Source organism: Pinus tabuliformis, chromosome 1_1, assembly GCF_031772625.1.
Source record: "Pinus tabuliformis cultivar Carrire ecotype Pingquan chromosome 1_1, CPIR1, whole genome shotgun sequence".
In the NCBI taxonomy this organism is placed as follows: Eukaryota; Viridiplantae; Streptophyta; class Pinopsida; order Pinales; family Pinaceae; genus Pinus; species Pinus tabuliformis.
The window spans coordinates 839496083-839784440 of record NC_142297.1 but is presented as its reverse complement, the minus strand read 5'-3'; the positions used below and the strand labels follow the sequence as shown (position 1 = coordinate 839784440).

General features: G+C 37.0%; 1 protein-coding gene across 1 annotated transcript; it reads left to right on the top strand.

Moving 5' to 3' along the window:
• Positions 1-54709: 54709 nt before the first annotated feature.
• On the top strand, positions 54710-178056 carry LOC149216773 (putative CoA ligase CCL7). The gene is made up of 6 exons (XM_089392843.1): positions 54710-55913; positions 115073-115262; positions 151715-151860; positions 176630-176697; positions 176837-176939; positions 177798-178056. Exons 1-6 carry the CDS (start codon positions 54912-54914, stop codon positions 177909-177911), a joined length of 1623 nt encoding a protein of 540 aa, XP_089248969.1. The 5' UTR covers positions 54710-54911; the 3' UTR covers positions 177912-178056.
• Positions 178057-288358: the final 110302 nt, after the last annotated feature.

Genomic DNA, 288358 nt, shown 5'->3' with positions numbered 1-288358 from the left:
GAATGAAACAACGAGTAGATCAACATCACAGTGAAAGAATTTTTTATGTAGGCGATTGGGTATATTTATGGCTACATCTCAAGCAAGCTATTTATCATAAGGAAATGTTGGAAATACTATATGCACTTAAGAAATGGCGACCTTACCTAATGGGAAGGCACTTCAAGGTAAAAATGGATCATGATAGTCTTAAATACTTTTTAGAACAAAGATTATCTTTAGAAGAACAGAAAAATGGGTCACAAATATGTTGGGTTATGACTTTGAAATCATCTACAAAAAAGGGAAGAAAAATGTTGTTGCAGATGCACTCCCAAGCAAGGATGAGGATGTGGAAGCATTGTTTTGTGCTATTTCTATTATCCAACCAAATTGGATAAACGAAGCGAGGGATGAATGGAAGAAGGTTGAAGAAGTTTGGCCACTCATTCAAAAGTTGCAGAAGATCCTAGTTCAAACAATATTGCCAGAACTTGACGAGGAAGGAAACATCATATTGGAGCCTGGAGCAATCACATAAACAAGAACCCGACAACTATGAAATCGATCAATTTCAGAGTATCTCATCAAGTGGAAGAACTTACCCACTGAATATTACACATGGGAGGGCAAGAATTTTATACAGAAGCATCAAGAACTACTCAAGAGTTGAGGACAACACTTTTTGAAGGAGAGGGGCATGTTAGGTCCCTATACTACTAGTGTAACCCCTTATTGTTATTAGTACAACCCCCTTATTATATTTTTGTGCCCATGTAGTCCCCATATTGTTATTATTGTGCCCCATAGAAGCCCACTATTGTTATATTGTGCCATTACATTATTGTTATGTCGGCTCTGATTATATTATGACCCCTTAGACTCCTATATATAGAAAGGAGGTCTTGTCATTTGTATCATCCAAGAATTGTTCATTTGTGTAATGTAAAGGAGGTTCCCCCCTTGAAGAGGCTGAATTCTAAGGCGTGATCTATCTTTTCTATGTTTTTGTGAGTTGGTTTCATAACAGTTACTCAGAATTATCTTTGACATAATTCAAGAATGTCAACATAAGATTGTTGGAAGACATTGTTAGGTCCCTATAATGCTAGTGTAGCCCATTATTTATTTTTTTAGTGTAGCCCCCTTACTTTTATTGTTTTGCCCATGTAGCCCCCATATTTTTATTATTGTGCCCCATAGAATCCCACTATTGTTATTGTTGTGCCCTTACATTATTATTGTTATGTAGGCTTTGATTATATTGTGACCCCTTAGACTCGTATATATAAAAAGGAGGTATTTTCATTTGTATCATCCAAGAATTTTTCATTTATGTAATGTAAAGTAGGTTTACCCCTCGAATAGGATATTTTTTAAGTCGTTGATCTATCTATTTGCGAGCATGTTTCATAACATTTGGTATTAGAGCTTTGGATTCTAGGGTTTCGCTGCTTCAAACAGGTCATCATGGAATTTTCACTATAACTTTTTTTATATGAAGCTTGAGATGTTAAAATTGCAACCACATGAAGCCAAAATCTTGGTGAGCTTCGTGTACGAATTTCAGATCTTTCCTTGATATTTTTCCTGAGATATGATCTGAGGAAGTTAGGGTTTTTGCAGGCTCCAAAATTCCATCTCAAACATGTGACCTAGGGAAAATCATCATAACTTTCTCTCTAAGTATCCGATTTTAATTTAGTAAAAATTTAATGAAATAGGACGACATTAGTTTTTGGGTATCATTTTTAGGGTCGTTCGAAACAGTGACATGTGGAACTTTGTCCAAGTTCGCTCTATTGAACCAGTCTATAATCAGGTGATCACGGGAGACTGGGCATAAATCTTTCTTGAAGAATCCAATCTTGGTCTGAATTGTTGGTTGGAAAGAAGACTCAGAGGGCTACTAGAGGATGTAATTTCAGATCTTAGAGATTCGAAATTACAGAGATACAACACTTCAATATCTAGCTCCTAAAAAGCAAGAAAAAGGGTGCGTGTGTTTTAAATTTAGCATAACTTTTGTTTAAAAAATCAGTTTGAAGTGATTCAAAGGGCATAGTGAAGCATAAATATCATTTTTTGATTTCAAAATTCCTCGAAACAAAAAAATGGACACACCTAGTAAGAAACCAGAAAGCTCTTCTATGACACATGAAGGTGATGAAGAAATGCAACATGATATATCAAAATTGTGAGATCAAGTGCAACAAATTTCACTCTCACTAACAGTAACCAAAAATGAACTAGAAGCTAAGATGGATGGTTTAAAATATGACATGGAAGCAATTATGAATGTCAAGATGGAAGGTTTGAAGGATGTTTTAAAACCAGATTTGAAAAGGGACCCAGAAGGCTTGAAGGAAGGTTTGAAAAAATTGCTACAATAAATTCTTCCTAGTGGTGACAAGGTACTCCACGAAAATCATGATGAGGATAAAAAAAATACAAATTATCATTTTAGAGACTCACATAGTGGGTTGAAGACTAACCACATTCCAATTTCGATATGAGGAAGTTTGATGGCAAGCATATGATGACATGGATACTATAGATGGAGAAATTCTTTGATCTGCATGATGTGTCGAACACACAAAAGATACAAATTGCATCTTTATATTTAGAACAAAATAAGTTTGTACCGTATTGATGGATTTTTTTCTTGTAAACCACTTGTCATGTGGTCAATTTTTACCAAGGAAATGATAACACATTATGAGGATACAAAGAGCAACACATTCTTTAGCCAATTGATAAATCTCAAACAAAAGGGTTCAATGGAGGAGCACATTGAGGACTTCCAAAAATTGAATATAAGGGTAAATTATATTCCATAGGAGCATAGGATTGATGTATTCATAGGTAATTTAAAGGATAGAATCAAACATGAGGTTTGCCTTTGGAAACCTGATTCATTGGATAAGGCATTCATGGTGGCAAGAAAAGTTGAAAGAAAAATTATGGCAACAAGGAAGTCTACCACTCACAACTACAAAGATGTAAATATTGCTCCTAGCTTTCCACAACCTACAAGGTTGACACCACAACAATTGGAAGAAAAACGAGAAAAAGGGCTTTGTTATAGTTGTGATAGAAAATACACTAAAGGTCATAAGTGTGCTGAGAAGAAATTATTTTACATTGATTGTGAATATGAGGAAGAAAAGGAACAAGAAATATCAAAAGAAGAGCATATACACCAATAACTAACCCCAGAGAAAGAAGAAATGAATATGACCATATCTTGTAATGCATTGGTAGAAATTACCACTCCTCAAACTCTCAAGATAGAAGGACAAATCAAGAAGAAAAAGGTAATAGTGATTATTGATTCAGTTATTACCCATAATTTTATTGATTGTAGGATAGCCAAGGATTTTAATTGCTTACAATATCCAACACCAAAATTTCAAGTGATGGTTGCAAATGGAGGAACAATAAATTGTTCTGGAAAGTGCCATAATATCAAGCTAACCATGGGGGAATATGTATTGAATAGTCCAATGCTTTCCATTCCAATCTGTGGTGTTGATGTTGTACTAGGAGTCCAATGGTTATAATCTTTGGGTACAATATCTTTTAATTTTCAAGAACTTTTCTTGAAATTTGTTTGGGAAGGAAAGGAAGTTGAATTAAGGGGTATCACGGGGAAACTAGGAAATATAATCAGCTCTAATGGCATCACAAAGCTTCTAAAGAGAGAACAATGGGGTGTAATTGCGCAATCATGTTCACTAGAGGTTCAAACATTGAAATCATATATTTCTCCATATCTCCAAAAAGTATTGGAAAATTATTCCAAGGTATTTGAGACTCCCAAAGGCCTCCCACCTATTTGTGATCATGATCATGCTATTCATTTGATTCCAAGAATTTTTCCGCCAAACATCAAGCCTTACAGATATCCATATGCCCAAAAGGGTGAAATTGAACGTATGGTTGCAAAAATGCTAGAGGCCGGTATAATTCAACCTAGTCAAAGTTCTTTCTCTGCTCTAGTAGTATTGGTGCACAAGAAGGATGGATCATGGCGCATGTGTCCAGATTATAAGGAGCTCAACAAGCTCACTATTAAAGATAAATTTCTCATTCATGTCATTAATGAATTGTTGGATGAATTACATGGAGAAATTTACTTCACCAAGTTGGATCTGCGTTCGGGATATCATCAAATTAGATGAAGACTGAATAAATTCCTAAAACAACATTTAGAACTCATGAAGGTCATTATGAATTTTTGGTCATGATGCACCTTCCACATTTCAAGGTTTGATGAATTCTATTTTCAAATCCTTCCTTAGAAAATTTGTGTTAGTATTTTTTGATGATATACTAATCTACAACAAGTCTTGGAAGAATCATATTCAACATGTTGACAGGTTGCTCAAACTATTGGAGGAGAAATAATTATATACAAAAACCTCCAAATGTGTCTTTGGAGTACATGAGATGGAATACCTGGGTCATATTGTATCACATGACGTCATTAAGTTAGACCCTAACAAAATTAAAGCCATTAAGGAATGGAAAATCCCGACAACCATAAAGCATCTTCGAGGATTTCTTAGGTTGACTAGGTATTATTGAAAGTTTGTTAAGAATTATGGGAGAATAACAACACCTCTAACAACATTATTAAAGAAAGATGAATTTTCTTAGACTCGAGAAGCAACTAAGGCCTTTGAACATCTTAAAGAGGAAATGTGCCAAGCATCGGTCTTAGCTACGTCGGACTTCAAAAAAAACTTTATTATGGAATGTGATGCCTCAAAAAATGGAATTGGTGTTGTTTTAATGAAAAGGGAGACTCGTTGCTTTTGAAAGTCGTCCAATCAAAGGAAAGTATTTACAAAAGCCTATTTATGAGAAGGAAATGTTGGCAATACTACATGCACTAAAGCAATGGAGACCTTACCTAATGGGAAGACACTTCAAGGTAAACCAAATCATGATAGTCTTAAATACTTTTTGGAACAAAGATTATCTTTAGAAGAGCAACAAAAATGGGTTACAAAGATGTTGGGTTATGAATTCAAAATCATCTACAAAAAAGGGAAGCAAAATGTTGTTGTAGATGCACTCTCAAGAAAGGATGAGGATGTGGAAGAATTTCTTTGTGCCATTTATATTATCCAAACCAGATTGGATAACCAAAGCAAGGGATGAATGGAAGAATGATGAATAAGTGTGGACACTCATTCAAAAGTTGTAGCAAGATCCTAGTACATCTGATACATTTAGCTGGAAAAATGATTCATTATGGTATAAAGATAACTTATATATTTGTAATAATTGCCAACTCAAACAAAATATTCTTTTGGAATTGCACACCTCTCCCTTGGGAGGGCACTCATGGTTTTTAAAAACTTACCATAGGGTCAAGAAGGATTTTTTTGGGATCTGATATTCAAAAGTTTCAGGAAAAATGTTTGGTTTTCCAAAAAAATAAAGTTGAGACAATTAAGACCTCAGGTCTGTTACAACCTTTAGCCATTCCAAGTTGACGTTGGGAGGAGGTCTTAATGGATTTTATCACAGGTTTACCCAAGTCTGAAGGAAAGAGTGTCATCATGGTAGTAATTGATAGACTTACCAAGTATGCACACTTTTGTGCATTACCTCATAAATTTAAAGCCAGTACAATTGCTATTGCATTTATGGAAACGATTCAAAAGCTACATGGAAACCCAAAGATTATTGTAAGCGACATAGATCCCATTTTCACTGGAAATTTTTGGACGAAATTGTTTTCTTTTCTTGGCACTCAGTTAGCTCATAGCTCATCTTATCATCCTCAATTTGATGGTAAAACTAAGATTGTGAATGAATCTTTGGAAGGATATCTTCATTGCTTTGTATCTAATAAACAAACATAACGGATCAAGTGGTTACCTCTGGTTGAATGGTGGTATAACACTTCCTTCCATACTACAGCAAAAATGACCCCATTTATGGCACTTTATGGATACCATCCACCATCCATCACATCATCTTTAAGAGAAAATTCTAAGTTTAAAGTAGTGGAAGATCACATCGAGCATCAAAAACAGGTTCTCCAACTCTTAAAGGATAACCTCACTTTGGCGTAGAATCAAATGAAACAACAGATCGATCAGCATCGCAATGAAAGAAATTTGTTGTAGGTGACTGGGTATTTTTGCGGCTACAACCATACAAACAAATGTTCCTTAAGAAAGCTAAGAAGGATAATAAATTATCACCAAAGTACTATGGTCCTTACAAGGTGTTGCAAAAGATTGGTACTATGTCATACAAATTGGAACTTCTTGTATCTTCCCGAGTGCACCCAGTTTTCCATGTTTCGTGCTTAAAGAAGGTTATAGGTGACAAGCTCCCAGTTCAAACAATATTTCCACAACTTGATGAGGAAGGAAAAATCATATTGGAACCTAAAGAAGTCACGGAAACAAGAATCGACAACTATGAAATCAATCAATTTCATAGTATCTCATCAAGTGAAATAACTTACTCGCCGAAGATTCCACATGGGAGGATGTGAATTTTATACAGAAGCATCCAGAACTACTCAAGCACTGAAGACAACACTTTTTTGAAGGAGAGGGGCTTGTTAGGTCCCTATAATACTAATGTAGCCTCTTATTGTTATTGTTAGTATAGTCCTCTTATTGTTATTGTTGTTCCCATGTAGTCCCCATATTGTTATTATTGTGCCCCATAAAAGCCCACTATTGTTATTGTTATGCCCTTACATTATTATTGTTATGTAGGCTCTTATTATATTGTGATACCTTATACTCCTATATATAGAAAGGAGATATTTTCATTTGTATCATCCAAGATTTTTTCATTTATATAATATAAAGGAGGTTTCCCCCTCGAAGAGGATAATTTTTAAGTCGTTGATCTATCTATTTGTGAGATGGTTGCATAACAAACATCTCCTCCACCCACCGGATTTAAGATTTCAACACAATAATCACGAATTCCACACAAAAACAAAACACAGTGTGTCTGAAGCCAAGACTTCTTGTCTTGCCCATTGTCGATTGTAGTTGAATCGTCCAACATAATTTCTAGACTTTTGTCTTCATACTAAGTCATTTTGAAGACTTCCTCACTCCATGAACCTTGTCCTTGCCATAATTTTGATACTTTTCTTCGGGCCTTTTATTAATTTATGCATAAGTGTTATATATCTACCAAGACTCATGAACCAAAGTGTTGCGGCATTCTTGAGTGTGGAAGAAAAGAGTTTTAATTTCTAGGCATTTGATACATAGTCATAACTTATATAAAGTACATCAAACTCGAGGAGGAAGGTGTTTGGATCTTCCTTGGACAAGCCAGGAAATTTGGGCAAGGTTGAATGGAAAATGTTCTTCATCTAAGTTTCCTCATCTGACTCTTGAAAGGGACATTTGAATATATATATCTCTTCCTTAATAGGATTTCATGTGTCATCTTCTCATGAAAAGTTTCCTTGTCCTTTGAAGGTGCCTTAGGAGAGTAAGGAAATAATAATTATTTGGAATGCATTGCTCATTTGATTATCCTTAAGGGAACAAGACTTTTGTTGATGTAGAAGATGAGGCTTGCATAGTCTCAGGGTCTTGAGTGGAAGATTCAGGCTTCCATTTTGTAAGAGAACTAGTTGTAGGAGTCAAGAAGTGAGGCTAAGTATGTCGTTTGTCCTCTTTATATTTCTTTGCATTATTAGTCTTATGGGAATATTTAGTGGAGCTAACAAAACTACCTTGAACAAGGTTACCAACTTAAAAAGAGTTGTAACCTCAAAACAAGAACTCTAGCCCAAAAACCCCTACTTTTGCGCAAAAAACATGAAAAAACACAGTGAAATTGAAAAGTGGTGATGTTGCATCATCCTTTTTTATGGTTAAAATTAAAACATTTGTCAGCCATGGCAACCTAATGATTATGATCATGAAAGTTTAAAATTCCAATAATTTTTAGTCATTTCATTAAAGATCAAATAACATGACTCTAGAAAAACCTTAAAATTCTGACATTTTCAATCGTGGAATTAAAACCAAATATTTTGAGTACAAAAAAACCTTAAAATTTCAACATTTTTTAACCATGGGATAATAAATCAAATATCATTACGAAAAAAACCTTAAAAATGAACACCTAAATCAAAGAGTCATTCTACCAAGAACATTTTTTTTAGAGGCTAAAAGTATAGCTTTTTTTAGATTTTAGGCTAACACAACTTGACCCATTTTAAATAGAGCACATAAATTGAAATATTTTTAACTATGGCTTATAAAATCATAATTTGTATACACAAAATCATGAGAAAACACCCTTTAAAAAATTGATGTAATGTAAATAATTTTTAATTTTTAATTAAAAACATGTTTTCTTTAAACAAATTAAAGAATTAAAAAACATTTATTTTCCAAACCATTGCTTAAAAATATATATATATATATATATATATATAATAATAATTAAAACAAAAAAAAAACAAAAAAAAACTAATTTTAAAAACATATTTGAATAATAAAAATAAAAATAATATGAAATAAAACTTTAAAAAATAACATTATAAATAAAAAATAACAATTTAAATATTTACCCCGGATGCGGGTGCCAGGGAAGATAATGACGATGGGACTGCCCAGGAAACTGCATGACTGGCACATGGCCCGCATGCGAGCTGGACAGATTTGCAGGTGGTGGAATCAGGTCAGGCAGGTGAACGCCGGCGCGATGGTTAATGAGGCTGGACTTTGCGCGGATAGCATTAAAAAACAGCTCGTCTCCGCTCGCTTGAAAGGACTCCGGTCTGAGATTGCTTGGTTGGACAGAGTAATGGAGGGGGAGTCTCGAGGGCTCGGTTTTCAGTTAATAAATATCCATAATCTCGTCTCGCTGAACCAGAACCAAATTCTGTATGGTATATCTGGGAGATGGGAGAAAGACTGGCTTTGGGGTTGTTCTGTCGTTGAAGGGAGATGTCATTCTACGACTGAGGCCAGCATCATTTCTTGTGGCAACACCAAGGGTAAAGCTCGTTCAGCCGCTGGTGACATTGCTTACGCTGTGACAGTTTATCACCTCAAGATGACGAAGCCTCGTCAACGTTTACTGAGCCGCAGAGGCTCTGGTCGCGGTAATCCGGCGAGACCTCCAGCTGAAACGGAATCCATTCATTATCCAGCGCAATTAAGGGGATCAACACGCTTGCTCATCCCAAGTCAATTCATGGATTCGAACACTCAGGAATCAGACAACTCCTCGGCATTTGGCTCAACAACTTTTTCTTTCAACTGCTCACTCCTGCACCCGCGTATAACGGCCCATGTGTCTGTTCTTTTCACAGAGGAAGCTCAGAATGAGGGCGAATCCAGTGCTCCTATCCCCCAATCTGAGGAAGTCCACAATCTCAGTTTTCCTCAGCCATCCTCTGAAATTTCTCAAGGGCAGGCCCAGCCAGCCAGTGCCATCATTTTCAGGCCAGAGGCGAATGCTCAGCCAAATCTGCAGGTACCAGAAGTGGGCTGGTGTAGAATTGTAGAGGAAAAGCCGCCCGAGTAACCCGAGTAACAGCCCTCCAAGTTTTGTTATGAATGCTCACGGCAACGACGGAAAAGCGAACCAATGGTTCGGTATGCAGATATCTGAACATGTTTTGGTACCTGTCCTATTGTCTATTGTCTGGTCTGTTGTGTGTCTATTGTATGGCGATAATGCTTGTGTCTGGTCTGTTGTGTGTTTAAGGTGTGGCGATAATGCCTGTGTCGTGCAATACTCTGTTTCCGGTACCATCCTGTTTTCCCCTGCGCGGGTTATAAGTTTCAAGCTCTCCATTGTAGAAACTGTCATGAACAATCAGCCTTTCTCAAAGGCCTGAAGTTTTTTTGCTCGGCAAAGTTGTAACAGGGCTCTTTTTGTACATAATAGATTAATCTTATTTAGCAAAAAAAAAAACAATTTAAATATTTATATAAAAAATATTATTAAAATAAATAAAACCTAAAAATATACATTTTTTCAAGGAAAAAATTAGCGTCCCTCTCAGCTTGAAGGTAAGAGTGAAGTTATTGGTATTATACCAACCCACAATTATTAAGAGTGTTTTCCTCGGGTTCAAAGCCATTACAATAAAAACCATCAAAGCATCAAAGTTCATCATGTCACTAGTGGAGATTTGAGTCTAAGAAAATAATAATCATTCCACCCTCCGCCCAAAATAATCTCAAATATATATATATATAAACAAATTTTGGAAAAATAAATACATAATAACAATAAAATATAAATTAAAAACATATATAACCAAAAAAAAACATATCTAATTAAAATTTTTGAAAAACATAATAAATAAAATAAAATAAAATTTAAGAATAACAAAAATATATTATCATTAAAATAAGAAAAGAAAAGAAGAACGTGTTGTGTGTGTTAGCATCACATCTAGCCACAAATATATGATCTAATCTATATTTTTAATAGAAAATTAAATTCTTTCTTTTTAATAATAAAATAAAACCATATTAGGAGTGGCAGGAGGGGAAGGGGTATTGTATAGCCCTTATGGAAAATTGGTAACAAGGTATACATGGGGATTTGGGATATATGACCAACAACCAGGTAGAAATGCATGACCAGTTGCAAGGTCTGCGTTTGGCTAAGCTTATACGAGTGACCAATATTACCATCCTATGGGACTCACTTATTATTATTCAACATCTTTATATTGGAACTTGGATGAGAGACAATCAATTAGAAAACCTTATGAAAATAATAACTGTGCTTCTCGATGAATTTTATCAAAAGAAGATGATCAACGTGCTAATCATACATGTCAGCTCCAGGTCGGGCAACTTGAAACCAATGGAGAACGAAGATGGTGCAATCTACCATAACACCAAAGTCTGTAACATTCTAATGAAGCACTTTAATGCCGTTAAATAACAGTCTCACCCCAAAGGGAAAAATTTAATAACATTATTTTACTCATGAAGAATATTAAACAAAAGGAGGAAGAGGGCTCGAATCATGTCATGGCATCCTATATTTATTGACAACATGTAGGTGTCACATGTCGAAATCCCTTTCAACACAAAAGTTTCATCTGACGTCCAAAGTATGAGTACATGTAGGATGTCCACTTAGAAAGATGATTGCAGATTGTAGGAAGGAGATTATGAATAGTGATGTGGCCATAAATCTTCTCGCATGTGGGTTAGAGTGGTGGAGGCATAAATTCATGACTCAGAATTCCCATAGGTAAAGGGGTCTTCCCATTTTAGTTTTCACTCTATAGAGGATATGTCGTCGTCCTTAGAAAATATTGTGGCCTCCATGGAAATGTTAGGCAGGCGATGCACAGTTTATACCTGGGAGTATCTGATTCAGTTAAACTTTCCCAAGGCTTTCAATTAAATTTTGTCAGTGTGCTTGGTAATTGCATAACTGGGGTGACATTGAAGCATAATTCTACCTCTCTAACTCACCGAGAGGATATTTTTCCCAATTGGGTCTAGGTTTGGCATTATGAATGTCCTCCAATAGAAATCTATAGTGTATGCAAGTTTGGTAACGTGGCGAAGGGGATGAATTTGGTGTTTTGGGTGAGGAGACACTGATAACTATGGCATATCCTATGGCCGCCATGGCAGGGCCATGCAAGTGATTCATAGTTTATAATTGAATGTATCTGAGTTTATCTATGTCATGTATTATGTGTTAATTTATGTCATTAAGCCTGTCAATTTCTCTTCCATGTTGGTATTAAGGCAACTCCCAAACTCTACTTCTTTGGCCCAAAGGAGCGGGTGTTTTCATAATAGGGCCTAGTTTGGGTTGGGGACGGTTGGGTTGATATGGGTAGCTCTTGTTGCAACTGAATTGGTCGATATAGTTTACCTTCTTTTAATTATGCACATGCTTACTATTGACTTGGCAAGGCTCTATGCCTTTGCCCATACTTGTAGCAAGAAAGGATCTGGTAAGGGTACACGTATTCGAAGTTAGGAGGAGGGCAGGTGGCACAATGTGGAGAGGCCATACAGGAATGACATGCAATGACAATGGACTTGGGTTAATTAATTGTTTTCCTAGACACAGTCAATCAGTTGAGGCAGAAAATTGATGTGCTCCAAGTGGACCTAATTATAATAAATCTAAAACTCAAAGACCAAATGCTAAACAATGTATATGTTCTAGAGGAAAATCAATCTTTGATGGTCAGGGAAGATGATGAGTTGGAGGCCCTTCATAGCCAACTAGTGGATCTCCAAGACCATATTAACCTTATTAATACCATGCTCAACGATAATGACAATGAAACCTGGAAACAAAGTGGGCAATGCCTAGACCCTAACCGACCAACAACTAGGGAGGTAGAAAATTGTAATTGGCATGTGTTGTCCTACAATTTCTACTTTTTGCTAGGTAGTCTTATATCTACACCTTCAGGAATGTTCTAAATTTTGTCAAAGTATGTAGTCTAGTAAAAATGTCATTAGAAAATTATGGTACCATGAACTTACAAAATGGTAATCATATTGTAAACTTTCCCATATATATGTTGTAATCGAGCATATATGTAATACAAATCATACTCTTTCTTATATGTGTATGTATATATATATGTATGTATGTATGTGTATATATGTATATATATATGTACATATATATATATATATATATATATATATATATATATATATATATATATATATATATATATTTATGTATGTGTATATATGTATATATATACATACATATATATGTATATATATACATATATATGTGTGTGTGTATGTGTGTGTGTGTGTATGTGTGTGTATATATGTACACACACACACACACACACATATATATATATAAGTATAAACTGTGGGAAAACTTACCATAATTTAATTGTCAAATCACCCTACCTCTATATATATAATTAAAATCTTTTACTTTTCAAAATTCTATTAAATTTGAATTATATATCTATGTTTTAAAATACCGCTACTTTAAGCTTTAAAAAAAATGAATTCTATATCTATATTATAAGATATCACTACTTTAAATTTGTAATATCTTCCCAAGTTCTCACCATGAAGAATTTTGTCTCATTTTTTTTCACCCAAAAAAATTACTTGTTTGTTATTCATTACGAATATAAAAAAAAAGTACAATTTTTTGTTGGGGGAGACTGAAATTTGTCCCTAGTCTTGTTAATCACATAGCAGCTATGTTTATCATATCATTTCACCCTATTAGAGGGTTTATAAATCTATAATTTACTGATCTAAAATTCTATAATTCTGGTTGTAAGTGCATTAATAATATGGGCAGACTTGTATCATTCGTGCTTACATCAATAAATAAAAAAGTTGATTGTCTATAATCTATAAAATTAACAGGAAAAATATGCATATATGTTAATTTGCTGGAATCTTATTTCTGTCTTTTGTTGAATCCATGAGGTTGTTTGCATAATTTCTTGAATTGGTAACTGCTTCTACTCATGTTGGATCAATGAAAGGAAACACAATTGTGCTAGAGAAGTGTTGAACGTATTTATAATATGAATTCCAGATATTTTTTCAATTATAATGTGCCTCGACCCCAGTGATAGTGCTCTTTTTTATCATTTTTCTGCACAATTGTTGTATTCCCTGTAGATATGTTGGAATTGGATATCTTGGAAGTGACCTCTCATTTCTCCAATCTTGTGTTTCCAAGTAGCCAAATTCAATACCTCTAGATTTTCTACACCTGTAAACCAATTTATAATGCATTTTGAATCCCCCAAGATCATGATATTTCTTATGTTTTTGTGCTTTGCAATATCCATAAGGGTCCAAGCAGCATTGAGTTATGCTTTGTTATTAGTGCCAAGACCAATACCAATTTTATACTTTATGGATTTGTTATCAGGAAGTTTGATCAACCCCTCTCCTCCACACAGATTTTCTTGGGAAACCCCGTCGAAAAATCCAATAGGAACGTCTTATGGGATCTCAGGAAAATAATGACTTCTACACCCCTTAATGGCGATTTCATGGATATAGTCAATGAAGTGAGCAACTATCTTAGAAGAATAAGAAAGAAGGAAAGGTATATCATCTTTGAAGATGATTATATTCCTGAGTAACCAAATACCCCAGTGAACAAATATTGGGAGAGGACCAAGATATTTTGATTTCTTGGTCCAAAAGAGGATCACATATTCAAATGTGGACCATATGTTGTAAGTATTGATGCCCATTGTCATGCTAACATGTTCCCAGATTTCCTGTGCAATATGGAAATCTGTAAATAGGTGGTCCACAATCTCTTCATGCTGATTACAAATAATACAATAGTTTGGTCCAATAAAACCTCTTTTTTGAAGAATCTCCTAAGTTAAAATTTTATTATGGAGAACCAACCAAGAGAAGAATTTTAGTTTTGTTGGGATGTGCTAATTACAAATGTACTTGTTCCACCATTTCCTATTTGGTTCAATTTCTGAGGATGTTATAGCTTCATAAGCCAAGCGTGCTTTTACTTCCCCAGAAGATGTGTCCCGACTCCATATTAAATGGTACTTTGAGTTACAAATCCTAACTCATTTTAAATTTAGCTTTGATATGAAATTCGACCATTCCTCAGTCAAATTGTCTTCCAGTCCCAACTCTATAGGAGTAAGCCAATAATTTTGGGCAGTCCCAAAAGAGCCTCCAGATTTGATGTCATATAAGTAGATCAGTCCTTTAGAGGTGAGGAGAGAGGATAATTCAGGAGAGAACTTATAGACTTGTGCCCCTCCAACGAAAGGGTCCTTACCTAAAATAACATGTCTGCCATCCCCAATTTTCCAGGAAAACTAGATATAGAGGTAAGGAAAATATGCAATAAGGGCTTTCCATACTCTAGAGCCTCCATTGATTAGTTTTTTTACAAATTTTCTAATCCAATCCACCACAGGATTTTGATGAAGATACTACCTTCTTATAGTCTGATTCCATAGTCCCTTACCAAATAAGGCTCTCCACAGATTTTTAAGTGATAAGACTTTGGAAAAATAGGGGAGGTTTTTGAAACCCCGTCCTCCAAGATGTTTGGGAGAAGATAATGTTTTCCAACTGGCAAGATGATATCCTTCTTTGGATTTTTTGCATGTCCATAAAGATATGAACATCAATTGTATAATCAATTTTAGAGTGGAAGAGGGGATCTTAGCTAGTGATAACCAATAAATAGGGATGTTTTCCAACAAAACATTGACCATTATCATTCTTCCCACTAATGATATCCAATTATAGCACCAGATATTTATTTTATGCTCAACCTTTCTAATCAACCATTTCCAGTCTTCTATATGGTAATCATTTGGTTTAAGAAAATAACTAAGATATTCAAAACCACTTTCTAGAGAGATGGCTTGCAGGGGAATAGAATTTTGAATAGCCGATAGGTTGTCTGGATTGATAGAAAAGTAATAGAAGGTTGATTTATTCAAGTTAATCTCCATACCAGTTGCATAATATGCTTTCCATTTTGCAACGGTGCCTATACACATAAAGAGGACATCGTCCACAAACAGTATATGTGAGATATGATAGTTTGGAGAAATTTGTATACCAATGATATTTCCCTTTTGTTTTTATTCTAGGAGAAGACGATTCAATCCTTCTATTACTAGCAGAAAAAGAATAGGTGATAGCGTGGATCCTTGTCTAAGACCTCTATAACAAGGGATGTTTCAGGATGGAGAGCCACTGATTAATATTGAGAAATTTGTTGAAGTCACACATCCTATTATCCAGTTAACGAACTCCAATCCCAGTCTTATCTGAAGAAGGACAAGTCTCAGATAAGTCCAATTGACTTTATCAAATGCTTTGTTAAAATCCATTTTAAGAATCAAAGCAATATGTTTTATGGTTTTAATAAAATGAAGCGCCTCCTGTGAAATCCCAATGGCATCATGTATATGTCTGTCATTTATAAAACCAAATTGATTAGGGGAAATCTTATTTGCAAGAAGAACCTTGATCGTGTTTGAGATCACCTTTGTAATGATTTTGTAAACCAGATTGCACAAGGAATGGGATTGTAATCCAGGAAGGTTTTGGTCTTGTAGGTCTTAGGAATTAAAGATATATAAGTATCATTGATGTCCTCAGAAATTTCCCTGTGATCCTAGATTCTTCCACCATTGATTGGAGATCGGGTCCCATCATCTCAAAAAAGAAGAGGAATAATTCAACCGTCCATCCATCCGGTTGAAGACTTTTGTCACTGGAAAAGTGTTTAAGGACCTCTTTGATTTCCTCTAATGAGAGAGGGTTTCTGATCCAGAGAGATTCCTCTTGACTAAAGAATCGCTGGTAATGATTGATAAGCTGCATTTGGGTGATAATATTTGATGTTCCTGGATCTCTAAATAGGTTGGAGAAGTGTTATGGAGTAGAAATCTCCAAATCTTTTGTATTAGTGACCTTCTTCCCATCTATTGTTTCCAATTCCCAGACGGCGTTGATGTTTCTTCTGTGACTAGCATATTTAAGAAAGAATTTTGTATTGGCATCTCCCTTCTTAATCCACATCACCCTGCTTTTAGGTGCCACATGTCACACTCCAAATTTAAAATCTGCCATAATCCTCAACTGGGTTGGTAAATGTCATTTGTAATTAGGCAATTAGCTAAATGAGAGCCTTTAAGTTTCTTCCTTATCCATCCATAATCATAGTGTTCTAAGCAATCAGAATAGAAGGTTAAGGGATAAACCCATGCAATCTAATATGTTGCTTTGAAGGGTTGTTCTTGAATTCCAACCAACTCAATCTCTTCAGCAATACGACCAGGAAATTTTCTAGAGGGAAGATCTGAGACAATTATTCATATTCTAACTCAACAGTCGGTAACTCCTCTTGGAGCTCTAATTTTCTATTCTTTTCCCAAGTTATAACAACCTTCCAAAGCACTTTGCTAGTTAAGGAGTTCATGGAAAATATGCTATTATCACTGATGTCTTTTTTCTAGGTGTCTCTCACTAGAATTCTAAAGGACTCCTCTCCCAGGCAAGAGTGGTTAAATTTGAAGGGGTAAAAGTCTTTATGACTGTCATAATCCAGCTCTAGGAAAATAGGCAGGTGGTCAAATAATTTATCTTGTACTCTCAGTCGCCTTATGTGATCGGCCAACTAATATTCCATCAGAAATATATCCAGCCTCTTAGTAATTCCTTCCACCCCCATTCTACCATTACTCCAGGTGGGAGCCAAGTCATATGGGGCAATGTCACGAAGTGAATGGTTTATCAGCATAACCGAGAAATAATGGATCAAAGGATCATGTCAAGGTTTTGTTCCCCAAGATTCACCATCAACAATAGTGAATTTTAGGTCTCCTTCCATAAGTAAAGTGTGATCCTCAAGTAATCTTCTTATTGAACATGGTCCTAGAAGTTCTCCCTATCATTGGATGGCCCATAACAATTCACAAGAGTGATGGGAAAAGAAAACCCCCTAAAATGACCTTTCAAAATGATGCCAACAGAGGATGAAAAAGTTTTAAAAGAGGCTTTTCTAGGATCCCATAAGGAAAGAAGACCTCCAGAAAAATCATTTGAGTCAATAGCACAAGAGTGCTAGTCCAGAAAAATCTTCTTGAAAGTCTCTCTAGCCTTTTCGATTGACACCATAATTTCTTGCAACAGGATGATAGAGGGATGATCAAGGTCAAGAAGTCTCTTGAAGGAGGTGATTTTTTTGGGGGCCTACCCCACGAATTTTAAGTGATAAAATAATCATTAAGAGTCGGAAGATGTGGCAAATTTTCTCTAAGGGGACAAGAAGCAGTGCATGAATCAGAGGTTAGGGAGAGGCTTAAACCACCTAGTTTCTTCTTCCTAATAGTGATATTTTGAAAAGAAAAGGAGGGATCCAGTGATAAGCGCTCATCATAGGAAGTATCAAGAGAGGTAGAAATCATAGATATCATAAGGGCATCCCTGTAAGTAGTCTGGATGTTTGGACCGGAAAGTTTTGGTGAATCCGCAATGGCGAGGGCAGAGGAAACTCGACTAGTAGTGTCAAGAGAGGATTTGAATATTGATGAAATTGATTTACCATTATGTTGTAGAATGGGGTTATGACATAGAGCAGAGGATGTAGTTTTAGGTCTTCCAGTCTCAGGGGATTGTTGAGGATTGTAATGCAAGTCATAAATAGAAATTTTGGAATTTGAATTTGGTAAAGAAGGAAAACTAGAGGAATAGTTTATAACATTCATCTCTAAACCATCAATTAGTAAAATATCTTCAACAAATATCTCTTCAATGTACATACTCGAGTCAGATAGAGACTTACAGGTTATTATATCGCTGCCAACTGAGGGGGTTGAACTTGTGGTAGGACCATGACCCGGAAGAGGGTTGGCTACCTGGTTAGAGATATATTGTTTTGTTGTTATTGTAGCGTCCCCTCTATTTGTATCCTCAACAGGAAATCCATACTCTTTCATCAACCCGTGTTCTATAGAAGGGTGTAGTATCCCAGCTCCATTTTGATTTCTCAATGCAGTAGATGACTATGGAGGAGTTGTACTGAGATGTTACTGAGCAGGCTCCCAAGTAGTGTTAAGTGTTCTTCTATATTTTCAATCACCCGAGTGCAATGGAGGTCTGTCCTTTCTAGTGTTCTTAGAACCAGCTTTGTGTTGCAAAGGTGTTGTACAAGTAATGACTAAGTGTCTGACTCCCCTACAATTTAAACATATGAAGGGTACTTTCAAATAATTTAGGGGTTGAAAAATAATTTTATCTCCCCCTATAATTTTTATGGTTTCTGGCAAGCCCTAAGAGGTATCCATTTCAACCGGAATCTGCACTGACCTCTTGTCTGTAGCAAATAAGGTAGCTCCATCAAAGAAGATGAGTCTTCCCAACGACTGTGCAACTTTCTTTAGGGTGTCTTTTGACCAGAGTTCGATAGGAGAACTTGGAAGTAATACCCACAAGTGCTTGAAATGTTGTGGATCATTCATGGGGAAGAAAGATGGGAGCCAACGTTATACCCATAATGAACCAATTCCTATGACCCATGTTCTCGCAAGATGAGTTCCAGGCCTGCCTCATAAATAAAATGAAAGTGTAGCCAGTTATTTACCAGAATGTTTATTATCGGCATGTAACCAACTATCGGCTTCTAGGTTTGTCTGACCCAAATCAGTAGTTATTCATAAGACATCATGAAGTAGTTGAGCTTGCTGACTAAATCCCTCTTGGATAGGGATTCGATTCTATCCATGTTGATATCAAGGCCCAGGGTAAGTTCTTTCATGGTTGTCATTTCCTTCATGATCTTTTTGGCCTACCTATATCTACCATTGTGGGGCTTTGTCGCATATCCCTCTCCTCTCGCTCCAGTCTCCTGTCTAGATTCCTCTGCAGACAGATGTTGTCCGGCACATATTGGGTTGTCCTACTCTTGAGATTAGAAGGGGTCTTGATCGGTTTCCACAGAATATCTGAGTGTGAGGAAGGATTTGCTTAAGGGGATTCTCTCGACAACCAATCATCGAGTGATGGGGGCATCTTATCACTGTTGGTAGCTGCGGCTCCGCCACTAATAACAGAATGGCTAGTCCAAGGGTCAGATGAAAGAGAAAAAATACCGCTGCAAGGTTGTATATAACCATCAGTACAACCCTCAGGCTAGTAGCATAGCACCCAAATAACCATTGGGGAAAAATCCTGAGATATTCCAAAAATCTCCCAGGAAAGACTAAGTATCATTAGGGTTCTCAAGGCTGTATGGTAGTCGCCATTAGGGTTTATACAGTGCTCTAGAGAGTCAGGATCTTCCTTTTCCATTGATGTTAGGTCCCTTTTCTCATGTCATTTCTGAAATTCTCCCTAGATAACATTGAGAATCGTTAGGGTTCGCAGGGTCGAATGGTAGTCACCATTAAGCAAGAATACCTCTTTCATAACCATAGTAGTTTACACCAAATTTGTCTCATTGAACGTGTTATAATGGGAGGAAATAATTAAACGTGTTTTAGTGATGCGAATAATTTACCGTTATTTGACATATACCTCGTGAGAAAATGTAGTATGACAGAAATATGGCATTGTGCTACTGCCATTTCCGGGCTATATGCCAAATTTTCAATAAGCAGAAGTATAGTTAACGTTTTTGCTATTAAATTTTTGCAAATCACGAACATTTAAAGTAAACGTCCAAAGAAGTGCATTTATTATGTTTCTCAAAACATAACATTTCTCCAACCTATGCTTTTAATTTTCTTAAGAGCACATTAAACAGGATATGACAATTTAAAGAAGTTATTTAGCCAAAAGTGTGTCTTAATCAAGTTTGGAATTTCTAATTTCTTTCATTTTAAAATTTAGTATTGGAATTTCTAATTTATTTCATCTTAAAATTTAGTAATGTTATCTTTTTATTAAAGTAAATAAACAAATATTAATTTCTTTTATAATAATTAAAAGGTGGGAAGTAAAATAATAATCTAAAAATAGTATTAGTCTAGTTTGATAACATTGAAAATGTAAAAGGGTGGTAGGAGGAGGAGGGATTATCTTAAATCTCGAGGGAAACCAAGAAGTTGAGTATTCCTCGGGACTTGACAAAAGGACAAACAATGTGGATGAAATGTATGGGCTCCTGTTTGGGCTTCGTTTGGCGAAAGAAAAAAAAAATCTCTAAGATAGAAAACATGGGAGATTCCCTTCTCACCATTCATCATTTACAAAGAGGATCTCTTCCTAAGAATAATCACCTAAGCCTTCTTCTCCACAAAATTCTAAGTGTTTTGGACTAATTTTATCACAAGACCGTCTATCACATTTTGAGAAGTCAAAATAAGGAAGCCAATGTGTAGGAAAATCAAGCTTGTCTTCTAGAGGTAGGACAAATTGTCATTAATGGTATTTCAGGATGGAAATTTATTCCATGATTAATTCCTTCCATGTTCCTAATCATTTGATAATTGTTAGGGAATATGGGCATGCCAAAAAGGGAAAGGAAAACTTTGAGGATATCAAGGTAAACAACCTTAATCCCCCCATTTCGCTTCACATTGGTAGTTATATGATATTTGTTTTTTTGTGTGGGTCTGTCAACATGGTTGAGATGGCTAGCGGAGGGCGAGCATGCCATGTGAAGACTTGGCCCTTACATCCCTTGCATGTGGCAAGTCCATTCTTTGGACAATACTGCAATCCAATCTTTGCCTTCGTACCACATTTCTTGAAGGCTTCAGGGTGGTGGGAATTAATGGAATTCAAAAGAATATCCCTGTTGCATGCAAGATTTTGGGTCTTGCAATTAAATTCATGGATTTTGTTAAGGTGATGTGTATCCAGATTTTAGGAAGCATGTGTTTGTAAGGGAGCTGAGTTAAATTTTCTTGGTGCATGGAGATAATTCAAGTTCATGAAGGTTAGATAGTTTATAGAAGAAGGAGAAGTTATGGTATGTGCCACGAGGATGAACTAGACAGTAAAAAGATATATCATCTTAGTCTCGTGAAGGGTGACTTGAATTGCAAGTCTATAATCAGAGCCTTGTGGTTACCCTTGCTCAATTATGAAGCCAAAATTCTCTTCTACTCGGCAAGGAGATGTGAATTCTCCTCCTTTCTTTCGCCTTTGGTCTTTCAGGAGGTTTAGTGGGAAATTTTGGGGTCCTTCAAGGTCAAGAAATCATCTTATCTGGAGAATATTGAGCCCCTCTGCAAGCTCATGCTGATTCGTAAACTGTCATGGATATTCCACTAGATAGTTCATCACAACATACCTTATATTTAAAATCCGAGATTCCACACTATTAGAGTTTTATTTAATTTCTAGATCTGTATATTTTACTCTAATTAGTGCATGAATGTAAAAGGAAATTAGAGAATGAAAAAATAATTTCACACACACACAAGACACTAGATATGCTCTATGGGAAACCCTTTCGGGAGAAAACCTAGCCGGAAGATGAGGTCGCTTCACTCTCTTTCTCTGTCTGGAAATATGGTTGCAGGTACAAAGAAGTAATGCCTATGGCCCATGGACTTCTACAGTGCACAAATCCTCTCTATTTGCTCCACATCTTATCTCTCTTGGCTATCTTTGCTCAGTTATCGAACAAAATATTGTCAAAGGAATGGAATGCCTCTTCCTCCTAGTGGCCTGGTTATAACACATCTTAATAACCTACTAGTAGTTAAGTTTGACTGCATCAACTCTTAACTATAGTTACAAAATAGACTCTTATAGAGTCTTATACATCATAATCATGTGCCTAGCCCTTTTTCCATGAATAATGGGGGCTGACGCGGCATCCTCTCGAACTATATGTGTGAAAATAGGAAGGTCAACTTCTAAGTGGCATAACTTTTTTATATGGACTCCAATTGGTGTGCCTCTTGTGTCGTTAGAAATATATTTGTGTGTAGAATAACATTAAAATGTGCCTCAAAATTCTCCCAGAAGTTTTTAGACCTCGTTTCGCAAAACTGAGTCTTGCCGGTAAAGATGGTCCCATGAGTTGATTCCTCCACTTTTTCCACTCCAAATGCATCGATATGGATGAAAAACAATATAATTATCCAATTCAAATCACATCTCCCCATTTTGGGAGGATTTTGGTCCCCAAAAGCTTTTACTGAATGAGGTGAGGAAATTTTTCCTCCACCTTCTCTCTAGTGTACCATTTAGCTTTGCTTGGAAGTTGTCCCTTCAACCCAATCTTCCAAAGATCATGATGCCCATGTCTTGTAGTTCTATACCTCTTCTACAAAATTCTATCTTCATTCATCTTTGCCTGAGCGTCTGGCACCAAATTCTCCACAGAATGTAGGACATGTTCCTCTTCCTGATCTAGCATGGAAGGCTCATAGAGTTTCAAATTATCTACATTCACAACTGAGTAAATGCGCATATATGGTGGTAAAATGAGTTGATAGGCATTATCACCCACCTTTTCCAGTATCTCGAAGGGACCATACCTTAGAGCCCTGATTTTCTTACCAGGCCCCTGCAGCTCTCCTTGTTCAATTGTAACCATACTCTGTCTCCCACCTTGAATGATTTATCTATTTTGTGTTGATCATGCCTAGCCGTATACTTCTCCTGTGACTTGTGCAATGTTTCTTGTACAGGTAGATTGATCTACTTGATCTTCTCTATAAAATTTTCAGCCCTTAAAGCATCTCTTGTAAGACATTCTCTCACCCCTCCTTGCTTCCCATATGCAATATCCAAAGGTGAAGGTGGAAAATATCCAAAAAAAGTCTCAAATGGGGACTTTCCTATAGAATTGTGGACTACTATGTTATAAGAATGTTGTATATATACCATATTTTCACCCCAGGTCTTTGGGTGCTTCTGGTTGAATCCCCTTAGAATATGCACCAAAGTCTTGTTGAATACTTTTGTCTGCCCATTTGTCTATGGATGGAATCTTGTAGATATCTTCAACTTTGTGTCCATCTTCTCCCACAATGTAGTCTAGAATGAATTGAGAAACCTAGTGTCCCTATATGAAATGATGCTCCTTGGTATCCCAAAGTGCACCCAGACTTGTCCAAATAACAAGTTTGTTTCTTCTTTTCCGCTGATGGTATTTTTATAGGGCATCAGAACACACATCTTGTTGAACATGTCAACTACCATGAACAGGCAGTGATGTCACTTCCTGGTTGTCGGTAAACCTCCCACAAAGTCCATGAAAATGCTTTCCCAAGGATGAGTAGGTACAGGTAAGGGATGATAAAGACCTTGTTTCCTATTGCTAGGCTTGCTTTTAAAACAAAGCATGCATCCTATTATGAACCTATCTATATTCTCTTTCATCTTGGGCCAATACACATATCTCTGCAAGTTAGCCACGGTCTTCCCTACACCAAAGTGCCCTGCAACCTTGGAGGTGTGAGCCTCTCTAACTAGATGCAAGCGCTCACCTTTAGGAACACATATATTATCCAACCTGTATAGTAACCCATCCTAGAGATGGTAGTCTACAGTGTTGTCACCATCATGCACATGACTCTGACTCTACAACTGTTGATACACCCACTTGAAGTCCTCATCTTCTGAATATGCCTCTTTGTATGCATCATGGGTGAATGGATCCATGTCCATAAGAGTCCAAAAGCTTGTAATATTTGATGTAGGTGGCCTTGAAAGCATATCAACCAACTTGTTTATGTTGAGCTTCTTCTACTTGATCACCAAATGAAACTTCTTTAAAATTCACATCCACTTGTAATGCCTAGTTTGTTGTAGCTTACTCTGGGCCTACAAGTACTATAATGGCTGGTGATTTGTGTGGACTATTGTCTCCTTTCCCATCAAATAGTGCTTCCACTTCTTCACATCTTGCACCATGGCATAGAGCTCCTTACCATTGGTAGGGTAGTTAAGAACTGCCCCATGAAATACTTCTAAATGGTAGAAAATGGGCCTTCCTCCTCGCATCAATACAACTCCCATAGCATACCCACTCACATTTGTCTTCACTTCAAAGGGTCGCTGCAAGTTTGGTAATGCCAGAACTAGTGCTTGAATGATGTTCTTCTTCAGCTCCTTGAAAGAATTTTCCTGACTTGTTCCCTACTAGAAACTCTTGCCATTTGCAATTATGGCGTGGAGTGGTGCTGCTGCCATTGAAAATGAGGCTATGAATTTCCTCAGGTATTTTGTTTCCCTAATGAAACTCCTGAACTCAGAAACATTAGTAGGCACCGACCCTTTCATGATGGCGTTCATCTTAGAAGGATCTATCTTCAATTCTCCTACACCAATCACATACCCCAAATACACCAAAGACTATTGCGCAAACTCACACTTCTTGAGATTTTCTAGCAGGTGGTGCATCTTCAATGTTTCTGGCACCTGTGTCAAATGTGAAATATGCTCCTCCCAGGTAGCACCATATACTAGTATATCATCCAGAGAGACAATAAAAAATGATTCTATAAAAGGGTGCAGTATATCATTCATTAATATCATAAATGTAGCTGGTGTATTACATACACAAACCTTTACTAGTTTTGAAGGCAGACATCCATGTATCTTCTGCTTTGACTCGAACCTGGTGATATCTAGACTTCAAGTCCGGCTTGGTGAAAAACTTTGCTTGTTGCAACTGATCTAGCATATCATTTATCGTGGGCAGGGGGTATTTGTTCTTGAGCGTGATTTTATTCAATTCCCTATAATCTATACACATCCACCAATTCTCATCCTTCTTTGGCATAATGATGATGGATGACCACATGGTGATGTACTCGGTCAAATGACACCCTATTCCAACAAAATATGCAATTGTTTCTTCACCTCACTTGCTTCTATAACAGACTACCTATACAACCAAATATTTGGCAATGGGGAGTCTGGCAATAGATGGATCTCGTGCTCCACTTCTCTCTTAGGTGGTAACCCTTTAGGTTCTCAGAACACATCCTTGTATGCCTATAAAAACTCCTCCAATTGTTGTTTATGTTTCTTAGTACACCCCTCATAAAACATACTTCTTGTTGGAACTAATCAATTTCTTGGCTTGGTTGGCACTTACCAGTGAAATTTTTGACTTGCCTATGTGTGCGTTGATGATGAACGATTTTCTACCCTTGTTGAGTCGATACTGGTTAGCTCTCCTCATTAATATTGCATCATGCATGTACATGTATGGACTCCCAAACACGACTCCACATACTTCAAGGGGAACCACCTCTAGATCTACTTCATCAATAAAATTAGCACTAATAGAAAATCTAATTTTGCACTATTTTTTTACCTTCAACTATGCATCCTTATTTACCCATCCCATTGGATATGGGTCATGGAAAATTTTAGGGGCTAATGTTCACCCAATGGGCTAATTTTCCATGATTTTTCCACAAAAAAGATTCGCCAATTTCCAATTTTTATAAAAGATGATTCGCCCAAATTTTAGAATATAAAATTATTTTACCTTAAAAATCACCAACATTATATAGAGACTATATAAAATCATTATAAATTTGAATAATTTTACAAATATATCAATAAACATTTTATAGTTTGCATATTAGGGATTAGTGAGATTCACCAATGTTTTTAAACTTCAAGAAAATTTTCCATCCTTAAAATTTTCCTTGATATGGGTTTGGATGATCACGAACTTCAAGCCCAAACTTCTTGAATAGCTCTGTTGCAATGAGATTCACCTGCAATCCTAAGTCAAACGGACATCAATCTTTGTCTTCTTGACCTATATCTTTATATGGAAGAGTTTGGTCATTTCTTTCTCTTCCTGTTGTTGAAGGCCACTAAGATTCACCTCCTTCTACACTAATGTAAATCTGATCTTCACATCCACATCTGAGTTGCTTTCAACTTGGTTGCAAGAATCAATGGCCATGAAATTCTTCTTCTTATTATCTTTCTTCTTGTTCTTCGGGTTTAGCTCCGGATGAAACTTCCAACACTTCTCCTTTGTATGACCTTCAATGTTGCAGTGGTTACAGTGGTTGCTAAGATATTTGCACTAGTGTGTTGTGGATTTAGTCTTTTATCTTTTCCAACTTTTTGATTATTCTTCCCATCCTAAGAAGCTTCATGTTGCTCCTTCTGCTTTGATCCACTTGATTGCGCTCTTTTCATGCCTATGTTCTCTAGGAATTATGCCTGTACACAAGCCTCATCCATCGATTTGGGCTTGAACAAAATTACTTGCTCACGCAGATGCGGTGCAGATCCCCCAAATACTTGAGGAGTACATATGTGTTCTTTGGATAGATACCCACCATTATAGCCATATTTCTGAATTATGTGGTGTACTCCTGCACACTTTGGCCCAGATTTTGCCTGAAGTAATGCCACCGGATCCACTGTCCTCCACATACCCAATGGTATAAAACTATGAATTAAAGAGGGTTTTGAAATCCTCCCACTTAGTCACTAGAGGTTCTCCCTCCAACCTCAGGGTTTATATTTGGCTCTCCCACCAAGTCACTACATGGCCTTCTAATTTCAGTGACGCGAATGTGATCTTATGCCCTTCCTCGATCTCATGGACACTGAAATAAACTTCCAGTTGATGCAACCTTCTTCAAAGCATCAATATCACCATGGTACGGCTTGATATCAACCTTTTCTTCCACTTTAAATAGGGATTGATTCACAACACTCGAACTAGGTTGATCTTTTCCGAGTTCTTTCTTCAGTTGGTTCTTCGTGTCTTCCCGATCTCCCGATCCCCCTTCTGATTTTTCCTCTACATTCGAACCCTTGTCTTCTCCAAATATCCCCAGATTATTGTGTGGGGCCATCATGAGGAGGTTTAAATTGCGGTTTATATCCGCAACTTCTTGTTTGAGCCACGAAAACCTCACCTCTACCGAATCACGAGGTTTGTTTATAGATTCGTCGCCCATGATTAGGGTTTTACGATTTTCGGCACGACCGATCTAGATCCTTGCAATCTCCACAAAATAAGAAAATAAACCTGCTATGATACCAAATGTTCTATAAATTGTTGTGGATATTCATCTGGAAAGATCGTCACAACATATATGATAATCTTATATTAAAAATTTGAGATTCTACATTATTATAACTTTATTTAATTTCTAGTAGATTTTATTGTAATTAGTGCATGCATGCAAAGGGAAATTAAGCAGAAAAATAGGGAACGGCAAAATAAGCTCATGCGCACATAAGAAACAATATATGCTCTCTGGAAAACCCTTTCGGGAGAAAACCCAGCTAGAAGATGTTGGGTCAATAAAAAGGTATGTTTTTTCCTTGTAAATAGCTTTATTTAGCATTCATCCTCGCGTGATTATCTTCGTTTAGGGATAAAAGTATAGGAAATAACAACTAAAGTTGGGTAAAAGTAATCAGTAACAAATTAGATGGATCTAAGCAGGAAATACCAACTTTTACTATCTTTATATGCAGAAAACGTGAATTGGACGATGGTTGTTCAATCGACAGAACAACAACATCTCATAAAGGACAAATTAACGTCAGAAGCAAAGCAAGACAACGGAAGACTAGACAGACCGATGTTATTTTATGATGAAATCAGATTGAGTATTGTGAAATCCTCAGGATCTCCTGATCCTGAGGATTCACTTTTATCTGTTTACTTTTCTAAATGTTATATATAAGGTCGAAAGGAAAAGTACATGGCTAGTTCAAAAATTCACAGTTTGTAATTATTCTTTTGGACATATAATATTTTTATCTTGGTGATGTTGTAACTTTGTTACTTATTTTAATGAAGAAGACTGTATTTAACTCATATTTATATTATGGTATCTCATAGCGAAGACTTCTGGCGACTCTAGCCCCAGTCAAGAGAAGATCTACTAATTCACCTGTGCTATAATATTTTCTATTTACTCTTTACTGTATGTTAATGTTAAGTTAATATCATTTTGATTACTGTGAGGATTGTTGATTTCGATCTATATTTGTTGTTCATTTGAGATTCAGATTTAGCCATGTGTATATATGAGTAACGCTTCTGATTGAATTGGTTATGTTAGTTCCAACATTAGATCGTTGTTCATTCCAAGTAGTGTAACAACCCTGGTGAAAATTCCATGTAAAAAATATATAAATACCACAGATGATGGGACACGTATTCCAAGTTGAATGGTGGGCAAGACATCTTGGGGGGTGTTCATTTGGTTGTTTATGGCTAAGGAAATTGGCAAAGGTTATGGCTAAGGCATTGAAGTGGCAAAAAAGGTATTATGGAACATTTACTTATGAAAATAATGGAAATTAGGAGAAAATGAAGGTGAAAGGTCACATATTGCATGTGAGGAGGAAATTGAAGGAAAATAATGGAAAATGAAGAAAATAGAGACCTCATTAATAAAAAGGCTTCTGAGGATCAATGGGGAGACTTGGTTAGTTCAATTTTGGATCTCTCTCATTATTCTCTCTCTCTCTCACATACTCTTGGACACTTAGAGTTTTCTTGGAGCACCTTGGTATTGGAGAAAGAAAGGTAAAGAATGCAAGAGGAAGCAAAGATAAAGCAGGGAAAGGCAGGATCAAGCAGCTACAACAAGCTTCATTGCAGGTATCAACTTGCGTGTGTATTTTCCTTGCTAGATTTGGCATGCATGGGATTGCATGTGTTTCTCTTCTACCATGGCATGGTTTTTGCCAGGTGTGACAGTGTTTTTAGCCTAGCCTTTCCATTTCCTGATAGCTTTGATGAGATGGGTTCTCTCATGCGTTTTGTGGGGGATGGCTGGATTGGATTCGAAGTTGAGTGGGGTGGATCTCTGAATTGACAAACACATGGTGGTAGTGGTCCATGAACCAGACTAAGGTTGCACGAAGCCACTAGCCTAGTAACCCCTAAATCGGGCTGTGGGTTGTGGTAAAGCCATATTGTGTGCCTCGGTGGGCCTAGGAATCCTTGTCAGTGAATGACGGGATATACAGTAAAGCCAAGAGGTCGATTTTCTCTCTGTTGGGCCTAGTGATTTTGGGATGGAATGCACAGTAAAGCCTGGAGATTATGTCTTGGTGTAGGGCCTAGTGATCCCTGGATCAGACTGCGGATGCATGGTAAAGCCTGAGAGACTAGGAGGCACTCAAATTCCTCACGATGTAGGCGGAGAACTCCGGTGGCATCCACATTGATTGGTGTTTTTTGATGTGTTCTATCAGTCCCATATTCATGATTGTAATATGGCACGGGGTGATTGGCTGAAGAGAGACTTGGCTCAGCCAATCTATGGTCGGGTGGATCGTGGTAGGATATATGCATTGAATCATTCGCTATATTAGTTTGCATGCAAAGTGTTTGACGAAATGTTTTACTGGTTCAATGATTAATTGCATACAAATTGTTTGATAAAATGCTCCAATGAGTATGTTGTTTGTGGTTGGGGATAGTATTGATGTGTAATAGTATTTCTGTAGTTGATATATGCTTACTTGTATGCAAATAGTTTGCTATATTAGGTTGCATGTAAAGTGTTTGAGGAAATCCTTACATGCAAATGTAATAGTATAGTAGTTGTTTGTGGAAAATGTAAAAGTATGGTAATTGTTTGAAGAAAATGTTATTTTGTCTTGGATGGGATAGTATTATAGTATGATAATATGGATGTAGCTGATCTATGCCTATTTGCATGCAAAGAATTTGAAGAGGTGCATGTAGGGAATTTGAAAGGTTGCATGCAAGGAATTTGAAAACTTTCATGTAAGGAAATGAAAAAGTGGCATGTTTTTAGTTATTATGTTACAAGTGGAATAAGTGCAATGTTTTTGAATTAGACTCATACAAATGTATGATAAATAAAAATCAATTTCTTTTCAAGTGTGGTTAAATTTAGTAGAGCTTTGGAGATCCCATTTCCATAATTGGACATTGGAGATCGGACCATTATAGTAGCTTCCTCCTTCTACCTTAGTGTGGATCATAGATAGTAAGGGCGTATGCTTATAGATTGTTAGTATTGGTGAATGCTGATTTCAAATTAATAGACACAATGTCTTGATTTTTGGAACATGTGACTGACTTTGTATGAATTATATGTCCCTTGCATGTTGATTTCATGATACCTACTTACATCTTTGTATGTTAGGTTACATTTTTTAATATTTTCATTGCATGCGTTAGTCTTGTAGGTTGATTACAAGAACTGATCGATTATGTTCGACTACATGCGGTTATGCATAGGTGTAGTTGATTTGGCATTGCTTATGCATATTGTTGGTTGCATGTGGCAATGTGTACAATGGAGTAATGGTCGTTGTCATGCATGAGGTCATGGTTTGTGTAGTTGATATGGTCTTGGTTATAGTTTTAATAGTAGGTCAAACATGCCTTGTGAAGTCATTGTATGCAATTTAGGTCATCATGATGCTATTGGTTGTTATGATGCTAATTTGTTGGCTGAGATAGAGCAGGAGATGCAGATCATCAAAGTGAAGTTGCAGCATTAGACCTCGAGGCAAGGGCAGATCATCATACATGTATTTCATGTGGGAATGCAGGTACGTAAGTTAGAGATTTTATATGCGTTAGGGTTATATACATTAGTTTTATGTACATGTCTTTGATGTTATGATTACATTCATGATATATGTTAGATTATTAGTGTAGTTATATGCACATGTGTTGGATAGTCATGAATGATAGTAACCTATGGTTGTATGTATTTATTTATTTATTATTTTTTTTTATGTTAGATAACTTGATGGTTATGCTATATATTACTGATGAGTATCTTATAGGATAATTAGCTTGATGATTAGGTTATATGTTGTTGATGAACATGATATATAGCTTATTGTTGTTATGTGCTATTAACTTGATGATTAGGGTTATTTCATTAAGATCGTGATGTTGTAATTTGGATTGCTCATATGCGTGATGGTTATGTTCATTCCATTGAAGATCTTGATGTTATATGTATTGTGTTAACTTGGTTTGACCTATGCAGATGGTTACGGTTGCGATATTCAGGTATGAGCTGACATATTTGTGATATGGTGTCGTACTAATCTAGACTAATCATACATATCTGATAATTATGCATGAATGACAGATTCTTATGAGCTTATAATGTGAAGATGTTAGTTAGTTACTGTTATGGGTATCATGATTTATGTTAATATGTTGTGAAGTTGTATCATGCTAACCTAGCTTTATTGTGTAGACAAGATAGCCTCCCCTGATATACATTAAGGTATGAATTTTTTATGTCGTATATTCGATGCTTGGGTGTTTTATTATGACGTCTATTTGGTGTTTGAGTGTTTGGTGCCTAGTTGATTTATTTAACATGGTATGTTTGCAAGTGGTTTAATGATTGATGAATTTCTTAATAGGAGTATGTGTTCAAATGATTTTGTTTTAAGATGATTGTACTAACATGTATGTGTTGAGACAGTTGATATGTACTTGAATGTAGTTGATAGTTGTAGCATTATATCTAATGACTATGGATTATGACATGATTGTTTGTAAAAGTTGAATTCAAATTGATAAATATGATTGTCTTGATATTTGGAACATGTGGTTGACATGTGTGAGCATGATGCAGGGAGTTGCATGGCAAGAGAGATTGCCATGAATCGTGAAGAAGGCTCAGGTTGAGCTTTCCCTTGGATGCACTAGGAACCATGGGGATTGAGTCATGGTGTTTGTTGTTAGTCTTGTGCTTTTGGTCTTTTGTGTTTTTCTTGTGCTTGATTTGCAGATCTTTTTATGTCTAGAGTATGGCCATACCAATTTGTTTGCAGAGTCATGTTGTTATTGGTTTTCATGATTTTCTTATTGTTGTTATTTTCATTCTTCTCTTTTATGTTTTGAGTCTGGAGAATTGGTTGGGAAAGAGGAAAGTTGATGGAAATCGGGAGAGATGTGTGGAACCCAACCGATGATATAAGACCCAGATGAAGCTTTGTGGATGAGTAAGCGCAGCAGAAGGTAAGACTATAACAGTTGGTTGGGCTGGTTGGGTCTATTGTGGTAAATGGACAGTAACGATATAGTCATGAGAAAGGTAACAGGAAAAGGTAAATTAAATGGATTTGAGGCGTCATATGCATTGGCTATGTCAGGAACTGTTGTTCTCAATGTTGTGCATGTGTTGCATGAATAAAGGAATTTCTCTTAACCTAGACCTTATGTTATCTGGTAATTTTGTTATGATCATGATTATGTTGAAGTTTGTATATGTATACATGTATGAATGTATGTCGTTGTCTGACAGGATCACGATTGTTTTATGTTAATGTTTATATATGTATGTATCTATCCATGTATCTATGTTACTATCTAACATGGTTGTTAGGGATTATTCTTGTGTAGGAATGATTGCTTATGCAGGAGAACAACATGAAGAGGTTCCTGGTCTTACGAGGAACCAATTGGGAAGAATAGTCACAACAAATATACGAGGTCAGTATCATGTGGATATGATTTGATATTGTATACTTGTATTATGCCTATGTCTATGTTATAATAGGTAATGTTGAAGAATACATCAGCAAAGTGAAAGCAGTGTGGTCTACGGAATGCTAGGATAAGCATGGATGAGATACCGGAAGCAAGGTTTCTTGGTAAGGACAGTGTGGTTTTGGATGTGTGGTACTATTGTTGAGCATACGTTGTATATGTTGTACATGTTTCATCTATGATGTGTGCACTTGTGGTGTTGTGTATACATAGCATGTGTACATGTTATTCATGCAATGTTATGTACAGGATGGTACAAATAGGGTTGTGAGAATATTGCATAAGGGGTGTTGTATACATATTGTATTGTCTTCATGATGTATATGCGGTGTGTGTGCATATGGTGCTATGTACATGTTGGATATGTAGTGTTGTGTACAGATGATGCTATGTACGTGTTGGATATGTAGTGCTATGTACACTTTGAAATGTGTGTATGTTGTACATATGGTGTTATGTATGTATGGTGTTGTGTGCATGATTGTGTTATATTCTTCATTAATAATTGAGGGAATATATCTAGTTATTTGCATGATTTCCCCTCGTCTATCCACTAGAGGCTCAAAAAGGATGTTTTTAAAGTAATATATCAACTCATGAGAGATATCCTAAAGTGTTTCTAGCTTAAGTCTAGTATCGGTGGCTCTTAGGGAGGATATTCTACTATGGTGGCGTTGTTGTAACATAGACTTGTAGAAAAATGACATATTTTTCTCCCCTTCCTTCAGCCATTTAATACATGATTTTTCCCCCACGATGTTTCCTCCTACTTCCTATATTTCTCTAGTGCCTAAAGAGTTTATACCTCTACCTTAATTAGGTCCTTTGAGCATCCATGCAATATTGTCTCCTATTGTATCTTTGTCATTCTTTCCTCCAACTTCTATTTCTCTACTAATATGTCTCCAAATCACCCATGGTTTCATTCATTTAGTTGTCATTTCATGTCTTTTAATTTTTTATGTTGAGAAAACATTGTTGAGTCTTCAATATACCCTATCTTCTCCCACCATTTATGGATGTTTGAAATATATTTTGAATGCTTGAACCAAAATCGTTCAAATCTAAATGGATGATTACGATGGCATGCCTTCAGGTCTAGATTGAGGCAAACCACCCAATGATCTGAGCCATATCTAGAGAGGATGGATGCTTCAATATAAGCATCACATTCCATAATACCCTTTTCAGTAAGAAAATGATCTAATATTGATGATTGGCCCCCTCACTTATTGTTCTAAGTATATACTCCATTATTTGTATCTATCTCAATGAGCCTGAGGGAGTCTGTAGTGTCTAGGAAAGACCCTTCCTTCGTCTCCATTTGTTGGATTACCCATTTCTTCTCACTCAGTGACTTAATAAAATTGAAATATCCCCCATAATACATGGATGTAGGGAAATAATGTACCAAATTTGGGCAATTGACTTAAGAAACAATTGTTTATCATGAGGTGTGTTTGGGTTGTACATAATGGATAAATAACATTCCTCTCTTGATTGGATCACTTGGAACTACACTGTCAAGACCCAATACATAGTGAACATATTAGTCACTTGGATGTCTTGATCATCCCATAATATTGCTAATCCTCCTAAGTTCCCTTGAGCATCTATGGAAATCAATTGGCATTTCCTTCTCCAATTGTTAGTGAGGGTGCAAAGAGCCTCCCTTGATATTTTAGTTTCATGTATCATCATAATTGTTGGTTTTTCTTCCAACCATTTATCCTTTAGGATCTTTTGTTTTCCATAGCTATTAAGACACCTCATGTTCCAAGAGATGGTATTCGTGTCTAAGGTTTGTTGGAGCCACTGAAAACCTACATGATGACCTTAACACCTAATGACTATGCTTGAACACCTAATGATCCAGATCCAGATCCTAATTTGGAAACTATATGTTTATATTTTAGATACACTCGACCTAACGTGCACATTTGTTGTTCAAGGAGGATGAACGAGTTCTTACCTTGCCAATCTTTTGCTATTTCTAGTAGATTCAGAGCATCTAGGTCCAACTCCATATCGTTGGCCTATTTTGGGCTTGCATTATGATCCTCCAACATTGCATGTAGTTCTATCGACAGATAAAGTTATGGGGCAAAGGAATTAGGGATTGGTAGATCAGAAGGCTCTTGGTTTACCATTGGAGGTGAAGACAGGGTTGTGACATCCTTTGAAGTGCTTGTATTCTCTACAAGATTTACACCGATTTAGGTCAAGGAAGGTCCCTCCATCTCCTTCATTTCCACATTAGTTGATTGGTTTGGGCTAGGGTTATTAGTGTTTCTCAATGATACTAGTGGATAAAACTAGTTCTCTGTTCCTTCCTTCTTCTCTAATGTGTTTTGGTGTGGGGTTTGTTACTTTTGATTACATCAGCCTCAAACATAGTTACCAATCAAACGAGAAAATTACCGAGTACCTGTTTTTTTGAGGTAGCAAAAGAAGCACCCAATTTTGAAAAGTGGTTATTCAGAATAACCTCTTTTTTTTTGGAGCATATTTCTGGCACTTTAAATTTCTTTAATATAACATTTTTTTAAATGTTACTGATTTTCATGCTGATTTTGAAAAGATTGATACAGCATCAACCCATTTTTTTATAGGGCTTATTTTTAACGCTTTAATTTTTTATTTATCAAGTATGAACATTTGTTTTAAAATGTTAGTGATTTCCATGCTAATTTTGAAAAGTGTTGATGCAACATCAACCCTTTTTGTTTAAAGGGCTTATTTTTTACACTTTAAATTTTCTAATGTATAAAGTATGGATAATTTTTTAGATGTTGATGATTTTCATGTTAAAAAATAAATAAAAATAAAAATTAACTTGTGTGTGTGTATATATATATATAGGGGGAAAGAATTTCAAAAAAACTCATAATTTAAAGAAGAAGAAAAAATTAACCAAAAAAACAATACATCAAAATCATTTTCTTAAGTTGAAAAAAAAAACAACAACATAATTAATAATAATAATAATAATAATAAAATTATTAAAAGAGAAAATTAAGATAACAATAATAATAATTTAAAATTAAAAAAAAAAAAAATGAAATTGTGTTTGCCGAGCGGCCACTTGGGCGGGGAAGTCGATTCTGGGAATCGATCTCCCCACCGAGGTGTTCGTGGGCGAGGAGCAGCTCCTTGCCCACCCAGGGGCCAAGCCCCACGGCCACCCTGGCGGGGAGGTCGATTCTTGGGCCCTTGGGTGAGCGGGGAGTTGCACCCGCCTAGGGGCCAGGCCTCGCGGTCACTTGGGCAGGGAGGTTGATTACGGTAATCGACCTCCCCGCCCAAGTGGCCGTGAGGTGAGCTCAATTTCATTTTATTTTTTATTTTTTTTATATAAATTTAATTTTTTATTTTATCTATTTATTTATTTTTATTTTTATTGTTCTTTTATTTTTATTTTTTTTAAACACCTTATGATTTTTATAGTGGTTTTTTTTTAAATGAATTTGTTTTTTAATTATTATTTGTATTTATTATTTATTGTTTTTAATTATTAATTATTAATTATTAATTATTAATTATTAATTATATTTTTTTAAGAGATTTTAATTTGGTTTTTTTTATATGTTTTTTATTTTTTTCAAAAAAAAAATTAATTTTTTTTTATTTAAAAAAAAATGTTTTAATTTTTTTTCCAATTATATTTTTGATGTTTTAATTGTTATTTTCAATATTTTAAATTATTTTAATGTTTTTTTAAATAATTTTTTTTTTTTTTTTCATTTTTTTTTTATCGTTTTTTTTCAATTTAACTTTTTTAATTTTTTTTATAAGTTCAGTATCTATCTATCTATCTATCTATCTATCTATCTATCTATCTATCTATATATATATATATATATATATATATATATATATTGAGTATTTTTAATTGTTTTTATTGTGTGTGTATGTGTTTTTTAATTTATCTTATCAATATTAAGGACAAGTTGTGGGATGATAAGGAGTTGGAGGGTAAAAGGAAGCTAAGATACTATAAAGAGATTATCAACCCCACCATTGATAACCAAAATGAACATCACTAGGATAAGAACTAATTCTCATGAGCTTCGAAGTGAAACCGGAGTCAGATTTGTGATACTAAGAAGGTGGAAGATGAAAAACACTTCCTTTTAGACTACCTGACTCTTACTCACATCTGCTCTCAATTCACTAACATCTGCCACACTTCCAATCTTCTTGACTTATTAAGCCAGCCCAACTATAGTGATCTTGGAGCGCTTCTTTCTCTTCTTTTGATCACAAAAACAAGATTTTGAAGAATCACATATAGATTTATTTTATTTTATTGAAGTCTGATAGACCACGTTGGTCTTAGTCATCATCATTATTTATTTATATATTATGTTTAATTTTAAAATTATTTTCTTAAATTTATTCATTTTTTGAAATGTTTTTTTTGTAATTTTGATATTTTAAAAGTTAATTTTGATTTTTTTTACATTTTTTATGTTTGATTTTTTTTTTCATCTTTCTTATATATTTTTTTTATATTGTATTCTTTTTTGGTCATGTTTTCTAATTTTTTATGTTAAAATATATATTTGTATTTATTTGTTATTATTATTTTAATTTTTTGTGTTTTTTTTAATTGTTTTATTTTTTTCAATATATTTGATTGGATATATATGTCAAAATAAAAAATATGTAGAAGTAATAAGTCTAAGAGAACATATTTTTTTGTAGATGATGTACTTCCTTAGCGGTGGATAGAATTCTGGAAAAGAAAAAAAAAAAAATTGCATAATATTTAATATGTTTATTAATTTCGATTTATTAAATTCAAAAGAAATATAATTTTAATGTTAAATTATTATTATTATTATTATTATAAAATTAAAATATATATATTTCTTAATAATGAAATATAGTTTTTAAAAAACAATTTGCAAATTTCAAAATCTTAAAATTATTTAAAAATAAAATATTGACACAAATTTCCAAAAAAACAAATGGTTTAATGCATAGAGTATCAAAAACTCCAAAATCACATATAAATTCATTTGTTAACGATGATTTGTTTTTTGCATAACATTTAATATGTTTATTAGTTTGGATTTATTAAATTCAAAAGAAATATAATTTTAATATTAAATTATTAGTATTAGTATTATTATTATATATGAAAATAAAATTAAAAATATATATTTCTCAATAATGAAATAAAGAAACATAATTTTTTAAAAACAATTTGTAATTTTCAAAATCTTAAAATTATTTAAAAATAAAATATTGACACAAATTTCCAAAAAAAAAAAACAAAGCCTTTAATGCAGAGAGTATCAAAAACTTCAAAATCACATATAAATTCATTTGTTTTGTAAAGTTGTTCATTCAGCATAACTGAAGTGTTTCCTATCTAGTGACTTCAATGCACTATATAAAAAGACATTGTATTTAATAAATTGTTATTAATATGATAAACTTAAAATAAAAATAATTAATATAAATTAAATGGTAATAATTTTTTAAAATAATATTGACACCATCGCTGAAAATCGTTGGAATTTTAAAAAATTTCATAGAGATGATATTTTATCTTTAATGTCATTCTTGGAATTTTAAGGCTTTTTAGAGACATGATATTTTATCTTTAATGCCATGCCTAAAAATCATTGGAATTTTAAGACTTTTGATATTTTATCTTTAATGTCATGTCTATCGTTGGAATTTTAAGGTTTTTCAGAGTCATGATATTTTATCTTTATTGTCATTGTTAAAATATGTTGACAATTTACCAAAGCATCAACACTTTTCGTTTTCAAGGTGTTTTTTGTACAAAAAAATTGGCTTTTACTTCCATTTTTAAAAAACGTTGAAAATTTACCAAAAGAAAGAGGTTATTCCAACATCAACACTTTTCGTTTTCAGGTTGTTTTTTCATGTTATTTTGGGGTTTTTTGGTTAGAGTTCTCGTTTTGAGGTAATAGTTCTCATTTGATTGGTAACTTTGTTCTCAATATACTATTGTAAACCAACTCCAACTAGGGATGGTGCCATTTCTAGGGTTTTAATCTAATTGACCATTTGGTAGTCTCTATATAAGTGTTCATACTCGTGGAACCTTCTGCATCTGAAGGGAATGTGCTCATAATTCATCATTTGCTTCCACGACTCATCTTGGAAGTATATCTAAATAGATTCTGGAAGGGGCTTGGATATGTTTATGTACACACAGATGCAAGCATATGAAGTATATTGACCTTACTTTGTGGCCTCAAACACTTTGACGTAATACCCAAGGGAATTTTCAATTCTCACCAGTGTCTCCTCCTCCCAAAGCTCTTTTGATAATGAATACATCCAGATCCACACTAGAGCTACCGTGAAAGGTTTTGTGGAGTGATGCTACTACTAGTGAAAATGAGGCTATGAATTTCCTCTAGTACTTTGTTTCCCCAATGAAATTCCTAACCTAAAAAACATCGGTAGTCACTGACCACCTCATGATTGTCTCCTTCGAGGCAAGATCTATCTTCAACTCTCCTCCACCAATCACATATCCTAAATACACTAAGGACTACTATGTAATCTCACATTTCTTGAAATTTTCTAGTAGTTAATGCTTCTTTAATGTCTCTAACACCTACATTAAATGTGAGATGTTCTCCTCTCAAATAACATTGTATACTAGTATAGCATCCAATAAACAATGAATGAATCTAGAAAAGTGAACAATATGTCATTCATTAACCTTATGAATGTAGTTGGTGCATTACATAAATCAAACGATATGACTAACCACTCATACAAATCTTGGTTGGTTTTAAGGCGATTTTTTAGGTATCTTCTTCTTTGACTCAAACATGATACCCATATTTTAAGTCCATCTTGGTGAATTATTTTTCTTGCTACAATCGATCCAATAGATAATCTATACTTGGCAGGTGTACCTATTCTTGAGCATTATTTTTTTCACCACCCTATAATCAATGTGTGTTTGCCAAGTCCCATTCTTCTTGGGCACAATTATGATGGGTGACCCACATAGTGATGTACTTGGTCAAATAACACCCTACTCCAACAATTGTTGCAATTTCTTCTTCACCTTGTTGGCTTCTATTACAGATTGTTTGTACAGCCTAATGTTTTGCAATGAAGAGTCCAAAAATAGTTGGATATCGTGGTCAACTTTCTTCTTGGGGTGTAGCTCTTTAGGCTCCTAGAAAACTCCACTATATGCATATAACAACTCATCCAATTAATGTATCTATTCTTTAGTGCACCCCTCCAGGGATGAATTTTCTCTCATTGACTCTACTATAAAGTGATTTTCTCTTAAAAATAATATAACATACTTCTTGCTAGAACTAATCACTTTCTTGGCTTGGTGCACTCTTACCAGTGAAATTTTGGTCTTGCCTTTGTGCATGTTGATGGTGAAGAATTTACCATCCTTAATTAGGTGGTAGTGGTTGGCTATCTGCATGAATATTGCAACTCACATAAACATATAGGGACTTCTAAACACTACTTTGTATACATCAAGTGGAATTACATTGAATTCTACTTCATCAATAATATTAAAATTAATCGCAAATCAAATTTTGCACTTTCTGGTTATGTTTATTTCTACATTCTTATTTATACATCCCAATGGATATGAGCTTGGATGATCATGAACCTCCATTCCTAATTTTTGGACCAACTCTATTGCAATGAGATTCACAAGTGATCTTGAGTTGAACAGAGCATCGAATTTCACTTCTTGTCCTACATCTTTATATGCAAGAGTTTGGTCATTTCCTTCTCTTCCTATCATTAAAGGCTACTCAATTTTCTCCCCTTCTACATCAATATTAAAACAATTTTTTCATCCACATCTGAGTTGCTTTCCACCTAATTACTCGAATCTTTGGGCATGATATTTTTCTTCTTCTCATCCTTCAGATTCTTCAAGTTGAGTTCTAGATGTAGTTTCTAGAACTTCTCTTTTGTATGTCCATCAATGTTGCATTGGTTTAGTTGTTGTTAGTATCTTTGCACTGGTGTGTTGTGGTTTTTTTTCCCTTCCCTCCTTTCCATTTTTTCTTCCCTTCTTTGGAAAATTCTTGGTGTTCCTTCTAGTTCGACCCACTTGATTTTCCTTTCTTCTCGCCTATGTTTTCTAGGTACTATGTCTGAACACAAGCCTCATCCACCATTCTGGGTTTGAATATCATCATTTGCTTCCATATATGGCTTTGTATATCCCCCATATGCTTGAGTAGTACGTCTGGCCACACTATACCTTGTCTCTGCTTGAAGTAATGCCACTAGATCCACTAATCCTCTTGGCCACAAATCCTCTACATACATAAGAGGGTAGAATCGAGACTTTTATGAAAGTTTTGAAATCCTCTCACTTAGTTACTAGAGGATACCCCTCCAACCTTAAGGATTGTGTGTGGCTTTCCCACTAGGTCAGGGCATGGCCCTCTACTTTCAAACAAGTGAAACAAATTTTATGTTTTTCCTCAATGTGATGAACCCTAAAATAAATATTTAATTGTTGTAACCAATGATTTAATTTCAAAGGATCAATCTCACCTTGATATGTCTTGATGTTGGCCTTTGATTTCATAGTGAAGAAGGATTGTGAATGGTTCATGGAACGTGAACTAGACTATTCTTTTTTCACGTTCTCTCTTAGCCTTCTTCTTTAGGTTTTCTTAATCTCTTGATTTTCCCTCTGATAAGACCTCTGAATTGGAACCTTCATTTTTTTTCGTTTTTGAGCTTACTTTCTAGAGCCACCATGAGAAGGTTCATATTATAGATGAGATCTAAGACATGTTCTTCCAACCTTGGAATTCCCTCCTTTGCCATATTTTAAGGGTTCTTAATAGATTCATTAGCCATGGTTGGAGTTTTATGAGTTTCAACTTAACTGCTATGGGTCCCTTGTAACTCCCCATAATATATACCCAAAGAAACCTACTTTGATACCAATATGATTCGTAAATTTTCCTGGACATTCCATTAGACAATTATGGACAACATATTTGATAAAAAATTACTGAAATCCAAAATATATACTAAGAGGGTTAATTTTTCCTTAAATTTATGGACTATTAAGTTATTGTGTTTCGTTTATATATGAAAAATATTAAAAAAAAAGCAGTAAATAGAGAATAGATATATCATTCACATTCATACTAACACAAGATATGAATTGGGAAACTCTTTCGAGAGAAAGCTCAGCTAGAAGGTGAGGTTGCTCTCGTCACTCTTTCTCTGAATGGAAAATGGTGCAAATAAATATATCATTCACATTCATACTAACACAAGATATGAATTGGGAAACTCTTTCGAGAGAAAACTCAGCTAGAAGGTGAGGTTGCTCTCCTCACTCTTTCTCTGAATGGAAAATGGTGCAAATAAAAAGGAGTAAGACTTGTGGCTAGTGGGATACTGCATAACACAAACCCTCTTTGCCCTACCCTCTCTCCCTCCACTATTAGTTACTTTTCTCAACTATGGAACAAAATGCACTAGAATAGAATCAAACCCCTTTTCCCCCTACTGCCTTGGTTATAACATAGCCTGATAGCCAACTAGCGGTCAAATTCGACTCATTCAACTCCCAATATGAGTTACCAACCGAATCTTCTAGAGTCTTCTTCATCACGGTCACATTGCTAGCCCCTTTTTCATGAGTGATGGGGCTAACATGGCATCCTCTAGAATCAGTGAAGACAAAATAGGAAGTTCAACTTCCAAGTGGCATAACTTTTGTAAATGGACTTTATTTGAGGTCTTTCATGTGCCACTAGAAAGGTATCTAAGTGTAAAACAATGTCATGGGGTCTAGCACAACTAAGAGATTTTGGACCAAAAAAAACTTTAGAAAATTCCTTAAACTGCCTCCAGAAGGTTTAAAACACCAATTTTCCAAATTGGGACCCATTAATAAAAATAGTCGTGTGATTTGATTCCTCTACTTTTTCCACTCTAAAAGTTGGAAAATAATATAATGATCCACTCTTGATCAATAGGTTTGGGTAACTTATGTGGTCTTGAACTGCAATACTCTTGTTAGGAGTTGAAACTACGCAAGATATTGTAACCATTTAATTATTGAATAATGCATCAAGTTTTAGAGTGAAGTTTTTTTCTCTCAATTTTTTTATAAAATCATTATATAATTATCATGTGTTGTTTATTGTTTTGTTTGTTAAGTTGTGTGAATCCTAAGATGATTGCACACTTAACCTTTGGCTTGAGAAACTGCTACCCGGGGGCATTTATGGGGGCATCTAAGTCGTCAAAATCACCTGGGGATTGCACCTGGACTAGACCAAACCAAACCTTAACATGGTTTCGAACTGGTGATCTTCACATCATAGAGTGCCTTAACATTACACCCCATCATCATCTCTTGTATACCTCCTGGTCCATATATGTCGTTTATTATTACAATTGTTGTGTTTTATTACTTGTAATTTTTCTCATAAATTAATATGAAAAGCACCTTTAATATATTTCAAAATAAATTTTCAAAAAATTCCAAAAACATTGAAAATAGATCTTCCCAACATTTCAAAGCTCCAAGGAAAAGAGACATGTGAGGTACAGTTGTATGCTAAATTACCAGCCTAGATCCATCTTAACTCTGGATTTACTAACTACCAGCCTAGATCCATCTTAACTCTGGATCTACCAAACTTCAAGAGAAATTTGATCCCTCTGGGCTTGGTAGATCCAAAGTTAAGATTTATCTAGTCTTATTTTTAAAATAATATAATTTATAGTTTTTCGTGTCTCAAATAGATTTAGTTTTTAAGTATTAATGTTTTGTTTGTTTAATATTATTTTTATCAATTAATATAAATGATCATATATTAATAGTAATTTGTGTTGAAAATTTTGAAAAAAAAATATAAATATCTATTTATTATTTTCTTAAATTAGTAATTATTGAAATTTAAACTTGTAAATTAATAAAAATTAACTATTATCTTAAACTTAATTTAGAGTAGTCTAAATGATAGAAGAAATGGCTTTTTGGATGGCATGTGGCAATACAATTTTGAGCAAGATTGTGATTTCTTGTTGTTTATAATACACTTTTGAATGCATAAATGTAGTCTTTTTTTTTTTTCAGAGAGAAAAATCAGAATAGTTATATTAATGTAGTCTAACTAATAGAAGAAATGGATTTTTGGATGGCATCTCGCAATACAATTTTGAGCAAGATTGTGATTTCTTGTTGTTTAAAATACATTTTTGAATCCATAAATGTAGTCTAACTAATAAAAGAAATGGTTTTTTGGATGGCATCTCACAATATAATTTTGAGCGAGATTGTGATTTCATGTTGTTTAAAATACACTTTTGAATGCATAAATGGATTTTGCAGCTTGAAAAAAACTCGAGGCATTTAATCCTTGCAAATTAAACAACTTAAAAGTATGATTTTTAAAAATTGATATTGGATTTTGAATAAAATTGACCAAAAAATACTTCAAATAGAACCATTTCATCTATACCCAAACTTAATTCATAATCTTGATAAAAAATGTCACACCCTTTAATTATTAATTCATTTATAAATTACATTGTTTAATCCTTGATTTATTTATTTATAATTTTTGAATTTCATTTATAAACTTGAGATGGATATTTTCATATATATTATTTACTAAAAACTTTGGTAAAGTGTTTAATCTTGATATATTTAGTTGTGTGGTCCATTAAAATTATATATTTAGTTGTGTGGCCCATCGAAAATGATCCTATTTGCTTGGCTTGCTTTTCACAATAGAAATTTAACATGGGAGAATTTAATGAAAAGAGGATGGCACGGCCCAAATATTTGTGCATTATGCAGATCGGACGGGGAAAGTAATGTGCATTTATTTTTAAAATGTAAAAAAACGAAGCAGATATGGCTGGCATTAGAAAAAGAATATGGTTTTCAGCACTGCTCACAGGATTCAATTTATGAATGGATTCTATGGTGTAGTGGACAGAAAGAAACATGGCGAAGGATTTTTATCCTTTCCCTGTGGAACATTTGGAAGTGGCGCAACCTCAACATCTTTAAAGGCTCTAATTCCTCATGCTCGGAAATCATAGATAGGATTTTTGCTAATTTTGATGCCCTCCCACAGAAGTCTACCAATCAAAAAAAGATTGTTTCTGAATTGCAATCAACGGAATGCTCAACTTTCCCATTAGTGTTCTTCGACGGTGTTGAACAGCTGGGTGTATGTGGATGTGGTTTTATCATTATGATGAACGAAAACACTCATTTCTCCATCCACTGGAACGGAGGTTCTAGCTCCAACAGCAAGGCGGAAGCTATGGCTCTTGCTGGACTCTTAAAATTTTGTCTTTTCCTTGATATTCAACAGGTATCAGTATTTGGAGATTCGAAAGTTATGGTCGATTTCGTATCAAGGAAAAATCACATTTTAGTGCCTCACCTGACTGGCGGGATGGATAAGATCAACTATTTCTAGGGCTACATGGTCGGAAGTTCTATTGGTCACATCTGTAGGGACAAAAATATGAAAGTTGATGCTCCTTCTAAATTGGGCCTCCTACCTTCTCCAGGTTTATGGTATTCACAGATTTTCTCTGAGGGAGATACCTTTCAGATCCACGAATTTGCTCTCCCGTATTTCTAGTCTCTACTGGTCTTCATGTCTTTTTGCATGTATTTTGTGATTATGCATATAGCCTCTCTATATTATGTGAATCATGATATTTTGTAGTGCTATCAGAGCTAGTTTGATTAGTTGTTGATTATCATTAGATAGATATACCCACATGCAGATCCTTTTATGAGCAAATGTTTTTGACCAAAGATTTTTTTAGGTCATCTCAGATGTAATTATTATGGAACTCTTATATCTCTCATATAATATATTAATGTTTTTTCGTTCTGAAAAATATATATATAACTTTAATGGACCTCGTAAATAGTTTGTATAATAAATTTATTACTATGTTAAATTTTGATGGTCAAATTTAACTACACTACATTAATATTAGTTAATTTTTATTATCATCCATGGAGTTAATTGCCTTAAAGTAACTTTTGAAAAAATTATTCACATCCATAATTTTGTTATAGCCAATGATTTTATATTTATATTTATTTAATTTATTAATTTTTGAACATGGTTTTGTACTTTATATTCTAATTAAAATTTAAAATATATAAAATAACAACACTAAAATATGGTTTGTTAGGTGAAATTATTTAATATTGGTTTATCATCTATGAAAACTCGTTTATATTTTATAGTTATCAATATTTTAATTGAATATTAATTAAAAGGAGTTGTCTTCAGTGTTGATTTTTTGGACTTTCCCGTGCCGAAATCTGTGGAAAAATTTGAGATGAAATCTTGATTTGTGTTATTTAAACTAGTTTTTTCACTGTATATATGGATTCAACATCACCACCATGAAAACTTCCAAAAAATCACACTAAAAATAACACAATTAAAATATATGAATCCTAAATATTATATATATATTTTGACCAACTTTTTAAAATAATTCTACACACCTCACCTCTACTTAGCTATAAAGCACCTCTATGCCCAATGGTCCAATGAAATCATCCTAAAAACACGTGCTTACGCGCTTATCAGATTACCCATATAATACTTTAATGTTATAACAGTGCACCACTATCATTTTATGATCACATCGAGAGTTTTTTATTATTATGACAAATTATTATTGCGCTGATTTATCATGTTGCAATTTATTTATTGAAGAGAAATATTTTAGTCCCCACACACATGTTTTCATCGATATTTGATGTGTACACGAAAAATATGAAATAATTTTTTACATTATTAAATGTGGGTACATTTTAACACACTGACTTGGTCGCAGACTTCCAAGGTGCATGCCAGAATTATGAGAATTGGTGTAATTTATTGGATTTATGAATCTACGTTTGTTTTTTATTTATCGTTAATTTCATCGAAACTTAATATAAATTAATTACAAATTTGAAAATTTACATAATCTTAATGTTTTATTTTATTTTTTAATTAATTTTATTTATATATTTAAAATGTAATTTAAATATAAAAAATTAGGATATTACTAAAATAATATAACTATTGAAATTAAGTTTTTGTGATTTATGTCAAGTATATGAGACATGTTTTTGGCAATAATCACATCATAATTTATAAGTCGACACTTTTCGAACTAGCAAGTACACTTGAAATCGACCTATGAATTATGATATGATATTTATAAGTCGACACTTTTCAAACTAGCAAGTACACTTGAAATCGACCTATGAATTATGATATGATTATTGCCAAAAACAAAATAACTCCCAAAAAAGCAAACAACAAACCTACAATATTACATTGTACCTTTATGAATTTGTTTTTAAGTGCACTTTCAACAATATTATACCACACCTTTATGAATTTGTTGACCTTATTGTGATGTTTTTTAAATTAAAAAATTAATCTAATTTATTTAAAATTCAAATTTATTACTTGATAAAAAAATCAATTTATTATTTATTATAAAAAATAAAATAAAAAATTTGTATTTCAAAAACTTTATTCTATACATATATAAAATAATACTATTTTATTTTATTTGTAATATATATAGAGTTATCCCGGATGCCGGTGCTCAGCAAGGACAATGAGGTGGCGGCCGAACGGAACGACATGTGGCCAAACCACATGGCCCTCCGTAATCTGGCACACTGGTCTAAAATTGACATTAACAACAACCATAAATGGCAATTAAGGGAGCGTCGTCTCCAACCTGTCTGCAACCACCCACCTTGGCTCCACGCAAAAATGAATTCCGGTGATACTCTTACCAATGCACCTGTCCATCATCCTCTGCCTCTGCAATGCCTCTGCCCTCACGCCGCTACTGCACCCAGCTCTCGCACCACCACCGGGAGGCACTGCCACCTCCTCTGTTGCATTGACTTAGGCCCGGGAATTCACTTCACTCAGAGCCTGGCTTGCCATTTCGTCTTCCACTCGGCCTCTGCAGCTAGTCCCTCCTCAGAGCCGCCCGTAAATTTTACTGAGCCTCTGCATCACTCTGAGCCCAATTCCAGAAGAAATTCTCAAACTTCTGGCGCCAACATGTCGAGAATGCGTCATCGTATGCGCAGTCGCAGGGGTGGAAGCAGAGGAAGCTTGGCTCATCCCCCACATTCCCCGGTTTCTGATTCCACTTCCTCTCTGGCCCAGCAGATAATAGGGTGCTACCCAAACACCCGCAGTGGCAGAGGCCGCTTTCAACCTCACTGCCTCCATTTGATGCCCCCTGCCTCGCCTCCCAGCGGCATTCCTTCCAATCCTGCTTTGCCCCCTAGGGGCACTCCTTCCAATCCACAGACATATCTCCATTCCACCCAATTCACCTTTCGTTCATCTATGAACAGGCCCATCATCACTGCCACTATCTCCATAATCTTTCACGAGACGGAGCAAGCAATTGAGGGACAGGGCACTGAAGGTGGTGGTCACACTAGAGCAATTGAGGAGCAGGCCACTGATGGTGGTGGCCACAACAGAGCAGATTTGGACATGGCTCAAGTGAGCACCCACGGAGCAGGGACACGACAAACTGAGAAGGAGACGAGACAAACGAGGAAGGAGGCGGACCAGGACCAGAATGCAGAAGAAGACGTGGATCCTTACCGTTGTTTCATCGAAGAGGAACAACCAGCGCAACAGGCAGACAACACGGAGAATTCCCAATAGGCAGGTATCAACATGGAGGAGTACAAGTGCTTCATCGTGGAGGAACACCCGTCGTCTCCGCCTCGCTCCTAGTCAGCGACTCTGCTTACCACGTGTTTGCCACGTAACCCACCACATAGCCTGCCAAGTGTCTGTTTTTTCTCAGGTTTTTATTGGGAATTTTTGCTTTCTAGTTTCTTTAATGGGGGTTCCGGAAAAAATGATGGTATTAGGTTCCTTGGTTGGTTTCTGTTTCACCTTGAAAAACTGATAAACAATTGTGTGCAATTGCTGGTTTCCCCTGTGTGGGCAGCAAGTTAAATTTTGCACTCGTTTTTTTTATTCGGACTGGTTTCCCATTATGGGCAGTGCAAACTCTGTTTCTGCTGGCTTTTTCCAACACTCGGGCATGGATATACACAGGCTAAGGCCTAAGTATACAATATTTTTTCAGTAATAGAATTACCCTAACTTAATATATATATATAATAAATCTATTTTTATTTTTTATTTTTATATATGCCAACTCTATTGAAAACTAAAAAATAGTTACGCAATTCTCTATATAATATAAAGTTAAAATAAATCTATTTTTATTTTTTATATTTATGTTGAAAACTAAAAAGTAACTACGCAATTCTCTTTTTCATGTGGCATATTATTAACATATTTTAATTATGGGATTTTAATTTTTTATATTTATATGTCATTTCAAAAGGTGGAAAAACCTATCAAACTCAGTTTGTCAAACCAACAGTGAGGACAGCCATCTCTGGCTGCTATCCGCGAATGTTAGTTGACACATCACTGTTATCAAGGAAAACCACGCCACCTGAAATAACCCGCTGGTGGTCCGTAAGGGAGCAGGCTTTCATGCCAGAAACCTGTTTCCTTACGTCCGAGGAAGACGAGCTCTTAGCCAAGCAGAAGCAGTTTTAGGGCATACTCCAGGCCCTATTTATATGTCACTTTTATGTTGAAAAACTTTATTTTTTATATTTATGTCATTTTTATGTTAAAAGCTTTTATAATTATATATTTCAATTCTATGTTGAAAACTAAAAAATAGTTACACAACTTTTTTTCATATTGCATACTATTAAATATTTTAATTATGGAAAATTTTTAATTTTAATTATTATTTTAAATAAATAAATAAAAATTGATAAATTTATTTTTATTTTTTATATTTATATATGTCATTTTTATGTTAATTCTTTTTTCTTTTTTCTACATATCATTTTTAGATTGAAAACTAAAAAATAGTTAAATAATTCTCTCTTTCTTCTTTTTTTAGTGTGGTTCGCGGACACCCGTGGTCAGTAGATGCTGGCTACGTCTACGTAAAGACTAGCGCTGATCTCTAGGATCTTGCCCCTCGGCCATCACAGCCCTAACCCCAAGGGCTTTCAGGGAGAATTGACCCTGTGACCTCCCGAACGGCGAGGCACTGAGTTGACCAGTGGGGCTAACCCTTGGGGCTTCAACTCTCTCTTTCATATTGCATACTATTAAAATATTCTAATTAAGGGAAAAAATTTAATTTTAATATATTTTTAATATAAAATAAATATATATATATATATATATATATATATATATATATATATATATATATATATATGATTTTTTTAGTTATATATTAAAGTATTAAAATAATTATAATATTACATTTTTTTATATTAAAATATTTTAATATTATTTTTTTTCCTCTGGAAAAATCCGTAATTTTCATTAATATAGAGAAAATTACATATTGTAAATGCTGTTGCATATGCTGTAATCTGAGTCTAAGACTCTGAGCTGTCTAGATACACCACGCAGGGCAATCTGCCTGATAAACAAAAACTTGTTTATATACTATTAAGTATCTGTATAAGCCTGTACATAGGCCTCGTAGGGCCCCTTCCAGTATAATATCTCGTGAATATATAACATCAAAAATGTTTCAAAAATTTGAGTTTTTACAGTTCTTTACAAAAACATTTGTAGTTCAGGGACTATGGTCCCCCTGGTAATGCTGATCTATATACGGCCGATGATAATAGCGGAATTCATTAGTCCCCCTCTGCTCTTGTATCACCCATTCTCCTTTGGGTAATGACGCGGCCTCCTTGGATAGTTGGTCAGCGCTGCAGTTATGCTCCCTGTAAATGTGATCACAAGAGATATTGTAATTCCGCCTTGAAAATATTCACTTCATTTAATATGTTGTTGAGTGTGTGTATGTGACAAACAGATATGCTATTGAACCAGTTAATCATAGTCTTTGAGTCCCCAAATATATTTAGATTGAAGCACTGATGTCCCAAGGAGAAATGCAGAAGGTGACGGAGGGTAATGAGTTCCGCGAAGTTATTGGTGCCAGCTCCTAATCCCATCTTTACTTTGTAGAAATGTTGATCATTTATGTAAAGGATGAATCCACCTCCACAGCCCTGTTGATTTGCAGCCCCATCAAAGAAAGCCCAGGGGGTAGTTTTGTCAATGTTGGGAGGTGGGTGAGTGCGGCGCTGTTTAGGAGGTATAGGATTCGGCAATTCATGATATGCAGAGATTATGCCAGCCTCAATGTGTGGCCAACACACTATTTTGTTATCAAATATATATCGGTTGCGCGCCTGCCAGACGTGCCAGCTGACAAGCAAGGGGAGGCATTGGAGTTTAGTTCCCTTGTGTCTACCAGACCAGTCATCCCATGCGCTGCTAAGATCATTGCCAGTCCATAACCCAGCGGGAACGATAGTTGAGGATATACTCTGCCAAAGAGATTGTAATGCAGTGCAGAATAAGAAAAGATGTTCCGTGGATTCCGATTCGCGTTTGCACAGAATGCACCAGGTAGGCCCGTAAATAGCTCTGTGAGTTAGATGCTCCCCCGTGGGCACTATGTCTCTAAGAATGCACCAGAAGAATAGTCTAGTGCGCGGAGGTGCAGTAAGCTTCCAAATGTGACTCCACCAATTCAATGTTTGTTCTGGTTTTTTGTGCTGTATCAGTGAGCTGTAACCTGCCTTTGGGGAATATATACCATTCTCTGCCAGACACCAAACTAATTCATCAGGTCCCTCTTTTATCCTAATGTGGGATTCCGATAGAGCTTGGATGTATTCATTCCATTCCTGGTGCCATCGGGGAGGTAGGTCGAGATGTTGTGCCGATTTCCAGGCTTGTGAAAATATATCCGAGTTTTGTTGGTCTGCGATATGCGAGAATACCCTGATCTCATGTGCATGGAGATATATGATGAGGTCTTTAGATAGTAGGTGTCTTCCTCCACAACCAATCCACGGATCTAGCCTGATCCTACCCACAGAGCCATCATTAATACGCCACACCAGATTATCTCTTATATGCGGAAGGGAGTGGAGCAACGCCTTCCATACAGATGAGCTACCCATCTTCGGCCATGTGGGAAGACGAACCCAGTCTAGCATCTTTTGTGGCCAGATATATTTATGATAAGAGATATGAGTCCATAGATTCTGACCAGTCAACAAGGTCCAGCCCATTTTAGCAGCTAGGGCTTGAGCGAAAAGGGGAAGATCTTTCAGCCCCCATCCCCCCCATTTCTTTGGCATTGTAATTTTTTGCCAGCTGATCCAGGCAAATAATCTTTTATCTTGATTCCCGTTCCAGAGGTATCTGTTGCATAGTTGTTTCAGTCGAGATAGAATATTCCTGGGAATCCATGCAAGTGCCATCCAGTAAACTGGTGTAGCTTCCAGGACCGATTTGATAAGCACCAATATGCCCACCCTGGATAGATATCTAAAACTCCATATGGATAGTCTCTTCTCCAGTTTTGTAACCAACCATACCCAATCTGCAATTCTATGACAAGTAGGTTTAAGCCAATAACCCAGATATTTGAGTCCTCTATTCAAGGGGTGGATACTGTAGGGAAAGACCTGGTGAGAAAATTGGGATTCATGAACAGAGGTACGAGTAAAGGTAATGGTGGATTTGGATTGGTTGGCAAGCATCCCAGTAGCGGACGAGAAGAGGAGGAGAATCTTGGAAAAAGATCTGGAATCCCGAATGTTGCCATCAAGCAGAATAAGCACATCGTCCACAAATAGGAGATGTGTAAGGAAGCAGTCCTTTGTAATCTTGAGTCCACAGATATCTCCATCCCTTTTAGCTGATGCAATTAAGCGACTTAGACCCTCCATGACAATAAGAAAAAGGAGTGGGGATAGAGGGCAACCCTACCTAAGCCCCCTTTCAGAGTGAAAGAAGTGAGAGGCCGATCCATTGATGAGGACACTAAAGGTGGGTGTGGTGATGTAGGCCATAATCCAAGTGATGTAATTGTGAGGGAAACCCAAATGAATCAGAAGCATCTTAATATAGAGCCAGCTGACCCGGTCAAATGCTTTGGACAAGTCGATCTTGAGAATGATGCTTTTTAGATGCTTGGTCCAGATAGAGTGGATGGCTTCCTGAGCCGATCCGATGGCTCCATGGATCTGTCTGGATTCGAGGAAGGCAAATCGTTGAGGAGCAATATGCCTGGAGAGGATCGGCCTGAGTAGATTTGCAATAATCTTAGAGATAATCTTATATAGGCAGTTGCACAAGGAAATAGGCCTATAATCATCAAAAGAGGATGGGGAATTGAACTTTAGGATGAGGGCGATGAAGGTCGAATTGATTATTTTAATATTATTATTAATATATTTAAAAATATTAGAAAACAATATGGTTTGGAATGAGTTGGAAATGGAATTTTGTGGCTTGTTTAATTGTAGCTAGGTTTTTCAAGTCACATATTTATTCTTGTAAATATGTGGCAAAAACTCAATAGTAGAATTTGTGGAAAACACTGAGATATGCCTTTCATGAATTTCGTCATTATCTTAGTAGAAGATCTCATTGAAAAATGACAACACAATAAATTCCTTCCTCAAATATTTGTTGCGCTGAGACTCATGTTTAATAGAATACCTTCTCATTTTTGTTATATATATATATATATATATATATATTTTTTTTTTTTTTTAATTTCGCATTTTCCTTTCATTACACTAAAATAATAATTTTGTGTATAAACAATATATGGAAAATTATTTTTAAAAAATAAATATAAAATTATCATTTGGATAAAGATTAGAATAATTTATTATATTTAATCTATGATATTTTACTTTAATGATATTTTTTAATTCTCATCAACTCTGTTGTGAAATTGGGCACTGGAAAAGGCCAAAAGAAGTGTGGGAAGAAAGAGTATGTATTTTTTGTTCTTCCAGAAAAATGGAAACAGAAAAACATTTCATTTTAAAATGTGAGACCTTCAAAGACAACAGGGAAAGTTATGCAAAGACAACATGGAAAGTTATGCAAATATTCTGGCAGCTAGCTCTTATTTAGAGCAAGGGGTTTGTCGAGAAGTTGAATACGTTAACCAAATGAAGAAGCAATCTGTCCCATATGAAGAAGCAATCTATCCCATAGGCTATCTTTAACCTCGTGGACGTTAAAATAATTTTCGTTTTTTCGTTTTTTCTATTTCAAAACTTTTATATTAAAACATAAAATATCAGTGAAATAATAACTTTATGTATTAAAAACAAAAAATAGATATAAATTGGTGTGATTATTACTTAATTTATTTATTATAACGTAAATATAGATCACAAAAGCCTAAATTCAATAATAAATTTAATTTTTTAAAATAAATATAAATTTATTTTTAGATAAACATTAAAATATTTTAATTAATATTAATATTAATTTTACACATTCAAAAAGTTATTAATATTATAAATAAGAATGTCTTTTAGATTAATTAAATTTTAATAATACAATTAATAAAAAAAATTCTCATTTAAGATATAAATCACACAAATCTAAAATCTAACCCTCTTAAATAAAATAATTTTAATATTTTTTTAATGTTATTAAATTGAACCGAGGAAAAACCATAAATCTCACTGTACGATACTGTACCAAACTGTAACAAATTATATTTTAAAAACATTTCTGAAATGGTATCCAAGTTTATTAGAGTAGCTTTAACCAAAAAAATATTTTTGTTTACCTTTCAACGGATTATTTTTGTTTCTCTCTGAACGGGTTGGTAACTTGGGTTGACTTGCCAAGGAATGCATTCTGATGTTTATACAGACCCGGGGAACCCAGTGCCTGGAAATGTAAAACTGACAGCAATTTCTCCCATAGAAATCTCATATCATATCCTTCAATTGACATCTTCAGTTGACAGTAACCTCAGAGCCAAATTACTGGGCACAATCTCCCAGACAACCAAACAGAATTGATATGGAGAAATCTGGTTATGGGAGGGACGGAATATTCAGATCCCTGAGGCCGCCATTGAAGCTTCCAAAGGACAAGAACACCGACATGGTCTCTTTTATGTTCAGAGATTCATCATCCTACGCTCACAGATTAGCACTGGCAGATGCAGATTCCGGCGAGAAGCTGAGTTTCAGGGAATTCAAAGACAAGGTAAGAGCTGTGGGCAGTGGATTAAGTCAATTGGGTATTAGAAAAGGAGACGTGGTGCTCTTGTTTTCTCCCAATTCTATTTATTTCCCCCTATGTTTCTTTGGGATTGTTTCAATTGGGGCCGTGGCAACCACTGTCAATCCGGTGTATACCGTCATGGAACTAGCCAAACAGGTCCAGGATTCGAAAGCCAAACTCATAATAACTGTCCCAGAGCTATGGGATACAGTTAAAGATCTGGGTTTGCCTGCAATAGTGATTGGGGACGATGGGGATGGTAAGAGGGCTAGTTCTCCCATTATTTTATTTTCCAAAGTCTTAACCATGGGTGCCCAGAAGAATCCACCTGAGGTTACTATCAAGCAGACGGACACAGCTGCACTGTTGTATTCTTCTGGGACTACTGGGAAAAATAAAGGGGTGATCTTAAGTCATAGGAATTTCATGGCCGCTGCCTTGATGGTGACCAGTGACCAAGATATGAAAGGCGTGAAGCATTGGACTGTCTTATGTGTTATTCCCATGTTTCATGTCTATGGGCTGGCATGTGTCACATATGGGCAGCTCCAGAGAGGAAATGCCGTGGTTTCAATGGGGAAATTTAACTTTATAAGGATGCTGGAAGCAATTCAAGAATACAAGATATCTTATTTAACTATAGTGCCACCCATTATGATTGCCATTGCGAAACAGAAAGTTGTGGATCGATATGATCTGTCTTCTTTGAACGAGATTGTCAGTGGAGCAGCACCCTTGGACAAGGATACCACGGAGCAGTGTGCGAAGAGACTCCCACAGGTCACAATTAGTCAGGTGCATATCTATATCCATCTTTTACCTATGCATCTTAGATACAGTAGAGTATTTTTGTTTACTTCATGGAAAAATCTTATTGGACATAAAGCATAATCTGCACAAAAATGGTATACAACTCGGCTGCCATTTACTTCAGTAGTGTATCTACCTGCTCCATGTTTAGAATCATACTTTTTTTAAAGTTATAAAACATTCTTAATAAAATTAAGTACTTAATTAAAAACCAAATTCAACCAGCTATGCAAATTAATAAATTTTCCTGTTTTACTGAGGGATTTATGATATTAACAATATAGAAGATATCTCAATATCATATACATTTCAATTTTTTTTCAAATCAAGTTTAAATGTTTTTCTTAATTTATAATTTTTCATTACTAAAATAAAGAATCTTAATTTAAATTCACAAATATATTTCTTTATTTATGGAGATTCTCTCTATTAAATGTTATATGAAGGAGAAGTCACAAACTTGAATCTGCTTTACTAGAGTTCCATCAAATAATTGAAATTCCATCTTATAAGCATTGCTCTTTTGCCTTCTTATTTATCTCTTTAATAAGTTGGTGAAGTTCAGGGGGTCACAAAAAATATATATAAAAAATTAGTTGTATGAGCATTCTTTACATTAAATGTGTTGCCCATGTCCACAAGAATAAGTATTGTTGGGGCTAATGCACACCATGCCATATATCAGGCTCCTTATTAAATTTAGATATGGCACTTTCTTCATAACTTTCATTTCAGACTCTGTTCTTTAACCTTTGTTATTACACAACTTCACTACAAGTTTCTGTGGAGTTGAAATCGACCACTTGAATCCCAAGGAAAAGGTGGATCTGTCCAAAACCAATCACATCCAAGACAAATGTCTTTGTTATGTTAAACTTGTTTAGTGTAAGACAAGTTTCTACTTAATGACAGATATTTTTAGCAGTTATATTATTTGTTAACATGATTAGATTTTTTTTCAATGTTTGCTCTTAATTATTGCCAATATCAAACTTGGACTAATTTGCATAACGAAACTCTGAAAAATTTAGTAGCATTAACCAGATTTGAAACTAAAAAAAATGTAACATCAACTACATACAGTGCTAAAATAAAAAAATAAAAAAACAAATCTCATCAACAATGTTGATGTAGATACACAGATTCAGGTCCAAACTGCTCCAAAAAAAACATCTCATCAACAATGTTGATCTAGATACACAGATTCATGTCCAAACTGCAAAAACCTTATTTTTTTGGAGGTATCCATGAATCTTTTGGTGCCAACTGATATGTAATTTGCATGAGAAAGTAATAAATTCATACTTTCATCAGAACCAAGATAACTCCCAACGATGTGTCTACATTTTTACTTTAGAGTAAATTACTTATGACGTAGGCTTAATCAAAATGATGGCAATTTTTTGGAAAACCGGGAAGAAAATAGATTCATGGTCAACTCAATAGTTGGTTCAATGGGAATTAATGTTTTTAGAAATCGGGAATGAAAAGAGACTCTTGAGAAACTCAGTGGCTGAATCCGCAAGCCAGAGAAACCTACCTTAAGTCAGTTCTGCATTCCCTCCCCATATTGGTACTCAATACTAGAGGCACTGATGGGAGTTTCTCAGTGGTGTTTTCGTGCCCCAATGGGGTCCTATAGATACACATAGTGATAACAGATACATATAGAGGAAGGATCGTGCCATGTGCCATGATCAAGCAAGATAAGTAGGTTGGTTTGATGAGGAAAGATTGCTTGCTTCCTTATTTTCATTTCCATCTCCTTTTCCAGGACTTTATACAGGACTTAATATAGGATAGTAATAGTCATTCCAATAGTAATAGTAAGATTTGATTGCTGATGTTGTGCAAAGCAACGAGAAGATTCAGAGTCGTGAGGAAGGAAACAAGGAATTCAAAAGCCAAAGTCGGAGTCACAGTGCATAACTGAGATTAAGGAGATCAAACAGAACCAGGGAGAGTCTCTTTGGGTTTCCCTTTCTTTTGCTTGAGGTCATCACCGCCACCTGTAGTGTTCATCTTCTATAGTGTATTGCTTGAATGGACCAATGAGGGGTAGGCTAGGTCCTAGCCATGTCGTAGGATGCTTAGTTCCTCCCTGTGTTCAACCTCAATGGTTTGGTAAATCTCAGTCACATCTTAGCCAGAGAAACCTACCTTAAGCCAGTTCTGCATTCCCTCCCCATATTGGTGCTCAATACTAGAGGCACTGATAGGAGCACTAAAATTCAAAAGATTTATTAGGTCATTCCTTTTTGAAGAGACATCTGAACCAAAAAAATTCCTCCCATCTAGGTTGAAAGGGAAAGTTGGATTTAAATAGGGGAGAATTGGAATCAGAAGTCCACTGGCAGTAAACCTTCCAATCACCCGCGGGCCGCGGGTCAGCTCGCCCTGCGAATCCAGGGCATAATTTAAAATATAGTTGATGCTCATTCTTTTTTAATACATAAGTTTGGGAACTGGGTAGGATGGAGCACCCTCCATCCAATCACCGACCATCTAAAAGTAGAAAGGGAAGACCTCAACAGGCAACTCCGGGGTAAAGCCCCTATTCACCTTGCGCAACCAAATGAATGGATGCAGGGAGACACGGAATGGGGCTATTCAGTCAAGGCAAGGTCTGTAAGGTATGTAGAAATCTGAAATAACAAACCCGGAAAGGGGACTGAATCCAGACAAAGGGATGTGGAAAGCCATATGGGATCTGGCCTACATTCCGAAGGTAAATTTTTTTGCTATGGTTGCTCTTCCAAAATATTCATTTACCCGTCCGGATCCCTCCAATTGTCCACTTTGTAATATGGCAGAAGAGATCACCGACCAGTACATATTCTTAGTGTCAAGTGGCTGGGATTACGGACCGCTAGGTAGGCTATCTTTCCCTACTATCTGACCGCAAAGCAGATGTTCTACAGGATTGGTGGCGAAAAATTTGGAAGCTAAAAGCACCACCTCGTACCCGACTTTTCATGTGGAATGTGCTTAACCATAAGACGCCAACAGGAGAAAACCTCATGCGCAGATCACTCTATGGACCGCACTGGTGTGTTCTCTGCAAACAGGAAGAGGAAACCAATGAGTACCTGTTGCTTCACTGCCCATGTACTATACATATGTGGCAGCAAATAATTCATATGCTCTCCAAACAGGGCAGATGGAATGGACCCTCGATTACAGGGCAGATGGAATGGACCCTCGATTATTAGTGCTTGGAATTCCTAGTTTGTGACTTCCTAGGATTCAAAATCCTTATGCATTCCCCTCCTCCTTAGTTGGTCAATCTGGTTGACTCGTAACAATATCATTTTCAAAGGCGATGAGGTTCGGTGGTCACATATCACTTCCAAGATCATTGCAGCATGCCATGAAATTCCGGAGGATTCTCAATCCACTTCACGGTGTTCACACTTCCCAGGATCGATTGACCGAACCTTACCATGGGCATTTTTCGATGCTGCCCAAGCACAGGGATGTTGGGGGGGGGGGCATTATCTTATACCTATCTGAGCAACACTTTTACAATCTTCAGTTAGGATTGGGAGAGGGTACAAACAATTTTTCTGAACTGATCACTCTCAGACACCTCATGCATTTTGCATTGGCACACTCATGCACAAAACTACAGATCTTCGGGGACTCCAAAATCATTATAAATTGGTTCAACAACATCAATCACTGTCATGCACATTCTCTTAGAAATATATTGGATGAAGTTATGATCTACAAAGCGCAATTTAACTTTATCTCCTGCCAACACATTTACAGGGAACATAACGAGGGTGCTGACAAGCTTTCCAAGGAGGCCACGACACTACCCCGAGGCCTGTGGATGATCCAGGAGCAGAATGGAGCTGAACAGTACCAATATTACCATAGACCTTACATTGATAGAGCATATCAAAGGGTGGACAGGCCCTAATTTTTTTGGAACTTTTACCGCTGATACACAATATCTTTTCCATGTATATATTTATGTTTATATTTTATCTATGCATACCAGACTTGATGAACACCCTGCGAGGTGAATATGTATAGCTTTTTTTTGGAAATGGCTTCGGCCATAAACTTTTATTTTTGACAGCTATCTAGTTTTGGCCTTGGGCCAACAATTTTTGCATATGCCATGGGCATCTACTATATGTAATTTTTCAAATTAATGAAATATTACAATTTTCCCGCGGGAATAATAATAATAATAATAATAATAATAATAATAATAATAATAATACGTTTGCTAACTAACTCATATATATAACTCTTTTGAAGTGAGATCTATATTGATGAGGTACTTAATGTCATGGAATAAGTTAATCTTATAGCAAAGGGCCTTTTTTTTGTCTTTTTGTCATAAATTTGATAAGGATTTGACAAAAATTTCAAGCATGGACATAGTTTCACTACGATCCAAGTTTCATGAATAAGAAAGCATGTCTTTAAGGGTTTTGTCGTACTTTGAATTGACCCAAATTAATGATAACTTTGACTATTTATATTATCAAATTATAACAATGCTAGAATTTTTTTGTCAATATTAAATGCCCCTAGTGTCATAGCTATACAACCAAAATTTACAATTTTGGTATTCTAAGAATTTGTATTTACAAAACAAAATTCTCTATAAATTTTATATCTTATCCATGCATAAATATAAATAAGATGAGACAAAATTAAATATAAAAAGCCAAATTGAAGTTGAAACTCATAATTTTACAATAAGATGAAAATTATGATCCTTTTAGGTCACTAAAAGTTGTTTTTCAATGATAATCATATATCTATGATTCAATGTTCTGTACACATTAATTTTGAAGTCGTTAGCATCACTCATCTCTCCCCTTAATGTAGTTCTCCAACTATTTAACAATGTTTAATGTCATCTTGGTGGACACACATAAGTATATGAACTCTTCTCTAGAGTTGTTAGCATTGATTTAGAGCCATGTTTCTCCATGATGTTATTTTTTGTTGACTAGTGGAATCGGCAACGGCGGTGGTATCGTACTCGTGTTACACGGGGTCGAATCCCACCGGCTGCCACTATAACCTCTAGGACGAATCGCCCAGCCTGCAAGAACGACCCTCAGTTAAGACGAGACTCGAACTCGTGACCTACACAACGACACGGGTGACTTAGCAAATCGTCCGCTGACCACGAGATTGAACCTCTGCGGGCTTCTCCATGATGTTATTAAACTAGGCTTCAATGTTGAATAAATTTAGATGTTTTTTTGTAGATTGAGTAGTGTGAATACTCTAAAACTTGGTTTGAGAGTAATGTTGATGTCCATAATGATGGTCAAATTCTATGAATGACAATGGTAATATAGAGGGATGTAGGTGATGGATAATGGAAGCTTATCGCATGGAGTAGGGTAGGAGAGGGGATATGTGAAGAATGATGAAGAATATTATTGCTTAAAGTTAAGAAGGGGCGAGGGAAACATAAAAGCTATTTTGAACATGTTGCAAAAATATATGTTCTCTAGAATTCAAAGTTGTATCTCGATATGAGATCAATGAAATCAAACTTGAATGAAGAGAATAACAATAATTCCTCCCAATTACTCAAGATAAATCTAATCCACATAATATATTAAAATTAAAAACAACTATTATTTTTAATGAAAATATTTATATTAACTTACAATACATTTTAAAATATGACATTTAAATTAAAATAAATAATAATAAACTAAATTCAATTTTATATATTAACCACCATCATCATTATATAAATCATATCAAAATAATTAAATAAAAAAAACTTGTAAACTTTAATTATGTAACTATTTTAAAATTTTGTGAGTTATTAATACTTTTATTTTTATAATGTTTAATTATAAAATTAAGTTTTAAAATTTTGTGATTTATTAATACTTATATTTTTATAATGTTTAATTATAAAATTGAGTTTTTAAAACATATTTATGTTATTGAAAAAGTCAATTTTTATAAGTTTTAAAGACTTCGTTTTTAAAACATATTTTTGTTAATGAAAAAGTTAATTATTATTATTTTTTTATAAGTTTTAAAGATTTTATTGATTAATTAGAAATTAAATACATCATATATAATTATGGTTTTTTCTCTGGCACAGTGTGCCTTATACTCACAGGAGCATAGCTGAGATGTATGAAATTGAGAATAGCAAAAGAGACATAGAGGAGCGGAAGAAATAATTACTAGACAAAATCATCTAATTTGGGGCAGGTCCTCGAAGCAACTTTTTTTCTTTTTCTTTTTTGAAACCTTAACCCAACCTTCCAAAGACAAGTTTATCAAAGCGATCTGAAGATTATCATTGCACACTGAAGGAGGATCCTTGTCATAGTCCGAAGAAGCCGAAGCTGACTCATGAGCTCGCTTCAATGCACCATAAGAAGGATTATTATTTACTATCTTTGTGCTTGCTGAGAGAGCATGGTTTAGAACATGATCCTCAGGAGGCTTTTGAAGAGTTGAAGTCTGAACCTTGTGCATCGAATGCATTTCATCATCGGATTCATCATCATCTTTGTCTAAATCAGAGAAAGCCTTGCTCTCCATAGGAAGTGGGTCATAGGGCTTCCAACTTTTAGCTATGGAATTATGAATGTTTCGCTTCTGGTTAGATTTGAGCAAAGGGCAATAATTTTGTAAATGGCTTGTTTGATGACAAAAGCAACAATGAAAAGCGATATTCTCATATTCCAAAGCCTGGGTCCAATGATAATCCCCTATTTTTAAATTGATCTACTATGGTAGCCCTTTATTAATATTGATTTCAACTTAGATTCTACCATAGGTGTAAAAGCCAAGCTTCCATGGGAAACATCAGTTGCAAGGAAATGACCCAGGGAGTTTCCAATGCCCTTAAAGACTGAGTAATGCCACAAGTAAGTAGGTAGATTAGGAAGTCAAACCCATATTGGCAGTTTGGTAATGGTGGTTGTGGAAGGGTCAAAATCTAGAAACCAAGGAGTTATGAAAAGTCTAGCATTGCCTAAAACCAGGGCCCTTTAAATAAAACCTTTTGGTATTCTTCCAAATCAACAAACATTACAATGAAGAAGCCCTTGGAGTAGAAAATAACCTTGCAATTCTTGGTCCATGAAGAATAGATCCATTGGTAAAGATCGACCAAGCGGGGCCATAAACCATTGAAACAACATATAAGGGTTGTTTGTGCATAGATTTGATGGAGTTCCTTAAGCCCAAGGTGAGAGATTTCTAAGGAGGGAACTTCCTCAAAATGTTCGACCAAAAACAGCCCAAGAACTACCCGAGACTAAGATTCCTTTGGGGAGGGTTGAGCATGGACAACATCTTTATAAGAAAAAGCTCAAGAGGAGGAAGACTTGCCCACAACCCCCCTCATAAATGAAGGGCCATATAAACAATGACATATTTACCAATATTATAGACTGAAAGAGGGGAAGAATCATCCAACTGGTTACCTTTGAAAAGTTGGCATTGCGTGATAAAGGGAATATCTACCTAGAGCTCAAGTGAAATCTTGAGATCCCGTACCAAATCTGTGGCACAGACCCCAAGGAGAAACGAACACCTTGAGAGAAGCTTGATAAGGATCTGAAAAATAAAATGAAGGAATCAAGGGCCTCATAAATATCGGGAAGGTTAGTAAATATGAATCAGTGGCCTTAGTTTGGGGGAAGGAGGAACATCACTGCAAAAAATTATCCAAAACAATCTTTCGCTAATGAGAATTGAATGGAGAGCGAACCTGCACCAGATAGATTGAGAAAAGGCCTTGGATGTGTCATCGACGACTGCAACACCAATGATAGAGGCCAACTCGAAGGCCAATACAGGAGAGCCAGGGGTGACCTCAGAGACTGCAAGAGGATTGGGTTTGGTTGCAATTGTCCTGACAACATCAGTGATAGATTTATCAATAGCAACCATTTCTAAAGAGGTATGCACACTGTAAACCTTAGCAAAGTGAATATTATCGAAAAAAAGTTATTAACTTTAAAACTAAAAATGATATTAATATAATTTTTGTAGAAAAATATTTTGTTTGATATTTTAGAGTAAAGGTTCATAATTTTAATTTATTATTAAATAATTATTAAGTGCATAATATAACTATGAGATGGTTTTTATTTGTAGTCTCCATAAAATATTCTAGAATATCTTAATAATAGTCACATATGAAAAGTTGAGATTCATTTCAAAAGTAGTTGTCTATTTTCCATTTTTTATTTAAATTGGTTAATTAAAGAAATGCCATATAAATATGAGTTATGGTTTTTTTGGATATGTGGTATTAGTAGAATCTCCATGCTAAAGTAATATTAAATCTCAATAGTTAAAAATCTTATTACATGTTCTTATATATATATATATAATTCTTATATTAATTCTTTTTTATAATAATAATAACAATAAAGTTATAAGGGTCGATAAACACATTCCATAAACTAGTATGAGGGTGATATGTAATTTTGTCCATTGTAGAATTGACATGTATCCCTTTTAAATAAAATTAAAATATTTTCTAAATTAAAATATGCCACATTAAAAAAATATTTGTAATAATAAAAAAGTCAATATAGATTATAATAAAATATTTAAATATTAATATTAACATGTATTTACAATATAAAAATGACAAATTAATATGAGAAATCAAGAAAAAGGCATAAATACATATTTCAATGTTAACCATCTTTGTATTCTATATGTTTAAAAGAACACACAAATACAAGCACTGGAAAATAGTAAATTCTTACGAGTAAAATAGTTCAAACAATTTTACCATTCTACATTTTGGATTTTTTTAAGTTATATTTTTTCATTCTTTTTATTTGAAATGTAGTAAAAATTTGTTGGAATTATAGATTAAGGTGGGTAGTAAAATTTGTTGGAATTGAACTCATTTATGCATTCAAAAATGTAATTTAATCAATAAAAAAATTGAACATGATGTGTGTAGAAACAATATAAATCAATTTTAATCACATATTTATCAAGTGCGCAAAATTCAAATATTTTGAGGTGTAACTAGATTTTTTAGCATGTCTCCTCCCCTTAGCACAACTGGTTAAGAATGGGCCTCATTAGCAAGGTGACCTAGGGTGGTTGTAGAATTTAAGTTAAACATAAATTATTAATTAAACTCTTTATATAAAAAAATCACAATTGAAAACAACTATTCATATATAAGAATTAAACACTTAATTACAAGTATTTATTATGTATTTAATTTATTATATAAATAAATTTAATTTAAAAATTATATATATTTTAAAGATTAAAAAAAAACAATTGAATTTTTTTTTTTTTAAAAATCATATAAAGAAACTATAAGTCAGCCTCTTTTGAACCATCTAGTGTGGTTCATCTTCAGGATAAGATGAAGAACGAGATCATGGCATTAGATTAAATAGATGAAGAGAGATCTTTTCTAGCCATTAGAATAAACCAACTGGTTTTGACTAAAGAATTATCATTAGTTAATACAACAATTTTTTTAATTAAAATTAAAGAACTATGAACAAGATTGCTAAGATCCTAAAGAAGCAGAAGGTTTTTTCAACATTTAAGCCCCTAAACATTATCCGAAGCTCCCAAATCAGTGAAAGACCCTGTGAACCCTAAAGATGGGAAATGTGTTTGTCATCCCTGCGATCCTAAAGAAGCATAATGTTTTTTCGACATTTAAGCCCCTAAACATTATCCGAAGCATGAAGCTCCCAGATCAGTGAAGGACCCTGTGAACCCTAAAGATGGGAAATGTGTTTATGTCATCTCTTGCTCTGTGAGACTCCATACATTGGTGAAACTGGTCACTCAATTAATTAGAGGATTGTTGAGCACGCCTCTTTTGCTTTGGTAGAACATGTAGAAAAGACAAACCATCACATCTGCATTGAAGAGGCGAGGGTCATTGCAAAGATTAATCATTTTCATCACCTAAGTTTAGGGAGGCCCTAGAAATTGGAAATTGAAAGTAGGCCTATCAATGTGAATAGAGAATATGGTTGGAGTATTAAGAGGTCTTGGATCCCTACCTTGTATTCATAAGTTTTTATAATATTTAATTATTTATTTACTTATTTATTTTTTTAATCAAATTTTCTAATATTCCTTTATTTCTTATTTATTTACTATTCTTTTTTTTGAATTTAAGTAATAAAATTGTGTTAATTCATTATTTTGATTTATATTTTATTTTTTTATTACTATTTTTAGTTTTATTGTTTAGAATAGTTAAATTTAGCTTTATTATTTTTATTTTGTTTGTTTATTTATTTTATTTTCATTTTTTTCATTTTATTTTTTTTTCCCGTAGAAAAAGTCGTAATTTCTATTAAGTCAAAAGAAATTACATTCTGTAGATGCTGAGCATATGCATACTGAGGCTGGATGCCTCTCAAAACTGTCTAAAAGAAACTGTGATAATAGTTCCAAAACTGGAAAGGTAAACAAAAAGAAATCATTCCTCTCCCCAAACTGTTTATCTCCACGCAGGGAGTGTGCCACCTCGGAGAGGTATATATCCAAAAAAACAGCAAAAAAAGAACATATACTGTGTATGTTTTCCGGTGTTGTATACATACTGTTTTATAGCTATCATCATTACTGTGCAGCTGTAGCTTGCTGCCCAAAAATAAAAACTATGATTACCCGCCTTGGGTCGATACAGTTCATAAATAACAGATTATATATAAAAGCAGAGGAAAAACAGTATTTTGTGTATGATGGGACCCCTTTCAGTGTTGAGCTCCCCTTTGTGCCTGTTGATCATCAAAGGGTCTGTGGTAGTGTTGAAAGAAGGTTCCATCCAGTTCTTCCTGGATTAGCCAGTCCTCTTCTTGCCTCTGCGCTGCTTGCTTGGAAAGGTAGTCCGCCCGAGCGTTGCGCTCCCTGTAAATATGATGACAGTCAAATTTTTCAAAAGCATCTGTTAGTCTGAGTGCCTCATCCAGTATATGTCTCAAAGAGAAAGCAGTGCATATTGATTTTCTGGTGAGCCAGTTGCAGACAAGTTTTGAATCTCCAAACAATTGTAGTTTTGTGCATCCTTTCTCATGTGCAAAGGAAATGAGGTGTTTTGCAGTAGTGAGCTCGGCATAATTGTTTGTGCCCCGTCCCAGATGAATTTGGAGCATGTAATAGTGGTTTTCTCTGAGGTAGAGGAGGGCTCCCCCCCCACAGCCTTCCTCTTGGGCTGAGCCATCAAAGTAAGCCCAGGGGATAGATTTATCTATGAGTTCTGGGGTTATAGTCCGAGGAGGGGCTTGTGGAGGATCATCGGGTATGAGTGCAAGATCTGCAAATATGTGGGCAATAATGACAGGCCAGTGAGGAGGTTTTTGGTCGAAAATCGCACGATTCCTTGCTATCCAGATGGACCAGCACATGAGGAGTGGGATGTTCTTATCTTTTCCAGAGTGCTGCTCCTGCCAGTTTTTCCAGGCATCGATGATGGATAGGCCATGCCATTGATGGAGGGAGGGGGAGCGTGAGGTAAGAAGGGACCATTGTTCATAAACTACCGGGCAGGAAAGGAAGAGATGTTCAGTGTCTTCATCATTTCTTCTGCACAAATGGCACCAGAAAGGTCCATAGAAGGATCGTTTTTTCAAGTTTGCCCCAGTAGGAATTTTGTTGTAAAGGATAGCCCACATGAGCAGTCGCGTTCTGGGGGCTGCTTTTAGATGCCAAATAGCTCTCCACCATTGTTGTGTATTGTCGGGCTGATATGGTTGCATGAGCTGCATGTATCCCTCCTTTGGGGTATATAATCCATTTTTAGCTAGTGCCCATACAATCTCGTCTTCCTCCTCCGATATTCTGATGTGTGCTTGTGTGAGGGCCTCAGTATATGACTCCCATTCTTGTCTCCATTGTTCCGGAATGTGGAGATCTAGCGTTGTCTTCCAAGCCTGATGAAGAAAACTGGAGTTTTCTTGATCTGCAATATGAGCAACATGTGTGACACCCTGATCCATTAGATGTGCTATGAGCTGCCCAGATAGCCTATGCATATTGCCGCATCCAATCCAGGGGTCTATACCAATGCGGACAGAATTCCCTTGATGGATTCTCCATGTAAGTCCCTCCCGAATTAGGGGAAGAGAATTGAGGACTGCTTTCCAGATGATTGAATGTCTTCCACTTCCCCTGTGTTCCCTGCGAATCCAGCTGTAAATGCTTTCCGGTGCAATGTATTTTTCCATAACTACTTGTTTCCAGAGACTATGAGATGTGAGAAGTTGCCATCCCAATTTTGCTGCCAGAGCTTTTGCAAATAAATCTAGTCTCTTTATTCCCCAGCCTCCCCATTTTTTAGGTCTTGCAATGGTGTCCCATTTTACCCAGGCGAAGAGGTTTCCCTGTTTGTTCCCCTTCCATAGGAATCTGCAGCAAATTTTTTGAAGCCTGGTTAAGATCCCTCTTGGTATCCAAGCCAGAGACATCCAGTACACCGGCGTAGCTTCCAGCACTGCTTTTATAAGAGTGAGTCTTCCTGCCCTTGTGAGGTATCTATTGTACCAGACATTAATTCTCTTCTCCACCTTTGTGATTAACCATATCCAGTCAGCTATTCTATATCCTCCATGTTTCACACGGAAACCCAGATACTTCAGCCCTTCCTCCATAGGGTGAATTTGAAAGGGGAAGCGATTTTTTGTATAGATGATTTCTTGCGGAGTACAACCAATAGTTGTTAAGGTGGATTTTTGAACATTTATAACCATACCTGTGGCTTTCTGGAAGAGATCAAAGACGTGTTGTAACGTTGATGAGTCAGCCATGCTTCCATTTAAAAAGATAAGTACATCATCCACAAACAGAAGATGAGTAAGGGAGCAGTTGTCCGTAATTTTAATCCCTTTTATTCGACCTCTCCTGTGTTCAGTAGCAATCAGCCTGCTTAGCCCTTCCATGATGAGTAGGAACAGAAGGGGAGATAGGGGGCATCCTTGTCTGAGGCCTCTTTCGGCTGTGAAGAAAGGGGTGGGGGAGCCATTTAGGAGGACACTGAACGGTACATCGGAGATACAGCTCATGATTCTTTTAATGAAAAGGAATGGGAAACCCAAATGGGTGAGAAGCATTCTGATGTATAGCAAATTTACCCTATCAAAAGCTTTTGAGAGGTCAACCTTTAGGATCATTCCTTTCAGATTCTTGCTCTGCATTGAGTGAAGAAGCTCTTGAGCAGTACCAATAGCTTCATGGATCTGGCGTCGGTGGAGGAAAGCAAATTGTTCGGAGGATATATTGGCAGAGAGGATGGGCTTGAGCCTGTTCGCTAGGATTTTTGCCAAAATCTTATAGAGGCAGTTACAGAGCGAGATAGGCCGAAAATCATTAAAGGATTCCGGCTTATCGGATTTGGGGATGAGGGCAATGAAAGTGGCTTTGATGCTCGAGGGGACAGATCCTGTGAGGCTACAGTGATTGATTGCTTTGAGAATGTCCTTTCCTAGCAGTTCGAAAAAGGCTAGATAGAACTCAATGGTCCAGCCGTCAGGTCCCGGGCTCTTGTCCTTTTGGAAACCCCTGATGGTAGCTTCCAATTCCTCCAATGTAATTTCTTTTGTAAGCTCCTCTGCATCTTCATCATCCACAAATCTAGGGAAGAGTTCTGCCACTCTCATGATTTCTAATAGACTTGCTTCTCCCGGGGCCTTGTATATGTTCCTGAAGTGCGATGAGGCTAGGTAGGCAAGTTCTCCAGGATTGCTAACCGGATGTCCTTGATCATCTTGCAGCTCCCAGATAGTGTTGATCGCCTTCCGACCATTTGCAAAGCGATGGAAAAACTTTGTATTCTCATCCCCCTCCTTGAGCCAAATGGCTCTGCTCCTTAGTCTCCAGGAGTCCTCCCTGTCTCTGAGAACCTGTGTTCTCCTATTGATGAGGCCTTCATACATAGATTTCTGATCTGGGGATATATAAGTTCCATCTGTGTGGGATTCAAGAACCTCGATAGCTTGTTCAGCAAGAGATATTGTTTGATCATCCTGTTTTCTCTTCATTTTTGCCCAATCTCTTGAAATCACTTTGATTTCGGAGAGGTTCCTTACAAAGCCAGTGGCTGGGTCCGCATCCTCAGGAATCGGATGTGCTTTCCAGAAATCAGATATTAGTTTGATGTAAGTGGGATCCCGGAGCCAAGTGGAATTAAATTTGAAAGGGGCTTTTTGGGCCTGTTGTCTTACTCCCATTTCCAAGTATATGGGTCTATGGTCCGAGATCCCACCACTTCCCACCCACTGCCGAGATCTAGGGTGATGGTTGCAGAGCGCTTCCTTGATGATGAAACGATCCAGCCTTCTAGCTAGGCTTTGGTCCCCTGATCGGTTGTTCTTCCATGTGTATTGGATTTTGGCAGAAGGGAGATCAATCCAATGATGGTCCTCTAGCAGCTGCCCAAAGTAGTCAGAGAGGGGATCGATTTGTGCCAGATGTCCCCATGATTCAGAGAAACCCAAAGAGAAATTTAAGTCTCCACCCAATATGGTGTTCTCAGCTTGGAGAAGAGGGGAGCTGAAGAGCTTTTGCCAGAAGTGCTCTCTGTTTAGACAGGGTCCATAGACATTGATGATTCTAAGATTTTCCTCCAGATCTTTTGAGTATATGTCTGCCCCCAAAAATCCCCCTCCACCCCAGATATTCTTTAGATATATGGAATTGTTCTTAAAGCCAATAGCAATGCCTCCTGAACGGCCTGATACATCAATGGCTGTAAAAGTCCACCCAGGCAACCATGAATCAAGTATGGAGGTTACAGAGTCTGCTCTACATAAGGTTTCTTGTAAAAAGATGATGTCCACCGGGTTCGAGAGTAAGAGGCGCTTCAGGGCCGATTTTTTTTCCGGGCTGGCCAACCCTCTACAGTTGAAGGACAGGATTTTCATGGAGGGGGGTGGGGGAGGGTGTCCTGCGCTCTAAGGGCCCTATGAATAGTATGCTGTCTGCCTTGGAGGACCTCGTCCCCCGCTTGTTTCTGAGCTTTAGACATTGAAGTAGGTCGACCACGCCCCTGCTTGGGCGAGAGGATATGGGGCTCCACCGACAGCCCAATGGAGTCCGTGACTTTCAGCTTAGTGGTCGAGCGGGTGGGGTATCTCGGAGATGAGTTTACCGAAGGGGAGGGCGAAGGAAAAGAGGGGAGGGGGAAAGAGGGAAGCGAGGAGGAGGTGGGAAAGCCAGATGGCTTCGGGATGGGGCAGGACAAATAATGTGAGCGGGGAGGGGGTTGGGGAGGGCAGACAGCCTTAACCAGGTCAAGTGCTGACGGGGAAGAGGGAGGGGGGATCCTGATAGGGGGGGGCATGCCAGAGGCTGATAAACTCAAAGATGCAAGTAGAGAAGCAGAGGCAGACAATAAAGAGGACGTACCCGAAGAGAAGACGACTCCTTTTGCGGCTTTTGAACGCGTCAGTGGAGGAGATGGAGGCCGAGTCGAATTCGATGCTTGCTTCTTGCGGCGAGGTGCTGGAGGCGCTTCCACTGTGTCAGAAGTAATGTTGTGATCCGCCCTTGGTGCCACCGCTGCGGGAGGGTCAGGTAGACCTTCTGTAGTGGGCAGGTCCTGGCCTGTAGCTGCCTGCTGGGTCTTCTGGAGGAGGGGGCAGTCCTTGTATAGATGACCCACCTGGTGGCATCTTCTGCATCGATAGGGGATGCCCTCATAATCGAGCTTCTGCTTCCTTGAAGTGGATTTCCATTGTATTGTGATATTTTCCGGCACTCCCCCTCTGGTGTCCATGTGCACTAGGATTCTTGCATAAGCCATCGAGCCCGTCGAGATGTAGGATTTATCAGATTCCATGAAAGTGCCGAGCGAGTTCCCAATTCTCCTGAAGATATCTTCGGACCAGTACTGAAGGGGCAGGCCCGGTAGTCTGACCCAGACAGGCCCAATGCCAAGCAGCTCCGTCTCCGGGTCGAAGAGGGGCGTCCACCGCTTGAGTAGGACCGGAGCTTTTTCAAAGTGCCAAAAAGATGAAAGAACCCAGCTCGTGTGGTCCGCCCTTGCGAATCTGAGTGCGAACCATCCTCGCACAAACGTCTGAACAGATGGGATTTCCGCTAGATATTGACCCCAGATCTCTGTGGCCCATTGCTTCAATTTTGCCGCCGTGGTATGTCTGCCTCGAATCCGACCCACAAGGACACAGTCCGCCAGATCCATGGCGTCCCCCCACTGTATATCCTCTTCAAGCCTCAGGAAGACGTCCTCGGCTGTGGATTTAAAACAACGTTGTTTCTTAGAGGGGCGGGAGGACATGCGGCCCGGGTTAACAGGAGCCTGTGAGCCCGCAGGGGGGGGAACAGGAGGGGGGGATGTGGGATTGTCCCGGGGGCGGGGATGGCTTCTGGGAGAGGGGGAACGGCGTGGTAGCTGCCAGAGGGGACGGGAAGGACCGAGGGAGGGTTAGGTTCCGAAAGGGGAGGGTTTTCCACAGGATGAGAAGGGATCTCCGCGGGATTTGCAGGGAAATGGGAATGGGAGGGTAAATTCGGCAGTTGGGGGGCGACGCCGTTCGGGGAGGACTGTAAACAGTCCGCTAGGAAACCGAGAGAAGCCGGGGAGGGAACAACAAAGGAGTTCCAGGAGGAGGGCTCGCCAGGGAAAAGGGAGGAGGGGAGAGACGGGTCGATAGATGGAGAGAGATGCTCAAAACTGGCAGACATATTTCCACTGTGCAGACCCCCAGATGATGTGAACGTGGAGCGCCAGATGGAGCTTTCCGCCAGCGGGGAATCCGAATAATCCACCTCTTCTGAGTCCATGTCGACAGCTGCAAGTGCCCACCTCGGAAATCTGGTAACCGCCTGCTAGTGCCCGCCTCGAAACCTGGTAACCGCTTAGGGTCGGCACCGACAGCGGGGGAGACCGTTATGGATATGCAGGTGGAACGGCTGTGATCACAGGTCGCTCTCTCCGGAAGAAATGAAAACGACCACCTCCGTGTGCTGTCGGCCGATCAGGTGAGTCAAGGCGCCGTTCCGATGCGAGGAGTGCAGGAAGCCAGGTAAAACCTAGGGTAAAAAATGAAACGGGGGAGCGAGGGTGAAAAAGATATATGGAGCCGCGGGTCGAGAGGGAAAGGTGAAAACCGGCACGGAAAAACAATGAAGTACAGGGGGGAGTACGGGGGTGTGGGGGCTTACAGGGCCGTAGAACGGCCTGTAAACCCCTGTCAGTAGGGTTTCATTTGCCTATGATGCAGAGCCGATCCGTCTCCATTTTTTCATTTTATTATTATGGTTTAGAATAATTAAATTTGATTTTATTATTATTAATTTTGATTGTGATTAAAATAATAATAATAATAATAAATTTATTTAATTTTTTATTTACAATTAATTTCCATTTATTATTTTATTTTAATTAAAAAAATTATTTATTGATTAATGATAATTTTTTAGTCAAAACTAGCTGTTATATTCTAATGGGTAAAACATCTTTCTTCATTTATTTAATATAATGCCATAATCTGGTTCTTCATCATGTCAATGGTTTAATTCAATACTTGTCTACTTATAATTTTTTAATGTGATTTTTACTGAAAAATTTCTAAACATTCAAAATATAAACCTGAATTCAAATAAATCAATTATATATATTTTTCAAAATTTAAAATAAAATAAGGAAAAAGAAAATTAAATAAGGAAAGAAGAAGACCGAACACATAAAACTAGAACTTCAAAAAATTAAAATCAACGATGCTTTCCAACAGCTAGGGGCCGACAGCATCTACCAGATGCAACCCATATGCCGGAGTGAACCGCGCTTGTCTTTTAATGTATATGAATGGGCAGATAAGTCGATAACTCTCAACAGTGAGCCCATTTTCCTCCATAGCAGGTTCCGGTAGGCTCGCTGACCTCTCCCAAGGCCTTAAATGAGAGATCAAGATTCTAATATACAGACTACTTTGATGGCCATCCATATCTTATCATTGAAGTTAGGTCCTAGGACAGAGGGTTGCAGACAAGCAGACGGATTTTATATGGAGAAATCCGGTTATGGGAAGGACGGAATATTCAGGTCCCGGAGGCTGCCATTGAAGCTTTCAAAGGACAAGAATTCCAATATGGTCTCCTTCATGTTCAGAGACTCTACCAGTGAGAGACTGAGCTACAGAGATTTCAATGACAAGGTGAGCATGGTCGGTAATGGATTAAGTCAGTTGGGTATTAGAAAAGGAGATGTGGTACTCTTGTTTTTTCCCAATTCTATTCATGTTCCTTCGTGTTTCCTTGGAATCGTTTCAATTGGGGCGGTGGCAACCACTGTGAATCCTTTGTATATCGCAACCACTGTGAATTGCGGTATACAAAGGATTCACAGTGGTTGCCACCGCCCCAATTGAAACGATTCCAAGGAAACACGAAGGAACATGAATAGAATTGGGAGAAAACAAGAGTACCACATCTCCTTTTCTAATACCCAACTGCCTTAATCCATTACCGACCATGCTCACCTTGTCTTTGAGCTCTGGGATAAAGTTAAAGATCAAGTTGAAGATCAGGGTTTCTCTGCAATAGTAATTGGGGGAAATGGGAATAGTAATAAGGCCAGTTCTCCTGTTATTTCATTTTTGAGGTCATGGGTGCCCGAAAGAACCCGCCGGAGTTTATTATGAAGCAGACAGATGCAACTGCACTGTTGGATTCTTCTGGGACTACTGGAACCTCATATGAATTTCATGGCATCTAGCTTGATCATATGACCGAGAATTAAAGGGTTATACGCATTTGACAAACTTATGTTTGTTCCCATGTGTCATGTCTATGGGCTGGTAGGTATCGTATATGGGCAGAGCTTCAGAGAGGAAATGTTGTGGTTACTGGCGGGAAATTTGCTTTTGTTAGAATGCTGGAGGGCATTCAGTAGTACAAGATAACCCATTTGCCTTTAGTGCCATCCATTGTGATTGCTGTTGCAAAGGAGAAAATTGTGGCACGATATGATCTGTGTTCTTTGAAGGAAGTTATCACTCGAGCAGCATCCTTGGGCAAAGATATCATGGAGGGATTTGCGAAAAGAATTTTACAATGATTCAGGTGTATATCTATATCCATTTTCTCCTATGCATCATATATGAAACGTAGGTTGTGGAATTGAATCTTGATCATACTTATTTTTCAATCAAATCGCTGGGATTCCATCTTATGAGCATTCCAGCTGTGTCTTCTGATTTTCCCTTTTTGAATTTTGAACCGGCGAAGTTCAGGTGATGTGAGAGAAAATTAGAGGGACAAATGATTGAGAGACTAAATGCTTTACACACTTCATTATATGCCCCTCTGCATTATATGCAAATTTACATAGGTACAAAAGTATTTAAAAACTGCTTTGCAAAACTATGGTGGGCTCAATACTATGCACATGAAACCACTGACGAAGTCAAACACTGATAAATACTCAGATAATATGCTGTCACGATATCTTCATGTATTTTCCTTCATTTTAGAGGATTTAAAGAAAAAATCTGCTATTCCAAAGGATTGTCCCCAACCAAATATAAAATAGTCTTTTGGATTTGTGTGGTTCAGATCTTGTAAGATCCCGTGTGCCTGTTGATAATAGGGTGTTTTTCTTTAAAATAGTGTTAGAATCAGCGGCAACGAAATATAAAATATTCTTTTGGATTTGTGTGGTTGAGATCTTGTTATAATCCCGTGTGCCTGTTGACAATAGAGTGCTTTTGTTGAAAATAGAGTGTTGGAATCAGTGGACAAAATGTTTTGGGAACTACTCTAAAATTTGTAACTCTGAGGAGGGGATATTGACATGCTTAGAACTAATACAAAGGGGCTTGGAATGTGAGTAAGTCTTTGTTCAGAGTAGGGTGAGGATTTGACAGCTTCTTTGGTATAGGAAACCCTCATCCTTTCTTAAATCATTAAATGTGAAATTTCTGTACACTCTCTGGAAAACGTTGAGGGAGTGAAAGACAATGAAAGTAATTTTTGGATTAATATAATGCTGTTATCGCGTATTTTCTTCTTAAAAAAACACAATGAGAAATGTCAATTGAAGATGGAATTGGTATGACATGTCTCCATTAATGGTTTGGGTAACTTGAGAAACTAGTAATGAAATATCTTGTTATAAGACTACAAGCACAAGATTGCAAGATCAAGTGGTGGTTGAAACTTGAGGTTATCTGGGCTCTTAAAATTCCTCATGCTTGCTTTGCCTAAAGGAATATGGTTAAAAGGAATAGATTAAATTGGGACATGATGTTGAGAGTATGGATAGGCACAACAGGCATGAACATTGCTACAGAAGGATAGGTAGAGGAATTAAAAGCAAGTTATACAATCATAGAGATTAATGTTCTAATTTGGAGCAAAGATCCATAGGAAAATGACAAATAGAATCAAGAAATCTGTTCATGTTGGCACTTTTAAAGAAAAGCATCAATGCATGAAGGTTTTGCAGCCAGGTGGAATGCACACCACCAACAATGAGAATCCATGGGTTTGCAGTGCTTTCATGGCTTTTATTGGAAATTTGCAAAATTCCATGAGATTATGGTAGAAAATTTTCTCACTTTGATGGTTTGTCTCTCTCAAAAAATTTTCGGCTTTCTCTCAGTTTGTAGGTTACTCGAACTAAGCATCAAGCTCAAACTTCCTCTACAGGGGGTTTTCAGTGTATATTCTCTCATATTTCTGAATTCAGCCCTATATTAATAGTTGAAGGCATCACTGTGTCTAAAAGGCATATGGACACCATCCTCCAAACATTAGTCTGCGCTGAACTTGAGTGTCAATCAGCCCCTACTTCCATTCCAGTGGTCCTTCCAGTGACTCGCTTCTCCCAATCGTTGCTTTGTTTGCTCTTTGTTGGTTATGGACAACACAGTGGCTGCTTGCTACAGTTGGAGGACAAAGGCTCAAAATGATGGATGTTGGCTCAAGGGCTTAGGTAGGTGGGTATTTGCAGTTCGTGGCTCAAGGGTTATTGGTGTGTGTGGTCAGTCATTGAAGCTTCTCGACATGGCTTAAAGGTTCAAGTACTTTGGTTTCCATGTGTATGCAACTCAAGGTTCGTGGCTAAATGTGGCTCATAGCTCGTCGAAGGAGATACTCAATGTGTCTAATTGTTTATCTAGGTCACAATGCAATGACTCTTTAAGTTCAAGTTGTTTATAGACGGTTTCTTCTTGCATAGTCGCATATGGAAGCTCTCTTTTTTAGTTTGTATAGCTCAGTAGAACAGGGTCTTTATGCCTACCACCTCTCAACACTCTTTGTAAATTTTGGAAATATTTTCTTTTTGTTTGCTAACTTGGTTAAGAGGGGCCTATGCACAGGGGCTTCACTTTGGGAGCAATACCATAGCATGTGGGTTCATATTGGGGGATATTTATTGAGAAAAAAATGACATAATATATTGGGGGATATATGGGGGGAGAGGGTTTTTATATTAGTAGGTATAAAAAATGGAGTCCAAAGTTAATGAAAAAATATAAAGGGGTATAAAAAATGTTAATGAAAAAATGGATACCTACAATATCTAGTGAAAGTAGGGGTTTTTAAATTGTGAAGGTGTATTGGGTTTGTATTGGTAGGGGGTTAAATAATGTGATTTTTAGAGGTGTTTTCCAATATGTAATCAAATGAAGTGTATTGTTTATATTCCATGAACGCACGTGATATGTCAGAGGTTCATTGAGTGAAGCCCCCGTGGGCCTATGTGACCTTAAGCTTCTCAATCTATGCTACTGGGTTGGTTTCCCTCGGACATGTCAGTAGCGTAGAGTACTCTCACTTGTAATGGTCTATTTGTTATTCTTTCAAAGAGAATATGAGAGAAATAAATACAACAATACCACACGCAACATCAATATATTCAAATCATATACACCATGACTTATTTGGAAAACCCCTACTGGGGAAAAACTAGCGAATAATAGAACTATTATTGTCCTTGGCTAAAACATAGCTAAGCCAACCAACAACTGGAGCTTTCACCGCTCAACCATGGCTCAATACAATGGAGAATACACAAGCCTTTTAATGACTTAAACTACATGTAATACTATGAGCTCAATACCATGAGTCACCAATACTAGGTGCCCAAAACCTATGGAGTATTGAGACAATTTTCACTCCACCATAGGGTCAAGTTTATCTAATGATCCTCCCTTTAAACTTGACTTTGGGTTTTCCTTGGCCAAATCTAGCTAAACCTCCCAAGTGAGCTGACCACCACTCACTTCCAGGCCCTACCAAGTCATCGTTAGGGTATTTGAGAATTTTGCATGTTGTCCAAGCTCAACATGCTCCCCTATATCACCTAGGTCTACATCTAGACTTTACCAATGATTATTTACCGGGGTACGCATGCCTTACCAGGTCTTACAGTCGTATGCCCATTTACATGTAAAATTTTTGACACCAATATATATGTATATTCCTACCTTGGCCTTAAGCCAACATTCTTTCATTTCATCACACATAATTTCCTTCATGCAAGATTCTCTCCTTTGCACGCCACACAAAACCACTACTTCCAACACATTGCATCTCACCAATAAAACTATCATTTCAATGAACTATTCCATCAAACACTTTATGTGCATCCTTTCTTCTTCACACACTCTAGATCTCGTGTTATTTTTCATCATAACTAACATCTTCATTCAATGTTCATGGGTGCCAATCTACACCCATCATCGTGCTCCACCCACTTAAATATAGAGCAAACCCTTCTCATTCTCAAAGGGCTCATGGTTTTCCACATTCTTGCATTCATGGAACTAGATAACACCCTCCCACTGAAACTTGTACTGCTAAACGAAGGGAAGCACACAACCCAATGCAAATTACAACTTGAAGAATGGGCAACATAGAACCCAATCTAATAGCACATATAATTTCAACACGCTTATATGTTGAATTTTCATTTCCTTACATGGCAATGAAATTATATCCATTAATTCACAAAACTACATCATCACAACTACAATAATAAAATTGGCCTACCTACTTTGCTGCCATGAGTATGACCCTCATGAACTTCATCGTGAACAGAGCGTGCAGGCATGAGTAGAGCACAACTCTCACTATCTCATGGTCATTTGAGCCCTCCAATCAATTCCTTGCTCAAACATCACGCTCTTTGACACAGAGCAAAGTGCTTGAGACGTCGTATGACATTGAGGGTGCATAGTTCAATGTCCTCAAACAAACCCATCGGGAACTCCTTCGCTCAACTGATACCTTCAAATCTCCCAAATAGCAACGGGATTAGAATTCAGGCGTGAACCTCCTTTTCCTCATTTTCTAGAGAAGGAGTCAGAGCCATGAGCACCAACTCACAACAAAAAACTACTCACTTCAATCTTGCCGCGCCTCCAATTCCATAACCAGAACCACTACCAGCTTTGGCACTGCCCTGCCCGCATTTCCTCCTACACAAGCCACGATCATCCCTCTCTTTTGTGATTCTATAGAACCGATCGTATCATCAATTTGACAGATCTTGCTTTGTGCGAATGAATCCACCATTGCAACAGGGCCATATAATCTCATTGCCTTGTGTAACAAATTCGTGACAGTTATAATTAAAAGAACCACTTGAGGCGGAAAGGTCTTGGGACAAAATCTTGTAGAGACCATTCTACAGGCAACAAATTTGTTTCTCTTGAGACAGACGATGTCGAAATCTATATTGGCAGAGGCTGTGTCAGCATATCGCTTTCTATAAGAAAGGATGTCTCCAACTTCCTTAATTTCCTTCGGACTCATAGAGATAAGATTTAATAACCAGATATAGATCCCTAATCGCTTCTTGAAACATTACAGAGCACAAAGGTTCCACTTCGTACTTTTCTTCAATTGCCACAACAACCCAACCATCGTCCTAGGGCTATAACATAGACCTTGGTGACGTTCATAGTTTCTAGGCTCTATTCTTTTCAACCACGACCATTGCTCACATTTGTATGCAACTTCATGCAAGCCTACCTAAATTACATTGCAACTGTGCTCTCCTTAACTTTGTGCAACCACACTGTAGTCACTGGGCTTCATTCATCTTTGGCTCTAAAACAACACCGTGGCTTCAGTGACTTTGTCAAAAATTCCTTATTGCTATTGGCACTAGAAAACAATGAATGGGATCATACCAATCCCATGCACTCACATCATGCTCCTCATGGAACCATTGCTCAACCGACCCTGCTAGTTTGTGCAACAAGCCATTGCTTCAACCAATGTTGCTAGTTTGTGCAACGAAGTCCATTTTGGGGGACAATCCATCTATAGGAACAATTCCATGAGAAGAAACAACCAGTGCTTTCATACTTTGCTCACCATGCTTTGATACCAATGGTTGGTAATTAGAGTTGGTTAAAAATAAATGAAATAAGAAAGAAAAGCAGGAAAAACTTAGGAAACTGAATCACACAAATTAACATAAGGAGTTACGTGGTAAAACCCTGATAGTGTGTCAAGGAAACCTCCACAGGGCAAGGGAGTGTAAATCTTATTGCTCAAAAATGATTCTCCAAGTTATAATCAACCTCTCGGGCAAATACCAATTAATATGAGCTATTTCGTTACATAACTTCCTTACGTTATAAAAATTGATTGCAACGTAAAATAGATTTTCTCAGCGAATTATATCATTTACATTAATTGTTATCATCTTTTAACAATCTCCACCTTGACTACAATTTTCCTAATCCCTTTCCCATGCCCATTCATCATCTCCTCTGCAAGCCAAGAGAAGCCAAACACCATCGTAGCTTCTCTACTAAAACTAGCTTCGTGAATATGTCTGCACGATTCTCCAGGATCTTCTTGAGCTACTTTGCCGCCATTGATCATATGTCTCACAAAATGGTACCTTACATCAATGTGCTTAGTCTTGCTTTGATAAGATGGATTTGTGGTCAAATGAATAACACTCTAACTGTCATAGAACACATTCACTTTCTCCTGCGTCCTTCCAAGCTCATCAAGTAGACCTTTCAACTAGATTGCCTCTTTACTGGCATCTGAAGCAGCTATATACTTTGCTTCAGTAGTGGACAAAGCAACTGTTTCTTGAAGCTTTGACATCCAGCTAATTGCTCCACTTGCAAGAGTAAAGACATATCTTGTAGTAGATCTCCTCTTGTCCAAATCACCTGCATAATCAACATCCACATATCCATAGACTGAACCTTCACTACCATTAAAGATGATACAATGGTCACTTGTGCCTCTCAAATATCGAAGCACCCATTTCACTACTCGCCAATGTTCTTCTCCTGGATTTGCCATGAACCCGTTGACAACTCCAACTGCATGTGAAATGTCAGGTCTTGTAGATACAGCATTTGCATATGGTACACGAGACATATACTTCTTTTCTTCATCAGTTCTAGGACTCAAACCCGAAGAAAGCTTAAAATGGGAAGCTAATGGAACATTAACAGGGTTCACATTGTTCATACCAAACTTTTCAAGTACTTTCTTCACATACTTATGTTGTGATAACCAGAGCTTTCCACCTTTTTTGTCTCTCTGTATCTCCATGCCCAAGATATGTTTTGCTAGTTTGTGCAACGAAGTCCATTTTTGGGGACAATCCATCTATAAGAACAATTCCATGAGAAGGAACAACCAGTGCTTTCATACTTTGACCCTCTGATACCACTTGTTATTCTTTCAGAGAGAATATGAGAAAAATAAATATAATAATAACACATATAGCAACAATATATTCAAATCAAATACACCATGATTTATCTAGAAAATCCCAACTGGGGAAAAACCAACCAATAATAGATCTATTATTGTCCTTGGCTAAAATATAGTCAAACCGACCAACAACCTAAGCTTTTATCGCTCAACCATGGTTTAATACAATGGAGAATACACAAGCCTAAATACACAAGCGTTTTAACGACTTCAACTACCTGTAATACTATAAGCACAATACCTTGAGTCACCAATACTAGGTGCCCAAGACCACAACTGTTAACCATAACTATTGAGACAACCTCAACTCCACCATAGGGTCAAGTTTATCCAACACTGTTTCGATAATAAAATGACGAACCTTACACAAAAGAAAACAGTGATGAACATTTTTACACCAACGTTTCAAATCCCAAATGGGATCCATCTTCAGGGTTAAAGAATGATGATAAAGAAGAGAAGAGCACTTCAGATAGAATAAATACTAATGAGGACAAATCTCAAGGAATAACCCACTGTCGGCTAGAATAATTTTTTTTTATTTTTATTATTTTAATTTTAATAAATTACTTTATTTTATATTAATATTTATTAAAATATTTATTAAAGTTTTTATTAAATTTTTTGCAAAGTTTATATCTAGGTTTAAAACCTATTGAATAAAAAGGATAGAACTCAAAGTGGTAAGGTTTTTCTACCTTATATCCATGGGGTTACAGACAAAATCGCTAAAATCCTAAGAAAGAAAAACATTATCACTCATTTCTCAGCTCCTGGTACTATCAAGCAAGGATTGAAGTCGGTAAAAGATGATATTGACAAACATCAGCTTAAGGGAGTCTATAAAATAGACTGTTCTTGTGGAAAAAGCTACATAGGCGAAACAGGTCGCTCCCTCCAGACAAGGCTCAAGGAGCATGGCGCTGATATTAGGAATGGAAGATCTCGTACCTCAGCCTTGGCAGAACACTCCTCGAAGACTAAGCACCATATTTGCCTGGAAGACGCATCAATTATCGCAAGAGAAGAGCAGCATCAGAGACGAAAGATCAGAGAAGCCCTTGAGATTATTAAGCATCCTCATAATCTGAACAGAGACAATGGTATGGAAATTAGCAGTAGCTGGCTTCCCTTGATCAGTGAAATCAAAAAGCGTCAACCCATCCCCAGGTAAAGCCTTCAGCAGGTAAGTGATCCCTCTCCTATTCTATTTTATTGGTCAGTAGCTTTTATTTTTATCATATATAGTATTATTAGCATTAAAATTCTATAGTATATTAATCTCTATATAGCTATTAATTAATATATTTTAATTATTATATTATATTAATTAAATATAAATATGAATTATTTATATTTGTTAATATGATTTGGTATAAATATATTAATTTAGTTTATATAGAAATTAATATATATTGCCCTAGGATTTTGATTAGAATTAATTTATTATCCATTTATTTTATAGAAATAGCCTCTTTAATATAATTCTTAACACTTTAATGCTATAATACATTAATTTCTATATAATTATTAATTAATATATTAATCATTATATTAATCAATTATAAATATTTATTATTTATAATTGTTAATATAAATTAGTTTAATATATTAAATTAATTTATATAGAAATTTAATACATTTTAGTTCAATCAATCCATTTACTAATGTTAGTTTGAGTTCTATCCTTTTTATTCAATAGGTTTTAAACCTAGATATAAACTTTGCAAAAATTTTAATAAAAACTTTAATAAAAATTTTAATAAATTTTTTAATAAATATTAATATAAAATAAAGTAATTTATTAAAATTAAAATTAAAATAATAAAAATATTTTTTTTTTGATTCTAGCCGACAGTGGGTTATTCCTTGAGATTTGTCCTCATTAGTATTTATTCTATCTGAAGTGCTCTTCTCTTCTTTATCATCATTCTTTAACCCTGAAGATGGATCCCATTTGGGATTTGAAACGTTGGTGTAAAAATGTTCATACTGTGGATTCTCCGGTTCCTGATTCACAAGATAAAAACCACAGATCTCTTAAATCCGAAAACAGTGATATTTACATATAAACAAAAAGAGGTACAACTAGTGACTAGTGGTTGGATAACTCTCTCAAGGGAAATTTGTCATTCCATCAACTTAATAACCAAAATCTTATTAGAGCTTCATCATGTATTACCTATTGTACCAAAAATAATTGATGCAGTGATTACCTGTCTAATACTAATTATCTTTGATAAATTGACGGTATTTTAGCCTAGGATCAACTAGAGTATTGTGGAAACCGCTCCTTGAATCTGCACATCCACAAAGGTTTTGGCAATCTTCTCTTGGTTTTGAGTTGAGGGTTGGGTTAGCAGTTAGGTATGTGTTATATTCTTTACATGACTAACCCCACATATTGTATGTTGCATTGAGTACAACACGAAGTTACAGAGGGGTGGAAGCCCCCTTGCGCAAGGATTCAAGGGTAGCACCCCAAAAAAATAAAATTTTGAGCGGTTTTTGTGTCCATTTTTGACGGTTTTTGGCACAGTTTTTGCTTTTACCAATTTTGTGATGCATGTGGTTTTTCCCATGGTTTCGTTATTTCGGCTAAGAAATTATGGTTGTATTGAATGTTAGGGTGAATGGATTGGTAGTATATGGATGCTGTATACATCTTGTATTGTAAAACTATAAAAAATTATACACTGAAAAATCTTTTAGTTTTCCAAGTTTTGATTTCCAGAGTAAAAATCTGTGTTAAGAATATAGTTTTTGTTTTGTTAAAAATCTATTTGCAGCAATTAATTTAAGGTTAAAACTTACGTTGAATGCCAGTTAAACCATCCTTCTTCTTTTGTTGAATGCCAGTTAAACCATCCTTCTTTTGAGTGGCTGCTTTGTCAGGGTCCTAGGTAATTGAAACTTCAATACCAAATACCCCTTGCACATGACTTCAAATTTTCCTCAATGATTCTGATGCTCTGGAGAATGTCTTCCTAGTCTTCAAATTTCCCTCAATGATTCAAATTAATTTCCCCCAATGATTCAAATTTTCCTCAATGATTCTGATGCTATGGAGAATGTCTTCCTTCTGATGCTATGGAGAATCTCTTCCTGATGAGGGTTTTCACCAACCAATATGTTTATGCAAATTTGAAAAATTTAGTCACCTTATGCGAGAATGAACTAGTCTTTGAACCTCCTCGTAAGGTTTTAGAGAAGGCCATCCTCCTTTCTCCCACTTCATTCTATATTTGTTCCACATCACACTCGAGCACAGACCATAGTATGGTCTTTTTATTTTATTTTTTTACTTCCCACGCCTCACCAGCAACCCTGGATGGGTGAGTGGGTAGAGCCGCAAAGGAAGGGTGAGTGGGTAGAGCCACAAAGGAGGCACTACCAACGCCCACACTTTCCTCCCACCTCCAACATGGCTAACTCCACGCGCCATGCCAACTTCACTAAGTAAGAACCTCTGCAAGACAAGCACCAGACCAGAAGCACCACTAAACAAGGACAAAGTCGAGCGGGGGAGGTCAAAGTTGGCCTCCACCCACCTTAGCTTCTTCTTCACCTAGCCCGAAACCCCTAGTTGCAAGACCACCTAATTAAGACCAAAAGTCGAGCCCTCCAACGAAACACAGGAACGAAACAAAACAGAGCAAGAAAGAAAGAGAGCAAATTGTGTTTCCAAACTAGAGAGAGTTGGGCCTGAGGATGACTGGCTTAATCAACATGACTCAATTTTTCTCTTCCCTTTCCAATGAACTCAGAACAATACCAACCACACTGAGCTAACCAACAGAGGAAAATACTAAAACTTCGTCTATAAAAGGGCATTGATAAATCCTTCGACCATTATCCTTTCGCCTTCTCATGATGATAGTGCTTGAGTCCCGCCTATTCTTGCTTCATAAATCCTTCGAAACAGAAAATCATCATCCGTGGTTGCTAGTGTTATTCACCAGGCCATTGTCAAACAACATCTCTGTGAATCAAACAAAGAAGAAGCTCACTCTCCTTTCCATCATTTGATACCATCATTTGCCTAATACTATGGATGCTGGTTTGCCTCCTTTTTCTGATCGCTACAACCACTACACAGGCGGCTCTACATGATAGAGTCATCGAGCAAAAACAACCCTGTATCACAAAAAACCAGAACAGAAACGAAAAAATTTAAGGAAAACCTTTATACAAATTTCTTAGGTGGTCTACGCGTCCTCCCAGTGAATCAAAGGTCATGGGTTCGAGCCTTACCTTGCAAACGTTGGGCACGCCAGTCTCCAAGAAGATCTAGCTCGGTTGAGCTCCTGCCCCAATGGCCACTAAAACAGCGCCCAGTAGCGAAGGCCACATCAGCCAATCTGGTTCAATACTCCTCCACGTTCCAGGTTTCTCGTTGCAGGGAATACTGTTGATTTTGTCATCGACTTTACAAGCACTGAGATACGTAGGTGGGGAGAGATTCTCAATGGTTAAAGAACGGCAGGCCTTTTTCTGGACTCCTCGCAATGCCCTGAGAAATGGGCGACAGGAAGGGTTTAGGGGATGGATCGAATGCAATCGAATTAAAATTAACGAGGGAATTCTTTGTGACAGGTAATCAAATTACACAGAGCTCACAAAAAATGTCTCGGGTATAATTACTGATCTGACAAGTGTAGATTGGTTGGGGTGTCTCTATCATAGATTAGTTGGGTGTCTGTATCATATATGTAAGGGTGATTAGTTGGGTGTCTGTATCATATATGTAAGGGTGTAAGGTTTTATTAATGAACCGCAGATTTCGGGCATCTTTTGGATTTGACTGGTTTGATTTCTCTCGATAGTTATATTCTTGGATATTTTCACAATCTGTAATCCGTATAAAGTGCCATATAATAAACTTATAAAGTTTGCTATATGATAAAAAAAAATAAAGATAAAAACCAGAATAATCCACATAATAGTTAGATTTCCGAACAATCCACATAACAGTTAGATTTCCGAAGTGTCACACATAAGTTGCTACAGGTCCGAGCTATAATTAGTCCAAACCTTCACCGATCAAGTCACCATAGTTTCGAGCTTATGTGTGCCACAGTTCCACAGGTTTGAACTGTGTAAGCCAGTAATCTAAACAGTATGCAAGCTACAAATCCGCACTATAAGCCACAGGTGACTATCCTTAAAGTATTCAAGGATCCGATGTGTAGTTCGAGCTCCATAGGTGACTGTAACTCCGAGCCTTTAAGCTACAGGTCTGAGCCTTTCAAAGTCCGTGTTTCCACAGATAACTGTCCATAGGTCCGATCCCTCCACATGAGACTGTCCACAGGTCCGAGATATATAAATCACAATTAGAACCCTTCACCAAATCTCGTCCTATTTAGTCATAGTTCACGAGTTCTAAACTATTCTCCTTCTTCTTTGTTCCTGTGGTTCTCTTCACTGAATTGGATGATTGTGAAATGAAGACCCGAGTTCATATATATATGGATTTCATCTTGAAGTGAAGAGACGTGACCTATGGAGGAAGCCGACTTGAGAGACAGGGTATAGGTCAGCTAGTCGTCAAAAATATTTTTCTTTGTATGGGTATCAGAGGTTTGGGTATCGGAAGCTTTAACATGACATGACTTGCAAAACTTGCGATATAGGAATGTTCCGATGCAGTGAACACGATATTATATTAAAAATGTTATGATACAACCAATCGTATCCGCAACCATATCGGCAATCGAAGATTAGGTCTTATCGGAGGTGCCATTTCAAAAGTTCCGATAAAGTGGCAGATGCGATTTGATAATTAAATCGTTAACTTAAATCACGTCGGGTCCGCATATCGAAAATTGGAGCAAATCAGAGGTGTCTTATCGGAGGTGCCATTTCAAAAGTTCCGATAAAGTGGTCTTATCAGAGGTGCCATTTCAAAAGTTCCAATAAAGTGGCAGATGCGATTTGATAATTAAATTGTATCTTAAATCAAGTCGGGTTCGCATATTGGAAATCGGAAATTGGAGATCAGAGATTAGAGTCGGGTCGCATATATGATATCGCATATTGGAGATCACAGTCAGGTCGCATATATGATATCGCATATCGGAGATTAGAGGTTTTGAGTGGTGATATATGTCATCAGGTTTGTTATCAATTATGATCCTCCAATAGTGCAACATCCATCAAGCATGCTTATATTTCATCAATGACAATTGTTGACCAACAATCTCCCCCTTTGTTATTGATGGAAATATTTCAACATTCTCTCCCCCTTTGACATCAATGGCAAATGGGGCACCCAATACTCCCCCCATCAAGCCGCTCCCTCTGTCATGCTGCTCCCCCCGCCATGGTGCTTCTACTCTTGTCAATGTGTTCTCTTAATGTGATGCAAGAGCAATGACCCCCATATTTTGGCGAAGATATTCAAATGCTTCTCATGGAAGGGGTTTTGTAAAGATATCTGCAATTTGCTCCTTTGTATTGACGTATTCCAACTTGATATTCTGTTCAACAACTTGTTCACGAAGAAAGTGGTATTTGATTGGAATATGTTTGGTCTTTGAGTGCATTATCGGATTCTTTGAAAGACTGATGGCGCTAGTGTTGTCACAATAGATGGTGATTGGTTGATTAGTCTTTATGTTGACATCTTTCAATGCTTCCTTCATCCACAGTATTTGTGTACAACAATCTGCAACAACTATATATTCAACTTTAGCTGTGGAGAGAGATATAGAAGATTGTTTTTTGCTGAGCCAAGATACTAGACAATCTCCCATGAAGAATGCATTTCTGCTGGTACTTTTTCGATCATCTACGCTTCCAGTGCAATCAGCATTGGTGTAAGCTGTCATGGTAAGAGTTGTGCTTTTGGGATACCATAAACCAAAATCAGGAGTACCTTTCAAGTATCTGAGAATTCTCTTCACAGCCAACAAATGGGATTGCTTAGGAGCTGATTGAAATCTTCCCACCATTCCTACTGCTTGCATAATATCGGGTCTTGTAGCAGTTAAGTATAGGAGAGCTCCAATTATTGACTTGTAAAGAGTTGCATCTACCGAGGGGGATTCATCATCTTTGCTCAATTTGCAATCTGTGGTCATCGATGTGCTCATAGGTGCACATTCTTCCATCCCATATCTCTTAAGCATGTCTTTAAGGTATTTTGCTTGGGATATAAACATACCTACTTTAGTTTGAGTTACTTGTAGTCCAAGGAAGTAAGATAACTCACCAATCATCAACATTTCGAACTCTTTCGACATATTTTGAGCAAATTCATGGCTCATCCCATCATCATTGCTGGCAAAAATCAGATCATCAACATATACAAGAGTGACTAGTAGTTTGTCTTTGTCCATCTTCATGTAGAGATTGCTTCCTGCCACTCCCTTTTTGAAGCCTTGTTGTTGTAGATAATGATCCAATCTTGTGTACCAAGCTCTAGGAGCTTGTTTCAATCCATATAGCGCCTTTTTCAACTTGCATACAAAGTCTTTTCCTTCTGCTAGGTCAAACCCTTTCGGTTGCTCCATGTAAACTTCTTTTAGATCACCATTTAGAAATGCTGATTTCACGTCCATTTGATAAACTTTGAATCCTTTTGAACAAGCAAATGCCAAAAACATCCTTATAGCCTCCATACGAGCTACCAGTGCAAAGGTTTCTTCAAAGTCAATTCCTTATATTTGTGAATAACCTTTACAAACAAGCCTTGCCTTATTTCTGATGATTTGTCCATCTTCATTCATTTTTTTTTTGAACACCCACTTGGTTCCAATTATATTTTTATCTTTTGGACGAGGTACAAGTTCCCATGTTTCATTCTTTTCGATTTGGAACATTTCTTCTTCCATTGCTTCTACCCAATGAGGGTCCTTACTAGCTTGAGCAAAGTTTTCTAGTTCTACCATGGATAGTAAGGCAACATTATCTTTTCTTGGTGTATTAGTCATCTTTCTTTGGGTTTGTATTCCATCATCTGTATTCCCAATAATCTGTTCTTTCGGATGGTGTTTTTGAACAAATTCTACTTTTGATGGAGTCTGAGATGACTCCTTTTTATTTTCTTGATCCTTTTCTTCCTTTGTTGTATCTTCTCCAAAATCTTGAAGAATCGAATCTTCTTCACAGATTTCAATCTCCTTTTCTGGGAGTGCCTCATCAATCTTCACATCAATGCTTTCTACTATCTTTCATAGTCGATTATTGTAGCATTTGTACACTTTGCTCCTTCTAGAATATCCAAGAAATATTCCTTCATCAACCCGAGAATCAAACTTGCCTGGTGAGTCATCATTGATCTTCATAAAGCATTTACTTCCAAAAATTCTAAAGTATTTATCGAAGCAGGTCTTCCTTTCCATAATTCATACGGAGTCTTGCCATTATTTGGTCTTAGTTGGGTTCTATTCAAGGTATACATTGCCACTCTAACTGCTTCTCCAAAACTGGGCTTGTAAATCAACTGCTAGTAACATTGTTCTTACCATTTCTTGCACGGTTCTGTTTCTTCTTTCCACTACTCCATTTTGTTTAGGAGTTCTAGCTACGAAAAGTTCTCTTTTGATTCCATGTAGATCACAAAAATCATTGAATTCCTTTGAAGTAAATTCTCCTCCTCTATCTGTTCTAAGACACTTGATTTTTTATTCTTTTTCATTTTCCACAAGAGCTTTGAAATTCTTAAAACATTCAAATGCTTCATATTTAAACTTTATAAAGAATACCCACATCATTCTAGTATAGTCATCAACAAATAGAGCAAAGTACCTTTTGTCTTGTAGAGCTGGAGTTCTAGTTGTTCCACATAAATCTGTATGTATTATCTCCAAAGGTTTTGACGTTGAGAGCTCCTTAGTCTTGAAGCAGGTTCTAGTTTGCTTTCCATGTTGACACGGGCCACACACAACTTGATCTGGCTTGACAATTTTTGGAATGTCCCTTACTGCATTTGTTTTACTGATATTAACCAAGTTATCAAATTTTAGATGCCCCAATCGTTTGTGCCATAACCAGTTTTCATCTGCTCGACTCATATAACATTTATCTTCTTGAATTTTACTCAAAATATATACGTTGTCTGGTGTTCTTACTCTTTTTGCCACAAGTTCTCCTGAGGAGGAATTCCTTATCTCACAATCTTTAGTACTGAAGAAAACATCATGTCCTTGGTTACAAATCTGGCTAACACTTAAAATATTGTGTTTGATCCCTTCCACCAATAGTGAATTTTGAGCTTTCCCTTTATATTAACAAGAGAAACAATCCCTTTTCCAACGATTTTAGCAGATCCACTTCTAAAAGATACATTTCCATCCTTCTTATTTAACGAGATAAACTTCTTTTGTTCACTTGTCATGTGTCTTGAACATCCACTATCCATAAACCATTGATTTTCATCACTATGTGCACATAAAGCTAGACCACATTTATCAGTAGTGGGTTCCTCCTTCAATTCTTCTCTTTTGAATGAACAATTTTGTGTATCATGGCCATAATCATTACATTTTGAGCAAACAAGATCATACTTAGCCAAAGGATCAAATGAATTATAAGTCTTGATCTATCCTTGTGCTTTTAGGCTACGTGGCTTGCTTTGATGATTGATCTTATATCTTGAAATATTATCCTTATGAGCTTTGCAATGCTTAGCTTGATGACCAAAGTTTTTACAATGAAAGCAATAACCAAGAAAGATTGTTTGATACCTGTTAGGATAGCCTTGACTTGATGTAGTATTCTTCCTTGGAGGTAGCCTTCCTTCATTCCTTGGGTTGTTAAAGGTGGACCTTTGCTCTTGGTGGGATGGCTTCTCCTCTTTTGGATGACTGCAAAGGATGTTAGCATAACTTCTTTGGATTTTTACATTCTCCTTTGTACTTGATGATTCTCCTTTGAAACCAATTCCAGACTTGTCATGTTGAGGTCTTTGAGTATTAAGGATGTTATCAAGAGTTTGAGAGCTTTGCCAACTCTTTTTAACTTGATCCAACTCTTTTCTTAGGGAAACAATTTCAGCTTCACGTTTTTCACAAATTTCTCTTTCTTTTAGTTTATTGTTCAAGAATCCTTCCTTCCTTCCTTTTTGCTTCCTCTTTTTCCACTTTGACCTTCTTTCATAATTTTTCATTTTCTTCAATGGCACTCATTAGTAAATCATCCACATTTCCTTCTTCTTCTTGTTCGGAATCATCTTCATTTGTAAATGCCATAAATAATACTTCATTGTTTCCAACATAGTTATCTTCTTTATCGGACTCATCATCATCTCTTTTGTGTAGAAATGTATTTTTAGTTGATTTTTTCTTAGTAATCACAAATTCTTCTTCATCAGAGTCATCTTGTTTGGAGAAGAAATTCTTCTTGTTAAACCATTTCTTCTTGAACATCTTCTTTTTATATTCGTCTTCATCATCACTATCATGTTTATGAGGACATTTTGCAGCATAATGTCCTATTCTTCCACATTTAAAACAAATGAGAGGATACTTTCCTTTGAGCTTGGACCCTTTCCTTAGTTTTCTTACGAATTGAGCTAGTTCAGATTCAGTGTCGAAATCATCACTGCTATAATTATAATTTTTCCCTTTCTTTGATGACCTTGAAGCTTTGAATGCAACTTCCTTGGAGTTAGGGATTCCTTTTCTCATTTCATATGCAATGAGAATCCCATGAAGTTCGTCCATTTTTAGGTCATCCAAGTCCTTCATTTCTTCTATGGCACTGACTTTGGAATCAAAACGTTCTGGAAGTGATCTCAAAACCTTTTGGACAACTGTGCTTTCTTCAATGGTTTCACCTAAACCTTTGAGTGAGTTGACAACTTCATCTACTTGGAGGAAAAAGGCTGCAATATCTTCTTCGTCATCCATCTTAAGACTCTCAAATTGTCTTCTATGTGTTTGGAGTTTTGCCTTTTTGACCTTGGAGTCTCCATCATAGATAGCAATAAGCTTGTCCCACATTTCCTTGGCAGAATCACAGTTCATAACTTTTGTAAATTCTGAATCAGTAATTCCACTTGTTATGGAATTTAGTGCTTTGGCATTTGCTATATAAACTTTCTGTCCGTCCTGATCTGTTGGTGGAGTAGCTGGAACTTTATACCCATCAGTAACTGATTGCCATACTTTAGGTCCAAGAGACATTAAATAGAATGTCATCCTATGCTTCCAAAAGCCAAAATTTGTTCCATCAAATTAGGGAATTTTTCCTGAATCCTGATTCTTCATTATGACTTAAGAATCCTTCTTCCAACTGTTAGGCTGATGAAGTTGGCTTTGATACCAATTATTAGAAATACTGAGAGGGGGTGAATCAATATTTCTTTTCAATTGTTATGTTTACCAGTTAAGATTCTTCACAATTATAATCAGAAAAATAAATAATAAGGATTTTATTATAAACAAGTGAGGACACCAATCCTCTTTTACAAAAATTTGAGTACAATGATGTTTGAGGGCACCAACCCTTCAATCTTCTAGGCTCCAACCTATTGCCAAGCACCAACTTGGACTTTTGTGAGGCTCCAACCTTATCCTTCTCAAGGCTCCAACCCTATTTTTAGAGGCTCCAACCTCTAGGGCACCAACCCTCCAATTTTCAACTTAGTTAACAAACAAAATGTATAAATGACTTACTTTCAAAAACTTTAGGACTTCCTTCAATAGTCAAACAGTCGCTCCACAAGACTGCCACAGACTCCTAATTTTGTCCACTATCCAAGATCCGAATAGGAGTGTTCTTCACTATCCAAAGCTTCAAGTTCTTCACTGTTCAATCCTCCAAGTTCATCATTGTTCTAGGCTTCAGGTTCTTCACTGTTCAAGGCCATGAGTTCTTCACTATTCAAGAGTGCGTAGAGGTTTCAAGTTTGAAGTGTCACACATAAGTCTGCTACAGGTCCGAGCTATAATTGGTCCAAACCTCCACTGATCGAGTCACCACAGTTTCGAGCTTATGTGTGCCATAGTTCCACAGGTCCGAACTGTGTAAGCCACTAATCTGAACGGTATGCAAGCTACAAATCCGAACTGTAAGCCACAAGTGATTGTCCTTAAAGTAATCACGGATCCGATGTGTAGTCTGAGCTCCACAAGTGATTGTAACTTCGAGCCTTTAAGCTACAGGTTTGAGCCTTTCAAAGTCCGAGCTTCCACAGATAATTGTCCACACACTTGTCCATAGGTCCGATCCCTCCACATGAGACTGTCCACATGTTCGAGATATATCAATCACAATTAGAACCCGTCACCAAATCTTGTCCTATTTAGTCCTTCTAGTTCACTCTAGTTCACGAGTTGTGAACTATTCTCCTTCTCTATTCCTGTGGTTCTCTTCACCGAATTTGATGATTGTGAAATGAAGATCAGGGTTCATATATATATGGATTTCATTTTGGGGTGAAGAGACGTGACCTATGGAGGAAGCCGACTTGAGAGACAGTGTATAGGTCAGCTAGTTGTAAAAAATATTTTTCTTTGTATGGGTATCAGAAGCTTTAACATGACACGACCTACAAAACTTGCGATATAGGAAAGTTTCGATGCAACGGATGCGATATTATATTAAAAATGTTATGATAAAGCCAATCAGAGCCATAACCATATTGACAATCGAAGATTAGGTCTTATCGAAGGTGCCATTTGAAAAGTTTCGATAAAGTGGCAGATACAATTTGATAATTAACTCGTTAACTTAAATCACGTCAGGTCCGCATATCGGAAATCAAAGCAAATTGGAGGTGTCTTATCGGAGGTGCCATTTCAAAAGTTCCGATAAAGTGGCAGATGCGATTTGATAATTAAATTGCAACTTAAATCATTTCGGGTCCGCATATCAGAAATCAGAGCAAATCGAAAATCGGAGATCGAAGATTAGAGTTGGGTCGCCTATATGATATCGCATATCGGAGATTGAAGTCGGGTTGCATATATGATATCACATATCATAGATCAGAGGTTTTGAGTGGTGACACACAATAAAAACGCCGATATGACATTTCTCCAATTTAACTTTGGTTTAATATGATATATGTCATCAGGTGTGTTATCAATTATGATCCTCCAATAGTGCAACGTCCATCAAGTGTGCTTATATTTCATCGATGACAATTATTGACCAACATTTTATTTTTCACCCATTCGCAATATCCCAATTCTTAAGTAATTGATTATTAATTTTATATATCAATTTCCCACCAATTTCTCATTTCATATATTAAATTACTTAATTTTTCAATATATTTTGTCAAAATTCGATTATTATTTTTGAGTCATTTTATTTAACTTTGACCCATTCCCTAACGACTAATATTTCCTTTCTCCTATAAAAAGGTATTCCAGCCCTCGTTCACTCATGAAGCTCTTTGGTCTGTGATGATGGATGGAGTAACCATCTGAAACGTTGGACGGATTATAAATCCATTACACAGTTCTCCTCTGGAAATTTCTAACAAAAATGAATTTATTAGTTTAACTATTATATATTAATTATTTATTTTTATATATAAGTTATATAATTAAAGATTGACGCTATTCACTTTATATATATATATATATATATATATGCGTGTGTGTGGGGATGACAATTTATTGTCGAAGGCTTCTTATTTCAGCTTAAGGTGGATGAGGATCTGTTGACTTTTTATTTTTATTTTTTTAATTGAGGGCCTAGATTGATTCTTAAGGGAATATGCTCAACATATGCTTAGTCTTAATGCGTATAAACGACTATAGTGTATTAAAGAGTTTGTTAGGTTGCATCGGCTTTTACTAAATTTAAAAAATTAGATTCGTGCCACGTGGCTTCTCGCCCACCAATTTCTTAGGGATTTGAGATATTCCCATTCTAATAGATTCCTCGATGATAAGTTCCTCATTATTATTTATAACATTCTTTTATATATAAGCAAATTTTATTTAGCAAAATGGTCCATTACTTCTAATAAATTTAACAAATTAGATTTGTGTCACATGGCTCCCCACTCACCAATTTCCTAGGAATGTGTAATTATTCCAATTCTAATAAGTTCGTCCATAATAAGTTCCTCATTATTATTTCTAACATTCATTTATAAATATATTTTTCTTAAGTTAAAGTTGACGCATAACCTTTTTATACATGGTTAATTAGGTAAATGTGTGCATTAGTAAGGTATTCTTCTTATTGCAATAGTTGTTTTGGTTATATTTATGAAGCCTTCGGCTATATCAACCACAATAGTATTTTTAATGTGCTTGTACTAATATATTTTATGGGAGTAGTCTTCAAGTGAGACTTGTTGGGGTTTCATGTAGATTTTGGCCGAAATTCGACAAAAAATTTTGTGGCCAAATCTCGATTCCTGTTTTTTAAATTGATTTTTTGATTGCATATATGGATTCAGTATCCTCAAAACCCCTGGGACACTTCGACTGTGAAGAGTTCACCTATCAAACTTGTGATTTCAATGAATATCTGAAAGATTCAAGGAAAATTAGATCGGAAAATAAACCATAAAACTTTCCAAAAAATCACACTAAAAGACTACTCCTATCTTATGTCAAAAAAATTACAATATATATATATATATATATATATATATATATATATATAAATTATTTTATATAATTAATTTTAAAATTTTCTAATTGAAAATCATAAAAATATTTTTATTTTAATTTTTTTATAAATATTCTAAAATACTTTTATATCATTTGTACCTGCTATTTCCCACTATCAGGATCTCGGACTTTCAAAAGTATGATAGATTAGTGTCGGGATCCATTATGAATCCTGGTGGCCAGGCTTTAGTCAACGCATCAACGATCTAGTGTTAAGAATCATTTCTTTTTTTGTATTATTATAGGCATAGATGCTAGACATAAGAGTGTGCAGGGAAGGACAAAAAAAATCAAAGTAAGTATTAGTCTTTGTTGATGATGTCCTGATCATGGGGATGATCAATAGATTTAAATGGCTCACATTATCATATATCTTCAACAAATTTGGATGGGCCACGAGCCTCATTATGAACTTACTTAAATCTACCATTTTATATGGCACCTGTGATATGAATGACATTTCATATATATAGAGAGTTTTTGGGTGTAAAAATTTCTGTTTTCCCACCCCGGTTTTCAGTTTCTCCTTATTTCTCCCATGTAGTTAAATGCCCATTCCCATAACCATACATTTAACAGACTGAAAAAAATAAATATTGCTGAAAACACAAATTCTGGAAATTTTTCAGAATGCTGGAAATTGCAGAATTAAAAATCAGCAATTAAAAACAGCCATTAAAACACATTAAAACACTGATATTTTTGGTCAACTTGACCCTGGAAAAACCCCCTACAACTCTTGGGGAAAACCAGTTTGAGAGCTCTTCTTTATTTCTGAAATTTGTCTTTTTACAGTGAGAATTATTCAGCAAAAATCAGCAAGCAAATTTACAACTTATCTCCTTTCCCGTGCCTCACAGCAATCTGGAAATTACAGCAAACAGGACAGCAATAAATGCTGTACGACCTCCGTTTTGTGTGCAGAAAAATCAGCAAACTGCTCTTCGATTTTTGTGCAAAAATCTGCCTTTCACTATGTGCTGAATTAGCTGTACAAATCTGCTCAACTGCTGCCTTGGAATGTGTGCCAAGCTGCTGTCTCCTTCTCCTTCCTGCTCAGAAATCTCTCTTGCTCTCTTGCTCTCCTTCTCCCAATCTGCTCATGAAAGAATGAAATGACCTTTTCCTCCTTTAATATAACTCCAAGTGACTTTTGGGTGATCCAAGTGACTTTTGGGTGATCTCTAAATCCAATGGCTGAAATAGATTTAGATCAATGGTTGAGATTAAATGCTCATTTAAATCTCACTTTCTATTTTTTAATTCACCCCACTTTAATAAAGACCCACTTAGTCATTTATTTCCAAAGTCACTTTTCCTTTCTAATTTTTCATTGACTTTATAAAAGTCACTTTAAAATTAGACTTAATAACTTTATCACTTAAAGTCACTTTTAAATTAGATTTAACTTTATAAAATTATAAAGTCACTTTAGGAGAAAAATTAAATTCTTTTGGACACTTTTCCCTAGGCCAAAGATCAAAGCCTAAGGGAACCACCTGTCCTCCGGTACCAAATTTCAACACTCCCTCTTACCGAGGAAGGTGTTCCTCACCACACCCATCTTGTCTCTGAAGTAGACATGCTTGCCCCGTGGTAAGGCTTTGGTAAGGATATCTGCAACCTGCTCATCAGTGGAAATATACTCAAGCTTCACAGCTCCCTTCTGAACATAGTCTCTGATGAAATGATATCTGATCCCGATATGCTTTGACCTGTCATGAAATACTGGATTCTCCGTGAGTTTAATGCAACTCTGATTATCACAGTAAATCACTGAAGGTCTCAACGGCTGACCAAATAAGCCAAACAACATCTTGCGAAGCCAAATAGCCTCACAACTAGCTAGACTGGCTGCCATATACTCTGCTTCCGCTGAACTCAGTGCTACTGACTGCTGCTTCCGGCTGAACCATGACACTACTGCTGAACCCAACCCAAAACAACACCCTGAAGTGCTCTTCCTATCAGAAGCACAACCTGCCCAATCAGAATCAGTGTATCCTGCCAATCTCACTCCATCTCCCTGCCTGTAGTCCAGACCATAATCCACTGTCCCCTGCAAGTACCGCAAAATGTGTTTTGCAGCCACCCAGTGAACCTTCCTAGGCTCACACATAAACTGACTCATCGTGTTGACTGCAAAACAGATATCTGGTCTAGTGTTGACCAAATACATCAAGGAACCAATCAGCTGCCTGTACAATGTGGGATCCACCAACTCGGAATCCGAAGCATGAAGCTTCTTCCAGTTGGTGATCATCGGTGTCGACATGGGTCTACAATCCTCCATGTGGAATCTGCTAAGGATGTCCACAATATACTTCCCCTGCCCCAGGAAGAAATGCCCCTCCTCCTGCCACACCTCCAAACCCAAAAAGTAATGCATCAAGCCGATGTCCTTCATCTCAAACTCCGCCGCAAGATCTCTCTTGCAGTGCTCTATGAGTCTCTCTGCACCTGTAATGATCAAGTCATCCACATACAGCACCAGAATGAGAGGCTCCTCACCAATCACAATAAAGTAAAGGTTCGGATCTGCCTCACTCTTTGTGAAACCCATCCCCTGCAAGTATGCATCTATCCTGGAGTACCAAGCTCTGGGAGCTTGCTTCAGGCCATAAAGGGCCTTCTTCAATCTGCACACATGGGACTCCTTCCCATGCACCTCAAAGCCCTGTGGCTGCTCAATGTACACCTCCTCCTGTATGAAGCCATTGAGAAATGCGGTCTTCACATCCATCTGGTGGATCTTCCAACCCATCTCTGCTGCTATCGATATAATGGAGCGGATCGAAGTATATCGAGCCACGGGAGCGAAGGTCTCCTCATAATCAACTCCCTCTACCTGGGAGAACCCTCTAGCCACAAACCTCGCTTTGAATTTCTCAATGCTGCCATCTGCAGCATGCTTTACCTTGTAAAGCCATCTGGAAGTAACCACGGATTTGCCCTCAGGCCTCGGCACCACCTCCCAAACATCATTCTTCATGATAGAAGAATACTCCTCCTGCATGGCCTCTCTCCAGACCTGCTGGCTAGCTGCCTCCTCATAGCTAGAAGGCTCAGAGTCAAGGATGCTGGTAACCATCGCCATATAACTACAAAACCTCTTAGGTGGTCTACTCTCTCTGACCGGCCTCTTCGGCTCAGCAACAGATGTGGCATCTCTCAAGGTGTCCTGAAGCCACTTGGGCTTCCTCTTCCCTGAGCGCACTTCTTCCACCGGAGAATGAAACTCCTCCTCCTCATCATCATCAGTAGCCTGAACTCCTGACTGTCTGTCTGCTGTCCTCCTGCCTGCACCTGAACCTGTAGAAGCTGAGGTACCGTGTGAACTGTCCATCAGTGGACTCCCTAGTGAACTGCTCTGTGAACTGCTCTGCATGCTGCCCGGAGCACCACCCCTCTGGCTCGATGAGCCACTGCTCACTGATGGACCTGACATCCTCATAGATGTACCTCCGGATCCTCCTGATCCCTGCCCACTGGATCCTTGCGACTGACTCAACTGCTGCTGAGGGTCTGGCTGATCCAGATACTCTAACTCCCGTGACCTCCTAAAGGCCCTGTCCTCCTCGAACTTCACATCCCGTCTGACAACAACTCTCCTCTGTGCAGGAATGTAAATCCGAAAGGCCTTTGAGGTCTCACTGTAGCCCACAAAGATACCCTTCTCTGCGGTGGGCTCTAGTTTGGTCCTCTTCTCTTTGGGTATATAGGAGTATGTAATGCATCCAAAGATGTGAAGATGACCAATATCAGGCTTCTTCCCAGAGAAAGCCTCCTCCGGAGTCATGTGCCCCAAAGCACGATGCGGACTCCTGTTCTGCAAGTAAACAGCTGTGTTGCAGGCCTCTGCCCACAAGAACAATGGCAACCCCTGATCATGTATCATGGCTTTGGCAGCCTCTATGATGGATCTGTTCTTCCTCTCCGCAACCCCGTTCTGCTGGGGGTTGTAAGGAACAGTGAACTCCCTCCTAATGCCTGCCTCCGCACAATAGTCAACAAACTCTCCAAGGGTGTACTCTCCTCCATTGTCCGACCTCAAGGACTTGATCTTTCGACCTGTCTGAGTCTCCACAAGAGCTCTGAACTCCTGAAACCGCTTGAAGACCTCACTCTTGGTCTTCAAAAAATAAATCCAGGTCCTCCTGGAGTGATCATCAATGAATAAAACATAGTACTCATATCCACTCAAGGAAACATGAGACATCCGACCGCTCACATCGGAATGAATCAAATCAAGTATCCCCGTCGCTCTGCTGTCACTGCTGGGAAAAGGGGATTTGGCAAACTTGCCCATCGCACAACCTCTGCAAGTATCAAAGTGATCAGTACTGAAATCTGGCACACCTGTAGTGATCTCCCGCAATGTCCTCAAGGCTCCATGATACATATGTCCCATCCTGCGGTGCCAAATCTCACACAGCTCAGAATTGCTAGCTCTGCTGTCGGTACTACTGCTCAATGCCAAAAGGGGCTGAAATGCAAACTTGTACACCTTTGCATGGCGTACACCTATCACTCTAGCTGAATCAGCTGGAGCGCCCCTGGGATACATCAACACTTGTCCTCCCTGAACAGTACCTCATATCCTCTGTCCTCCAAAGCTGAGACGGATATGAGGTTCTTCCTCATCCCTGGCACATAAAGAACCTCTGACACTTTCAAGGGAGGTTTGGACTCCCTCTGAAATGTCACTGTCCCCACCCCGACTGCTCTAACAACTCTGTCATCACCGAGTACTACCTCAATATCAATACCACTCTCTGAAAGCTCTGAGAAGTACTCACGGACTCCTGTCATGTGACGTGAAGCCCCACTGTCCACATACCAGATACCTGTAGATGCTCCGCTAATCGAGGGAAAAACATGCTCCCTCTGAACCTGTTTGGCAGGTGATCCTGCACTAGAGGACTCACATGTAGTGAACGCAAACTCTCGGTCAAAACGACCAGCAAAGTCCTCAATCTCTGCTGAAGCTGCCACGTCCTGGTTCTTCCCCTTCTTCTTCTTCTTCTCCGGACACACAACTGCATAGTGTCCCATCTTTTGACAATTCCAACACTTCACCTTGGAATAGTCCTTCTGTGTGTTCCCCTGTTTACCTTTACCTTTGCCTTTGCCTCCACCACCGCTTGTGGAAGCCTGCTTCTTCCCTTTGCCTTTCTTGCCTCCTGCCACCAGTGCTACGTCTTCATCCTGCTCAACTGGCTTGGCTGCCCCAAGTTGCCCTTTCCTGATCTCTGTCTGAATACAATCATCCCAAAACCTCTCCCATGTGGGAAGGGTCTCACGTGCACAAACCCCATCAGCAAAGTTCAACCATGAACGGGGGAGGCCATTCACTGCAATCCGCACCAACTCAGTGGGTGGAATGGCCTCTTCAATCGCTGCCAACTCATCTCTCACATTAGTAATCTTTGTGAGATATCCAGTTGCACTATCATTACCCATCTTAATGTTCTTTAGCTTCTCCTTCAGGACCATCTTCCGGTTCTCATTGGTACTCTGGTAGAGATTGGACAATGCTGTCCACATCTCATGGGCATTGCTCTTTCCTCTCACATGAGGAATGCAATGGTCTTTGATTCCGTCTAGAATCAGCCTCTTACCCTTATTGTTCTTCTTTTTATACTCAGCCAACTGAGTAACATCAGTGGGCACAACAACAGGGTTCTGTGCGGTATGCACCATGATATCCCAGACTTCTGCCTCCTCAAAGATACTCTGCATTCTCTCCTTCCAAACGCTGTAATTTGTATGCCCATCCAACCTATCCTCCACCCTCAATCCCAATGACATCCTGCTGTCCTAAAACTGAAAAATAGCACTGTTGTAGTAAAGATAAAACTGCTGTTTATGAAAAAATCAGCTTGCTGGAATTTTCTGAGTGAAAAATCAGCAACTGCAATTTTTCCTTTTGCTGTCCCAAACTGCCCTTCAGCACTCAAGCTCCGATACCATGTAAAAATTTCTGTTTTCCCACCCCGGTTTTCAGTTTCTCCTTATTTCTCCCATGTAGTTAAATGCCCATTCCCATAACCATACATTTAACAGACTGAAAAAAATAAATATTGCTGAAAACACAAATTCTGGAAATTTTTCAAAATGCTGGAAATTGCAGAATTAAAAATCAGCAATTAAAAACAGCCATTAAAACACATTAAAACACTGATATTTTTGGTCAACTTGACCCTGGAAAAACCCCCTACAACTCTTGGGGAAAACCAGTTTGAGAGCTCTTCTTTATTTCTGAAATTTGTCTTTTTACAGTGAGAATTATTCAGCAAAAATCAGCAAGCAAATTTACAACTTATCTCCTTTCCCGTGCCTCACAGCAATCTGGAAATTACAGCAAACAGGACAGCAATAAATGCTGTACGACCTCCGTTTTGTGTGCAGAAAAATCAGCAAACTGCTCTTCGATTTTTGTGCAAAAATCTGCCTTTCACTATGTGCTGAATTAGCTGTACAAATCTGCTCAACTGCTGCCTTGGAATGTGTGCCAAGCTGCTGTCTCCTTCTCCTTCCTGCTCAGAAATCTCTCTTGCTCTCTTGCTCTCCTTCTCCCAATCTGCTCATGAAAGAATGAAATGACCTTTTCCTCCTTTAATATAACTCCAAGTGACTTTTGGGTGATCCAAGTGACTTTTGGGTGATCTCTAAATCCAATGGCTGAAATAGATTTAGATCAATGGTTGAGATTAAATGCTCATTTAAATCTCACTTTCTATTTTTTAATTCACCCCACTTTAATAAAGACCCACTTAGTCATTTATTTCCAAAGTCACTTTTCCTTTCTAATTTTTCATTGACTTTATAAAAGTCACTTTAAAATTAGACTTAATAACTTTATCACTTAAAGTCACTTTTAAATTAGATTTAACTTTATAAAATTATAAAGTCACTTTAGGAGAAAAATTAAATTCTTTTGGACACTTTTCCCTAGGCCAAAGATCAAAGCCTAAGGGAACCACCTGTCCTCCGGTACCAAATTTCAACATTGGGGTGGGTGCAGATTCATTGGCTGTGGGCATGAAATATTTGGGATATCACTTAAAGCCTTGTAAGTACAGAAATAACGACTGGATGTGGCTGGTTGATCGATTTTACAAGAAAATCAGGGGTTGGGAATTCAGGTGCCTCTCATTGGGGGGACGTATTACACTCACTCAGTCGGTGCTCACCCAGCTGGGGGTCTATTGGGCTCATTTATATCGACTTCCTCAACTCATTATTAACTCTTTGAACCGCATTATGGCTCAATATATTTGGTCTGGGGCTGCACAAAATTTTAAATACCACTTGGTCAAATTGGAAAACATTACTAGACCAAAAAAGCTGGGAGGATGGGGCGTTATAAACCTACGACGCTTTGGATGGGCGTTGCTGCTGAAGTCTCTATGGCGCGGTATATTTGGAGAGGGCATATGGGGTAAAGTGATAAGATACAAATATCTTAAGGACAAAGACTTTGTATATTGGATGCATGGGGGGTCCATTGGTATTTCCATGGGATCGACTATATGGCTTAGTTTTAACAAGATCAAAAATATTTTTCTTCAAAATCTATGTTGGCAATTTGATACAGGACACTGGATTATGATAGGTGGGGATCAGATCCTTGGTATGAGCAGGGGATCATACATTTCTGTGGATTTATTACATATTTTCAATAGAAGAGGTATTTTCTTTTGGAACCAAGTCATCTGGGAATGGCTTGGTTACATACCTATTTGGAAGAGGGCCAATGAGCTGGGATTGTCGGGCCATTTGGCTCTTGAATGGGAGCGCATCAGAATCATGATGAAATCCATTGGTATCTGTCATGATGGAAGAGGAGATCATATCACATGGGCTGGTAAGAAGAAGATAGGGAGATTGAGGTAGCAGACACCTATTACAACCTTTGCACATAGGAGCTTCATCTCACAGAGATATGTTGGTTCTACAAATTTTGGCGCACGAAATTGCCCACTAAGATCATCATGTTCCTTTGGCTGACCTAGAAAAACAAAAACCTTACTTGGGACAACCTACAAAAGAGAAATCGACAAGGGTTGGGGATCTGCTATCTATGTCGGAACGAAGGGGAGGATAATAGTCATTTATTCTTAAATTGTCCATACTCTATCCGCATATGGTGATACTTTACAGTTAAAATTGGCATACCATATATTCAATATGTTAATATTTCTGACTGTTTATATTGGTGGAGCGAACAATGTTCCTCATGGAGGCTGCTTCCACTGGCTGTCTTCTGGGAGATTTGGAGGTGGCGCAACCAAATTATTTTTGAAAATGTTAAGGTAAAAGAAGACAAGGTACTGGCCTGTATTACAAAATGGATCAATGATGATTATGTAATCAGCAGAGTGCCCAAGGATAAGACTTGTAAGGGGGCTGGTCCATGCACAGTTTACCCCGCGGGGTTTTTTGATGGGGCATCCCAAAGAGGGATTTGCGGATGTGGTTTTTGGATCAAGTTTTCAGAAGTGCAAGAGTACTGGGTTCACTGGAATGCGGGTAGGGGCACAAACATGAAGGCCGAAGCCATGGCACTATGGGGCTTACTTTGGTTCGAAAATTTCATGGACATACCTCACATACATATTTTTGGGGATTCCCAGATCATTATATATCATATTCTGGGAAAAAACAAGATTCAACAGAACACACTCCATGGGTGGCTATGTCAGATTGAGAAGCTATGGGCCACTTTTCAAGACCCCACTATACAACATATTGGACGAGATCATAACCAGAATGCAGATCACATGTCCAAAATGGGTCTTTTGGATGCACCAGATGGAATGAACATTGAAATAAAGATGAGGACACTTACTATGTGTGCTGGATGTCTTCTCTTGCCGGACACATCCTACAGTTTCCAAAACAAAGAAGGATGCTGCCAGAAGAGATAAGTAAACATTATATGTTTTTTTCCTTTTTCTGTATATGGTACATATATATAGTTGAGTTTCTCCATATATATAGTTGAGTTTCTCCATGCTTTAGTACATAGTTGATAAAGTTGGATACTTTTTCTTTTTTTGTATACACATTAGTGCCACATAGTATGATGATCTGTACAAAGAATATTGGGGTTATTACGAAGAATATGGGGGTTAAGCGAATGTAAGCCAAATATAGATAATAGCTATATGCAGATGTCGGCTATAGAAGCCCAATTTTTTTGAATTACGTACTGTTTTTTATAATACAAAACATAAGTTTTTTCATGTTGATTTTTTTTTTAGGATATTTAGTGATTATAGAAAAGCTGTTGATGTTTTTAAGGGTGAATGCCAATAATATTTTCTGAAATTGAAATTGTTGAAATTATCGGGACCTTTCCTGTTTTTATGTTTTTAATAGTTATGTTTGATTGTTTAGGCTCTGGATTGGTAGAATGCTATAGCTCTTGATAAACATGTCCAAAAAGTTGTAATTGAATATTGTATGCGATTCTTCTCATGGGAAAATAAATATATTGTTTTGTTTAGATATTTGAGTTGATATTAAAGGAATACTGATTAGAATACTGTCAGGTGGTCTTGGATGAGGTTGAATACTTAATTGTCATGGCACTGTTATCGTAGAATCTAATGCTTCCATGTTGAAGGCTTCTAGATTTAAGGTTGAATTGATTGTCAATTTGTCATGTGATTGGGTACAATTCCTTGACGGCCATTCATGTTTTTCTCTTACATATAATGTTGATCACATATTAGCGAGATAATGTTGTCGCGACCGACAATGAGCACTGCACTACATCACACACTTTTTTTTTCCTTTTCCCGAGGACCGATAACACTACTACATTCTATCTTTTTGCATATTTTTAGATAATTTCATATGGTTATTTGTGTGTTGTGAATTCTCCAGGTAATACGCTATGATTGTCACATTTTGGATACTAAAAATTTTAATTGACTTGAGCCTTCTTAGAATTGTGTTCACAAATTGTTTGATTAATTTATCATATAATAGTTGAGTTTTGTAAAGGCATACCTAGTGTGAAATTCAGTTGAGGAAAAGTATTGTGAATTTTTCTTTTGTATTTTGGATCTTTGTTGCTATCTTTCTTGATTGTCCTTGTGATATTTCTTGATTTGAGGTTTATGTGAAAATAATTGTATTTATGTGTTTTTTTTTAATGTTTACGTTCGAAAAATATATGAAGAATTTATTTATCAATATTTTATTATTGATAATGAATGATTGTAAATTCGTATTTAAGATCTTTATAATAAATAAAAAAAAGTTTGAAAAAATAATGTTGGAGGATAGTTGGTTGAAAGAGATAAGGTTGCAAATTGGTGATGTATATTAATTACCCAATATTAAGTATTAAGTCCTAGGCATCTAATCTAAATGATTAGATTAATTGTGAATTATGGAAATTGGTCAATTTATTACTTCCCTAAAAGACAAGATGTTGTCTTTGTAGTGGGAAGTAAAGCTCATTTATGAGCTAGTAACTATCTGCGACCTATTGGTGAGGTGAAGGGAGTTACCAACTACCAAAATGAGTGGTCGATGGGTAAAATGATTTATGTTTTTTTTGTCTTCTTGCTGGAAAAAAACTCACATGGCTTTGGAGAGGCTAATGAGTAGCAAGTGAATATGACAAAACAAAAATTAATTTTCAGATCTATGCTTGGGAGGGATACATTATGGGAGAAGTATCAAGGTTGGGAGGCGTCGAGTCCTCTGATATTATTTTTTCAAACAATCATTTCAAAATAATATATATATATATATATATATATTTGAGGAGGAGGAGGTGACCCAAGCTATCCCTGTCACAAGTAGAGGACGTGGTTTACTTTCTGTAGCTCCTAGTTCTTTAGCTTCTAGAGCACAATCAACTCTACCGACATCTACATCTAGAGAGGCAAAGGAAATCAGTAGTATTAGACTTTAGTTATTTGGTTCATTTCATTATATATGACATTATGACTCATGATATGAGATACATTATTATATTTTTGTTGATATTTTGAGGTTGAGTTGGGACTCAGGAGTCAGGGATTACTATTCAGGACATGATTCACTGTTATGTGTGATTTTAGCACTAGAAATGATATTAAACATCTTATATATTAGTTCTTTTACATATTTATGTGTCAATGTATTTATTTTATGTTGTAGCTGGTTTAGATATTAAAAAAATTGAAAAAAAAAAGAATATTTTTGTACCAAACGATTTTTTCCTGATTATTACCGATTTTTTTTCCGATTATTACGATTTTTTCCTCGCGCCGATATTATCCCGATAACGATTAGTGCAACATTGGAAAAAACCATATAACAAAGAAAAAATTTCAATTATAGACTAAATTTTTCCTTTGAGTAATAGAATAATCACATATATATTCTAGACTTGTACGTAGTTCTTTTTGGAAAAGAAAGTAACGATAAAAATACTGTAAAAATATTAGTCTTGTGAAAAAAGACTAACTAATATGATATATGTAAATGGCTAATTATAAATAATAATTATATTGTATGTAGAAAAGTGTTGTTTTTAAAACAATGTCAAGACTAAAAAAATCATTATTTAGTAGAGATAGACAATACAAGAGTGAATATCTCGACTTTGAGGTAATGATACAACCAAAAGTCCTAAATAAATGCAGAAAAGTGTTAAACTTATTGAAATTACAATTAATAATATAATAAGAATCAAATGCATCGAAAAAACTAATAATAATAAAAGATTTTATAAGGATATAAAGAGGATTTGCCTTTGAATTAAAACTGTATACATAATTTGATGATAAAATCTTTAAATGGAAAATCGCTATATAACAGTTTGGGTAAAAACAATTGACTCTATGGTATGATTTACTAGAGCATTATTTTGTATCCTGCATCTCTGCAGACTGCAGTATAGATTTCTTATCGGGCTACAAGTTTTGGCTCTCTATCCTTCTGTTTTGTATTGGATCAATGATTTATAATACTATCAAGCTTTTTTCCCATTGAAAAAAACAATTGACTCTATTATAGTCAGTTAGAAATACACTCAGAAGATGTGTATAATTAAGAATACATAGGCAGGCGTAGAGGCATGAAGGTCACAATCTTCTAGAAGTAGAAGTGTAAGCTTATAAATACATTAAAATTTATTAAAAAATATATAATAGAAGTTTGGCATTGAAGTCATGAACACAAGAATCAGGTATAGGCACATCCAAAGTGGTAAAAGAACCAAACCTCCTATGAGCCACAGAAGAAAATCAAAATTGGAAATATTGAAGGAAAAAGAAACCCAACTAGTGTGTAGAGGAATTACCTCTAGAGACACAAGAAAATAGAATCAATATTGAATATATACTTATAACAATGGTAAAAAGGAAAAATAATAATGGTGTAAAGGAAAAAGAACTAGGGGTTGTCTCATAATTACCTCGAGAAGGAACTCAAACCCTGCATTTTCATAGAAACTGTGAAGAAACATATATATTAGTATAGAGATGAAAAACCTTTAAATTACAACTGAAAAGAAAGAATATATATACATATATAAAATACAAAGCTAAATGTCTGTAATAACATTGTATACAATGTGGCCACAGAGTCTCTATAGACATAAATGAAAAAAATAATGATGTACAGTGAGGGAGTTTGACCAATGTTCATAGTAGATAAAATTTAAAGAATAATAAACCTACAAGAAAATCAAATAAAGCATTTACACCTTCCAACAAGTGTCTAGGTACACAAGGAAATTAGCCATAAAAGTAAATACTTGTTACAATTATCCAAGCAAGGTTTTTCATTGATAAACCCTTTCATATTTCACTCGCAACCCATACAGGGTTAGGATTTCTATTAAAGAAATCTAGTTGTGATAAAATGCAAACCCATAATCACACAATAGGAATCAAAAAGTAAAATATGTGAAAATATGTATATACGTAACCTTGTACTCAAATTAAAATAGAATAAAACCCCTTTGAAATAATGAGCGTAAATATAGTTACAAGAATTGCAGGAAAGACACCAAACATTGAGAAAATCGTAAAACCATGAACATTTATTTAATTTCCTAAAAGAAAAATAACTTGGGGTTTTATCAATTGTGAAAATTTCATCTATCACAATTGAAAAATATTTTCCTAATTGTTAATTTATTTAATAATTTATTTGCACTTTGTTACGACAAATATCAAATAATTCACAATGAATTTCGAAAAAAAATACCGTGGAAGAAAACTAGCGCTAAAACTAGAGAAAATACTAGTGCACACAATAAAAATGACATCGTTATTTTTGGACAAATGTCCTTGGGAAAACTGGTGCAACAATTGAGGGTTTTTATTACTATGCAATAGTGAAATTCCGAGTACAATCTATGGATACCCAATTGGCAATCCAAATAGCAAGAAAATCTGGCCAAAATTATTTAAGGAAATTACCCTTCTTACACTAGCAACCCCGACACAACTTTTCTTCAGAAATTCGTCCTCTTGGAACCCTCACGCTGGCCTTTGCGCAATGCTTACGCTAGCCCTATGACGTTTAGCTCGAAACTGCATATGATCAAGTCGTTATGCCTGTCTCTACTAAGGAAATCGCTTCCTCACTGGGAATAATTCTACCTCCTTGCTGCTGCCTCTCCGGATCTGGAAAAATTCCTCCGGATCACTGTCCCTGCCCCTCACTATCTTTACTTCCTCACTGAAGCTCAACCTCTCTGGCAACTAATTGTTGCTACCCTGGAAAACTGAATTCTCCAAGTGTCTTTGGTGTATTCTCCATGACCACATCGATCCCTTCTTATATCTTCCTGTTGGGACTCCAATGGCCAAGATTAGATCTTAATCGTTGGCTCATATAATTTCTAGATCTATTCGTGTGAGTTTCTAGAGAATTCTCAACTTGATTTAATTAATTATGATTACTTAACCAGTTTTCTTAAGTTTAGACTTAAGAAACATCTAAAAATTGGTTAATAATCTAATTAAGTCATTTCTAAGTGGAATTTCCAGAAACGATTTTTGGGTTTTGAAGATCTCATGTATTCTAGTATCTCCACTAAATTTCGTGGATAGAACACATTCGATGGTATAGAAACTAACACTCTCTCTTAGCGAGCACTGTGTTCTCTCTAGTGCTACACATCTTGCCACAAAACCCTATCTCTGTATCTCCTCTAGTCACGCTGTTGATGTCTAGCTTCTGTTGCCCACCAACTACAGCGCAACTTTGATGTTGCGTCACCAACTCTGCATCTACACTGCAACTCCCTCTCATCTGTTGCTGCTGCAACTGCAACTACTGCAACTGAGAAGCATCCTAAATACTGAATCAATTGTGTTTAGTATGATGCATCTGTCTCCCGAGTCTCTGACTACTACTAATATCTGCACTGTCACTGAAGAATTTGCGCTGCTGCCAACTCTGCACTTAGCCACCAACTCTGCTGTCAACACTGCACTGCACTCCTCAGCATTTCACTGCTACTAGTCTGCAACTGTCACTCTGGTATTGATTGCATCAACTGCCACTGATCCATCCTGCTATTGAATACTATGGGCCCTCGTAGCCAGGTAATGATCCATGAGGTGGAATCCTCAAGGACTTTGCCCAATCTTTGTAGCTCTTTGGGGTTACAACACCAAATCACCCAACCTTACTCCTAGAGGTATATCTGCAAACGTCGAACATAGCAAACTCTTCCTCTAACTGGTCTTGCTTCTCCTGCTTATCCTTCTTCTTGAGAGGACACTGTGTATTGTGGTGGCCAAACTCTCCACACCTAAAGCATTTGACCTTTGATAGGACCTCCTTCTTCTTCTGCTCCCCCTATCCCTGACTAGGACCCTTCAATGCAAGGGCCACATTCTCCTCTTTCTTCGCACTCTTCATGACCTTGCTGATGGTGCTCTTTACTAGAGCTCGTCTCAACTCCTCTTATTTCAGATCGGCTCACATTTTGTCCCAACTAGATAATGTGTCTCTGCCCAAAATACTTTGGACAAACACTTGTCAGTCCTCTGAGACACTGTTTAGTGCTAATTGTACAAGCTCTGTGGGTTGGGGCGCCTCCCCAATGACTGCTAGTTGATCTCGAACCTCCTGAATTTGAGTGAGGAAGGGATCTATGCCTTCACCCTTTTGCATCCTGATGGTTCTCAACTTCTCTTAGAAAAAAATCTTCCGCTGCTCGGAAGAACTCTGATATAGCATAGAGAGAGCTACCCACATTTCCTTGGCAGCATTCTTGCTAGAAATATGTGAGACTATATAATCTCAGACTCCATCCAAAAGCATTTGCTTCTCCTTTGTCATTTCCTTCTTGTACTCCTTGCGCTGATCCACATCCTGGGGAACTACTACCACATTGTCCACGTAGGCTTTCAGGCCATATTCATCTAGAAGGAAGGACATCCTCACTTTCCAGATGACATAGTTGGAGGCTCCCTCCAACCTATTCTGATCTCTAAGCCTAGTTGTGGCCCTCTCGAATCTGTCGAAAACTCCCTCTTTTCCTCTGCTTGGCTGCTGGTTCTTCTATATGCACTCCCTTCTGGAGTAAAAAAGATCTCCACTGAGCGACTGCCAATCTATTGTTGGAAAAATAGGATTTCATGGCTATAAACACTTTGAGACAAAATTTCCCTCTATTGTCTGCTTTTCTCTTCCACCCGACGCGGATTCTGTTGTTGCAAAACCCTCTACGTCCAACCAGAAATCTGCTCAGCAAAATTCTGAGTTGCTTTTGCTCCCTCTGATCCCTAGAATCACAATCTCGGAAAAATTGATTTTTTTGCAACCCTGCAATTGAAAATCAAATTTTTGCCCCAGTAATTCGGCCTACTTGTCAATGGACTGTGCTGCCTCCAAAAAATTCTCCCTCATGTTCAAAAAATTCTACCTATTTTGCTCACTGAACAACAAAATTCCCTTCGCCGCTTCTGAGCTTCTTTGCTGATCACTCACGCTCTGATACCATGTGAAAATTTCAAAATTGAAATCTTATTGCATCAACTGGAAATTATTCTTTTAATTGTTAATTTAATTTAACAATTTATTTGCTCACACAAATAACGAATAATCCAATATTGCAAACTTCACAAATAAACTGTGGAAGAAAAATAGCGTTGAATTCTGAGAAAATATTAGCACACACACAAAATAAAAAGGTCACTGTTATTTTTGGACAAATGTCCCCAGAAAAACCCAACTTGGGAAAATCGGTGCAATAGTTGAGGGTTTTTATTATTATGCAGCAGTGAAATTCTGAGTACAATCTATGGATGCCCAACTGGCAATCCAAACGGCAGGAAAATCTGGCCAAAATTATTTAAGGGAATTACCCTTCTTCCACAAGCAACCCCGACACAATTTTCCTTCAGAAACTCATCCTCTTGGAACCCTCACGTTGATTTCTACACAGTGCTTATGCTGGCCCTATGACGTCTAGCCCAAAACTGCCTCTGATGAAGTCATCTGCCTGTCTATGCTAAGGAAATCATTTCTCTGGCACTCTGAAACCTTTGTTCGGCCTCTAGAATTGAAAACGTTTTTTTACTCAAGCCAAATCGAATTGCACGTCTGAAGCAACTGCCCAATGTTTTGTGCTGCCTTACTGGGAATAATTTGGCCTCTTTTCTGCTTCCTCTCCGGATTTGGAAAACTTCCTCCTGATCACTTTCCCTGCCCCTCACTGTCTTTGCTTCCTCATTGAAGCTCGAACTCTCCGGCAACTGACTATTGCTATTTTGGAAAATCAAATTCTCCAGGTGCCTTTGGTGTATTCTCCATCATCACGTCGATCCCTTCTTATATCTTCCTGTTGGAACTGCAACAACCAAGATTAAATCTTAATCGATGGCTCAGAGCATTTTTGGATTGATCCGTGTGAGTTTCTAGAGAATTCTTACATTGACTTGATTAATTATGATTAATTAACTAGTGTTTCTAAGTTTAGACTTAGGAAACATTTAAAATTTGGTTAATAATCTAAATAAGTCATTTCTATGTGGAATTTCCAAAAATGATTTCTAGGTTTTGGAGAGATTATGTATCCTAGCCTCTCCACCAAATTTTGTGGCTAGAACACCTCCGATGCTACAGAAACTAACATCAATTACCCTAAAATCGTTACATGAAGTTATTGAGCTATTTTTCATTGCCAATGCATGACTAAAAACCAAATGATGAGGCTTCAAATATCTCCACAACCAAGAATCGACAATGACCTTGTTGAAATATTTTATGCAAACCAAAATGCTACAAACAGATACAGGGTCATATAATAATGTATTCTGATGAGATAGCTACAAATGAAAAATTAAAAGTATAATTCTAAGCATATAAATTTGTATCGATGAAGAGAAACTCTCCCTGAAGGTGAAAACCTTGAATTATTGAAAGAGAATACTCTCTAGATGCATAAGGAGAATCGGTAACACTTGAAGAATTAATAACATAATTCCGTACTATGTAATGCAAAAACCAAATGGTCAACGTTGGATTAAAGTCGAATTGCAAAGCTTACAAAGCCTCGTCGGCACAAAGTCGAAATAAGAGAATGACCGGTGAAAATGACAGACTAAGGTAGTCATCAAGTTTACACAATAACCCTAATTAGTTCACCATCGTAGATCTTAGGGTTTCCATCTATAATCGTGGTGCAAACAATTGTTCAACACGTAGAGTAGATCGACGTATGACGAAGGTTGGGGAAGCACTTTGCTAAAGTTAGAGTTGCATAAATATATACCACATACATCTGCGAATAGCATTTAAAACAATTTATATATGAACTTATCATATAAACACCATAGTATACCATGTCTGGGCAACGTTTATAAAAGATTGGTAGATGCTGTTTTAAGTTAAATATGATGTCGTTGATCATTATATGTGACCAAGGTCGGAGGTCGGGGTTCAGGATTAAAACACTTTTTGTCAAAGTTTATTAAGTGACCCGTCTACACGACTAAGGTCAGAGATCGGGATTAAAATGCTTCTTGCTATAATATGCCCAGTGCTAAGGTCGGGTCTGATTATGATTTCACTTACTGGTCCCACCATTGGACGGTCGTCAGATTTTATGGAAAATGATATATATATATATATATATATATATATATATATAAAAGAGATGAAAGAATAACTATACCAGGCTAGTTTGAATGGTAAAGGTATACGATTTGTAATATAAATTAGCAAGAGAACCAATATGTAACTCTGAAAGCCATAACGAAATTCGACACCCAAATACATTTACTTCAAGATATAGAATAAAATGGTTATGCTGAGTTGCTAAGAAATAGTATATTATCAAGGACGTCATTGAAAAGATTATAATTGTATAGGAGTGCTAATGCCCTTGATTTACTTTTTGTAAAAATCCAAATTTTTTTAGGGTGTATTAGGGGTATGTTACTGCCCTCCCTGTTTGCTCGTTTTTGTCATCCCACTGGTTTGACCACTTTTTCATCAAATTTTGTTTGAAAACTTAACCTTGCATTCGAATGGAGGATGCGTTTTGTAGTCGCCCTAACTGGAAAATCACAAATTGTCTTTTGAATCAACTGTTGACGTTTCATGTTTTTTGCATATCCCGCATGGTTATATGTGTACAATTAAAACTAGTTATCGTGTTGTTCGTAAATTTATACTTTGTAAAACAACATTAACTGTGTAGAAGTGAATCAAGTGGTTTACAAATAACAACTCAATATGGCATACTATGAGGCTGGTCCAATCTGTAGAATCTAGAAGATGAAAGAACTTTATTTTCCCTTTACTTAGTTGGCTTATTTGGATATAGTTCAAAAGAAAATTAGAATAATTTTGAATTTTAAGAAATGTGATGTGATGTTTGAACAGGGTTATGGCCTAACTGAATCTTGTAGCATTGCAACAAAAACATTACCAAAAGAAGGGAATAGTCACTTTGGATCGGCAGGATCATTAGTTCCAGGACTTGAAGCAAAAATTGTAAATCTGGAAACAGGGAAGCCTCTTTCCCCTAATCAGCAAGGAGAAGTGTGGCTTCGTGGGCCCAATATTATGACAGGTAGATGCATTTCGAACTTGTATTTTCACATCCATATTGTATTTTAAATTTTAATTAAAGGCTATTGATGAAATGATGGATCCGGTCTTTCATGTTTTTTATATTTTTCTATTTTCTTTATCACTTTTCCTTCTTCTCAGTTATCTATTTCTATGTTCAACCTTGCTGCGCAGCTGTATTAAAGATGTTTTGAATATATACTGAACCGTTTTCTCAGCATCTGCATGGTGGAATGTTAATGCTATAATTATGAGTTCTGCCAATTTCTATTTAAGAATTTTTAGAGTAGAGTGTTACGTTTGTCTTAAAATTTTTGCCTTTATGATCAAGACTTCATAACAATTCCCTTCTTACAATAACGAGGACAAAAGCTTTGAGCCTTTGACATAGGAGAGTTTTGTTAGGGTTCAAGAGAAATAAATATAACAATGAAGAAATATGCATTCAAACCATGTATACCACGATTATCTGGAAAACTCCAATTGGGGAAAAACCAACCAACAATAGATAATGTGAATTAATGTGAGTTAAGTTGAGACGCTGCATAGGAAGGCTGGCTGGGTCATTTGTTTCAGTGGACGACTGCTGCGTGTTATCACTCTGTCCAGAACCGTCGAGAGGAGGGTGGTATCTGCGTGGAATGGTTTACAAGGAGGAGTGCTCTTTGCGTTGGACAAGAGCCATGCTCTCTGCGTGTAAAATCGAGGACCGTCAAGGAAGCCAGAGCCGTTGAGTTGAGGGAGGCCAAACCCTGATTTGAGTGCTCTCTGTGTGGACCACCATTGTTGCCCGTTGCTGGCCCTGTCCATATGTCTAGAACCTGCGTGGAGCAAGGAGGCCCTATCCAGAACTGTCGAGGAGCGAGGAGGCTTGTTGCTAGCCCGTTCTAGAACCGTCGAGGAGCAACTGTTGCTCTCTGCTTTGCGTGGACCTGCTACGTGTGTCCAGAACTGCTTGCGTGAAGATTGCAGGGGAAGAATCCAGAATCTGCCTGCGTGAGGAGCGAACCGGCTACGTTTGCCTGTGTGCCTGCGTCTAGTGTGAAGGGAGGCTGTGACGACCAGACTCCAGTGCTGTCTGTGTGCTGGAGTGTCCATCCCTTGCCCACTCATCAGCCTGCGTGAGGAGCACGTGTAAGAAAGGAAGGGTGGCTTGATCTATTGTTGGTTGGTTTTTCCCCAATTGGGGTTTTCCAGATAATCATGGTGTACATGGTTTGAATGTGTATTTCTTGATTGTTCATTTCCCCTATTCGTGCTACAAGTGGTATCAGAGCCTAACAGCCAGCTATCTAAACCTTGAGAGACATTACATTCAGGTGAAGTTTCATCTATCATAGATAATTCTTCAGCAGATAAAACTTCGTCTATCATACCTGAATCGACCTGATTCGCTTCCTAGAAATGTAATCGTGGAGAATCATTGTTGAATTAAAAAAATGCAAAGCCCTGGGAATATTTTTTGGAAATTTAAAAAATCAAAAAAGTCGGGTGGTGGATTAGGATTAAGCCTTGGTGCCAAGGACCTAAGATGCATTTGAGGAAGCTTACAGGGATTCCTTAAAACCAGGGCACCTTCCTAGAATCATCAAATTCCTGAGAATGATTGTCTCAGCTTGAGCATAGGTTCTCAAGGGTACTTTGCCATATTAAAACAATGAATCTCGACATATTATAGTTGATTGTAATACTCAGTTACAATAACATATAAGTGCGTATAAACCCATAAATATTAATTTTTAGGGCTAGATTGTTCTTTGTTATAGATAATTGCATTTATAAAACTTTTTCAACATTTTACATTACATTCACCTCGCAACTTCATATCATCATCAACAGTTACGTAGAAAGAACAGTAAACATTAACAATGTAGTGGAACAATAAAGGAACAACAAAAAAAAAGCATACACAATAGAGACATTAGGATTTAGGTCAGAGACCAGGGCAAAACCCCACAAGGGGGAAAACCCAACCAAGTTCTTTTATTAGATATTCATCAATTGTTAAGTTGAGATACAAAGTACAATAAGAATGAGATACATTAGGCCTCCTAGGGCCAACCCAATTTAGTACTCAACTTCCTTTGTGAACTGAATGAAACAAATGCAAGAGAGTTGTTGACATATCACTGTCATATACAATATCACATCTGTCATAGAGACACGGTCACTTCTATCATCCATCATGTTATTATTGTCATCAAGAGTATGTTACCATCAAGGTCACTATCATGTCAATCATCAAATGCCATGCACATCATTGTTACATATCAAGAGATTGTCAATTGTCAACTATCATCAATGATATTGTCAGCAAGTCTATGATGTTACTATCATCATATGTCATCATCACGACCCTTATCAATGTCCATATACCATTGTCATGCTGAATTCATTAAGATTATTGTTTTATATAGGGTTACGGTAATACGAGTTGTTGTAGTGTGTATGCTATATATAGGTTTTCCATAAAATAGGGTCACTGCAAACAAGAATATGTTATCACTGTTATCAATCAAGATCACTATTACATAACCCGTCCAGGATTCTGCCGTCTTTCATTATCAAAATCATATTGACATCATGTATTACTACTAGCATATGTTACTATCAAAGGTATCTCTATCCAACGTATTTATGTTGTGAATCACTGTCATAGATCTAGACCCTTATTACTATCATTGTTAACGAGACATAGAGAGTCCTCTAAAGATAAGTGCAAGCTCCAAGAATGAGATGCAAGCCATGGAAACAGAATGTGTGTCACAAGAATAGGTATGCAAGCTATCGTATTATGAATGCCGGCCATAGAAGTATGACAACGAGCCATAAATGTGATCCATGAACAGATTCGTGCTAGCCACAAAAAAATCAATGAGCCATAACGATTATGCAAATCTCAAGCAAGTGATGCGAGCCATGAACTATAAATGAACTTCAAATAAATAAAGTGTGCGAGCTACTATAACTATTGCATACCACAGAGATGTTGTGGGCCAATGTGAACCTATGCAAATGAACGAGCCATATTGTGATTGAATAGAACCAAGCCATTACGAATCATAAAAGAACAAAACCAAACCATTGTGATGGAATGCGGGCCATAAAATAAATGATCCACAAATAATGACCCAAAGTATAGTCGGGCCACATAGTATAAGTATCACGCCTTAGATTTGTAAATGTGAGTCCCAGAACGTTGTGTGAGCCATTGAAAATAATTATGTGCCTCAGAGTGTTGGGCAAGCCACTGAAAAGAATTATGTGCCTTAGAGTGTTGTGCGAACCTCCAATATGCTGGAATGTTGTTACCATTGATGTCAACCCAAGTAACACCAGGAGATGCCTTGCCTTTGTTGACCAAAATGACATGGCGAATCAATTTTTTTTTGAGTCTGGATCATCCTTATTGGATTCTCCTCATCGAGCTGATTTCGGTGGTTTGTGGTACACCACAATAGCCTTCACAGTTTGGGAGTTATGCTTGTTTGAAGCTGAAGGACCCATCTTGTGGGCATCAACCCTAAAGGATGATGATGTGGCAACTTCTCTTTGGTCAAGTCAAATGGTCAAGGAATGTGGTTCTCCACCATGAATAAAATAAATGGCATAAAGGGTTGTTTATGAATATTTATTTTAAAATTAAAATGCATGAGGGGTTTTGGCTTTAATTTCAAACTCAAGTGACCCTCAAATTGAAATCGGTCTCATCGAAAGATTTTCCCTTCATCAGAATTTGAATTTTAAAAGGACTTCCCTCGTAAAACCCAAGTCGGCTCACTATGTGGAGGTCCCTTTCAGTCAAAGAGAAGGCTATAAAAGCCCATCCCACCTCATCGCTTTGGTAAGCATTTTTGATGCACATCTAATCAAGTTTGAGCTTTGAAATTTCGGCCTTGAGGAGTCCTGAAGACATAACAAGGAGGAAGGATTAGTTGAGGAGTTCTGGTTATGAAACTTGGGTTAAAGGGTTTCGTTTTTTGTATGAGTTTTTGCAGGACCAACGAAGGAACTACAAGAGAAAATTTGTTTCATATTTGTGGTTTCAACCCTCACTAGGGCACAAATTATGTCTTTGAACTAGTGAACAATCTCTTCTCTCCTTGTGGATTGTCCAAGCACGCACTTAAAGTTGTTTGCAACCTAGATTACAGTGGTTTGGATAGGCTTTGGAACCTTTGCGGTCTCTACACCAGTGAAGAAGGAGATCTCTAGATCTCGTTTCTGTGTATAAAGGCTTGTTATCTGAAGTGGCGAAGAAACCCTAATATGAAGCCTAAAACCTTAAGACATGTGATCTTATTTCGTTGCACCTTGGCATGATTTCTGGGTTGTTTTATGCAGTGATCTGAGCTCTAAATTTCCGAATTGTAGAAGACCTAAATCCTGAACTCCCTGGCCATCACAATTAATCTGTGGAAGACATATTTGTCAAAGCCATTCGACCTTCCTTTAATGCAAATCAAGGAGCGTTGTAATAAGATTGAAACCTAAATAATCATCTGTGACAGACCTACGTCAAGAACCTGGAAATTTTTTGATCATGCTTTGAAATTTAACACACAAAGACCTATAGCCTAATCATCTACACTTTTGTGACAGACTTGTGACAAGCACTTGCAGGGACAGTTTGCTATATATATATATACACACACATACACTTAAATTGCTATGTGTGCTTCTTTGAAAGCCGAATTTTGTGCATTGTACTGAGCAAGTCTCATGACCTGTGGTGAAGTAACTTCATTGAAAATTTCGGACTATATATTCAGTTCGGTCCTCAGCACATTGAAAGAAAGTTTTTGAGACATAAAGGTTGTAGGGTAGTCTTTTGCAGTGATATCATAGTGAACAACAATTCATAATTCATAAATCAGAGGTCTGGTTACCCTGGCACACATAAAGGTATGTTGTATTCTTGCAACTATTGAAGTATTGCAACCACTGAATATATAGCTCTTGTTTGAGCCTTCTGAACATGTATCTCCTACAAGCAAGAACAAAGGAATGAATATATAGTTATGAGACTTTCCTTACAGTTTATTGAAGTTTTGAACTTGTGCAAAGAGTTATTGTTGTTGCTCTAGTTTAAAATTAAGGGTTATCCATCAGGATTCAGTAGAGACAACTTCTACTCTTGTGATTTGAAGATGTTTGTGGTTAGGGTTTCATATCTTCAATAGTAAGCAATTTTAGCTATATCATCAGTATTGCTACAATAGTGTCTTCATTGACATATCCTACAACAATGCTCTATTATTAGTAGAAGACAGTAAGTGTTTCATCTTTGGTTGACTAATCAGTATGCAACTGCAAGTTTTTCTTCTAGATATCATAGCAGCAAGAGGTACATTGTCTTATCATTGAGGGTTTCTGTCATTATTGCTATAGGGTTTCTGGAGTAAGGGTTTATTTGATTGGGATTTCGTTGATGTATATGTATTTATTGTAAGTGGGTCATTTTCGATGGTACATGAGCCCACATTTCATACTCATTCTTAATTTTTGAGGGAGGTTGGGTGGTCCTAAGCAGGTGGTTGAAATCACCTTCAGGTTGGAGCCTGAAAAAAATTCGAGGTGCTAGGGTGCGTTGGAGCATCCTTCTAGTGGGTGCTGGTAAAACATGGTGTAGAAGCATCCTTTGAGGAGTTGGAGCTGCCTGATAAAACTAGAATGCTTTCTCTAGAGTACTAGAGTACTACGGAGTTGGGGCTTACCTTTTAGTTGGAGCTAAAGCATTATTCTCATAAAATTATTAGAGAAGCGTTTCGATGGCTTTTCTCCCGGAAGGGTTTCCACCTAAAATTTTGGCGTCTATTGTCTTTGATTCTATGCATTGTTGATTTATGATTTTAATTTGATGATGAAAATAACTAATGCTCTAAAAAGAAAAATTAACTAATTGTAAGTGAAATATTGATTCATCCCCCGTCTTAGTATTTCCAACACCATATAACAAACCATATGAATCACAAAGAGATGTATATCAAGCAACTGCAATTGCGGGCCTCAGAAATATGGTGCGAGTTGACCTACCTCAAAGCTCGAATTTGTTTCATCATGGAAGAGGATCATTGCCAATATATAGTTGTTGGTTTATACGAAGGGTCACGACTTTAAGTGAGCCGACTTGACCAAATTTGAAATTCCAAATTTAATGTTTCCCTCTTTTAATTTGAACCGACCTTCATAATTTTCTCTTAACCCCAAATAAATTTAATCACATCAATTAATAATTAATATTTGTTTGTCTATTCAAGTGCCGGATCTCTACAGGAAGGGGTTCTATGGGAATTTCTCCTTGGCTGCAATTTCAACAATAAATATTAAAAACATCACATCATTCATGCTAATTTACATCTAGTGTATATAATGTGAACTCATGTAATATGACCTCGGCAACCTAGGTCATAGCAAGGAACTACCCAAACTTATAAAATAGATAAGTTAATCAATAACTTATGAAATGATAGGTTATCTGAGTAAACATCCAATAATCTGCTACAATCATGCAAGTGATTTTGTGATTCTTGGAGATGGCAACCAATACACCATTCAAAAATTCATTACCATCCTTTACAAGTTAGATAGCTAGTCAACTATGGATATACAATGATTTAGGCATTCATCCATGAATCTTACAAAACCATATATCAACCATTAACATCACAAGCATAGTCATCCTTCATAATTCTCATATGCATAAATCATTATACTTATCTGAGTCAGTCAGAATTGTTGGCAACTGAAGGAGGTACTTCCACTCTCCACCCAACCATAGACCGACTACACTTGTAATCTTTCTTGCAGTTGACCACCCCCGAGTCGGATCCAGAGTCTGAGGGGATGCTTGCATAGGGGCAATTCAGACCAACAATCAAACACTAAGAAAATGGAGTCCACTGCCCAAGTGGTTCATCAACTACTCTTTCGGCAATAAGCATCGAAGTGACTCACTTATTCTCTATCATAAGGCTACACTCAAATTCCAAAAGGGTATATTGCTCAATTCCAAAGGATTGATTCCACTGTGAAGGTCGTTAATCAACCAGTTGGCAAGCACTTAGTAAGCACTAAATGGTTCATCAGTCTAATTGCAAACACCCGACGATTTTCTTCAGGGATTGATTCCATGATAAGGGTGGTTCATCAGCCAATTAGCAAGCACTTAGCAGGCACTAAGTGGTTCATTAGTCTAACAACAAGCACCTAGAGTTTTTATCCAGGGATTGATTCCACAATGGGGCTGGTTCATCAACTAGTTAGCAAGCACTTAGCAAGTGCTGAGTGGTTCATCAGTCTAACTTCAAGCACCCTGTGGTTTTATCCAGGAATTGATTCCATGATGAGGGTGGTTCATCAGCCAATTAGCAAGCACATAGCAAGCACTAAGTTGTTCATTAGTCTAACTGCAAACACCTAGTGGTTTTATCCAATCCTCTGCAAGAAAGAAATGTCCGCACTCCATTGATAGTTTAAAGTTTAAACAATAATTTGCTAAATAATTGAATTCTAATCGAGCAATCAAACCCCAATTTCCCTTCTATTTTGCAAATATGTAATATTTCTCCTATGTCCCCTAGAACAACTGAGAGAGAACAACGCCTCCACTGTTTAATGCGTTTTCCTTGCGAGCGCATATCTTGGCTCTTCAGGCGTTGTCTCCTCAATTTATGAGGGGAAAAAAGGGAATGGGCAGCACCTTCCCTTCCATCGCCCTAGTTCAATCTCTTAATAGCTTGTCAGTGAACTCTACCAACTCCATTTTGGCCCCAATCACATCACAACGCAATCTTGTTAGGTAATGGTGTCCCGAGCTTGCAAGCAACTGTGGCATTTGATTCGAGTGGGTATGGGTCATGAATTTTCAACACAAGAGGGAAAACAACCGACTTTAGACATTAAACTTGGCTGGGCATGGCTTTCAAAATACACCAGCAGGCAAACTTCCCTCACACCGAGGATCCATAAGGTTATCCTTCAATAGTTTTAATTAATTAATTTTAATTAATATTTGTTAGATATTTAATTAGAGGTTCGGCCAATTGTGGTTTTCCCCCACGCTCGTATTGCAGTCACATTTGTTATTACAAAGAGCAGGGGTAGAATAGGGTGATGTTACACTGGATGACAAGGGACGCCTTATACTAGCACATCGACCCCCAAAACTTGAGAGAGTGCACCATGTCATCCTTTTAGCCCCCTTGGAGATGATGCAGGGCACCCAGAGTAAGGTTTTGACACATGGAAGCATTTTTTATCTGAAAATCACTCATGAATGATCTCAGTTAATTAATGAAGGTATTACAGACTCATGTGCTGGGGTGTGTCTATGTTATTTTAGGCAATGGATCAATAAGATTGCGAAATACACAGACACTTGAAACAGTAAGAGAAACACAGTAAGCAAATACAGAACACAACAAATTTAATAAGGAGTTCACCCAATCCTCTTGGGCTACGTCTCCTGGTCCAGCTTCAGTGGTGGCCTTTTCTATTGTGTCTTAAGCAGAGATTTTACTGTAAAAATTTCTGTTTTCCCACCCCGGTTTTCAGTTTCTCCTTATTTCTCCCATGTAGTTAAATGCCCATTCCCATAACCATACATTTAACAGACTGAAAAAAATAAATATTGCTGAAAACACAAATTCTGGAAATTTTTCAGAATGCTGGAAATTGCAGAATTAAAAATCAGCAATTAAAAACAACCATTAAAACACATTAAAACACTGATATTTTTGGTCAACTTGACCCTGGAAAAACCCCCTACAACTCTTGGGGAAAACCAGTTTGAGAGCTCTTCTTTATTTCTGAAAATTGTCTTTTTACAGTGAGAATTATTCAGCAAAAAATCAGCAAGCAAATTTACAACTTATCTCCTTTCCCGTGCCTCACAGCAATCTGGAAATTACAGCAAACAGGACAGCAATAAATGCTGTACGACCTCCGTTTTGTGTGCAGAAAAATCAGCAAACTGCTCCTCGATTTTTTTGCAAAAATCTGCCTTTCACCATGTGCTGAATCAGCTGTACAAATCTGCTCAACTGCTGCCTTGGAATGTGTGCCAAGCTGCTGTCTCCTTCTCCTTCCTGCTCATAAATCTCTCTTGCTCTCTTGCTCTCCTTCTCCCAATCTGCTCATGAAAGAATGAATGACCTTTTCCTCCTTTAATATAACTCCAAGTGACTTTTGGGTGATCTCTAAATCCAATGGCTGAAATAGATTTAGATCAATGGTTGAGATTAAATGCTCATTTAAATCTCACTTTCTATTTTTTAATTCACCCCACTTTAATAAAGACCCACTTAGTCATTTATTTCCAAAGTCACTTTTCCTTTCTAATTTTTCATTGACTTTATAAAAGTCACTTTAAAATTAGACTTAATAACTTTATCACTTAAAGTCACTTTTAAATTAGATTTAACTTTATAAAATTATAAAGTCACTTTAGGAGAAAAAGTAAATTCTTTTGGACACTTTTCCCTAGGCCAAAGATCAAAGCCTAAGGGAACCACCTGTCCTCCGGTACCAAATTTCAACACTCCCTCTTACCGAGGAAGGTGTTCCTCACCACACCCATCTTGTCTCTGAAGTAGACATGCTTGCCCCGTGGTAAGGCTTTGGTAAGGATATCTGCAACCTGCTCATCAGTGGAAATATACTCAAGCTTCACAGCTCCCTTCTGAACATAGTCTCTGATGAAATGATATCTGATCTTGATATGCTTTGACCTGTCATGAAATACTGGATTCTCCGTGAGTTTAATGCAACTCTGATTATCACAGTAAATCACTGAAGGTCTCAACGGCTGACCAAATAAGCCAAACAACATCTTGCGAAGCCAGATGGCCTCACAACTAGCTAGACTGGCTACCATATACTCTGCTTCCGCTGAACTCAGTGCTACTGACTGCCGCTTCCGGCTGAACCATGACACTACTGCTGAACCCAACCCAAAACAACACCCTGAAGTGCTCTTCCTATCAGAAGCACAACCTGCCCAATCAGAATCAGTGTATCCTGCCAATCTCACTCCATCTCCCTGCCTGTAGTCCAGACCATAATCCACTGTCCCCTGCAAGTACCGCAAAATGTGTTTTGCAGCCACCCAGTGAACCTTCCTAGGCTCACACATAAACTGACTCATCGTGTTGACTGCAAAACAGATATCTGGTCTAGTGTTGATCAAATACATCAAGGAACCAATCAGCTGCCTGTACAATGTGGGATCCACCAACTCGGAATCCGAAGCATGAAGCTTCTTCCAGTTGGTGATCATCGGTGTCGACATGGGTCTACAATCCTCCATGTGGAATCTGCTAAGGATGTCCACAATATACTTCCCCTGCCCCAGGAAGAAATGCCCCTCCTCCTGCCACACCTCCAAACCCAAAAAGTAATGCATCAAGCCGATGTCCTTCATCTCAAACTCCGCCGCAAGATCTCTCTTGCAGTGCTCTATGAGTCTCTCTGCACCTGTAATGATCAAGTCATCCACATACAGCACCAGAATGAGAGGCTCCTCACCAATCACAATAAAGTAAAGGTTCGGATCTGCCTCACTCTTTGTGAAACCCATCCCCTGCAAGTATGCATCTATCCTGGAGTACCAAGCTCTGGGAGCTTGCTTCAGGCCATAAAGGGCCTTCTTCAATCTGCACACATGGGACTCCTTCCCATGCACCTCAAAGCCCTGTGGCTGCTCAATGTACACCTCCTCCTGTATGAAGCCATTGAGAAATGCGGTCTTCACATCCATCTGGTGGATCTTCCAACCCATCTCTGCTGCTATCGATATAATGGAGCGGATCGAAGTATATCGAGCCACGGGAGCGAAGGTCTCCTCATAATCAACTCCCTCTACCTGGGAGAACCCTCTAGCCACAAACCTCGCTTTGAATTTCTCAATGCTGCCATCTGCAGCATGCTTTACCTTGTAAAGCCATCTGGAAGTAACCACGGATTTGCCCTCAGGCCTCGGCACCACCTCCCAAACATCATTCTTCATGATAGAAGAATACTCCTCCTGCATGGCCTCTCTCCAGACCTGCTGGCTAGCTGCCTCCTCATAGCTAGAAGGCTCAGAGTCAAGGATGCTGGTAACCATCGCCATATAACTACAAAACCTCTCAGGTGGTCTACTCTCTCTGATCGGCCTCTTCGGCTTAGCAACAGATGTGGCATCTCTCAAGGTGTCCTGAAGCCACTTGGGCTTCCTCTTCCCTGAGCGCACTTCTTCCACCGGAGAATGAAACTCCTCCTCCTCATCATCATCAGTAGCCTGAACTCCTGACTGTCTGTCTGCTGTCTTCCTGCCTGCACCTGAACCTGTAGAAGCTGAGGTACCGTGTGAACTGTCCATCAGTGGACTCCCTAGTGAACTGCTCTGCATGCTGCCCGGAGCACCACCCCTCTGGCTCGATGAGCCACTGCTCACTGACGGACCTGACATCCTCATAGATGTACCTCCGGATCCTCCTGATCCCTGCGACTGACTCAACTGCTGCTGAGGGTCTGGCTGATCCAGATACTCTAACTCCCGTGACCTCCTAAAGGCCCTGTCCTCCTCGAACTTCACATCCCGTCTGACAACAACTCTCCTCTGTGCAGGAATGTAAATCCGAAAGGCCTTTGAGGTCTCACTGTAGCCCACAAAGATACCCTTCTCTGCGGTGGGCTCTAGTTTGGTCCTCTTCTCCTTGGGTATATAGGAGTATGTAATGCATCCAAAGATATGAAGATGACCAAGATCAAGCTTCTTCCCAGAGAAAGCCTCCTCCGGAGTCATGTGCCCCAAGGCACGATGCGGACTCCTGTTCTGCAAGTAAACAGCTGTGTTGCAGGCCTCTGCCCACAAGAACAATGGCAACCCCTGATCATGTAACATAGCTTTGGCAGCCTCTATGATGGATCTGTTCTTCCTCTCCGCAACCCCGTTCTGCTGGGGGTTGTAAGGAACAGTGAACTCCCTCCTAATGCCTGCCTCCGCACAATAGTCAACAAACTCTCCAAGGGTGTACTCTCTTCCATTGTCCGACCTCAAGGACTTGATCTTTCGGCCTGTCTGTGTCTCCACAAGAGCTTTGAACTCCTGAAACCGCTTGAAGACCTCACTCTTGGTCTTCAAGAAATAAATCCAGGTCCTCCTGGAGTGATCATCAATGAATAAAACATAGTACTCATACCCACTCAAGGAAACATGAGACATCCGACCGCTCACATCGGAATGAATTAAATCAAGTATCCCCGTCGCTCTGCTGTCACTGCTGGGAAAAGGGGATTTGGCAAATTTGCCCATCGCACAACCTCTGCAAGTATCAAAGTGATCAGTACTGAAATCTGGCACACCTGTAGTGATCTCCCGCAATGTCCTCAAGGCTCCATGATACATATGTCCCATCCTGCGGTGCCAAATCTCACACAGCTCAGAACTGCTAGCTCTGCTGTCGGTACTACTGCTCAATGCCAAAAGGGGCTGAAATGCAAACTTGTACACCTTTGCATGGCGTACACCTATCACTCTAGCTGAATCAGCTGGAGTGTCCCTGGGATACATCAACACCTGTCCTCCCCTGAACAGTACGTCATATCCTCTGTCCTCCAAAGCTGAGACGGATATGAGGTTCTTCCTCATCCCTGGCACATAAAGAACCTCTGACACCTTCAAGGGAGGTTTGGACTCCCTCTGAAATGTCACTGTCCCCACCCCGACTGCTCTAACAACTCTGTCATCACTGAGTACTACCTCAATATCAGTGCCACTCTGTGAAAGCTCTGAGAAGTACTCACGGACTCCTGTTATGTGACGTGAAGCCCCACTGTCCACATACCAAATACCTGTAGATGCTCCGCTAATCGAGGGAAAAGCATGCTCCCTTTGAACCTGTGTGGCAGGTGATCCTGCACTAGAGGACTCACATGTAGTGAACGCAAACTCCCGGTCAAAACGACCTGCAAAGTCCTCAATCTCAGCTGAAGCTGCCACGTCCTGGTTCTTTCCCTTCTTCTTCTTCTTCTCCGGACACACAACTGCATAGTGTCCCATCTTTTGACAATTCCAACACTTCACCTTGGAATAGTCCTTCTGTGTGTTCCCCGGTTTACCTTTACCTTTGTCTTTGCCCCCACCACTGCTTGTGGAAGCCTGCTTCTTCCCTTTGCCTTTCTTGCCTCCTGCCACCAGTGCTACATTCTCATCCTGCTCAACTGGCTTGGCTGCCCCAAGCTGTCCTTTCCTGATCTCTGTCTGAATGCAATCATCCCAAAACCTCTCCCATGTGGGAAGGGTCTCACGTGCACAAACCCCATCAGCAAAGTTCAACCATGAACGGGGGAGGCCATTCACTGCAATACGCACCAACTCAGTGGATGGAATGGCCTCTCTAATCGTTGCCAACTCATCTCTCACATTGGTAATCTTTGTGAGATATCCAGCTGCACTATCATTACCCATCTTAATGTTCTTCAGCTTCTCCTTCAGGACCATCTTCCGGTTCTCATTGGTACTCTGGTAGAGATTGGACAATGCTGTCCACATCTCATGGGCATTGCTCTTTCCTCTCACATGAGGAATGCAATGGTCTTTGATTCCGTCTAGAATCAGCCTCTTACCCTTATTGTTTTTCTTTTTATACTCAGCCAACTGAGTAACATCAGTGGGCACAACAACAGGGTTCTGTGCGGTATGCACCATGATATCCCAGACTTCTGCCTCCTCAAAGATACTCTGCATTCTCTCCTTCCAAACGCTGTAATTTATATGCCCATCCAACCTATCCTCCACCCTCAATCCCAATGACATCCTGCTGTCCTAAAACTGAAAAATAGCACTGCTGTAGTAAAGATAAAACTGTTGTTTATGAAAAAATCAGCTTGTTCTGAGTGAAAAATCAGCAACTGTAATTTTTCCTTTTGCTGTCCCAAACTGCCCTTCAGCACTCAAGCTCTGATACCATGTAAAAATTTCTGTTTTCCCACCCCGGTTTTCAGTTTCTCCTTATTTCTCCCATGTAGTTAAATGCCCATTCCCATAACCATACGTTTAACAGACTGAAAAAAATAAATATTGCTGAAAACACAAATTCTGGAAATTTTTCAGAATGCTGGAAATTGCAGAATTAAAAATCACCAATTAAAAACAGCCATTAAAACACATTAAAACACTGATATTTTTGGTCAACTTGACCCTGGAAAAACCCCCTACAACTCTTGGGGAAAACCAGTTTGAGAGCTCTTCTTTATTTCTGAAAATTGTCTTTTTACAGTGAGAATTATTCAGCAAAAAATCAGCGAGCAAATTTACAACTTATCTCCTTTCCCGTGCCTCACAGCAATCTGGAAATTACAGCAAACAGGACAACAATAAATGCTGTACGACCTCCGTTTTGTGTGCATAAAAATCAGCAAACTGCTCCTCGATTTTTGTGCAAAAATCTGCCTTTCACCATGTGCTGAATCAGCTGTACAAATCTGCTCAACTGCTGCCTTGGAATGTGTGCCAAGCTGCTGTCTCCTTCTCCTTCCTGCTCAGAAATCTCTCTTGCTCTCTTGCTCTCCTTCTCCCAATCTGCTCATGAAAGAATGAATGACCTTTTCCTCCTTTTCCTCCTTTAATATAACTCTAAGTGACTTTTGGGTGATCCAAGTGACTTTTGGGTGATCTCTAAATCCAATGGCTGAAATAGATTTAGATCAATGGTTGAGATTAAATGCTCATTTAAATCTCACTTTCTATTTTTTAATTCACCCCACTTTAATAAAGACCCACTTAGTCATTTATTTCCAAAGTCACTTTTCCTTTCTAATTTTTCATTGACTTTATAAAAGTCACTTTAAAATTAGACTTAATAACTTTATCACTTAAAGTCACTTTTAAATTAGATTTAACTTTATAAAATTATAAAGTCACTTTAGGAGAAAAATTAAATTCTTTTGGACACTTTTCCCTAGGCCAAAGATCAAAGCCTAAGGGAACCACCTGTCCTCCGGTACCAAATTTCAACATTTACAATAAGGAGCTCAATTTGAGTCTCACTTAACAGATGATGATCTGTAGGGTGGTACTTGGATTCCTCTAGCCTCTAGAGTACATAGACTCCCCCTTACTGAATCCCGACCTCAACTGGTCTCGATGGCATGAGCCCAATTTGGTACTCAATACTGGACAGGTACACACAGAGGAGTTGCTTGAACCTCTCAAGCCTTCTCTGGGGTTCACAGACTCTCGGACTCTTTCTGTCTCTGTCTGCTCGATGCTGCCTTTGCTCTGCAGGTCAGCTCGGCTTCTCTGTTCTTTGCGATTCACTTTTTTTCTCTCTTCTTCTGTCTTCCTCCTTGCTCTTTGTCTGTTCGTGGCTTAAAGCCAATCTGCTCCCTGACTGTTCGTTTCCTCTTCCCGACTCTCTGGATTGCCTGCCTCTGTCCACTGGAATTCCCTGCTCTGCGTCATTGTCGCTGTGTAACGCTGCACAGAGAGGTGGCCACTTGTTGCCTTACGAACTGAGTGTTAGTTTTCTTTAAATGGTCGTTATTTCCGTTACTCCAGGATTTGCCTGTGAAATTGATTCTTCTGCCAGCTCATCGGTCATGTCGGACCTCAAATCTTTATGTGCCTCAGTCTATTCCCTCATCGAATCCGGTTATCCATCGGGTTAATTCTCCGCCGTTGATCTGGAGCCTCCAAATCCTACGGTCTCCATTTATATCGCATGGGTAAGTTGCTCGACCGTTACTCACGCGATGTAAGCGGTTTTCTCTCTCATCCGCTGGACACACGTCGCCCAATGTATGGCATCGCGCTGAACTCGGCCAAACCCGCTTACCGCTCGAAGTGCACGTGATATCCTGTCGGTTTTGGGCATGGGACCCGCCTTCTAACGTTTTCCGCATGGTTTCCTTGTTTTCCTCGTGACCGAGCGCTCGGGGCTTTCCTTCTCTGAGGGTTTTGTCCTGCGATACGTGATTAGCGTAATCGCGTATCAGAAACTGCCTCTGTTTCTGGATCCGGGCTTCCGATTGCCAATTTGCGTCCATGCGCGGTCTCCATGGGCCAACGGTTAGCGCGCTTTGACCGAGGGTCCTCATTGTTTTGTTCTGGCCACAATTGCCATTGTCTAGAGGTCATTTCTGATAAGCTTGTTATTCATAAGATTTGATCTGACATAATTTTGAAATAGTCATGAAATATGTTTAAGGATCCCATTCGGATCACGGCCTTCCCACTGAAAAAGCTTTTGGACCACCAAAAGTTGGTTTTCAAGCATTGACTAAGTGAGGATATAACTGTCTCACTTGTCCAATCTCTATCCATTTTGCATTGCTTGGCTTTGAACCCTTGAATCCAATCCTGAGGTACTCAACATCTCCCCTGCACGTCGTCCTCACCTTCTTGTCCAGAACTGTGTCTTCCTGCAATTCATTGAGATATTCAGGTAACAGGTCATCAATAGAAGGCAATTGACTTTGCTCTTCGAGATCTTCAATTGATGAAGGTTCAAATAGTTTCAAACTGTTTGCATTAACGACTAAGTAGATGTGCATGTAAGCTGGTAAATCAAGGCGAAAAGCATTCTCACCAATTTTCTCAAGTATCTTGAAAGGTCCATACCTTATTGGCTTTAGCTTTTTACCTTCACCTTGCATTCTGTCCTTGCTAATATATAGCCAAACTTGATCACCGACTTCGAAACTATGCTCCATCTGATGCTTATGATGCCTTGCCTTGTATTTGGCTTGGCTCTTTTCCAGCTGTTCCTGTACTGCCTGGTGAATCTCTTGGATTTGTTCAATGAACCTGGTTGTCTTGTCCACATCACTGTGTCAATCAATTGCTATGTCTTTACCAAAGACAAAATCCAAGGGAGACCTTGGTGTGAAACCAAAACAGGTCTCAAAAGGAGATCTCTGTGTAGAAGAATGTTTTGCTTGGTTGTAAGCATGCTGCACATAACACAATTGTTCCTCCCAAAGCTTGGGATTGTTGCTGCAATAGCCTCTGAGCAACTGGATCACTGTCTTGTTGACCACTTCTGTTTGGCCATCTGTTTGTGGATGAAAGGCTGTGCTTTTCTTTAGTCTGGTGTCCATCAGTTCCCACAGACTCGACCAAAACTTCCCAACAAATCAGGTGTCTCAATCAGATACAATGGAAGTGGGTAATCCAAAATGAACCCATACATGTTGAAAGAACAACTTTGCGGTTTGTTCAGCTGTAATCTGTTTGTTACAAGGTATCAAAATACACATTTTGTTGAACCTATCCACAACAACATATAAATAGTCATGACCTTTCCTAGATTTGGGCAGTCCTCCAACAAAGTCCATGGAAACACTTTCCCAAGGATGAGAAGGAACTGGCAGTGGAGTATATAAGCCTAGTTTTCTATTGCTGGGCTTGCTTTTACTACACATGGTACACCCTCTTACATATTTAGAAACTGTCTCATTCATTTTTGGCCAATAACAAAATCTTTGTAGTTGTGCAACTGTTTTACTTACTCCAAAGTGACCTGAAATTAGAGAAGTGTGTGATTCTCGAATTATCTTTACTCTTTCAGTTTGTGGGATGCATAGCTTCCCACAATGATACAAGAGTTGGTCTTTAACATGATAATCCAATTCTTCGACTCGTTTGCCTTGACTTAAAGTTGCATATACATCTTTGAAATCTATATCTTGAGCATATTGTTCAATGTAGCTCTCATGCAGTACTGAATTATGCTTAAGTATAGTGGATGCATTTATAATAGGTCTAGATAACATATCTGCAACTTTATTGTGTATGCCCTATTTATATCTGATGACTAAATGAAACTGTTGTAGAAAACCCATCCACCTATAGTGTCTTGATTGCTGCAACTTAGTTTGGGAATGTAGATATTGAAGTGGTTGATGATCAGTATGTATCACTGTCTCTTTGCATATTAAATAATGTTTCCACTTTTTCACACTCTGTACTAATGCATACAATTCTTTATCATATGTCAGATAGTTAACTACTGCAGAATTAAATGTTTTAGAATGATAACATATGGGTTTGCTCTGTTGTATCAACACTGCTCCCATGGCATAGTCACTGGCATCTATTTTGGTCTCAAATGGTCTTTGAAGATCACACAGTGCTAGTACTGGTGCTGTACTAATCTTTTCTTTCAAAGTGTCGAAGGCTTTCTGCTACTTGCCTCTCCATTGAAACACCTTGTTCAATCCTGTCAAAGCATGTAAGGGAGCTGCAACTAAGGAAAAGTTAGAAATGAACTTTCTCTAATATTGTGCTACTCCTAAGAAGCTTCTCACTTCTGTAGCAGATTTGGGTTTAGGCCAGTTTACAATGGCTGCAACTTTAGAGGGATCTATCTTCAATTCGCCACCTCCTACTATATGACCCAAATAATTCAAAGATGTTTTGCCAAATTCAAAACATCTAGTGTCTGCTTAACATGCTTTAAATGTTCTTCCCACGTTTTGCTAAATATAAGAATGTCATCCAAATATACAATAACAAAATCATCAAGAAAAGGTCTGAGTACATCATTCATTATTCTCATGAAAGTAGCAAGAGCATTAGTTAAGCCAAAAGGCATAACCAGCCACTCATACAATCCCTGCTTTGTTTTGAAAGCAATCTTCCATGCATCTTGCTCTGCAACTCTGACCTGATGATATCTACTATGCAAGTCTAGCTTGGAAAAATAAACAATTTCTTTCAATTGATCTAATAGATCATCTATGCGAGGAAGGGGATAATGATTTTTGATCGTTATCTTATTTAGTGCTCGGTAATCAATGCACATTCTCCACGAGCCATCTTTATTTATCACCAAAACGATTGGCGACCCACATGGTGATGTGCTAGGTCTGATGAACCCCTTCTCGAGCAACTCCTGCACCTGCTTCTTGATTTCTACATTCTCTAAAGAGGACAACTTGTACATCCCAATGTTAGGCAATTGAGCATCTTGCTGCAAATTAATATCATGCAATATTTCCTTTTTGGATGGCAGACCTTTAGGTTCTTGAAACAAGATATCATACTCTGAAACAACTTTTTCTAAATCAGCTTGCTGTTTAGCATCACAGCCCTCAAATACATTGGTTTTATCAGGTTTCTTTTCCTTTACAACCATCAGTAAAAATTGTTTGCATGAATTTACAATTCGTTTCATCTGCCTTGAGTTTATGAGAGTATAGTTATTCTTGAGCTTATGAGCTCTTACAAAGTATTTGATTCCATCTTTAACGAGTAGATACTTGTTCTCAGCTCTATAGAAAATAGCTTTTCTATCGTACAAGTAAGGACTTCCTAAAACAATTCCACATATATCTAACTCAACCTTATCTACAAATGCATACCCAAAATAAAACTTAAGTTTACATTGTCTAGTCACTTGTAATTGTGCTTTATCACTTAACCAACCTAATGGGTATGGTTTCTTGTGAGGTGTAGTCAGTAATCCCAACTTCTTTACAATTGCTTCAGAAATTAAATTTACTTGTGAACCACTATCAAACAAAGTATCAATCTTTTGATGTTTGGAAACGACTTGAATATGGAAAAGCTCATGCCTTTTTTTCTCATTTTCTTTATCATTAACAGATTGTGCAGAATTACTAGTAGATGCTTCAGAATTTTTACCTTTTATACCTGTGGCTGCAATGGTTGCTTCATCTCCTGAGTCCGACCCCAAATCTTTCTGAATAGCTGCAACAGTCTTCTTCTTCTTGCCCTCGAACTTCTTAGGTCTCAGCTCTGGATGCAGAATCCAACAATGCTCATCATCATGCCCATCCTTTTTACAGTGAGTGCATGAAGACTTTGTCTTTTGTGTAGTATTGGCCTTCCTTTCTTTCCATTTTTGTTTTCTTTTCTCCTTATTCTTGCTTGCAATGGGTTTGGATGATCCCCCAACTTCTGGGTTCCCATTCTTTCCTCTAGCTTCTAGATGCGTAGCTTGAACAGATACCTCATCTATACTAGTGGGATTAAACATGAGGATAGTGTGCCTCATGTAACTGTGTAGACCACTTATGTACTTCAGCAGAGTCTCAGGTGAGTCTAATGAAATTCCTAGAATCAAAGCTCTCTTCCTAAATTCTTGAGTGTAACCCTGTACACTTTGCCCTTTCAATTGGCGAAGAGTTTGCCAGCTCATCATGGCTTGCTGCATGTAAGCTAGTGGATAGAACTGTTTTTTGATTGCAGAAACAAATTCACTCTAGACAGAAAGGATCTTACCATGTTTCTTCATGTGAGCTTGTGTCCTGCCTTCCCATCATACCAAGGCAGTGCCTCCGAGGCGTAGGCTAGCCCGCTGAATCTTACTCTTGTCTGAGTCGATACTCTGCACTTTGCAATAAACATCAATTTCTCTAATCCAATTATCAAGCGTCTCTGCATTCAACTCTCCATCATATATGGGTAAATCAAATTTAACATCTAATTTAATCCAAGATGTCTTCTTTTTATGTTCAGGGTTATTAGGAGGTGTGAGAAAGCTTTCTTCTTTCCCTTTGCCTTTTGAGTGGTCATGGAGGAGAGATTCTTCTTCTCCTTTATCTTGTTTGGAGCCTGATGAATCCTCATCTTTATGTTTCCTAAAGTCCTTATACATTTCCTCTACCATGGACCTCATGGCCAGGAAACTATCTATAAATTGAGGGTCTGGCCCCAAGAGACTTTCTTCTGACATTTTCTTCTAAGGATAGACTCTTCCAACCTCCAGGTTAGTTTTGACCAGCTCTCCTTCTCCTAATTTAAGCTTTGATCTAGTTAGCATTCAACAGAAAAATCCAACACAAGCTTGTCTAACCTTAAACAACCTAAGAGCTCTGATACCACTTGATCTGAAAATCACTTGTGAATGATCTTAGTTAATTAATGAAGGTATTACAGACTCATGTGCTGGGGTGTGTCTATGTTATTTTAGGCAACGGATCGATAAGATTGTGAAATACACAGACACTTGAAACAATAAGAGAAACACAGTAAGCAAATACAAAACACAACAAATTTAATAAGGAGTTCACCCAATCCTCCTGGGCTACATCTCCTGGTCCAACTTCAGTGGTGGCCTCTTCTATTGTGTCTTAAGTAGAGATTTTACAATAAGGAGCTCAATGAGTCTCACTTAATAGATGATGATCAGTAGGGTGGTACTTGGATTCTCCAAGCCTCTAGAGTAAACAGACTCTCCCTTACTGAATCCCGACCTCAACTGGTCTCGATGGCATGACCCCAATTTGGTACTCAATACCAGACAGGTACACACAGAGGAGTTGCTTGAACCTCTCAAGCCTTCTCTAGAGTTCACAGACTCTCGGACTCTCTCTGTCTCTATCTGCTCGATGTTGCCTTTGCTCTGCAGGTCAACTCGACTTCTCTGTTCTCTGCAATTCACTTTTTTTTCTCTCTTCTTCTGTCTCCCTCTCTGCTCTTTGTTTGTTCGTGGCTTAAAGCCAATCTGCTCCCTGACTGTTCGTTTCCTCTTCCTGGCTCTCTGGATCGCCTGCCTCTGTCCGTTGGAATTCCCTGCTTTGCGTCATCATCGCTGTGTAACGTTGCACAGAGAGGTGGCCACTTGTCGCCTTATGAACTGAGTGTCAGTTTTCTTTAAACGGTCGTTATTTCCATTACTCTAGGATTTGCCCGCGAAACTGATTCTTCTGCCAGCTCATCGGTCATGCCGGACCTCAAATCTTTATGTGCCTCAATCTATTCCCCCGTCGAATCCGGTCATCCATCAGGTTAATTCTCCGTCGTTGATTTGGAGCCTCTAGATCCTACGATCTCCGTATATATCGCACGGGTAAGTTGCTCGACTGTTACTCATGCGATGTAAGCAGTTTTCTCTCTCATCCATTGGACACGCGTCGCCCAATGTATGGCATCGCGCTGAACTCGGCCAAACCCGCTTACCGCTCGAAGTGCACACGATATCCTGCAAGTTTTGGGCGTGGGACCCGCCTTTTGACGTTTTCCGCACGGTTTCCCTGTTTTCCTCGTGACCGAGCACTTGGGGCTTTCCTTGTCTGAGGGTTTTGTCCTTTTGCGCTAATCGCGTATCAGAAACTGCCTCTGTTTCTGGATCTGGGCTTTTGTTTGCCAATTTGCGTCCATGGGCGGTCTCCATGGGCCAACGATCAGCGCGCTTTGACCGAGCTTCCTCGTTGTTTTGTTCTGGCCACAATTGCCATTGTCCATAGGTCATTTCTGATAAGCTTGTTATTCATAAGATTTGATTTGACATAATTTTGAAACAGTCATGAAATATGTTTAAGGATCCCATTTGGATCAATTTTGAGGTATGATTTGAGCGCTTTCCCTTAAGGATTGAGTTGATTATGGCGATTGGATACCCACCTTGCCCATTCCATGCATTTTCAGAGCATTTATTTCCCAAAAAGGGCATGACATCTTGTTAGAGGAGAGTTTTGATTCACACATGTGGGATTTTGTGGCTTATTTTTGTTATGTTGAGCTATTGGGCTGACTTGTAACCAATTTTCTTCATGTACACTCAAGTCAAACTGTTCATCTAAGTAACATGGCACGCCCTCCCCCCTCCTCATGTCTCATATTTCACGTGTCGGACATGTGTGTGACATGTGTCTGACATGAGTTTGATCAAGTTAGATTGGTGTCAAACACGAGCCCTACTAGTGTCTCAAAATTTGGGCAAGTGCCCAGTGAACAAGCATCATAAAATTGATTCATTGGCTCATCCTCATGCAATTCAATCACAAGTTTGGAGTTCTCAAAGGTTTTGAGTGTAGCTAAAGTAACATTCTCTTTTATAGTCACTTATACTTAAATTTTTAACATTACCATTAATTGACTTAGGATGTCTGGGAGTGGTTTCAACGTCATTGGATTTCATATGGAGAAAGTAGAATTTTAGATCCCACTCAAAATCCAACAGACCTAACAGTTTTCAAGATTGCAAGATGAGGAGGTTGCAACGTTTCCATTGGAGGTTGTCATGTATGAGGGTATGAAACTAGCACTTAATTAATAGGACCAAGACCTCTATATACCTCAATGTTGGTGGCATTGATTGATGAACTCCTCTGTCATGACCCTAGTAAAAATGTACTCATCGTTTAAACAAAATCTCAATTTGACATGTTAAACTTTTTCTATCTTATTTTAATGTTTAGAGGGTGATATCAATGATGAGGATCCCAATATGGGCAATGATTGTAATGATTAGTACTAGTTATTTGTTATAGCATGATTTTTTGGGGACTCTACAGACCATTTAGGGCCTCTTTGTTAATGCATTTTTGGTTTAGAGATGGATTGCATTCAGTGCTATTTTGGTTATATGCATTAGTTGTATGAATGAATTTGTATTATCATCATGTAAATGTTTTATATATTTTATATTTTATGTGTAATTTATTAATTTATTACATTTTTTAATATATAATATATAACGTGTCCTTCGTGTCATGTTCCAAGGGTTTGCCATGTCACGTGTCAAATACTTGCATTTTTGTGTCCTCATGTCATGTGGCTTATCTTGTCATGGGGCTTTTACGCTAATTATTATGAGTAATAGACCTCATGTGTATTGAGGATCATTCATTTGTACTTTTTCATCATCACTCTTGGATTTCAGCCTCTTCTTGAGAGCTTGACTTAGCCTTGTGTAAACTCGCTACTTGTGGAGATGTGATCTTTATGGTGCAATGCTATTGGAGATTTGTTTGTCTTGGAGATGTCTTTTTGGGATTGAAAAGGGGCTATCGCATGGAAAAATTGTCAGCTTTATGGCAAATTTTTATTGTTTTCCATGTAATTAATTATTGCTAGGGTTTTTCTTTGTTCCATGTCTAAATGCATACTATTTATGGAAAATCTTGGTTGATTATTGCATGTTAAATATCTCTTCCTTGAAATCCATAAGGGACCTCCTAGAGAGCTTCCCCTATTTAATTTCTCCCCTCACAAAAAAGATAGCTAGGGTTTGTACAAGTGAAAACAAGAGGTTTTCCCCCTTACTCCAAGCATCTATTCATTATCTCTTAAATTAGCCCTAAGGACTCCATCAACCAAGTAGGAATAGGCATTGCCATCCTTGGTGTTGGTCAAAAAGAAAAAAAATCTTCAAAACATAAATATTTTCCCTCTTTTATTTTCTAAGCGTTTCAAGGAAAGTTGCTAAGGAAGTTTTGTAGGGTCGAATTCAATGATGAACATTGGAGGTAATAAGACTTGAATTTAACCTTGTTGATCCATTTAACTCAAAATTTATCTTTTTGCATGGTAAATTTTTCCTAGAAGGGTTGGCCTCATCTTCCTCTAATTAATTTGTGCCCTAAATACCCTAACCCTAGCTAGGGCTTCAAATTAGAGCTTAATTTGAGGGTTTTCCTTTCTCCTTTATTGATTACATCATTTATAAATCCTTTTTTGATGCATATATGCCTAGAAACACCTTTGTTGCTACATATCTTGAAACCCTAGGTCATATGTGTCATCCCTAGGCTTGGTGTATGATATGCATCTCCTTTACAAGAAGAATTGTGCCCTTGTCCATTAAATAGTGTTTTCACCTAGTCTATATCTATGTCGCCTTGAGCCATATAATCTAGATCAACCCTTAGGTGATCACTGGAAGCCTCCCTTGTGGTGCAATTCCACTAAAGAAGAGGAGGAAGATTGCTCAGTTGACAGTGGCAATCCCCCTCATTGTTGCGACAAGTTCTGTCCTTTGCCTTGTAAGGCCTCTCACAAGGCCTACTAGATTTTGAGGCAACAATTTTTGGCGTCGTTGTCGGGGAGGAGTTGCATCAACCTCCTTGAAGTTTGAAATTTAAGCTTCATTAAATTTTAGAGAATAGATTATAAGCAACAACATAGATTCTCTCCTGTTAACTCCAAAGTCTAATCCATATATTTCCTTTAGTAACTCGTTTGACAATACCATAGCTCCAATAAAGAAAAGAAGTATCTGCAAGACGACTATTGACACTTCCACTTCTCCCTTAATTGCTAAGACTCCTATGGTGAGGAGCCTCTTTGGCACTTCATCCACCTCTGACACCATGGCTAAACCATGCCGCATTGCTGCATTTAAACCATTGGATGTGGTTGGCTTCCTTGATGCTCCTCACAAATTGCCTGATAAATATGAAGACTGGTTGCCTAAATTCAATGGTATTGATGTTGTCACAGTTGAAAAAAACATGCATGAATTTTTTGGGTTGTGGGTGGAAGGTTGATAACAGAGGAAGATGTTGTTATGATGTTGTCCTTAGAAGGGAGTTCTAGGGATTGGTACCTAGATTCACCCAAAGGTAGCCATAAGAACTGGGACCTTTTCCACCAAGCATTTGAAAAGAAATGGGCCATGGTCAAAGAAGGCATGCAACTCTTAGATAAGTTCCAAGGAGCCAAGAAAACTGAAAATGAGACTATTAAAGAATTCACACAAAGGTTTGATAAATTACTTGAGGAAGCCCCTCCTCTATAGAAGCTTAATGACCAGACTATCCTTTAATGGTATATAGGATACTTTGTTGAACACTTGTCTATGCTCTAAAAGACAAGGGGCCCAAGTCTTTGGAAGAGGCCAAGGTCTCGATTGTCAAGATTGAGCATAATTTGAGAACATCCAAAATTGATTTGCTTGCTTACCCAAGGGCTAAAGTCGAAGTCAAAGCTAAGCCTAGTGCCCAGGTTGAGCTTGCCTTGCAAGCATTTTCCCAAAAGTTTGAGAAAGTTACTACTGATCTAATGCAAGGATAGATGTCCATGATGAACAAGCTCTTAATTTTGGAAAGGGAAAGGGAAAGATGTTAGAAGTTTCCTCCTAAACCACAATTCAACAAGGAAAGACCTCCCAAAATGAAGCCTTACAATGGAAGCAATGCCACACAACAAAATGTGCCCAATACCTTGCCCCAACCAATGTGGTGAGGCAAGAAGGGCCTTGTCAAAAGGATTGTCCATATACTCAAGTGGAAGAGGAAAGCTCGAAGCACCTTAACATGATTAATAACAATGCTCCATTTAATAGCTTGCTTGGGGAATCATTCCTCTCTCAATAATAGCATGAAGATACCACTGATGAACCTACTAGTGATTGTGATGAGCCAATCATGGCTGTTGAAGAGGGAGGCAAATTCAAGAGGTTACATTACTTTAGAAGAAACAATGACCAAAGCCACCCCCAAGCAAGTACTAGTAGTAATAATGTCCCTAAAAAGAGTGCTAGGCCACCCCCACCTCCTAAGAATACCCAAAAACCTAGTGCACCTAGTCCTAATATGTCCTTGGATGTTGACTTGGGAAGTGTTTTGGAAAAGATGAATGTGCAAGCACCTCTTTTGGAATTGGATAAACTTGAACCCCAAAGAGGGCAAGTTAAAATATCATTCAACCTTGAAAAAGAGTCCAAGGACCCTCCTACGAAAGAAATGGAGGGCACACACCTTTCTTGTTGTCTCTAGTATTAAATAATTTGATCCTACATAATTGTATGCTTGACTCCGGTTCATCTGCAAATGTGATGCCTCTGAGAGTGATGCATCTGCAAATCATTAAACCATAGAAGAATGTGTGTGGCTTCGACTCAAAGTCTATTCTTGTGTATGGTTTGATAAAACATGTTAAAGTGTCATTGGCTACTAATAAAAATATTTCAATGCTATTGGATATTGTAGTCATTCATGTGTTATATGCTTGTGGCATGCTCTTCTCTACAAAATGGTATGCCTCTATAGGTGGGAAATTACAAATGGATCTATCTTATGCTACCATACCACCATGGGTGGGAAATTGTTCATTCTCTATAGAGAGTGACACATGCTTGAGCATGTTGAAGACATAGAACCATTCCCATTTCCCAGGTCCATTAGCAAAGCCACGATAAACATACCTTCCAATGACCCACACTTGAAGCAAAATGACTTTGAGCCAAAGACTCTTGATAGACCCAAGGAGGTTGAATCATTAACAGGGAATGTTTGTCAAATAAAAAATGCTCCTGTGAACAAGAATAAGAAACCTACAATCCAAAACAACAAAATGAAACTATGGGTTCAAAGACAAAGTTGGTGACATAGTCCTTGTCAATGACAACCCACTTCCATTTAGGGTCCATGGCAAAGTAGGGGTTGGATATTTCTATATTGCAAAACTAGATGGTGAACTCTTGCCTTCTCCTGTGGGAGGGAATCACCTTTCTTTGTTGAATGCTAACCTTATGCATTTACTTTTAGGTAGTTTCATTTGCATTTGTGTTTTGCATTATTGTGTGCATCCTACTTGTTCATTGTTCAAGCTGATATGCTACATGCTAGATTAGATTTCATTTAGCTAATCCTTTTCTATTTTAGTATGGATTGTTTTATATATCATATAAATGCAAGGGTGATGATCAACACCCTATGCACATGCTAGCAAACAAGTTGATTTGAGTATGTAGGTAGTAGGTCAGTGAGCCTAGGGATTGGTGGGGTTCTCATGAAATCTTTGTTCAAGCATATGGATCATGCGCTTTATGGTGAACACGTGTCTCCAAGTTGGAGCCAGATTTAACCCATTAAAAGTGGGTAAACCCCATTAGAGAAATTTTTCTCCTTCCTTGGTCAACCAGCCAACCAACAACCATATATTTGTTCAATATATGATGATATGTTGCATTCCTCGACCATTTGCACCAATCTAACACCTCTAAGTGTCTTATATTCCTCTTGAGGGAAGGTGGGTTACCATTCAACAAGTACTTTAACCATTTTGAAACCATATGCTTTTACTCAATGTTTTGGGCATTTTGACATGGATAATGGGGTGATCTAGATGATTGACCAATCTTGACTATAAACTTGTTCTGTCACCTTACCAAGGGGGATAGTCTTTGACCCTTGTCCAGTGGGACCTCCTTTGAGGCCTTAGGGTTATAGGAGGGGCACTACTTGGGATTTTTTTTTTAAAGTAGCATGTCCATGACCATTTCATACCTACCACTCTTCATCATTCCCATGATTTCATATCCATTCTTCCTGTTTGTTGTCGTTGCTTCATTGGATTGGCACCCTCATATCCTCATCCTTGAGTCAGGGCTGGAAACTTTGCCTTGGAGATTGATGCAACTAAAAGAAAGACAAAAGCATATGATGTTCACAGTGAAAGAAAAAGAAGAGATAAGATGAAAAAGATGGCCAAGACATTAAGTAGTGTGTGGTAAAATACCTAGCATGAGCTCTACTTGCCTCATAATAAGGAACCCTTGCATGTTTCAACCCTGATGACAACATGCCGACTCACCACTAAGGAGTAAATCAATGCTATATCATTAAAAGCAAGCTTGGACACCTGAGCTATGCTCCTTATCAAAGCATTTTCCAAAAGAAGTAAAAGTTGCACCAGAGGGTGGAAAAAGCAGGTTGAGTAAAGGGATAACTCATGCCTCCATGATTTCTCCCTCCATACATCTATACACTTAGGATGATGAACCTCCATTAGCTGGTCCCATGACCATCGCACCTAGCATGAAGCATTTCCCCTCCATTGCCACAACTATCACAAACGCCTATGAATTGAAGGGTTGACGTTGGACATGTCACTTATCCTTAGGGGCTAGAAGTACCTACTAGGGTTGACCATCTAGCGATCCCTAACAAGGTAGGGAACACTTTTGTGGGACTTGGTCTAGTTAGATATTTGAAGGTGATCCCAATCTAAATTCTGATTATGCCCTTACCAATTAAGTGTTGTCCACTATGATGCTTCTGTGCTCATTCTCTAGAATGAAATTTCACTTGAGTTTGAGATGTTTTTGCTAGGTGGTCCTTCATAGAGTAGCAGAGGCCTTGAGGGAACACACTTTGTGCGTTCACTACACATGATGCCCAAGTCGTACTACACTTCCGAGAGTAGTGATGACTTTGCAAATGCAATGTTGCCCCTATATGATAGAGCGTTGGGTACTTTGATGATCCCAACAATTGGTTGACACCTCAAAGCACCCCTAGATGCGAGCTCGCTTTGCTTCGTGTTGGAGATTCTTGATGATGTACCCAATGGACCCAACATGACCCCAGACTGGCCTTGACAGTGTTGAATGGACACGGCTTAATCTTGTAACATCCCTCATGTTGACTACAAGCCTTATAAACATTTTTGTATAATTAAGCGCCCCAACATGATAACTTATTGTTGGAAATACTTTGTTTAAATGTAATGAAAGTATTAATGATGAAATTCATTTATGTCCTGATCATTGTATTGAAGTGTATGAATGCTTTATTCAATGTTAATCATGCATTAATGCTCTAATCAATAGCAAAATTAGAATAATCATATATTAATGCTTAAAAAGAATTAATTAAAGAATTATGTTTTTTAAAAAATAATAATTTATTATAGTATCAATATTTAATTAAATTTTATTATCATTTGAAAATTTAAGTCCAAGGAGAAGGGATGATGGGCCAAAGTTCCGAGGAGATGGGGTTTGATGAAAACCACCATACCCATCTCATCGAATTTAATGTCGAACCCCTAAGGCTGGGAAAAGCCGCTCTGATATGATTTTGTTATTAATGCAATTGGCGGTGCCATCCTGATTTTCCCTTTGCATGAATTGAAAGGGTAACATGCAAAGGAAGGTAGTGTGGGGGCAAAGAGTACCCTCTTGGCCATGACTGAGAGGCAACTGAACTTCATAAAAATGCTAGCCACATTCAGACAATGGGTTCAATTTTGGATTTCTAGAGAATTTTTACAGAAGAGCTAGCATTGGGAATAGCTTACAGAGAGCATTCAACTTGCATTGGACTGCTACTGTGTAATCTTAAGTTTTTACATGGCATTGCCAAATTGGGCATTGAGGGAGATTGAATTATAATTATTTGGTGGTTGTCGAGACTGAGAAACCACTGGTGCTTTCTTTAGCTGAAAAACCACTAGTGCTTGTCTTGGTTGAGAAACCACCGCTAAAATGAATCTTTGGTGCCTGTGATTGGCTGAGAAACCATTGGTGCTTGCTAACACTGAGAAACCACCAGTGCCTATCAGACTGTTGATAAACCACTTGCAAGTGATATCATTTCCTTAGCTCAACTAGCGTATTGCCCAATGAATTTTAATTGTCAAACTTTGGACCTGGCATAGGGGTGGCGAGTTATGATGCATAATAGCGTAACTGGCCTACAATTGAGAGGATAGTGTGAAGCCCTTCTCCAGTTGCTAGCAATATTCAACTTATATAGATAAGTAATTTTTGGTATGAGTGTTGTTTGTGAATTTTGAATTCATCGACATACATTTAGTGTGAATTCACCGGAACGTTTAATTTCTATCGATATATGTTAAATGGGCTACATCTTCCAAATTTATGCATGTTGTTAAAGTTATCTTGTTGAATGGATGCCAAGTTGTATTGTATCTATTTCATGTCTTTGGAATTGCATGTAAATATATAAATATATACACACATATTTTTGTATTGCTAGAACTCGACCTTCGTGGTTCACAACATTTCCTATTTCTTAACAATTACATTTATTCTACTTGAGTGCGCCTTGACAAATTGGCGTTGGTGAACACTTGAGAGAGAAACATACCTCTGCGTGTTGAGAAATTGGTTGGGTTGCGCCATTGTTTTCTTCTGTTTTGTTTTATTATGGTGAAAATCGACTTGAAGCCGCACCCCCTTTTTTTGTTATTCACCTTTAAAACCAGACTATTGAAGTCACCTAGTCGAATTATACAACAACAATTAATATTGTGATTCATATAAAAAAAAGTGCTAATGAAGTCTACCATCCGGACTATGTAATGCCAAATTAATATGCATAAATGGTGTGAATAGTCTGACCATTATGAAGTAATCAATGTAAAGATTCGGCCCAGACCACATATGACATGCCCAAATAAGATCGACGGGTGCCAACATAGGATATGTAAATCATGTACGATTTGTATGATCCCATTATGTATTGCATTCAAATGTGTTGCCAGTGTGATATTTAGATGAGAATAAAATGACCCTGGCCCACATCTAACTTAACAAAATGATTAATGGAATTTCTGGTGTGTATGTATCTAGCTTGGAGTCCCTAACCCCCAAGGGGTGATGGGTTAGATCCCATATACATTTGGCCATCGACACTGTTTGTTGGCAAGGTCTTTTGTAACTGCTTGGGACCCTTGACCCTTGATGGGCGATGTGGTAGGTCCCATGAGTATCTATCATCGACACAGTTTGGTGTATTGAACATTTTGTAATGGCTTGGGACCCCGACCCCTGATGGGCAATGTTGTGGGTTCTTTGCTTATCTAGCTATTGGCACTATTTGGTGTTAAGACCCTAATGGGGTGATGGGGTGCGTCCACCCTACTATCAAACCCCCATACCACAGACCTAAATCCCTCACAATTGTTTGTATCACTGATTTGGCATGGCCAATGATGGAGTATGGTGAGGGGCAGACCCACGAGTGACTCGGTTGTTGGCTTCGTGAAGATCCTATGTGTAGTACCATGTATGGTGGGGTTGGCACCGGTGGTGTGGACTTTTGATTATACACACAATGTGTTTATAATATGTATATATATACATTGAATATATTAAAAACACATTGTGTGTGTTTGTGTATATATTTGTGTGGCATCGATTTAGTATACATACTATTTGATTATACATGCCAAGGTTTTGACACATGCAAAGTGTTTGCATATCATATGTCACGGGGATTTAATTCCTGCGGTTTGTTTATATGTTTAATATAATAAAATGAAATGATATTTTAAGGTCCACGAGACTTAAAATAGTCTATGAGACCATTAGTTCCCTGTTTTTCGCTCTTTGCAATTCATTCGTATATGACTTGATTTATTTATATATTGACATATGACGTGGACATACTACTCGCGATGTTTACACACACTCAATGAGTCACGAGTTGCCAAATTAAAAAGAAATACCATATAGGTGCCACGTGGAGTGCTAGTGTTAACATGGCCAATGTTAATATGACCAATGTTCTTTTAAGTGTAACATTCAATCCAAGATTTGGATCGACGAAAAATTTGCATCATCAGAAAGCTCGGGCGGAGCTGGACATGATGGCTACGTGAACATCTATTTCCGCAAGTTTTTAGAAAATGACATTTTTGTAACCCCCCAATACATTGTTAAACATCGAGAAATTGTCAACGAAAAATTTGCATCGTCGTAAATCTCTTGCCAAGCTGGACATGATGGCTACATTAACAATTATTTCCGCAAGTTTTTAGAAAATGGCATTTTTGTAACCCATTACATTGTTAAACATTGAGAAATTGAAGATAAAACGTTAGTAACACCTTCCATAGTACAAGGGGTTGGTAGGTAGTGTTACAAATCTAGAGTCTAAATGATGTTGGTCATCCCCAGGATAACAAAGGGAGGCTGTGTACCTGGACCCCCAACACTTAAGAGAATGTGCCATGTCATCCTTCTAGCTCCCACAGAGATGATGCAGGGAACCCAAAACAAGGTTTTGACACATGGAGGCATTTTGAGGGCTTCCCCTCAAGGGTTGAGTTGATTATGGTGATCGGATATCCATCCTTGCCCAATCCATGCATTTTCAGAGCATTTATTGCCCAAAAAGGGAATGACATCTTGCTAGAGGAGAGTTTTTACCCTCACGTGTGGGATTTTGTGGCTTATTTTTGTTATGTTAACCTATTAGGTTGGCTTGTAACCCAATTTCTTCTTGTACACTCAAAATTAAACATGTGATAGGTCTTTTAGGCTAATTTTTTTGAGTAATAGACCTTATATATATTGAGGATCACTTATTTATACTTTTTCATCATCACTCTTGGATTTTGGCCTCTTCTTGAGAGATCGACTTAGCGTTGTGTAAACTCACTACTTGTGAAGATGTGACCTTTATGGTGCTATTGCCATCGGAGATTGGTTTTTGTCTTAGGGATGTCCTTTTGGGATTGAAGGAGGTTTTATTGCAAATCTTTATTGTTTTTCATGTAATTATTTATTGATAAGGTTTTAATTTGTTCCATGTCTAAGCGGATACTATTTATGGAAAAGCGTAGTTGATTATTGCATGTTAAATCTCTCTAACTTGAAATCTATAGGGGACCTCTTAGAGACCTCCTAGGGAGCTTCCCCTTTTTAATATCTCCCCTCACAAAAAAGATAGCTAGGGTCTGTACACGTGAAAACAAGAGGTTTTGCCCCTTACTCCAAGCATCTATCCATTATCTCTTAAATTAACCAAAATCTTCAAAACATAAATATTTTCCTCTTTTTTTTTTTCTAATTTCAAGGCAAACCACTAGGGCAATTTTTGTAGGGCCAAATTTAATTAGGGCATTTGTAGATGAGCGTTGGATGTAATAAGACTTGAATATAAACTTGTTGACCCATTTAACTAAAAAATTAGTTTTTGCATGGTTAAGTTCTCCCTGGATGGGTTGACTTCATCTTCCTCTAAGTAATTTGTACCCTAGAAAACCCTAACCCTAGCTAGGGCTTTGACTTAGGGATTAATTTGAGGGGTTGCCTTTCTCCTTTGTTGATTACATCATTTGTAAACCCCTTTTTTGATGCATGTATGCATAGAAACACCTTTGATGCTACATACCTTGAAACCCTAGGTCATATGTGTCATTCCTAGGCTTGGTGTATGATACACATCTACTTTACAAGAAGAGTTGTGCCTTTGTCCATTAATGAGTGTCTTCACGTAGCCTATGTCTATATCACCTTGGGTCATATAATATAGAATAACCCTTAGATGTCATTGGGAAACCTCCCTTGTGGTGCTCCACTAGAGAATAGGAGGAAGATATCTGAAGTGACAATGGCAATCTTCCCCATTGTTGTGACAAGGTCTGGCCTTTTCCTTGTAACGCCTCTCACAAGGCCTGCTAGATTTTGTGGCAACATGACTCATGCAAAGTGTGGAACAACAAGCTTCCTTCTGACTTCATTAACACCTCTACAACTCCGTGTGCCTTTTCTTGCCTTTTGTATAGTGAAAAACATGGAGCAACAAGCTCCCTTCTTTCTATCCACACCTACCCATGACCAAAATCTCTATGTACACTTACCTTGACTACATCTTGAAGTCTGCCATGTCTTCATGTGGAGTGTTGAGGGCAAAGCAATAAGCTCAGCTTCTATGCATACCTTTGCTTGATTATAATTCCACGTTCATTTTCCTTAACCGTTTTTTCACAAACAAGGTTTCTAAGATAGGTTTCAAGCACAAACGTTCATCGGGGCCTTTGAGCACAAATGACCAAATAATTAGCACTCAACTATTTTGATTTTGCATGGATCCATTCAAGTCATAGTTTCCACCTGGCATCACCATTTCATCCTTGGTACTTGTAAACTCGTCATCGACCTTGTGTTAAAGTCTATAGTCCATTGTTGGTGTAGAATGTGGGGAAATGTGGAATGGGATGTTGAGAAGAGTCAAAGTGTGGAAGGAAGTGTAACTTACTCTCCTCTCCCCATGTCTTCTTCCCTGTGAGAAAGTGAAGCGAGGATCGAGGAAAGGTGAATGAAATGTGGGGAAATGGAAAACATATGAAAGGAGAAGATGGATTACCTCCACCCTAGATTGTCGCGAAAGTCAATTGCAAAGTGTAAGATGAAGGAATGAGGATGGAATGGGAGTATAGGGTGGAAGAAAGGAATTGGATATGGAGTGCAAGAGAGGTGATGAGGGGTTCAGATCTTGCATTAGTGGAGAGTCAAGTGTGGATTGTGGGGCTAGAGGAGGGAGATGGATGTGGGGAGTAGTAGATGCGATGAGGGGTCCATGTCATACAACGAAGGATTAGGGGGTGGAGGATGGGCTTTATGCAACCTTGTAAATTGCCCAACTTAGGGGGTGGAGGATAGGCTCTTTGGAACCCCAATTGCCTAATAAATGTCTTTACCTTATAAATAGGATGGTGGATGATGTGTTTCTACCCACCCCAAACTCATCCAAAGACTATAAGGGGCCTTGATCCAACACCTTTATGTGGAAGGATTTTTCCCGAAGGGGCTGTCCATGGGTTTTGAGAATAAAACAATAACCCTTTAATCTTCTGGCTTAGTGGCAATACTTTGGAATTTGTTGGCATTAAACAAGCATGTAGCTTTGAGCTATAACATTCCCTTGGAGATATTACCTCCCTGTGAGGTAAATTAGATTTACCTCAACATCTCAATTATGAAGACCAATCTTACATTTCTGGTCATAATTATGCTTTGTCCATTGGACTATGGAGTCCAATGGTGCATCTTACAAAACATGTCTTCATATTTTTTTTGTTCCATAACAACTCTTGCTTTCGCACTAAAATAAAACAAAGGCAATGTAGGCGGAAAAACTGAAAGTAACATTGAGCTTAAAACTACCCAAAGCAATGAAATCTTATCTACCTACCTTAGCCAGCAAAGGGAAACTTGCTCGGTGGCACGATAATGCTAAAGCAACTAGGAAAGCAACTTAATGAGTGTATGAGACTCATCCTTGCACTTGGTTGTCAGGGAAAATATTGGCAGTGATATCCGTAATATAGAAAAGGCTGGGAAGCCCTAAAAGGGGTAATAAACTTGAGGGCTTGAGTTAAACAGTCTCCAACCATGACTCAATAGCATCCATAAAAAATGGGAGGAGGTGTGTACGTAGTATCTTTGTACAAAATGCCTGTGAAATGTGGCTGTCTCAGTGGCATTTCAAAATTTTGAAGCACTCTATCATCTGTTTAAACGGGTGTTTCGGCCAGGGAATGAGTGATTTTAGCCAATAGTGTGATTGTTAAAACGGGAAAAAACATTGTAAAAACAATCCATAGAACTACCTGCTTACATATTAGACTATACATAGAGAGCCTGGGCTTCCCTTAATTATCTGTCCTTTTAGCTTTATTTCGAAATTTGAAATTCAGGAATGATATTCTGAAATTTGTCTCATATGTATTTTAACATTTACGTATGTGTGTGTCAGATCGTAACCCTACTATATTCTCATTTTCTTAAAACTTTCTATATCCTTTTCGGATACCGTATCCTTTCCCTTTCATGTTTATATTTGTGCAACTTAGTATGTTACCCAAGTATTACTTTTATTCCATTGGTATTTTATCTTCTCGAATGCTATAAATGTTAAATTTGTGTTTTGTTACGATATATCACTTCGGTTAAATGCTTCGTGGAGACGGCAGACTTTCATTCTCTAGTACAATAAAACAGCTTATCCAGTGTTTTTCTGATGAAAACCAGGTGTATTGTGTCATGTGATTATAAAATATATAAAACTGTTGTATAACCATGTTGGCTGTAATTTAAGAATGCACTATATGTATGTTATTTTGGCTGAATTACCTTAGATAGGAGTTGGTATTTTTCTAGTGCAATGTGTTGAAAGTGCTGATATTCTGAAAGGATCAAATTTGAAAATATCTGAGTTATATTATATAACTTGCAGGATACTTTAACAACCCCAGTGCAACTAAAATGACACTAGATACGGAAGGATGGCTGCATACTGGAGATAAGGGCTACTTTGATGAGGAAGGAGTATTATTTATTGTGGATCGTATTAAAGAACTAATCAAATACAAAGGGTTCCAGGTAACCTATTATATCCACAAGATCGAAAAATGGAAAAAGTTAAAATCTGTATCTATTTTTCCATTATATAACATAGAATATACTTGATAGTCATCTTGGACGCGTTATCTGGTAAAGATAATTACCTTAGTGTCACAGTTTGATATGCACAAGAAATCATAAGCTTAGGACATTATCCCTGACTGAGAGATATGGAGCTTCATTATATCTATCCTGTTCAAATCATATCCATAAAATACCAATTTTTCCTGTCATTGTTGGAGGTCTCCCATACGCACATCAGATTTACGATGGAAGATGTCTCTATTCTGTATTAAAAGAGCATATATATATCCCACATATATTCTTTTGTATGTTCTAGGCCGTATACTTTTGTAATTGGGCTTTTGTTGAATGGGGAGATGAAAGAGCACTAGTTCTAGGTGTGCAACCTAAAAGACTAGTAAAAGGCTAACACAAATTTGTGATTGAGGAATTGACACCTTCATGAATATGGATCAATTTTGCAAATATTCTTTTGGGAGTATATTTCACGATATTTTATTTGTACGACGAGAATGAACCCTAAATGCAATTGAGTGGACTTTACAATGCAGTTCAAGTAGATTGTGAGAATGTTATTCTATACCTCAATCCATGTTTTAGGGTTCGGATATTCTCTTCGTATTATATCATTCAAATATGAAAACTCAAATTGATAACATAAATTAAATTTCAATATATTCAATGACCAAGAAGATGTCTCTCTTTATTTTTTGTTACATGCAAAGCTTTAAAGTAGAGAACGCAGTTCACACCCCAATTCAAGCAAATGCAATGCAATGGGGCGACTCAGCTGTTAGTTGCTGAAATAGTCCAAAAGGAACACACTGGATTTATAAAAGGCAGATTTGTTCTTGATACTCTTTTAATTGCGTGGGAATGTCTTCAAAAGGCAGATTTGTTCTTGATACTCTTTTAACTGCGTGGGAATGTCTTTAATGGGCTTGAGAGTCTTTGACCAAAAGGTTTTATGATGCAGGAGCATCTTTGGCCTAGAGAAATTTGCATCCATCAATTTTTAGCTCGTAGTTTAGAGGATGAGATAAGAGTGTTGCATGTTACAGTGCTGCAACTCCAACTTGCTGCTACAGTGTTGCAACTTCGATGTGTTGCAAGTGTTGCAACTCTGCTACAACACTTTAGATCATACCTTGTTGCCATTATGCGTGTCTTATGAGGACTTCATGGCAAAATCGGTGGGCCATCTATGCGAGAACATAATAATCAGTTTGGGAAACAGATGAGGAAGTTGAATCGCTGCGCGTCAACCTATCTTTTGAGAGAGAAACAAATAGAGGATAAAAAAAAGAATAGAATAGAAGAGATCATGGAGCTGGGGAGAAGGAATGGAGGAACAAAGAGAAGATTAATAGATATGGAGAATAGCTGATTGAGTCTGGTGGTGAAACAGATAGTGCATATGCAGAGTCATAGTGCAAAGTAGGAATTTACACAAATCATAAGAATAAATTGGTGTTTATATGAATAAGAAACAAAAATTGATGTTGTCTCTTATCCTGTTTCTTGTAACTCTCAATTTCTCATTGCATTGGTCAGTTTTTAATTTCTGTTAACGCTAGCATACAAGTAGTTGTGTGCTTTGTGGGCAGAGACCAAGTTTATGTAGTTGTTTATGTGCAGGATTTGTAATGGTCACTTGCATCGAGTGGTATCAGAGCTGGTTTAAGCTATAGAGATTGATCTCTTGTTAGTGGTTTTGTAGTGTGTGGTTATGGAAGGACAAGAGAGAGGCTGTTCAATGCAATTGCTAGAAGGCAAGTTGTGAGAAAACAAGCCCAGACAAGGCCTGTGAATGATAGTCAAGTTGAGGGCCACTAGACAACCTGCAGGAATTCCGCCATGTAGAGAAGGAGCAACACAAGAGGGTGTGAGCAACTAAGAATTGGAGGAATTGAGAAGGAGAATAGATGATATGGAAAATAGGAGAGTTGGGGATGTTGAAACAGACTCAAAGTCAGAAGATAACATTGAAGAAGAGAGAAAAGTTGACGAAGTGGACCTAACGGTACATTTTATATCCTGTCTAAAGGGTGGAGGTAGTGCAAAGGTGTTAGTTTCATACTATGATGGTAGTTTAAAGGCCAAGACTCTCGTTGATTGGATAGAGAAGCTTGAAAGGTACTTTTGAGTACAAGAATGTTTCAATAGGGGAATTTTGAGGTCTAAAATGGGTCTCGTAAGGAAAATAATAAAATAATAGTTAAAATAATAAAATAAGAGATGAATTTTTAAAGGGAAATAAAGAAAGCTATTTCTTTATTGTATTTTCGACTTATCTCCTTATAGGTTTACTAAAATGTCAATTGTATGCACCCATTGGATGCAAAATTAAATTTTGCGTCCAATTAGTACCAATTATGCATGCTTTTGAGTAGACCCACAATGAAAAAAAAATTGGAAATACATGAAAAAGTGTATTTAGACATGTTTTTTTCGGTGTGGTTTTACTCAAAAGTATGTGAGTGGGTATTGGTTGGATGTGGAATTAAATTATGCATCCAATGGGGTGCTTAAACGTGACATTTGAATAAACCTATACGAAGATACTTTGAAAATACAATAAAAAAAGTAGTTTTCTTATCTCCCCTCCAAAAATATTTAACCATGGACATGGCATCATCATTTTGAATCTTATGGGTTCTTTTAAAGTTGAATTTGTTAGTACATATTTTGTTTTGAAGCCCATTTTTTACCTCAAAATTACTCTAATGAGGATCCCAATCACATTCTATTTCCCTTGACAAAATTAAAGGGGCATGTTGCACTTTGGTGGGATATGCTACAAAAAGACAGGCTAGACAACCAGCAGGAGAAGATTAGAACCTTGAGGAAGATGACGAGCAAAATTATGGTGAAATTCCTACCGGCTAATTGTTGAGAAATCAACGCTTATAGGAATTAGGGTTTGATTCCTCTTTCTTGATAATTACTTGTGAATTATGTTGGCTTCTTTTACTTCTTTATTAGTTTATCATTCATCAAGCAATCACCAAATTAAATATATATAAAGACCACAAGAACAAGAGACACAAGAGGTAGACAATCAACCAAGGCAAAACCCCTCCGAGGGGAAAACCCCTCTGAGGGAAAAACCCCGTCCAACTCTTCCATTAGTAGATTCAAATCAAGATGAGACAATCCAAGACCTTATCGACCTAGACAAAGACCTCCTCCAATCACCAAGTCAGCCCTTCCTTCCAATACATGATCCCTGTCAAAGTCTCCAAATGATAGTTTCACAGGAGCAGCTACAATCCAGAATTTCAATCCCCGGCTATAGATTTTCGGCCCCCAGTAACAGAATTTTGGACCTGCAGTAGATTCGAAATTTTACACCTACAATAGATTCATAATTTTGGCGCCAACAATTGCCCAGAAACTTCTCACGTGTGAGAGATAGATATCCCAAGAACTCATTTTAGGTCTTCCTATCTTCTTCGTTCCTTCTCCAACTACTTCGTTCTTCTTTTCTATGTCTTCTTCTTGTATATCAAACTTGATGAGTGTGTGTATCAAATAGGTCAAGTTGCCTCTTTATATATAGCCTTTCTGCTGGGTCGAATTCCCTTGATCTAGGTGGACTTCATTAGGACAGGGCCGACTTGGTGTGGAGGTGACTAATGACCTTTTTGACTCAATTAATTCTTTTTACATGATACAAAAGCCCAAGAAAGGTTTAATAAAAGTGACAATGACGCTCTTGACTAAATACAAAACCTAGGAGCCTTCAATGGAGGCTTTGACCTAGAAAACATTGACCCAAGCATGAAAACCATGCTTTAATAAATCATTTTCTTTAATAATAAAATTTCTTTTGACAAATATAATTATGAAGATTGACACTAGTTATATTCTTCAACACTAATTACCAATAGAATTTGTGTAAGCAAGTACAAAACATAAGGAAGAAAGAGTTGACTATCAGGGAGTACATTGAGAAAATTTTTAAACTGTGACTTAGATTAGGGATTAGAGAACTAGAATATCAAAGAGCAGTCATATATGTGAATGGATTAAAATATCAGATTCAAGATGAGATGAGCACATGTTTCTTTTGGAATGTAGGTGAAGCCTATTAAGTTGCCTTGAAGGTGGAACAAAAGATTGAGAAAAAAGGCACCATAGAAATTACAAGGAAAATGACCTAGAGGTAGGGGTAGAGCAAGTACTGCTAGGGGAAATGACAAGGAAAGTGAATTCATCATTAACCAAAGTGATAAACAAGGAAATGACACTAGAAGAGGTGGAGGATTTAGAAGAGGGAAAGGTAAGTATATTCTTGCTACAAATGTGGAGTAGAGGGGCATAAGGCATTTGAATGTTCAAAAAAGCATGATGTAGAAATAAGAATTGAAGCCCGAACAACTAGTCACAAGGAGATGAGGCAACCACTATTGGTGAAAATGTAACGGTCCTTCAATTGGAACAATGTGAGAATTTAATGTGCTGGAGGATGTCGCTTAAACCTAAAATGATGACAACAAAAGAACTTGAATAGAAGAGGAAAGTTTTTAAGACTAAATGTAGAGTTCAAATCAAATGTTGTAATATAGTCATAGATAGTGGAAGTACAAAAAATTTGGTATCAATGCAACTTAAAAAGAAACTAAAATTAAAATGTATAACCCCTCCCAATCCACACTAGATTTTGTGGTTCCAAAAAGGACAACAAGTTGTCATGACAGAGCAGTGCTTGTTAAATTTTTAAATTGAAAGCTTCAGCGAACAAGACTTATGTGATGTAGTAGAGAGTGTTGCATGCCATGTACTACTAAGAAGACCATGGCTATTTTATAGAATTGTTTTCCACAATGACAGGAAGAATAGTTATGAATTCATAAAGATTGGACAATAATACAAGTTGGAACCATTGCTAGAAAATGCAAGGACAAGAACAGGAAGAAGTAGCAACTAAGAGGTGAACAGTAGTAACAACCAGGTTATGTTGTGTTCAACTAAGGAATTTTTGAAGTAACAGAAGAAGCTTCATTTTTGTTTGGTGATAATGTTGAAACAAAATCAAGGTGGGAAAATGAGCTCTATATCACTGTAGATTCAACCTTTGTTGAAAGAATTTGAGGAGATTGTTGCTAATGATTTGCTAGTAGGTTTACCTACCATGAGAAGTATATCACATTAGATTGAATTGATGCTAGGGTCAAGTCTGCCTAACAAATCTCCTTATCATATTACTCTAGTAGAAAGTGAAGTGAATAGGAAGGTACAAGAGTTGCTTAACAGAGGACTAATAAGAGAGAGTTTAAGTCTTTGCGTTATACCAATAGTGTCAACACAAGAGAAAGTAGGTGAATAGAAAATGTTTACAAATTCATGGGCTATCAATAAGATCATTATCAAGTATATATTTCCCTTACAAAGGATGGATGACCTCATGGATTGTTCGAGTGGAGCCAAGTACTTTTCAAAGACCAATTTGAAAAATAGATATCATCATATTTTGATAAGGGAAGGTGACGAGTAGAAGACAACATTTAAGACAAAGGATGGATTATTTGAATGTCTATTCATGTCATTTGGGTTTACTAATGCCCCTAGCACATTTATGAGACCCATGAATGAAGTCTTGAAACCATGTTTGAGAAAGTTTGTTGTTATATAATTGAATGACATTTTGATTTTAAGTAAGACTACGGAAGCATTGAGAATTGGCAGCTTTAGGATGAATTTCCCCAAGAGAAATCCAATTGCCCCAAAAGAAGTCCATCTTGCCCCAAGGAAGAATTCAAACTGGTTAAAGGAAAATATTATTATTAATGTGTTCTTGAACTCCTCTTTAATGTGACAATTTTACTTGGGCAAGCAATCACCAATGTAATTGGTAAATTTATTTAAATATACTTAAGTGTAAATTGAAAGGGTTTTCATCAAGTCAGCTTTACCAAATTGATGGGCACCTTGACTCCAAAGACACCCATTGCCTCCTCCACCAAATTGTATAAATTAGAGGCCTTGGAAGCTCATTAACGCATACAATTGCAACGCATCTTTGGAGAGATAACTTCTAAGGAAGTCACAACATTATCAAGTCTAGTTGAAGTGGAGAGGAGGTCTATCTTGGTGTCTTTTTCTTGTGAATGATCTGGGCCGAGTTTAGTAGAATGCTAACCATATGGATAAGCAAATTTTTGGGCACATTTTGTTGTTAATTTTCTAAGATATAGACAAAGAGGTATTGTACCTTTTGGAGCGTTGAAACACCTAATAGAGGATTGTCTTAGAGTGTTGTGAGGCATGTTAAAGAGTAGGAGTAAGGTGACATGCATGTCTTAAGAGTCCAACACAACAAGTTCAAGGGTTGAAAGAAGGTTAATGCAAGTATGTTATGTCTGAGGAAACCCTAGCCATGGAAGTCTGTGACATAGGTCGTAGTTCAGTTAAGAGATTTGTGCTCATATTCGTTTGATTTCAAGGATATCAGGAAGACATCTTGAAAAGGTAAGTAGTTTGTCTTTCTGATTTGAAGATTTTCTAGGTGATAGGGTTTGCTCTAGTTTGGAGGCTTAGGGCAAACTTGTTTCAATTAAGTAGGCAGAATATTGTGCCCTAAGTCTTGTGCTTATAACAATGATAAATGGAAGTAGTCTTTGTGTCTATAACCATGATGAATGGAAGTAGTATTTGCGCCTACAACATTAATGAATGACAGTAATCCTTGAAATGTATGACAATGATGAATGGTATTGATACCTGTTCTAGAGAGAAGCATGGTCGTGATTCTTGATCTTATGATTGGGCTATAATTCTTGATCTTATAACAGTGAGTATAGTTGTGCCTTATGTGTTTATAACAGTGAGTATAGCAATATGTTATATGCTTATGACAGTGAAGTATAACATTGCCTTATGAGTTTATGACAATAAAGTATAGTAGTGCCTTATGAGTTTATGATAGTAAAGCATAGTAGTGCATTATGAGTTTATGATAGTGAAGTATAGCAGTGCCTTATGTGTTCATGATAGTGAAGGATTGCAGTGCCTTATGTGCTTATAACAATGAAGTATAGTTGTGACTCTAGTGTTTATATGACAGTGATATCTTTAGTGTGATGATATATCTTCAGTAAAGTATGGTAGAATATTCTCATGACCTTGATGTATGAAAAAGACCTCTAGACAATGATATATGATTGTGACATGACATAGATGTATGTCAGTTCTCTTCTGGATGTGGTATGACATTGAAGTATGTCAGTCGAACTTGCCCTCATGACATTAATGCAAGATAGTGATTCTTATGATTTTGATGATAGTGATCGTGACGAAGATATATGCTATCTTCAGTGATATGGAGGCAACCCTATCAGAAGTCTCATGAATGCCTCCTTGATAAGTATGTGTTGCTATTTTATGAGGATCCTGAATGATCCAAGGTTGGTCGTAGGTGGCGTAATGTGATTGATGTTGAAATACTTATTTCTCATGATATTTATACATTGCATCTTAGTTGAACATTTGATGAATACTTGAGAAGAAGAATTTGGTTGGTTTTTCCCCCTTGTGGGGGTTTTGCATTGGTCTCTGACCTAAATCCTAGTGTCTCTATTGTGTATGCTTTTCTTCTATTGTTCCTTACGGTTCGATTGCATTTTTGATGTTATTGTTCTGTCTACATAATTGCTAATGGTGATATGATGTTATGGGGTGAATGTAATGTGTAAGTGGTTGAAAAAGTAAAAAAATGCAATTATCCACAATAGAGAACAATCTAGCCCTAAAAATTAACATGGTATTAGGGATGGGCTGAAGAAAAGTCATTGAGATCACCCCTATGTAGAAACCTATGATGGATTTCATGATCAAGCAGAGTGGAAGAGATGAAGATATTGGAGACTTAAAAGAATGCTAGGGTTTGAAGGAAACCCTAGGGTGCTCTTGTTCTTACAAATAAAGGTTAGGGTTGGGAGAAACTATAGGAGTGGCCTTAAGGCTTGGGTTCTATCACATTGGATCCCTAGTGTGATTTAGAAACTTCATGATATGATATGATCGATGAAAATCCTATGACAGATTCAGAGAAACCCTAGGAGAGGGCATGATGCAGATCCAATGGTCATAGATAATTGAGCTTGGTTGCTAATGAAGGAGATTAAGGATACATGTGGTATTCAAGAGGAAGTATTCTTACTGGGTTAATGAACAGTGGTGCCTCATGACCAGAAGGAAGCAGGATCAAGGGTGCATTGTGAGCTTCCTACAATCCTCGTCAAAGGGGTGTGTTCAAGGAAGGTAGATCCATCTTGAGGGTCATCAAGATGAAGAGTGATGCAAGAAGAGTTAGCTCCAAGAGGGAGCTAGCGTAGGAAAAATAAGGAAACACTCTCATATTTAGAGAAGAAAAACAATGTTGCCTCATCATCAGGTACACTTTCATTATGTTTATTTACTTTTCCATTATTGCTCTTGCTTTTGTTTTGGGGTCTACAAGTACATTAGATGAATGTATGGACCTAATCCTCAATATCGAGATTGAGAAGGATGTAGAACCATCCCATTATTTGATTGGCACTTGAAAATAAACAACAACTCAAACCTCGAGGGGAGGATTGCAGCCTCCAGAGTTGATGACTATGACTGAAGAGGCTTCCTATTCAGAGGGAGTAGACTGTTAGATTGAATACAACACTATGATGAGATGTTATAGGTCCTTAATGCAAAAACCATCGAGATGACAAGATGCAACAATATTAAATGCTTTCACGATATTAAGTGACATGCCGTCAAAGGGAGAAGGATTGTTATAAGATCCTAACACATGTTGCCAGATGCATTATTATCAGATATATGTGAAGTTTACTTGCTCCATGATACTTAAGGAAGAATCATACTTGGAGCTACCTTAGGCTTTGAGGTACATGAGTAGGAGACTCATGATTGTGGATTGAAGCAAGTCCTTTGGGCTTGGTATACGTGGATTGATGGACATTTGTTGCGGATACCAACCTCTCTTCAAGGTTGAAGATATGTCTTTCATATTTGGTTTTATATACTAATAATTTATTTCTAACAAGATCAAATCATCTCAATAGTACGAAAGGGAGTTGATCTCTGAGCCCGGGAAATCCACTTATTGAGATTACAAGTGTAATAGAGAAATGATGAGGACTTCCTTGTTAAAAGAAGTATGTTGTCAAGGACTTGACATGATGGATTACACTAGTTGAGAGATTCCTCTTCAGATTCAGATTTGATGGATCCCACGATGAGCAGGCAACCATATGGATCCTTCCTTTGTAGCGTGTACTCTGAGCTAGATAGAGCTTGGACATGTATATTGAGATACCTATAGTCAATCATGAATTGAGACAATGTTGTGCTTGAAGAGATATGCTTATGCCAAATGAACCAAGAGTGTTGTGATTAGAAAGAACACATTGAATTGTTGCTCCGATATGGGTATTGCTTTGATTTCCTAGATGAGTAGGTAGCAAACTTCCATTGCACTCAGTGAAAAAGTGGTTGTTCAGTTAGATATGGTGCCACTAATGGAGCAATGAGGCTCTAACACAGAGGAAGCGATGAGGCTCTAACACAGAAGGAGCAATGTTCAACAGTAATTTATTGCATAATTGAAGCTTTGAGGCTTCAATTGATGAGCAGGTTGTTGACATTCTCACCAAGCCTTTGTTGAAAGGGAAGTTCTTGATCTTCAAAGAGCAGCTTGGAGTTGTGGAGAAAGCATTCCTTTTGGGAAGGGATCCCGGCTAATCACAAACACTAAGCTCCTGGGGGCGTGGGGTACTCATTGGAGCTATAGGGTTTGGAGGATCTTAGTCATTTTGATAAGCTGATCTTCCCTAGTCAAGTCCAGGTCTTGATCGAGTACATACCCCAGCATGCATCCTACCCACAAGTTGGGCTTGTTGGGATTGCTGCTCATCTCGCCAATGAATGAGGAGACTTTGGTATAGAGAATAGTTATCTATGGCAGACGCGTTTGGTAAATTGATCTCCCTAACTCGAGGATGCATGTGTTCAACCACTTGATCACTGAGGATCATGATGGATATGACATAGGGTATGGAGGATCTTTACCACTTGTGGTAAACTGATATCCCCTATGGTCCATGAGGATCAACTAGTGGATATAGGCTTTGGAGGATCTTTACCCTAGTCGTAAATTGATCTCCCCTATGATGATTCTTCTTTTTCTTTAGATCGGGACATCATTGTTTTGCAGATATGAGATGAGATTTAAGACGAGATGAGATATGATGCAATGATGATGAGACATGTACATTTGAGATGAGACTTTTGATATAGATGGAAATTCCTCCCTAGCTAAGAGGGAATGTTGAAAATTGGCAACTTAGGGATGAATCTCCCCAAGAGAAATCCAATTGCCCCAAAAGAAGCCCATCTTGCCCTAAGGAAGAATTCAAATTGGTTAAAGGAAAATATTATTATTGATGTGTTCTTGGCACTCCTCTTTAATGTGACAACTTTACTTGGGCAAGCAATTGTCAATGTAATTTGTAAATCTATTTAAATATACTTAAGTGTAAATTGAAAGGGTTTTCAAAAAGTCAGCTTTACCAAATTGATGGATCATTTTGACTCCAAAGGCACCCCTTGCATCCTCTACCAAATTGTATAAATTAGAGGCCTTGGAAGCTCATTAACACACACAATTGCAACACATCTTTGGAGAGATAGTTTCTAAGGCAGTCACAACCTTATCAAGTCTAGCCAAAGTGGAGAGGTCTATCTTGGTGTCTTTTTCTAGTGAATGATCTAGGTCGAGTTTAGTAGAATGTTGATCATATGGAAGAGCAGATTTATGGGCACATTTTGTTGTTAATTTTTTGAAATCTAGCCACAAAGGTATTGTACCTTTTGGAGGTCTGAAACACCTAATAGAGGACTATCTTAGAGTGTCATGAGGGATGGTAAAGAGTAGGAGTAAGGTCGCATGCCTTAAGGGTCCAACACAACAAGTTCAAGGGCTGAAAGAAGGTTAATGCAAGACTAATATGTTTGAGAAAACCCTAGTCGCAGAAGTATGTGACGCATGACACAATTTAGTCAAGAGATTTGTGCTTATTTTCGATTGATTTCAAGGTTGCCAGGAAGACGTCTTGAAGAGGTAAGTAGTTTGTCTTTGTGATTGGAAGATTTGCTAGGTGATGGGGTCTGCTCTATTTGGAGGCTTAGGGCAAACTTATTTCAATTAAGTAGGCAAATTATTGTGCCCTAAGTATTGTGCTTATGACAATGATAAATGGAAGTAGTCTTTGTGCCTAACCATGATGAATGGAAGTAGTATTTGTGCCTACAATAGTGATGAATGGCAACAATCCTTGAAATGTATGATTGATTTTTGACAGTGATGAATGGTATTGATACTTGTTCGAGAGAGAAGCATGGCGGTGATTCTTGATCTTATGATGGGGTTGTAATTCTTGATCTCATAACAATGAGTATAACAGTGCCTTATGTGTTTATAACAATGAGTATAGCAATTCCTTATATGCTTATGACAATGAAGTATGGTAGTGCCTTATGAGTTTATGACAATGAAGTATAACAATGCCTTATGTGTTTATGACAGTGAAGTATAGCAGTGCCTTATGTCCTTATGACAGTGAAGTATAATTGTGACTTTAGTGCTTACATGATAATGATATTTTCAATCTGATGATATATCTTTAGTAAAGTATGTTGGAATGTTCTCTTGATCTTGATGTATGACAAAGACCTGTGGACAATGATATATGATTGTGACTTGACATAGATGTATGTCAGTTCTCATTTGGTTATGGTATGACATTGAAGTATGTTAGTCAAACTTGTCCTCTTGATAGTGATGCAAGATAATGATTCTTACGATTGTGATGACAATGATCGTGATAGAGATATATGCTACCTTCAGTGATATGGAGGCAACCCTATTAGAAGTCTCATGAATGCCTCCTTGATAAGTATATCTGCTACTATTTTATGAGTATCATGAATGATCCAGGGTTGGCCCTAGGTGGTCTAATGTGATTGATGATGGAAGACTTATGTCTCATGATATTTGTACATTGTATCTTAGTTGAACATTTGATGAATATCTAAGAAGAAGAATTTGGTTGGGTTTCCCCCCTCGTGCGGTTTTTTCCTAGTCTCTAACCTAAATCCTGGTGTCTTTGTTGTGTATGCTTTTCTTCTTTTGTTCCTTACTGTTCCATTGTATTGTTGATGTTATTGTTCTCCCTGCATAATTGCTAATGGTGATATGATGTTATGGGGTGAATGTCATGTGTAAATTGTTGAAAAAGTATAAAAATGCAGTTATCCACAACATAGAACAATCTAGCCCAAAAAATTAATAGGAAGAACACCTGGAGGATGTGAAAAAGATGTTATAGTGGTTGAGAGAAGAGAAAAAAAATTGTAATAAATTTGAAAAAGTGTACATTTCTTAAGGAGTAGTTAGTGTACTTGGGATTTGTAATTTCTAAGGAAATCTTGAAGATGGATCCCAAGAAGGTAAAGGCCATCTTGGATTGGCCAACATTTAAGTGCGTGAGAAGCTTTTATGGTTTAGAAAGCTTCCATAGGAAATTTAACCAAATTTTTAGTGAGATTTATGCACCACTTGCAAAATTTATGAAGAAAGACATTGTCCAATGGACAACAATAGCCATGAAATTATTTGAAAAACTTGAAGATGAAGGTAACTAAATAGCTAGTTTTGGTGCTTCTAGATTTTAATAAGGTGTTTTAAGTGAACTGTGATGCAAGTGGTTCATCAATTGGAGCAATTTCAAATCAGGAAATAAGATCAATTGTATTCTTTACTAAGTTCAATGATACTAAGTATAAATTTAATAACAAAAATTATAACTTTACCATAAAAAAAAACAATAATAAAAAATAAACTTAAACTTAGAGTAAACTGATTAAAAAACATAAACCAAGCCCAAAACACAAAAAAAAATTGAAAGGAGAAAAAACATTAAAGTAGTATTTTACTTGCAAATCTATTCCAAACACCAAAACTCCAGAGGCCAAAGTTGGTGATAGGATTTGCTGTCATTGCTTGTATAGCCTATCTACGGGGTATAGGTAAATTAAAGGCAAACAAATTAAAAAAAAGCATTTAAAAAAAAAAGATAACTAGAAAAAGAAAAATAATACTATGGAAGAAAAAAACCAAAATTAAATCATAATTAATTTTACTAACTTTTTATTCTCATTCCTTTATCTGCATGTAATTGTTTATTTCTTCCTCGTCTTTCTAATTCTTTCTTTCATTCTTTTTTAATTTCTTTAATTTTGATTTTTTCTCCTAAATGGTTTTCTTTTTTAATAAATTTTATTTTATTAATTTGGTTTTATTGTTTTATATATTGATTTGTTTTATTCTATTAATTTATTATTATTTTTCTTTCACTTTCTTATTATTTTATAATTTTTTTTCATTATCTTTAATTTTATATTATTTTTCTTTTTAATATATATTTTTGTTTTTTAACTTTTTCAAAATCTATTTAATCTCTGTGGATCTATTTATTGACATAGATTCATCTTAACTCTAGATCTATCAAGCACCGAGAGATCAAATCTCTAGAAGTGCAAACCTCTCCTCAAGTTTTGCACACCAAAAAGAGATTTAAAGATTGAACTTGAGGAGGAATTTGATCTCTCTTTGTGCTTGATAGGTCCAGAATTAAGATGGATCTGTGCTAGTTTACATAATAGATAATTATGCAAAAATAAAGCATAAATTTTTAGACATTAAGAATATAAATACATGAATCAAAATCATTAAAATGGTATTCCCTAATCTTCTTTTTTTAAACTTTGCCTATAAGACATACAAAAATAAAGCCTAACTTTTTATACATAAGGCCCATTCACAAAGTTTTAAAGGAAGAAGTTAATACACTTTCATAAAAACACTCTCATGCCAGAGGACAACAATAAATAAAGGTATTTTTGGTCTGAGATTTTTCTTTTATTTACACAAATCATTCGCAAAAGATTTAAAATATAATATAACCCCAAGGGTTAGCTCAATTGATCGAGTTTCAGTAGCTAAAACACCTCTCTATCCCTTTGGGTGGATCTACTTAGATATTTCCTCATAGAAAAAAAAGAAAAGAAAAGAAAAAGAAGAAGATGATGATGATTTAAAAGAAAAATAAAAAGAAAAAGAAAATAACTCTGGTTTTTGTTTTTATTTTTAAATTAAGAAATTATAACGTAAAAAGTTTTCAATTTTTTCCCTATTTTTTTTTTAAACTTCACCTATAAGACATGATACAAAATAAAGCCTATTTTTGTGTTCTCAAAAAATAACTCTTTTTTTAATTTTTATTTTTAAATTAAGTAATTATAACTTAAAAAAATATTAATTTTTTCCTTTTTTTTTTTTTAAATCTGCCTAAAAGACACTCCGATACAAAAATAAAGCCTATTTTGGTGTTCTGCAAGTGAAGGCTTACCTCTACCAATAATAGCCACCTTTGATATTGACAAATCAAAGTCCTAATTCCTGAATCACTTCATGAATCTTTTGTTTCTATATGTAGCTCTCACACAAAAGGATTCAAATCTCAAATTTGGCACAACAAATTGATGATTGGTTGCCTATAAAAAATTCTCATGGTGGAGGACAACAATAATTATACAAACGTAATGCCTGAATTTTCAAACATAAGGAATATAGATACATAAACACCGTATTCCATAAAAAAAATTAAACACTTTTCCTATAATATAATTTGATACAAAAATAAAGCCTAATTTTTCAGACATAAAGACTATAGATACATGAATCAAAATCATTGAAACAGGATAAAGATAAAATAACTCTTTTTATTTTATTTTTGGCACAACACACTGACAATTGGTTATTTTTATTTGTGGAAAATTCATTAGAATTTTATGCCTTTAAATAGGTTACATTATAGAAAAATACCATGGTAAAAAACCATGGGTTGTGAAAACGGTGAGTGATTTATTTTTTTATTTTTTATTTTATAGGCTAGATTAGAGAAGAATACCAGTAGACAAAACCATGGGTTGTGAAAATCTTGAGTCAAAATCTTTCATAAGGGTAAATTCGTTATTTTATTTTAATTTAATAAATTTTTTTATTCTATTTTATTTTATATTATATTTCTTGTTTTATTATTTTATTTTTATGTAATTATCCCTAGTTAAAATGTTCCGTTAATAATTATAATCATTACTTTTATAATTTAATTTAATTTAATTTTGTTTATTAAATTAAATTAAAATTTTCTATTATGTACTTTAATTGAGCCAAAATGTTAAAAATTACATCCCTTGTAGACTATATATATATATATATATATTTATATAATTTGACCAAGCCAAAATGTTTAACAGGATAGGACAAGATTGGACATGGATTACAGAGTTGGTGCAATAAATTCATAGAGATTATTCATTGCCTGTTTCCTTTTCCAACTATGGTATATATTACGGTTTAAACATGTATAAAATTTGAAAGTTATAGCACAATGTTAATAGTAAAACACTTAGAACAAAGTTTAGCTACTCTTTAAAACTTATATATATATTACTCTTGAAAAGCATTGATGATTAGCGTAACTGGTTGAGTCCTCGTTGTTAAAGTGCCTTTGCTATTGAGAGGTCATGGGTTCAATTCTCTCAACACTCTGTGGGTCAAGCTCCATGGTTGAGCTGACAAGAACTAATCTCTTTGGGTAGATCTGCTTGGTACAAATATTTTGTGGATGTAGTGGTCACCAATCTCCAGGATCCGTGAACCACATAGCAAAAAAAATCTACTCTTTGAAACTTATATATATGGTTTTGAGTTTCAGTTATGATATAGGTGACATTTTAAATATGTATTAAATTTATCAATCTCCTAAAACTTTTCGCTTTGCGGCCCTGAGCTCCACCTTGATTCGATTCGGCTACCCTATTGGTTGCCGCAAGCCTAGCCATGCTAGCATGGTCAGTGTCTCTGTCGCTGCTCCTCCCACTCTTTTTGTTCAACTCTTCCTTTTTCAGCCTTTTGTTGCTTCCCTGCGTTCTTCTTCCATTCAACCCCTGGCCCGTTGGGCCTTGATCTGGTCGAGTGGTCAACCATGACCAATCCAGCCTCTGCTTCCTTGCTCAACTAAGAGATCGCGAATTTTAGTTTAGTGGTCACAAATGGCTTGAAGTTTCAGAAGGCTTCATCATCTCATTTCATCAATAATTCACAAGCCATAATTCACGCTCTTTAGGTGGCAGATCAACGACTTATTGGTCAATTCATGGCACTATGGCCCTCCCCTAGAACTGTGTGTTAATGGGTATTGAACAACTAGAAGCCTCTTATCAATGGAGAAGTCAATTTGCCCTTCTGCAGCAAGGGCCTCTTCACCTTCTTTGAGAAAAAATCAAATCAGGACAAAATCTTTCGAAGTGGCCCATATTTTATGGGTGCACAAGGAATTTACTTGGATCAATGGAGTCCTAATTTTAATCCAGACTACGATGTACCCTTCGTTGTGCTGGTTTGGGTAAAGTTGCCCTTTCTTCCTCTTCAATCTTGGAATGACACGACCTTCAGAAAGATTGGTAACGCCCTAGGGAAATATGTTGATTACACTTAGCCGCGTGATGGACTTTTTCTTGTGCTAGAATTTGTGTAGAGGTAGATTTGGAGAAGGGTTTTCTTGTTGCGATCATTTTAAGCCTTCGATAGTCAGTCGCACATTCAAGAGGTGGACTACGGTCCTCTTCCTTTTAAATGCAAGATTTTCTGTGCCGATGGTCACTTTGCCAGAAATTGCCCTAAGAAACCAAAGCAACCTAAAAAGCAAGGAGTATAGAGCAATCAATGGCAACAGGACAAAGGAAGGAAGGGTCCTCAAAAGAAACAACCTCCCTCCTCCCAACAATAGAAGCAAGCTCCCTCGAAAGAACCTGGGCCATCCTCCCCCAAGCTCAATTCTGCTAAGATCAGGGAAGGCACGAGCAAATCTATCTCTCAAGGAAACACTGGTAATAGATTTGATGCTTTGGCCAACGAAACAGAAGAAGGGGAGATCTCACATTCAGATCTTCCAAATCCATATCCGCCCTCCAATCAAAATGCTCCCCAAGGCTTGATAGAGGGGCATCTCTACAACAAGATCCAAGGAAGATTCTAAAGCTACTCAAGGTGATTCTTCAAAAGAAGAGGAAGACTTCTTGTCACCTAGAGATGGCACAGTTGGGGCCCCTTTTGCTAGCTCACCAAATTAGAAATCTAAAGCGAACAAAGCCACAGAGGAGTGTCATACATGTCAGTCTAGAAGGAAAACTAACAAAGAAATAAGGATAGAGCAAACTGAAAAAGAAAAAAGAACTAGGACATCAACCCACTCTTAAACATATCCAAATGGGAGAAGTAGGAAGCAAAGGAACCAAAAGAAGCATAGGCATAGCCCTATGTAGGGCCCCCCTCTCCAAAAGTAAATAATGATAGTTCTCTCCTCGAATTGTAGGGGATTGGGGCCTGAAAAAAGGAGATCAAAAGCCAAATCTCTAATATAAAAAGAAAAGTCCTCTATCGTCGTTCTCGAGGAGACTAAATTAGAGGAACATGAAATATTAGCACATCAATTTCAAATGTGGTATGCAGTGGAATCTCCTAGTCACCGCAAGAGGGGTTTCAGGAGGCCTCTGTACCCTCTGGGACCCATCTCAGGTTCGCCTCATCAACTCCTTATCAAATGTTCATTGGATTGTAGCTTCGTTCCTTGATATTACTTCAAATCAGGTATGCTTGATGGTCAATGCTTACACGCCTGTTCATTTTAGAGAAAAACATGATTGTTGGGCCTCTCTCCACAACCTTGTTAACATTGAATTTGGGGCTTTTTGTATTCTTGGGGGGACTTCAATACTACCCTAAATAGCTGGCAGAAATAGGGGGAATCGTCTTTCAGAGACCCATTTCAAGAGAAAATGGAAGATTTTATGTCATAGGCTAAATTGTTGGACATTAAACTATTTGGATTCAAATATACCTATAATAATAGGCGTGTAGGCCCCAACCATATAGCCGCTAGATTAGATTGATTCCTTATCTTTGATGACTTTCCCTGTTGCAATATCTCCATAAAATCCTCCATTCTCCCTTGGAATGGTTCTGACCATCGCCCAATTAGACTTGATCCTTAAAAACTATAATAGACATAGAGCAATTCATGATATGGAGAATACTTTCAGTCACCTTCGTACTGCCTTGGAAAAAGAACCGATAATAGGGGAAATGATAAGAGAGGATAAGATTTTGTTTGATAAATATCATGCGTTGCTGAAAGAGGAAGAATATTGGAGACTAAAGTCTTGAAGTGTGTGGCTCCAAGTAGGGGACATAAATACCAAATATTTTCATAAATAAGCAAAAAAACACGGGAAGGAAAAAAAACATCTAGGAAATCATGATAAATGGTGTAAAGTTGGCAACTTTCATCGAATCAAGGGAGAAGTAGTTGCTTTCTTCAGTAACCTCTACTCCCAACGCGAGCCCTCGTTTCAGGAATCTGAAAATTATATGTCGGAGCACACTTTGCATCTCATCACTGAAGGCATGAATAAACAATTAACCCTCCCTCCAATGGAAGAGATCTATTCTCCTTGGGGGAGCCTCGACGACCATTGCACAAAGATTTAAATTGGTCCTAGATCACTTCCTTGCAACCACAAGAGGTCTAGCCAACTCAGCCAAGTTGCAGATTTACTTGTGGAACATTTCGGTGGTCAAGCATCTCCAAATTGGTGCTATCTTTAGCTTCAACTCAGTTAAGATTGGAAAGATTCAAATATCTTGGGATCCCCATTTGATTAAAATCTCTTTCTCCTTAGGCATGACTTTTTGTCCTCTCAAAGATAAAAACAAACTTGAATCTCGGGGCGCTGGATGGCTCACTTTAGTTGGCCGCATAGTTCTCATTAAATCTATTCTATCATCCATCCCCTGGTACCACTTCTCTGCTCTACTGGCGCCTAAATATATCTTGCAGGCTTTGGGGAAGGTTATTCAGAAGTTTCTTTGGGAAGGAAGCAAAGTCTCTTCTAAAAAATTCCACTTGATCAATTGGAATATTATTCGAGCTCCTAGAGATCATGAAGGTTTGGGGATCAGGGACCCTGCCCTGATGAATCAGGCAATGGGAGCCAAGCTAGCCTAGAAAATGAAAACAAATACGGACTCCTGGTGGGTCAAAATTCTTTCTAGTAAATATTCGTGATGCAGCTCTGGAAACAGAATTGAACCTCCCTCCTCTTTGAGAACCCACTCACCTGCTTGGAGACTCATCTTTGCCTCATTTGAATTGATTAATAACCATCTTAGTTGGACCCAGTGTAATGGTTCTAATATCAACTTATGGTCTGACTTGATCTTGAATCGCCCTCCTCAGGGCATTGCAACATCATCTTTCAAATATGGGGATCTCAACACTAGCCCAAATAAGTAATTGGGATAGTGCATGCTTCTAGTATGGATGGTGTCTGGATGACATCCCCTCCAACCTTACCAACCTCGCAGGTATGGTCAAAGTTAGATTGTCTAGTTGTGCTCCAACATACTGTCAACTGGAAGATAAGTTGGGCCTGAAATCCCATGTGTATACAATCAAAGGAGGTTATGAAGAATTATTGTTCTCTTAGCAAATCCCTCTAAAATATTCTATTTGGAAAAAGCTCTAGTTAAATAACGCCATACCCGAAATTAGTTCTTTCTATTGGATCCTTCTCCACAAGAAAATTCTAACCTCTGAAAGTCTCAAAAAGAGAAGGATAAGTGGAACATTGTGTTGCCCTCTTTGCTTCCTGCAGGAAGAATCAATCCCCCACTTATTTTTATCATGTCCCTTTTCTCTTCAAGTTTGGGAAGCTGTTGTGGGTCCCTTATTCGTCCGCTTGAATATGCTTAATGATATCTCTAATCTCATTACAAGCTAGCATAAAAATTATGTTTGAACTTTTCAAGCAACCCTGGTTTTAAATGGATCTAGACTTCTCTTTTGAAGTTCATCTGTTGGCAAATTTGGCATTCTAGAAACAGTGTGATCTTCAAAAATGTCCTAATCCCTCCCAACATTATTGTTGCTAAAGCTCTCTCTTTATGTGGGGAAACGAATAGAATGAAATTAAAAGATCAAGACCCACTTTTGGATTGCTAGGAAAGAAAATGGATGGATTTGCTTGTGGATCCGTTAGCTCACCTTCCTTCTTTTGCTCTCCCAAATAATCTAGCTAATATGAACTAGAAGCTTCATCTTTCATATGCAAACTTTAATGACTAGCGAATGAGGCAAAACAAATGGATCATTTTCTTTGATGGAGCCTCGAAAAAGAATCCAGGGGTGGTGGGAGGGGGAGGGATTCTCTTAAATCCCGATGGAGATCCGAAAACAAAGTTCACTTGGAGACTCGGTCAAAGAATGAATAATCTCGCTAAGATGTATGGACTCTTCCTAGGCCTCCCAAGTGGCCAAAGATCATAACATCTCTTCTATTGACATCTTGGGGGGCTTCAACTGGAAGAGGGTCAGTGTGATGTCAAGGCTCCCTCAGATGGAAGGTTATTCTATGAATATTTCAAATGAGACTCTGAATCCCCCCATCAATAGAAAAGATGAATGGATAATGGCCTGAATTAATTTGATCAAATTATATGGCAAGGATAGCCCTCCCTTCATGCCTTCGAAGCTGGCTCCTTTGGAATATCTCTCGAGGCTCACTCATCTACATGTCCTGTCACATGAGGTGGCAGGCTTCATGGATGTAGCAAGGGGAGAATTTATACCAGACGAGCTACGACCAATATTTGGACTTCTATTCTCTCTTGTATCTGTGTTCGTACCAGGTGGGATGGACAACATATGGGTTATACATATGAATTTGGTGTCGGCGACATTCCTTGAATCACGAGAACCCCTTGAATTACAAACAACATTCATGGAGGTTGATATCAGGAATAAGTTACAAAATTTGGACCATAACTATTCATATGGGAATGCTTGTGGCCAGCGCTATATGTGGTGGTTTCTCTAGTCCTTTAATTCAGGTTTTGTGCTCATCTTTTTAGCCAGTTGGAATCCTCACTGGACTTGCTCCCCCCTTCAGATCAGACAGGGGGTTCCCCTGCTCTCAGTAAACTCTGGGCTCTTCTTCATTTGTGCAAAACATGGGCTCAATTCGTCCAAGAACGCAACGGAGAAATCAAATTTTTTTAGGGAAAAAGTTTAGGCAGTGTCAATAGTAATTGCAAAGGCTCACAATTTTGTTCGACCATGTTCTCTGTCGCCTTGCGTGCTCAGTGAAGTAGCTCCAACGAAAAGAAGGGATCTCGTCAAGGATTTCTGGTCCTTTTGTCATCATTCACAATTGGGTCAACTTCTTAGAGGTATCTTCGTTTGCTCCCTTCTTGTCTCATCGAGTGTTGTGCTTCTCTGAGTCTAGCTGACCAGAAAGCCCTCACCTGGCACCTTTCATCTCCGGATTCGAGCACTTTGGGATCGTGTACAAAACTTGGCTTTAAGCTCACAATGGAAAATCAGGGAATTCCTTCTTTCGTCTTTGCCTTTGACAACCTCACTCATTGTAACCTCTAACCACACCTCTCAGTGGATAGGCAAGAGGAAATCAATGATCTCTGTCAACAAATCAGCCAAAGTGAGCGAAAATTCTATCTTTGGTAAAGGAAGTTCAGATTCAACAAGTCAGAACTAACCAGCTAGAAGATGAGATGGACTGGATGTGCCGCCAACTTGTCGAACTGCAGGAATAGAGAAATTCAGAGGACAACAGAAGCACGGCCAGTAGTGCCCCAATTGGCCCCTCGGACAAGATGTCCATGGATCCTCTCAGTAACCCATGTTTGTTCCATGTAAATGCATTTCGTTAAGCGGTCAGTATTGCAGAGTTTATAGGAGCATCAATGTTTGTTTTTGCTCTAGGAAGGAATGTAGCAAAAGCCTGGCAGAAAATTTCAAAGTTTCTTCTTTCAACTCCTCTGGAAGAGTTTGTATCTATGAACAGAATGTAAATTCCCCGAGTATTTTGCTGCAACCGGGCACATAATTAATAGAAACTCATTCTCACTTGTGTCGGAAGAAATATGTATAACATTCTAAAGTCATAAAACAATTGCAATCATGAAATACATATAAAGAGGTTAGCTACTCTTTAAAGCATATATAGACATGATTTTGAACTCCAATTATAATATAGCATCAACATACTTACTTTATGATTCATATTATGTAATATAGCATCAACATACTTACTTTATGATTCATATTATGTTGTGAAGATTAAAAAAATCAAGAAAATGACTATAGTGGTAGTTAGCAAGTTTAATTTTTTTTTATTTGGGTTCTATTTTTTGGAGACATGTTAGTTTATGTGGTAAAAATTTGAATCAGTTGAAAATAGTGACTAGAGAACTTATTTAATTAAAAAAAGACATAATTATTTTGGAGATAAATCTCAATCTTTGATTTGTGAATGTTTATTATAAATATTTTATAAAGATTAAATTTTACCATTTATTTAATAATTATTGATAATTAAATAAACATACTTATAAATATAATTATACTTTGTATAAAATTCCAACTTATAACATCATTTTAATCATAAAATATTTAGAAAAAAATTAACTTATTTTTAAAATCTTATATATTTTTACGGGGTTTTGAACTTTTAAAATTTACAGTGATTTGCAAGTTGTCACTTGCAAAAGACTTTAACGTCAATCTTGAAATCCCTGTAAAGTATTTAACTACCGTATAAATTCTTATACATAATACATATATATAATGAAATGATATTTTAAGGTCCACGAGACTAAAAATAGTCTATGAGACCATTAGTTCCATATTTTTCGCTTTTTGCAATTTAATCCTTTTCTAATTCAAATTGATGATGCACTGACCCAACCTTCCAACAATCCCCTCGCTAAAAAGACATTGCCAAGAAACTGATGCTAACATATTCTTCTAACTTTCTCTGATGTCTTTGAATGCATCACATTCCAAATTGAAATGTTTTTCTGATTCTACAACCCCACCTGCAAAATGTACACACCTGATCTTCCCAAGCTTCTTTAGGCCTTTTCCACCGTCTTGTTTCACACCGAAGTTGATGTGAGTTGGTCCTTAAGTGAGCAATAAGAACCTTTGCCCTCCACGAAATGATAGCTCCAATGAACTCTTTTTATATGTATGGTTTTAGTCAATGCAAAGTTTAATTGCATAAATTTTTTAAAATTTTAATTAATATAGAAAGTGTCTATCAAGGGGGAGGAATTGCCTAGACGGCTAAAAGTGGCCGGAATCTGGGCAATTTTTTTTTTTTAATCTTGCACTAGCAGGTTTTGAATCATGTTTTTGATGGTGGAAACAGATTTAGCACCATCAAAAACTTATGGGACACCCAAAACTTTGAAGTTTGATAACTGTAACCTAGATTTTTACAAAAATCTCTGCCAGATTTTATCAAAATCTTACGAAAATTTCCATAATTTTCAGAGAAAAAAATCTAATTAAAATGCGCGATTAATATATACACTTTTTAACTTTTAAAATTTATGGGGATTTGAATATTTTAATAACTTTTTAGAGAGATGTAAAATTCACTATCACAGTTAACTATTTTGTCACCAGGTTGCCCAGCTGAATTGGAATGTTTAATTAATAAATAAATTAACTATTTTTTCATTAGGTTTTCCAGCTGAATTAGAGTATTTGATTGACTAATTAATATATATATATATATATATATATATATTTATTTATTTGAATTTCAAAAAATTTATGTGTTTTTGCAGGTTGTTACTTCCAAATATTTTAATACTATATCTTTTTATTAAAGTGAATGCTATTATTTAATTTATATTTATCAGTTTTTGAACTTTTAAAATTTACAGTGATTTGCAAGTTGTTACTGGCAAAAGATTTTACCATCAATATTGAAACACCTGTAAAGTCTTTAATATATATAGTTAGTCTATGTAGTGTTTAATTGCATAAACTTTTTAAAACTTTAATAATATACACACTTTTGAACTTTTACAATTTTTAATTAATATATACAATTTTGAATTTTTGAATTTTGGGGATTTTCAAGTTGTTTCTTCTATGTTGTTACTGGCAAAAGATTTTACCATCAATATTGAAACACAGGTAAAGTCTTTAATATATATAGTTAGTCTATGTAGTGTTTAATTGCATAAACTTTTTAAAACTTTAATAATATACACACTTTTGAACTTTTACAATTTTTAATTAATATATACACTTTTGAATTTTAGAATTTTGGGGATTTTCAAGTTGTTTCTTCTAAATAATTTTTAATAGTATGCTTTTTTATTATTATGAAAACTCAACTCTAAAATGAATATTTTAATAGGTTTTTAGAGATATGTAAAGTTCACTATCACAGTATTTTGTCATCGGTTTACCAGCTGAATTGGAGTGCTTTATATATATATATATTTGAACTTCAAAGAATTTATGGTAATTTGCAAGTTGTTCCTTACAAATATTTGAATTTATGGTAATTTGCAAGTTGTTCCTTACAAATATTTTTAGTAGTATGATTTTCTTAAAAAAAAAATAAAAAAAATAAAGTCCAATGCTATTATGAATACTTTAATAGGTTTTTAGAGACATGTGAAGTTAACTATCACAATGGATTATTTTGCCATCAGGTTGCCCCTGCTGAGTTGGAGGGCTTATTGTTGACACATCCCCAAATTGCAGATGCTGGAGTTATTCCGTATGTGATACTCTATTTATTTATATAGGCAGTTTTATTTCCATGTTTTGAGTTGCATTCAGAGAAACAAAAGAATATGTAATGGTATGAAAAATGTAAATCGCTTGATTCATTTTTAAAGGTGAGTTCCTTTTTGCAGCCTTCCTGATCTAAAAGCTGGAGAGGTTCCAATAGCATATGTTGTACGTAACCCTGGAAGCTCTTTGACGGAAAAAGATGCCATGGATTATGTCGCCAAACAGGTAATAAAAAAGATAATATGCGGATAAATACTTTTTCTTAATCATATTTGGGATGTTATATCCTTTTAAAACTTATTTTGTTGGTTATTTTTAACATATTTTGTAAGCTATATGTTGGTTGATAATTATATTGTTTTTGTTTTCTGTATCATGTTTTGTGAGTTATTTTCTAAGGTGGTTGTTATATATATGACATTGCAAATTATTTTATTATGATAACATATTTTTAAGTTGGATTCTATGCAATGAAGGCTCCATTTTTAATGGTGTATAGGAAAATATCAACTGAAAATTACAGAACTAGATATGGCAGCACTATGAAGATTTTAGAAAGAAAAAACTAAAATGTAAAGCTGAATGAGTATACCTCGAAATGTTGGGCTGAAGAAGGAAATATAATCTGGGTACATGATGCATACTTGTGATGGAGAAGGTTGATAGAAAGATTAAGTACCTGGTATTATGAAGTCCTGAATTTGGTGCCTGATATCGCCCACTGTTATGCTCACTTGCCACCACTGTTATGCTCACTTGTCAGAATTCATTTGGAGAAGAAAGGCCTTTATTTTTTTCAGGGGGTGGGGCCCCGCTGAAGAAGCTATATATTGTCAAATACATTCTGTACATAGTACATACATCACTGACCATGGCCCAAATAAGCTGCTGCAGCTCGGCAGAACTTGATACTGGCCGGGGGCATGTAAACCAAACACCCCGACCATTACATCATGCACTCATATGCACCTTTATTATTGTTACACGTCTTTATATTTTTGAATTGCATTTCACATTAATATTATGTGTTTATCGGTAATCATAATTAGGTCCTAATATAATTTGATGCTTATTGTTGTATAGGTCGCACCATTTAAAAGGTTGCATAGAGTCAATTTTGTAGACTCTATACCCAAGTCTGCCTCAGGGAAGATTCTTCGACGAGAGCTTATTGCTAAGGCCAAATCAAAATTGTAAGCAAAGAAATACATCATTTTTCCTGGTATCATGATACAAGGTTGCACAAACTTTGTAAGTGTCACCCGAGATGAACAAGGAATTTGTTCCGCAAGTGTGAACAAAAGTAATTTAGAGGCAATTAATAAAATAAATGATTATATTATTTTTGTGAATATATATTATATTATGTAAAGGTGGGACATTTGCAATATATGATAGTTTATATATTCTTTAATAAAGATGATCAAATATAGAAAATTGTATATATATGAATATTAAATTTGTTTTTGGATTCTTGGATTAATTATAAATGGATACATTGTTAAGGCAGTTTTTGCTATAGGTTATTGGCTTAAGTTCCACATACGTAACTTATATATATATATATATATAATATTCATTTTTATTTAGTATGTTAACCTGTTTTATCTTAAATATATTTAAAATATTAAAAAATGTAATTTCTTAGATATGTAAAATTATAATTTTTTAGAAAATTTTAACAATTTTCATTATTATTTTGTATTTAGATATGTATTTTTTTTAAATACATTTAATATATAGGAAATATGATTTCAATGTTCTCGAAAATTTTATATTTTATATAAAATAATTTAACAAACTTATATGTTGTATACAAATTTTATGATAACATATGATATAAGAAAGTGGAATTATATAAAATGTTAATTTAAAATTTCAATTTCACCATATTTTCTTATAATAAATTATATAAATATAAAAGTTTGTAGTATGGTATTAGTTAAATTGTTAATAAAATGGTTCACGATATATGATCGAATGCTATGTTAAGGTATTGCTTGATGTGAAATTATTTACCTTGATCTGGATGATATATTAGACATGATGATGATGTAGTCCCACCCAAATTTACAAAAAAATTGTTAATGAAAACATAAATTTAATATAGAATAGATATAGAATAGTTTTTGATATGATATATTAGACATGATGATGATGTAGTCCTACCCAAACTTACAAAAAAATTGTTAATGAAAACATAAATTTAATATATTGTTAGAATAGGTATAGAATAGTTTTTGATACTTAAATTGTGTAAAGAACAATTTACATAACATTGGAAAGCAATATTTTTTTCCAAGTGAATTGAATAAATTTATTTGCAAAAAGAATTATTATATTGTTTTTTTTTTTCATTTTTAAACTATTTGAGTTTAAAATTAAAAGACGAAGATTTTAATATTAAAAAAAAGAAGAAAAATAACAATTTTTTTGAATTGCAGAATCAATATTTAATGGTGATATGTACACTTCCATCTCATTATCGATGTACTTGAAAAAAATAAAATTATTTAAGTGAATAAAATATCATTTATTTGCTAATAAAATTATGATATTGATTGTTATCACTTATAAAATTATTATATATATATATATATATATATATATATATATATATATATATATATATATATATATATATATATATATACTTTGTATAATATTAAGTAAAAATGATTTATATGAATATAACAATAATTATTTTAAAATAATATTCCAATCATTTCTTTGAAAAACTTTATAAATTTTATGTGCACACAAATTATTCTTTCTATGAACTTTTTAGCACTCACTTTTAATGAAATACATAATAAATAAAATGAGGAAGTTGGCATAATATTATTTCTATTTAAGAAATGGCTCAGAATTAAGTAAACAATGTTAATCTTTATTGGATTTACTAGGCATACAAATAGAAAATAGCCAAATAACAAATTTCTAATGGAGCAAATAATGGCAATCATTTCTAGAATCATCATGCATAATATTAGCACATCCATCTTAGTAATGAATGGTGTATTTTTTTACCGAGGAAAAAAAACGAACTTTTTTATAAGAAATAAAAAAGTTACAAGCACATGAGTTAACATTCCAGCAGCTTCTGTGATCTTGAGACCAACATCAGTCCTCAAGGAGAGAGTCATACTCCCCCTTGAATCATCAAGTTCAACCAAAAGGAAATAAGCACTTCCTCGCTTACTTTCAGCACTGAATCGTTGCCTACTAAGGACAACTCTGTCAAAAGATTTTAAACAACAATGACAAAATAAAACATGGGCCTCCTTTTAACACAGGAAAACGACCCACGGATCTGTTTTTTATGAGTTTGTTTCCAGCAAAACATATCCGAAAAACAGGAAATAGAAACCATCAGAGTTTAACTTGTCCGAAACAAAAAAGTACAGGATATAAGCAAACTGACTATAAAACCAATATCCTGTAACAACTGAAAATTTTAAGATAAAGTTAAGAGTGAGGAGGGAGATCCGACACACGGATCTGATCATGCATCTGTTCAGTTATCCTCCATGAATCCACAGCGAGCTGCAAATAATGAATGGTGTATGCACATAAGAATCATCATAATTTAACCATTTAAAACAAATAACATCCATAGACAATATAACCATTTAAAACAAATAACATAAGACCTTTTGAATGAAATTATTGGGATGATAGTTATATAAATATATTATTCAAATCAATGTAATTAAAGGAGCTAAAATTATGTAAAGGTTATTTCTAGGATTTTGAGGTTACTTATAGTCATTGGGAGGATGTTTGGCAATAATTAGTAGGAGGATTGCCTTATAGTGAAGGTATTGTAGAACTAGAAGGATATGAATACTATGAGTGAGAAACCATTCAATGCTTGACAAGAGCCAATGGTCAACATTTTAGATATAGGAAAAATAACCATTATAATTAGGTCTAGAGTTTGATTTTATCCCTCCATTTTTATTGGGATAAAGAATATTTGGTGCATATAAATCTTGACCAAATCATATATTTGGAAATCCCAATTCCAAATTGATATCAAAATAAAAAATAACTAATCTCAAGTTTTTTATAAAACTTGATTTTTTTCACATTATCAAAGTACGTATCTAACACTTTATCTTATGTATTTTATCGGCACAAACAACCTAGTAAAAATGAAAGCAAGAAAACACATTATAAATAAAACAAGGACAAACAACTTAGTAAAAAAGAAACCAAGAAAAAACATTATAAATAAAACAAGGAAGATGGCATGTTAACACTCCATTTAAAGCTAACCCCCCAAAGCAACAAATAATATTAGACATGTAAAGGGAGAGTTTTAAATTGTTAATAACTCTTCATTTAATTTTATACTTCTAAATATACTTATAGAATGGGTAACATATATGGTTATGACAATCTTTTTTTACTGTACTCGCATTCTTTGTTGTGTTTGTAAGTATTTCACATCTTTGTTGGTTGTGTTAAAATTAATGGACGCTTGAGTTTAAAGATTACGTTTTTGTGGAGTTTTACAATTACAACACATTGGGGATTTATTGTGCTTTCATTCTTTGTTGTGTTTGTGAGTATTTCACATCTTTGTCAGATGTGTTAAAATTATTTTGTGCTTGAGTTTAAAGATTAGGTTTTTGTGGAGTTCTACAATTACAACACCTTGGGGATCCCTTTATTATGAAATACTCTGTGTACTTTCATCTCCAACTTGTTCATGTGATTTACAATGCATCCGCTTCAAAATATTGGCAAGTAAACAACACTTAATGACTTAAGCTTCTTATCGTTATTCAAGCTTTTTTATTATTCCCTACCTTTTAGGTTATAGGGACTATAATAATTGATAATTTGTTTTTCAATTAGTTTGACTTGAAAATCTATAATTTAATCCAAAGTTTCAACCCATATTCTAAGAAACGCATTTCACTAAATTATCATATTATTACAATGCTTTGATTTAACCAATCATTATCTTTAAGGTCTTATTTGGCCTCATATCGAAGTAGAGGCATAATTATTTTGTTTAAACTTAGGATATATAGGATGAATTTAGACTCTATTTCGATGACATAGATCTATGCTAGACTTCAGGGTTACATTAATTTGTAAACATTAAATGTGTGTGATGCTTAACCCATACACTATCCATTGTTCTTTTATTTGCTAGGTGTTCTTGATTTGCTACTAGGTGTCCAGTAGGGAAAATTGAGTTCCATGCAAGGAGCTTTTATTACACTACATCCTTCTTTTGCTTACTAATGGAAGGTTATCACCATGGATCAATGTCAAGCTCATGTATTATGGTAATGGGTTAGTTTTATGTAGCATCCATGGAGTGTACATTAGCTTTTTCCTCCCAAACTCTAATTCTCATCCACAATTCTTTATAGTCATGCTTAACTAATCCTTTTATGCCAATTGTGATTCAAACATAGACGCTTGTAGGAATGAAGGCCATTTTAGTTCCTAGCCACATGAAATCAAAGAATTTTAAGAAGTATTGGAGATAAACCCCATGGCAAGTGTAAAAGATATCAAGAAAGCTTACAAAAGATTAGCGAGGAAGTTCCATCCTAATCACATGGCTTCTCAAGAAAAAAAATGAACACCTAGATGTTTTTTAGGATTATACAATGCATGTATGACTCTTTTGGATCCAACATAAGCTTTCAACTCAAATGAAGATGCCCATTCAACAGACAATGTGGCACAAGATGTCCTATAGAGGGACGGTTCTTACCACTCTTTGTTTTATCTGTCATTAACAACTACAAATCATTCTTTTTTTCTCAGTCCTACTTGTTTGGAAAAACAGAGGATAACCAACAATAATAAATGCATTTTCTTTATATAAATTTAGAAGTTAATGGTATAGAAATATATATACATACAATTTTTTGTTTTTTTCTTATTCCTTATTGTTTGGGAAAATAGAAGATAGCTAATAAGAAAAAAAATCATTCAAGACTTTATAAAAATTCAAAAATTATAGACAAACTTGGAAGGTGAAGGAGCTCTATAAAGGATCTCTATGAAACCTCCATAGCTAGAGTATAAGGAAAAATACCATTCTTGCTCTACTTTCCATATAATTTTATGGTGCCTAAGTTCTTGCCTTCTCAATTCCATGGTAGGCGATAATGATACTCATGAGTACCACTGGAAGGCTCTGGAGTACATCAGCCATTCCAATTATAGAAGGAAATTCAATCACCCATTCCAATTGTAAAAGAAAATTCAATCTAGTATAGGATGTTGATGGTACATAAGCAACTAAAGAAAAGACAATCCTAATGTGAGTAGTGGTTTACCTTTAGTACTAAATGAATAAAGTTGTTTTTCGACCATAAGACCCATAGCAAGGTTTTTCTTTAGTGAAGTGGGGGCAGTACAAAGAAGAGATCGTTTTGGCTCTTATTCATATTCTTTAGATTCAATTTCTTATCTATCATTCTAGTAAGACAATTGTTCACAATTGTTCTTCCATAGTTGGTAGATATGAAACCAAAACCTTAGCCTACAAAACTTGTAACACTTCGAAAAAATAAGCCCAATGAAGTCTAATTTGGCTCAAACAAGTCTTGTTATATGCCTAATGCCATAGTGGATGTGTTATGATGGTTACATAGAACCTTGTATATATACCCAAAATATTGCCACATACCCAATGATTTATGATTATGGAGACATGTGGAAGGTTAAGATCCACACACACTTCTCTCCCTTAGCCATCTACAGGTTTCCACACACCAATAAACCACTTGTCACAATCTCATCACTACATGTGTTGTTTGAGATAGAAAAGCACGATGATGTCTTGATTTAAGTTTTAAAATGATCAAACTCATTCTCAATTCCATTTAATAGTAGATTCTCATGATTGGTTCTGCAATTGAAGTAACAATAGTAACTTATCAAAACCCATGTTCACATAATTGGTTTTGTATTAGTCTTTAAACTAAATTAAGTTTGTGGATTTCAATAATTAATCTAAAGAGTTAATAATCCAATATGGATTTTAATAGTTAATTTTGAGAGTTTAAAACTTAATTAGATCTCAATCATTTGTGACAACATAATAAATCAAATATCGATAACATCCTAAAAAAGTAATCTATAACACTATATTATATTATATATTAATAGCATACTATTAGTAGTATTATTTATTAATATGTTTTTTATAATGAAAAATGAAATTATAAATGAATACACATCATATTTAATATTTAATTACAAAGTTGTTCATTACTGTGGTCTAATTACTATATATTTTATCCTTTCAATAGAACCAATCAATAACTATAATTTACCAACTGGTAACAACAATTGATCTTAAAAATAAAAATCATGTAATAAACAATTCAATTTATATAAAAAAATCATGCATAAAAAATGACAACAAAGAATCCATCTTAAATATAAAAAATATGGCCTACGAGGCGTAGAATAGATAGTGACAGGGTGTTCTATTAAGGCACTTTGTGGTGTAAAGGTCACCGATTCAAAACTTTGTCAGAAAAATCCAAACATGCTAAGGGTTGGTGTGGCCCAAGCCAAGTGCGATCCCTGGGTGATTTTGATGGCTTAGATACCCCTAGATCGTGGATACTTAAACCACATGTTAAGCATGTCATTCATCTCAAGACTCGCATAACCTAACAAAAAAATACTAAAATTTTGTTTATTATTCTTAATAAAATATTTTTGGTAACACCATGTTATGTATTAATCATAATGAAAAAGTGAAGTATGGGATGAAAACACATCGTATTCAATGGTAAAGTTGGTCATTAACATGTTGCATATTAGATTTATTATACATAAATCAATAACCATCGATATGTTATTAATCTTGTAATTCAAAGTCTATTGGTTTGAGCATTAATTTTATTATAAATTTAGGTTTTTGAAAGAAGAAAAAATGCCTACAATTCAAATCCACACATTGTTTTTAAAGAAATAAAGAATTAGTATCTTTCTATTAAATCAAAATATGTTTACATATAGTATACATATAACATATGTGCTCGAATAATCCCCATATTAGATATCACTAATAAAAAGATATAATGTGCATAGGCCCCTTAAGGAAACCCCATAGGGAGCACTAGATATAACCCAACAATGCGAAACCACTCATCAATTGAGCAGTGTCAGAAGATACTATGATAAGCAAGTTAACACGTTGGAAGATACTCTTACCGACAAGATAATCAATATCGAAAGATACTCTGACCAACAAGAACATAAAATCACCAAAAGATACTTTGACTGACAAGAAAATCTTAGAGATGCTCCGACAGGCTTGAAAAAATACCAAGCACGTAAGCCTACGAAAAAAAAACCCATCACAATGTGGGTTAAAAAACCCCAGCTAAGAAGCATAAAGAAAAAGGCCCAAAGACCTGCCATCGAAACTCAAAGGGACAAACTACAAGGTGATGTTGGAAATAATACTGAGAGGGGGGGTGAATCAGTGTTATCAAATTCTTTTCAAAATTCCCTCTAGATTTATAATTTAATTTATTCTTCAGATGTTGACCATTAATTTGAATGTCAGTACCATATAATAAGGAACAAGAACAAGATAAATAGACAGTCACACCAAAGAACACCAGATATAAGGTGGAAACCCAATGTGGGTGAAAACCACCTGCTGCAATGTGTCTCTATCTTCTTTCAATTAGAAACTTCTTTTACAATGATTCTTTACTGGTGCAGTCCTTTACCAGTATGCAGGCTGCAACCTGCAAAGAGCTACAACCCTCTCTCGTTTTCTAGTCTCTTCTGGAAGGGAGCTACAACCCCCTTAGCTCTTGTACTAGCTGAGCTACTAGTACGTAGGTGCTGACCTACTTCTTTTCTTCCAAGGACCACGTTTCATTAATTTTCAGACTGGGTCCATGAACATCAAATAATCATCAAGTACAAGTGAATCAACCAATCTCCTTTTACAATCAACCAATGAATCAACCAATAGCCTCTCAGAATGCAGTAACCAGACAAGAAATACCAGTAATCTAAACCCAAAATTCTGCAACAATAGACAAAAGGCAACCAACAAATATTTCAAGAAAAGTCCGCAACTTCACCAATATAAACCTGCAAATATTCACACTTCTGTTGTGTCTAGCATGCACAGCTCCGCACCTAATCTGTCTACTCGACAGCATACCTCCGCACCTGATCCGCCTCCTGGACTGCGCACCTCCGCACCTTCATCTTCTACTGGATTGCGGACCTCCGCACCTGCGCCTTCTACTGGGCTGCGGACCTCCGCACCTGCGCCTTCTACTGAGCTGCGAACCTCCGCACCTGCGCCTTCTACTGGGCTGCGGACCTCTGCACTTGCTCCTTCTACTGGCTACGGACCTCTGCACCTGCGCCGTATCTCGCCTGCGGACCTCCGGATATAAACACTTTATCAGTCCTCAATTGTACCCCAGACTGTCAGATCCACAGATCTGATCATGCGCCAAAGAGATCATGACCCCTCAATTGATCAGTCTTCTTATGCTCAGGTTTAATTCTATTTCATCAACCGATTACAAGTATTTCAGATCTAGTTCATCTTAAGATATTCAACATTCACAAGTATCTAGCCAAATGATCTCCTTTCCTTTTTATAGGCAAGCCCTTACACAAACCATGGATCAAAACCATAGAAAGCCAATACAAGGGACCCAAAACCGGGGTTCAATATTTTAGATGCTATACCACGGACCAAAACCATAGGATCAAACACGTCGGACTAAATACCATGGATCAATCATAAAAATTCCCACGTGCACGCGCTTTTTTGCATTGGAGTGAGTGAATTTGACGACCGCACCTTTTTTTCGGAGAACCTGCAGGTATGCCCGCACTTCTTGTTCGGGGCACCTGCAGGTCCGCAGCTTTTGATAGGCTCACCTACGGGTATCACATTTTCTATTATTTTGAGAGCCTGAATAGAGATTTTCCACTTGAGTGAGTTTCCATCAAGGGCAACACCTGTGCCATAGCGCCAAACCTGAGTCATAATGCCAACATGTGAAACCCTGGACGAAGGAGGGGAATGTCCCAGATGACTGTGCAACCCACAAGAATGGAAATATCCCCAAAACATCAACCAACGAGAATGACATCCGCGACCGTAGAGTAAGAAACTGCCAAACAAAACAAGGTTGTTTGGCACAAGGAAAAGACATGGTGACCACTTCGCCAGCGACACCAAAAGTATCAGTAGGAGGGACCCTACAAATGGTGGGAGAGACAGGTTGTGGCTATCCCTAAACAGGTCAACTAAAGAGAAACCCTTGGCGTCCAAAAACACACCATCCATCACTAAGTGAACCTCGAAACCGCACCACTAAGTCACCTGCAAAAAGATGTTGTGGCAAGAGGACTAGTTGAGGCATGAAAATAGGGGTGAGGGCATCTAGGGATTGGGTTTCTAAAGCATGGATGGACCATTCCAAATCGCAATGTAGCTTGAGTTCGCACCACGAATAACTACTAAGATAACGAATATGGACCAATTCAATTCCACACATTTACAAGATAAATTTTAATAGCAAGCCTACAAATATCGTTTTCTCCACTATAGAGCCATACAATGCTACTAGGGAAGGCTAGACTAGGGAAATAATCAAGTATTCACATTCGATGAAGTTGTGAGCTTCTAGAGCTTCTTAAAAGTAAAGCAAAGTCTTGAACCATTTGGGTTCTTCTCAAGCGAGTGAATAGATGTTTTATTAGGCATAGGGAAATGGGCCAAAGTATAAAGATAGAGAGATAGATGTGCTTTCTCTTAATATGATATCAATGTCAATGGATTTTAAAAAGCTAGAGTTGGAGAAACAAACCCATCATGCTAATCAAATACTCCCTAGTCTCTAGTTCTAGGATCAAACATCAAGTACATGGCCACGACTAAAATACTTTGTATTGTAAACATGATACATTAGATGACAAAAAGGTTTTCTGATAATTTAACCATGAGAAATACAACGAATGGGTGGTTCATGTGTTAAAATTATGCAACTATGGTCAAATTCCACTTCAGACACCTCATATGATGAAGATACATATTTCAATAGATTCCTCTTTTTGAGAGAACCAAAATCGACCTAAAGATCACCTCATTTGGACAAATAGAAGTTGGTTTTTGAATTTATTTTATCCACTCATGTATATTGGAATAGGTTCGCCCTATGAACATGTACAATTGGACAGGTCAGCCTCAACATCAAGTGGACCCTCATGGAAGCCTATAAATAGAAGTTACCTCAAGCTCATTTGTATACAGGTCTAACAGAGGATGTTCACAAAAAGGGTTTGAAACTACAGAGTCGAAGCTCACACATGTCTAGGGTTTCTGAGTCTCAGACGCATGCTCGTAACTAAGGATTTTTGTCCCTAGACGCACACATCCAGTTCTCCAAGGAGCATGCAGACCTGTCTCAAACGCTCACACACATTGTCTCAGGATGCATCTAGGAGGCTAGGGTTTCTACAATCTAGTTTGGTCCTCGGAAGCACACACAGAATGGTCAAGGGTGCATCTAGGCTGCATCAAACGCTCGCACATTATCCTGAAGGGTGCGTCTGGGGGTTTGAGGCAGATCTGAGTGTGTTTGGTCCTCGGATGCACGCATGTAGTTCACTAGGGAGCATCCAAGACTGCCATAGATGCTCGAACAACTCCTCCTTCGTGCGTCTGGGACTAAAAGATGAAATTTCATTATTACAAAGACTCTACTCAGTGACAACAGTGTTCAACAATTGACTACAAACAGTGAAAACACATTACAGTCCTCAGAATCAAGGTTTTGAGTATAAGCATGATTATGTTCATTTCATGGATGTCATAGTTATTTTACTAGTTAGTTGCATAGATGAAGATATGGATCAATGTACTCTCTTTTGTTGAATTATTTGATGACAATCTAAGAAGAATAATTTGCAAGAGTTTTCCCCATAATGATTTTTTCCCTGGTCTTAGACCAATCCTGGTGTCTCTACGTGTGCATGATTTTCTTCTATTGTTCCTTTATGTCATGCTGCATTGATGATAATAATGTTGTTATTTCTACATAGTTGCATATGCTGATGTATAATGATGTAAATCTGAATAATGTAATGATGATATGGGCTGAAGTTAATGTGTTAATGAAGAAATGAAATTATCTAAGCAAAGAACAATATAGCCCTTAGAAAAATTAACATGGTATCAAAGCTAGGCTGAAGAAAAGCCATGGATATCACCCCGATGATGACACCTTTAATGGAAGTAAGAAGAGGATGGTGCAGACCTAAAATAATTCTAGGTTTTGAAGAAAACCCTAGGCAACTTGGTTATTAGGGTTAGGGTTTGAGAGAAACCTTGGTTTATGGAAATGATATGAGATATGAAACCTAGCATGATCAATGTGAAGATGCTCAAGCACTTATGAAATATTTGATGAAGCACTAGATGAGATAATCCCTAGTAGGCTTGGTTGGTAGAAGGTAACATTGTTATGTGGACTATGGATGGTGATGGTTGGTTTAAGAGGGAGAGGATCACCTCTCATGGAAGATAATTATTTCTTGACTTATGATGCCTCTTACTTGTGTTTAAACTTATGGATCTGATTATTATTGTATGTACTTCCTACATAAATATTTGAGTATATGGATGTTTCTAACCTATTTGATAAGATGTGATAAGTGGATCCTTCTTGAGGATCATTTGAAATGCATGAAGGATGGCTAGAGTTGGAAAAGGTAAAGAGGCACTATATGAAAAGATGACAAAGTACTACAAGTTGCCTATGTCTAATGAAAAGGTGCACAGGTATTTGAATACCACAAGGTATGCATGTTATGTTGTATTTCAGTTGTAACATTGGATGGTTAGGTAAGTCCTAAGGTATGATGAGAATGTCTCTTTCTTTAATGGTCCATGCATATGAAAGTGACTTGGATTTATGTTTCCTATGATGAAATGGTGCACCTGGTGTTGAACATTTTGATCTTCTTGAATTTTATGAGGCTACCTAATGTTGATACATTGATATTTTTGATGTTTGGCTAACATCTATCTATTGGATATCTTGATCCTATCAAGAAGGATAGGACCTTGACTCTAGTAGATGATATTCTTGATACTTGACATGCATAAGTCATGATGGATTTCACATAGAAGGATAGCTCTTTGACTCTTATTCTATTGATAATGCTTGTGATAAGCATGATGAAAGCATATGGAAAGAGAGATTGATACTCTTGTTGTTTTGGTAGTGTTTCATTGAATGACCTTACTTGATCCTATTAATAATGAAAATCATGGTAACCTTGATGATAGAGGTATAACTATGAGATTGATATTCTAATATCTCTTACTACCTGTGGTCATGTCTTGATGGCATATGGTAAAACTAAATGCCCTAACTTGATGGAGTGACTTGATAGAAAGTGTTATTATGTTCATGATATGATGGCACATCTGTTTTCTGCCATAATCTTTCAAGTCTAACCCTTGATCAAAGATCGATGACATTATGTTGATGACCATGATAGATATATGTTTATGATCTAACAGATTTGTTGTTACATGACACTAGTAGAGATAGATTGATGACATGAATGAAGATGAATGAAGTAGATTCCCAATTAGAGGGAGAATCTCTTCTCAAGATTCTTACTCATATTACTATTTGCATTTTGTACTGTTGAAGTATGATTTATGTGCATCTGATATTATTGAACTGCAACAAAGTCTCAAATCTGAAGCTCGTACAAAAATTAGGGTTTATGTTCTGGACACAGGCACAGAACTGGGAGATTTCATCCCTAGACGCACGCATGCTAAGGCCAAGGTAGTGTCCAGGAAGCTAAATATGCTCCCATGCTAACCTGAAGGGAGCGTCCAAGGGTTTGATTACAGTTGAGCATCATCTGAAGTTTTCTAAAGTCTGAATCAAGGTGTCTCTGACATATTCTGCCATTGTAAGCTGATTTATGAAGTTGTTGGGTTGAATTGCTAATCACAGAAAAATGAAGTATTGTGCACGAAATCAAATGTCCACCTGAAGCATGCCAGTCCTACAAATATGAATACAGAAAGATATGTGAGTAGGAAAAGTTCAGATATTTTCTATAATATGAACTTGTGTTTGCAGGTGACCGAGATAAGAATATATATATGTCATTATGATTTAGCCATTGAAATTTGTGATACAAGAGATTTGGCTGACTGATATAGATAAGTATTGTTTGAAGTTTGACATGATGCTTGACAATGATTTAGAACTCTGACTTGACATTGAGATATTTTTTTGGACTATAGATCTCTCTACGATAGAAAATTTGGATTTGACATAACGTCTAATGATTTGATTTGACGATTGTTGATTTGACCTGATATCAATGCTATGTGGGCATAGTAACCTTCAATGACTTATGTGAGTATTCAGAAAAATGGTTTGTATTGATCTCCTTGTTCCTAGCATAATGGTTGAAGTATTGATAGTTCTGATTCAGTATGAAGATGAAACTTGCATATACCTTTGTATCTAGTGACAAAAATGACTTGTATTATGATTATGAGAATGACTTGATGAATTTTGGATTGGTATTGCATGATAGATGAAAACTTGTTGGCATAATAATAAATGAATTCAAGACTTGATATGAGCTCTACCTGTCACTTGGTTGAAAGAATTGATATTGTGATATTGATGCCTTTGATAATAGTTTTGATCTGGCTTCTAAAATTTGATGAGCAGACTTTTTTGATGTGATGAAATAACATTGATTTATGTAAGGTTGATTATGTTGGCTTAGGAAGGCATTATGCTTGAAGAGAGCATTACATGAAGCAAGCTCCCCGATCCAGATATGTCCATATTTGACAATTATCTGATGAAGTTAGTATGATGAGTTCCAAGGTATGGATTTGATTTTGATTATGATTTTACATACTGATGGTCTACTCTTGACAGGTGATGAGCCTCTAACAATCTAACTAAGAGGGAGATGGATTTTGAAGCTCGAAATGATGTATCATGGCAAGATGAATCGATTTCTGGAAAGAAATTCCATATTGTAAAACTATTGAAAAAAATGTTTTTGAATAATGGAAATGCAAATCCCTAGATACTTCGATTGAATTACAAGATGTTTTGAAAAGATATTGTCAAACTTGACTTGGAAACCGTCAGTTGATTGAAGCATTGATGTTCCACTTTGAACATCCATCTGTATATATATATATATATACACACACACACTTGATGTTCATAGAATCTGAATAAGTTCATGATTGAGCCACTTCATTCACATAGAGTTTCCACCGAACATCCTTTGAAATATTTGCATGAGATGTTCTATTTTTTAGGATGAAATATTTCTCCTATGATATGTGACTGCATGGATGTATTGTTGTTAATAGAGATTATTGTTGATGAGCACATATGAGTGTTGCCTTAATATGAGATATGCCATGATATTATTGATTAAAGGTCCATAACTTTACACTCGACCGAGATTGAGTATGATATTGCTAACATGACTAGTTACGAGGCGGATGTAGAAGCTCCTTAGGTATCCATCTGATCAGGATCTAAATATGACATGCACACATTGTGATGACAGAGAATCCCGTATATATAGTTGGGACTGAGATACTTCCATATTTTGAGACAGTGCAGTTGTTTGAGACAAGCTTAGGCTTGTGATTGACACCTCCTTGAGAGGGATGATGATTATGGAATCCTTTTGTGATTTATATGATTATCTATTATCTAACATGATATTTGATTTGGTCCTTTATGAATAGGAAACAACTGCTATTGAGATAAGAAGATATCGGATTTGAGTATGATGAGAGCAACGCTGATCGAGGACACTGAGCCAACTCTTCCTCCTTGTCTGAGCTCCCAGGGTGAGGAATTGAGATAGAGGGCTCTTGGGGTTGAGGGAACTCTAGACAATAGGGTATGACCTCTATCTATTACCCATATGGTTGGAGATGCTACTCCCCTATCTTCACAGGGTCGGAGATTGCTGCTCCCATGTCTGGTCTTTGTAGAGTATACCCCAATTGGCATCATACCCACAAGCGGGGCTTGTTGGGAATATCGCTCCTCGTTTGGCCAACAATTTTAGAGTGTACTTGGGGTGTACGACCCAAGTTGATTATGATGCAGGTGTTCTACCACAAGAATATTCAGGGTCATCGATGGGAAGATCAATAGGAAATAGGATGGAGATAACCCTATGCATTTATAGGTTGAGATTGAGCTCCCTAATGTGATCCCAGGGTCGAGATGTGCTCCCATGTGTGTTTGGATATCCTATTTCTTGATATGGGGTTGTAGATGTATAGCTCCACCATGAGATTATGGGTTGAGATGTGTTCCCCGATGTGGTTCCAGGTTGAGACATGCTCCTTGATGATATGTTCTCTAATGATGATTGATGATGATATTTTGGGTAGTATCCCATTGGTAGATATTTCGGGTATTAGTCTGATGAATAGAGGGTGGTATCTTATTCCCATCCAGTAACAAATTCTTCTTTTAGATTCGAGAATGTTCAAAATATGAGGAAAAACAATCAAGAGATAAGCAGGAATAAGCAAGGGATAGATCAGGATGTACATTGATGATTTTTTATGATGAGACACTTGAGATGGTCATGGCATGACAACTACATGAAAAATATGATAAGTGACAATATTTGATGACACATGAATGACATATTGATTGATGGTAAAATATCGACAGGTGGAATTCTCCCCAGTTGAGAGGGAGTGTTAAAATTATACAATTGTGGTCAATTTCCGCTTTGGACAGCTCATATGATGAAGAAAATTATTTCAATAGATTCCTCTTTACAAGAGAACCAAAATCGACCTAAAGATCACCTCATTTGGACAAGCAAAATTTTGTTTTTGAATTTATTTTATCCACTCATGTATATTGGAATAGGTCGGCCCTATGCACATGTACAATTGGACAAGTCGGCCTCAACATCAAGTGGGCCCTCATGGAAGCCTATAAATAGAAGAGACCTCAAGCTCATTTGCATACATTGATTAAGTCATCTTCTCTTCTCTTCTATGGTCTTGTTCGCATAGTTCTCACGGAGGATGTTCATGCAAAGGGTCTAAAACTACAAGGTCGAAGCTCACATGTGTCTAGGGTTTCTAAGTCTCGGATGCACACTCGTAACTAAGGATATTCGTCCCTAGATGCAGACATCTAGTTCACTAAGGAGCGTCCATATTTGTCTCAGACTCTCACACATAATGTCTCAAGATGTGTCCAAGAGGCTATGGTTTACGCAGTCCAGTTTGGTCCCCGGACGCATGCACAAAATGTTCAAGGGTGCATTTGGGCTGCCTTAGACGCTCGCATAGTAGCCTGAAGGGTGCGTCTGGGGATTTGAGTCAGATGTGAGTGTGTTTGGTCCCCATACGCATGCATACAGTTCACTGGGGAGCGTCGAGGACTGCCATAGATTCTCGCACAACTCCTCCTCCATGCATCCGAGACTAAAAGATGAAATTTCAGTATTATAAAGACTCTGCCCAGTGACAAAAATGTTCAACAATTTACTATAGACAATGACATCACATTACAATCCTCATAATTATGGTTTTGAGTATAAGCACGATTAGGTTCATTTCATGGATCTCATAGTTGTTTTACTGGTTAGTTGCATAGACAAAGATATGGATCAATGTACTCTCTTTTGCTGAATCATTTGATGATGATCTAAGAAGAAGAATTTACAAGGGTTTTCCCCATAGTGAGTTTTTCCCTGGTCTCATACCAATTATGGTGTCTTTATGTGTGCATGCTTTTCTTCTATTGTTCCTTTATGTTCCGTTGCATTAATGATAATAAAGTTTTTCTTTCTACATAATTTCATATGTTGATGTATAATGATGTAAGTCTGAATAATGTAATGATGATATGGGTTGAAGTTAATGTGTTAATGAAGAAATGCAATTATCTAACCAAAGAACAATATAACCCTTTGAAAAATTAACATCATGTTCATCTATTAATTATCCACCATTTTGATAAAACAATTGTCTTCATTCAATTGAATAAATCATTTCTTGGTTCCCATATCGATCATGCAAATATTTTTGCATGTGAGGGACTCACACTTGGGATTAAATTTTGAAAAAATATTTTATACATAGTATACTTTTGATCTCTATATGTTTGTGTCATGGGGACTTAAATAAAGTGTAAAAAATTTACAATTAGTTGAAATCTAGAAGGACAATATATGTGTTGCCATATATGATAAATTTGAAAAATGATTGAAGTGGCTATCAATGGATGCTCAGATAATAAGCATTCCCTACCCTAAAGGTAAGGACTCATTGCTCCATAAATAATCTTATTATTTTTGTGATTTTTTTTTATATTTTTAAAACTTCTAGATTTGCGAGTTAGTTCTACTATTGCAATTCAACTGCAAATCCTTAAAGACTAAAGTCAAGAATTTCTAGGCAAAAAAAAAAAAATGATTCCAAAGTATGGCCTTTTAGATTCCAAAGTTTTACACTTTACTAATATTGTCACCTCTCAACTAGTAACAAAGAAAACATAATGAGTTTTTTTGTTTTTTCTTTTTCCAAAGAAAAAAAATTACTTTATATTCAAAATGAATTGAAAGTACATTCCTTAAGTGTTAATGCACATACAATGTATGACTAGTTTCTTCTGGGATATCATACCAAGACCACTACCAGTGTCCTTTTCATAAATTTTCATGGGACCTTAAATATCTAATAGATTTATAATTAAAATATGTCATCATTTGTTGACATATTACAGAGCAATAACCAAATAAGATAAAAAGTCAAAAAATTTACAAGACCTTGAAGAAACTAGATGTCCCTTAGTAAATTCATATAAGATGGACATGCCTTTAGCCAAGTGCAAAGCATCTTTAGATAGTGAATAGAAAAAATTGTTCAATCCTCTCTCTCTCTCTCTCTCTCTCTCTCTCTCTCTCTTGATATATATATCTATATATATATATATATAGATATATATATATATATATATATATATATATATATATATATATATATATATATATATATATATATATATATATATATGAGGTAATTGAAAGGAATGTCACCAAGGTTTGCCACAAGTTCAGGGCTTGGGCTTACAAGGTAATTGGGCTTAGTGGTTGGATAGACATTTAGTTGACCTCAAAAAGGCACATGTAAGAATTAGGGTTGAATATGACAAAATTTCTTGGATTGATAACAAAAATAGAGGCTTCTATACTACTAAAATTGGTTACTCAACTTTACAAATACATAAGGTTTAATAAATACGTTGGTGGTGGAAGAAGTCATGGAAGATTAAAGCCCCTCAAAAGTGCACTTTATTCCTTTCGTTTGTTGTCAACAAAATGGTTTTAACTTTGGATAGACTTTAAAAGAGAAATACAAAAGGTATAACCATTTGCATCCTCTATAGAAGTAATGGAGGAACTTCATTACATTTATTTTTAGAATGCCCTTACACAAGATAGGTATGGAAAGAGGTTGAACGTTACCTCTCACTTTTGCATTTGTGAGATAAAGAAACATTAGAAAGTGATTTTAAGAGTACTTTATTAGAAGGGAACTAAAGGAATATAGAACATATCCTTACTTGATTACTTGAGTAATCTTATTGGAAAATAATGACATGCATTTTTTAGATGTCCAAGTTACCACTTTAAAAGTTTCTTCACAATATCTTTCATTGTTTTCTTCTTATAAGCCTAGTACAAATCTAGAAGCTAGTGTGAATACGAAGGTGATTATGAGCAAGTATTATCCATGGAACTTCTTTGTTGGAGCTTGCCAGAGGGTCACTTTTACAATGTGGGATTCATGCTATTTATTGTTGAGGATCACTATAATTTTAATTGGCAAGAAAAATATAGGTATTGGGACCAATAATCAAGGTGGATTTAAAGAATTATGATTTATAATGAAGTATGCTTTAGATAAATATATCATGCAATTACAAGTATTTGGATACCATGTTATGGCTATGAAATGGAAGGACAGTGAAATCTAGGTCCATAGTACTAGTCATTCATACTTGCAATTACATTTGAAGGATACCTCTAGTCTTTTTTAGTTGATTAATGTGTGGTGGAATTTTTTGGAAGGATGGATAGATTCCACCTTTTATGCAAGTTCTTTCAACTTGCACAAGGTCACAATAATGCTTAGAAGCAATTACAAAAGTATAAATAAACTGGTAATGCATGCAAACATAGGGGTATAAGAAAACAAAATCAATGGACACAATGTAATATGGGAAGCAAAGATTATTTTATTCATTGTTGATCAATATACTAGTGGTTTGTTGAATGAGACACAAAGGAAGATGTAGGGTCACATTATCCCTCTTTAATCCTCCAATGGAGGTTCCTTCTTTCTCCTTTTGCAAGTTTTCTCTTTTCGCAAGAGGATTTTGGTAGCATAATTGTGCAATTATTCCTTGCTGAAATAACTCCCAAAGAATAGTATTTATAAAAATTTCCAACGTCTTCATGACCATGGTTCATTAAATGAATGTGGATTCCTTTTTGTGCATCTCATGTTGGGAAGCGTGAAGAGTCCTTTGGGGGCTCCAAGTACTCTTCCTCAAGTGTGTGGGAGCTCACAGGTGACTTGTCAAACCTAGTACTTTGCATTTGACAAGATCTTTGTGGTTTCCTATGCCGCTTTTTAGGGAAATATTGCTTTCTACAGATCCACATGACTATTGAAGGAACAATTGTGCAAATTGTGCAAACCCTGAACAGTAACTGTGTGTGAATGGAAAAAGGCCCAAAATATAAATTTAAATCAACTAATTTTGGGCTACTAAATTTCCTTAGGGACTTTTGTCTTGCTGAATTAATGACATTTTCCAATGATCACCTATATAGTTGTGTGAGCCTCACACAACTATATTGGTGATTATTGGAAAATGTCATTTATTCAACAAGAAAAAAGTCCCTAAGGCAATTAATTAGTAGCCCAAAAGTAGTTGATTTAACTTTATATTATTGGCCTTTTTCCATTAACACACAATTATTATTCAGGGTTGGCACAATTTTCACAATTGTTCCTTCAATAGTCATGCAGATATGTAGAAAGAAATATTTCCTTAAAAGAGTGGCATAAGAAACCACAAATATCTTCTCAAATGCAAAGTACTAGGTTTGACAAGTCACCTGTGAGCTCCCACACACTTAATGAAGAGTACCTAGAGCCCCCAAGGGACTCTTCATGCTACTAAGCATGAGATGCATAGAAAGGAATCCACATTCATTCAATGAACAAGGGTCATGAAAACCTTGGAAAATCTTATAAATACCAATCTTTGGGAGTTTCAGCAAGAGAATAATTTCTTAGTTATGCTACCAAAATCTTCTTGAGGAAAGTGAAAACTTGCAGAAGGGGAAAGAAGGAACCTCCATTGGAGGATTGAAGAGCGATAAATTGACCCTACATATTCCTTTTTGTATCATTTAACAAACCACTAGTTTATTGATCCATAATGAATAAAAGAATCTGTGTTTCCCATATTACGTTGTGTCTATTATTATTTTTTTCTTATTCCCCTATGTTTCAATGCATTACTAGTTTATTTATGCTTTTGTAATTTTTCTAAGCACTATTGTGACCTTGCGCAAGTTGCAACAACTTTCATAAAAGGTGGAATCTATTCATTCTTCCAATAAATTCCACCACACATTAATCAAGTAAAAAAGACTAGAGATATCCTTCAAATGTAATTGCAACTATGAATGACTAGTACTATGGACTACATTTAATTTTCCATCCATTTGATAGCCATAGCATGGTATCCAAATACTTATATTTGCATGATATTTTTTTATCAAAAACATACTTCATTAGAAAACATAATTGTGTAAATCCAACTTGATTATACCTAGATTTTTCTTGCCAATTAAAATTATAGTGATCCTCAACAATAAATAATATGAATCCCGCAATGTAAAAGTGACCCTCCCGCAAGCTCCAATAAAGAAATTCCATGCATAATACTTGTTCATAATCACCTCTCTATTCATATGACTAGCTTCTAGATTTGTACTAGGCTTATAAGAAGAAAATAATGAAAGATATTGTAAAGAAACTTTTAAAGTGGTAACTCGGACATCCAAAAAATCATGTCATTCCTTTCCAACTAGATTCCTCAAGTAATCAAGTAAGTATATGTTCTATATTCCTTTAGCTCCATTCTAATAATGTACTCTTAAAATCACTCTTCTTTAAATGTTGCTTTATCTCATAAATGAAAAAGTGAGATCTAACGTTCAACCTCTTTCCATACCTATCTTATGTAAGGGCATTCTTAAAATAAATTTAATGAAGTTCCTCCATTACTTCTATAGAGGATGCAAATTCTTAGACCTTTTTTTATTTCTCTTTTGAAGTCTATCCAAATTTAAAACCATTTTGTTGAGAACAAGCCAAAGGAATAAAGTGCACTTTGGCAGGGCTTTAACCTTCCATGACTTCTTCCACCACCAACACATATCTTAAACCTTAGGTATTTGTAAAGTTGAGTAACCAAATTTAGCAGTATAAAAGCCTCTATTTTCTTTATCAATCCAAGAAATTTTATCATATTCAACCCTAATTCTTACATGTTCCTTTTTGAGGTCATCTAAATGTCTATCCAACCACTAAGCCCAATTACCTTCTAATCCCAAGCCTTGAACTTGGGCCAACCTTGGTGATGGGCCTTTTAATTACCTCCTAATTATGTAACATATAACTGAGAGGTTGTACATTTAATTGTCAATCTAGTGTTTGTATGGAACTTGTGAACTACCATGAAAATTATATTCCAATACAATCTATTAAGTGTTAATGAGGTTGTAGTATTGATTTAGTATGAAATAGTTGGATGTTAATGTTCTTTCACAATTCACCAAGCCAAACTTATAGGAATTGAAAAGCCCACACTTGTAAGGATTAAAATATCACACTTCACACTTCCACAAACCTAAATATTACACTTCACACTTGCAGGAATTAAAAATCCCACTACAACACTCTTGCAAAAAGGTAAATCACTCTTTTCTAGAATGTAATCACACAGACAACAATGTAAATCACTATGTTGAAAATTAAACACACATATAGGAAATGAAATCACTCTTGCTAGAAAGTAAACACAGAAAGGAAAGTAAATAACTTTGTCGAAAGGTAAACACATAGGCAAGAAAGGTGATCTGAAATTGATTAATGGATGATCAAGGATCTAGAAAAAGCCTAAAATTCAAAGTTACTGGCTTTAAGTGGAACCAGTTCCATTGCCTATAGCTCGTAGAAACGACTCCAACGCAACTTGAACGGGTGCATTTGGCCTTCAGATGAGTGAGAAATTGCTTGTTGACGTTTGTGACGAATCAGTGCATGTCACATTTTTGCTGCTCAACACATGGCATTTACGGTTACAGGGGAAACATCTTCAGTTTGGGTGTAGGTCTTCATTAAGGTATCAAGTCTCATAGCACAGACATAGAACAGACACGGTTTATGAAATATATAACATGTGGTGTAAAAACATATATTAAAATATGTTATGGTAGTAAAGTTTAAGACACACACCATATATTAAAACATAAGCCATGTTAATAAAGTTTCTTAGCGCAATTATACACATTACAAAATGGTGAACATACATTAATATGGTTAAACACATATATAAGGTGGGTACATTAAGATTGTTGAACACATATAATATGGTGTGGAGTTATGGTATAACGATGTAGTTTATGGTGCGACAACAACGAATGTGGCATCATTGTCAGAGGAATATACATTGTGGATGTAAATTGTTTTATGCCACAGGAGCCACCGCTCCATTGTGACCACAAAGGATTTGGCACCGTTTTGAAACTACCATTCACATGCGACATACTATATTTGATATGTGGTTGTAACGATTTATGCCACGAGTCGATAGTTTATGCCACCATCATAATTATGTTATATTTAAAAGGTTGGTTGCATAATATCGTATGCCATGTATGACATTGGATTGCACTAGGGTTTAATGTTTTATATGGTGTGGTTCTAAAAAATATATTAAATATAGAGCCATATTGTTATATGGTTACACAAGTGATATGTAATTTAATTCATTCGCTATATTTGGTTAAGCCAAAAGTTTTATAAATATGGTAACGTAATTCCATGGAAAGGAGACTTTGGTTTCCTTTGAAGAGGTGAGCTTGGTTTCTTGAGAGGAGTTGTGACATTTTGTGCAGCAGAGAAGAGTTTTAGTGTAGCTTTGGAGTTTTGGAGGTAGAACTTTGCAGGTTTATTCTGGGCGTTGTAAGAGGTCTTTTTTCGAGTTGTCAGTTGCGTCGGAATTCTGAGGTTGAGCAGAACACAACTGGACCAGCTAGGGATTATTTTGATGTAACTTTGATGCATTTTTTTCTTTGAATTTATAATATAAAGGCCTCTTCGTTGAAGATTGGGCCCAGAGATGTAGGCTTTGATATAGCCGAACTTCGTTATCAATCTCTTGCGTCGCTTTTATTCTCATGGTTTGTTGTTCTAATATGCTACAAAATTTCTTAACAGTTCTTCATGCTTATGTATTTAATGGTGTTTTTAAATCATGCATTAACGCTTTCTAAACAGTGAATGAATCACATTTCAATTAAAGATCTTTTTGGGATCATTTGGTATTAGAGCAGTTTGTTGTTAACTGTGATTTGGAGTGTGCATGAGCACCAGGAGAAAATCAAAGCTTGGTGAAGGAGAACTTGTTGCAGGAGATCCAGAAGTTGGCTTGAGAAGAAGGACAACTCGAGGAGAAGAGATGGGTGAAGGAGGAAGCGGTGACCATTCATTTTGATTTGATGTAGGTTTCGTAGATGCTTTCATGCCCTTGCAAGCCATGGTCGAAGAAATGTATTGAGAGTTTAAGATAGAAAAATCTAAAGACGAAGAAAGACAGCCATCACAATCTGGAAAAGAATATTAAAGCAATCAAAAAGACCCTATCACTTCTCTCTTGAATCCATATAAAACTTCGAAACCATAGTTGAAGCTCAATTTTAAGTTTGAGTTACCCATGTACAATGGAGAAGTTGATGTTGAGAAGCTTGACAAATGGGTTAGGCAAATGGAGGTATATTGTAGCGTGCAACAGATCACTGAAGATGAAGTCAAAATCAGACTAGCATCACTTCGTTTAATGGGCACAACATTGATCTGGTGGCAGAGTAAGTTACAGAAAGGTACTGAGCATATTGGTAATATTTTTCCATCATGGTTTGATTTTATTACTGCACTTAGAAAGAAATTCTATCCATTGGGATATAAGGAAAAATCTTTAATAGAATGGCAAGGACTAAAAGTTAGGAAAGGTCATTCAGTGCAGGAATATACAAATGAGTTTCATAAGAAGGCATTGATGTTATATATTCCTTTGTATACTCAAGGAACTCTAATGAAATACATAGGAGGATTACTTGAGTATGTTTGCAATATTGTATTTATGTTCAATCCTACTAACTTGGATGAAGTGGCAGTATAAGCGACTTACATTGAAGTAGGTAAATTGGGAGTTAGGATATCATCAGAATCTATAGCCATAATGGAGAGCAAGGGAAAATGAAAAGTGAAGAAAGTAAACTTCAACAAGAAGGAGGTTGAAAATATCTCTTGTAAGCATTGCAAGAAAGAGGGCCATGACGAGGATCATTGTTGGAAATTGCATCCCAAAATGAAACCGAAGTGGATTAGAAAAGGGAAGCAAAAGGTTGTAGCAACAACGAAACCGATGGACCTAGGGTCAGATTCAGGCGATGATACACAGATCGCATCATTGATTATGATAGGTAAATCCAATGAAGGTACTAATGATTCTAACAGTTCCAGACACAAGTTATTTCATATAAGGGTTGTTATGAAACATACAAAGATCGACACATTGTTAGATAGTGGATCTCAAGCTAACCTAATTTCAGAAAAAGTGGTTAAGCAATTGGGATTGAAAACATAAAGCATCGTAAACCGTATACTTTAATTTGGATGAGAAGAAATCATAAATTACGAGTAACTGAGCAATGTATGTTACCGTTTTCAATAACTTCTCAATTTAAGGATAAGGTGATGTGTGATGTGGTAAAACTAGATACATGTGGGATGGTCTTGGGTAGCCCGTATTTATATGATAGAAAAGTGATCTTTTACAGGGAATATAATCAATATCAGTCGTTGGAAAAAGGAATTGAATATGTTGTACATTCTCATCACACAATAATATATATAACTCTTTTTATAGTTGAGCAGTTAAAACAAGTAGCTTATGCAAGTAAAGATGTTGTTGTACAGTCTAAAGAACCTAAGCAAGAGATCATTAAAGTCAATTACAAACCAATAGATTTGCTTAAGGAAACCAAAATTGTACATCAACAAGAGTTGCAATGTGATAAGTTGAGTTTTGTTTCAGCTATGAAAGGAAAGGAGGGTATGGTTTCAGCTATGTCAATACTTTCAATGTTGTTAATTGGTTTATTACTGTCTAGTGGTGATTGGATATTAACAACAAATATGAATGTAGATGTGGGTGAAAAAGGACTTGATATATTATGCAATTTGTGTGTTTTGCTGACAATTGCATGGATGAGTAAAGTGTACAGGTTCAGAATAGAGTGGACAGATATCAAACAAGTGGGAAAATGGAACCCACATTTGTTTTATGGAACTTAAGCCTTTTGGTGGTCCAAAAGGTCTAAGCAGGGAGGAAATGATTTGAAATTGATCAATGGATGATCAAGGATCTAGAAAAAGCCTAAAATTCAAAGTTATTGGATTCAAGTGGAAGCAATGCCATTGCGTAGATCTCGCAGAAACGACTCCAATGCAACTTGAACGGGTGCATTTGGCCTCCGAATGAATGAGAAATTGCTTGTTGAAGTTTGTGACGAATCAATGCACGTCACATTTTTACTGCTTGACACATGGCATTTATAGTTACAGGTGCAACATCTTCAGTTTGGGTGCAGGTCTTCATTAAGGTATCAAGTCTCATAGCACAAACATGGTTTATGAAATATATAACATGTGGTGTAAAGAAAACATATATTAAAATATGTTATGGTATTAAAGTTTAAGCCACACACCATATATTAAACCATATATTAAAACATAAGCCATGTTAATAAAGTTTTTGAGCGTAAGTATACACATTACAACATCATGGTTCTAAGTAGGCCAATATTGTGATCGATCGTACGTAAATGTAACTCAGTATTGGTGAATGTACATTAATATGGTTAAACACATATATATGGTGCACATTAATATGGTTGAACCCATATAATATGGTGCAGAGTTATGGTATAACGATATAGTTTAGGGTGCGACAACAACGAATGTGGCATCGCCGTCAGAGGAATATACATTGTGGATGTACACTGTTTGATGCCATGGGAGCCACCACTCCACCATGATTGCAAAGTATTTGGCACCGTTTTGAAACCACCATTCACATGCGACATACTATATTTGATATGTGGTTGTAATGATTTATGCCATGGGTCGATAGTTTATGCGGCCATCATAATTATGTTATATTTAAAAGGTTGGTTGCATAATATCGTATGCCATGTATCACATTGGATTGCACCAAGGTTTAATGTTTTATATGGTGTGGTTCTAAACAATATGTTAACTATAAATATGGTTACAAAGGTGATATGTAATTTAATTTATTTACTATATGTGGTTAAGCTAAAAGCTTTATAAATATGCTAATGTAATTCTATGGAAGGGAGACTTTGGTTTTCTTTGAAGAGGTGAGCTTGGTTCTTTGAGAGGAGTTATGACATTTTGTGCAACAGAGAAGAGTTTTAGTGCAACTTTGGAGTTTTGGAAGTAAAAATTTGCAGGTTTATTCTGGGAGTTGTAAGAGGTCTTTTTCTGAGCCGTCAGTTGCGTCAGAATTCTAAGGTCGAGCAAAACACAACTGGACCAGCCAAAGATCTTGTTGATGTAACTTTGATGTATTTTTTTTGGCTTTGAATTTCTAATATAAATGCCTCCTCGTTGAATAATAGGCCCGGAGATGTAGGCTTTAAGATATCCAAAATTTGTTATCAATCTCTTGCATCACTTTTCTTCTCATGGTTCGATGTTCTAATATGCTGCAAAATTTCTTAAGTGTTCTTCATGCTTATGTATTTAATGGTGTTTTTAAATCATGCATTAACCCTTTCTAAACAGTGAATGAATCACATTTCAATTAAATATCTTTTTGGGATCAAAAGGAAATGATCCACTTGATTAAGCTAACAACTCACTACCAAATTTTGCAGCATGAATTGATGATATATTGAAATACTAACAAATTGTTATATAAGAATCCTAGTTCAGCGAGTTGAATTATGGCTAATATAGTCAACTTTGGAAAATATAATGAACCATTGCTTAATCCAATCAACACACTTCGTCAGCAAACATAGTAAATCAATTAATGAGTTGCAATATGACTATTAATTAGGAAATAGAGGAAATTTATTAATGAGTTGCAGTAGCTTGAGTAATTAAGAAACAAAGTAAAGAATCAAACTAACTAAACTATAATTGAAATTATAAAATACCTTAGCTAAAATGCTAGTAGTGCTTGGCTAAGGAAGGGGGCCTACCTTCGTAGATGAGGCACTGGATAAACTTGAAGTAGCATTCCTACACTATCAACACATTTCATGTACAAAATGGAAATTGAATAGGGACCAACACGCTTTTTAATTAATAGCAACCAAAATTACAACAATCTTCTCTTCTTATTTTTTCTATTTTCCCCTTAGCTCAAGTTGAGTAGCGTATTTATGCAGTACTTCAATCCCTAAAAGGTCATGAAAACTAGGGACAACCATGAGAATCTTTGATTCTTAGGCTATTCTCCCTTAGTTACAACAATAAGTCAAAATATGGAAAACTCGAACATTTGTTGAATCACTCAACAATCGCAACAAGAAAAAGGTTCAGTCAAATCAGTTGTAGTTAAGCTCTACACACTAGACAATCAACCACCTTGTTGTAAAATCCATTAGGTGATCAAGTGGTTGGTCCACCTATTGAGCAGATGGAAATGACAACTATGTATCTAGCAATTGACTACGCTCATGTTGCTATAGCTTTCCATAGATCTGCAGTAGTTGCTTCCACAATTGATGTGCCAAGGTGTTGTAGTATCAACTCAGCCATGTTGCAATATCGATACTCCAACATGTTGTAGCATCAGTAAGGTGTTGCAACAACATGTTGGAGCTTTTGCAGTAATGACATGCTGGAGGTGTTGCAACAATGTGATCTAGGGTGTTGTGGCAACACAAGATGATGGTGTTGTAGCAATGTAAAGGTGTTACAGCAACACAAAGGTGTTATGATAACTGGACTTATTTAAATCCTTTATTGTCACCCCCAATGGTACTTGTATGGGTCTATTTGATGTATTTCTCATAAATTCTTGTTAGTTAGCATAAAATATAGATTATTTCCTTAATACATAACAATGAACACTAAAAGTGATATAATCAGTGAAATATTGTACCTTGGTAAAAAAATGCATCAGTGTGAGTAAAATAGGTTATAAGATGGTATGAAGGTGGGTAAAAGGTATCAAAAAGGTGGTGAATGGTTGTTGAAAGGATACCAATTTTGGCACCCATAATATCCCCACAACAAAAAGTGTTGCATGTCCCCATGCAACCAAATAGTCAATGTGAATGAGAATGACCCCTGTGGATATTGCTAATGTTCTAGTCAATAACCCCTACATCATAGGTGAATAAATAGAATTTTGTCCTCTCAATTTCCCTCCAGTAGAAAATCTCTTCTTTTTTAGTCATGTTATATAAACAAGTTGATGTTTTAGGGTTGGTAGCCAAATCATGGCATAGTAAAACTTGAGGCCTATCTATTCATCCCCACAATTATCCATGCTTTTAATATACATGTGCACCCTTTCCAAATCCATTTCAAGGTTGTTTGGATTCAATGGATCGTTTCAATGCATATATTATGTGGCTTGTTTTCACTTTTGGGCACGTCACTCTATAGTTGCATGGGACAATTCCTCAATTTATTCCCTACATTCATTAATAGCTTCTTTTCTGTTGGGGGCCGTGAAATTTTCATTCCAAGAGAAGTTCACCCAGCTAAAGTGTGTGATGAGAACATTCTTTGGTCTATAGTACTCCTCTGACCCATGGGTTACAACTATAGTTCTTCTTCCACTATCCTTGTTGGTTCTTATGTTTCAACAAGGACCTCAATCTCTTCCTCCATTAACCTTATTAATTCTTATGTGTTAGTAGGGATTCTCACTTATTCCTCCACTACCCCTATTTGTTCTTGAGTTTCAACAATGATTTCCACTTCTTCTTCCACTACCCCTAGTGGTTCTTATGTATCAACAAAGGTTTATACCTTTTTTTCCATCATCCTTGATTGTTCTCCTCACTACAACAAAACAGGCAATTTGCGCCAGATTTAGCACCAAATTCTAGTGCATTTTTTTCTCAATTGGGATGAGCAACCTGGCGCTAAATCTGGCTCTATTGTACAATTTTTAAAGCGTCCTTTTTTGCACCAAATTTTGCATCTTTTTTACGCCAAATTTTCCATCATTTTCTGCATCATATTTTGCACCAAGATTTTCATTTGGTTTTACAACAGGTTTTGCTTCTAGTTTTGTGCCTTTTTTTGCATCTATTTTTGCATCATTTTTTGCTTCCTCTTTTGTGGAATTCTTTGCTTCTATTTTTGTGTCATAATTTGCATCGATTTTTACACCATCTTTGACATCTTATTTAGCGCCTTTTTTTACATCCAATTTGTGCCAATTTTTGCATCTGGTCTTATGCCATCTTTTGCTTCTAATTTTGTATTTATTTTTACATCTATTTTTGTGCCAAATTTTCTGCCTTTTTTTACACCATCTTTTCCATCCAATTTTGCACCATATGTTGAATCTGATTTAGTGCCAAATTTCGCATGCATTTTTGCACCATTTTTTGCATCCACTTTTGCATTTTATTTATCTCCCTTTTTTGCATCCTATTTTGCACCATATTTTGCATTTAATTTTGCATCATTTGTTGCATCCAATTTAGCATCATTTTTAACACCATTTCTTGCATCCAATTTTTCATCCTTTTGAGCATCTAAATTTGCATCCTATGTTGAACCATATATTGCATCCACCTTTGCATCCCATTTTGTGTCTATTGTTACGTTCACTTTTGAGCCATTTTTTCGTCTACTTTTGCATTTGTTTTTGCACCAAGTTTTGAATGATTTGTTGCATCATTTTACATCCAATGTTGCATCTCAATTTGCATCCAAAATTGAGCCATTTTTATGCCCATTTTTGCACCATTTTTTCTTCTTTTGTGTCCAATTTTGCACCATTTTTTATGTCCAAATTTGCATCCTTTTTTCTGCCACATTTTGTGTCCACATTTGCATCTCATTTTGCACCTAGATTTTAGTTGGAATTTTCATCTAGTTATGCATCATATTTGACATCCTTGGTTTCACCATTTTTTAGTCCCATTTTGCATCTTGTTTTGTGTCTTTTCTTACATCCTTTTTGCATCCTAATTTTACACCATTCTTTGCATCCTCATTTTGGTGTCCATTTTTGCATCCTTGTTTGCACCCAATTCGGTATCCTTTCATATGCCCTATTTTTTTCCCTTCTTTGTGTCTAGTGTTGCACCCTTTTTTAATTTTACTTTAAAAACCTTTTTGTGTCATTGTTTGCATATTGTTTTGATGGTTAGTTTAACATCCAATTCTACTCCCAATTTTTCATCCATGGTTAAATCCACTTTTGGCTTCTTGTTTAGAGTTTTACTTTTATTTCCATTTATGACCACCTCTATGGGTTCATTTTACTAAGTTCATTTACATAGTGAAATATATTAAATTTTCTAAATATCATTTTGCTGTAGGATTTAATGCATGGTTAGATAAAAACAAAACCCTCTCAGTTTATCTCAGAAACCTAGGACAAACCAATTAAGAGAAAGGTTGTTCTAAGGCTTAGGATTCTTAGTAGATCAAGATGTAGAGTATAGATTAAGAAAAAGAGAATGAATTCTTGTGAGTCCTCGCATGCAGGTCTTCTTGGAGTTTTTCGTATAGCCAAGAAGCGCTCCTAGCTAGCTCCAAAGCTTGGTCCTACACATAAGAGAGAGAATAAAGCAAGAAGAACAACTGATCTATATGAATAAAGGAGTTGGAGGAAAGTTACAACAATCAGATATAGTTGCAACATCACCTCCCCCAACTCATAGCTCCAAAACTCTCCCTCTCAAGACAGATCTCAAGAGCGTGACAATACAAAATTCCCATCATTTTTTCAATGGACAAGCCTCTAATATATAGGAAAGTGGAGGCTATGAAGATTTCCAAAATTCCTCATTAGTTCAATTTGGGAAAAATCTTTTGGGTGAATAATGTTTCCTCATATAAAAAAGGAATTTTCCACTTTTTAGATGCTTTTGTGCTTAGGAAAAAGCTTCCCCATGCTTTATGGCTCTTTCCCACTTTTGTATGCTTTTATTTTTAGGAAAAAGCTAAAGATGAGGATAAAGAGATTACATTCCACCATATGTTTCCGAAAGTGACCAAGAATGTCAAATTCAAATTCTAGTTTGCTTATGTTTTAGTTTTTTTTTTTAAATATATATTTAGTTTTAGTATTTGTTTTTTTTTCTAGAAAAATATATTTAGTTTTTGGTATATTTTTCTATAAGAAAAATTATATTTTGTTTTTATAAAAATGGATTTTAAACATTCCATTCATGCTAAGTTTGTGATTTTATGATAGGAGTTTAAATTATATATAGTAAAGTAACTTAATGTCATGTGTCGTGTTGCAGAGATGGGTGTTATACATCTCTTTCTTGCTAAGTTATAGAATGTGCTTGGGTTTTATTAATGCAATAAAACTAATTATGTTCTTCATGATATCTTGAAATGTTCATCTTGAACCAGGCTAATAAAACAATAAAGTTAAAATAGGTTTTCCTTTGTCCTTTATAGATCTTTGTCCCCATTAATCTTGGTCTTAATAGATTAATTGTCTTGTGGTGGCCTTGAGTGGTCACTTCCATTAGTTGCATGCTTTGTAGTTTTCAGTTAATGACATTTTTTAGGCTTGATAATATGTTATTTAATTTATCAAAATGTGTTATTGTCCATATTATTGTTAAATATTAATATTAAATATGCTGATTTTTAAGCATGTTTTAGCAAAACTTTCCCAAAATGTTTATAGATTGTATTTTATAATGCAATGATTCTTTGCTTGATGAAATTGCTTTGTATATTTTTTTTAATGATTCATTGATTGATGAAATTGTTATGGATATTTTTTTTAGTATATTAAATTGTATGTGATAAAGTCAAAAATCACCTCTTTTTTAGATTTTCATTGATCAATTTCCCTTAAGGCCATCAAGTTCACCATTTGGTCCCAGGTTAAGGAAATATAGGAGTCATGAAGTGGAATTGTCCAAGCACTTAAATCTTGAGACATGTTTCTTTTTAGTCACTTTATACTTTCTTTCTATGTAAATTTTTGATGAAAATAGTCTTGGAACATGAGGGGCGTCAATAGTAAGCGAAAACAAACTCCTAAAAGAAAAATGGTATGCAAAGCACCCATAAATAATGTTGATATAAGAAGCAAAAATATTAAGTGAGGTTCAACCTCATATAATTAGAAAATGGGGGAGGAATTTCCAAGTAGTAGTGATTGATGCTTAGAGATACTTGGGTGGAATGGTTATTATTTGAAATGATTAAGACATCAAGGTTACCAATATGTTTACCTCTTTTCGCATTATGACAATACAATTTTAGTTAATTGACATTGAGGACTACTACCATGTATCCAATGTCTATGACTCCAATATCGCAAATGGAAAACCTCTATTTCTCAATTCTATTTCTAGCACAAGTAATTTATACTCCCCATCTCCATGGATTGTTGGGAGTGACTTCAATATTATAAGTGTCTCAAGGAAAATAAAGAATGAATCGAAATGTTTAACAAGATATTCTGTAAGCTATACCATTAAAGCCACAAAGTAGTCTCCATTAAAGTTGTCAAGAAATGAGTTTCCAACCCACACATGTGGATCAATGAGATGTAATACATGTGTGTGTGGTTACGAACTCAATACACCTCTATAATAACTCCACAAACTTATGTATTTCACTCTGTCACATAAATTGACAGTAGTGTGACATAAGTAAACCAAGAGTAGACATGAAATCCTTAGGAAACAAACATTCCTTAGATCCTCAATTAGGTGCTTAAATGATGAAGTGAAAATGCAAGGAGAAAAGAAGAATTCATGATTTAACCATCACATACATGTGATCAAGTGTGACTAGGAGTGTATATATTCATGTATTTTCCAAAGAGGGAGTGAATACGTGAGTTACCATTTATTGGCCCTTATTTTTCTTTCTTTTTCATTTTCTTATATATAGGACTTAGGGAATAAGGTTTTCATAAGTTTGGCACAACTCATAGATATAAGATTTACATGAATTTTCACTTCAACCTTAGAGTTTAGACTTAGATAAATCAATATAGTGTATGTTTAATGATTTTGGCTTTCACTTTTTTATTATATTTCATCACAAATACAAAAGGGGAAATATTTTGCCACAAATCTATGAATGCTTAATCATAAAGTCGTCATGTGATGAAAACAAATTAATGATGTTATTCTCTACGAAAATGATGGGTATTCTTGAGAAAATCTTATGCTTGTGGATGTTTCCTCCCTGGTTGAGAGGGAGTGAGGGTAGACACCATGTTATCCATGTGTCATGTACTATGGCTAGGATTAACAATCGTAAGCCTAGTAAAGGCACTAGTAGGGATAATGGTGGATTGGATAAACATCTGGGACCAATATTATTTGAGAATTTGGACATTGACTAGGACTAATCGCCATAAGTCAAGTACATTAATCCAAGATAAGAATAGTCATGAGGATTGACATTTTCTGGTGTCAAATATTATGATAGTGGATTAGGAAATGATCATGTGAGGACATACCTGGTAAACATCTTGGTGGGGTAAGTGCCTTGAAAGGCAGTGGTGTCCAAATTTATGCCTCCCAACATTGTGCTCTGATCTAATGGAGAGATACACTTGTTAGTCAAGGCCTTACTATTTTGAAAATTTTGGCTATGATGATGTAAATCATCATTGATGCTTATCAATCTAGATCCCTTCTTATATGAATATTTCAACTTGAGAGTACTTTTTTGTCTCATTATGAGTACCTTGCTAGTTTAGAGGGAGGGTCATCATCTTCATTATTGCCATCATCACCACCATCAATGTGATCATTATTGTCATCATTTCATTATCATCATAATCACCATTCATGTCTTCTTCATGATCATCATCATCATCATGATTTTGTATATTGTCGTCAATTGTTCATAATTATAGGTATCATAAGAAATATCACCAACCTTAGGACACATGATATATGAAAGAAAAATAACCACTTTATTTTTTAGAAATGATTGATGATCATCAACATCACTACCATTATCATCGTCATTATAATTGTCATCATCCCCATCATCATAACTAATATAAGTTTTATCATAATATTGTCATCTTCATCATGAACATCATAATCATCATTCATGCCATTATTGTTCTTGATTATGACCAAGATGAAAATAATGATAATGATGATCAGATGATGATGACTTGGAAGATGACGCCAAAGATAATTATTATGATTTTTACCATGATAACATTTAAAAATTGGGAGGAATGGCCAAGGTCATTAGCATCATCATCATTGTCATTGTAACTCCCATCGTCTTTATCATCATTGTCATTATCATAACAATCGCAATTCATGTCATCGTCATCATCTTCATTATCATCATCGTTATAATTATTGACATTGTCATCAGTTGTTCATAATTTTCAATGTCATAAGAAATATAATCAATGCAAAAGATATGATGTGTGTTGGAAAATGGATGCAAAAGTAAACAAAAAAATGGGGGTAAAAATAGACGTAAATTTGGATGAAGAGTGGACACAACATAAGTAGATGCAGAACAAGACAGAAAAATTGAACAAAAGTGGATGAAAAAGTAGATGCAATAGTTCATACAAACTTGAACACAAAATAGGACTCAAACATGGATGAAAAAGTGGAAGAAAACATGGGCACAATAGTAGGCATAAAACTTAGCATGAATTGTGGTGAAACAAATGTGGATACTCCAATGAATGTAAAAAAAAAGGGACACAAACTTGAATGCAAAAAGGAGGAAAACTTGGATGAAAAAAGGGATGTAAACATGGGCCAAACATGGGTGCAATAGTGAACACAAAATTAGTTGCAAAACTAGACAAATCAAAAGTGGATGTAAAAGTAAATTCGAAATGGGATGCAAAAAACATAAACAATATTTGATGCAAACTTGGACACAAAAGAGGATGCAAATATGGATGCAATAGTGGAAGAAAATGTGGGTTGCAATGATAGGCATAAGATATGGCACAAATAATAGCACAAAAAAGGTGGATGTAATAATAGACACAAAAAAATATGCAAACTTAGATGCAAGACAAGATGCTATAAGGGATGTAAAAGTGGATGCAAACACGGGTGCAACATGAGAAACAAAATTGGATGCAAAATATGGATGAAATGGAAGTACATGCAAAAGAAGATACAAAATGAGATGCAAAACCCAACACAAAAGTGGATGCAAAAATAGATGAAATATTTTATGCAAAAGAGGATGTGAAGATGGATGCAAAATTGGAAGCAAACGTGGGTACAACAGTATGTGCAAAACATGGAACAAATTTTGTCACAACAAAAGTAGATGTAATGATAGATGCAAAAAAAGAAGCAAATGAAGATGAAAAATAGGATGCAAAAAGGGATGTAAAAGTGGGTGTAAACATGGGTGCAACAATGGATGTAAAATAGCTTTTGCAACTTATTTGAAAGAGCAATTTTGTCCCAACAATTAGACTTGTAGCATAAAGAACATGGTTAATACATATGATTCGACCAAAAACTAGTTACTACCAAAATTCAACCAAAAAAAATATTACTGCATAAAAATAGAATTAAAAACAAAAATTTCCCAAATTAAAAATAAATAAATGATAAACCTTTTTTTACCAAAATTTAGTGATTTTTTTAGTGCTAATACTAACATCACCATTACAACAAAAGTATTTTTTTAGTGCTAATACTGCCATTACAACAAGATATAAGAGGGATATAATGCAAAAAGTTTAATAATAATATGTATGTAGAAGATGGTCTTCAAACCGGTGAATTCATGATAATCAATGGGACTACAGTCAAAATAATTGGATGTTATTTACTTTTTTACATAGATTGTCAAAATAATTGCATAAATCGATTTTTTTTAACCAAAATTTAACAAAAACTTTGCTAGTGCTAACATTAGAACCACCATTACAACAAGATATCTTTCTAGTGTTGACAACACCATTATAGTAAGATACCTCAAGAGAGACAGAAAATTTAAAAAGTATGATAGTAATATGTATCCAGAAGATGGTAGTGAAACTAGTAATTGTTCATTCTCATTATCATAATCATTGTCATCATCATCACCATCATCCTTGTCATCGTTATTGCCATCATTACATTATCATCATAATCACCATTCATGCCATCATCATCAGCTCCATCATCATCATCATTATGGACATTGTTTGCAATTGTTTATAATTATAGACGTTGTAAGATATATCATCAACCCAAAAAATGTGACCAGTGCTAGAAAAGGGTTGTTTAGGACACATTGATATACGTAAGAGAAATAACAACTCTATTTTTGAGATATGATCGATGATCATCATCATCACCACCATTATCATCGTCATTGTCATTTTTATCATCCCCATCATCATCATTAATGTAATTTCTATCAACATTGTTGTAATCATCATCATCATTCATGCCATTATTGTTTTTGATGATGACCTAGATGAAAATGATGATGATGACACCAAAGATAATGCTTATGATTATGACAATGACAACATCTAAAATTGGGAAGATTCGCTAAGGTCATTAGCGTCGTCATCATCATAATCATTGCCATCATCATCATTAATGTCATTGTAACCACTATCGTCTTTATCATCATAATCACAATTCATGTCATCGCCATCATCTTCATTTTCATCATTGTCAATATTATTGACATTGTCATCAATTGTTCATAATTGTCAATGCCATAAGGAATATCATCAATGCAGAAAATATGATGAGTGTTGGAAAAGGGATGCAAAAGCGAACATAGAAATGGGGGCAACAATAGAAGTAAAATTGGATGAAAAGTGGATACAACATAAGTAGATGCACAACAACATGAAAAACCTAACACAAAAGTGGATGCAAAAGTAGATGCAGTTGTCAATGCAAACTTGGATGCAAACATGAAGGCAAAAGTGGAAGCAAACATGGGTCCAATGGTAGGTGTAAAACTTGGCACAAACTGTGGTGAAACAAATGTGGATGCAACAACGGACACAAAAGTAGATGCAAAAATGGATGAAACAAAAGTGGATACAATAGGGGATGCAAAAACATACACAATATCTGATGCAAACTTGAACACAAAAGAGGATGCAAATGTGGATGCAAACGTGGAAGCAAATGTGGTTGCAATGGTAGGCGCAAGATATGGTGCAACAAAAGTGGATGTAACAATAGACAAAAAATATGCAAAATAAGATGCAAAAATGGATGTAAAAGTGGAAGCAAACATTGATGCAACAGGCAAAACAAAATTGGATGAAAAAAATGGATACAATGGAAGTAGATGCAAAAGTAGATACAAAACGAGATGCAAAACCCAATGCATAAACCTGACACAAAAGTGGATGCAAAAATAGATGCAATATTTGATGCAAAAGAGGATGTGAACATGGATGCAAAATTGGAAGCAAACGTGGATACAATAGTGAGTGAAAAACATGGTGCAAATTATGGCATAAAAAAAGTGGATGTAATGATAGATGAAAAAAAAGAATCAAAGTATGATGCAAATGAAGATGTAAAAAGGGATGCAAAAAGTGAAATTTAAAATGGGTGTAACAGTGGATGCAAAATTGTATGCAAAAGTGGATGCAATAGAAGTTGATGCAAAAGTAGATGCAAAACGAGACACAAAACCCGATGCAAATCCTGGTCCAAAATTGTATACAAAAAGGGATGCAAAAATAGATGTAGTAGTTGATGAAAACCTAGATGCAAATGAGGATGCAAACGTGGATGCAAAATTATAATCAAAAGTGGGTGCAAAAGGAGGTGCCAAACTAGGCGCCAATTGTGGCACAAAAATATTAGATGCAATAGTGGGTACAATAATAGATGCAAAAGAGGATGTAAATATGGATGCCAAACAAGATGGAAAAGTGGATGCAACAAAAGTAGATGCAAAATTATATGTAAAACTAGACACAAAACTCGATGTAAAACGTGGCGCAAAAGTGATGCACAAATGGATGAAAAAATGGATGCAAAAAATGATTTTAAAAAGGATGCAAAAAAGGATGCAAAAGTCGATGCAAAAGTTGATGCAAGTGTAGGTGCAAAAAGTGGATGCAAATGAGGATGAAAAAGTATGTCAAACAAAAATAGATGCCAAAATTGATGCAAAACCTGGAACAAAACCTGGTGCAAAGGATGACATAAAACTTGGCATAAAATTTGGTGCAAAACGTGGTGCAAAACCTATTGCAATACCTGGTGCTAAACTTGGTGTAAGATTTGGTGCAAAACTTGATGCAAATTTTGTGTCAAGTTTTGCACCATATTTGATAAATGGATGCAAATAGCACCAAAAATGGGCTCTAGATGCAAAAAAAGAAGTAAGAAGGGACGCTAATCGTTGGTTTTGTTGTAGTGCCTCTATCTATGTTTTAGCAAGTTGTTCCAAGTCTTCCTTTTTCAAATATTTCATTCTCATATTTTTGGGTATGGACACATGTGAGGGCTTCTTAGTCATGAACTGGAGTCTTTTTTCTAGAGGCATAATTGTAGTGATTTCAAGTATTGTTGTCGTGATTGTCTCTAACCTCTTGTTTTAGTTGTTTCATATATTTCGATGCCTTAGGTGTTGCAATAGTGATCCATGTCATGTATTCTTCAAATGTTGTAGCATCTACCCCTGTTGTGGATGCCTCAAATGTTGCAAAAGCATATTATTTTGGTGTGACAATAATTTCTTCCTCTAGTATTGCAGCAGGTACCTCTACTAGGGGTGGCTCGAACTCTAGTATCCTTACCAAGTCATCATTGGTGTGGCTAGCTTGTTGGAGCGCATGAACCAGTAGTAGTTGGATGAGACAATGGTGTGAGAGGGAGTCCTTAGGCTGAAGATATTTTAAATTTTTGGAGGCCATCTATTGTGGTGCCTTCCACATGAAAAAGGACATATTTATCCACCTCAGATGCCTCAAATGGTCCAATAATTTCATATTGTTCCAAAACATGATTTTGTGGCATCCCTCAGAATTAAATCACCTTTGAATGAGGATTGTGCATTATCCCATGGTTCTAGGATGAATTTTATATCAAATCCATTACCCTTTTTAACTAACACTTCACCTGCCTCCATGAACTTTTCCATCAATTTTGGTTGCAACTTCTTCTGGAAGTACCATCATTCTCCCACTCATAACAACCCTGATATAATGACTATGGTTTCTTCATTTACCAACATTAGTGTTCCTCCCACCACTACATTTTTGTTCCATATATTTAGAGTGAATTTGAGTGCATATTTCCATCATACCCTTGCAATTTTTTAACATACTCAATCTACCCTACAACTTAGAATATGGCCCATATGTGGTCATAGGCTTGAAATAGTATGGTCTTGTAGGGTTCTTGGTGATTTAGTGAGCCACCCATGATACTTGCTCAAATTCATACAATCTATTAGTCACAATGTGGATGAACAATTTGTTGAAATAATTTTCAGTAATAGTGTAATCATGGATTAATGGCGCGGGTTGTGTCATAGGGTGTGTCGGAAATGGAGATTTATGGTATTTATATGAATGATGTATGAAAATTGTTCCAAGTTAAATGAAATCATGCCAATTTAAAAGTAGTCATTATATAAGGAAATTTGTACCTTTCAGTGCTTTCCATGAGTAGGCGACTTTTTCTAGGTTAGGGCAACAAGCATGTCACGCCCCATCCCTTTTTGTGATGTCATCAATGGAATTGGGAGCAATTGTAATTATTGTTTGGTGAAGGTGTTGAAGAAATTACCTTGAATTAGTCTTGCAGCAACAATGTTAAATGGTGTCATAGTAAAAAACACCATGTTGGCCCAATCGAAAGGTGTCGTAGCATGGTCATCGAGTCAGTTCTAGCCTAAAGGAGTTGTAATGTTGTGTTGGTTCCGTTCATGGAAGGTGTTTCAACACTATGTTGGTTATATCCACGGAATAAGTTTCAACATTGTGTTGTAGCCACAGAATACTAGTGTTGCAACAATAGTGTTTCAGAAACAAGGTTTTCTTGTTCCCTATATCACAAGAAATTATGGAGAGTGTTAATTAGTAGCAGTAGAAAAGGAATCGGGAACTTGCAAATTACATGGGTATATGATTTTCAATATATTTTATTTCTCTCTCTCTCTCTCTCTCTAACATAGCAAGTGTCATTTGATTTGGATTTGTTCCCTAATGGTTTTCACAAATGGACTTTTATTATATCTTCTTGTCTTTTTTTTTGGAAATAGAATATCAAAAGTGAATCATCCAGTGGGGATTTCTCCCTTACAAATAATATAGAAGTCATTGTCAAGCCATCCTTAATTGACATTTCTTAAACATGATTCTTTTAATAAGGGCTTGTGATATAGTCAAAGCATATTCTCATTTTCCATCAATGGAATACTTCCCTCATCAATGGTACGAAGCTTAATGGATACATTGTTATATATACTCTTGATCTTGTATGGCCCAAGCCAATGGGTACACAAATTTCCTTTGAGGTCCTCAAATCTTGAGTCAATAAACAAGGCCTAATCTCCAACTTTGAATAATTTATTCTTTATGAATTTTTCATGCCACCAAGCTCTCAATTATTGAACATTGGTTGTCTAATGCAAAGAATCTTGATGAAGTTCATGTAGCTCATTGATTTGGAGAAGTATTTTTTTTGTGTGCCTCATACAGGTTCATGCCAAGCAACAATATTGTCCTCAAGGTTTGTACTCCTATATCTATTGGTAAAATAGCTCTTTTCCCATATGATAGCTCATATGGAGTGCAACCAGTGGTATTTCTCCATGTCATTTGGTAGCTTCATAATGGTTCGGGAAGTTTTTCTAAACAATCCTTGAGGTAGAGTTGAACGGTATTTGTTGTAATGGTATTAATGATTATTTGTCCCTTCCACCTTCCCATTAGCCTATGGATGATATAGCATAGTAACCTTGTGTCTAATCTTAAATTTTGGCATGATGTCCTCAATGAGGCTTGAAGGGAACAACATTTCTTAGTCGGTGACAATTTCCTATGGTACCTCAAATCTGACAAATATTTCCCCATGGAGGATGTTTGCTACTACCTGTTTTGTTGTGACTGGGAGTTCCTTTGCTTCCATCCACTTTGTAACATAATTTGTTCATACCAAGATATAGGAGTTTCATCAAGATGGATTGTTGATTGTTTCAATGAAATCAAGAGCCCATTTCTTAAAGCATTCTACCACCACTTGTGTCTGTAATGAAAATTCATCTAACTAAACTGGCCTTTCCATGGATTGGTAGTTGTCACATATTTTCATGTATCGTTTGAAATATATAAAAATGGAGGGAAATTAGTATCCTTGATGGAGTACTTTATAACTAGTCCTCTTATTTGAAAAGTGGCCTCCACAAGACTGATCATGAAAATCCTTTAATATGTCATGGACCTTATCCTCTCTCACACACCTACAGATAACTAAATCCAACACTATGCAAAAGAGGCATCTATAGATCCATGAAAACCTCTAACTCAGTTTGATGATATTTTGTCATTCTTTTGGAGATCGGTGAGGTGAAAGTCTCCATACAACCAAATAATTAGCAATATTTGCAAACCATGGTGAGTTAATAGATACTGCAAAAAGATGTTTGTTAGGAAAATAGTCTTCAATAGGTGCCTCATTTTCATTTGTAGTAAAACTCAAAAGGAAATATACTACCACATTGTCTTTTCTTGGTTTATTGATGGTGGCTATATCAAAATATTGCACTAGTAACATCCATTTAGTCCCCCTACGATTATTAATTGGTTTGTTTATTAGATACTTAATGGAAGCATGGTCAATATGTAATATAATAGGATATTTAATTATATAATGTCGAAACTTATTGATACAATGAATCGCCGCAAGGAATTATTTTTCTATTACTGTGTAATTCAAATATACAAAAGAAATATTATTACTAACAACATATATTGCATACAGATGATGATCTTCTTATTGTCATAAGATAGTTCTAATAGAAATATATGAAGCATTTGTAGGTTTAAGAAATGGGAGGGACCAACTGAGCCCTCTTAAGATGGGAGCCTTGTATAGTCTTGTTCTTAATTACTCAAAGGCATGTTGGCAATCCTCTGTCCACATAAAGTTGATACTAACCTACATGCCCAAGGAAGCTACGTACCACTTTTTGAGTTCATAGAGTTGGCATGTTTAATATTACCTTTATTTTTGCTAGATATACTAATATGATGCCCTAACACAATGTCTTCAATCAACATTTAAAAGAAATTTTCATTACTTAGGACTATATGGCATTCCTTACATGTTATTAAAAAATTTTATATATTGGCCAAAGTCGCTTCAAATTCATCATCATAGGTTGTAAAATCATCCATGTAAATTTCCACCCATTCATGAATTAGATCATAGAGTATTCCAATCATAGCTCGTGGGAACATTACAAGAGTGTTACAAAGTCCAAATGGAAAAACACAATAGGAAAGTGTCCCACATGAGAAAATAAGTGTGGTTTTGTCCTGGTCCTCAAGAGTGATCTAAATTTAGTTATATCTACTAAACTTGTCAAGGAAATAAAAATACTTCTTCCTTTCTAAGGTGTCTAGTGAGAAGTGGTCCTTATGAGTGGCCTTATTGAATTCTCTATAACCAACAAAAATTATCCATTTGAAATTATTTTTAGGCACAATAACATGAGGGGATACCCATTAGCTCTTAGAAATAGGGTAAATAAATTTAGCTTAAAGTAACTTTTGTGAATCCTCTTTGACTATGTTCCATAAAGCTGCTAGAAAATTATATATTACAAAGCAATGGAACACCTCAAATATTGTAGAAATATAAAACACAAAAAACGCATAAAACAAGAGAGACACAGATATACGTGGTTCACCTAGTTTGGGCTACGTCCACGAAGAAACAACCAGTCCTTCCTTTTATATTATCCAGCAAACTGAAGAGATACAACCTACAACAGATCCGCTGTAATTCCCTCTTCGCTCTCAATCTCCTCGCTCTTCCTCACTCAGAATACAGATGTCCATAGACGCAATACAATTCCCTCATATATAGTGAGGGTTTGCCTTCTAGGGCAAAAAACCCTAAATTAAACATAACTTCTACCGTCAGATCTCCGCCTAATGAACGGCCCAGAGTGACTACAAAATTACAACATTTTACAAGGCAATTTTACATCTATTCTTAGCTTTGGCGGCATTGCCCCCGATCCCCCGCCAAGGGGGGACTCCCACAGGTCGCAGCCACTGCCCCCCCCCTGGACCCCGCCTACAATGAATATTTTATGGGCGGCGTTGCCATCCCATTACGAACTGGGGTCCAATGCGGCGATACCTTTGAATATAGAAGATAATCAGGCTCCACACCCAACAATCTCCCACTTGGAGACTGATTATAGCAACTCCACCGCTGCTTCATTTGCTGGAAAATGACTCCACTTTGGACCTGGCCGTTTCTCATCTTCTTCATCATACTTGAAGACTAATTGAAATTGAGCAAATTCTCAGTTTCTCCCTGGTTACAACTTTTGTTAACATATCTGCAGGATTCTGGCTAGTGTGTATCTTTTCTAGCTTCAACTGTCCATCTTCCAACACTGACCGTATGAAATGGTACTTGAGTTGTATATGTTTAGTCTTGGAATGAAATGCAGAGTTCTTTGCAAGATGTATGGCACTCTGGTTGTCACTGTATAACTTGCCCAACTCCTGCTTCTTACCCAATTCATCCAGAAACCTTTGTAACCAAATCATTTCTTTACTATCCTCTGTAGCAGCAACATACTCTGCTTCTATTGTTGAGAGTGCAACAACACTTTGCAGTTTTGAGACCCAACTGATAGTTGTTCTACCTACAGTAAACACATACCCTGTTGTGCTCCTCCAATTATCTCTATCACCCGCCATATTTGCATCAACATATCCCTGTAGAGCAATGTTTGAACCACCAAACCATAATGCTTGATTTGTGGTACCTCTCAAATACCTGAGAATCCACTTCACCACCATCCAATGTTCTTTTCCTGGATTTTTCATGTACCTTCTTACAACTCCCACTACATGTGTAATATCAGGCCTTGTACAGACCATTGCATACATTAAGCTTCCAACTGTTGATGCATATATGAGCCATTTCTTCCTAAGTCTTGTGACACTCCTCCTTACTTAATTTGAAATGGCTAGCCAAAGGTATACTAACTGGTTTTGCATTCTACATATTAAACCTTTTCAACACCTTTTATATGTACTCACTTTGAGACAATGTTAATTTACGATTCTTCTTGTCTCTAGTTATTCTCATACCAATGATTTGTTTTGCAGCACCCAAATCCTTCATTGCAAATGAGTTTGCCAATTTTCTCTTGAGCGCATTTATTTCCTAGATGTTAGAACCTGCAATAAGCATGTCATCAACATACAATAACAATATAATATAGCTGCCATCATTTTTCCTTTTGAGATAAACACAATGATCAGAGTGACATCTAGTATAACCTTGTTCAGACATAAACCTGTCAAATTTTAAATACCACTACCTTGGAGCCTGTTTTAAGCCATACAAGCTCTTCTTCAACCTGCACACTAGTTTCTCCTTCCCTTTTACCTCATATCCTTGTGGCTGCTGCATATATATCTATTCCTCCAAATACCCATGTAGAAAGGTTGTCTTTACATATAACTACTCAAGATGCAAATCTTCAGCTACTAGAATTAAAATAGTTTTGATTGAAGTCATTTTAACAACAAGAGAAAATATCTCATCAAATTCTATGCCCTTTTTTTGTGCAAACCCTTTCACCACAAGTCTAGCTTTATACCTTTTTCTACCTCCGTCTTCTTCCTTCAACTTGTAAGCCCATTTATTCTGCAATGTTGTTTTACCTGCAGGCAACCTGACTAAGTCCCAAGTCTGGTTATGTGCTAAGGAGTCCATCTCTTCTTTCATGGCTTGCTCCCACTTCTTCCTAGTTTCTACCTACACTACTTCTTCATAACATTCTGGTTCACCAGAATCAGTCAACAATACATAATATACTGACGGAGAGTATCGTTCAAGTGGTCTACTTATCCTGGTAGATCTTCTAACACCACTTTCAGGTGTTTGTTGCTGTTGTGGTTGTTGTTATGGCTATTGATCATTATGATTTTCAGGCACCATCACTATTTTTGTGATCTCGTCAAACACTATGTATTCTCTGTTTTCTTTTTCCTGTGTCTTTTCCTGTAGTTGATCCTTATACAAAACCTTTTCATTGAATATGACATCTCTGCTCCTAATGATTTTGTGTTTTTCATAATCATAAAAGCGATAACCAAAATCATTCACACCATATCCAATAAAGGTACATTTCTTTGATTTTGCCTCAATCTTTGTTATATTTTCTTTATTAATGTGGACAAAGGCTTCACAACCAAAAGTCATTAAAAAGGAGTAGTTTACCTTTTTACCTGTCCATGCCTCCTCTGAAATACCACCATCCAAGGAACTTGAATGCCCTCTGTTTATTAGATAAACATCAGTATCTACAGCATCTACCCAAAATTATAAAGGAAATCCTGCATGCAATCTCATGCACCTTGCATGCTCCATGATTGTCTTGTTCATCCTTTCTGACACCATTTTCTTGTGGTGTTCCTGGAACTGTCTTCTCTCTACGAATTCCATTCTATGAATAGTACCTATCAAACTCTTTGCTGCAATATTCACCTCCATTATCTGATCTGAGACACTTCAACCTTTTTCCTATCTCATTTTCAACCAAATCTTTCCATTTCTTGAAAGTATACAATACATCAGATTTATTTCAAATACAATAAATCCAGGTTTTTCTAGTTGCATCATCAATAAAAGTAACATAATAACGAGAGCCACCAAGAGATGATACTTGAGCAGGTCCCCATACATCTGTATGCACAAGCTCTAATTTTTCGCTCTTCTTTTCTTTCCCAACTCTAAGGAATCTGACTCTCTTTTGTTTTCCATAAACACAAGTCTCACAGAATTTTAAATCAACATGCTTCAAACTTGGCAACAAATTTCTTGAGTGAAGAATCTGCATCCCCTTCTCACTCATGTGCTCGAGCCTATGATGCCACAATTCCGTATCTTCTCCTATAGAGGTTAAAGCCTTAACAGAATTAGAAATACCATTGCAAAAATACAATGTACCAACCTTTCCTCCTTTCGCTATTACCAGGGATCCTTTAGTGACCTTCCATGTTTTATATGTGAAAGTAGTTACACAACCTTCTCCTCCCAACTGCCCTGTTGAAATCATATTTTTCTTCAAATCTGGAACATGCCTTACCTCCTTCGATAGCCACCGATTTCCATTTTGTTGTTTTATGAAAATTGTACCCATTCCAATGACTTTACAGGGTTTATCATCACCCAATCAAATCTATCGAAAATCTCCTTGAACATAATCATAAAAATGTTTCCTATTAGGTGTGGCATGGAATGAGGCCCCTGAATCTACCACCCAGGCATCAATAATATTTTCTAATGAAAGAATCAAATCATATTGCAACATGTCACCTGTTACATTCACTTCATGAGTAGTTTCTTGCTACACATCTCCTTCTTTTCCGTTTCGAGACTTGTAGTCTTTCTTCAGGTGTCCTTTCTTCCCGCATTTCCAGCACACTATCCATGACCTGGACTTGGATCTGCCTTTTCTTGACTTACTGCAATATCCCGGGCTCTTTACTCTTTCAATTTTTCTTCCCCTAGTCTTTGCAGTCAAAGCATTACCTAATGTCTCACTGGAGCTTTTCCGTCGCATTTCCTTACTAAGGATTGCACTAACAACATGATCAAACTTTAAAGTACTAGATCTAGAGACAGAGTTACTAATGGCCATAACTAAACCATTCCAACTTTCTGGAAATGAGCACAAAAATAACAGAGCCCTAACTTCATCATCAAAAGTTACCCCTACAGAACTTAACTGACTGGTAACTGTATTAAATTCATTTAAATTATCGACAACAGATCCACCTTCTAAAATCTTCATATTAAATAAATGCTTCATAAGAAATTCCTTATTTGAGGCCAAGGGTTTTTCATATAGTTTGGCCAATGTCGAAATTAAACCCTCTGTTGTCGTTTCCTTTGAAATATTAAACGCTACCGACACCGCTAGGCACAACTGTATTATTCCAAGTGCCTTTCTGTCGAGAATATCCCATTCTGTTTATGTCATACTCATCGGCTTCTTTGTCTTTTTTCTCAATGGTTGGTACAGATATATCTGATACAGATAATCTTCCATCTGCATCTTCCACAGCTGATAGTTTTGGCCGTTAAATTTTTTTGACCCTAAACCTACCATCTTTCGCCATTGCTGCCACTCAAATGAGGAACCCTTCTCTCCTGCAAGTTTATCAGCCAAATAGACCTTCAACTCTGATACCAGTTGTTAGAAAATTATATATTATGGAGGAATGGAACACATCAAATATTGCAGAAATATAAAACACAAAAAACGCATAAAATAAGAGATACACAAATATACGTGGTTCACCCAGTTTGGGCTATGTCCACGGAGAAACAGTTAGTCCTTCCTTTTATATTATCCAACAAACTGAAGAGATACAACCTACAACAGATTCGTTGTAATTCCCTCTTAGCTCTCAATCTCCTCTATCTTCCTCACTCAGAATACAGATGTCCATAGACGCAATACAATTCCCTCATATATAGCAAGGGGTTGCCTTGTAGGGCAAAAAACCCTAAATTAAACATAACTTCTACTATCAGATCTCCGCCTAATTAACTGCCCAGATTGAATACGAAATTACAACATTTTACAAGGAAAATTTACATATATTCTTAGCTTCGGGGGCGTTGCCCCCGATCCCCCCACCAGGGGGGGCTCCCAAAGGTCACAGCCCCTCCCCGGACCCCCCTTGCAGCGAATATTTTACAGGCGGCATTGCCGCCCCATTACGAACTGGGGTCCAATGTGGCGATACCTTTGAATACAGAAGATAATCAGGCTCCACACCCAACAAAAGCATGATTCATTCCTCATTGAGGTTAGCGAATGGTTATGGACTATTATTTGGTATAAATATTGTGAGTGCACAAATCAGGATGAATCCCCTTCATGTCAGTGTAATCCTAGGAAAAATCATCACTACACCTTTGTATAACCTTAATTAGTTGTTATCTTTGATGTTTTATGAGCCCTAGATTGATATTCAAAAAAATTCTTAGTGTTAATTTCCACAATTTCTAAGGTTGACTCATGCTTTTCCTCAAAAGAGGATTGTGTTCTAAGGTTGATGTATCTATTCCAGAAAGAGAAGCTTGGACTTCAGGGTATATTATATGGATGAGAATTTGTGAGTTAGGTGAGGAAGATGAAGCTATAAAATTACCAATATCCTCATCCTCGGCTTTATCTCTGAGGGTGAGATATTGGTCTATAATAAGTACTTAGTGAACAACTTCCTCCTCATCATTTTCATCCCCATCTATCCAAAATGGGGTTTTTGGGTTGATGTTAGGCTTATCTGGAGGATGTAGGGTGAGTTGCTTGGTGGAGATGACATGAGAAAAGGTCATATTTCCAAACCTACAATTGGTATATGTGTCTACAGTAGCTAGCCATGGTAATCCTAATATCAAATGATATCCCCCTAGGGAAGTTTTGGGTCGTAACACCATAAAATCGGTGGGATATTCCAATGAATCCATAGAAATGACAAATCTTCCAAAATCCCTTCATGTTTAATGGTGGATCAATCAAACAATTGTATTATTATGGATATTTTCCTAATACCTGAAAGTCATAGGGATTCCATTGTTTCCTGGGTCATCATATTGATAACAACTTCATGGTTGATTTATGTGTTTGGAATAATTGTATCATTAATATACGCATTGAAAATTGAGCAACCATGATTTCAATATTTAGTAGCAAGGACCACCCCAACACCCCATCCCCCACCCCCCACCAACATAAGATATGTTAATTTTACCATAACATGCATATTTTGAGGATCTTTCCTTTTTCTATTAGGTCTCTTCAAGCATAGTTATTGAACTGATTTGGAGTAGTTAGTAACATCTTCAATAGCCTAAAACAACAATATGTGAGCATACACAATCTTAAGTTCTCCTAATCAGTCAAACTCAGGTTCGGTAATTGGTTATTCTAGGTTCAATCTCTCAAGGTAAGAAGGAACAAGTGGTTTTGAGGCTAGGTTGATTGGTTCTTAAGACTTCAATAGATTGAACTAATTTTAGTGCTTCATTTGGAACTTCCTCATTAAGGTCCTTTATTTGTACTTAAGGAGTTCCTTTATTAAGATTTTTCCCCAACATAAGGTGAATATCATGACAATCCAAGGAAGAAAGAGAGTAATTAGTGAGGTAAGTAGCAAGCCCGGTAGCATGCATTGCTTGATCCGCCCTACCATTATTTGGGTTAGGGATTGGTTGTGCAAGAAGTCGAGACTAAGGAGGGGATGATGTGGATGGTTGCATTAGCAGAGAAGGAAGAAGTAACATAGGTGGTTGTACTAAGGATTGTTGAGGGCATCTAAAGGATGGATTCCTCCACCCTTGCTGCCAAAGCTAATTTGGAGGTGAGTCATCCATGGTTGGGTAGGAAAACACCATTACAGAGAAGAGTATTGCATTAAAGAGATAGGAAAACATAAATTATAATATTTATATTAATTTAGAATCATACCTTGAGGTTTAGGTTTGCATGGATGTAAAGGGACCAACCCTTCTTATTTATTTATTTACTTAAACAATACAGATAAACTAGTAATACAACAATAAGCAATTAAACGTTGGGAACTCATAAATATTAAAGCACTTAAATCAACCTCCATGAATTTAACTATATTACATATATCATCTTTTTTACATTCTATTAGATATCAACACAATGAAATCATGTAACAAAACATCTTAAATAACGCAGGCACTGTTCACATGGAGATGAGATTTGATCTTGACCTTGCCGCTACTTTCACTCCCTTGTTGTCGTACACCTCCAAGCGTGAATGTTGATGTGATCTAGCTAAATGTAGTGACCCACCAGTTGACCTCCCAGCCTACTCCTTGGGTACTCTCCTTCCCTACGGACCCTCGAGCTGCAATGGGGTTGTACAATGGAGGAAGTATTCTAGTTGATAGAGGTGAGCACTCCTTGGTTCAAGAGTCCTCTCTCTAAGGCCCTCTGCCTCACCAAACTCAGTTATAGCTCATAGTCACTCACAATGACATAATCTCATCCATCCAACAATAAGGTAAGAAAAAGTACCTTCTCCCATTGCTTGCCCCTTCCTTTATAGGAGGATTCATAGGTGAAACTTGTCACTTCATGCATAATTAATTATTTTTATTAATCAAAAAGTTTGATTATTAACTTGCCCATATATCACCCTCTCACCAAGGTTCTCCAAAATTATTTACTCAAATTTTAATTCAAAAATAATATTTTATCCTCATCCCAACAAGATTCCCCTATTTCTTCTCATACTTGTCTCTTGATCCCCCTTTTCTACTCCTAAATTAGTGTTCATTATTGAATTCAACTGATAAGTCTCAGATTTGGTCCCCTGACTTCCTCCTAATTTAACTGAATTTGCCTCTTAGATGGATATTCTTATGTTGGCTCTTGCCACATGGAAGTTCTCTAAATTTCTCTAATTTAATTTATTAATTTTTATTTTAATTCACCACCCTCTTTTCTTAATGAAGTTTAACTATTTTAGGATTAATCTTTATAATTTACTCTATGTCCTTCTTCCCCCTTTTACCTATTTAAAAAACTTATGTACATTATCTACCCAATATTTTTCCAATACGAGAAGGGTAGAGTTCTCAAGGTACAATATTTTTATTTCTTCCTATTCTCCCTTTACCCCAAGTTTTATTCTTCATTTGATTGTCTTGGTTGTAACCTCATTTACTACCTGATGTGAATTGGTAGGATTTTCATATCTTGATTATAGTTAGTAGTTTTATTTTTATGCCAAAGGTGCCAAGTTGGTTGTGACCTTTAAGAACTTCCCTTTAAAGTTCCAAGGGTTCCATGCCTAACCGTTTATTTATGATGCCAAGGCTGGAAGGTTGGTCGTGCCCTTGAAGAAATTCATTTCTAAGTTCCAAGGGTTCTATGCCTAACAATTCATTTATGATTCCAAGGGTGCCAAGTCGGTCATGCCCTTCAAGAACTTCCCTTGAAATTCCAAGGGTGTCATTTTGCTTTCCCTTTAAGCATCCAGTGGCTATGAGGGGGAAGTCAACATGAAATGACAAAGAACGTTATCATCTCTCATGTCGCCCACTATAGTGAGACTAATGTCGTTGGGGATTAAGGAATCCACTTTGATGCGCACCCCCTTTAAAATCCTCACGATCGACCCAATTTGGGACCTGCCTCCACGACATCGTGATCTTTAAGGAAAAGGTGTTCCAACCCTTCGAGCAAAAGTCATGACAAGAGTGCTAGTGAGTGAAATTAGGGACACTGTCCCACCCTCCCATACAGTTCCATCCATTTTTAAAACCCCATCACCCATGTGTGAGTCATTCTTCCAAGCAGCTAACCTATGTCTGCAACCACTAACATATCATTAGAAAAAACATCCATTTCCATCACACCAGATGTCGTCGACTCATGACATGCGAGTGCCTCAAGTAGTTTCCTATCATACTCGATAATCATCAGTAACAATGTTTCACAGTGTCATTAATTGACATAATAGCATATGTTAAACCAACAACATGACATAGTCATCCACACCGTTGTTCATTGTGAACCAGAACTAATGTGAGTAGCCAACATAATTAACACATCCATCACAGCTACCATCATCATAACATCAGTAGAGAAAATACATATCCATCAAATATATCATCATCATAACATCAGTAGAAAACATACATATGTATCAAAGTTATCATCATCATAACATCGACTATAGTTGTCATCATCATACCATCAACTAGGAAAATAAACATAACCATCACATACACTGAGAATATAGTCAATTGTTTGGATCCTCAACCTGATGTGCTCAAATAATAATGTGTGAGCCTTAAGGCTAAATCAATGTTAATGTCATATCAAGGTCAGTCAACTAGAGCAGGGCACTACAGAATCCTTCTCAGAGATAAAAAAAAATTGTTCTGGTTCATCGACCTCTTGGTATACAACTTTCAATCCAAACATAAATAAACATTTGCTTGTGGCATGGTCCTCATTGCATATTGCACCAACCTCAATGTGATTTAGTGTGCACTCTTTTAAGTTTGAATGGAAGCTTTATCTGACACTTTTGACAAAATATTTCCATAGCTAACTCTACTCCCTTCTTCTTGTTCATTTGCAATGTGTCTAATGGATAACTCAACAAGTTAAGTATGTTAGTCTTGAAGTCTTCTAACATGTTCCAAATTTTTGTTTTGGTGACTCCATTTTCCACATAATTTCTAACTTTTTCTAATAGGTTTATTTGTCCTATCCTGGTCTTTGATGGTAATGTTAGGTCCCTATACTACTAGTGTAATCCTTTATTGTTATTAGTACAACCCCCTTATTATATCGTTGTGCCCATGTAGTCCCCATATTTTTATTATTGTGCCCGATAGAAGCCCACTATTGTTATTATTGTTCAATTACATTATTATTGTTATGTCGACTCTAATTATATTATGACCCCTTAGACTCCTATATATAGAAAGGAGGTCTTGTCATTTGTATCATCCAAGAATTGTTCATTTGTGTAATGTAAAGGAGGTTTCCCCCTCGAAGAGTCTGAATTCTAAGGCGTTGATATATCTTTTCTATCTTTTTATGAGTTGGTTTCATAACATTTGGTATCAAAGCTTTGGATTCTAGGGTTTCTGTGCTCCAACCAGGTCATCGCGGAATTTTCGCTATAACTTGTTTTCTATGACATTTCAGAAGCTAAAACAAAAACCCATTTGAGACAAAGTCGCACTGCACTGTAGGTCTGATTTTCAGATCTTGTCTCACTATATTTTCAGAGATATGATATGAGGAAGTTAGGGTTTTTGCAAGCTCCAAAATTCCATCTCAAACATGCCATCACGGTATTTTCACTATAATTATTTTTCTACTTCGTTTCAGACTCTGAAATTAAAACCCATTTGAGCAAAAATCTTGGTGAATCTTATGACTAAATCTTAGATCTTGTTGTGCTATATTTTCGGAGATACAATCCAAGAGATTTAAGGCTTCTGAAGGCTCCCAAATTACATCTCAAGAAGGTGACCTTGGGAAAATCATCATAACTTTCTCTCTGAGCATCAGATTGAAATTTCGTATGAAGTTACAGAAAGAGGACGAACTTTAGTGTTCTGTGTATTGGTTTCAGGTCCTAAGGTTAAAACGGTGACATGTGGAACTTTGTACAAGTTTGCTCTACTAAACCAGTCTATAATCAGGTCATCGTGGGATATTTGACATAACTCTTCCTTGCAGAATCCAATCTTTATCAGACGTGTGGGGTTAGAAATAAGACTAAGAGGGCTACTACAAGACGAAATTTCAGAACTTGGAGATATGAAATTAGAGAGTTACAGTCGTTTCAAGATCAAGATACTAAAATAAAGAAAAGCAGATATGAGGAAGTTTGATGGCAAGGATCCGGTAAATTGGATACTACAGATGGAGAAATATTTTGATCTACATGAGGTTCAACTGTTACAAAAGGTACATATTGCGTATTTGTATTTAGAATCAAATCAATTTTTATGGTATAAAGGGCTTTGTTCTCGTAAAGCACTTGTCACTTGGTCAATTTTCTCGGAAGAAATGATAACACATTATGAGGATACAAAGAGTAACACCTTCTTTAGCCAATTGATAAATCTCGAACAAAAGGGTTCAATGGAAGAGCACATTGAGGACTTTCATAAATTTAATATAAGGGTAAATGATATTCTAGAGAAGAAATGGATTGATGTCTTTGTAGGGACTTTAAAGGATAACATTCAACATGAGGTTTCGTCTTTGGGAACCTGATTCATTGGAGAAGGCATTCAAGCTGGCAAGAAAAATTGAAAGCGAAATTATGGAAACAAGGAATCCCACCACTCACAACTATAATTATGAAAGTTTTTTTCTCCTAGCCTTCCACAACCTACAAGGTTTACATGACAACAGTTGGAAGAAAAAAGGGAAAAAAGGCTTTGTTACAATTGTGATAGAAAATACACTAAAGGTAATAAGTGTGTTGAGAAGAAATTATTTTACATAGATTATGAAGAGGAGGAAGAAAAGGATCAAGAAACATCAAAAGAAGAGGATATACACCAGAAACCAACCCCAGAGAAAGAATAAATGAATCCAACCATATCTTGTAAAGCATTGGCAAGAATTACTACTCCTCAAACTCGCAAGATAGAAGGACATATCAAGAACAAAAAGGTTCAAGAAGTGAAATATCACATCGAAAAAGAAGAAATGAATCCGATAATCTCTTGTAATGCATTGGCCGAAATTACCACTCCTCAAACTATCAAGATAGAAGGACATATCAAGAAGAAAAATGTTCAAGAAGTGAAAGATCACATTGAGCATCAAGAAATGAATACAACCATATCTTGTAATGCATTGAAAGAAATTACGACTCCTCAAACTCTCAAGATAGGAAATATCAAGAAGAAAAAGATTCAAGCAATGAAATATCACATCGAGCATCAACAACAAGTTCTCCAACTTTTAAAGGGTAATGCCACTTTGGTGTAGAATCAAATTAAACAACAGGCAGATCAACATCATAGTGAAAGAATTTTTGATGTACGCGATTGGGTATTTTTACGGCTACATCTCAAGCAAGCTATTTATCATAAGGAAATGTTGGCAATACTATATGCACTTAAGAAATGGCGACCTTACCTAATGGGAAGGCACTTCAAGGTAAAAATGGATCATGATAGTCTTAAATACTTTTTAGAACAAAGATTATCTTTAGAAGAACAAAAAAAATGGGTCACAAATATGTTGGGTTATGACTTGGATATCATCTACAAAAAAGGAAAGAAAAATGTTGTTGCAGATGCACTCTCAAGAAAGGATGAGGATGTGGAAGCATTGTTTTGCTATATTTCTATTATCCAACCGGATTGGATAAACAAAGCAAGGGATGAATGGAAGAAGGACGAAGAATTTTGGCCACTCACTCAAAAGCTACAGAAGATCCCAGTTCAAACAATATTGCCAGAACTTGACGAGGAAGGAAAAATCATATTGGAGCCTGGAGTAGTCACATAAACAAGAACCTGACAGCTATGAAATCGATCAATTTCAGAGTATCTCATCAAGTGGAAGAACTTACCCGCTGAATATTACACATGGCAGGACAAGAATTTTATACAGAAGCATCAAGAACTACTCAAGCATTGAGGACAACACTTTTTGAAGGTGAGGGGCATGTTAGGTCCCTATACTACTAGTGTAACCCCTAATTGTTATTAGTACAACCCCCTTATTATATTGTTGTGCCCATGTAGTCCCCATATTGTTATTATTGTGCCCCATAGAATCCCACTATTGTTATTGTTGTGTCCTTACATTATTATTGTTATGTAGGCTCTGATTATATTGTGACCCCTTAGACTCGTATATATAGAAAGGAGGTATTTTCATTTGTATCATCCAAGAATTTTTCATTTATGTAATGTAAAGGAGGTTCACCCCTCGAATAGGATATTTTTTAAGTCGTTGATCTATCTATTTTCGAGCATGTTTCATAACATTTGGTATCAGAGCTTGGATTCTATGGTTTCGCTGCTTCAAATAGGTCATCAAGGAATTTTCACTATAACTTTTTTTATATGAAGCTTGAGATTTTAAAATTGCAACCATGTGGAGCCAAAATCTTGGTGAGCTTCGTGTACAAATTTCAAATCTTTCCTTGATATTTTTTCTGAGATATGATCTGAGGAAGTTAGGGTTTTTGCAGGCTCCAGAATTCCATCTCAAACATGTGACCTAGGGAAAATCATCATAACTTTCTCTCTAAGTATCGGATTTGAATTTAGTAAAAATTGAAGGAAATAGGACGACATTAGTTTTTGGGTATCATTTTTAGCGTCGTTCGAAACAGTGACACGTGGAACTTTGTCCAAGTTCACTCTATTGAACCAGTCTATAATCAGGTGATCATGGGAGATTGGCCATAAATCATTCTTGAAGAATCCAATCTTGGTCTGACTTTTTGGGTTGGAAAGAAGACTCAGAGGGCTACTATAGGATGTAATTTCAGATCTTGGAGATTCGAAATTATAGAGATACAACACTTCAATATCTAGCTCCTAAAAAGCAAGAAAAAGGTGTGTGTTTTTTAAATTTTGCATAACTTTTGTTTAAAAAATCAGTTTGAAGTGATTCAAAGGGAATAGTGAAGCATAAATATCATTTTTTGATTTCAAAATTCCTCGAAACAAAAAAATGGACACACCTAGTAAGCAACCAGAAAGCTCTTCTATGACACATGAAGAAGAGGAAGAAATGCAACATGATATATCAAAATTGTGAGATCAAGTGCAACAAATTTCACTCTCACAAATAGTAACCAAAAATGAGCTGGAAGCTAAGATGGATGGTTTAAAATATGACATGGAAGCAATTATGAATGTCAAGATGGAAGGTTTGAAGGATGTTTAAAACCAGATTTGAAAAGGGACCTAGAAGGCTTGAAAGAAGGTTTGACAAAATTGCTACAATAAATTTTTCCTAGTGGTGACAAGATACTCCACGAAAATCATGATGAGGATAAAAAAAATACAAATTATGATTTTAGAGACTCACATAGTGGGTTGAAGACTAACCACATTCCAAATATCGATATGAGGAAGTTTGATGGCAAGGATCTGATGACATGGATACTACAGATGGAGCAATTCTTTGATCTACATGATGTGTCGAACACACAAAAGATACACATTGCATCTTTATATTTAGAACAAAATAAGTTTGTACTGTATCGATGGATTTTTTCTTGTAAACCACTTGTCATGTGGTCAATTTTTACCAAGGAAATGATAGCACAATATGAGGATACAAAGAGCAACACATTCTTTAGCCAATTGATAAATCTCAAAAAAAAGGGTTCAATGGAGGAGCACATTGAGGACTACCAAAAATTGAATATAAGGGTAAATGATATTCCATAGGAGCATAGGCTTGATGTCTTCATAGATAATTTAAAGGATAGCATCAAACATGAGGTTTGCCTTTGGAAATCTGATTCATTGGAGAAGGCATTCATGGTGGCAAGAAAAAATGAAAGAAAAATTATGGCAACAAGGAAGTCTACCACTCACAACTACAAAGATGTATGTATTTCTCCTGGCCTTCCACAACCCACAAGGTTGAAACCACAACAATTAGAAGAAAAACGAGAAAAAGGGCTTTGTTATAGTTGTGATAGAAAATACACTAAAGGTCATAAGTGTGCTGAGAAGAAATTATTTTACATAGATTGTGAATATGAGGAATAAAAGGAACAAGAAACATCAAAAGAAGAGGATATACACCAAGAACTAACCCCAGAGAAAGAAGAAATGAATATGACCATATCTTGTAATGCATTGACAGAAATTACCACTCCTCAAACTCTCAAGATAGAAGGACAAATCAAGAAGAAAAAGGTAATAGTGATTATTGATTCAGTTATTACCCATAATTTTATTCATTTTAAGATAGCCAAGGATTTGAATTGCTTCCAATATCCTACACCAGAATTTCAAGTGATGGTTGCAAATGGAGGAACAATAAATTGTTCTGGAAAGTGCCATAATATCAAGCTAACCATGGGGGAATATGTATTGAATAGTCCAATGATTTCCATTCCAATGTGTGGTGGTGATGTTGTACTAGGAGTCCAATGGTTATAATCTTTGGGTACAATAGCTTTTAAATTTCAAGAACTTTTCTTGAAATTTGTTTGGGAAGGAAAGGAAGTTGAATTAAGGGGTATCACAGGGAAACTAGGAAATATAATTGGCTCTAATGGCATCACAAAGCTTCTAAAGAGAGAACAACGGGGTGTAATTTCACAATCATGTTCACTAGAGGTTCAAACATTGAAATCATATATTTCTCCATATCTCCAAAAAGTATTGGAAAATCATTTCAAGGTATTTGAGACTCCCAAAGGCCTCCCACCTATTCGTGATCATGATCATGCTATTCATTTGATTCCAAGAAGTTTTCCTCCAAACATCAAGCCTTACAGATATCCATATGCCCAAAAGAGTGAAATTGAACGTATGGTTGCAAAAATGCTAGAGGCCAGTATAATTCAACCTAGTCAAAGTTCTTTCTCTGCTCTAGTAGTATTGGTGCACAAGAAGGATGGATCATCACGCATGTGTCTGGATTATAAGGAGCTAAACAAGATCACTATTAAAGATAAATTTATCATTCATGTCATTGATGAATTGTTGGATGAATTACATGGAGAAATTTACTTCACCAAGTTGGATCTGTGTTCGGGATATCATCAAATTAGATGAAGACTAAATAAATTCCTAAAACAACATTTAGAACTCATGAAGGTCATTATGAATTTTTGGTCATTCATTTTGGCCTTAACAATGCACCTTCCACATTTCAAGGTTTGATGAATTCTATTTTCAAACCCTTCCTTAGAAAATTTGTGTTAGTATTTTTTGTTGATATACTAATCTACAACAAGTCTTGGAAGAATCATATTCATCATGTTGACAGGGTGCTCAAACTATTGGAGGAGAAACAATTATATACAAAAACCTCCAAATGTGTCTTTGGAGTACATGAGATGGAATATCTGGGTCATATTGTATCACATGACGACATTAAGGTAGACCTAACAAAATTAAAGCCATTAAGGAATGGAAAATCCTGACAACCATAAAGCATCTTTGAGGATTTCTCGGGTTGACTAGATATTATTGGAAGTTTGTTAAGAATTATGGGAGAATAAAAACACCTCTAAAAACATTATTGAAGAAAGATGAATTTTCTTAGACTCGATAAGCAACTAAGGCCTTTGAACATCTTAAAGAGGAAATTTGCCAAGCATCAGTCTTAGCTACATCAGACTTCAAAAAAAACTTTATTGTGGAATTTGATGCCTCAAAAAATGGAATTGGTGTTGTTTTAATGAAAAAGGGAGACTCGTTGCTTTTGAAAGTCGTCCAATCAAAGGAAAGTATTTACAAAAACCTATTTATGAGAAGGGAATGTTGGCAATGCTACATGCACTAAAGCAATGGAGACCTTACCTAATGGGAAGACACTTCAAGGTAAACCAAATCATGATAGTCTTAAATACTTTTTGGAACAAAGATTATCTTTAGAAGAGCAACAAAATTGGGTTACAAAGATGTTAGGTTATGAATTCAAAATCATCTACAAAAAAGGGAAGCAAAATGTTGTTGCAGATGTACTCTCAAGAAAGGATGAGGATGTGGAAGAATTTCTTTGTGCCATTTATATTATCCAAACCAGATTGGATAACCAAAGCAAGGGATGAATGGAAGAATGATGAATAAGTGTGGACACTCATTCAAAAGTTGTAGCAAGATCCTAGTACATCTGATACATTTAGCTCGAAAAATGATTCATTATGGTACAAAGATAACTTATATATTTGTAATAATTGCCAACTCAAACAAAATATTCTTTTGTAATTGCACACCTCTCCCTTAGGAGGGCACTCATGGTTTTTAAAAACTTACCATAGGGTCAAGACGGATATTTTTGGGATCTGATATTCAAAAGTTTCAGGAAAAATGTTTGGTTTTCCAACAAAATAAAGTTGAGACAATTGAGACCTCAGGTCTGTTACAACCTTTAGCCATTCCAAGTTGACGTTGGGAGGAGGTCTTAATGGATTTTATCACAGGTTTACCCAAGTCTAAAGGAAGGAGTGTCATCATGGTAGTAATTGATAGACTTACCAAGTATGCAAATTTTTGTGCATTACCTCATAAATTTAAAGCCAGTACAATTGCTATTGCATTTATGGAAACGATTCAAAAGCTACATGGAAACCCAAAGATTATTGTAAGCGACATAGATCCCATTTTCACTGGAAATTTTTGGACGGAATTGTTTTCTTGTCTCGGTACTCAGTTAGCTCATAGCTCATAGCTCATCTTATCATCCTCAATTTGATGGTAAAGCTAAGATTGTGAACGAATGTTTGGAAGGATATATTCATTGCTTTGTATCTAATAAACAAACATAATGGATCAAGTGGTTACCTCTGGTTGAATGGTGGTATAACACTTCCTTCCATACTACAGCAAAAATGACCCCATTTATGGCACTTTATGGATACTATCCATTGTCCATCACATCATCTTTAAGAGAAAATTCTAAGTTTAAAGTAGTGGAAGATCACATCGAGCATCAAAAACAGGTTCTCCAACTCTTAAAGGATAACCTCACTTTGGCGTAGAATCAAATGAAACAACGGGTCGATCAGCATCGCAGTGAAAGAAGTTTGTTGTAGGTGACTGGGTATTTTTACGGCTACAACCATACAAACAAATGTTCCTTAAGAAAGCTAAGAAGGATAATAAATTATCACTAAAGTACTATGGTCCTTACAAGGTGTTGCGAAATATTGGTACTATGGCATACAAATTGGAACTTCTTGTATCTTCCTGAGTGCACCCAGTTTTCCATGTTTCATGCTTAAAGAAGGTTATAGGTGACAAGCTCCCAGTTCAAACAATATTTCCACAACTTGATGAGGAAGGAAAAATCATATTGGAACCTAAAGAAGTCACGGAAAAAAGAATCGACAACTATGAAATCGATCAATTTCATAGTATCTCATCAAGTGAAATAACTTACTCGCCCAAGATTCCACATGGGAGGATGTGAATTTTATACAGAAGCATCCAAAACTACTCAAGCACTAAGGACAACACTTTTTTGAAGGAGAGGGGCTTGTTAGGTCCCTATAATACTAGTGTAGCCTCTTATTGTTATTGTTAGTATAGTCCTCGTATTGTTATTGTTGTTCCCATGTAGTCCCCATATTGTTATTATTGTGCCCCATAAAATCCCACTCTTGTTATTGCTATGCCCTTACATTATTATTGTTATGTAGGCTCTTATTATATTGTGATACCTTATACTCCTATATATAGAAAGGAGGTCTTTTCATTTGTATCATCCAAGATTTTTTCATTTATATAATATAAAGGAGGTTTCTCCCTCGAAGAGGATAATTTTTAAGTCGTTGATCTATCTATTTGTGAGATGGTTGCATAACAAACATCTCCTCCACCCACCGGATTTAAGATTTCAACACAATAATCACGAATTCCACACAAAAACAAAACACAAAGTGTGTCTGAAGCCAAGACTTCTTGTCTTGCTCATTGTCGATTATAGTTGAATCGTCCAACGTAATTTTCTATACTTTTGTCTTCATACTAAGTCATTTTGAAGACTTCCTCACTCCATGAACCTTGTCCTTGCCATAATTCTGATACTTTTCTTCGAGCCTTTTATTAATTTGTGCGTAAGTGTTATATATCTACCAAGACTCATGAACCAAAGTGTTGTGGCATTCTTGAGTGTGGTAGAAAAGAGTTTTAATTTCTAGGCATTTGATACATAGTCATAACTTATATAAAGTACATCAAACTCAAGGAGGAAGGTGTTTGGATCTTCCTTGGACAAGCCAGGAAATTTGGGCAAGGTTGAATGCAAAATGTTCTTCATCTAAGTTTCCTCATCTAACTCTTGAATGGGACATATATATATATATATATATATATATATATATATATATATATATATATATATATATATATATATATAGATATATATTCCTTAATAGGATTTCATGTGTCATCTTCTCATGAAAAGTTTCCTTGTCCTTTGAAGGTGCCTTAGGAGAGTAAGGAAATAATAATTATTTGGAATGCATTGCTAGTTTGGTTAGCCTTAAGGGAACAAGACTTTTGTTGATGTAGAAGATGAGGCTTGCATAGTCTCAGGCTCTTGAGTGGAAGATTCAGGCTTCCATTTTGTAAGAGAACTAGTTGTAGGAGTCAAGAAGTGAGTTTAAGTATGCCATTTGTCCTCTTTATATTTCTTTGCATTATTAGTCTTATGGGAATATTTAGTGGAGCTAACAAAACTACCTTGAACAAGGTTACCAACTTAACAAGAGTTGTAACCTCAAAACAAGAACTCTAGCCCAAAAACCCCTACTTTTGCACAAAAAACATGAAAAAACACTGTGAAATTGAAAAGTGGTGATGTTGCATCATCCTTTTTTATGTCTAAAGTTCCAACATTTGTCAGCCATGGCAACCTAATGATTATGATCATGAAAGTTTAAAATTCCAATAATTTTTAGTCATGTCATTAAAGATCAAATAACATGACTCTGGAAAAACCTTAAAATTCTGACATTTTTCAATCGTGGAATTAAAACCAAATATTTTGAGTACAAAAAAACCTTAAAATTTCAACTTTTTTTAACCGTGGGATAATAAAGCAAATATCATTACTAAAAAAACCTTTAAAATGAACACCTAAATCAAAGAGTTATTCTACCAAGAATATTTTTTTTAGAGGCTAAAAGTATAACTTTTTTTAGATTTTAGGCTAACACAACTTGACCCATTTTAAATGGAGCACATAAATTGCAATATTTTTAACTATGGCTTATAGAATCATAATTTTTATACACAAAATCATGAGAAAACACCCTTTAAAAAATTGATGTAATGTAAATAATTTTTAATTAAAAATATGTTTTTTTAAACAAATTGAAGAACTAAAAAACATTTATTTTCCAAACCATTATTAAAGAAAAAAAATAAAAAAAATTTAAAAACATATTTGAATAATAAAAATAAAAATAATATGAAATAAAACTTTAAAAAATAGCATTAGAAATAAAAAATAACAATTTAAATATTTATATAAAAAATATTATTAAAATAAATAAAACCTAAAAATATACATTTTTTCAAGGAAAAAATTAGCGTCCCTCTCAGCCTGAAGGTAAGAGTGAGGTTATTGGTATTATACCAACCCACAATTATAATAACTTAAGAGTGTTTTCCGCGGGTTCAAAGCCATTACAATAAAATCATCAAAGCATCAAAGTTCATCATGTCACTAGTGGAGATTTGAGTCTAAGAAGATAATAATCATTCCACCCTCCACCCAAAATAATCTCAAATATATATATATATATATATATGAACAAATGTTGCAAAAATAAATACATAATAACAATAAAATATAAATTAAAAACATATATAACCAAAAAAAACATATCTAATTAAAATTTTTGAAAAACATAATAAATAAAATAAAATAAAATTTAAGAATAACAAAAATATATTATCATTAAAATAAGAAAAGAAAAGAAGAACGTGTTGTGTGTGTTGGCACCACATCTAGCCATAAATATGATCTTATCTATATTTTTAACAGAAAATTAAATTCTTTCTTTTTAATAATAAAGTAAAACTATATTACGAGTGGCAAGTGGGGAAGGGGTATTGTATAGCCCTTATGGAAAATTGGTAACAAGGTATACATGGGGATTTGTGATATATGACCAACAACCAGGTAGAAATGCATGACCAGTTGCAAGGTTTGCTTTTGGCTAAACTTATACGAGTGACCAATATTACCATCCTATAGGACTCACTTATTATTATTCAACATCTTTATATTGGAACTTGGATGAGAGACAATCAATTAGAAAACCTTATGAAAATAATAACTATGCTTCTTGATGAATTTTATCAAAAGAAGATGATCAATGTGCTAATCATGCATGTCAGCTCCAGGTCGGGCAACTTGAAACCAATGGAGAACGAAGATGGTGCAATCTACCATAACACCAAAGTCTGTAACATTCTAATAAGCACTTTAAGGCCTATGCTTAAATAATAGTCTCACCCCGAAGGGAAAACTTAAATAACATAATTTTACTCATGACGAATATTAAACAAAAGGAGGAAGAGGGCTCGAACCATGTCATGGCATCCTGTATTTATTGACAACATGTAGGTGTCACATGTCGAAATCCCTTTCAACACAAGAGTTTCATCTGATGTCCAAAGTATGAGTACATGTAGGATGTCCACTTAGAATGATGATTGCAGATTGTAGGAAGGAGATTATGAATAGTGATGTGGCCATAAATCTTCTCGCATGTGGGTTAGAGTGGTGGAGGCATAAATTCATGACTCAGAATTCCCATAGGTAAAGGGGTCTTCACATTTTAGTTTTCACTCTAGAGAGGATATGTTGTCGTCCTTAGAAAATATCGTGGCCTCCATGGAAATGTTAGGCAGGCGATGCACAGTTTATACCTGGGAGTATCTAATTCAGTTAAACTTTCCTAGGGCTTTCAATTAAATTTTGTCAGTGTGCTTGGTAATTGCATAGCTGGGGTGACATTGAAGCATAATTCTACCTCTCTAACTCACCGAGAGGATATTTTTCCCAATTGGGTCTAGGTTTGGCATTATGAATGTCCTCCAATATAAATCTATACTGTATGCAAGTTTGGTAACATGGCGAAGGGGATGAATTTGGTGATTTTGGTGAGGAGACAATGATAACTATGGCATATCCTATGGCCTCCATGGTAGGGCCATGCAAGTGATTCATAGTTTATAATTGAATGTCTCTCAGTTATCTATGTCATGTATTATGCATCAATTTATGTGATTAAGCTTGTCAATTTCTCTTCCATGTTGGTATTAAGGCAAATCCCAAACTTTGCTTCTTTGGCCCAAAGGAGCAGGTGTTTTCATAATAGGGCCTAGTCTGGGTTGGGGACGGTTGGGTAGCTCTTGTTGCAACTGAATTAGTCCACATAGTTTACCTTCTTTCAATTATGCACATGCTTACTGTTGACTTGGAAAGGCACTATGCCTTTGCCCATACTTGTAGCAAGAAAGGATATGGTAAGGGTGCACGTATCTGAAGTTAGGAGGAGGGCAGGTGGCACAATGTGGAGAGGCCATACATGAATGACATGCAATGACAATGGACTTGGGTGAATTAATTGTGGTTTCCTAGACACAGTCAATCAGCTGAGGCAAAAAATTGATGTGCTTTAGGTTGCCCTAATTATAACAAATATGAAACTCAAGGACCAAATGCTAAACAATGTATAAGTTCTAGAGGAAAATCAATCTTTGAAGGAAAAATTGGTCAGGCAAGATGATGAGTTGGAGGCCCTTCATAGCCAACTAGTGGATCTCCAAGACCATATTAACCTTATTAATACCGTGCTCAACGATAATGACAATGAAACCTAGAAACAAAGTGGGCAATGCCTAGATCTTAACCAACCAACAACTAGGGAGGTAGAAAATTGTAATTGGCATGTGTTGTCCTACAATTTCTACTTTTTGCTAGGTAGTTTTATATCTACACCTTCAGGAATGTTCTAAATTTTGCCAAAGTATGTGGTCTAGTAAAAATGTCATTAGAAAATTCTGGTACCATGAACTTACAAAATGATAATCATATTGTAAACTTTCCCATATATATGTTGTAATCGAGCATATATTTAATACAAATCATACTCTTTCTTATATGTATATGTATATATATATATATATATATATATATATATATATATATAAAATTTTTTATAAAATACTATATATAATATTAATATTAAATTATTTAATATGTATATATAAAAGTATAAACTGTGGGAAAACTTATCATAATTTAATTGTCAAATCACTCTGCCTCTCTATATATAATTAAAATCCTTTACTTTTCAAAATTCTATTAAATTTGAATTATATATCTATGTTTTAAAATACCGCTACTTTAAGCTTAAAAAAAAAATGAATTCTATATCTATATTATAAGATATCACTACTTTAAACTTGTCATATCTTCCCAAGTTCTCGCCATGAAGAATTTTGTCTCATTTTTTTTCACCCAAAAAAATTACTTCTTTGTTATTCATTACGAACAAAAAAAGTACAATTTTCTGTTGGGGGAGACTGGAATTTGTCCCTAGTCTTGTTGATCACATAGAAGTTATGTTTATCATATCATTTCACCCTATTAGAGGGTTTATAAATCTATAATTTACTGATCTAAACTTCTATAATTCTGGTTGTAAGTGCATTAATAATATGGGCAGACTTGTATCATTCGTGCTTACATCAATAAATAAAAAAGTTAATTGTCTATAATCTATAAAATTAATAGGAAAAATATGCATATATGTTAATCTGCTGGAATCTTATTTCTGTTTTTGGTAGAATCCATGAGGTTGTTTGCATAATTCCTTGAATTGGTAACTGCTTCTATTCATGTTGGATCAATCAAAAGGAAACACAATTGTGCTAGAGAAGTGTTGAACGTATTTATGATATGAATTCCAGATAGTTTTTCAATTATAATGTGCCTCGACCCCAGTGATAGTGCTCTTTTTTATCATTTTTCTGCACAATTGTTGTATTCCATGTAGATATGTTGGAATTGGATATCTTGGAAGTGACCTCTGATTTCTCCAATCTTGTGTTTCCAAGTAGCCAAATTCAATACCTCTAGATTTTCTACATCTGTAAGCCAATTTATAATGCATTTTGAATCCCCCAAGATCATGATATTTATTATGTTTTTGTGATTTGCAATATCCGTAAGGGTCCAAGCAGCAATGAGTTCTGCTTTGTTATTTGTGCCAGGACCAATACCAATTTTATACTTTATGGATCTGTTATCAGGAAGTTTGTTCAACCCCCCTCCTCCACACAGATTTTCTTGGGAAACCCCGTCGAATCCAATAGGAACATCTTATGGGATCTCAAGAAAATGATGACTTCTACACCCCTTAATGGTGATTTCATGGATATAGTCTATGAAGTGAACAACTATCTTAGAAGAATGAGAAAGAAGGAAAGGTATATCATCTTTGAAGATGATTATATTCCTGAGGAACCAAATACCCCAGGTAACAAATATTGGGAGAGGACCAAGATGTTTCGATTTCGTGGTCCAAACGAGGAGCACATCTTCAAATGTGGACCATATGTTGCAAGTATTGATGCCCATTGTCATGCTAACATGTTCCCAGATTTCCTATGCAAAATGGAAATCTGTAAATAGGTGGTCCACAATCTCTTCATGCTGATTACAAATAATACAATAGTTTGGTCCAATAAAACCTCTTTTTTGAAGAATCTCCTAAGTTAAAATTTTATTATGGAGAATCAACTAAGAGAAGAATTTTAGTTTTGTTGGGATGTGCTATTTACAAATGTACTTGTTCCACCATTTCTTATTTTGTTCAATTTCTGAGGATGTTATAGCTTCATAAGCCAAGAGTGCTTTTACTTCCCCAGAAGATGTGTCCCGACTCCATATTAAATGGTCCTTTGAGTTACAAATCCTAACTCCATTTAAATTTAGCTTTGATATGAAATTCGACCATTCCTCAGTCAAATTGTCTTCCAGTCCCAACTCTATAGGAGTAAGCCAATAATTTTGGGCAGTCCCAAAAGAGTCTCCAGATTTGATGTCATATAGGTAGATTAGTCCTTTGGAGGTGAGGAGAGAGGATAATTCAAGAGAGAACTTATACACTTGTGCCCCTCCAATGAAAGTGTCCTTACCTAAAATAACATGTCTTCCATCCCCAATTTTCCATGAAAACCAGCTATAGAGGTAAGGAAAATATGCAATAAGGGCTTTCCATACTCTAGAGCCTCCATTGATTAGTTTTTTCTGCAAATTTTCTAATCCAATCCACCACAGGATTTTGATGAAGATACTTCCTTCTTATAGTCTGATTCCATAGTCCCTTATCAAATAAGGCTCTCCACAGATTTTTAAGTGATAAGACTTTAGAAAAACAGGGGAGGTTTTTGAAACCCCGTCCTCCAAGATATTTGGGAGAAGATAATGTTTTCCAGCTGGAAAGATGATATCCTTCCTTGGATTTTTTGCATGTCCATAAAAATATGAACATCAATTGTCTAATCGATTTTAGAGTGGAAGAGGGGATCTTAGCTAGTGATAGCCAATAAATAGGGATGTTTTCCAACACAACTTTTACCATTGTCATTCTTCCCACTAATGATAGCCAATTATAGAACCTGATATTTATTTTCTGCTCAACCTTTCTGATCAGCCATTTCTAGTCTTCTATATGGTAATCATTTGGTTTAAGAAAATAAATAAGATATTCAAAACCACTCTCTATAGAGTGGCTTGCAGGGGAATAAAATTTTGAATAGCCGATAGGTTGTCTGGATTGATAGAAAAGTAATAGAAGGTTGATTTATTCAAGTTAATCTCCATACCAGTTGCGTAATTTTCTTTCCATTCTGCAACGGTGCCTATACACATAAAGAGGACATCATCCAAAAACAATATATGTGAGATATGATAGTTTGGAGAAATTTGTATACTAGTGACATTTCCCTTTTGTTTTTCTTCTAGGAGAAGACGATTCAATCCTTTCATTACTAGCAGAAAAAGAATAGGTGATAGCGTGGATCCCTGTCTAAGACCTTTATAACAAGGGATGTTTTAGGATGGAGAGCCATTGATTAATATTGAGAAATTTGTTGAAGTCACACATCCTATTATCCAATTAACGAACTCCAATCCCAGTCTTATCTGAAGAAGGACAAGTCTCAGATAAGTCTAATTGACTTTATCAAATGCTTTGTTAAAATCCATTTTAAGAATCAGAGCATTATGTTTTATGGTTTTAATAAAATGAAGGGCCTCCTGTGAAATCCCAATGGCATCATGTATATGTCTGTCATTTAGAAAGCCAAATTGATTAGGGGAAATCTTATTTGCAAGAAGAACCTTGATCGTGTTTGAGATCACCTTTGTAATGATTTTGTAAACCAGATTGCACAGAGGAATGGGACTATAATCCAAGAAGGTTTTGGTCTTGTAGGTCTTAGGAATTAAACAAATATAAGTATCATTGATGTCCTCAGAAACTTCCCCTATGATCCTAGATTCTTCCACCATTGATTGGAGATCGGGTCCCATCAGTTCAAAAAAGAAGAGGAATAATTCGACCGTCCATCCATCTGGTCCAAGACTTTTGTCACTGGAAAAGTGTTTAAGGACTTCTTTGATTTCCTCTAATGAGAGAGGGTTTCCGACCAGAGATATTCCTCTTGACTAAAGAATCGCAGGTAATGATTGATAAGCTTCATTTGGGTGCTAATATTTGATGTTCCTGGATCTCTAAATAGGTTGGAGAAGTGTTATGAAGTAGAAATATTCAATTCTTTTGTATTAGTGACCTTATTCCCATTTATTGTTTCCAATTCCCAGATGGTGTTGATGTTTCTTCTGTGACTAGCATATTTAAGAAAGAATTTTGTATTGGCATCTCCCTTCTTAATCCACGTCACCCTGCTTTTTAGGTGCCACATGTCACACTCCAAATTTAAAATATGCCATAATCCTCAACTGGGTTGGTAAATGTCATTTGTAATTAGGCAATTAGCTAAATGAGAGCCTTTAAGTTTCTTCCTTATCCATCCATAATCGTAGGGTTCTAGGCAATCAGAATAGAAGGTTAAGGGATAAATCCATGCAATCTAATATGTTTCTTTGAAGGGTTGTTCTTGAATTCCAACCAACTCAATCTCTTCGCCAATACAACCAGGAAATTTTCTAGAGGGAAGATCTGAGACAATTATTCATATTCTAACTCAACAGTAGGCAACTCCTCTTGGAGCTCTAATTTTCTATTCTTTTCCCAAGTTATAACAACCTTCTAGAGCACTGAAAGTTTGTTAGTTAAGGAGTTCATAGCAGATATGCTATTATCACTGATGTCTTTTTTCTAGGTGTCTCTCACTAGAATTCTAAAGGACTCCTCTCCCAGGCAAGAGTGGTTAAATTTGAAGGGGTAAAAGTCTTTATGACTGTCATAATCTAGCTCCAGGAAAATAGGCAGGTGGTCAAATAATTTATCTTGTACACTCAATCGCCTTATGTGTTCGGCCAACTGATATTCCATCATAAATATATCCAGCCTCTTAGTAATTCCTTCCTCCCATTCTGCCATTCCTCCAGGTGGAAGCCAAGGGATATGGGGCAATGTCACGAAGTGAATATTTTATCAGCTTAACTGAGAAATAATGGATCAAAGGATCATGTCAATATTTTGTTCCCCAAGATTCACCATCAGCAATATTGAATTTTAGGTCTCCTTCCATAAGTAAAGTGTGATCCTCAAGTAATCTTCTTATTGAACATGGTCCCAGAAGTTCTCCCTATCACTATATGGCCCATAATAATTCACAAGAGTGATGGGAAAAGAAAACCCCCTGAAATGACCTTTCAGAATGATGCCAACAGAGGATGAAAAAGTTTTAAAAGAGGCTTTTCTAGGATCCCATAAGGAAAGAAGACCTCCAGACAAATCATTTGAGTCAATAGCACAAGAGTGCTAGTCCAGACAAATCTTCTTGAAAGTCTCTCTAGCCTTTTCGCCTGACACCATAGTTTCTTGCAATAGGATGATAGAGGGATGATCAAGGTCAAGAAGTCTCTTGAAGAAGGTGATATTTTTTGGGGGCCTACCCCATGAATATTAAGTGATAAAATAATCATTAAGAGTCGGAATATGTGGCAACTTTTCTCTAAGGGGACAAGAAGCAGTGCATGAATCAGAGGTCAGGGAGAGGTTTAAACCACCTAGTTTCTTCTTCCTAATAGTGACATTTTGAAAATAAAAGGAGGGATCCGGTGATAAACGCTCATCAGAGGAAGTATCAAGAGAGGTAGAAATCATAGATATCATAAGGGAATCCCTGTAAGTAGTTTGGATGTCTAGACTGGAAAGTTTTGGTGAATCCACAATGGCGGGGGCAGAGGAAACTCGACTAGTAGTGTCAAGAGAGGATTTGAATATGGATGAAATTGATTTACCATTATGTTGTAGAATGGGGTTATGACAGAGAGCAGAGGGTGTAGTTTTAGGTCTTCCAATCTCAGGGGATTGCTGAGGATTTTAATGCAAGTCATAAATAGAAATTTTGGAATTTGAATTTGGTAAAGAAGGAAAACTAGAGGAATAGTTTATAACATTCATCTCTAAACCATCAATTAGTAAAATATCTTCAACAAATATCTCTTCAATGTACGTACCCGAGTCAGAAAGATACTTACAGGTTATTATATCGCTGTCAACTGAGGGGGTTGAACTTGTGATGGGACCATGACCTGGAAGAGGGTTGGCTACCTAGTTAGAGATATATTGTTCTGTTGTTATTGTAGCGTCCCCTTTATTTGTATCCTCGACAGGAAATCCATACTCTTTCATCAGCCCCTGTTCTATAGAAGGGTATAGTATCCCAGCTCCATTTTGATTTCTCAATGCAGTAGATGACTATGGAGGAGTTGTATTGAGATGTTACTGAGCAAGCTCCCAAGTAGTGTTAAGTGTTCTTCTATGTTTTCAATCACCCAAGTACAATGGAGGTTTGTCCTTTCTAGTGTTCTTAGAACCAGCTTTGTGTTGCAAAGGTGTTGTACAAGTAATGACTAAGTGTCTGACTCTCCTACAATTTAAACATATGAAGGGTACTTTCAAATAATTTAAGGGTTGAAAAATAATTTTATGTCCCCATATAATTTTTAGGGTTTCTGGCAAGCCCTAAGAGGTATCCATTTCAACCGGAATCTGCACTAACCTCTTGTCTGCAGAAAATAAGGGAGCTCCATCAAAGAAGATGAGTCTTCCCAACAACTGTGCAACTTTCTTTAGGGTGTCTTTTGACCAAAGTTCGATAGGAAAACTTGGAAGTAATACCCAAAAGTGCTTGAAGTGTTATGGATCATTCATGGGGAAGAAATATGGGAGCCAACATTGTACCCATAATGAACCAATTCCTATGACCCATGTTCTCGCAAGATGAGTTCCAGGCCTGCCTCCTAAATAAAATGAAAATGTAGCTAGTTATTTACCAGAATATTTATTATCGGCATGTAACCAACTATCATCTTCTAGGTTTGTCTGAGCCAAATTAGTAGTTATTCATAGGACATCTTGAAGTAGTTGAGCTTTCTGACTAAATCCCTCTTGGATAGGGATTCGATTCTATCCATGTTGATATCAAGGCCCAGGGTAAGTTCTTTCATGGTTGTCATTTCCTTCATGATATTTTGGGCCTACCTATATCTGCCATTGTGGGGCTTTGTCGCATATCCCTCTCCTCTCGCTCCAGTCTCCTGTCTAGATTCCTCTGCAGACAGATGTTGTCCAGCACATATTGGGTTGTCCTACTCCTGAGATTAGAAGGGGTCTTGACTGGTTTCCACAGAATATTTGAGTGTGAGGAAGGATTTGCTTAAGGGGATTCTCCCGACAACCAATCATCGAGTGATGGGGTCATCTTATCACCGTTGGTAGCTGTAGCTCCACCACTAATAACATAATGGCTAGTCCAAGGGTTAGATCAAAGAGAAAAAATACCGTTGCAAGGTTGTATATAACCATCAGTACAACCCTCAGGCTAGTAGCATAGCACCCAGATAACCATCGGGGAAAAATCCCGAGATATTCCAACAATCTCCCAGGAAAGACTAAGTATCATTAGGGTTCTCAAGGCTATATGGTAGTCGCCATTAGGGTTTATACAATGCTCTAGAGTCGGGATCTTCCTTTTCCATTGATGTTAGGTCCCTTTTCTCATGTCATTTATGAAATTCTACCTAGATAACATTGAGAATCGTTAGGGTTCACAGGGTCGAATGGTAGTCACCATTAAGCGAGAATACCTCTTTCATAACCATAGTAGTTTACAACAAATTTGTCTCATTGAACGTGCTATAATGGGAGGAAATAATTAAACGTGTTTTAGTGATGCAAATAATTTACCGTTATTTGACATATGCCTCGTGAGAAAATGTAGTATGACAGAAAGATGGCATTGTGCTACCACCATTTCCAGGCTATATGCCAAATTTTCAATAAGCAAAAGTATAGTTAACGTTTTTGCTATTAAATTTTGGCAAATCACAAACATTTAAAGTAAACATCCAAAGAAGTGCATTTATTATGTTTCTCAGAACATAACATTTCTCCAACCTGTGCTTTTAATTTTCTTAAGAGCACATTAAATAGGATATGATAGTTTAAAGAAGTTATTTAGCCAAAAGTGTGTCTTAATCAAGTTTGGAATTTCTAATTTCTTTCATTTTAAAATTTAGTATTGGAATTTCTAATTTATTTCATCTTAAAATTTAGTAATGTTATCTTTTTATTAAAGTAAATAAGTGAATATTAATTTTTTTATAATAATTAAAAGGTGGGAAGGAAAATAATAATCAAAAAATAGTATTAGTCTAGTTTGATAACATTGAAAATGTAAAAGGGTGGTAGGAGGAGGAGGGATTATGTTAAATCTCGAGGGAAACCAAGAAGTTGAGTATTTCTCGGGACTTGAAAAGAGGATAAACAATGTGGATGAAATGTATGGGCTCCTGTTTGGGCTTCATTTGGCGAAAGAAAAAAAAATCTCTAAGATAGAAAACATGGGAGATTCCCTTCTCACCATTCATCATTCACAAAGAGGATCTCTTCCTAAGAATAATCACCTAAGTCTTCTTCTCCACAGAATTCTAAGTATTTTGGACTAATTTTATCACAAGACCTTCTATCACATCTTGAGAAGTCAAAATAAGGAAGCAAATGTAGGAAAATCAAGCTTGTCTTCTAGAGGTAGGACAAATTGTCATTAATGGTATTTCAGGATGGAAATTTATTCCATGATTAATTCCTTCCATGTTCCTAATCATTTGATAATTGTTAGGGAATATGGGCATGCCAAAAAGGGAAAGGAAAAATTTGATAATATCAAGGTAAACAACCTTAATCCCCCCATTTCCCTTCACATTGGTAGTTATATGATATTTATTTTTTTGTATGGGTTTGTCAACATGGTTGAGATGGCTAGCAGAGGGCGAGCATGCCATGTGAAGACTTGGCCCTTACATCCCTTGCATGTGGCAAGTCCATTCTTCGGATAATACTGCAATCCAATCTTTGCCTTCGTACCACATTTCTTGAAGGCTTCAGGGTGGTGGGCGTTAATGGAATTCAAAACAAGATCCCTATTGCATGCAATATTTTGGGTCTTGCAATTAAATTCATGGATTTTATTAAGGTGATGTGTATCTAGATTTTAGGAAGCATGTGTTTGTACAGGAGCTGAGTTAAATTTTCTTGGTGCATGGGGGTAATTCAAGTTCATGAAGGTTACATAGTTTATAGAAGAAGGAGAAGTTATGGTATGTGCCACGAGGATGAACTAGATAGTAACAAGATATATCATCTCAGTCTCGTGAAGGGTGACTTGAATTGCAAGTCTAGATTCAGAGCCCTGTGGTTACCCTTGCTCAATTATGAAGCCAAAATTCTCTTCTACTCAGCAAGGAGATGTGAATTCTCCTCCTTTGTTTCGCCTTTGGTCTTTCAAGAGGTCTAGTGGGAAATCTTGGGGTCCTTCAAGGTGAAGAAATCATCTTATCTGGAGAATATTGAGCCCCTCTGCAAGCTCATGCTGATCCGTAAACTATCATGGATATTCCACTAGATAGTTCATCACAACATATCTGATAATCTTATATTTAAAATCCGAGATTCCACACTATTAGAGTTTTATTTAATTTCTAGATCTGTATATTTTACTCTAATTAGTGCATGAATGTAAAAGGAAATTAATCATAAAAGTAGAGAATGAAAAAATAATTTCACACGCACACAAGACACTAGATATGCTATATGGGAAACCCTTTCGGGAGAAAACCTAGCCAGAAGATGAGGTCGCTTCACTCTCTTTATCTGTCTGGAAATATGGCTGCAGGTACAAAGAAGTAATGCCTACGGCCCAAGGACTTCTACAGTGCAAAAATCCTCTCTATTTGCTCCACATCCTATCTCTCTTGGCTATCTTTGCTCAGTTATGGAACAAAATATTCTTGAAGGAATGGAATGCCTCTTCCTCCTAGTGGCCTGGTTATAACACATCCTGATAACCTACTAGTGGTTAAGTTTGACTGCATCAACTCTTAACTATAGTTACAAAATAGACTCTTATAGAGTCTTATACATCATAATCATGTTCCTAGCTCCTTTTCCATGAATAATGGAGGCTGACGCGGCACCCTCCCGAACTATAGGTGTGAAAACAGGAAGGTCAACTTCTAAGTGGCATAAATTTTTTATATGGACTCCAATTGGTGTGCCTCTTGTGTTGTTAGAAATATATTTGTGTGTAGAATAACATGAAAATGTGCCTCAAAATTCTCCCAGAAGTTTTTAGACCCTGTTTCTCCAAATTGGGTCCCGCCGGTAAAGACGGTCCCATGAGTTGATTCCTCCACTTTTTCCATTCCAAATGCATCGATATGGATGAAAAACAATATAATGATCCAAATCAGATCACACCTCCCCATTTTGGGAGGATTTTGGTCCCCAAATTCTTTTACTGAATGAGGTGAGGAAAATTTTCCTCCACCTTCTCTCTAGTGTACCATTTATCTTTGCTTGGAAGTTGTCCCTTCAACCCAATCTGCCAAAGATCAAGATGCCCATGTCTTGTAATTCTAGACCTCTTCTACAAAATTCTATCTTCATTCATCTATGCCTGAGCGTCTACCGCCAAATTCTCCATAGAAGGTAATACATGTTCCTCTTCCTGATCTTGCATGGAAGGCTCATAGAGTTTCAAATTATCTACATTCACAACTGAGTAAATGCGCATGTATGGTGGTAAAATGAGTTGATAGGCATTATCACCCACCTTTTCCAGTATCTCAAAGGGACCATACCTTAGACCCCTGATTTTCTTACCAGACCCCTGCAGCTCTCCTTGTTCAATTGTAACCATACTCTATCTCCCACCTTGAATGATTTATCTATTTTGTGTTGATCATGCCTAGCCGTATACTTCTCCTGTGACTTGTGCAATGTTTCTTGTACATGTAGATTGATCTACTTGATCTTCTCTATAAAATTTTCAGCCCACAAAGCATCTCTTGTAAGACATTCCCTCACTCCTCCTTGCTTCCCATATGCAATATCCAAAGCTGAAGGTGGAAAATATCCAAAACAAGTCTCAAATGGGGACTTTCTTATAGAAGTGTGGACTACTTTGTTATAAGAAAGTTGTATATATACCATATTTTCATCCTAGGTCTTCGGATGCTTATGGTTGTATCCCCTTCGAAGTTGCACCAAATTCTTGTTGACTACTTTTGTTTTCCCCTTTGTCTATGGATGGAATGTTGTAGATCTCTTCAACTTTTTGTCCATCTTCTCCCACAATGTAGTCCAGAATACATTGAGAAACCTAGTGTCCCTATCTGAAATGATGCTCTTTGGTATCCCAAAGTGCACCCAGACCTGTCCAAAGAACAAGTTTGTTTCTTCTTTTCCGCTAATGGTATTTTTACAGGGCATCAGAACACACATCTTGTTGAACATGTCAACTACCATGAACAGGCAGTGATTTCACTTCCTGGTTGTTGGTAAACCTCCCACAAAGTCCATGGAAATGCTTTCCCAAGGACGAGTAGGTACAGGTAAGGAATGATAAAGACCTTGTTTCCTATTGCTAGGCTTGCTGGTAAAACAAAGCATGCATCCCATTATGAACCTATCTATATGCTCTTTCATCTTGGGCCAATACACATACCTCTGCAAGTTAGCCACGATCTTCCCTACACCAAAGTGCCCTGCAACCTTGGAGGTGTGAGCCTCTCTAACTAGATGCAAGCGCTCACCTTTAGGAACACATATATTATCCAACCTGTATAGTAACCCATCCTAGAGATGGTATTCTACGGTGTTGTCACCATCGTGCGCATGAATCTGACTCTACAACTGTTGATACATCCCCTTGAAGTCCTCATCATCTAAATATGCCTCTTTGTATGCATCATGGGTGAATTGATCCATGTCCATAAGAGTCCAAAAGGTTGTAATATTTGATGTAGGTGGCCTTGAAAGCATATCAACCAACTTGTTTATGTTGTGCTTCTTCTAATTGATCACCAAATGAAACTTCTCTAAAATTCCCATCCACTTGTAATGCCTAGTTTGTTGTAGCTTACTTTGGGCCTACAAGTACTATAATGGCTAGTGATTTGTGTCGACTATTGTCTCCTTTCCCATCAAATAGTGCTTCCACTTCTTCACATCTTGCACCATGGCATATAGCTCCTTACCATAGGTAGGGTAGTTAAGAACTGCCCCATGAAATACTTTTGAATGGTAGAAAATGGGCCTTCCTCCTCGCATCAATACAACTCCCATAGCATACCCACTCACATTTATCTTCACTTCAAAGGGTCGCTGCAAGTTTGGTAATGCCAGAGCTGGTGCTTGAATGATCTTCTTCTTCAGCTTCTTGAAAGAATTTTGTTGACCTTTTCCCCACTAGAAACTCTTGCCACTTGCGGTTATGGCGTGGAGCGGTGCTGCTGCCACTGGAAATGAGGCTATGAATTTCCTCAGGTATTGTGCTCCCCAATGAAACTCCTGAACTCAGAAACATTATTAGGCACTGACCATTTTATGATGGCCTCCATCTTAGAAGGATCTATCTTCAATTCTCCTACACCAATCACATACCCCAGATACACCAAAGACTATTGCGCAAACTCACACTTCTTGAGATTTTGTAGCAGTTGGTGCATCTTCAATGTTTCTAGCACCTGTGTCAAATGTGAAATATGCTCCTCCTAGGTAGCACCATATACTAGTATATCATCCAGAGATACAATAAAAAATGAATCTATAAAAGGGCGCAGTATATCATTCATTAATATCATAAATGTAGCTGGTGTATTACATACACAAACCTTTACTAGTTTTGAAGGCAAACATCCATGTATCTTCTTCTTTGACTCGAGCCTGGTGATATCTAGACTTCAAGTCTGGATTGGTGAAATACTTTGCTTGTTGCAACTGATCTAGCATATCATTTATCGTGGGAAGGGGGTATCTCTTCTTGAGCGTGATTTTATTCAATTCCTTATAATCTATACACATCCACCAATTCTCATCCTTCTTTGGCATAATGATGATGTATGACCACATGGTGATGTACTCGGTCAAATGATACCCTATTCCAACAAAAGCTGCAACTGTTTCTTCACCTCACTTGCTTCTATAATAGACTACCTATACAACCCAATATTTGGCAATGGGGAGTCTGGCAATAGATGGATCTCATGCTCCACTTCTCTCTTAGGTGGTAACCCTTTATGTTCTCAGAACACATCCTTGTATGCCTATAAAAACTCCTCCAATTGTTGTTTATGTTTCTTAGTACACCCCTCTAGGGATTCCTTTCCTCTTATTGACTCCTCTTCAAATTGACTTTCTCTTAAAAATAATAAAACATACTTCTTGTTGGAACTAATCAATTTCTTGGCTTGGTTGGCACTTACCAGTGAAATTTTTGACTTGCCTATGTGTGCATTGATGATGAACGATTTTCTATCCTTGTTGAGTCAAAATTGGTCAGCTCTCCTCATTAATATTGCATCATGCATGTACATGTATGGACTCCCAAACACGAGTCCACATATTTCAAGGGGAACCACCTCTAGATCTACTTCATCAATAAAATTAGCACTGTTAGAAAATCTAATTTTGCACTATTTTGTTACCTTCAACTATGCATCCTTATTTACCCATCCCATTGGATATGGATCATGGAAAATTTTAGGGGCTAATGTTCACCCAATGGGCTAATTTTCCATGATTTTTCCACTAAAAAGATTCGCCAATTTCCAATTTTTATAAAAGATGATTCGCCCAAATTTTAGAATAAAAATTATTTTACCTTAAAAATCACCAACATTATATAAAGACTATATATAAAATCATTATAAATTTGAATAATTTTACAAATATATCAATAAACATTTTATAGATTTCATATTATGGATTAGTGAGATTCACCAATGTTTTTAAACTTCAAGAAAATTTTCCATCCTGAAAATTTTCCTTGATATGGGTTTGGATGATCACGAACTTCAAGCCCAAACTTCTTGAACAGCTTTGCTGCAATGAGATTCACTTGCAATCCTAAGTCAAATGGACATCAATCTTCGTCTTCTTGACCTGTATCTTTATATGGAAGAGTTTGGTCATTTCTTTCTCTTCCTGTTGTTGAAGGCCACTAAGATTCACCTCCTTCTACACTAATTTAAATATGATCTTCACATCCACATCTGAGTTTCTTTCAACTTGGTTGCAAGAATCAATGGCCATGAAATTTTTCTTCTTATTATCTTTCTTCTTTTTCTTTGGGTTTAGCTCTGGATGCAACTTCCAACACTTCTCCTTTGTATGGCCTTCAATGTTGCAGTGGTTGCTAAGATATTTGCACTAGTGTGTTGTGGATTTCATCTTTTATCTTTTCCTACTTTTTGATTATTCTTCCCATCCTAAGAATCTTCCTGTTGCTCCTTCTGCTTTGATCCACTTGATTGCACTCTTTTCAGGCCTATGTTCTCTAGGAATTATGCCTGTACACAAGCGTCATCCATCGATTTGGGCTTGAACAAAATTACTTGCTCATGCAGATGGCGGTGCAAATCCCCCAAATACTTGAGGAGTACATATGTTTTCTTTGGAGAGATACCCACCATTATAGCCATATTTCTGAATTATGTGGTGTACTCCTACACACTTTGGCCCAGATTTTGCCTGAAGTAATACCACCGAATCCATTGTCCTCCACATACCCAATGGGATAAAACTATGAATTAAAGAGGGTTTTGAAATCCTCCCACTTAGTCACTAGAGGTTCTCCCTCCAACCTCAGGGTTTCTATTTGGCTCTCCCACTAATTCACTACATGGCCTTCTAATTTCAGTCACGCGAATGTGATCTTATGCCCTTACTCGATCTGATGGACACTGAAATAAACTTCCAGTTGATGCAACCAGTGGTTCATCTTCAAAGCATCAATATCACCATGGTACGGCTTGATATCAACCTTTTCTTCCACTTTAAATAGGGATTGATTCACAACACTCGAACTAGGTTGATCTTTTCAGAGTTCTTTCTTCAGTTGGTTCTTCGTGTCTTTCCGATCTCCTGATCCCCCTTCTGATTTTTCGTCTGCATTTAAATCCCCATCTTCTCCAAATATCCCCAGATTATTGCGTGGGGCCACCATGAGGAGGTTTAGATTGCGGTTTATATCTGCAACTTGTTGTTCGAGCCATGAAAACCTCACCTCTACCGAATCACGAGGTTCGTTTATAGATTCGTCGCCCATGATTAGGGTTTTACGATTTTCGGCCCGACTGATCTAGATCCTTGCAATCTCCACAAAATAACAAAATAAACCTGCTATTATACCAAATGTTCTATAAATTGTTGTGGATATTCATATGGAAAGTTCGTCACAATAGATCTGATAATCTTATATTAAAAATTCGAGATTCTACATTATTACAATTTTATTTAATTTCTAGATCTGTAGATTTCACTGTAATTAGTGCATGCATGCAAAAGGAAATTAAGAAAAAAAATAGAGAATGACAAAATAAGCTCATGCACACATAAGATACAATATATGCTCTCTAGAAAACCCTTTCGGGAGAAAACCCAGCTGGAAGATGTTGGGTCAAGAAAAAGGTATGTTTTCTCCTTGTAAATAGCTTTATTTAGCATTTATCCTCGCATGATTATCTTTATTTAGGGATAAAAGTAGAGGAAATAACAACTAAAGTTGGGTAAAAGTAATCAGTAACAAATTAGATGAATCTAAGTAGGAAAAACTGACTTTTACTATCTTTATGTGCAGAAGACGTGAATTGGACGATGGTTGTTTGATTGATAGAACAACAACATCTCATAAAGGAAAAATTAACATCATAAGCAAAGCAAGACAACGGAAGACTGGGCAGATCGATGTTATTTTATGATGAAATCAGATTGAGTATTGTGAAATCCTCAGGATCCCCTGATCCTGAGGATTCACTTTTATCTATTTACTTTTCTAAATTTTATATATAAGGTCGAAAGGAAAACTACACGGATAATTCAGAAATTCACAGTTTGTAATTATTCTTTTGGACATATAATATTGTTATCTTGGTGATGCTGTAACTTTTTTGCTTATTTTAATGAAGAAGACTATGTTTAACTCATATTTATATTATGGTATCTCATAGCGAAGACTTCTGGCGACTCTAGCCCCGGTCAAGAGAAGATCTACTGATTCACCTGTGCTATAATATTTTCTATTTACTCTTTATTGTATGTTAATGTTAAGTTAATATCATTTTGATTACTGTGAGGATTGTTGATTCCGATCTACATTTGTTGTTCATTCGAGATTCAAACTTAGCCATGTGTATATATGAGTAATGCTTTTGATTGAATTGGTTATGTTGGTTCCAGCATTAGATCGTTGTTCATTCCAAGTAGTGTAACAACCCTGGTGAAAATTCCATGTAAAAATATATAAATTCCATAGATGATGGGAAAAATATTCCAAGTTGAATGGTGGGCAAGACATCTTGGGGGTGTTCATTTGGTTGTTTATGGCTAAGGAAATTGGCAAAGGTAATGGCTAAGGCATTAAAGAGGCAAAAAAGGTATTATGGCACATTTACTTATGAAAATAATGGAAATTAGGAGAAAAGGAAGTTGAAAGGTCACATGTTGCATGTGAGGAGGAAATTGAAGGAAAATAATGGAAAATGAAGAAAATAGAGGCCTCATTAATAAAAAGGCTTCTGAGGATCAATGGGGAGACTTGGTCACTTCAGTTTTGGATCTCTCTCATTATTCTCTCTCTCTCTCATACTCTTGGACACTTAGAGTTTTCTTGGAGCACTTTGGTATTGGAGAAAGAAAGGCAAAGAAGGCAAGAGGAAGCAAAGATAAAGTAGGGAAAGGCAGGATCAAGCAACTACAATAAGCTTCATTGCAGGTATCAACTTGCATGTGTATTTTCCTTGCTAAATTTGGCATACATGGGATTTCATGTGTTTCTCTTCTACCATGGCATGGGTTTTTCTAGGTGTGACAGTGTTTTTAGCCTAGCCTTTCCATTTCCCGATAGCTTTGATGAGGTGGGTTCTCTCATGAGTTTTGTGGGGGATGGCCGGATTGGATTCAAAGCTGAGTGGGGTGGATCTCTGAATTGACAAACACATGGTGGTAGTGGTCCATGAACCATATTGATGTTGCAAAAAGCCACTGGCCTAGTAACCCCTAAACCAGATTGTGGGTTGTGGTAAATCCATATTGTGTGCCTCGGTGGGCCTAGGAATCCTTGTCAGTGAATGACGAGATATACGGTAAAGCCAAGAAGTGGATTTTCTCTCCTTTGGACCTAGTGATTCTGGGATGGGATGCATGGTAAAACCTAGAGATTATGTCTTGGTGTAGGGCCTAGTGATCCCTGGATCAGACTGCGGATGCACGGTAAAGCCTGAGAGACTAGGAGGCACTCAAATTCCTCGCGGTGTAGGCGGAGAACTCCAGTGGCATCCACATTTATTGGTGTTTATTGATGTGTTCTATGAGTCCCATATTCATGATTGTAATACGACATGGGGGTGATTGGATGAAGAGAGACTTGGCTCAGCCAATCTATGTTCAGGTGGATCGTGGTAGTCCCATCACTGGTTGGTTCATTGCATTTATTAATGAAAAATTCATTCCCTTGATTTTCATGTGCAAGTGTACCGATGTATATATGGATTTTGATGGCTGATATGTTTATTGTATTTCTATTCCTATTATGTTGTTTATATGCACATTTACCTCAGAGGATGTTACAAAGTGGTATTAGATCTTGTAGGTTCAAACACTTGGACTAGATGGGCTCTATCATAAGTGAAATGAAGAACAAAGGTTAAATGTGAGACCTTTCTGTCATATATATTATAACTTTTCTTCTGTGGGATATCAAAAGTTTAAAATTTTTCCATATTGAAGTTAAATCCCATTGATTATGTGGTAAAAATTTTAGATATTGGTTCACAATACTTTAGGAATTATGATCTAAGGAAGATGACCTTCTTGAATGCACCTTTAAACATGTCATGTTGGAATTTATGCAATAACTTATCTTCTGTAGGCTTTCAAAGCTAAAAAGTCAACTAAATTTAGGGGAAATACCAATTATTATGTGGTAGAAATTTCAGATATTGGGTCACAATATTTTAGGAGATATGAGCAGAGGGAGTCGAGCCTTCTGAATGCTCCTAAAATCAGGCCGCAAACAGGTCACACTGACATTTTTGTTATAACTTTTATTCTGGGAACTCTCAGGAGCTGAAATTTTGTCCACAATGAGGGAAAATCCCACTGGTACTGTGATAAAAATTTCAAACATTTATTCGCTATATTTTGGGATATATGACCAGTGTAAGTAGAGCCTTCTGGACACTCCTAGAATTGTGCACCAAATATGATTGTGTTGGTATTTTTGTTATAACTTTTCATTTATGAAATCCCAAAAGTTGAAACTTGAACCATAGTGAGGGAAAATACCACTAATCATATGATTCAATTTCAATAACATGTACTATTATAGTTTAGGATATATGCATTGAATCATTCGCTATATTAGTTTGCATGCAAAGTATTTGATGAAATGTTTTACTAGTTCAATGATTAATTGCATACAAATTGTTTGATAAATGCCCCAATGAGTATGTTTTTTGTGGTTGCGGATAGTATTGATGTGTAATAGTATTTCTGTAGTTGATATATGCTTACTTGTATGCAAATAGTTTGCTATATTAGTTTGCATGTAAAGTGTTTGAGGATTTAATCCTTACATGCAAATGTAATAGTATAGTAGTTGTTTGTGGAAAATGTAAAAGTATGGTAATTGTTTGAAGAAAATGTTATTTTTTCTTGGATGGGACAGTATTGTAGTATGATAATATGGATGTATCTGATCTATGCCTATTTGCATGCAAAGAATTTGAAGAGGTGCATGTTGGGAATTTGAAAGGTTGCATGCAAGGAATTTGAAAACTTTCATGTAGGGAAATGAAAAAGTGGCATGTTTTTAGTTATTATGTTACAAGTGGAATAAGTGCAATGTTTTTGAATTAGACTCATACAAATGTATGAGAAATAAAAATCAATTTCTTTTCAAGTGTGGTTAAATTTAGTAGAGCTTTGGAGATCCCATTTCCATAATTGGACATTGGAGACCAAACCATTATAGTAGCTTCCTCCTTCTACCTTAGTGTGGATCATAGATAGTAAGGGGGTATGCTTAGAGGTTGTTAGTATTGGTGAATGTTGATTTCAAATTAATAGACACAATGTCTTGATTTTTGGAACATGTGACTAACTTTGTATGAATTATATGTCCCTTGCATGTTGATTTCATGATACCTACTTACATCCTTGTATGTTAGGTTACATTTTTTAATATTTTCATTACATGTGTTAGTCTTGTAGGTTGATTACAAGAACTGATCGATTATGTTCGACTACATGTGGTTATGTGTAGGTGTAGTTGATTTGGCATTGCTTATGCATATTGTTGGTTGCATGTGGCAATGTGTACAATGGAGTAATGGTTGTTGTCATGCATGAGGTCATGGTTTTTGTAGTTGATATGGTCATGCATTGATGACTGGACTCTAGCTAGAATGGTGTGTGTATGGTTTTGCACTCATGTGTTATATGTCTATATGCAGTTGCTATGCATGTATGGTCTTGGTTATAGTTTTAATAGTAGGTCAAACATGTCTTGTGAAGTCATTGTATGCAATTTAGGTCATCATGATGCTATTGGTTGTTATGATGCTAATTTGTTGGCTGAGATAAAGCAGGAGATGTAGATCATCAAAGTGAAGTTGCAGCATTAGACCTCGAGGCAATGGCAAATCATCATACATGTATTTCATGTGGGAATGCAGGTACGTAAGTTAGAGATTTTTATGTGCATTAGGGTTATATACATTAGTTTTATGTACATGTGTTTGATGTTATGATTACATTCATGATATATGTTAGATGATTAGTGTAGTTATATGCACATGTGTTGGATAGTCATGAATGATAGTAACGTATGGTTGTATGTATTTATTTTCTTTTTTTATGTTAGATAACTTGATGGTTATGCTATATATTGTTGATGAGTATCTCATAGGATAATTAGTTTGATGATTTTGTTATATGTTGTTGATGAACATGATATATAGCTTATTGTTGTTATGTGCTATTAACTTGATGATTAGGGTTCTTTCATTGAGATTTTGATGTTGTAATTTGGATTGGTCATATGTGTGATGGTTATGTTCATTACATTGAAGATCTTGATGTTATATGTATTGTGTTAACTTGGTTTGACCTATGCAGATGGTTACGGTTGAGATATTCAGGTATGAGCTGACATATTTGTGATATGGTGTCGTACTAATCTAGATTGATCATACATATCTGATAATTATGCATGAATGACAGATTCTTATGAGCTTATAATGTGAACATGTTAGTTAGTTACTGTTATGGGTATCATGATTTATGTTAATATGTTGTGAAGTTGTATCATGCTAACCTAGCTTTATTGTGCAGACAAGATAGCCTCCCCTGATATACATTAAGGTATGAGTTTTTTATGTCGTATATTTGATGCTTGGTTGTTTTATTATGACGTCTATTTGGTGTTTGAGTGTTTGGTGCCTAGTTGATTTAATTAACATGGTATGTTTGCAAGTGGTTTAATGATTGATGAATTTCTTAATAGGAGTATGTGCTCAAATGATTTTGTTTTAAGATGATTGTACTAACATGTATGTGTTGAGACAGTTGATATTTACTTGAATGTAGTTGATAGTTGTAGCATTATATCTAATGACTATGGATTATGACATGATTGTTTGTAAAATTTGAATTCAAATTGATAAATATGATCGTCTTGATATTTGGAACATGTGGCTAACATGTGTGAGCATGATGCAGGGAGTTGCATGGCAAGAGAGATTGCCATGAATCGTGAAGAAGGCTCAGGTTGAGCTTTCCCTTGGATGCACTAGGAACCATGGGGATTGAGTCATGGTGTTTGTTGTTAGTCTTGTGCTTTTGGTCTTTTGTGTTTTTCTTGTGCTTGATTTGCAGATCTGTTTATGTCTAGAGTATGGCCATACCACTTTGTTTGCGGAGTCGTGTTGTTATTGGTTTTCATGATTTTCTTATTGTTGTTATTTTCGTTCTTGCCTTTTATGTTTTGAGTCTGGGGAATTGGTTGGGAAAGAGGAAAGTTGATGGAAATCGGGAGAGATGTGTGGAACCCAACCGATGATATAAGACCCAGATGAAGCTTTGTGCATGAGTAAGCGCAGCAGAAGGTAAGACTAACAGTTGGTTGGACTGGTTGGGTCTATTGTGGTAAATGGACAGTAACGATATAGTAATGAGAAAGTTAACAGGAAAAGGTAAATTAAATGGATTTGAGGTGTCATATGCATTGGCTATGTCAGGAACTGTTGTTCTCAATGTTGTGCATGTGTTGCATGAATAAGGGAATTTCTCTTAACCTAGACCTTATGTTATCTAGTAATTTTGTTATGATCATGATTATGTTGAAGTTTATATATGTATACATGTATGAATGTATGTCATTGTCTGGCAGGATCACGATTTTTTTATGTTAACGTTTATATATGTATGTATCTATCCATGTATCTATGTTACTATCTAACATGGTTGTCAGGGATTATTCTTGTGTAGGAATGATTGCTTATGCAGGAGAACAACATGAAGAGGTTCCTGGTCTTACGAGGAATCAATTGGGAATAATAGTCACGACAAATATACGAGGTCAATATCATGTGGATATGATTTGATATTGTATACTTGTATTATGCTTATGTCTATGTTATAACAGGTAATGTTGAAGGATACATTAGTAAAGTGAAAGCAGTGTGGTCTGCGGAATGCTAGGATAAGCATGGATGAGATACCAGAAGCAAGGTTTCTTGGTAAGGACAGTGTGGTTTGGATGTGTGGTACTATTGTTGAGCATACATTGTATATGTTGTACATGTTGCATCTATGATGTGTGCACTTGTGGTGTTGTGTATACATAGCATGTGTACATGTTATTCATGCAATGTTATGTACAGGATGGTACAAATAGGGTTGTGAGAATATTTCAGATGGGGTGTTGTATACATATTGTTGTCTTCATGATGTATATGCGGTGTGTGTGCATATGGTGCTATGTACATGTTGGATATGTAGTGTTGTGTACAGATGATGCTATGTACGTGTTGGATATGTAGTGCTACGTACACTTGGAAATGTGTGCATGTTGTACATATGGTGTTATGTACGTATGGTATTGTGTGCATGATTGTACAAGTGGTGTTGTGAGCATGTGGTATCATGTACATGTTGTACATAGGGAGCTATGAGCATGCGGTGCCGTGTACATGTCATGTATGTGATGCTATGTACATATGGTGTCACGTACACATAGTGCGTGTGGTACTGTGTACATGTTGTAATATGTACACGTTGTATAGTGGTGTAGTGTACATGTGGAGATGTGTACATGTTATGCAAGTGGCACTGTGTACATGTGATGTTGTGAACATGTTGTGTAGGTGGTGTAGTGTATAGGTGGCACTGTGTACATGTTGTACATATGATACTAGTGTACGTTTGGTATTATGTGCATGTCGTCGATGTTGTGTTATGGACATGCGGTATTATGTATGTGCATCATGTAGTCATGGTATTGTGGCGTGTGTACTCGTTGTGTTGTACTCTATGTAGGTACATGTATTGGGTGGTATTTCACATCGGGTATAGATGGATGCACTATGTTGTACACTGGTTGTAGGTGTATGAGTTGTACGTTAGGTGTAGGTGCATGTATTGCATGGTGTTGTGTGTCATGTGTGGTTGTATGTGTGTGATGCACACTATGGGTATGAGCATACTGTTGAGGAGAAGGCACTGGGTGTTTGTATCATGTTGCAACCAATCCAGAGTGCATACGGGATACAGACAAAGGAAGAAGCTAAGGATTGATGAAAGGATAAGTATCAGCATTTTATTTCATTTTTATTATGCATGTGATTTATGACTATGGTATATGATGATTATATGTGATCTATGATTCTGGTTTATGATGGTTACATGTGATTTATGATTTTGATCTATTGTTGGCTTGTTGGGGCCTGACCCGGGTTCAGAGTTAATTAGGCAAAAAAATCCTGTTACTACTGGCCCTTTCAGCAACAATCCACAGAGCGCGAACTGAGGTCTCACCCGAAGTAGTATGGGAGGGTGCTAGAACCAGGTTTCCGCACCCTAGAGATGTCTGATGAGGTCAACTGGTCTGCGCGCAGCTTGCCTCGTGCACTTTCTTGATATTCAGCCCTGGCACAACCCTTACTCAGGGTTGAACATTGTGCTCTGTGTTATTACCCAAGACCTTATTTGTATGTTCCAATATTAGTTCGTTAAATGCCTTAAGTTATATTTAATAACATAAACCATTCATACAGATGCACGCAGTAAATAAACCATATAATTGCAAATAATAACAATCCAGCATTAACCCAAGAACAAATACACAAAATTAGAATCAAACTTCTCTTTATTATTTCCTTCTTCGGTTACAGACTCGACTCCGCCCTGCGCACTCAGCAGCAGAGCCTTCTCCTACTCTACGACCTAGAAACACACTTACACACTTAAACTCGGCCTTATGCCCTCATCATATTCCTTATCATCCCATTCTTTTCTACAACTTAGAGCCTTGCTCTATTTATACAATCCCATGGTCCACGGACCATGGGTAGGTCGACATTACTTTACAAAATTAAGGGTGGAAAACCCTATGACTCTACCATACTTTCGTGCCCCGCGCCAGAAATTCATGGAGCTTTACAACAAAATCCGATCAAAACTTGGGCTTTAAGCCCCAAAACATGTCTTGGGTGGGATTCCATGCCCAAAAGGCCCCCAACATAAACATCGTGACTCACCCTCGAGTCACTCTATCGGAGCAACGATCTTTGCGTGGAGTCCCGCCAACTATCCTTGAGCTGCTCGGAGGTCCGCAGTGCATTGAGTTGTTGTTTGATGAACCTGCTGCATTCGCTCTTCTGAAGCCTCTGTGTTAGGAGAGGTCAGCTGCCTCAATGTATACATCCCCTGCATATGTGCGAGCTTGCCTTTGATGTCTGCCGTGATGGTGAAGGCCTCTTCGATCCAAGGCTGGATGCGTGCTTTTAGGACTTCTTCCTTATGCCATGTCGCACCCACCTGTTCCTTTAATGCCTTAAACTGCTGCATCCTCACAAGCCTCTGAGTGAGGACCATTGTCTACACAATACCCCGGACATTGTCATATTTCTGCTGGAGTTCTCACGCCTCTGTTTCCAAGCGCTAGATATTGGGGTCCTCTTGCAGAGTTGTGAGGACTCCAAGTGATTCTTCCAACATGCAGGTGCAGCCTTTCACTGCACATCCAATTTCCTCCAATCCCGTTGTGATAGCGCTAGCACGCTATTCTCTGACTTCCGGGGGAGTGGAGGGTTGCGCCTTTAACTGTAGCTCAACGATCTAAAGGTTCAGCTCCAACTAAACCTTTTTTGTTTCTTCCTTTGCCTCGCAAACCCCTGCTGCCAACCTGTGGATCCGTGCCTCCGCTAGTATGTTTGCTGGGATGGCCAGCTCCGGGACACTTCTGCAAGCATTGTTTATCACCTGTACCAACTGTTGATTTTGTGATACCAATTCGGCGCGCTACAAGCTGATTTGCTCCATGTTTATCTTTTGTTCACTGAGAACTTGGAGCGCGTGGCTTTCCCTAGCCCGCAGCTCTGTAGTTATCCCATCCTACAGCTCGTATAAGGTCTCGCATGGAAGTGTAGCTAGATTAATACCAAGACCTTTCAGCGCGCTAACCGAAGGCCTATCAGCTAAATTCGCTGGTACTAGTGCCCCTTCCGGTAGTACGATGGTGTTCGTCAGTTGTGCACGCAACATCTTCTCTGTAGCAAGGTTGGTCGAGAGGGTACCAACCTGAGGAGGGTGCACCTGTAATTCCTGCAGCTGCACTCTAAGGGCCCCAAACACAATCTGGTTCTCCTGCATGAAATCCTGGAGAGACTTAGAGGTGACATCGTGCACTGTCTCGCCGATGTCATGTAGATCTCCCTCGGTCAAATTTATTTGATCAATGGACAATTACAACGCCTTGCTCTTCTTACACGGCCCTTCCTGTTCTGTTGGGTGTTAGCGCTTCAATAGTGTTGTCGTGGTTTGTAGGTTCGCGCCTTCCTATTGGGTCTCTGTTTCCTCTGCTTCCTGTCCCTGTGTCATCAGCGCAGTGCCTGACTTCTCAGCTGCCTCCCGCATTACTGCTATTGTTGCGGCCTTCTCTTTTTCATCTGCTATCTGTGTCGCGTCATGCATTGACCGCACTTTTGTTGTTTCCGCTTCTTGTCTTCGCTTTTCTGCCAATTGCGTGATGCACAGCTTGGTCTCCTCTTTCTTCCTCTAGGCTGTCGACTTCTCTATTTCTGCGAAGTCGAGGGTGTGCCACTCCGACGGCCATGTCTCCAGGACATTGAAAATGGCATCGTACATGGCTACAAAGGGTAACATTGTCCACTACTTCGCCAGGTCCTTCCGCACCCTGATATATATATTGTGCATGTCTGCCTTAAGTTCTGCGAAGCTCTGCAGACTGTTGTAGACCATGGGTGACAATCGTGGCTTACGGTTGATCCACGTCCTGAGGTCCATCTCCATGAGTACCCAAAAGATCTTGTAGTTGCGAACCCTTTCCACATTCTTTGTGGCCCAGAGCGAAGCGTATTTCGTAGCCTCCGGTAAATCTCTGTCAATTACCGGGAATTGACTATCCTCTGGTAATTCCACCGCTACAAGCACTATGGACAGCAACAACCATGCATAGTGGAACGTTTTACCCTGTTCCTGGGCTTCACAGCAATTCTCTAAAAACTCTGTGCAGAGGAATTCAGACCAGTTAAATTGGACCCCCTCCACACACTGCTCGGCTAGTACGACCACCAGCGCAGGTACCTTGTCTGCGTTTGCGCATAATTTTCCCTGCCAAGATTTGGGTTGCTACCCATTTTGCTTTGTCCTTAATGCTAGAAATGGCGTAGCCCCTTTTCTTCTTTTCCAGCTTATACTTTTTCTTCATGTCCTCCGCGATGGCCAAATCACTGCCTTTTCCTTCAGATATCGTCGCGGGGTCCTCCCCTTTACATGGAAGTTGGGAGACACGATGGATCAAATTTGCAGTGATGGGGATGGGCTCCTCCAGCCATACGCACCCATCATGCACCAGGCATAGCAATTTTCTAATGATGAAAATGGTTATTGGGGCGCGGTGGAAATGCGGCACCCAGAGTAGGTTCAACAGCTTGGCCTTTTCCACTCCGTGCAACCATTTCCACGACTCTAATGTTGTCACCCCTTCCACGGTATTCTGCTTCATAAGGTTGTCGGTCGCAAGATGAGGGAACTTCTCATTGTCAGCGAGGTCCCAGTCTTCGAATTTCAGGCTTGCACGTGACCCAGGTGCGTACCCTCAAACATAATGCCATCCGGGAGGAGCGGAGTCTGGAGCGAGCTCTTGGTCTCGTCCAGGTCCTTGGGTACTTTCGCCTTGCCTTTTCACGGGGAAACATAGGCGGGTAGTTTTGTCGAAATGGGCGCAGGCTCAGCTTCCTCCCCCATGCCTTCATCCTCTTCTTCTACAACCATGAGCTCTTCTAGGTCTATCTCTTCTTCATCGGTTTCCACGGTAACCGCTTTTCCCTTCTCTTCCATAGTTAACTTAGTGTGCGACAGTTCCATGGGGACATGCAGATGGGAACCATTGCTTGCTTGTCCTTCTTGGGCCTTGGCATATGCGTGATTTCGGGATTTCTACCAGGGTCCCAGCGTCCTCTAGTGCATCCCCCACAGTTAGGGTTTGCACGGCTTCTTCGGCGATTACTGTTGGGGTTACGAAATTTCTTCGGAGGCGGCCATTATGTTTGTCCTGAAACATAGCACTCACGAAACTATGAGCTCAATCAATTCTTGACACAACTCAAACAAGGCTCTGCACAATAGCTTAATTCACAAATGACCAAGTGTTGTTTGCTGGGTAGCTCTTTTCAATTTATAGCACCTTTTGAATTTGAATTCGACCGTTCCCCCCAAATTTGGTTCATTAATGCTCCCTTGGCGTCATATTTTCCCAAATCTTGCCCATAACTCACGTCTTAAATGCTTGTCACCTGCTCCATTTGGCCTCAAGTCAAGCAACCCATCATGAATAGTGACTTCAACGATAACTTTCTGGCCAACACGCGCGGTAGCGTAGTCCACCTTGCACGGTCACCTACCTTGTGACTCTATGCTTCTGCGCACAGCTCCCATGTCATGCAGTCTTTGGGCAGAGTCATTTATAGTCCCGCGCTCCCTTTGAACTGCCTGGAGTGCTAAGACTTTACTCCCCTCCACTAGTCAGGTGGGTGCACCACCTATGTAAAGGTTTGCCCCGACATTTATTACTTTATCAGGGAAACACGCACCTTCCAGTGTCACAGACGGCAGCGCGCACTTTACCATTGGCAATGATTTACCGCAGTTGATTTGTTTAGTAATCTGTGGTCCAAGCCAAGGCGTCAGGTTAATCAATTCACGTCAATAGTCCTAAAATCGATTAGTAGGATCATGCGCACCTTGTTTTGGCACCCTAGTCTTCTTATCGAGGAAATCCTTCTTTATCTCGCTCTCTAGTTTCTTGACTTCCGCCTCTATCAGTGCGCTCTTCTTCCTTAAGTGCTCCCTTTCCTTCTCAAGTTCTTGGAGCCTGAGATTTCCCTGCTTGACTTTTTCCTCAAATCGTAGGCATTCAACTTCCTTCAGCTGCGCGATCCCTTGGGGGCTCTCGTGGTTGCCTCATATTCCAACCTTGGATGTGCCTACACCGTCAGGTTTCTACATGTGGTCCTATAAGCCCATAGAACCGTACGTACGTGTAGGTACCAGTCGGTTCAGTTCGCGCCATAGACCTTGTTCAGCGCTCTGCATACTTTGCTAGCAGCTTCTGCATGGATGTCCTTCGGCTCACCGGGTCTTTCCATACTCCCTAGTTCTAAGCGGAGGAGTCGTTCGCACCTACCTATTGATCTTGTTTCTTATCGCATCACACACTGGTAACCACCTGGGTAAGTGGGAGCACAGGTTGGTTCATCCTACAATCTCGTCTGTGAGTAGCCTTGGTAGCTTCCCAAACCGTGCACGCATCTTCCTTCTGCAGTCGCGCTAGTCCTCGAAACTTTGTCAGTGCGTACCCCACCATCTTGCGAGCGTAGTGCGCAGTGCCCACTTCAGTGCATTGAAGCATTGCGGCTCGAGTACTTCTCTTTCAAATTGGGTCAAGAAGTCATCTACCTCGCTCGACCCATCATATGTAGGCAGATCATTGACCTCCATCGTTATGCACCACATTGACCTCGTCATCACATTACAATCAAGTGCGGTTAATTTGTGTAACTGGTTCTTCCATCGTTCCATCTCTTCATCAAAGTCCGATGTGCATGAGCTTTCGTGCTCCCAAGAGACTCAGCCATCCGTAGTTGGGTTTACCCAATATTGCTCTCACGCGGTTATCTGGTAGATGCAGTCTAAATCGTCGTCACTATCATAGTCACGCATTGGCTCCGTGTAACCTAATCCTTCTGTAGGGTCTAGAGGTACGACTACGCATAGTGACTTTTTCTCAAAGGTCATATTGCACTTCTTTAGATTTATCACTCCATTCATGTCAGTGGCCTAATCTATCCCCAAGAGTGTGGGGTATGGATTGTTGTCATCCATAATCTCTATTACTTCGGAATCTGCCAAAGCGCTTGCTCCTTCAATATCGACTATTATTCCCTGCAATCTCCCCATTGGTATGATCTTTTGTTGATTTACCATTCTCAACTGGATATGTGACCATTGCAGAGGAGGCCTACCCATGTGCTCCCATGTCTGCTTTGGCAAGACGTTCGTGTCTAATCCTAGATCCAGAATCACTTGATCCATTTCATACTCCCTGATCTGCGTAGTCAATCTCATCTCCCTTCCTATTCGCATCGCATGCTTCCCGAGCTTCCAGACTATGCGTGGTTCTCCTGGCGGGGTCCCAGTACATCTAGTGATGAGTTCTTGTAGTCCTTTCACAGCCTTGTTTTCACACAACAACTTCATACACATCTCCAAGAATGTAGTAAGCATCGATGGGTCCAAGGCAGGCTCTAGTCCATATTTACTCCCTGAGGTGGAGGCCTTTGCAAAGCTCTTCTTTGCTTCCATGAATGTCTTCTCAGCGCGCACCAAATCAAACTCTGGTTCCTTCATCGGAGCCTTTCGAACCCAAGTACTCTCTTCGGGTTGCTTACCTTTGTCATCGCATGTCATGATACCACTTCAAAGCATGATATTTATGTTCGGGTCCTCCTCATGTGGCTCAGACCTCATCATTTGCAGATTTTGTGTTGGGGGAGGCTAAAGTGTTCCCTTATCATGCAGCCTTGCTATCAGTGTGGGACAATCCTCTGCCTCATGGTCAAACATCGTGTAGTACACACATGAGGGACGTGTTGGATTTGTGCAATCTCGGGCATAATGTCTCAGCCCTTTGTAGTTGTAACATATTAACTATCCTCGACCTCTTCCTGGTCCCATTCCACGTCGGCCTCGTCCGCACCCCTGAAATCCAGTGCGCGCCATCCCTGCATTTTGATTGAGGGCCCGTGTTTCAGTCTAAACTCTGTAGGTGGGACTCCGATCCATCATCAGTTCATAACTTCTACAGGTGCACCCATCGTGACCTACTGATCTATAGAAATTATAGAACAATTGTTGAGAGCTCTGCATATACTTTTGTAGTAGATGCCAGTTATCGGTAGCATGCTTCCCTCCTGTGTAACAAATCGTGCACCATAATGCAGGCGCCAAGCTTGGTCCTACTTGTGCCTTTGGTCTTAGTGGCATTGGTCCCCCTCCCACCAGGTAATTCGTGAATACTGGACAGTGGTCCTTGTCATGTCCCTGGCCCTTACACTTTACACACCTACCTCCTCGCGCTCTTCTGGGCCAGCTGTCTTATCCTGTTTCAAGCTCTCCATTTCTCAACACAAGTTCTACAATTGCACATGGATCTACTGAACTCCCAAGTTAGTGTCTTGCATTGGGGTTTTGTGCAATCTCATCGCAGCTTCCAAGGTCTCGGCTTGAGTGGTTAGCTTATGTTGTGTCAGCGCGTTTCATAATTGTGGTGTTAACGATGCTACAAACCACGCGAGGTGTTGCCCATCTGTTAGTGTCATGTTTAGTTCGCGAATCTTGCACTTCATTCTCTGATCTAGATCCCACGGGGTTTCACCTAGTAACATCATGATTTCTTTGAACCCGATGACTAACTGTGCCTCCGACTTCGGCCTGCTGAATTCTTTGTCTAGCGCAGCTTGGATATCTGCAATTCCTGCGTTCGGATGGTCATGGGAATGCTTAATGTACCATGTCAGTGAGTGATCTTGTAGAGTGTTGACCAGCGTTTCCTTATTTATGTTGTCATTCGTGACTTCCTGCGCTTCCCATACAGCCTTTATCATGAACCAAAACTGGTCTGAGTCTTCATTCCCTACTCCCTTAAATACTAGTAGCTTTATTGTGCTTGCCATATTGCTTCGCGGTGGTTGCGGAGGTGGTGTGGGTGAAGACGAGGTTGAAGATGGTGAGACTGGCGATGGTGTAGGTGGGAGTGGTGTGTGCGAGATTCGCTGCCTTATCAAATTGATCACACTTCTTGGTGAGACCTTTGTGAGCTCTTCCTCGCTCTCTCGGAGAGGTGAAGTCAAGGGGCTGGTATATAGTTCTGTTCTACCCTCGTTTCTCCATATTTTCCCACTTCGCGTAGACTCAAACATCAATTTATTCACATCACCTGCTTTTCACACAGTAGCATCTTAATCCAAGTGTTCAAAGATTTAACGTACTTACCTCGCGGTCCTTTGAGGAAGCGTTGTTCTACCTCACTATAGCTGACTGAAGTATCTACCGCGAACTCAATGATAAATCCTCCTATAATTCGATCGAGCAAGTGATCCACAGCGCACGTGATTTTATCTTCTGATGCTTCGAGTCTGTGCACTAATTTGGGGGTCCACACAATAGGTTTTTCGAGTCTACACCTTCCTTGGTTGTCTGCTAGCTTCGCGATCCACTCGTACAACTCAGTTGGGAAGGATGAAAAGAAAATTTCGTGGATCTTTGTGTATAAATAACATTCTAGCCACTTTTTCTTTGATAACCATGGGTTCCTATTTTCTTGCGTCGTGAACTCGTGAATCTTCCAATCCAACCAATTTTCAATTCCTTTATTTGTTTGATTCCAGTGATCCGACATCAAAAATCTCTTATGCAGATCCCAGTCCTGGCAACAGAACCATTTGTTGGCTTATTGGGGCCTGACCTAGGTTCAAATTTAATTAGCCAAACAAATCTCGTTACTACTGGCCCTTTTGGAAATTGTCTGCGGAGCGCAGACTGAGGTCTCATCCAAATTAGTATGGGAGGGTGCTAGAACCACGTTTCCGCACCCTCAAGATGTCTAATGAGGTCAACTGGTATGCGTGCAGCTTGCCTCACACACTTTCATGATATTCGGCCCTCGCACAGCCCTTACTCAGGGTTGAACACTGCACTTTGTGTTATTACCCAATACCTTATTTGTATGTTCCAATATTAGTTCGTTAAGTTCGTTAAGTTATATTTAACAACATAAACCATTCATACAGATTCGTGCAGTAAATAAACCATATAATTGCAAATAATAACAATCCAGCATTAACCCAAGAATAAATACACAGAATTAGAATCAAACTTCTCTTTATTATTTCCTTCTTCGGTTACAGACTCAACTCCGCCCTGCGCACTCAACAATAGGGGTCCGCGCACTCAGTTGTGGACTACTAGGCCTCTGCACACTCAACTGGAGATCCTTCTCCTACTCTATGACCTAGAAATACACTTATGCACTTAGACTCGACCTTATGCTCTCATCATATTCCTTATCATCCCGTTCTTTTTTACAAAAGTAAGGGCGGACAACCCCATGACCCTACCATACTTTTGCGCCCCGCGCCTGCAATTCGCGGAGCTTTACAACAATATCCACTCAAAACTTGGCTTTAAGCCCCAAAACATGCCTTGGGGGGGATTCTGTGCCCAACATCTATGATGGTTGTGTTTTGAGCTAACCTGATGTGATATTTTTATACATGTTGATTTGGTCAAAGATGTTAGTTTGACTTCTTGTGAGAGGAAGCAAACAAGATTGCAAATATAACTTATTAACAAGCTACCAATGAGGTATGATGTGAATTTATTTCAAATATAATGGAAGCTATGTTCTTGGTACAGGAATGCATGAACAAACCCAGTTGGGTGATTGAAATCAACTGCGAGAATTAGCAGCAACAACAAAGGAATTGAAACATGCAGTAGTATGTTGGTAAAGCACTTCAGGAGCAAGGCCATTGTGGGAAACTAGTACCCAATAATGTCCATTGATTGCCATGAGCATGCTATGACCGGTATGATGTGTTGAGGCAGGTATATGCCTTGATTTTTGTATCTTCCGATTCGAGGAATCCTTGCCAAGGGATGGACTACCCAGGATGGGGGTGCCAACAGAACTTGGAAGGTGAGTGACTACATGGAAGGGATGACCGGATTCTCGAGGGACTGAGTAGCAGAGAAGGGAAGATCACGGATGGATTTTTTTGGTCATTAGCATTGCCAGATGGAATCAAATGCACATTCGGAGTCCGCCCTAGAACAATGAGCTGGTAATTGCTCGTTGAGAGGACAAGTGGCATTGGATTATAGCGCTAGACATTGGATTCAGATTTGACTTTGCATTGGATTCTGGACTTCCTGAGAAGGAGTTGGATCCTGGTATTACTTTGAGGGTGGAGGTTTGAGCCTTTAGATTCCCTTATTGTTGATGCAGGGATCATATTATTTTATTTGTTGGTTGAGCAAATGTGCATATGTGTATACATATATGTGGTTATTGTAAATGCCGTAATGAGCTATGTTATAAAGCTCCAATATGAGATATGTTGTCAAGTTGTCATGATGTTTTTATTTTGAGCAGATATTTCATTGTAAATACTACAACGAGTTGTGTTATAAATCTCCATGGGAAGTATGTTTTGTTTTCAACAGTCTTGTTGGTTATAGGTGTCATTGAACATCGAGGACAGTGTTCCCCAAGGGGGAGGGCTCTGTAACAACCCTAGTGAAAATTCCATGTAAAAAATATATAAATGCCATAGATCATGGGACAGTATTCCAAGTTGAATGGTGGGCAAGACATCCTAGGGGGTGTTCATTTGGTTTTTTATGGCTAAGGAAATTGGAAAAGGTAATGGCTAAGGCATTAAAGAGGAAAAAAGGTATTATGGCACATTTATTTATCAAAATAATGGAAATTATGAGAAAAGGAAGGTGAAAGATCACATGTTGTATGTGAGGATGAAATTGAAGGAAAATAATGGAAAATGAAGAAAATAGAGGCCTCATTAGTAAAAAGGCTTCTGAGGATCAATGGAGAGACTTGGTCAGTTCATTTTTGGAGCTCTCTCATTATTCTCTCTCTCTCTCATACTCTTGGACACTTAGAGTTTTCTTGGAGCACTTTGGAATTGGAGCAAGAAAGGCAAAGAAGGCAAGAGGAAGCAAAGATCAAGTAGGGAAAGGCAAGATCAAGCAGCTGCAAAAAGCTTCATTGCAGGTATCAACTTGCTGTTGGCATTATGGCTAAAGTGTTGTCCTTGATGGCAACCCATTCAGGTGATAGATCACAGTACTTCAAGTCAGCAGCAGAGATTGATGATCAGCTATCAAATATTGAAGAAAATAAGGGGTACGCAGGTACACCTTACATAAGGTGCGTACACGCAGGTCGGAGTTACATAGAGTGCGTACATACCCGCAGGTCAGCCGTTCAGGAGGTGCGTACCCCCAGTGCACACATTTCAAGGCAAAGAAATTCACATGTGGGGTTTTCTTATGTTTTACTCTTGGTATTTAGCCGACGGTATTGGGTTATTATGGTGTCGGCTCGTGGTATTGATCCATGTTTTAAGGAAGAGCTTTCCTATATAAAGCAAAGGAGATCATTTGGCTTGGACATGTTTTTGGTTGAATATCTTATGAGAGCTAGATCTGGTCTAGATCTAAAGAAGGCGAATCTACTGATGGACCGAGATCTCTTTGGCACATGTTCAGATCTGTAGATCTGACTGTCTGGGTTATTTCTGAAGTCTTGAGATCATCTATGCCCGAAGGTACGCAGGTACAGTGAGAGAAAAGTGCGTACATACGCAGGAACGAAGCGTTTCAGGTGCGCCGGTACGCAGGCACAGAAGGGTTGCAGGTGCGCCGGTACACAGGCACAGAAGGGTTTCAGGTGCGGAGGTACGCAGGCACAGAAGGGTTGCAGGTGCGGAGGTCCGCAGGCAGTTCAATGGACTCAGAGCGAGGTACGCAGGCTAGCAGTTGAGCAGGGTGCGTACATAAGCAGGCTAGCAGTTGAGCAGGGTGCGTACTGTAAGCAGGCGAGCAGTTGAGCAGGGTGCTTACTTCTCTTAAAATCTTTGTTTATCATTGTTGTGTTCTGGGTTTGGTCCTATTATTGTTGATCTAGTTACTACAGTTGACTGGGTGATTCTCTTATACTTGATGATTATTTGATGGTTATGGATCCAGTTTGAAAATTTATGAAAAGTGGTCCTTGTAAGAAAAGAAGTAGGGGGTTGTAGCTCCCTTCCAGGAGAGACTGGAAAACGAGAGAGAGAGTTGTAGCTCTCTGCAGGTTGCAGCCTGCGTGCTGGTAAAGGACTGCACCAGTACAAAACCATTGTACAAGGAGTTTCTAATTTGAAAGAAGACAGAGACATATTGCAGCAGGTGGTTTTCACCCACATTGGGTTTCCATCTTACATCTTGTGTTCTTTGGTGTGACTATCTGTTTTCTTTTGTTCATGCTCATTATTTTATGGTACTGACATGCAAAAATAATTCAAAGAACAAATAAAGAAGATTTATTAAAAGAATTACATAATACTGATTCACCCCCCCTCTCAGTATTATTTCCAACAATTGGTATCAGAGCAGGTCCTTCAGAGAAGCTTGATCGCTTGAAGGTAGATCGTTCATCATGAGCAACTACGAGAGAGAAGCATCAATCAGGCCACCGGTTTTTGATGGGACAAACTTCAATTATTGGAAGGTAAGAGTTACTGCCTATCTTCAATCTCTTGGTACAGAAGTTTGGGACATCGTAGAAACAGGCTACGCTTTTCCTTCAGCTACTCCTACAGATGCAGCTGAGAAAAAGAAGTATGAAACAAATGCGAAAGCAGTCAGTACTCTATTAGGATGTATATCTCAATCAGAATTCATGAAGGTAATGCACTATAAATCCGCAAAAGAGATATGGGACAAAATTGTCACGAGCTATGAAGGAGATGAACAGGTAAAGCGTGCTAAACTTCAAACTCTCAGAATTCAGTATGAGACTCTCAAAATGTATAATGATGAAAGTGTGGCTAACTATTTTCTTCGGGTAGATGAGGTTGTTAACTGTATGAAAAATTTGGGTGAAGAAATTAAAGAGGCTATTGTGGTTGAAAAGGTTCTAAGATCATTGTCCCCCAAGTTTGAATCTAAAGTATCTGCAATAGAAGAAAAGGAAAATCTACGAATTCTTACTATGTCTCAGCTACATGGAATTCTAACTGCTTATGAAATGAGAAAGGGAGGTCCATCAGACAGAAGAGAAGCTGCTTTCAAGGCATCAGGCAAAGGAGATTATTATGAAGCAAGCCACGTCCCAGAAGAAGAGGAAGAAGAATCAAATTTTGTCAGAAATCTTCAAAGGGGTTCTGGAAGGTTCAGAGGTAAGTTACCTTTTAAATGCTTTGCTTGTGGAAGAGTAGGTCATTATGCTGCAAAATGTCCTTATAAGGATAAAGGAAAGGAACCTGCTAGATGGAACAAGAAACAGAATGCAAATAAGAAAAGCTACTACACTCATGAAGATAGTGATGGTCTATCAAACAGTGATGAAGATGAACAAGGTAATGAATATAAGTTGTTAATGGCATTTGAAGATGATGATTATATGGATGCTATAGATGTGGATAACCTTTATGATGAAATTACTAGACTCAAGAGATGTATAGAAGAAAATAACATGATCATTGATACTCTACAATTTCAAATTGATGAAAAAGAAAAACATCTTGAAAAATTAGAAGGTGAAATTGTTGGTCTTAGAAAAGAGATTGAGAAAACAAAAGCTATTAATCTCAAGTTTGTCAAAGGATCTGAAACTTTGGATGAGATTATCAGTGTGCAGCGGTCTCCACTAAACAAGACAGGTCTGGGCTATAATGGAGAAACTTCTCAAGCATCCACCTCAAAAAGTTATCTTGATGCAGCTAGAAGAAATGAGCAAAAGCACAATGAAGATCATCAGGTAAAGCAGGGACGAATTACAAACAGAAACTATCAGGGGCAATCCATCTTAAGGGTGAACAAAAGCTACAACCAGCCACACGTAAAATCTTCTCAATTTGGTTCAAGAATAGATGACAATAGAAATTACAATCAATTGGCTGGTAGATTCGATAACCGCAGAAGTTTCTTCAATGGACAATGCTTTTCTTGCCATAACTTTGGTCACAAAGCAGCTCAATGTGTTGCATATAAAACGATCATGACTAGGGAAGCTCAAAAACAAAGAAGTATGACGGGGATTACAAAAAGGACCTATAACAACTTTTCGGTTCTTGAAAATGAAGTTGAATGTTCTATTTGCAATAACTTTGGTCATGAAGACTCTGAATGCAGGAGCAGTTTCAGCAGAAAAAGGAACAAGCCTCAAGCACCAAAACATGGAGAATAAAGGAACCTCAAACAGAAAGATGTGGGATAGCATTTTATGCAGAGGGACAGGAAAATCTATGGTACATTGACAGTGGATGTTCGAAGCATATGACAAGTGATAAAGAAAAACTTGAGTCTTATTCTACTCTAGAAAAGGGAAAGAAAGTCTCTTTTGGAAATGATACTCCTGCAACTATAAAAGGAAAAGGCATTGCTCAGTTAAAAGAAAAGGTCAAGGCTGGAAATGTTTTGTATGTTGATGGATTGAAGCATAATCTTCTAAGTGTCAGCCAGATGTGTGATCAAAGAACCGAGGTTATATTAAGATCAAATGGATGTCTTGTTCGTGATCTTGATACAGGTAAAACAGTGATCAAAGGCAAAAGAACTCCAAATAATCTGTACATATTTGAAGAAGGACAACAACAATGCTATCTGAGCAAGGATGATGAGCACTGGTTATGGCATCGGAGGTTGGGACATCTAAGCTTTTCAAAAATAAGGAAAGCATGCAAATATCAGGCAGTTCGCGATCTTCCAGACATCAAAATTCCTGAAAACACCATATGCAAATCATGTCAGTTTGGAAAACAAACCAGAACTAACTTTCCAGAGAAAGAAGGATCAGCTAGCATGCCTCTTGAGCTAGTTCATACAGATACATGCGGTCCTTTCAGGAAAAGAACACCTCGAGGAGAAGAATACTTGATATTATTCATTGACGATTTCTCCAGGTTTGTCTGGTTAGGACTTATGAAGCACAAAGATGAAGCATTCGAAAAATTCAAATCCTTCAAAGCCTTGGTTGAAAATGAATCAGGTCACAAAATTAAGTGCCTCAGATCCGACAGAGGTGGGGAATTTACTTCAAATGAATTTTTCGATTTCTGTGAAGAACATGGGATAAGAAGAGAATTCTCTACAGCAAGAACTCCTCAGCAAAATGGAGTTGTGGAAAGAATGAACAGAACAGTCCAACAAATGGCTCGTGCTATGCTTGATGAGTCAGGAACTCCCGCAACTTTCTGGGGTGAAGCTGCACATGCTGCAGTTGTTATTCTCAACAAAACAAATGTCCGGGTGAACAACACTCAAACTCCTCATGAGCTCTGGAGTGGTAGGACTCCTTCAGTAAAGCACTTCAAAATCTTTGGGAGCAAATGCTATATCAAGAATACTGATGAGTAGCTTGGCAAACTTGAACCTAGAGCAGATGAAGGCATTCTTCTTGGTTACTCTCCACATAGCAAAGCATACAAATGCTACAATAAAAGACTTGGCAGAATTGTTGACAGCATTGATGTAGTGGTTGATGAGAAGGGATACATTCCTAGGCAAGTACATCATGAAGACATCGAAGAAGATGAAGGCTACCCCCAAAGACAGAATAATGAAGAAGAAGAACCTCAAGAAGAACCAGAGGAGCAAACAAGAATAGAAGAAAAGAATCCATCCAGATATGTTCAGAAGAACCATCCAGAATCTCAGATTATGGGGCAGAAAGAAGCAGGTGTACAAACAAGAAGAACAGTTGCAGAAGCTTCAAGCTATTTGGCATTACTCTCCTCTACTGAACCACAAAATGTGAAAGAGGCATGCAAAGATGAATGTTGGGTGAAAGCAATGGATGAAGAACTTGAGCAGATTGAAAAGAACAATACTTGGGAGCTGGTTCCTAGACCAAAAGATAAGAATGTTATCGGGACAAAATGGGTCTTCAAAAACAAATTGAATGAAAATGGAGAAGTAATTAGAAACAAAGCCAGACTTGTTTGTAAAGGGTATGCGCAGCAAGAAGGAATAGACTTTGAAGAAACCTTTGCTCCTGTTGCAAGACTTGAGGCCATCCGAATGTTCCTTGCTCTCTCAAGTTTTCAAAACTTCAAAGTATTTCAAATGGACGTGAAATCAGCCTTTCTGAATGGAGACTTGGAAGAAGAAGTGTACATTGAACAACCAGATGGGTTCATTCTTGGAAATGATCCAAATCTTGTATGCAGATTGAAAAAGGCTCTCTATGGTCTCAAACAAGCTCCAAGGGCTTGGTACTACCGTTTGGACAAATATCTTCATCAACAAGGTTTTTCAAAAGGATCGGCAGATAGCAATCTTTATATAAAAGTTGAAAATGACAAATTGCTAATACTTGTTGTGTATGTAGATGACATTATTTTTGGGAGCAATGAAGAAGCTATGAGTCAAAACTTTGCCTTGGTCATGCAGAAAGAATTTGAAATGTCCTTGCTAGGAGAACTGACATATTTCCTTGGTTTGCAAATTCAACAAAAAGAAGGAGGAATCTTTTTATCTCAAACCAAGTATCTCAAACAGATTTTGAAGAAATATGGTATGGAAGATGCAAAACCAGTATGTACACCCATGGTCACAGGATGTAGCCTCAGTGCAAATGATGAATCTGCAGCAGTACATCAACCAACCTACAGATCTATGATTGGAAGTTTACTTTATTTGACAGGTACCCGACCAGACATCATGCATGCAGTTGGAATAGTTGGAAGATTTCAGGAAAATCCGAAGGAGACTCATCTTCAGGCAGTGAAGAGAATTTTCAAATATCTTCAAGGGACTCAAAATTATGGCTTATGGTATCCTAGAGATACAGATCTTACACTTCATGCTTATACAGATGCAGATTGGGCCGGAAGCGTGGATGACAGGAAAAGCACAAGTGGTGGTGCGTTCTTTATGGGTTCCAGACTGGTATCTTGGTTCAGCCAGAAACAGAGTTCGATTGCCTTGTCTACAGCTGAAGCGGAATATGTTGCTGCTGCATCTTGTTGCACCCAACTCCTTTGGATGATGCAGACTTTGCAGGATTTTCAAATCACTTGTACACCACCAATCCCCATCTTATGTGATAACACAAGTGCAATCAACATCTCAAAGAATCCTGTTATGCATTCAAAAACCAAGCACATACCAATCAAGTATCATTTTCTCTGGGAACAAGTGCTTGAACAGAAGGTCAAGTTGGAGTATGTTCCTTCTAAGGAACAAGTTTATGATATTCTCACCAAACCATTGCCCAGGGACACTTTTGAATACCTCAGGCAAAAGTTGGGGGTTGTTGATGCATCATCTTATTGCTGAACCTCTTCTGGTTGATGGTACAGGTTCAGGGGGAGCATATAATGCATTGTTGGCATTATGGAGGATGTGCAGAAGGAGATCTTGGAAGTAGCTGCAATATGTCTCTATCTCTCATATTCAGGGGTTGCATGTTCTTAGGGGGAGCATAACCCTTTGCCCTTGATGTCAAAGGGGGAGAATGAAGCTGAAGTTTGAGGTTGCCATCAAGTCCAAAGGGGGAGATTGTTGGCATTATGGCTAAAGTGTTGTCCTTGATGGCAACCCATTCAGGTGATAGATCACAGTACTTCAAGTCAGCAGCAGATATTGATGATCAGCTATCAAATATTGAAGAAAATAAGGGGTACGCAGGTACACCTTACATAAGGTGCATACACGCAGGTCGGAGTTACATAGAGTGCGTACATACCCGCAGGTCAGCCGTTCAGGAGGTGCGTACCCCCAGTGCACACATTTCAAGGCAAAGAAATTCACATGTGGGGTTTTCTTATGTTTTACTCTTGGTATTTAACCGACGGTATTGGGTTATTATGGTGTCGGCTCGTGGTATTGATCCATGTTTTAAGGAAGAGCTTTCCTATATAAAGCAAAGGAGATCATTTGGCTTGGGCATGTTTTTGGTTGAATATCTTATGAGAGCTAGATCTGGTCTAGATCTAAAGAAGGCGAATATACTGATGGACCGAGATCTCTTTGGCACATGTTCAGATCTGTAGATATGACTGTCTGGGTTATTTCTGAAGTCTTGAGATCATCTATGCCCGAAGGTACGCAGGTACAGTGAGAGAAAAGTGCGTACATACGCAGGAACGAAGCGTTTCAGGTGCGCCGATACGCAGGCACAGAAGGGTTTCAGGTGCGCCGGTACGCAGGCACAGAAGGGTTTCAGGTGCGCCGGTACACAGGGACAGAAGGGTTGCAGGTGCGCCGGTACGCAGGCACAGAAGGGTTGCAGGTGCGGAGGTATGCAGGCACAGAAGGGTTGCAGGTGCGGAGGTCCGCAGGCAGTTCAATGGACTCAGAGCGAGATACGTAGGCTAGCAGTTGAGCAGGGTGCGTACATAAGCAGGCTAGCAATTGAGCAGGGTGCGTACTGTAAGCAGGCGAGCAGTTGAGCAGGGTGCTTACTTCTCTTAAAATCTTTGTTTATCATTGTTGTGTTCTGGGTTTGGTCCTATTATTGTTGATCTGGTTACTATAGTTGATTGGGTGGTTCTCTTATACTTGATGATTATTTGATGCTTATGGATCCAGTTTGAAAATTTATGAAAAGTGGTCCTTGTAAGAAAAGAAGTAGGGGGTTGTAGCTCCCTTCCAGGAGAGACTGGAAAACGAGAGAGAGAGTTGTAGCTCTCCGCAGGTTGCAGCCTACGTGCTGGTAAAGGACTGCACCAGTACAAAACCATTGTACAAGGAGTTTCTAATTTGAAAGAAGATAGAGACATATTGCAGCAGGTGGTTTTCACCCACATTGGGTTTCCATCTTACATCTTGTGTTCTTTGGTGTGACTATCTATTTTCTTTTGTTCATGCTCATTATTTTATGGTACTGACATGCAAAAATAATTCAAAGAACAAATAAAGAAGATTTATTAAAAGAATTAGATAATACTGATTCACCCCCCCTCTCAGTATTATTTCCAACACTTGCATGTGTATTTTCCTTGCTAGATTTGGCATGCATGGGATTGCATGTGTTTCTTTTCTACCATGGCATGGGTTTTGCCAGGTGTGACAATATTTTCAGCCTAGCCTTTCCATTTCCTGATAGCTTTGATGATATGGGTTCTATCATGCGTTTTGTGGGGGATGGCGGGATTGGATTCGAAGTTGAGTGGGGTGGATATCCAAATTGACAAACACATGGTCGTAGTGGTCCTTGAACCAGAATGAGGATGCACGAAGGCATTAGCCTAGTAACCCCTGAACTGGACTGTGGGTGGTAAAGCCATATTGTGTGCCTCGGTGGGCCTATGAATCCTTGTCGGCGAATGGCGGGATATACGGTAAAGCCAAGAGGTGGATTTTCTCTCTGTTGAGCCTAGTGATTCCGGGATGGAATGCACGATAAATCCTGGAGAGTATGTCTCGGTGTAGGGCCTAGTGATCCATGGATCAGAGTGCAGATGCACGGTAAAGCCTGAGAGACTAGGAGGCACTCAAATTCCTCAGGATGTAGGCGAAGAACTCTGGTGGCATCCACAACGATTGGTGTTTTTTGATGTGTTCTATGAGTCCCACATTCATGCTTGGAATATGGCACGGGGGTGATTGGCTGAAGAGACACTTGGCTCGACCAATCTATGGTTAGGTGGATCATGGTAGTCCCATCACCGGTTGTTTCATTGCATTGATTAATGAAAAATTCATTCCCTTGATTTTCATGTGCACATGTACCGATGTATATATGGATTTTGATGGCTAATATGTTTATTGTATTTCTATTCCTATTATGTTGTTTATATGCACATTTACCTCGGAGGGTGTTACAAATAGTGTTATCATAGATTTCAGAGATAGAATTGATCTCTTTTCGTAATATGCTCATATAGTTATTTGTTGTTCAGATATCATTTTTTGTTATATTATCATTTGTTGTTCAATTATCAGTTGTTGTTCAATTAGGATTTGTTGTTCAATTATCATTTGTTGTTCAATTGTCGCAATTCTCTTTAATGATTGAGTGAGTTAGTTTCAATTCCATTTAAGATTGCCAAGTGTGATTTTTACAGTTGTATTCAGATTCATCTACTTTCATAATAGGTTAAGTAGAATTGCAAAGTGTGTTGTGAATTTCTTTCAGAGTTACTTCTTTTAGAATTGGTTGGATTGATTTTGAAGAGATAGTCATTAGAAATTGCAACGATTTATTATTAGTTAACCTCTGAATTCACTACATATATAGTGCTGACACTCTTGAAATAAAAAGACTTGCCTTGGGTTGACAATTAATGTAGGAATTAAAATTTCCTGTAAAAAGACATCTTACTGCACCAACACTTTGCCATCGTCGTTGGGGAGAGTGTTCCATAGTGATTTCCTTTTTATCTTGTTGCAAAAGAATTGGATTTTAAAAATGAGAGGTAAGAACCTGCGTACCTAGCAAGTAAAGTGCTTGCTTACCAGCTCGCTTTTCAGCAAAAGCTTAGAGGTTAAATATAAATAAGTTTTTATGAATGAATAGAATAGAAAGATAGAAAAAGAGCCAAACCCCCCACCTAAATCCACAAAACCCAAGGGATCGGTGAAACTTGGAAGAACGACCTTTATAGACGAAATCGTAAGAAAAGCAAAATCTCAAGCATCAGTAGGATTATGGATTGTATCTGGAAAAAGCCCCACTGTAATCCTTCAGGCCGCAAGCTCACCATCTATAGCTTACGCTGAGATTCAAAGCCAAATTGGAGGATCTGAACAGATTCTTCAAGTTACAACAAATTTACATTCTAGTCCTCTACAAGAGGGAAAATCGTGTAACTTAAGAGAAGGAGAGGGAGAAACCAATGGAACTGCTAAGGCATGAGCTGAGTTGTCTGAACAAGGATCTCTTGTGATCCTTGTTGGTACCATCCTATGACCTCCTTTTTCCTCCTAAAACATATCATTTGCCTACTCCTTTTCATCATATATCTCTTAGATTCCTTGAAAATTGATTAGTTAATAGTCCTATAGTTATTAAAATGCATTGAAATTGATTTAGGAGTTTCATGTTAAAGAATTAGAAGTTTTTGGTAAAATGGTTACAGGAAGTTCCAACATCCTGTAATTAGCTCATTGTTTGACATGTGGCACAAAAGCTGGGCTAGAGCGAAAGGTATGGATGAAAAGTAGAATGTCCAAGCATGGACGAATACCTATCCTATAGCAGAATCGACCCTCCTACATGCGCGGTCAACACAGGTCAAGGCATGGCACACTGGCGACAAAGGCAGCAACAGCAGAGCATTCTAATTTGATTTAGTTTTTGTTCTTTTTGAAATCAGTTTAGGATGGAAACATTTTAAAAATCTCGATGTAGTAAAAGCGGCAACAGTCATATCCTGAATGTACATTCATCTTCGAAATGTAAGGGTTGTAAAAAGACATATGTAAATACAGTCTGGATAATCAATGAATGGTTAATGGTGGTATCATTTGAAACAGTCTTTTGAACTTAATATCAAGAATCCAGTTACAGTCACGACCTTTGTCTTGTTGCATTGATTTGATAACCGGTTGAACACGTATACCTCTAGAACACGGATGGACCCTGCGTTAAACTGGTATACTATCCTTTTCATTTTATTCGCACTTAGGGTATTACATGGTTTGCACAGTAGTTAAGATTGGTTTCCGATTTCAATAGTTAGGATTGGTTATTGACTTTAATCGAATGCATATGGTTTGTGTTTGTGATAATGCTTGAATATCCAATCGCTGAGATCGTGAATCGTGTCCTGTAAGGGATTCGATCCCTGTGTTGTCTTTTAAAGCAATGTCATGAACTTTGTTTTCATTTCAAAATCTGTTTATGATCTCTGTATATTTTTATCTTGTATAAATATTAGTGAATGTTGGGTGTTTGCTGAACAAGGGTTTTATGTATAATGTCTCTGTAAGGAGATTGAAATCTTGGTTTGCAGTGATACACAGTGTTTAATTTCAGTGTTTAATTTGGTAAATGAATTTAATGATAGTATTGTAATCAGGTATATTAGCAGAGTGACCTGAGTGTTGGATGATAGGTAACATACCCCAATCTTCCGTAAAGAAGTTCTGTGATCTACATCATAACCACTTAGCTAATAATCCTTTATGTCTATATACTTTAGACGCATGCCTCTAAGCTTACGCATCCTGGTCGATAATAAA

Excerpts from the sequence above, each read along its gene's own strand:
- LOC149216773 (XM_089392843.1), top strand. The coding sequence starts at position 54,912 with ATGGAGAAATCTGGTTATGGGAGGGACGGAATATTCAGATCCCTGAGG. Across the intron at positions 55,914-115,072 it reads CACAGGTCACAATTAGTCAG|GGTTATGGCCTAACTGAATC; the intron begins GTGCATATCTAT and ends ATGTTTGAACAG. Across the intron at positions 115,263-151,714 it reads TGGGCCCAATATTATGACAG|GATACTTTAACAACCCCAGT; the intron begins GTAGATGCATTT and ends TATAACTTGCAG.